General features: G+C 44.4%; 1 protein-coding gene and 1 pseudogene across 1 annotated transcript; both read right to left on the bottom strand.

The window, feature by feature from the left end:
- Positions 1–102,996: 102,996 nt before the first annotated feature.
- LOC126284921 (brain-specific homeobox protein homolog) lies at positions 102,997–238,376 on the bottom strand. Its single transcript, XM_049984184.1, has 5 exons — positions 238,014–238,376; positions 184,464–184,593; positions 173,359–173,567; positions 168,069–168,165; positions 102,997–110,010 (listed from the first exon to the last, which is right to left on the bottom strand). The coding sequence occupies exons 1-5, from the start codon at positions 238,104–238,106 to the stop codon at positions 109,730–109,732; spliced, it is 810 nt and encodes a 269-aa protein (XP_049840141.1). The 5' UTR covers positions 238,107–238,376; the 3' UTR covers positions 102,997–109,729.
- A 22,745-nt stretch (positions 238,377–261,121) lies between these two features.
- On the bottom strand, positions 261,122–261,238 carry LOC126285567 (5S ribosomal RNA; annotated as a pseudogene).
- Between the last annotated feature and the right edge of the window lie 27,120 nt (positions 261,239–288,358).

Raw genomic sequence — 288,358 nt, 5'->3', positions numbered from 1 at the left:
TAATTATTTAATTACACCTGAAGATGAAACTTCTGGCGTGAAAACTGGTCATGCAACGAATTAAGAAATTAATGCCAACTGAAGCGGTAGTAGAATCCATGCCAATTTGGTGCTGATGTTGCAATTTTAATGGACAGCAGTGCGATTCACCCAGTGATCTCTATACAACCTGGATGTAGAAGTCTGGTCTCTGAGTACAGAACTGCAGCGTGTCTGTAAATACATATGCTGTGCATCGTCCGCCATATTGTAGTTTGGCTAACAAGTTTCCATCGTTCTGCATGTGACAAAGAATTGCAGACTGATTTCTTGTTTTGAACTCTATGTCAACATATGATGTAATAGGCTGATGAGGGAGCGGAGTTGAAAAGTATTTTCTTTTCGTGTTCTAGTGACATTTCCTAGCAGCCATGTTGCAATTTGGCAAGAAACGAAATATGAGCAATGGCTGGCACGATCAGATAGCTGAAGTTCAACATCCAGGTATTATAGAGATCACTGGATTCACCCGTTGGAAATATGACTGGATTTTTATGGCAGCCATCGGGTTTCTCTGAGAACGATGGATTGAAAACAAAAATGCATGGATTAAGTAGTATTAGCGTCAGCAAAATTCTTCAGGGTATGCGCCCGCATTGTCAATTTGTGAAATTCTCCGTTTCGGCGATATTCCAAATGTGGTCCCTCAGCGTTCTACACTGACAGAGCGAAAACGGCCGCGAAACCCCACGCTTACATTGTGGTAACGCGTTTTCTTGGACGATGTACATTTGGAAGCACAGCCTCATCATTAGGGCTTGTGCTTCCCCCTTCATGGCGTATCGTTGAGATGTTTGCCGGGTGCGATTCCCGGCCGTGTCACGGATTTTCTCTGCCTCGTGATGACTGGGTGTTGTGTGATGTCCTTAGGTTAGTTAGGTTTAAGTAGTTCTAGGTTCTACGGGACAGATGAACATAGATGTTAATTCCCATATTGCTCAGAGCCATTTGAACCATTTTTTTGCTCTCTCGTGTACGACATTGCAATGTTGTCTCTTCCTTACCTTATTTCACTATCAAGACAGCAGATGTAATATTCCATGTATATTGACTACAAAGAAGCTAATAAAATTAATTTTGGCGAGGCTGTCAAATGAATTCGTCAATTACCTTACCCTATTTTTCTAAGTCTGTTGTTTTATTTCTACTTCTGTTCAGGCTCACGTTACAGTCCGTTGTTTATTTGTCACACTCGCAGTTTGTTTATTTACATGTCTGGTAATTATTCAGCCCGCACACCATCTGAAATGTGGGCGATCTATCAATTTACAAGAAGCCTGTGTAAATGTACAGAGTCGTGCATATGGCAGTGAAGAATACAAGCCTCAGTGTGAATTACAGTTGCAGATAGTGAAAATGTGTTGGGAAATTTTGGAAATTTGTAGTAAGGTCTTATGAGACCAGACTTCTGAAGACATTGGTCCCTAAGCCTACACACTACTTAACGTAACTTACGCTACGGACAACACATACACCCATGCCTGAGGAAGCGCTCGAACTTCCGATGGGGGAAGCCGCACGGACCACGAAAAGGCCCTCAGACCACGATATGGAGAGGTTATCTTTCGGCATAGGGGTTGATGAACATGATTTTGAAGTTCGGATTAACTGGCAATTTGGCAACTGCTCCTCAGAGAGGCCGGTGGCCAACTGCGCTACAAATTGCTGAAGAAGTTACTGTTGATATGACGTCACAGCAAGGCACCACACTGGCTAGGTTGTAGGCTTCAAATCGGCCGCGGTCCGTCAGTAAACATCGAGTCGCCACTGTCGACGCTAGCAGACCGAGCGCCGCCACTCGGCTGGTCTTGCGAGACAAGCTAGCGAACTGGCCAGTTCTATGGCTGACTTTAGTAGGTATGGTACACTGGTTATAGCTTCAGAGATCTCATGCTGCAGAGACGCTAGTTAGTATAGCCTTCAGCTAAGTCAGTAGCTACGACCTAGCCAGGCGCCACACACAGTTTATGCATTGATCTATATGTGTGAAGCAATCAGAATTGTAAAGCAGTATTCGCAGTTCAGTCTATAACTACACTTGTAACTACACTTGAGCCGGCCGGGGTGGCCGAGCGGTTCTAGGCGCGACAGTCTGGAACCGCTCGACCGCTACGGTCGCTGGTTCGAATCCTGCCTCGGGCATGGATGTGTGTGATGTCCTTAGGTTAGTTAGGTTTAAGTAGTTCTAAGTTCTAGGGGACTGATGACCTTAGAAGTTAAGTTCCATAGTGCTCAGAGCCATTTGAACCATTTGAACTACACTTGTAACTATATTTGTAAACATTATTGTACAAATTGAAGATCGACTTTCATCGCTGATGTTGACTTAAAGCTAAGTATTTAATTGTATTCCTGTCTACTAATTTCTAATCACCTAAGATGATCCAGATACATCCAGTCAGGTATAGTTCATTGATCCTCACGTCAGTCTACGTGACCAACGACTGCAATAATGGCCAGCCCTTGTGATCAGACTAACAGCCAAACTGCATGACTCAGCCGGGTCACCCTTTTTCCATGAGGCCCATAGTTCCGCCTCATACACAACAGTTGCCATGGCTGAGAATTCTGGATGTATTGTGCTATCTTCAAGCAGTGCATGAACCGTGTCACCTCAACCAACACCCCTTCTGAGATGTTTTGGTCAGCAGCGGAGCAGTCTCCTGTGCAGCCCATCCTGTCGTGGATGCATTTGGTCTTTACTTTGAACAAAGTGTGTAACCTGGGACGTAAACATGATTTGCAATTAAAAAATGATACAAACTCATCAGGAAATTAAAAGGTGTCTCTTTCAATAATTTATTCATTAGTGCTATTCCACATGTCTTTACATTCTTTCCACTAAGGTTTCTTACCCTATGCCCACTCACTTTCCACAGGGGCTCTCTGAAGCAACGAAAAGTTTAATTATAATCACCTTGTGTATCACCTTGTGTATTAAAATCTGTTTGGAAGATATTGTTAATTCTTTAGTTGCAGAATAACATGTTGATGTCAAAGTCATGCTTCGTCGCTCGTGCACCATTTTGTACCCTGAAACGGAAGATGGTCTTCTACTATGGAACATGTGATAGTTGGAAATCAACAATTTTTTTAAAATAATTTTACGTCTTTTGAGAATGGAAGTTTGTACTAGTTTCCAATACCATCTCTTTCAAACTGTATTTGTGCTGATGTAATCTGTTGCCAGCACACCGGTCAACAAAGATGTAGCGAGAATATCGACGGTAGGAGCTGAATAGAGTGCGCCTATCATGAGAGAGGCTTAAGACAGACTCGCAAGCAACATGCCACCAACGCCCTCTCGACCGCAAGTACTTAGATCGTCGCCGCTGTCCGCAGGCCTCGGTCGCAATCAGCCCTAGTCACTAGCACAGTTGCTCAGTCAGTGACGCACCAACTCGCACTTCATTTTGGCGCCTGTCATTCATCGCATAGTGGGACTTGTACTTCACCAGTAGTGAGGCTAATGTGGTTCAAATGGTTCAAATGGCTCTGAGCACTATGGGACTCAACTGCTGTAGTCATCAGTTCCCTAGAACTTAGAACTACTTAAACCTAACTAACCTAAGGACATCACACACTCCATGCCCGAGGCAGGATTCGAACCTGCGACCGTAACAGTCGCACGGTTCCGGACTGCGCGCCTAGAACCGCGAGACCACCGCGGCCGGCGAGTTGAAACGCCCCTTAGAAAAATTTTACACGACTGTGCTTAAACTGACACACAATATTTTTTAGCGCAACGCAATCTGACTTTCAAAAATCCCTACGAAAGAATGGCCCTGACTAACATTAACCTATACGTTTCACAAATCACTCACCTCACCAAAAATCTTCGTTCCTCAACTACTGCAATACAGCGAGCGCCACTACTGCCAGCTAAATAAAATATTCAAACTACTGAAGGCACTAACTACTGACAGGCATAGTTAGCAAATGAAAGATTTTAATAGAGAACAAACAATGTATTTACCTTAATAGTCATAATATATATAGCAGTTCATGACACCAATTCTCACAAATTTCAAAACTCCGCCATCTCTCTCCCCACGTCCACCACTGCTGGCGGCTCACCTCCAACTGCGCAACGCTACGCGCTGTTAGCATCCAGCTGCCGCTGCCCAACACTACAATGGCGAGTATTACAACAATGCCAACCAGCCACAGACTGCACACGGCACAGCCAGTGATTTTCATACAGATCGCTACGTGGCGGCGGCGTTACCAATAAAAAAACCTAAACAGCCTACTTACAGAGTCTAATGTGGACTGTTACGGGAGACTGTTAGCTTCTGGTCTCGATTTTCAACTCTGAAAGATCGCTTTGCCTTGTTGCAGCAAGGAAAGCAAAAGTTTGGCAGATTTTTCTGTTAGTAAATTTCTGTAGCAGACTTGGATCCGCCGGAAGAGCGCCACACAAAGGTGTCGACAAGAAGTGAGCATTCGCTTCTGTATGAATGTCTGTTTGCCTTCAGCTGTGCCTGTATAAGCTTTCATTTTTCTAAGTATTAATAGCTTTGCCTTCTCATGAATTTTCCTTGCTTTATGTACCTTTCGTCTGTGGAGAGCTGACCACGTGGTTGAACATTAGGGTTTGTTGGGCTACCGTCATCACTAACTGTCCGATGTTTATTTTAAAGAATGTTAGCGGTTCATGATTGTGTGATGTGATATTTTTGCAACTTCGCAACGATACCTTGAAATTGCGTCTCCACAAACCACTTGGGCACGCGGGTGTACTGCGAAACGTGACCCGTTTCACGAGATATTGCGATCAGGCAACAGAAGTTGTATGACTGGTTCACACCAATGATTTTAGGTGTAGATTATAACGGTGAGTGTATCGATGCTTTTCTTTAATGTTTTAGGAATTAATGTTATCAGGAATTGTGTACATGCCTCACATCCTTATCTTAGGAATAAATGACTTTATACACAATTTTTTCTTGCATTCCGAGGTTACGTTTTTGCACCTAAGCCACCCACCTGGTAGCTTTACTGTTAGCACATCCAACGCGTTTCCTAACGCACAGGTCCAGTGATTACTTTCCCCTTCTATTTTAAAACAAATGCTTTAGATTAAGTCTTATTTTCAGGTGTGTTGCTGGGAGCTGATCTTCTGCACAGTGTTCATGCATGTACTATTTTATTTTAAATGGTTGATTCTCGTGGGCCATGCACGGGAAATACTATTCATTACATCGCATCCCCTATAAGCGATATCATGACGTACGTATTTTTATGAGTTTTTGGTCTGTGATCAAATTAATTTATTTTCCGACTCGGCCAAACCTTTGATTAGTTGTATGGTTAGAATCGGTGGCAACACTAATCTTCTCACGTTAATTTTACAATCAATAAGCATTTCCATTCCCACTCTTAACGTAATAACCCCTAGAAACAGGCTAGTTTCAGTTCTGAAGATCATTCTGGACTGTTAGAGCGAATGACTGCGCCACTAGGATCCCCCGATATAAATCCCATCGAAAATTTATGGGACATAACAGCGAGGTCACTTTGTACCCAAAATCCTGCATCATCACATTTTTGCAATTATGGAGCATGTAGAGGCAGCACAGCTCAATATTTTTGCAAGGGATTTCCAAAAACTTGCTGAGTCGATGTCACGTCGGGATGCTGCAGTACGCCAGGCAAAAGGAGGTCCGACACGTTATTAGAAGGCTTCCCATGACTTTTGTCACCTCAGTGTAGATAGTGTTAAGTACTTTATTGGCAAGATTTTCTCGATTTAATCACTTTCAAATTTCTAACGAATATTTGTTCCTAGGTTTCCTGTGAGATCACTGAAGTTAAGCGCTGTCGGGCGTGGTCGGCACTTGGATGGGTGACCATCCAGGCTGCCATGCGCTGTGCCCTTTTTCCGGGGTGCACTCAGCCTCCTGATGGCAATTGAGGAGCTACTCGACCGATTAGTAGCGGCTTCGGTCAAGAATACTATCATAACGACCGGGAGAGCGGTGTGCTAACTCCACGCCCCTCCTATCCGTATCCTCCACTGAGGATGACACGGCGGTCGGATGGTTCCGGTAGGACACTCGTGGCCTGAAGACGGAGTGATATTTGTTCCTAGGTACATGACCGTATTGCAGTATGGAAAACGTTTTGCTTTCGGAAACACCCCAGTTTTCTGAGGTAATTTTTGAAAGTTTATAAAACAACTGCAGCATGCAACAAGCGTATGTACCATTAAAAATTGGATAAGAAAATATTTTAAACCTCTGTTGCAGGATTGGCTAGATTTGAAAGTTTGAAAAGTCTTGCATGGTATAACACTCTCCTTTACGGGATACAGAGACTGGAATATATCCAACACACAATTGAGGACGTTGGGTGGAAGTCGGTGTAGGAGAGCAAAAGATGGTGCAGGGAAGACCATCCTCTGAACTCTGCAGTTTAGTCGACCTAAAGAAGATCGCTGCAAAGACTATCGAAGCGTTTGCGTTGTGGTTATTTTAGTGGTGCATACTGTCGCGGCGTAACACTCAAACGGATTTTATTTAAACATCCAGGCAATTTACGTGATGACGATACAATCTTTCAAACTTTTGGGGATGGTAGAGGAGGGCATTTGAGATCAGGAGTCAGGGTTCAGAAGTGCCTGTCTCAAAGCTACAATCGAAAACAAGAACATTACCACTTTACCGTTGGTCTGTTGTCGATGCAAAAAATACAAGTACACATTTTGTTGCAACAGTTTCTATCATCGTCTACCAGAGGCTAGGCATTGTCACTGCAACCATATTTGTCTGTACTCTGCTGAGCAGTTCCATTCAGAGTACTGTTTAGATCTAAGAACTCAGATGTTTCTTCCGCTGTCTTCCTCTCCCTTTCTTCTATATTTTTCTTGGTCTTAAGGAGGTGCTTCCAGTATGGTGTTCAAGAATTCGTTGCAACATATCATGTGTCCAATGAATTTTGTTTTCCTCTCATCTACGGTAATAACCAATTACCTTCCATCTATTTCTTTGAGGACACACTACTGAGTTTTCTCTCTCCACCTTTTTTTCAGCTTTCTTCCTCGCATCACCATTTACATTCCTTCCAGGTATTCATTAGGATCTGTGTTTCACAGCCATATAGCGAAACACTCGAGACAAGTGTTTTGATGCACTCTTTCCTGTTTTAATACTATGTCGCTGTTAGTCATAATCTGTTTCTGTGTACTGAAGGCCTGTTTTACGACGGCAATTCTTCCTCTAATTTCGGTGGTGCACCTATTATCTTGAGTGACAACGCTTCCTAAGTAGTTGAATTGATTGCACTATGTATCGTTTCGTCATCTATATTGATGTTTAGTTGCGTTTCTTCAGTCTTTTCTTCTGACACTTATTACTATCGTTTTTGAAGTGTTCGGTTTCAATGTTACTTCCTTTAGTGTTGATGACGAAAGTCGCAGCATTTTACTTAGTTCCTTTTCCGAATCTGTGGTTAACTCAATGTCATCTTAAAACTCTAAAAAATTTATTTCTTTTTCGTTGATTTTAATGCCTTTGGTGTTTTACTTGAGTTTAGTATAGCCTCCTCAACGGATATGTTGAACAAGTACGGAGGTAGTGCGCAACCTTGTCTCGGTACCATTGTAATGGGTGCATGGGTGCAGTTTTTACATATTTATTCACACATGTCTCTGTACTTTGGTCTTTGTACAGGATCAGAATGGGTCTCTGGTCCTCCTGTCCAGTCCTATAGTCTCCGTTGTCTTCAAGAGCTGGTTGTAATTTACATTATCGAAGGTTTTTTCTATGCCCACAAATGAAATGTATCTCTTTCCCGTTAAAACTCTGTCTACTTTCTTGAATCGTTTTTACTGCTGGGAGAGCTTCTGTAATTGTCTTTCCTGATGGGAAACCAAACTGATCATGAGATATATATTGTTAAGTTTTCTTTCTAATCATGTTCCTAATTACGTTGAGCAATATTTTTAAAGCATGCGACAGCAGTGTTGGTATTCTCTAGCTAGGGCACTCAGTGACAGTTCCTTTCTTCGGTAAGCTCACTGTCCTACTTTTAGCTAAGTCTTCCGGGATTTCACTGTTGTAATACTGTAGCTCCTTACAATGATATTGCCAAGTTTTATACACTTCTTAACGTGCTACATAAACGGACGTTGTTCTACCTTCTACATCGGCATCTGCTATCGCAGAAAGCTCTATTGTACCGATTTTTACAAATCCGATGCCGAAACCATAACACAAGCAGCGAGAATCATTAGCGCGAGGCCTTCTTCTTTCCCGACACGAGTCTCGAGCACAAGACTCTTACATGGCCCAACAAGGAGAGAGCACGTACGAGGAACGTTCAGTGAGTAACGCAACTTTTTTTTCTAAAAGTAGCTTAGTTTTATTCAGGATTCCAATATATCATATTATTCCCCAGTCTTTTGGCTACAAAACCCTATCTTTCAGCATAATCTCCGTTCAATGCGACGGCCTGAAGCCACCTTACTGGGAAGGGCTGTATATCTGCATGGCACAACATTACTGGTTCGCCGGCCGCGGTGGTTCGCGGTTAAGGCGCTCAGTCCGGAACCGCGCGACTGCTACGGTCGCAGGTTCGAATCCTGCCTCGGGCATGGATGTGTGTGATGTCCTTAGGTTAGTTAGGTTTAAGTAGTTCTAAGTTCTAGGGGACTGATGGCCTAACAGTCTGCCTTCGGCAGTGCTACGGCACGGACGTCTGTTTACGTCCCTGCCGGAGTAGTTCGCGCTCGCGCAGTTGTTTACCTCTTCGGAGTACTCGCGCGTTTAGACGACTCGATACAGAATGGCACATGCATACCGAAAGTCGACTCTCAAGATTAGTTTTTCGAACGTATATGCGAGACCGAAAGCCTACGAAATAGAAAGGTTCCTACGAGACGAAGTTAAACTTGACTACAACGAACTTATCGGAATCCACCTCTCCATAGTGAGCAGTGTCGTTTACGTCAAGCTGATTAACGATGCAGTATGTGACAGAATCATCCGAGATACTAAACATGGACTCAAATTTCGTCACTCTGATGGACATGTTGGAGAAGTAACTATTGATCATGCAGGACTGGGCTTACGAAACATACGCATTTTCGAACTTCCCTTCGAGGTTCCGTCTGACTTGGTCATTGACGCCTTACGCCCGTATGGAAGAGTGCTCAGCCACGTTCAGGAAAAATGGTCCAACTTCACGACTTACCCCGTTCTCAATGGGGTGCGTCAAATCAGAATAGAACTGACACAACATGTACCCTCGTACTTGTTCATCGGCGGATGCAGAGCTATAGTCATCTACGATGGACAACCCAAAACATGCTCAGGATGCGGGAAAGAGGGCCACGTGCGTTCCGAATGTATGCAGCGGAGGATAGTGCAAGTTCCAAATGGCGAACCTGTACCTACGTCCACGTTGACGCCGCTGCCACTAACGTATGCGGACGCATTCCGAACAGATCCCATCCCGAAGAATGACCAGGTACAGAATCCTGACAGTTTACGGCAACCGACTGCAGCAGAGACCGCCTCCAGTGACGAAACGACGCACACTTCTGCCGCTCCGCCGCCGACGACGCCCTTAACCGAGCGGAAAGGATCGGTAGGAGATACGGAAATTGATCCTGCGGTTGTGCCGACAGCTGCTTTCGTCCCTGAGCACCGGGAGTCACTTCCGCACTCGGATACGGAGGCGCACACGCGCAAACAACGGTCGCCGAAGCGCCACAAGAAACGACGGCTAGCGCCGTCGGATACCTGCTTACTGCAGTCCATGTCAGACGATCTTGGGTGTAACGTCGATACAGTGCATCCGGAGGCGCAACGGGAGGTTCTACCCCCCACACAGCAGTACGACACCAATCACGCTAGACAGGAGTTGAATACAGACACACCGGACGGAAAGCCGACGGAAGGAGACCCTCCACCCACCGCAGCAACGCCACCGCCTTCGGTCAGCCCGACCGGAGAGACGCGACGGGAGCTGGACCTCCAGCACAGTAACTGGGCCGACGAATCCGATGCTGACCCACACACTGACGACGCACCCGCAATGGCGAGTGCTGCGTCCACCGGATGTTAACCGCGCAGAAGATGCAGATTGACGCACAGACAGCAGGTCACCGGGCAGCAGCACACAAATTAACATAAGCGTTCATGTGCGCTTTACGCACTGAGGAACAGCGGCAGGCATATCGAACAGCCTCTATTAATATTAATACGATCAGAACGCCTGTAAAATTGCAGTTATTACGAGACATGTTGCATGCGTCAGACGTCGACATCGTTCTGCTGCAGGAAGTATGTGTTGAGAGCTTCCCCGACCTCTATGAGTACGATACGTACATTACACCTACTACCGACGCCGGCAGCGGAACAGCGATACTTCTACGTAGTGGCATAGTAGCCGAGGACGTGGTGTACCTGCCGTCAGCGCGGGGACTGGCTCTCACAGTGCTGGGAGTACGGGTCGTTAACATTTACGCACCGTCGGGGTCCGACAGACGGCGCGACCGATCCCGATTTTACGCAGAGGAGATTGCAACACTATTCTTAGGTCGGTATGAAAATGTCTTATTTGGAGGCGACTTCAACTGCGTGCTCGCACCAAAGGATCAACACCCACGTTATACTTCATGCCCGGAGCTGCGACAACTCATACAGGACATGAATCTCATTGATACATGGGAGAAGATACATGGCGACAGACGTGGATACACCTACGTCACGAGTCACTCTGCAAGTCGGCTCGATCGCATTTACGTAACACGTCGTCTCGAACCTGCGATCCTCGATGCGGAATTGTGGCCTGTCGCCTTTTCAGATCACATAGCATATATTTGCACGGTCTCCCTGAGTCGCCAACAAGTTTGGAGGAGTCGCAGTGTTTGGAAACTGAATACAGCACACCTCAGGGAACCTGAGTGCAGACGCATAGTCGAAGATGCTTGGCACGTGTGTGAACGACGCCTCCCGACATATCCGACGACGTTGCAGTGGTGGCTGGAATGCGTTAAGCCTGCATTGCGCCGAGCGTTAATTGCATACGGAAGAGAGCAGATGATGTGGAGGTGACACACGACGGAATTTTATTTCACGATGCTCCGCGAGCTTTCTGTACAAGCACCTTCACAAGAGCGTCGAGCCGGTATAAAACGAGCACAGGCCCAAATAATTTCCATAACGCGCCGCCGTCTGGAGGGAGTCGCAATCCGTGCAAGGGCCTTTGAACGAGTCCATGGAGAATCACCGTCGATGTATCACGTTATCAGAGAAAAACAACGTAGCCGCAGAACCTTAACACAGACGGTCGTACTGCCAGATGGTCGCCGCATGACAACGCAAAAAGATATTGCCAACGCTTTCGTGGAACACTACGGTCATCTCTATGAAGAAGCGGAACACGATCAGCCAGCCTTTCAGGAGGTCCGTCGAACGCTATCCGCGTGTCTCGACGAGCCGGCCAACCTGGAGTTAACAGGTGAAATCACAGTTGACGACGTAATGGGAGCGATTGATAAGGGAGCGTCGCACAAGTCGCCGGGGCCCGACGGGTTTCCGTTAGAGTTCTATCGTACATTTAAAGATCTCATGATTCCACGATGGACTGCCATGTACTGCGAATTGATGTCTCCCAACGTGCCTCTTCCACCCGCCTTCGTGGAAGGAATGATCATCCCCATCCACAAACCATCTGGCGGCACAGGGATACAGGCCTACCGGCCACTGACCCTTCTTAATTGCGACTACAAGATCTACGCCAGGATACTTGCAGCACGTTTTAAACGCGTAATACGTCAAGTGATTTCACTCGACCAAACCCAGCTAGGAGGAGACAGTAATATACAAACGGCACTCAGTGACTACCGCGATGTTATCGCACTGGCATCAACATGTCGTCTCCGGGGTGTATTGGTATCGATAGACTTCGATCGCGCATTTGACAGGCTGAGTCATGCTTATCTCACGGACGTTATGACAAAAATGAAGTTTCCGGAAAGTTTTGTCACCGTCGTTATGAGACTACTCCACGGAGCCGCATCCAAAGTGCTCATCAACGGACGCTTGGTGGGGCCCATCACCATCTCACGATCGATCAGACAAGGGTGCCCGCTGTCAACGATATTGTATGCCATCGCTGTCGAGCCCCTGCTCTGCGGGCTCCGGAATCGACTCCAAGGAATGACGATAAGGCACAACAAGTTTATATGCCGAACATACGCAGATGATCTAGTGTTTTTAGCACGGTCAGGAGACGAGGCAAGAGCCTCCTTGCATTGGATTAATTTGTATTGTATGGCTACGGGAAGTCGCCTGAACATGGCAAAGTCGGGAGCGATGAACATCGGGAGAGGACTCCCGACAGGAAGTGTAGCACCATTACAGCCGATCAACAAGATGAAATGCCTAGGAATTATCTTCACTACAGACGTTCGACGCACGGCGGCACTAAGTTACAGACATCTTCTGCAAACAATTCGTGCGAGTGTCCGAAGTCACAGGTTAAGGGCACTGGATATGATACAACGGGTCACCTTTGCCAACACTTACCTAGCCTCTCGCATCCCCCACCTGGCACAAGTTCTTCCTATGCCGGTGGTGCTGGCCCGCCGGATCCTGGCGGCACTAGGATATTTTGTGAGCACGGGTCTGCTTTTTAAGGTAGGATACGAAACCCTCACCCTTCCTCGTAGTCGTGGAGGTCTTGGACTAGTCCACGTACGCGACCGAGCAGTGGCTATTTATGTAACCACAATGATAAAGATGTGGACACGACACCAGACAAGTCTGACGGGCACCTTGATAGACGTACTCGCTCCACCTTCTCGTTCGGCTCCGGTAGCGGTGGCTCACATCTCACCATCGCTTACCCATATGCGAACCTTTTTTGTGGAACACAGTTACGTACATATGGAACTACCGACTACCAGGACGGCAACGGCACGTGATATATATCACATCTTAACTCGACGACGGCCGAACAATGCCGTAGAGCGCCGCCAACCAACAGTTACGTGGTCAGTGGTATGGCGTACAGTGCACCATCCACACCTTGATACAGGAACGCGCGCACTGTGGTATCAGGTGGTAAATGGGAAATACGTGACTCGTTCCAGGTTGCATACAATTCATATGGCGGACGAGCCACTGTGTCCGCAGTGCAATGTTATAGACACAGAGGAGCATCGCCTGATATGCGGTCCTTCGGCGGACGTATGGTGTTTGGTCAAAAAAATGATCGCCTTCCTCCTTCGGGTGGGGCCGCAAACAGTAGAACCACGGACATTACTTCTCCCAGATAGGACATATTATCCCCGAACAAAGACAAACGCCGTGACTTGGATTCGAGGTTTGACTGTACGTTATCTTTTCCGAGACGGCAGTAAGAATGTGCTTGACTTCTGGGCCTTATTACAGGAACATCACTCACAGCTTATGAGACATCCGAGATATAGAACATATTACGCAAATTTTTTAGGGAGTGCCTTGCTTGATCCCCACCCAGTTGGGGTGTCCCGGGTAGGAGAATGTAATTATTACCTATAAGTATTAGAACAAGAAAGGACCAGGACAGTGGAGAGGATCCACAAACACACGTGAAGACGTACCCGACACCAACGCGAGGTATGACGGGATTAGCGAGGTACGCGCCTGAAAGAGGAACGTAGACCGTTGTTGTTTTGTCCTGACGGAAGCAGGTTTTTTTTTTATTTTTTATTTTTTTTATTTATTTTTTCACACTTATGTAAAAAAAAATAAGGTGGACAGTCCACTTATTTACGTTTCCCGGGAAAAAATTTATGTTATGAAGTCATCGTCTTCTATATTAAAAAAAATGCTAGAAGCAGTTTATGGTTAAAAAAAAAAAAAGTTAAGTCCCATAGTGCTCAGAGCCATTTTTTTAACTACTGGTCTATGTCTGAGCCAATGTCTTGCTGCATTAGTACCCTCTTCATTATTCACGTCCTACTTCCTGCGGCGGAGTACATCCTTCATTGGACCAAACAGATGGAAGTCGAAAGGTGTAGGGTAGATGAGGAAGAATAGTACACGCGTTTGAGTACCCCAACTGATGGACGGGTGTATCAGCAACACCAACGAGGGACGACCAGTTGTGAGGCGAGGTGTGCGATTGTGATCCGTCGATCACAATGAGAATGCGAGGAGTCTCAGGTGTGAGCGGCGATCGAATAGGCTTGCGCGACCTTGTTGTGATGATGGCAGACGCGTCGCTCAACGACTCACTGTGCTTTTGTTCACCGCCAGGTCTCTGTAAGCGCCTATGAATATCTGTCATGCTCTCGTTTCCCACCAATGACAGCTCTCTGCTTGGAACGCACCTTCGTTATAGACGCCATTTTGAGTGCTACGTATAGCTCCGCCACATGTCAGAAGTTGATGAAACTATAGGAGGTGAAGCGAGAACATTCCACGATGTCCCACAGTGTTGCATTACTTATTGAACGACCCTCGTAATATCACATCAGATCCATGTGCTGGTTGCCAAAGATGCTATTCCTATCCGCACCTTACACTGGAAACGGTTGCCTGTATACTTCAACTTAGAGACAATCTTCCCCCTCCCCCCATATGAATGAATCACCACCACCCTAGAACCTCAGAAATTGTTGCTTCAGCTGTGGTCTTTGGTTCGAAGACTGGTTTGACGCAGCTCTCCACGCCAGAATGTCCTGTTCAAGTTTTACCATCTCTCTCTAACTACTTCGACATAAATCAGTGTGGATCTGCGTACTGTAGAAAGCTCCTTCGTCTCCCTACTCAATTTTTATACACCACTGCTCCCTCAAATACTAAACTGACGATTTCTTGATGCCTCGGGATGTATTCTACGAGGGTTGGGTCAAATGGCTCTGAGTACTATGGGAATTAACATCTGAGGTCATCAGTCCCCTAGAACTTAGAACTACTTAAACGTAATTAACCTAAGGACATCACACACATCCATGCCCGAGGCAGGATTCGAACCTGCGACCGTAGCGGTCGCTCTGTTCCAGACTGAAACACCTAGAACCGCTCGGCCACTCCGGCCGGCTACGAGGGTTGACTGAAAAGTAATGCCTCCATTTTCGTAACTCTTCAACAGTTGGCAACATTGGAATGTGGCAGTTACTGGCTTGTTCCGTAGCCTCTTTTCTACAGCTCCAGTTGTAGGGAAGCCTTAGCATTGAACGTGTTGTTACAGAGTAAAGTATGGAACATCTACATCTACATCTACATCTACATGACTACTCTGCAATTCACATTTAAGTGCTTGGCAGAGGGTTCATCGAACCACAATCATACTATCTCTCTACTATTCCACTCCCGAACAGCGAGCTGGAAAAACGAACACCTAAACCTTTCTGTTCGAGCTCTGATTTCTCTTATTTTATTTTGATGATCATTCCTACCTATGTAGGTTGGGCTCAACAAAATATTTTCGCATTCGGAAGAGAAAGTTGGTGACTGAAATTTCGTAAAAAGGTCTCGCCGCGACGTAAAACGTCTATGCTGTAATGACTTCCATCCCAACTCGTGTGTCATATCTGCCACACTCTCTCCCCTATAACGTGATAATACAAAACGAGCTGCCCTTTTTTGCACCCTTTCGATGTCGTCCGTCAATCCCACCTGGTAAGGATCCCACACCGCGCAGCAATATTCTAACAGAGGACGAACGAGTGTAGTGTAAGCTGTCTCTTTAGTGGACTTGTTGCATGTTCTAAGTGTCCTGCCAATGAAACGCAACCTTTGGCTCGCCTTCCCGACAATATTATCTATGTGGTCCTTCCAACTGAAGTTGTTCGTAATTTTAACACCCAGGTCCTTAGTTGAATTGACAGCCTTGAGAATTGTACTATTTATCGAGTAATCGAATTCCAACGGATTTCTTTTGGAACTCATGTGGATCATCTTACACTTTTCGTTATTTAGCGTCAACTGCCACCTGCCACACCATACAGCAATCTTTTCTAAATCGCTTTGCAACTGATACTGGTCTTCGGATGACCTTACTAGACGGTAAATTACAGCATCATCTGCGAACAGTCTAAGAGAACTGCTCAGATTGTCACCCAGGTCATTTATATAGATCAGGAACAGTAGAGGTCCCAGGACGCTTCCCTGGGAAACACCTGATATCACTTCCAGAACCTCACGCAGAAGATCGGCCACTGCGATTATTGAATTCATGACAGCAGAAGGTGTCACCCCGATGGAGATTCATCATAAATGCAAGCAGAATGGAGAAAAGCGTCACTTTCATTCTCGTAACGAGAGAGGAGTTCCTGGCAAATTTCAAGTCTGTGCACTCTCATTTGAGGAGTCAACATCCGGGGTACTCATCGTGCACAGATCTTCCGATAGCCAAGAAAAGCAAGAATGTGACCCACGCGTTCTTGTGAATCGCCGATTGTGCTTGCAATCTGAGTGATACAACTATCGTCCTGAATCAATCTGTCAACATTTTGCTTGTTAACCTCGGTGGTTGCTGTCACAGTACGTCCAACTCTTTGTTTGTCACGCAGGTCAGATGTTCCCGCCTGAACATCTTTAAACTTACTCGTCCAACGACGCACAGTACTCACATCAACACAACCGCCATGAACTGCTTTCATTGTCTGATGAATCTCCTTTGGGATGCCACATTCTGCTGTCAAGAATTCAAATCGCATTGGCCGATCGTCTGCGCAGAGTTCCATACTTTACACTGTAACAACACAGTTGTTCAGTGCTAAGGCTTCCCGCCAACTGCAGCGGTAGAGAAGAGGGTACAGAAGAAGCCAGAACCTGCCGCATTACAATGTTGCCAACTGTTGGAGAGTTACGAAGGTGGAGGCATTACTTTTCAGTCAACCCTCGCATGAACTCATTCCTTCTTTTCTATGCAATTCGATAGCGTGTCCTTTTATTAGCTACCCGATCGACACAATCGATCTTCAGCATTCTTTTGTAGCAACACAATTGAAAATCTGCTGTTCTCTTCTTGTGTGTCTTAGCTGTTTGGCCTTCAGATTTCACTTCCGTACAAGGTGACACTCTAGAGAAATACTCCCAAAAAGAGTTCCTAAAACTGAAATATATGTTAGATGCTGACATGTTTCTCTTTTCCAGAAAAGCTTGTACTGGTATTGCAAGTCGGCAATAACTTAACTTCTGCCACTCCGCTGCAGCGTGAAAGTTCGTTCTGCAGACACATTCAGACTGACAGTTTTTATTTTGCCTGTGAGCCACAGTCGTGGTAAATTTTTTGAATAATTCTACCACCATTTGACAGTAATAATTTTTATTTTGTTTTTGTACTATACGGATTTCGGCCTTAGGCCATTTTCAAGCACAAAAACTCATTTATATGCCAAAACGCATCAGAGTGGTGTATAAATAAGCTTATTTATATGTCAAAAAGCATCAGAGTGGTGTATAAATAAGCTTTTGTACTTGAGGATGACCTAAGGTCGAAATCTGGATCGTATAACAATAAAATAAAAATTATTACAGTCAAATGGCGGCAGCATAATCCGCTGGATAGATTTGATCCGGGACCAATGCGCCTCCCCGATTCCCGATTAACGCGCTTTGCTACTAGCGCAGATTTCCCTCAGTACTTCCTGATTCAATACCACTACATTTTATCAGCCGTGTTTTAATTTTATTGATGTTTATCATGTAACTTCTTTTTCCAGACTCTATCGATCCCGTTCAACTGATCTCCTAAATCCTATGCTCCATCTGACAGGTTAAGCATCGTGTTACGAACACTCCCAAGAATCCATACAAATTAGTGGCTCCTTGCAAGTAGGATCGTAGTGCAAGCGTTCCCGCTGTCCGATACTGGATAGAATATCAGTCTGAGATCCCGACGGCCTGTCAGTAATTATCTCGCCTGGTAGGTGGGACAAGCCTAGACTACGAGCACCGTGTCAGTCCGCCTGTGTGTGGTGGCGCAACAGAGCATGGCGCACGGTTATAGGAAAGTCGGCTGTTCCAAAGGTCGAGGCTGCGCCAAGTTAGGAAACATATGGAGCAAAAAGACTACTGCCCAGCAAGGGAGAGCCAACCACTTGACCAGCCAACACGTTGGTACCAGAACTACTTTTTTCAGCCGGAGGCATACTAGTGTGAAGTGCCAGCCGGCTTCTTGGAAGGAAAAAATTGTTCAAATGGCTCTGAGCACTATGGGACTCAACATCAGAGGTCATCAGTCCCCTAGAACTTAGAACAACTTAAACCTAACTAATCTAAGGACATCACACACATCCACGTCCGAGGCAGGATTCGAACCTGCGACCGTAGCAGTCGCACGGTTCCAGACTGAAGCGCCTAGAACCGCTCGGCCAAGGAGTAGCAGCTGCCGTCTCGTTAGCAAACGCGCTTATAGGCGCGCAGTGCCATGCTTCAGTAAAGTTTAACTGTTTATTATTCTGGACAGAATTTAGGAATGGCGCTCGGATTCGGTCGCTGTTTCGGTCCTTTGGCGATCGCTTAAGTATTTCGCGATGCAACGTGAGAGCAGCAGAGCCAGCAATGCCGTAAGTCTCATCCAAATCTGCCCCCCCCCCCCCCCCTTCTTCCTTCTTCCCTAAACCTAGTTCTCACGTTTGAACATTCTCTCTCCGATGTGTTCTCGGTTAAGCTTGTGTAGAGCTAGTTCAAGGCTCATTCTACATGTCGCTCGGTGAATACATTCACGTCAGTGGAGGCTACCCTCAGTTAAAAGTACCTTTCCTGTTCTGATTTCACAATACGTCTCCTTTTTACGTTTTCTAAATCTTTAATTTACTAGTGGTGCGATTTCTACCACCTTTACCCAATATCGTTACAAATCAGTGGCTCTCTGCAAGTAGAGTTTTAGTCCATACGTTTTCATGGTCTGATAGTGGAAGTAGTATTAATCTGAGAGCCCCACAGCCTGTTAATATTCATCTCATTCACTAGGAGAGGCAAGCTTTTCTCATTTACGATGCACTGTGCATAGTGTCAGTCAGGCAGCAGAGTTACAATACCATCGGCAAAGCTCCAAGCTTTAATTTCTTCCTCATGAACTTTAATTTCCTCTCCAAATTCATCTTTGGATTCCTCTACTGTTTGCGTGATGGACAGGTTGAGATACATCCTGCCCTTCTCCTTTTCAGATGCTGCCTCCTTTTCGTGTCCTTCGACTCCTATAACTGCAATTTGTTTTCTTTTTCTTTTTAAAAGTTGTGCTTAAACTTCTGCTAACTGTTAACTTCAAAATTTCAAAGAGTATACTCCATTTGACATTGTCAAAAGTTGTCTCTTAAATCTACAAACGATATGAACGTCGGCTTTCTTGGCATGCCTTTCTTCAGTCTGTCCTTTAAAGACAAGTCGTGGAGTGGGTGCTGCCTCTCGTTTTTCTACATTTCCCAAACTGAACTTCTCCAATGTCGCTATTTATCATTTTTCCCTTTCTTCTCTAAATAATCCGCATCACGATTTTACATTACGATGTAATCAAAATTACTGAAGAAGTTATTGCCTGCAGAAGTGGACTGTTTCATTTGTTATTTTACCTTTTTGAGTAGTCTTTTGTATAGTGTATATAGCCACTATAAACAAACTAATTAATAATATTATATGACTGGTTGTGTTCACGAACGATAGCTAAATTTTCGATGCTGTCACGGACAATCAAGAGTCGTTATGGCACACAGTGCTACATGATCCGACAAGCAGTTCTGTTGAACTGACGACTTGCAGTACTTAACCATTGTTACACCTCGTTCGGCACAAGAGTTGGAGGAATGATTCAGAGGCCAACATCTCATCATCTGGTCTCGATAAATGGGCTTCAGCTGTAGCAGAAAACTGTCTGAACTAACTCAGTTTGACATTAAGGATGAATACGGCGCCACAGGTAGGAAGATTGCACGGGGAGTCCATTGAATGGGCAGTAGCAGCATATTGGCAGAGGGACGAGCCCAGCAGCTGGGGAAGGGGGGGGGGGGGGGGGGGGAATCAGGGAGAGCGATGGAGCCCTGATTATTGGCGGCGCGTGGCGGCCCGGCGGGGGTTCCCCTAGCCGCCGGCGGATTAGCAGACGGAGAATGGCGCGCGCGGCAAATCAAATAACACGCGCAGACACCTGCACGCGCAGCGGTGGGCCTCACCGCTCATAACAGGACCTGCGGGAGGCGGACACGCAAGCAGCGGGCAGCTCCACCAGCGCCGTCACGCGGGAGGCTCGTACGTGAAGTGGCACTTTACTGGTTGTATTTTTTCTCTTTCCATATTCCCGTAAAGTTTATTTACTTTACCATAAATGCTGGCTTTTTTTTGTTTTGCATGGAAATCTCTTGGAATAGTAAGCGAGCGATTCTGACCGGGCGAAGTGAAGTAACATTTCCCTTGGTATTAACATCAGGCTTTCACCTGAATCACCTCAACATAAGTCATCTTGCCACAATATTCCGGCGGTCCAACTGGCCGCCATCTTCAGGTGAGAAAGCCATCACACTAACTCGTCGGAACTGAAAACAAACCGCGGCGGTGGTTTCTTTATTCACCACTTGTACGTTCTAGAAACGGGCAGTCCGCTCCTTGTTTCAAAGAGCCAGACCCTTAAAAAGAGTGGGTGATGGGTGACATTTCAAAATGCATCTCTGGTGGCTGTAACGAGCAGAATGAAAATTCCCTGGAACGCTGCTGCAACGGCGCCGCTACATCCTTCAGGAAACGTTTCCCAAGCTACAAAAAATGTGTTATAGACCATGTGCACATGGATTTCCATATCTTGTTAGTACGTGGAGCTTTTCTCATCCATGAAAACAACAGAATCTAAAAAAAGCTCCTTTTTTCAGTTTATTGGTTGTCAGGCCATATCCATTCAGCCATCTCAATAGTAATCCCAATTATGATGGTACGAAAGTAAGCACCAACATGACACCTCATCCTCGAGTGGAAAAAATATCTTCGAGTCGGCCAAGAACTGAACTCAGGTCTCTTCGCTTCCCAATCTTCCATGCTGACTGCATAGCTACTGAGGCTACCGACAGACTTTATAACATTATATTAACGTATAAAACACTTCCAGCCTAATGTTCTCGCATTTCATTTGAAAAGAAAACCTCACATTTCAGAGACTCAATAAGCATTTACAAGCTTTTGAATGAGTTGTTACTTCTTATCTTTTGACGTGGCATTGTATTCGGAAGCTGTTGTCAGCGATCGCATAAGCTGCGATCTCCAGCCACCTGACACTGGGAGAGCATCGCAATGCGACCGAGGCATCACAGCTCTCACCACTCTCACAAATCGGACTGTAAGCCGTCCCCTAGCTCACTGTTATCTAGGGATCAGGAATCAGATCACAAGGTAGCTCATTGCTCCCTACTCCCCTCACAGATCAGACCGCATGGAGCAGATCACACGGCGACTTGAGGCGTCACTCTGTTGTCCGCGCTCTTGTCACAGTGATGCAGCCTGCAACTCACTTTCCTGACTGAACACTTCTCTGAGTGCAGCTTTTTATAAAAATTATGATATGTGTAACACATAAATATTTTAATGTATATGATAGCCCATGTACAGGGTGTTACAAAAAGGTACGGCCAAACTTTCAGGCTGGCCGGTGTGGCCGAGCGGTTCTAGGCGCGTCAGTCTTGAACTGCGTGACCGCTACGGTCGCAGGTTCGAATCCTGCCTCGGGCATGGATGTGTGTGATGTCCTTAGGTTAGTTAGGTTTAAGTAGTTCTAAGTTCTAGGGGCCTGATGACCACACATGTTGAATACCATAGTGCTCAGAGCCACTTGACCCGTTTTTCAACCAAACTTTCAGGAAACATTCCTCACACACAAATAAAGAAAAGATGTTATGTGGACATGTGTCCGGAAACGCTTAATTTCAATGTTAGAGCTCATTTTAGTTTCGTCAGTATGTGCTGTACTTCCTCAATTCATCGCCAGTTGGCCCAATCGAAGGAAGGTAATGTTGACTTCGGTGCTTGTGTTGACATGCGACTCATTGCTCTACAGTACTAGCATCAAGCACATCAGTACGTAGCATCAACAGGTTAGTGTTCATCACGAACGTGGTTTTGCAGTCAGTGCAATGTTTACAAATGCGGAGTAGGCAGATGCCCATTTGATGTATGGATTAGCACGGGGCAATAGCCGTGGCGCGGTAGGTTTGTATCGAGACACGTTTCCAGAACGAAGGTGTCCCGACAGGAAGACGTTCGAAGCAATTGATCGACGTCTTAGGGAGCACGTAACATTCCAGCCTATGACTCGCGACTGGGGAAGACCTAGAACGACGAGGACACCTGCAATGGACGAGGCAATTCATCGTGCAGTTGATGATAACCCTAATGTCAGCGTCAGAGAAGTTTCTGCTGCACAAGATAACGTTGACCGCGTCACTTTATGGAGAGTGCTACGGGAGAACCAGTTGTTTCCGTACCGTGTACAGCTTGTCCAGTCACTATCAGCAGCTGATTGGCCTCCGCGGGTACACTTCTGCGAATGGTTCATCCAACAATGTGTCACTCCTCATTTCAGTGCAAATGTTCTCTTTACGGATGAGGCTTCATTCCAACGTGATCAAATTGTAAATTTTCACAATCAACATGTGTGGGCTGACGAGAATCCGCACGCAATTGTGCAACCACGTCATCAACACACATTTTCTGTGAACGTTTGGGCAGTCATTGTTGGTGATGTCTTGATTGGGCCCCATGTTCTTTCACCTACGCTCAATGGAGCACGTTATCATGATTTCATACGGGATACTCTACCTGTGCTACTAGAACATGTGCCTTTACAAGTACGACACAACATGTGGTTCATGCACGATGGAGCTCCTGCACATTTCAGTCGGAGTGTTCGTACGCTTCTCAACAAAAGATTCGGTGACCGATGGATTGGTAGAGGCTGACCAATTCCGTAGCCTCTACGCTCTCCTGACCTCAACCCTCTTGACTTTCATTTGTGGCGGCATTTGAAAGCTCTTGTCTACGCAACCCAGGTACCAAATGTAGAGACTCTGCGTGCTCGTATTGTGGACGGCTGTTATACAATACGCCATTCTCCAGGGCTGCATCAGCGACTCCATGCGACGAAGGGTGGATGCATGTATCCTCGCTAACGGAGGACATTTCGAACATTTCCTGTAACAAAGTGTTTGAAGTCACGCTGGTACATTCCGTTGCTGTGTGTTTCCATTCCATGATTAATGTGATTTGAAGAGAAGTAATAAAATGAGCTCTAACATGGAAAGTAAGTTTTTCCGGACACATCTCCACGTAACATATTTTCTTTCTTTGTGTGTGAGGAATGGTTCCTGAAAGTTTGGCCGTACCCTTTTGTAACACGCTGTACACGGGTTGTCTCAGAAGGAATTGTCAACATTGAAGGATATGGCAGGAACGATCATTTGAAGCAAAATAACTAAATGTGGACTTATGCCTTGTTCCAAAGTGTTTCTGAAACAGAACACATTTAAAGTTACTTTTGTAGGTTTTCTTGAATAACTTGAAATCGCGTTCTGTAGAGGAAACGTGTCGCAGTACAAAACTAAAATACATTTAATTCCCTGTAAAAATGTCCTATTCATTTTTTCGTTTTTTTTTGACAGCATGTCATCTTAAAAGCTAGCCATGAAGAAAATTATTGCGTATTTATCTAGAATCGTTCCGTCTGTAGAGGTTATGTGCTTACATTTTCTCGTCGTGTTTCGTGTCTGATTGGTGTCTCGATCAACAGCTATTCAGTGCACTGTTTCCACACAGTTTTTCACACAACTAGTTCACCTCACATGCACTTACTCTAAATGTGGCGAAATGTGATCTCAGCAGACACTTCTGACTCCATTCTCAGTGAGAGATGTTCTGTTCTTGTCGCTGCTCACGAAAAAATGAAAGTACAGAAATGCACATAACCTCTACCCACGGAACAGTTATTCATAAATACGCATTAATTTTCTTCATGGCTAGTTTTGCAGATGACATGCTGTCAAAAGTCGAGAAAGAGCACAAAAATCGGTGTATAATAATGTAGTTAGTCAAGCGATGTATTTCTATGGTGGACGTCTAAACAAAACAAAGAAAATGGCACACATTGTTCTTAGGCCTACAACAGTTAAATCATTATAAAATCTGACATTGTACTTTACAGAAATAAAACATAAAATATAAAAAAAATTTTGGCCTACGGAAGATGACACATAGTTATCGAAAAATGTCTGGGTAAATACAAAAATAATCTAATTGTGTTTGCATATTGCAGATTTTCAAAACAACACAATTTTAAAATTGCCATGTTGACAGTAAATATTTTAATTCTACCAGCGTACTTTTCAGAGCTGCACAACGTCATCCACATTGCCTTCGCCTAGGAGAATTACGAACAATGTTCGGTATCATTTTACCAAAATTTAAAAAAAACAGCAAAATGGCGCTACTGTCAGCAGATAATTGCCATGGCTTCTGATTCATCATCATACTTGAAGAGACATGTAAAATCGAAACATCCTACTGTACCTGTGGAACTATGTGAGTCAGGAAGTCGGTTAAGATCGCCATCAGTCGATGAAGAAAATCGACTTATCATTTCTCGTGAACCGTCCTCATTGATATCTACTTCCACCTAGGGGGAGATGTTATCCCAGAAAGTCACATTGAGTCTCAAGCTGTATCCAGCCCATGGGTGTCATCAGCTTCTGGATCAAGTCCTGATTTATTTTCTTTTGTGATGTCCTCACTCTCAACTGCTTTTCATCTACAACAAACCAATAAGTATTTTTTTTTTTGATATTATGAAGCCTCTCACATTAAATAAAAGCGTGGCATTAGATGTACAGCTTTTAAAAATGATTTGCGGAGAATACCATCCTTTCTCTATAGCTGAAGACACAGATTTTTATATGCATGCTTTGACCAAATTTTAATTTACCAAGTCGAAAAACTTCGTCAAACTCTCTGATTACTAGTTGTATCTCGAGTTATTCGATAAAATTAAAAACGATTTGGCCACTGCAAAGAGAGTCTGCCTTAAGTCTGGTACTTGGACGTGTGTAAACAACGTTAGTTATTCCCTTACTGCATATTCCATAGATGAGAAGAATGAACTAGTGTCATACCTTCCACACTTCTCACAGTTCGAAGAGAGACGCACTGCGGAAAACATCTCAGACTGGGTAAAGTCTGTTATTTCCAAAAACAATATCAATTTTAAAATCACCTCCATAATAACAGACAATGCTTCAGATATTAAATTAACTGCTATGCTTTTCAAACTTCCACATATTCCATGTTTTGCATGTCCTTTAAACCTCACTGTGCAACATGCAATTCAGAAGTCCACACAGAAAACCATTGCCGAAGTTAAAAGAATTATGGTGTTTAAGAAAAGGCCCTTTGCTTTAAGCAAACTTGCAACAATGCAAGAAAATTTTTAAAAAAATTTCAAGAGGTCCCAACCAGATGGAATTCAACTTGTGAAATGTTGGAAATATTTACTTTAAGTAAAGATCCAATAATTTCTTCCCTCGCTATTTTAGGTGCAATATCGATCACCTTAAACTTAAAAGAACTATTTTGGGAGATAATGCAACAGGCTTTACAGATTTTGAAAGCTTTCGATGAGATAACCAAAGACGTGACCTCAGAGACAACAGTTTCAAACTCAAAAATGAAAACTTGCCAAGATTAATGGTATGGCAACTGAAATGTTTTAAACACAAAAATGTAAAATGTCCTCAAGAAATAGAGTTATTGGTTTATAATTTCCTTAAAGGGTTATCAGAGTGGTTTACCGTTATCTCCAGAAACGAATTAAACGATCGGGTTAACGTTACTGGACCCCCAATTCAAAAGGCAAAGGTTTTCAGCAGACGAAACATTTTAGGATTGCTATATGAAGGCTATTGCAGAAATGAAATGCTTCGGTTGTTAGATAATAAAAAAACACAGCTCATTTCTCAGCCAGTTACCACAGTAATGCATGAAACCTCTTCAGTGTGGAAGGAGTTTGATGAAACTATTGGTCAGCTTCAAGCAAATCACGAACCGGAAAGTGCCGCAGTTTTCGACTAGGGCAAATGTTTAGAGGAAAGATATTTGTCGAGGAACAACGAACCCTTAAATTGGAAGGAAACAAGAAAATTGCCGTGACCACCGCTGTCTGAACTGTTTTAAAAGGTTTTATGAATCACAACATCAGTGCCATGTGAATGAATAGTTTCAAAAGCAGGACAAATATGCACTGAGAAGAGAAATAAACTCACATCGACTAAAATGGGTCAGATTTTATTTATAAATGACAATCTCGATTAATTTTTCCTTTTTGCTTACATATGTGGTAATAATAACAGTAAATGACAACTAAAGATACACTTTCATTACCATAAAGTTATAATTATTAAATTTTATTTTTTTCCATTAGAAGTGTCAAAATATAACAAGAATTAGTCTTAATTCTTAAAATTTTTGCACTTGACAATAAAGATCTAGGATTTTGTTGTAATAATTACAATTTTTACAGCAGACGATAATTAAAAGCTTTGCATCTCAAAATGACGGATAACATTACACAAAATTATTACTCCTCTTCATATGTTTTTTCTGAATGGGATCAAATGAGGTAAAAATACAGGTTTAGTGACCTGAATTAAAAGCCGATATGCCTTGCATTTACTTATTTTGTGAGTGTGTGGTGAGTTGTGAAACAGAATTAGTTCAGTTCAGTGAGTGACCAGTTCTGATCCCATCTCTGAAAAGAACAGTTTTTCCCATATCTAGCATGTCTACTGCAAGCGCACAAACGTAACTGCCCTATAGTGCAAAGTACTACGAAGCACCGGTGGTGAAAAATCGCGGAAATGATAAATCGATATCAAACACTCTTGACATCATTTGATGACCGAAAGAGACTGCTGTTTTTCAATGTCAAACAAAACAGGGTTCCAACTATTACTTAAAGGATATCCCTTATCTCTGTTTATAATATACTCAGGTAGCCGGATTTCAGTAGCTTCTTTCTCTACACGGTTCCAATAACGCGACGGAGGGGAAGCCATTTGCGTCTAATCATACATCATTTTATCTCCGTCAGTAAGACAATGTTCCGCAGCCGCTGTTTTTTTCTGACCAGAATAAACGCATGAGGCGATGGTGCTCCACGCATCGATCCTGGAGCGCATGAACCGTTGCTCAAGTGTAGCTTTTCCCGCAACGACATGTACTTTTGTAGTCACCGGGGCTACTCAAACCCAAATCATCCTTTACTGAGCCAAGCAGCGTTCTAGTCTTAGCTGACGGACGGAATACGCTTGCAATACCAAATCTCTTTAAGATTCTTCCTATTTATTGGAGATATTCTTCCCGTGAAAGTTAGGAATGCCACTGATTAGCTTGTATCTTCTGTTGGTTCCCACGAAGGTCCAATCTGTAGAGCACGACGGATCCGATTGTCGGTATAACCATTCGGCTTGAACAATGCTTTTAGATGATCCAGTTCTTGTGTCAAACTTTCAGCATCTGAGGTGGCATAAGCGCCTTTTACCAATGCACGTAGGCCAAATCGTAAGTAGGAGCAATTTTGGTGTTACTACTTATAATTTGGCCAAGTATTTAGTTTCGATTCTCAGTCCTCATGTCGGAGAAACATCGTATTTCCAATTCCCTGGTTTTTCAAAAATGTTCAAATGTGTGTGAAATCTTATAGGACTTAACTGCTAAGGTCATCAGTCCCTAACCATACACACTACTTAACCTAAATTATCCTAAGGACAAACACACACACCCATGCCCGAGGGAGGACTCGAACCTCCTCCGGGACCAGCCTCGCAGACCATGACTACAGCACCTGAGACCGCTCGGCTAATCCCGCGCTGCTCTATGGTTTTTATTCAGTGTTTGAAGTCTTTGTGTCTCGGTCCCACGGATTTGTTCGTTAGTTTTGATGTTGTGTCACTTTTTGCGAGAGTTTCTCTTAGAGATTCTTTGCAGTTAATTGGCGAAAAATTGCACGTAGCAACAACTAAATTTCGTCGCCAGGCGTTGACGTCGACGTATAATTTATTTAATGACCAATACTTTGTACAAACTGACGGAGTGGCTATGGGTTGACTATTATCCCCCATAACCGCCAATTAGTTTATGGAAGATTTTGAGGACACGACACTGAAGACAGCATTCTTAAAGCAACTTGTTTTTGGAGATACGTCGACGATACGTTTATGGTATGGCGACATGGGAGGGATGCTCTGGATCGTTTCGCCGGCCGCGGTGGTCTCGCGGTCCTAGGCGCGCAGTCCGGAACCGTGCGACTGCTAAGGTCGCAGGTTCGAATCCTGCCTCGGGCATGGGTGTGTGTGATGTCCTTATGTTAGTTAGGTTTAAGTAGTTCTATGTTGTAGGGGACTGATGACCTGAGATGTTAAGTCCCATAGTGCTCAGAGCCAATTGAACCATTTTGGATCGTTCCCTAGATCATTTTAACTGTCTACATCCTAATATTATGTTCACAATGGAAATTGAAAAGACAGAAAACGTCCGTTTTTAGGCGTCTTCGTCTACAAGAGGGATGATGGGATATTAGGAACAGGGGTCCAACGTATATAGGTAAAAAGAGCGTGCGCCATCTCAGATGCTTATAGTTTGACACCAGGACTGGGTTATTTAAAAGCAGTGTTCGAGCAGAATGGTGATACCGACAATCAGATCCGTCGTGCTATGCAGATTGGACCTATGTGCGAACGAACAGAAGCTACAAGCAAATAGGTAGCGTTCCAACCTTTGGCGGGAAGCATGTCTTCAAAAGTAGGAAGAATTTTAAAGAGGTTTGATATTACACGCGCCGGCCGCGGTGGTCTAGCGGTTCTAGGCGCTCAGTCCGGAACCGCGCGACTGCTACGGTCGCAGGTTCGAATCCTGCCTCGGGCATGGGTGTGTGTGATGTCCTTATGTTAGTTAGGTTTAAGTAGTTCTAAGTTGTAGGGGACTGATGACCTGAGATGTTAAGACCCATAGTGCTCAGAGCCATTTGAATCTTTTTTTTTTTTTTTATATTACACTCGTATTGCGCGAGCCAGCTAAGACTAGAACGCTGCTTAGCTCAATAGAGGAAGATTTGGATTTGAGCAGTCCCGGTGTTTATAAAATTGCGTGTCGTTGCGGGGAAGTCTATACTAGACACACGATTCATGTGGTACAGGGTCAATGCGTGGAGCACCATCGAAAAAATGGTTCAAATGGCTCTGAGCACTATGGGACTTAACATCTATGGTCATCAGTCCCCTAGAACTTAGAACTACTTAAATCTAACTAACCTAAGGACATCACACAACACCCAGCCATCACGAGGCAGAGAATATCCCTGACCCCGCCGGGAATCGAACCCGGGAACGGAGCACCATCGCCTTACGCGTTTATTTCAGTCAGAAGGGTCTGCGGGTGTGGAACATTGTCTTATTGAAGAACATAAAATGTTGTATGATGAGGCATAAGAGGTTTCCCCTGCGTCATTGACACTGTGTGTTGAAGGAAGCTATTGAAATCCGGCTGTATGTCAATATTGTAAACAGACGTAAGGGGAATCAAAAATGGTTCAAATGGCTCTGAGCACTATGGGACTTAACTACTGTGGTCATCAGTCCCCTAGAACTTAGAACTACTTAAACCTAACTAACCTAAGGACATCACACACATCCATGCCCGAGGCAGGATTCGAACCTGCGACCGTAGCAGTTGCGCGGTTCCGGACTGCGCGCCTAGAACCGCTAGACCACCGCGGCCGGCGCGTAAGGGGTATCGTTTAAGTAAGAATTGGAACCCTGTTTTGTTTGACATTGGAAAACAACGGTCTTTGTTTCGGTCATCAAAAGGTGTCAACAGTGTTTGACATCGATTTATCGTTTCCGGCAGTTTTGACCACCGGTGCGCTGCGTGCTTTACACTAGAGGGCATTAACGTTCGCGCACCGGTGGTGTATAAAGGAACCGCTGCCGCGGTTTGATTTGAGTTCCGGCGGGGTAGTGTGACTGTTATTTCACCTGAAGATAGCGGCCATGCGGACCGCCAAAACATTGAGTCAAGATGACATGTTGCGGCCGGAGACGGGATACGAATAGCATCAATTGCTACGTCGGGAAAGTTTGCGGAGCCACAGTCTTTCCGTTTCTCACAGCTTAGCGGATTCACAGGTCGAAGGTAACTGTATGGTTGCCATAGCAACCGTGACGAAAGTAACTTGAATTTCTCTGTGGAAGAGGCATGTAATAAGGTACAAGACAATTTTATTCCCTGCTAGTTCCCGTTCGAGACAGAGTGGCGCGTTTGTGTGATTGGAGATCGGTTCCATTTGTAGTGCGTTTAGTGCTGTGTGTTTTAAGTATATGAATCCTACTTATAATATAGCGAGTGTTTTCTTAGAAACACCCTTTTCACCTTGTATATAGGTTTGTACCACAAAATTCTGGATCGTGGTTTGACGGAAATGGAAGAGAGATATCGCGACTGTGAAAAAATTCAGTTGGTTTGCCCTGCCGACACCACAGAATTTGAAGAATACCACACGTGATTTCCTTCTAGTGCACTTGAAAAACTTGCAAAATTCCTTTGGGGTTGTGTTTTCCAAGACACATCGCTTAAGAATCGAGCTCTGTATTTAGTACGTACAGAAAGATTTCCACCCGAAAGATGTTAGACATGCTTAATGACGATAAGGACATTGTTACGGACACTTGTGAACTGTTTTCCCTTATTCAACCCATCTCTTCTACTACAGCATCTGTGGAACGAAGCTTTTCTTGACTGAAGGGTGTAAATACATACCTGAGAAAATTAAAAATGACACTTTTTTCTTCAGTGAGTATTTCAGTTAAGAAAGAACTTGTAATGTAGTTACAAAAAACATAGCCTTTCAGTGAAGACATCACTGAGAAGTTTGCAGCCTTAAACGACCAAAGGATTGATTTGGTGTACGAGAAATAGGTAAGTTCAGTTATTAAGGTAAGCTTGCGTAAATAAAGTTATATTTTTCTATCAAAACCAAATGTCAAAAGTAATCGCCATAACTGTTAATGCATCTGTATCAGAGTGAGAAATGACTGTCAGTGCCTTCGTGGAAAAATGTCTGTGGTTGCCTACAGAACCACGGTTCTACCCATCGCGCACCTCTTCATCCGAAGAAAATCTACTGCCACGAATGCTTTGCTTCAGGGCTACAGAAACATGAAAATTGCATGGAGAGACATCGGGACTCTATGGAGGAAGCAAGAGCTCCCCAGGAAACCTGCAGCGTACTCGAAACAACGTTTGCAACATGTGAAAGGGTACACATGTCGTTTCGACTACGCCGCAGAAGTTTTTCCTGGGAAGCTGTGGCATACTAAGTTCCGACGTCTTCCCTGGTGAGTTTCATATTTTTGGAGCCCTGAAGAAAAACATTCGTGGCCGTCGATTCCCTTCGAGTGAAGAGGTGCACGCTAGGTACAATCATGGTTATCATCGTTCCGTAGGCAGCCGCAAACATTTTTCAATGAAGACACTGAGCATGTTGTCTTACAGTGAGGCAAATACTCCGAAGAGCCAAAAAACTGGTACACTAGCGTAATATCGTGTAGGGCCCCCGCGAACACGCAGAAGTGCCGCAACACGACGTGGCATGGACTCGAATAATGTCTGAAGTAGTGCTGGAGGGAATGGGCTCCATAAATCCTGCAGGGCGGTCTACAAATCCGTAAGAGTACGAGGGGGTGGAAATCTCTTTTGAGCAGCATATTTCAAGGCATCCCAGATATCTCAAAAATGTTTATGTCTGGGAAGTTTGGTGGCCAGCGGAACCGTTTAAACTCAGAAGAGTGTTCCTGGAACCACTCTGTAGCAATTCTGGTTATGTGGGGTGTCGCATTGTCCTGCTGGAATTGTCGGAATGCACAATGGACATGAATGGATGCAGGTGATCACACAGGATGTTTATGTACGTGTCACCTGTCAGAGTCGTCTCTAGACGTATCAAGGGGCCCCTTTTACTCCCAATGCACACGCCCCACACCATTACAGAGCCTCCACCAGCTTAAGTAGTCCCTCGTTGACATGCAAGGTCCTTAGATTCATGAGGTTGTCTCCATATCCGTACACGTCCATCCGCTCGATACAATTTGAAACGAGACTCGTCCGACCGGGCAACGTGTTTCCAGTCTTCAACAGTCCAATGTCGGTGTTGACAGGCCCAGGTGAGGCGTAAAGCTTTGTGTCGTGCAGTCATCAAGGGTACACGAGTGGTCCTTCAGCTAAGAAAGCCCATATCGATTATGTTTCATTGCATGGTTCGCACGCTGACACTTCTTGATGGCCCACTATTGAAATCTGTAGCAATTTGCGAAAGGGTTGTACTTCGGATACCTGATAATCACGGATACAGTCGTGAAATGGTAGTACGGGAAAATCTCTACTTCACCGCTGCCTCGGAGATGCTGGTCCGCCCACTAAAACTCCACGATAAAACTCACTTAAATTTTGATAACCTATCATTGTGGCAGCAGTAACCACCGACCAAAGTGCCATGTTCTGCCTGTTTACATATTTCTGTATTTGAATACGCATACCTATAACAGTTTCTTCGGCGCTTCAGTGTATATTAACGATTATGACGATTACCTCTGAAATAATAAACAGTTCACTAACTTTTTTCCATCTGACTCGTTTGACTGCTACTTTTAACTCCCTACTCAGTCATGTGGCTAGCTGGACGGCCGGTAACATTTCGGAATTCACTAGTGATTGCTTTTGTTTTTTTCACACGGTATTTCAAAGTCACCGTACTCAACGGCCGATAGTCCTTGTTCGTCAATAAATTATGTTTGCATGGTATTGGTATACATGTGGTTGTTCTATCGCATTTTCACTTCACAGTCACATCATGGACCATTATCAACAGTCATTTGGGGAGCTTTGGCAGTGTTGCAATGCCCCTGACGGAATTGTTACTCAAGTGACTTCTAATGAGTAGTCTCGTTCCAAGCTGCAGAGCTCTACTGACGACCTGATCTACCCACTCTGCAGGCGCTGCTTCTTACTGACAGAAGAATAATTAAATGCTCAAATGTGTGTCAAATCTTATGGGAGTTAACTGCTAAGGTCATCAGTCCATACGCTTACACACTACTTAACCTAAATTATCCTAAGGACAAACACAAACACCCACGCCCGAGGGAGGACTTGAACCTCCGCCGGGGCCAGCCGTACAGTCCATGACTGGAGCGTCTTAGACCGCAGAATAATTCGCGCCACCTTCTGTAGGATTCCGTAGAAATGTTGGAACACGTGAGGCAATACTGACCTTACGACTTATCTTAGAAGAAAGATTAAGGAAAGGCAAACCTACGTTTCTAGCATTTGTAGACATAGAGAAAGCTTTGACTGGAATAATCTCTTTCAAATTCTGAAGGTGTACGGGTGAAATACAGGGAGCGAAAGGCTACTTACAATTTATATAGAAACCAGATGGCAGTTATGAGAGTCGAGGGGCATAAAAGGGAAACAGTGGTTGGGAAGGGAGTGAGACAGGGTTGTAGCCTCTGCCCGATGCTATTCAATCTGTATATTGAGCAAACAGTAAACGAAACAAAAGATAAGTTCGGAGTACGTATTAAAATCCATGGAGAAGTAATAAAAACTTTGAGGTATGCCGAGGACATTGTAATTCTGTCAGAGACAGCAAAGGACTTGGAAGACCAGTTGAACAGAAAGAACAGTGTCTTGAAAGGAGGATGAACAGAAGCAAAACGAGGATAATGGAATGTAGTCGAATTAAGTTGGGTGATGCTGAGGGAATTAGATTAGGAAATGAGACACTTAAAGTAGTAAAGGAGTTTTGCTATTTGGGGAGCAAAATAACTGATGATGTTCGAAGTAGAGAGGATATAAACTGTAGACTGGCAATGGCAAGGAAAGCGCTTCTGAAGAAGAGAAATTTGTCAACATCGAGTATTGATTTAAGTGTCAGGAAGTCGTTTCTGGAAGTATTTGCATTGAGTGTAGCCATGTATGGAAGTGAAACGTGGACGATAAATAGTTTAGACAAGAAGAGAATAGAAGTTTTTGGAAAGTGGTGCTACAGAAGAATGCTGAAGATTAGATGGGTAGATCACATAACTAATGAGGAGGTATTGAATAGAATTGGGGAGAAGGGGAGTTTGTGGCACAAGTTGACAATAAGAAGGGATCGGTTGGTAGGACATGTTCTGAGGCAACAAGGGATCGCCAATTTAGTACTGGAGGGCAGCGTGGAGGGTAAAAATGGTATAGGTTGACCAAGAGATGAATACACTAAGCAGATTCAAAAGGATGTTGGCTGCAGTAGGTACAGGGAGATGAAGAAGCTTGCACAGGATAGAGTAGCATGGAGAGCTGCATGAAACCAGTCTCAGGACTGAAGACCACAACAACAACAATAACAACAACAACTTTCTGTACTGGCGGGTGCGTTTCTGGCGGTCAGTTACGCATTACACAGAGGATCAGTCAGTGTAGCTTAGCGATAACCTGGCGTATTGCTTCTATAAGGTATTTTCACTCTGCAGCGGATGTACGCTGTGCTGACACCCCACGGCAGGTAAAACTATGCCAGACCGGAACCTCGGCTTTCGCTACCAACGGTCTCACAGCTTCGAGCATCTTCGCTAACGGAGCGTGTGTAAGTCCACAGTGTTCACCCACCTTCGCACCGCACATTCAAGTGAAAAGTGAGTGCGCAGAAGCGACTGAATGCATGACGGGAGGGAAGCGTGGTACAGATATTAGTGTCATCCAGCACAGTGCAGCGCAGCCTGTCGTTACGGTGAGTATCCTCCATCAGCGAGATGGGAGACGAGAGATAGCGAGCGGAGCGGGCACTCAGCAGCAGCGGAGGGTGGCGGGAGAGGGCGAGAAGCGGTCGGCAGCCCCGCTTAGCGTCTGCGCTGGCGGGAAGCAGATTTTATTTTGGCGCAGCGCCGCCCTGTGATTACGGCTAACAAGGCTGACAAAACGTTTGTTGTGGGGTGAGCGGGTCGTAGGGGCCGGCTTGCGTAATAGACGGCGTGCGCTCTCCAGCACGGCCTGTCAGGAGAGAGAGAGGGCGGGAGGGTGGGAGGGTGCGCCTCGCGGATACGTGGGACGGAGAGGATCAAAGCGGAGCGGCAAATGTCATCACACCTGACAGGGCCAACAGCACGACACGCCTGCCGGTCGTTTCTCTGGCATAAAACGACGTCAAGGAACAAATCGCGACATAGGCAGGATAGCTGTGCATAATGTACTGACTTTATCATGAAAGCTTACCAGAAAAAAGAAATAGTGAAAATACAAGGTGTACAACAATTAAAAGAAAACAGCCCTCGGTCACTAATTTTTAACGAGTCAACCGGGTTTCAACCCAGCTAGGAGTGTCTTCCTCAGAATTTAAACTGAGGAAGACACTCCTAGCAGTGTTGAAACCCGGTTAATTCGTTAAAAATTAGTTTAAATTCTACATCTACATCTACGTCCATACTCCGCAAGCCACCTGACGGTGTGTGGCGGAGTGTACCCCAAGTACCTCTATCGGTTCTCCCTTCTATTCCAGTCTCGTATCGTTCGTGGAAAGAAGGATTGTCGGTATCCTTCTGTGTGGGCTCTAATCTCTCTGATTTTATCCTCATGGTCTCTTCGCGAGATATACGTAGGAGGGAGCAATATACTGCTTGACTCCTCGGTGAAGGTATGTTCTCGAAACTTTAACAAAAGCCCGTACCGAGCTACTGATCGTCTCCCCTGCAGAGTCTTCCACTGGAGTTTATCTATCATCTCCGTAACGCTTTCGCGATTACTAAATGATCCTGTAACGAAGCGCGCTGCTCTCCGTTGGATCTTCTCTATCTCTTCTATCAACCCTATCTGGTGCGGATCCCACACTGCTGAGCAGTATTCAAGCAGTGGGCGAACAAGCGTACTGTAACCTACTTCCTTTGTTTTCGGACTGCATTTCCTTAGCATTCTTGCAATGAATCTCAGTCTAGCTTCTGCTTTACCGAGGATCAACTTTATATGATCATTCCATTTTAAATCACTCTTAATGCCTACTCCCAGATAATTTATGGAATTAACTGATTTCAGTAGCTGACCTGCTATATTGTAGCTAAATGATAAGGGATCTTTCTTTCTATGTATTTGCAGCACATTACACTTGTGTACATTGAGATTCAATTGCCATTACCTGCACCATGCGTCAATTCGCTGCAGATCCTCCTGCATTTCAGTACAATTTTCCATTGTTACAACCTCTCGATACACTACAGCATCATCGGCAAAAAGCCTCAGTGAACTTCCAATGTCATCCACCAGGTCATTTATGTATATTGTGAATAGCAACGATCCTATGACACTCCCCTGCGGCACACCTGAAATCACTCTTACTTCGGAAGACTTCTCTCCATTGAGAATGACACGCTGCATTCTGTTATCTAGGAACTCTTCAATCCAATCACACAATTAGTCTGATAGTCCATATGCTCTTACTTTATTCATTAAACGACTGTGGGGAACTGTATCGAACGCCTTGCGGAAGTCAAGAAATATGGCATCTACCTGTGAATCCGTTTCTATGGCCCTCTGAGTCTCGTGGACGAGTAGCGCGAGCTGGGTTTCACACGACCGTCTTTTACGAAACCCATGCTGATTCCTCCAGAATAGATTTCAAGGAATTCTGAGGAAGACACTCCTAGCAGTGTTGAAACCCGGTTAATTCGTTAAAAATTAGTGACTAAGAGCTGTTTTTATTTTAATTGCAACTATTCACGGTCTCTGAACGTGCAGCCATGCACAAAATTTTACAAGGTGTACAACTTTGCTTCCGTTGTTTGCCGATAGGTGCCGACAACGGTAAGTACCGGTCCCAAGAAACTCAAAGCAGACGTCAATCAGTTAGCTTGGACCTCGGTCAACATAACCTCATTCAAACATTAGTCGATTTGTGTCTGCATCATAAACTTGTTCCTGATTGAAAATGTCCCTAATTCTCATCATTTGTGGGAGGTGTTACTGTTTTGTTTCAGTATGTAGAAAACAGCGGCTGAGTCTCATCGAATGCCTTCGAGCACGTATGGTATTAGTGAAAGAACGCGTCGTGAGTAGTTTCAACGCTTCAAAAACGGTGATTTTAACGTCGTAGACCGGCGAAGTGGTGCAAGAGTGAATGTTTTTGAAGATGCAGAATTGGAGTCATTGCTGAGTGAAGACTCATGTCAAACTCAAGAAGAATTGAAACTTCCTGGCAGATTAAAACTGCGTGCTGAACCGAGACTCGAACTCGGGCCCCCAGGTTGTGGCTAAGCCATGTCTCCACAATATCCTTTCTTCCTGGGGTGCTAGTTCTGCAAGGTTCGCAGGAGAGCTTCTGTGAAGTCTGGAAACTGGGAGACGAGGTACTGGCAGAATTGAAGCTGTGAGGACGGGGCGTGAGTCGTGCTAGCGTAGCTCAGATGGTAGACCACTTGCCCGCGAAAGGCGAAGATCCCGAATTCGAGTCTCGGTCACGCACACAGTTTTAGTTTGCCAGGAAGTTTCATATCAGAGCACACTCCGCTGCAGATTGAAAATCACATTCTGGAAACATCCCCCAGGCTGTGGCTATGCCATGTCTCCACAATATCCTTTCTTCCAGGAGTGCTGGTTCTGCAAGGTTCGCAGGAGAGCTTCTGTGAAGTTTGGAAAATGGGAGACGAGGTACTGGCAGAATTGAAGCTGTGAGGACGGGGCATGAGTCGTGCTTGCGTAGCTCAGATGGTAGAGCACTTGCCCGCGAAAGGCGAAGATCCCGAGTTCGAATCTCGGTCACGCACACAGTTTTAGTTTGCCAGGAAGTTTCATATCAGAGCACACTCCGCTGCAGATTGAAAATCACATTCTGGTCAAGAAGAATTGGCACGATTAATGGGAGTGACACAGCAAGCTATTGCAAAACGTCTCTAGGCTATGGGCATGATTCAGAAAAAAGAAGGAACTTGGGTCCCGTGTCAGCTGAAATCAAGAGTCGTTAAACGGCGTTTCTGTGTTTGTGAACAGTTGCTTCAGAGGCGAAAACAGAAGGGATTTCTGCATCGCATTGTGATCGGGGACGAAAAATGGGTTCATTGTGATAACCATAAACCCAAAAAATCATGGAGATATCCCGGCCATGCTTCTATGTCGACGGCCAAACCGAATATTCACGGCTCCCAGATAATGCTCTTAATTTGGTGGGGCCAGCTCTGCGTCGCGTATTATGAGGTGTTAAAACCAAGTGAAACAATCACAGGTGCTCGTCATCGAGCACAGTATATGCGTTGGAGCAGAACGTTAAAAGACAAACGGCCGCAATACAGCGAGAGGCCCGATAAAGTGATTTTGCAGCACGACAACGCTCGACCCCACGTTGCAAAAGACATCAAAACGTATTTGGATACGTGAAAATGGGAAGTCCTACCCCACCCGCCGTATCCTCCATACGTTTTTCCCTCTGACTCTCACCTGTTTAGATCAATGGCGCATGGCCTGCCTGACCAACAGTTCCGATCTCATGAAGAAGTTACAAATTGGATCGATTCGTGGATCGCTTCAAAAGATGAACAATTTTTTCGGCGCGGGATTCGTCTTCTGCCCGAAAGAAGGAAGAAAGTAGTGGCCAGCGATGGAAAATACTTTGTATGATACATGTGTAACCAATTTGTTTCATTAAAGCCTCAAATGTGGAAGCAAAGTTGTACTCCTTATATGAAAATTAGCTGTAAGCCTTGTGAGACTTACAATGCAAGCCGCTTTCGTCAGTTCATTAAGAGGTCATAAGCATTGACAAACTGCCGATTTCATCCTTACTGATTGCGAGCTGGAGGTAAGAAATGGCGCATTCATGTCCCATCTGTAAGTAATCGGCCCCAACCGCCTTCTAACGAGGCCCTCAAACGCCAAGAAAGGCAGAGTTCGAGATTTCCAGTGACAGCAGTCTCGGATAATAAGTTACTAAGCATTAAACTCTGTTAATCTTGTACATTAAGAAAGTTTTACAAAAGCTTGTCTGTACTTACCTCTGGGCTAGGCTTACTGGTTTCCATCGTACATCTGTCTACATGTACTTACAGGGTGACAATTATTGAACTATATGAAAAAAAGTAGAATAGTTACAAACTATGGCGTGCATCCAATTTATTCAACATGCAAACGTCACTAAAGATGTTCGGATTTCGGTTCGATATGGCGATGATACGGCGAAGACGAACAGCGAAATTCTGCATGACCCAGCCGAAGTGTCGGAACGTCGGCGCTATTGATGACCTCCTGAATGGTTGTTTTTAGCTCAGCAATGGTTTTGGGTTTATTGCTGTACACCTTATCTTCACTACAACCTCACAAAAAGTGCAGATACGGAGATAAGGAAGCCAGTCGAGGTCCATGCCAGCGGCCGCTGGGTACTTCAGAGCCAGAATGCGACCCAAATTGTTTCTCCAGGACATCACACACTCTCCAGCTTCGATGGGGCCGAGCTCCATCTCGTATGAAACACATTTTGCTGAAATCAGGATCGCTTTGGATTATGGGGATGAAATCATCTTCCAAAAGCTTCACGTATCATTCGGTAGTCACTGTGCCACTGAGGAAGATCACACCGATTATTCCATGGCTTGACATTGCACGCCATACGGTCACCCGCTGAAGGTGGACTTCTTGATCGCGAAATGGGAGTCTCGGTCCCGCAAATGCGCCAATTTTGCTTATTGGCGAACCCATCCAAATGGAAGTGGGCTTCGTCGCTAAACCAAACCATATATCAGCGTACTAATTCCTGTCATGCTGCTCGGCGAACGGTGCAGTTTAAACATCCTAACGCGAACTATTCAGAAGTTACCACGATTTAATGTCATATAGTTCAATAACTGTCACCCGGTAGCTCTGTATGTCACTTTCATTGCGACATGTACTTGAACCTAAGCGTTCAATTAGAGCTACAGAATCTGGCACTTCCATGATTTGTGGTCTGTAGTACTATACGTGACTGTGTTTACCCCAATCTTAATGCAGTCCTAGGGTGGAGTGACCGCTTGTTCTGGCAAATGATTGGTGAATCTAGTAAGTCTCATGTCATTTCAAACACGTGAAAGAACAATAAAAGCAAACCAGTAAGCCAACCCAGAATATCATTTCCCCATCATCATCCTACCCACCTTCTTAGCCTAACATCCTTTTGTACTGTACCCTACGACAGAGACCTGCAAAATCTCAGCTTGACCCCATCCCCGTTTCACTCCTGTAGCAACTGCTCGCATACCGCGAAACGGATGACTAAAAATCCCGCTTCACTCCCGATCTGAGCGACAGCTCATAAGTACGACGGCTATTCGAAAAGTAGGGGCCGTCGATCGCGAAATGGCACTCACAATGAAAATCCTATGAAGTTTTCCAAAGATGTGCTACGCAGTGTCTATACTACGATCGTAAGTCGCGTCACGTCGCTCTTTTCAGTTCTGAGCGCTCAGTGAGCACTTAAAAATGCCTAGAAAGTAATGTCTCCCGCCAAGTACGAGTGCCTGTGACAGATTTCGCCTGATTCCATGCAGCACACACAACATGACTGTCACTCATTTCCTTCTTCATGACAATTCTCTGCTGCACACTGCAGGGGCAATGAGGATGTTCTTGCAGCGTTTTCAGTGGTAAGTGTTTGATCATCCACCATACTGCCAGGACTTGGCTTGATCGATTTTCACCTCTGCTCACATCAACTGCAATGTATGAAGACAACATTTCGGCACAGACAAAAAGCTGCAGATCAGTGTAGAGAATTGGTAGAAACCACAGGCAGCTGCCTTCTATGATGATGATATTGGAAAGTTGGTACAACACTATGACAGGTCTCTAACTTACAGCGACGACTTTGTAGAGAAGTGGCTTGAAGGTGTAGCTAACTGTTGCTAATAACACTTTTTTGAATTTCACTCTGCTTTCCATTTCGCACCGATCAGACCTTACTTTCCGAATAGCTCTCATAAGCATGGCGTTACTCACGTCGGGTTAAGACGATAAGATAGTAAAATATGATCAAAAAGTCGCACGTCGCAGATATATCGAACGCAGGCGTTGAAAACTCATGGCGCTGCTAATCGGTGATAAACGCATGCATTCGATATACTGTTCCAGAGCTGGAATTTCATTCTAAGTGTGACATTTTCATGTGTTCTAGGTATTTCTTATAGGTCCTTATACATGCTCCAAGTGCCAAATCGTGGAGAAAATGTTTAAGAAATTCATTGCAAGATGACACATGGTCTTTGCGCTAGATATTGCCTTCTCTATGGGTTCCAGAGCTAACCGGCAAGGTCTTCTCCATTTAGTTGATGCACGGTTTGTGTGTTAAGCAGAGCACATGTTTTGTCTTTGCCTGTATTTTAATATCTTCTTTATAACGGAAGGAGGTAATCTGGGTTTCAAAAATAGTAAAAATCGTTGAAGTTAATAGACAAAATAAAGGGTGTCTGGAAAATGTTATAAAAGCCATCTCTTCCTCTCACATTTCACACTTACAACGTTTGATATTTCCAGTTTTCAGGTGGTTCTTGCTTATTCGATCCTCGACAAATCGTATTTCTATGTAAGTCGATCGTGTATCCAAGTCCAATGAAAAAAATCGATAAATAGAGTAAATCCTGTGCGTTTTCGTACAATCGATAAACTGAGGTGATTTTCATGACATGCCAACCTGCTAGAATTCTGTAACTCGAAGTCAGTGGCACGGTAATAGTCATGTGCATCGCTGATAAGTGGTTATGGAATTCCAGCACGTCCTACAATTCCCTGCTTGTGGAGCTCCTTTCGAATTGTTTTGCTGCTGACAGGGATCGCTAGTGCTATGTTCAGATCTGCAGTGATCTCTGCAACTGACGTTCTCTTATTTTTAGTCCGCTCCTCTTGAATGACGGTCTGCCATGATCTCTCAACGCAATCTCTAAGATATCTCAATAAGTTTATTTTGACATGAAAGCCTGTACCTTAATCTACTTTTCTACATAATTTCCATCAATACTGAGGCACTTGTCATAACGTGTACCAGTTTTTTTAATACCCTCCTCATAGAAACCTGCCGCCTGGCTTGTTAACCACTGCATCACCACTGTTCTGACTTCGTCATCGTCTTGAAGGCGCTGACCGCCAAGGTGTTTCTTCAGGTGCAGGAACAGATGGTAGTCACTGGGCGCAAGATCGGGGCTGTACGGAGGATAATCTAGAGTTCCCCATCGAAAAGATGTGATGAGATCTTTGGTCTGATTCGCCACATGTGGACGGGCATTGTCTTGCAGCTAAACGATGCCCTTGCACAACTTCCATGGACTGTTGCTTTGAATATGGTGTGACGTAGGCCACCCATGTTTCATCGCCATTAACCATTTTGCCTTAAGAAATCATCTCCGTGGTACCGTTCAAGGAAACTCAATGCACTGTCTAAACGTTTGGTTTTGTGCACATCCGTCAACATTTTCGGTACCCAACGTGCGCACAATTTTCGGTAATTCAAGTGCTCGGTCACAATGCCATACAAAACACTACGAGAAACATTAGGAAAGTCATCCCGCAAGGAGTATCGTAAAGCGTCTGTTTTCTCTCACCTTATTGTACTCATCCTACACCAAACTTTCATTAACGACCGAAGGACGTCCACTCCGATGTTCGTCATGCACATTTGTGCGGCCATATTTAAATGCTCTCACCCACTTTCTTACCATTCCACCACTCATAATGTTTCCTCCGTAAACTGCACAGATCTCTCGATGAATATCGATCGCTTTTAGGCCTTTAGCACTATGAAATCTTGTAACAGCCCGTACTTCACAGTCGGCGGGACTCACGATTATCGGGGGCATCTTAAACGCTCAGTACAGAACGTAAAGAAGGAAGAATCAGATTGTAATGGCGTCAGTGCGTAGATTAAGGTACAGGCTTTCAAGTAAAAAATAAAATTATTGAGATATGTTAGCACGTCTTTTTTTAATTTCAAACCGGTACTTACGTAAAAAACACGCCTCGTATTTTTCCGCTTTCTCTGTATGCGGTATAAATGTACGATACGGTTCGCCTTGAAACACAGAACATTTCGGCTCACTTGATTACCGAAGCACTCAGCTGACGAGAACCACCAAGGTGCCCACGTTTGAACTGACTCACCTCCAACACGGTGCACTATCACCTACACGGAACACTACTCTGACAGCGACTGACCCTTAGACGTATTGAGCATACTGCACAAGTGTCGTTTCTACATCTACATCTACATGATTACTGTGCAATTCATCGAACCACAACCATACTATCCCCTTACCATTCCACTCCCGAACAGCGCGCGGGAAAAACGAACACCTAAACCTTTCTGTTCGAGCTCTGATTTCTCTTACTTTATTTTGATGATTGTTCCTACTTATGTAGGTTGGGCTCAACAAAATATTTTCGCATTCGGAAGAGAAAGTTGGTAACTGAAATTTCGTAAATAGATCTCGCCGCGACGAAAAACGTCTTTATTTTAATGACTTCCATCCCAACTCGCGTATCTTATCTGCCGCACTCTCTCCCCTATTACGTGATAATACAAAACGAGCTGCCCTTTTATGCACCCTTTCGATATCCTCCGTCAATCCCACCTGGTAAGGATCCGACACCGCGCAGCAATAAATTCTAACAGAGGACGAACGAGTGTAGTGTAAGCTGTCTCTTTAGTGGACTTGTTGCATCGTCTAAGTGTCCTGCCAATGAAACGCTACCTTCGGCTCGCTTTCCCCGCATTATCATCTATGTGGTCTTTCCAACTGAAGTTGTTCGTAATTTTAACACCCAGGTACTTAGTTGAATTGACAGCCTTGAGAATTGTACTATTTATCGAGTTATCGAATTCCAACGGATTTCTTTTGGAACTCTTGTGGATCACCTCACACTTTTCGTTATTTAGCGTGAACTGCTACCAGCCACACCATACAGCAATCTGTTCTAAATCGCTTTGCAACTGATACTGGTCCTTGGATGACCTTACTAGACGGTAAATTACAGCATCATCTGCGAACAACCTAAGAACTCCTCAGATTGTCACCCAGGTCATTTATATAGATCAGGAACAGCGGAGGTCCCAAGGCGCTTCCCTGGGGAACACCTGATATCACTTCAGTTTTACTCGATGATTTGCCGTCTATTACTACGAATTGCGACCTTCCTGACAGGAAATAACGAATCCAGTCGCACAACTGAGACGATACCCCATAGGCATACAGCTTGATTAGAAGTAGCTTGTGAGGAACGGTGTCAAAAGCTTTCCGGAAATCTAGAAATACGGAATCAACTTGAGATCCCCTGTCGATAGCGGCCATTACTTCGTGTGAATAAAGAGCTAACTGCGTTGCACAAGAACGATGTTTTCTGAAACCATGCAGATTACATATCAATAGATCGTTTCCTTCGAGGTGATTCATAATGTCTGAATAGAGTATATACTCCAAAACCCTACTACAAACCGACGTCAATGATATAGGTCTGTAGTTCGATGGATTACTCCTACTACCCTTCTTAAACACTGATGCGACCTGCGCATTTTTCCAATCTGTAGGTACAGATCTATCGGTCAGCGAGCGCTTGTATATGATTGCTAAGTAGGGAGCTATTGTATCAGCCTGATCTGAAAGGAACCTAATCGATATACAATCTGGGCCTGAAGACTTGCCCGTATCAAGCGATTTGAGTTGCTTCGCAACCCCTAAGGTATCTACTAAGAAACTCATGCTAGCAGCTGTTCGTGTTTCAAATTCTGGAATATTCCATTCGTCTTCCCTGGTGAAGGAATTTCGGAAAACTGCATTCAATAACTCTGCTTTAGCGGCACAGTTGTCGCTAACAGTACCATCGGAATCGTTTGTGGTCAGATACAACAGTGCAACCATTAGGACTGGCTAGCTTATGCACTTAGTATGTTCAAGCATTTTCTTTTAACATTATCAGTGACCAAGTATTGTCAGTTCTTCTTCATTTTCATTATGAGTATGCTATGGATATCATTTCCAAGATGACAACAGCTGTGTTCTCACGATTCCACGCGTACGCTCCCGAGTTGAAGAACACTCAAGCAGCCTATGAGACCTTGTCTGTCCGCTAAATCGCTTGATCTTAACTCTGTATAAAATTACTATATATATGTAGTGCCTGTTCTTTCGGATGTGCCCTTCAGGGTGGATGCACCCTTCGTTCGATTTCTCGGGGGATCATTTTAAATGCTGCGAGCATTGAGGATGGTGGACAGGGGCGCTACGAAACTAATGAGCGACAAGCTGAGAAGTCGAACTAGCCGGGTGGCCGAGCGGTTCTAGGCGCTACACTCTGGAACCGCGCGACCGCTACGGTCGCAGGTTCGAATCCTGCCTCGGGCATGGATGTGTGTGATGTGCTTAGGTTAGTTAGGTTTAAGTAGTTCTAAGTTCTAGGGGACTGATGACCTTAGAAGTTAAGTCCCATAGTGCTCAGAGCCATTTGAACCATTTGAGAAGTCGAGTTGGACGGGAAGCTCGCTCAGATAGCCAAAGATGTTAATGCGACCGCTCATAGAAATCCGGATTCGAATTCTGTTCCAGCACAAAAGTTCACTTGTCGCCACTGAATTATTTAAATGCCTTCATGTGTCTGACGTCAGTATTTCTCTTTCATCCTGTGTAAAATAGCTGGGACTACTTGGGACAGAAGGTAACAATAACAAATTGGTATCCATACCGGACTTAATCACCAGTTATTTGCTTCATTAGGGTACAGTATACCTGAAGAAACTTGCGGACTCCCTTCCCCGCTGAATTGAGCCATTATTAAGGCTTAAGGCGGAATTACTCGGTATGAGCATGGAGTCTCCTGGGTGTGACTAATTTTGAGCCACATGTGGTTACTGCAGTAGCTGACGGCATATACCAATACTCAATAGCCACGTCTCTTCAGTATATCTGAGACAGTCTAGATTGTGCTGCCATATTTATGATAAAAAAAATGCTAGCGATATCACCTCGAAACTTACTATATGATATCAGAAACCACAACAACTCGGCTAACAAACTATCTATGTGACACGAATTACGTGGTACGCCGGTATCAAACATCTGCTTTCGAAGGTAGAAGAAGCGATAAACAATCTCCATACTTTGACCTATAAGGAACATTTCTCATTCTGTCCACATGGCTGTTGCAACCTCAACTGACTTACGATGCAGTCATCTACCACTGCGACACCAATTTAGAACACGCCATATCAGACAAAATTCTGTGTCGCTGCTATATATTTTATTCTGATTAGCCAAAGTCTTATGACCACCTGCTTAAAAGCCTGTTGGTGCATCTTTGTAACGCAACACAACAGTGACTCTGCGTAGCATGGATTCGAAAAGTCGTTGGTAGGTTTCCAGAGGTATGTTGCAACAGACGTCAAAGCATGGCTCACTTAATTCCCGTAAACTGAGGCCAGTGGTTTTATGGGTTCGGAGCTGGCGCCCTATAGAGCCCCAGAAGTGTTCCCTTGGGTTTATATCAGCAAAATTTGGTGGCCAAGACATCGACGAGAATTCACTATCATTCTTCTGAAATCACTACAGCATGGTACTGACCTTGTGGCATGGACAGTTATATTGCTAGAAGATGCCATGGCCTTCGGCGAAGATGTAAAGCATGAAGGATTGCAAGTAGCCTGCAATAATGTTCACGTAATCCACAGCTGTCAGGGAGCCTTTGACCACTACTATATGTCCAAAGCAAGCCCACGTCATTATTTTCCCATAGCACAATACTGCCGTGAAATTGTGCATAAGTGATGGGACTAATTTCGTATGGCCTCACTCTCCACTGTTGCCAAATTTATTCTAGATGGCGGCGATAGATATGGCAGTGTCGCAATGATATCATGCTGGGAAGTTCAGATACTGGTGGGAAGGTAGGTCAATTGGGCTACCTCCACTAACCTAACCCCTCCCCTCCCCTTCCCTTCTCCTCCCCCAGAAAATGGCGGGAAGTTCAAATTACAGCAGGACAATGCAACATACCATGGCTACCTTCATGAACCTAGGAAGATGGTGGGAAAAAAGGGCACTTGGTCTAGCTCCACCAACCTAAGTCATCCGACCACCACCTCATCCTAGGAAGTGGCAGGAAAATCACTCAGCCTGTGCTGCATAGGGTGGGCATAAGTCTTTATTTTGCAGGTAGTTTTTATTTAAACAATTTGAGGCAGTACCGCCGACCAGTGTGTTCACCATGAGGTCTGGTGTCCAACCTAGTACATGGTACCACCACCAGAGGGCGCCATCATCCCTCCTGTGGCGTAATCCAAGATGGCGGTCTGGAGGGTCAAATGTCACGAAAAGGACTCAGCCTGTTCCGGGAGGAAGGAGTGTATTTTTTTTTTTTGGAGCAATTTATTTAGGGACGATTTGACATAATATTGTTATTACACTGATACAAAACACTCACCCTGACGTTCTTGAGGTTGCAGTAAATAGTCTTCAGACCTGCAAACTACTCGTAAAGAATGCAATACACTGATGTGCAGAGACTCAAACTACTCGTAAATTTCTGAAATAATACAGTACACAGCATACAGACGTGAATACTACTCGTAGACCACCGAAATAATGCAGTATACAGATGTACAGACACGTAAACAACTCGTAAATTGTCAAAATAATGCATGTAAAACTCTCTGCAGACATGCTTGCTAACTATCGACTGTCGAAATAATGCTCTGTACAAAGACTCAGTTCACGTAAAAAATGCGACGTATCAGCAAACTCTACCAACACACAAGAGCTTTGCCGGGCCAGCCAGACATAAGCCAGTGACAAAGTGCGAGCTATTGTTCTCAGGCAGCTGCCGACGGCAGGTGAAAGTCGCATGTACAGTTAGAGTCCTTCGAACGTTATACTGACATCACACGTCTATGTAAATAAGAGGCAAGTCACCCTCTCGGCCGCGTGTGTATGTATTTAGCATTGCTGGCGTGAAACATCTCTGCCTGTGGATACTGACGTCACAGGACGCACTATAGAAATCTGTCCCAATGGTTCCTAGAATAGCACAGGGTGTATTGTTCCTAGCGATCATAACAGGAGGTGCGAGACACTTCCGGCCGTGTATGTGCTTACCCAGCCACCACGCATACCTGCTGGACCAGTGCAGGCCTAATTACCAAGTGAGAGATGTCTGTGTAGTGACTCACCCACGCAGGTGCAGTTATATGCTCTCATTGTTATACTGATATCTCGTTTCTATGTAAATAACAGACAAGCTTCCCTCTGGATGCGCTATCTTCTGCAAAAATGTTAATGAAAATAGTCCCTATGCATCTTGCAACTGCTACCATTTATGCAGCTTTATGCATAATGCCTATAAGACGATTATGTCTGTCTTCCTAAGACACACTGGTACTACTTGCAAAAAAAGCAGCTGGAGCATGTTCATCCATTGAGGATCTTATCTCAGTATTGTTAGGTGCCACCAACATTCTGTTATTCGCGAAGTTCTGTACTTGGTAGGAGATGTGTGATAGATTAGTTGTGATCAGCAGGATTATAAAATAGGTGTTGGGGTTTACAGTTACTGTGGTTAATGTTCTGACAGATGAAAAGAAAATGATTATGTCCAGTCGTAAGGGTGATATGAATTGGACGTGGAGAATTGCGACTTAAATGCATCGATAGCTAAAGGAGGATGAAAGATTTTACATGGGAGATTATTTAAGGTCTTGAACAGGTCCTGTTACGACAGGAATTTCCGGTCGTAAGGAGGGTATTTATACTGATATCTCAAAGTGAGATTCGTCCTAGAGCCACAGCTGTCAGGGGGAGGCATTTCTGATACTGTCCTCACTGTCGAATGTCACCAGATTGAGACTGCAATCGTAATATTTAATTACAGTGATAAATATGTGTTTTTTTCCCTAGGACGACTGTGCTGGCCCTCCACGTGTGTGGTGGAGGTAGCTGGTGGCCAGAACAAATTGACATTTGCAGCTTAAGACTGCTATATAGAAAATTTCAGGCCTTATGTGTAGTCGGTTCTTCCCCACAGCTGCGGGAACAAGTCCCGACGGTGGCATTTGCGGTACCCTAAGGACAGCTGAATAGTGAACCAGTACTCAGCATGCATTGGACTGTCTGCTGTGGTTTATGTATTCTGTATGGACAACTGAGTGATTCAGTATCGATCACTGCCAAGTTCTGGCACTCGACATATTGGTAACATCTGAATTTCTGTCACTCCAGTCATCCCCAGGAGGCCTCCATGGCCGAGGTGGTGCACTCTAGCAGACACACACATCCACGATTGTGACTGTGGTCATGGTGGTAGTTTTCTCCAGTCTCTAAGCGATGGCGCTGGCAGTTTACGAGGGAGTGGGTGCACTGGACGTTGTGGGGTGAGTGGGCTGTATGTATGTGTCTCCAGCGATCTCGGGCATCTAGCCATGACAACTAATAGGATCAAGGTTTAGTGCTTCTCAATACATTGCACTGCACTCTGTATGTAGTGGTGTTTGTTGTTGTTCTACGCTATCACGTGGTGGACTCTTTCCTCCTCCTTCTTCGTCCTTTTGCAGCTGAGTGAACAAACTTAGGAATTATATAGTGCTTTATAAAATAGACTTGACAGACCTGTAGCGGTCGGAAATTGCGCAACTGTGACAATATGAATTCACGCCGAAATTTGAAATTCCAATTATCGTTTTATACAGCACAAATTCCAATCAAGGCAGCAAATTCCCGATTGGTCAGTTTATTGTTTCCAATAGTGGTACTGCGAGCATACACATCAATCCAACTTCCTTACAGACTGTTTAAGGAATAGGATACAGTTGAGTTGAAATTTGAAATTTTCAGCTCCCTTCAATGTAATGGACTTTTACCAAACGATGTAACTGTCCCATTATCACCAACAAGAGGTGGGGGAAAAAAGTACAGAAGTATTTGGAAACCGGGCAGTTGCAGAATCAAATCCTACCAAATATATCAATTCTAGTATCCACCAATAGGCTGCATAGAGACACTGTTCTGATTTAATTAATTAGTCAAATAGTCTGATAGAGTGAGGGAATATTTCCAAGACATCCACAGTTGGTGATTTACAGGTATTCACTACTTTCTTCAGAACATGAGAGAGGTTAGTGTGGCACATGACAGCAGATGCTTTTTGGGCAGTAAACAGCAGCTTGAGAGAGGAAGAGATAGATTGAGAGAGAGAGAGAGAGAGAGAGAGAGAGAGAGAGAGAGAGAGAGAGAGAGAGAGAGAGAGCAAATGTTTCAATGGGAATTTCTAGGGTATCAATATCAAAGAGTTGCCACCACCTAAAGCTTTGGTAAGAGTCGTGAGATCAAAGGAGACCGACATCCAGTCCTTGGCTGGTTGTCTTTGGCTGGGTGGTTTTTGACTTCCGTGGCGGCGCCCAGACGACAGACACATGTACGGAAGACTCCAAAAGGTGGCTACCATACCCCACTTCATTCCATTCCTTGGTGCTTACAGGTATTACATCGTGGGAAACGGGGCTGGAGGAGTGCAGACGTAAGCTCTATCCAAATAGGGGAACCCTGTCTCCTGCTAACTGATTACATAAACAATATGCATCAAATTATTATTGACATTGATTTGAATTTCGTGTCATGAGATCCTTCCCCTCTGGCACAGAGTGAATATTTTTCCTGCCAGATTTTTCTGGGAGGGATGGGGAACGAGGGGGTGAGGGTTGGGTTTGGACATCCTCTAGTGCTGGCATTGTGAACTAGCTCAGTCGGTATCTGCCCTGCAGGGCGAGCATCTGATTACACTGACCTTGTGTGGAAACTGTGTGTTTGAGAACAAAACAGGAAGTGAGTGTGATTGTTGTTGTTGTGGTCTTCAGTCCAGAAACTGGTTTGATGCAGCTCTCCGTGCTAATCTACCCTGTGCACGCCTCTTCATCTCCAAGTAGCTACTGCACCCTCTGCCCTTCTGAACCTGCTTAGTGTATTCAAAAATGGTTCAAATGGCTCTGAGCACTATGGGACTTAACATCTTAGCTCATCAGTCCCCTAGAACTTAGAACTACTTAAACCTAACTAACCTAACGACATCACACACATCCATGCCCGAGGCAGGATTCGAACCTGCGACCGTAGCAGTGGCGCGGCTCCGGACTGAGCGCCTAGAACCGCGAGACCACCGCGGCCGGCTTAGTGTATTCATCTCTTGGTCTCCCTCTAAGATTTTTTCCCCTCCACGCTGCCCTCCAATACTAAATTTGTGATCCCTTTACTCCTCATAACGTGTCCTACAACTAATCCCTTCTTGTAGTCATGCCCCGAATTCCTCTTCTCCCCAATTCTATTAATAACACTTCATTAGTTACATGATCTACCCACCTAATCTTCAGCATTCTTCTGTAGCATCACATTTCCAAAGCTTCTGTGTGCTTCTTGTCAATACTGTTTACCATCCACGTTTCACTTCCATACACAGCTTCACTTCATGTAAATGCTTTCAGAAAAGATTTCCTGACACTTGCTAACAAATTTCCCTTCTTCAGAAACGCTTTCCTCCTCGTCACCAGTATAGATTTTATATCCTCTCTATTTCGACCATAATCCATTATTTTGCTCTCCAAATAGCAAAAGTCATGTATGCAAATTTCAAAGAACACCAACATCCGGTATCACGCATTCCTCTGTGAGTGACCGGCGCCTCCCAGTCAAGCACTTGGGATCAAAGGGTTCTGACAGTCTGGCACATGGGGCATTGCGTCTGGGAGTTCATTAACTGACTGGCATGTCTTCCCTGCAGTTGGTGCGAATATAGGATGAAAATATTTTTAACAATATAGTTACACGCAGTGAGTAACATTGACATTGATATTGAAGTGACGGTATTCCTTGTGCAATAGAATAAAAAAGCAATCTATTTAATTACTTATATTGGATATGTTATACAATACCTGTATCTTCCAAAACAGAAGGGAATGGTGAACTTTTCCCACCAAATAAAGGAGAGATCCAATCTCTGTGAATTGAATTTTATAAAGAAATGATGGTACTGTAATTCTGTCAGAGACAGCAAAGGATATGGAAGAGCAGCTGAACGGAATGGACAGTGCCTTGAAAGGAGGATATAAGATGAACATCAACAAAAGCAAAGTGAGGATAATGGAATGTAGGTGAATTAGGTCAGGTGATGCTGAAGGAATTAGATTAGGAAATGAGGCACTTAAAGTAGTAAAGGAGTTTTGCTATTTTGGGAGCAAAATAACTGATGATGGTCGAAGTAGAGAGGATATAAAATGTAGACTGGCAATGGGAAGGAAAGCGTTTCTGAAGAAGAGAAATTTGTTTACATCGAGTATAAATTTAAGTATCAGGAAGTCGTTTCTGAAAGTATTTGTATGGAGTGTAGCCATGTATGGAAGTGAAACATGGACGATAAATAGTTTGGACAAGAAGAGAATAGAAGTTTTTGGAAAGTGGTGCTACAGAAGAATACTGGGGATTAGATGGGTAGATCACATAGATGATGAGGAGGTATTGAATAGAATTTAGGAGAAGAGGAGTTTGTGGCACAACTTGACGAGGAGAGATCAGTTGGTAGGACACGTTCTAAGGCATCAAGGAATCACCAATTTAGTATTGGAGGGCAGTGTGGAGGGTAAAAATTGTAGAAGGAGACCAAGAGATGAATACACTAAGCAGATTAAGAAGGATGTAGGTTGCTATAGGTACTGGGAAATGAAGAAGCTTGCACAGGATAGAGTAGCATGGAGAGCTGCATCAAACCAGTCTCAGGACTGAAGACCACAACAACAACAACAACAACAAAGAAACTGTTGTAACTGCGATCGGGACGGTCGTGGGGTAACAATGACAGAAAGCGCGGTGGTACCGGCGGAGAGGCCCGCTAACAACAACACAACGGGAGAGGACGGAAACGACCAACGAATGACAGAACGAATACAACAAGATCGAACAACGGAGTCACAAGGAAACAAACACTTCCACTCATACACAGAACAAGGAAGTAAACTGTCCAACGTTAGGCCGGGTGTCAACAGATGTACGCGAGATTAGACTGACTGGCTGAGCTTTTTTTTTTTCTTTATTGTTATTTTATACCTATACATAGGTAGGCCAGCAGCGGCGTAACTAAGCCGCTCTTCGGCCACAGACATGAACATAGTACAAGCAAGAAGAGATACAAAGAGACATGGAGGTTAAAAAACAGTAGACAAACAGAGTAAAATAACATAAGCCGTTCACTGTGGAGCAGTCACGTTAAAAGTGATTCACACAGCACATAACGGAGAGATACAAAGTAGCACACGTGAACGATGGAGCGCGGTACAAGAGACACGGATGCACTAACAGGACGACAAAACACATAAGCACTGCGGCGACAATCTCCGGCGGTTGGTGATGCACTTGTCACACGAGTAAGGCCGGGGACCTGCCAGAGGGAAGGGGCGAGGGTAGGAGGGAATGGGGGAGGGGTTGATGCCAATGGGGAGAGGATGGGAGAGGGAGGGGTGGTGTGTGGAAGCCCAGGGAGAAGGGGAGGGGAGGGAAGGAGGGAGGGAGAGAAGGGAGAGAGGGTGCCCACAGGATAAGGAGAGGAGAGGGAAGGCAAGGCTCAAAGTTGGTAGGAGGGGTAGATGGAGGGGAGGAGGGCATCATCCGGGAGGGGGAGTTGGCGGAAGCCACCTTGGGAGAGGGTGTGGAGAGTGTGAAGATGGAGAGCAGGTGGGATACAGGAGTACAGGCACGGCAGTGGGTTGGGGTGGGAGAGGATGGGAGAGACAAGCGGGTGGGGAGGATCAAGCTTGCGGGAGGTGTAGAGGATCCGTATCCGTTCTAGGAAAAGGAGGAGGTGTGGGAAGGGATGAGGTCATAGAGGATCCGCGTGGGGGAAGGGAGGCGGATACGATAGGCGAGGCGGAGTGCATGGCGTTCAAGGATTTGAAGGGATTGGTAGAAGGTAGGAGGGGCGGAGATCCAGGCGGGATGGGCATAACAAAGGATAGGACGGATGAGGGATTTATAGGTGTGGAGGACGGTGGACGGGTCCAGACCCCATGTGCAGCCGGAGAGGAGCTTGAGGAGGCGGAGTCGGGAGCGTGCCTTGGCTTGGATTGTCCGGAGATGAGGGGTCCAGGAGAGGCGACGATCAAGGGTGACGCCAAGGTACTTGAGGGTGGGGGTGACGTTAATAGGACGGCCATAAATGGTAAGATAGAAATCAAGGAGACGGAAGGAAGGGGTGGTTTTGCCTACGATGCTTGCCTGGGTCTTGGAAGGATTGACCTTGAGTAACCATTGGTTACACCAAGAGGTGAACCGGTCAAGATGGGATTGGAGAAGGTGCTGGGAGCGTTGCAGGGTGGGGGCGAGGGCAAGGAAGGCGGTGTCATCGGCGTACTGGAGAAGGTGTAGGGGGGCTGCAGGCGGAGGCATGTCCGCCGTATAAAGAAGGTAAAGAAGAGGGGAAAGGACGGAGCCTTGGGGCACACCGGCGGAGGGGTAGAAGGTGTAGGAATCCGTGTTGTGGATGGTGACATAGGAAGGACGGTGGGAAATGAAGGAGGCGACCAGACGGACGTAGTTGATGGGAAGGGCAAAGGTTTGGAGCTTGAAGAGGAGACCAGAATGCCATACACGGTCATATGCGCGTTCAAGGTCGAGGGAGAGGAAGATGGCAGAGCGACGGGAGTTGAGTTGTTCTGAGAGGAGGTGAGTGAGGTGAAGGAGAAAGTCATCGGCAGAGAAGGATAGCCGAAAGCCACATTGGGTGGAGGGAAGGAAGCGGTGCTGGTGGAGGTGCTGGTGGATGCGGCGAGTAAGAATGGATTCCAGGACCTTGCTGAAGACCGAGGTAAGGCTTATAGAACGGTAGGAGGAGACAGCGGAAGGTGGTTTATCAGGTTTGAGGAACATCAGGATCCGGGAGGTTTTCCACAGGTCGGGGTAGAAGCCGGTGAACAAGACCACATTGTACAGTCTGGCCAGGGTGGAGAGGAAGGAGGCGGGAGCTTCACGGAGGTGACGGTAAGTAACACGGTCGTGACCAGGAGTGGTGTTGCGTTTGGTGCGGAGTATAGCTAGGATGTCTTGAGTAGTGATAGAGATATTGAGTTCGGTGTGTGTAATGTTGTCCAAGTATTGGAAGCCAGGAGCGAGTGGAGGGACAGAGGTGTCAGTTCGATCGCGGACATCGGGGAAGAGGGAATAATCGAACTGGGGATCGTCAGGGATGGTAAAGATATCCGTGAGGTAGGAGGCAAAATGGTTGGCCTTACTAAGGTTGTCAGGAAAGGGACGGTCATTATGGAGGAGAGGATAGTAAGGGGGGGGGGGGGTTTAGATCCGGTAAGGCGGCGGAAGGCAGACCAGTACGTGGACGAGTTAAGAGGTAGGGTAGCATTAAGACGGGTACATGTCTGTCGCCAGTCCCGGCGTTTCTTAGCCGCGAGCAAGTTCCGGATGTGTCTCTGGAGTTGCCGGTGGCGTCGTAGTGTGTCCCGGTCACGCGTGTGAAGGAAGGCACGGTAAAGACGACGGGATTCTCGAAGGAGGAGAACGGCCTGTGGGGGTAAAGTGGGACGGTGCGGGTGGATAGCGATGGTAGGGATGTGGGCCTCCACGGCCTCAGACAAGGTCTGCTGGAGAAAGGACGTGGCATGGGTGATGTCATCAGGTTGGTGGTAGGTGAGGGGGTGGCTATCGACTCGGGCAGTAAGAGTATCCCGGTAGGCATTCCAGTCGGCACGGGAGTAATCATGGACATACCTGGGGGGTGGGTCAAGGCGAGGGTCGGGTCGGGGGCGACGACCGTCAGATATGGTAAGGAGGACAGGGAGATGGTCCCTGCCAATAGGATCAAGGACGTCCACCGCTATGCGGCCAAGGAGGTTGGGGGAGGCCAGGACAACATCGGGAGTGGTATTGGATTCAGGGCGGGTGTGTTGGGGAAGAGGAAGGACATCTCCTTGGATGGTGGCGAGGAACCGATGCCACCGCTGTAGCTGGGCAGCGGAGCGACTATGGATGTTAAGGTCAGCAGCAATCACGTAGGAGGAGAAGGTACGGTCGATGTGGGAAAGGAAGTCGAAAGGAATGGGGGCAGTGGAGCGGACATAAATGGTGGCACAGGTAATGGTGAGGCCGGGGAAGAAGAGGCTGAGGATCAGATGTTCTGTGGGGTCAGGAAGGAGGGGTTGGAGCCGAACAGGGATCTGGCGGTGGTGGCCAATGGCGACTCCACCACGCGCAATTGGGAGGGGATTGTCGGAGCGATGAAGGAGGTAGGGGGAGGTGTGGATGGTGATGTGGGGCTGGAGAAAGGTTTCGTTCAGGAGGAAGGCATCCACGCGGTGGGTCGTGAGTGTATGCAGAAGGAGGTTCTTGTTGACAGGAAGGGAGCGGATGTTATTGAACAAGAGACGGTGCTGTCGCACCATGATGGGAATTTAGACGAGGGTGTCAAGACGGGAGAAGGTGAAGTGGGCCTGGTCATGGGAGTAGGTGGCATAGGTATTGAGATGGAACACAGAGCGTGCGGCGAGGGATATCTGCTGGAGGGTGTGGGGGCGCTGAAAAGGATGGACGTTTTGGAGGACAATGGTGACAAAGTGGATGATGTCCTCGGCAGTGGGGGGGGGGCGAAGGGAGTTACCAGGGGGGGTAGGGTCATCCAGAGGGCGGACAGGGACGGTGAGTTCAGGAGTGGCAGGGGCTGGTCGAGCCTTGCATTTCTGGGAGTATGTGGGGTGAGAGAGGTTACAGGTGTTGCAGGATGGAGGGGACTGAAGGTTGGGGCACTGCCGGAGGAAGTGAGCTTGCTTGCAGTGCGGGCAGACAGGGGCCTCGCAGCACTCAGATGTTGGGTGTGCATTATAGCGCAGGCACCTCTGGCATCGGATGGACTGGGGAGGGGAGCGGGAAGGGTCGACCTTGTAGCGGCGGTTGAAGAGGAGGGCACCCTCCTTAAGGAGAAGGTCGATCGAAGGAGCGTGCTCAGAAAAAACCCGCATAAGGCGGGTGGGGCCGGCAGGGTTGTGGATCCGGCGAACGGCACGAACATCGAGGTAGGGATGCGCCTTAAGCTCTGCCAACACCTCCTCCTCCGTGATCGTCGGACTAAGCCGAGTGATCACGGCGGTGAGGGTTGGATGGCGACGCGGGGGTTGGGGTTGACGGGAGGAGGAAGGGAAGGAGTAGGGGCGAGAGAGGCATTGGGGCCGAAGCGGGTAATGGGGATGCGGGATAGGATGTCGGTGTGGAGGGTGGGGCTAGAGGAGGCGATAAGGACGGAGTCCCTACGGGGGGTGAGAAGGGAGATAGGGGCGCCAGGAAAGTGTTGGCGGAGGAGCAAGGTGAGGTTGCGGGCCTCCAGGAGAGAGGGATCTGGATGGGAAAGGAGGTATCTGTAGGAGGGGGTGGTAGAGGAAGCGGTAGAAGGGGCGGGCGGGGAGACATCCATGGCATCTTTGGGGGGAGGAGGGGGAAGGGGCTGTGATTTCTTGGGAGTGGAGTAGGCAGGGGTGCCACTTGGACGTTTCACAGGATGGGAAGAGGGGCGGGGTACAGGAGCAACCGGGAGATGGTGGGAGGAGGCAGGTCCCGGCAGTGGTGCTGGGGCCGGTGCTGCAGATGATACAGGTGCGGGCGCAGGTGCTGGTGCTGGTGCTGGTGCTGGTGAAGGTGCGGCACGGGTGGTGGCTCTCCGAGCCACAACCCTGGCGGGGGCTGCATGAGCGGATGAAGTGGCGTGGGGGAGTGGAGGGAAGGGGTCAGGTGAGGTGGCTGGGGGAGAAGGAGCGACAAAGGGAGCTGGGGAGGGAAGGGTGAGGAGGGGTGGGATGTAGGGGGCGGGGGGTGTTTGAGCACACCAAGTAATGGTGGTGGCAGCTGCTGAGGGGGAGGTGTAAGTTATGGCTGTGATAGTTGCGGTGGTGGTAGGGGTGGTCATGGTGAAATGAAACAACTGAACGGGATGAGGGAAAAAGAAACACTAAACGAAGACGAAGATGAAGACGAACACTACACTACACTGCACAAGTCCAGGAAGGCGAAGACGGCGGCGGCGGCTGCTGCTGCGACGGCGGGGAGCGGGGTCCGGGGCCCCGCCCTGCTGCTGCGGCGGCGGAGGAGGACGGGCTGGGCGGCGGGCTGGCGGAGGCGGCGGCGATGACGACGAACGGGGCAGACTGCGTCAGCCGGCGACGAGAACGGCGAGCAGGAAGGGCTGCACCGGCGACAGGAGTCGCGCTGCGGGGGCGGCGGCTGCTGCTGACACTGGTGCCTGCGCTGCCGGAACTGTTGGAACCGCTGGAACTGCTGGAACCGCTGGAACTGCGACGGGAACCGCTACTGGAACTGCTGCTGCTGCTGCTGCTGCTGCTAAACCTATCGCTTCGACGATTGCGGAAATCAATCCTCGAAGAGCGCAACTCTCCCGAGTTCCGCCGAAGGCTGGCTGAGCGAGAGGCAGGCGCTTAAGTACGCTATCGGGGGGCGCTGCTATTGGTCGCTGGAACCACGTGTTCCGCTGTGGCGCCCTCACACTAAAAGCGGGCCAGGAGGCGCGCGCTGGCACAGCTTACGGCACGATGGTGCAGAGACCTCTAGGGGTCTTCGACGTCCATGACGTCTGGCGTGGATTCAAATTCCGCAGCGCATGGTAACAGATCCTTCCCCCTGAAACTTGCGCGTAGGGGCGGAATCGCCCCGGACGCTGCCGAGGTGGGCAGCAGTGGGAAGAGGAACTGGGCGTATCAGCCGCAATTGGCGAAGGGACGCCCACGGTATCCACGACAGCCGATCCAGAGTCCAGGGCGGGGGAGGGAGCCACCGATCCACACAGAGGCAGAGAGGGCTAGCGGCAGGCCCGCGAGGAGACGGCGGCCGGGGGCTGGGACAGTGACTCGAGGACCACGTCAGTACCCGAACGAGGTAGGGAACGAGGCGGCGGCGCGAGTCCCGTGGCAGCGCGAGGGCGGAGCTGATTATGATGGCGGCGCTCCAACCATTTCGACATCTGCACCGACCTCACACGCCGCCCATGGACCGCGACGACCGTGGCAGGTGTTCAACCTGCCTTGCGCCCGTACTCGCGGGCGCACACGGCCGTGCCAGGGGCATACCACTGCAAGGGCCAAGAGTGGGGGCGGGAGGAGGATTTCATCAGCAAATGGAGCAGGGTCCGCGGCTGTCGTCCATGAAGAATCTCCACTGGACTGCGTCCGTCAATTGGCGTAGTGCGATAGGTGCTCAAAAGCAGGGTGAAGGCCGACGTGGTTGGAGATGTGTCGACCGCCTCAGTCAACTGGTGTTCAAAAGTGCGGACAAGCCTCTCTGTCACGTCATTGGACGAAGGGTGGAAAAGGGGGCTACGGATATGTCTGATACCGCTGGTGTGACAGAAGTTGTGGAAGTAGGACGCCGTGAATTGGGGACCATTATCGGAGATCAACATGTGGGGCTGGCCCTCAATGGCGAAAACCTTGGCCAGGGCCGTGAGTGTAGCCTCCGTGGTGGTGGATGCCATGCGGACAACATATGGGTATTTGGAGTAGGCGTCAACGATGAGTAACCACATGGACCCCAAAAACGGGCCTGCAAAATCGATATGGATGCGATCCCAGGGCTGGCGAGGCACAGGCCAGAGTGCAAACGACTGAGGGGGGCTTGCCTGGTGATGCGCACACAGAAAGTGCATCCACGGATCAGGAACTCAATATCGCCATCGATGCCGGCCTATACACATGCCGGCGACCCAAAACTTTCATACGGGACATACCCCAGTGCCTGCGGTGTAGCAAACTGAGCACCCGAAGCCTCAGTTCCGGAGGGATGACCACCCGGTGGGCATCCGACTACGTGGCCAACAGAAGGACATCATTGACCACGGAGATCCTGTGGGATAGGTGGCGCCCGGGGCTGAAATTGCATTGCATCTGACGAGTAACATAGGACGACCACCCGTGCACCACGTAGTTGAGAACCTGCCACAAGACAGGGTCGTAGCGGGTAGCCACAGCAATGTGAGCAGCCATAAAAGGCAGACTGTCCAGCACATCCTGGCGGGTGGAATCTATGTGAAAGCAGAGGACCTCCTGTTGGTCAAAGGCAGGATTGGGGCCGACTGGGAGACGTTCGCATTAGCATGGTGGGCAGTGGGCTTATATTGGTTGGTGTAAGCGTAATTACGTAAAAACAGTGCCCAGCGCTGGAGACGTTGAGACGTCCACTCGGGAAAGTGAGAGTGGGGTCCGAAAAGTGTAACCAAGGGTTTATGGTCCGTCAGGAGGGTGAACTTTGCCCCAAAGAGATAGGTGTACAATTTTTTGACGGCGAACACGATCGCCAGGGCCTCCTTTTCAATCTGGGAGTAGTGCCGTTGAGGCATAATCGATAGGCTGTTCGGAGCCATCGACATCCCGGTGAGCGAGGACGGCCCCAATGCTGTATCTGGATGCATCAGCCGCCACAACCAAGGGGCTGTCCGGAGAGAAGGGAATAAGGCAAGGGGCGGACTTCGGCATCGCCTTTAAACGGAGAAAAGCCTGGTCACAGGCAGGAGTGCAAACAAAAGGTACGCTCTTGCGACGCAAGTGATTGAGGGGTTGAGCAACGGAGGCAGCCTGGGGCAAGAACTTTGTGTAATAAGTAACCAAGCCCAAAAACACCTGCAGGTCAGATAAGTCCTTGGGACGAGGAAGGGCCTCAATGGCCGTGACATTACGACCTGACGGGTGAATGCCATCTTTTCTAAGCCAGTGGCCTAAGTATCCCACTTCTGGTTGAAAAAAACTTCTCCAGCTGACAGCGGAGACGAGCAGACTGCAAAGCGTGAAATAAGGCGCTGAGGTTTTGCAAATGTTCCTGGCGGGAACGCACGGTGACCAAGATGTCATCCAGATAATTCACACATGCAGGGATAGGCTGTACAGCTGCTCCAGGAATTTCTGGAAAATGGCCGGCGCCGAAGAGACACCAAAGGGTAGGCACTTGTACTTTCACAATCTGAAAGGCGTGTTGATAACCATAATGTTCTGAAATTCGGCTACATTAGTGACGTCCTCTATTTCGACTACATACCCCTCCCTAAGGACAATAATCATGGCTGCGTTCTGACAGACGTAGTGTGTATCATATTCTGTTTTCTCTACCGTATTTTCAATAGTTTCACTCCCTCCTCTTAAACTCTTACACTACTACCTGAACAGCACAGCAGAAATAGCCGTTCTCAATAACGTAAAATCCTCTCTCTAAAATTATGTAACACTGCCATGTTCTCTAAATTATTTTCTATTATCAGGAACACAACTTTAGAACAGTCTTCCTCCAAAAACCAGAGAAATAAATTCCTTCCAAACTTCAAAAGGCAGCTAATGGCTCCGTTTCTCTCCCAGTAGCCGTCCCTCCCATATACTAGTCCGCAGGCCACTCTCGTCATTTCCCATCCCCCACAACTTTTCCATCCCCCAAGTTCTCAGATTTCTTTATTTAAATGCTGTTCGTTCCTAACAGCCATTGTCACTGTCATTTCAATCTTCTCCTCTTTCCATGTCCCTTCCGTTTCTATAATACAAAACATGTATTCAAGTGTGCTAAACTAATCTACAGGGGCTGGACAAAATAATATGAGCACCTAGCAATGTAGTATATCTTGTTGCAAGTTGGCACCACTGCGTAAGTGTAAATACTGCGACACGGCTGAAGTGACAAGTCTTGGGGGTTACCTTGCAATGTACTTTACACTTTGTTCTGAAAGAGTGAACACAAGCGATCTCTCAGACCTTCAAAAAGGGCAACCCGGTGGTGTACGGTTGGCGGGAGTATCTGAGACGAAACCGGCTGAATTGTTTAACGTATCCACGGTAATGACTGGATACACGAAACAGGGTAAAAACATCGTTATCGAAGAGAAATAGTGGAGGAAATATCGAAAGTAACTGCCTGTGGCCGACGAGAATTCAAAAAGGTTGTGACCAGAGAACACGAAACTACTGCGGCAAAGTGAACGCAGAACTCAACACTCACTTGAGTGATACTGTGTCGACAAAAGCGGTACTGCGGGAACCTCACAAGGGTAACATTCACAGAAGGTCTATAATTGCGAAACCCTTAATGTCGGAAGCCAAAGCAATGCTGTGAAAGAAGTAGCGCCACGATCATAAAACCTGGACTTTTGATGACTGGAAGAATGTGGTATGGTCCGCTGAACCATCATTTACATTGTTTCCCACAAACTGCTAAGTTATGCATGGAGAACACGAAAAGAAGCCTGTGATCCGGCCTGCCTCCTTCCTACAGACGAGCATAAAGGAAATTCCGTAACGTTTTGGCCGGTTACGTCGTGGTATTCAGCTGGTCCTACCATTTCCCTCACTGTCCAGATTAGTGCGAATGAATATCTCGACATCCTCGACAATGAAGTGCTTAATATGACTAGCATATTCCTGCTGAACATTGCCATACTCCAAGATGATAATACACACACCCAAAACGGTTCAGGTATCATTTGTGGAGCATCAAAATAACATCAAACGTGTTCCCTGGCCAGCGCAATAACCAGACCTCAACATCACTGGGAAGTTATGGTGAGTTTTACAGCACAGACTGAGGACCGAATTTGCAGCCCCAACATCGTTTATGCAATTGGGGCTTATTTCAGTTAAAGAATAAGAGAAGTTCCACTACTGGCCATTAAAATTGCTACACCACGAAGATGACGTGCTACAGACGCGAAATTTAACCGACAGGTGATACGCAAATGATTAGCTTTTCAGAGCATTCACACAAGTTTGGCACCGGTGGCGACACTAACAACGTGCAGACATGAGGAAAGTTTCTAACCGGTTTCTCACACACAAACAGCAGTTGACCTGCGTTGCCTCGTGAAACGTTGTTGTGATGCCTCGTCTAAGGAGGAGAAATGCGTACCATCACGTTTCCGACTTTGATAAAGATCGGATTGTAGCCTAATGCGATTGCGGTTTATCGTATCGCGACACTGCTGACGCGTTGGTCGAGATCCAATGGCTGTTAGCAGAATACGTAATCGGTGGGTTCAGGAGGGTAATACGGAACGCCGCGCTGGATCCCAACGGCCTCCTATCACTTACAGTCGAGATGACAGGCATCTTATCCGCGTGGCTGTAACGGATCGTGCAGCCACGTCTCTATCCCCGAATCAAAAGACGGGGACGTTTGCAAAACAACAACCATCTGCACGAACAGTTTGACGACGTTTGTAGCAGCATGGACTATCAGCTAGGAGACCAAGGCTGCGGTTACCCTTGACGATGCATCACAGACGGGAGCGCCTGCGATGGTGTACTCAACGACGAACCTGGGTGCACGAATGGCAAAACGTCATTTTTTCGGATGAATCCAGGTTCTGTTTAGAACATCATGATGGTCGCATCCGTGTTTGGCGTCATCGCGGTGAACTCACATTGGAAGCGTGTATTTGTCATCGCCATACCGGCATATCACCCGCCGTGATGGTATGGGGTACCATTGGTTACACGTCTCGGCCACCTCTTGTTCCCTTTGACGGCACTCTGAATAGTGGAAGTTACGTTTCGGATGTGTTACGACCCGTGGCTCTCCTCTTCATTCGATCCCTGCGTAACCCTACATTTCAGCAGGATAATGCACGACCGCATGTTGCAGGTCCTGCACTGGCCTTTCTGGATACACAAAATGTTCAAATGGCGCTGAGCACCATGGGACTTAACTGCTACGGTCAATAGTCCCCTAGAACGTAGAACTACTTAAACCTAACTAACCCAAGGACATCACACACACCCATGTCCGAGGCAGGATTCGAACCTGCCACCGTAGCGGTCGCGCGGTTCCAGACTGTAGCGGCCGGCCAGAAAATGTTCGACTGCTGCCCTGGCCAGCACACTCTCCAGATCTCTCACCAATTGAAAACGTCTGTTCAATGGTGGCCGAGCAACTGGCTCGTCACAATACGCCAGTCTCTACTCTTGATGAACTGTGGTATCGTGTCGAAGCTCCATGGGGAGCTGTACATGTACACGCCATCCAAGGTCTGTTAGTGCCCAGGCGTATCAAGGCCGTTATTGCGGCCAGAGGTAGTTGTTCTGGGTACTGATTTCTCAGGATCTATGCACCCAAACTGCGTGAAAATGTAATCAGATGTCAGTTGTAGTATAATATATGTGTCCAATGAATACCTGTTTATCATCTGCATTTCTTCTTGGTGTAGCAATTTTAATGGCCAGTAGTGTATTCCGAGAAGAGTTGCAGCTGTTATCAAAGGAAATTGTGGCCAAACGTCTTGTCAATAAGTAAATATTGTGTATATGTTAGGTGTTCATATTATTTTGCCCACCCCCTGTAGATCGTTCTTAATCCTCTTTATTATAATTAGTGTTAACTATTATCTTCATTATTATTATTATTATTGTCAATTATTATCATCATTATAGTGTCTATTATTATTATTATTATTATTATTATTATTATTCCTGGCTCAAGGCTCGAATCTGGTCAGGCTAGCCGCTCTGAGTGGCCGAGCGGTTTGAGTCGCCATGTCACGGACCGCGCGGCCCCTCCCGCCAGAGGCTCGAATCCTCCCTCGGGCATGTGTGTATGTGTTGTTGTTAGGATACGTTACTTTAAGTAGTAAGTCTAGGGGTCGATGACCTCAGAAGTTTGGTCCCTTAGGAATTCATACACATTTTTTTGGTCAGGCTATATAAGCAATATATAAATACGTGGCACAGGTAGAGACTGCGTGAAAGTACCGTAGTGGCCACCTGTAACAGCAGCCTGCTGTGCTGTGTAGCCCACCTCACTTCATCTCACGTGGTGTCGCTCGCTACTGGAGTTCCAGCGGCGAGCTCTCGCGGCGGGGAACCCCCTCAGAGAGGGCCGGGACTGGAGCGGCCGCCACGTGGCCGCCACGTGCCCGTCACCGGACATCAACGTCAACACTGACGTTACGCCCCGCCCCTAATTGCCGTGGGGAGCCCCCGAGCACGCTTCTACTCTCATTGTCGGACCATACCGCTCCTTGGACCCGGCCCAGTCCCTTCTGCTTCAGGGACAGTGGTACGGTAGACTGGTGAGCCACTGCCACCTGCTAAATAGCATGTCTGTAACTCCATCTTCCGATGGAGTAAGGGACTACGGCTGTTCAGTGTTCAGTAAAAACAATAAAAATCGCTGTTATATAGGTTTATTTCTAGGCAACCGGTTTCGACGTTACACTACGTCATCTTCAGGCCTAAATCGTGGAGGATATAACAGAACAATGTATTTTACCGTGTATTATGGAGTTTACTTAACTGAGTTCTCTTAATTAAGGAAATTTACATGTAACACTTGCAGCTTTTAAGCAATACGCTCTGTATTTTAAAATGATTTTTTACTCTGCTAAAACTTTCACTGTATAATTCTCATTACGTAAAGTAATATGCAACACTTGATTCTTTTTGTCAACTCGCTCTGTATTTCAGTATGTAATTATTGTTCTCGGAATGAGATTTTCTTTCTGCAGCGGAGTGTGCGCTGATATGAAACATCCTGCCAGATTAAAACTGTGTGCCGGACCGAGACTCGAACTCGGGACCTTTGCCTTTCGCGGGCAAGTGCTCACAGCTGTGAGGACGGGTCGTGGGTCGTGCTTGGGTAGCTCTGTCGGTAGAGCACTTGCCCGCGAAAGGCAAAGGTCCCGAGTTCGAGTCTCGGTCCGGCACACAGTTTTAATCTGGCAGGATGTTTCATATCAGCGAACACTCCGCTGCAGAGTGAAAATCTCATTCTGGAAACATACCCCAGGCTGTGGCTAAGCCATGTCTCCGCAATATCCTTTCTTTCAGGAGTGCTAGTTCTGCAAGGTTCGCAGGAGAGCTTCTGTAACGTTTGGAAGGTAGGAGACGAGATACTGGCAGAAGTAAAGCTGTGAGGACGGGGCATGAGTCGTGCTTGGGTAGCTCAGTCGGTAGAGCACTTGACCGCTAAAGGCAAAGGTACCGAGTTCGAGTCTCGGTCCGGCACACAGTTTTAATCTGCCAGGAAGCTTCAATTATTGTTGTGTTATATCCTCCACAGTTTAGGCCTGAAGATGACGTAGTGCAACGTCGAAACCGGTTGCCTAGAAATAAACTTATATAACGGCGATTGGTATTGTCTGGATTGAAATAGCATGTTAGTCCATATTTGGAACCCAATACAGCAGCCATTATTCGTGGCACGGTTTGAACTAGACCTTGGATGGTTTCCGGAGGTATGTGGCACCAAATGCATAACCAAATGCCGTAAATTACGGGTCGCTGGTTCGAGGACGCCGATCTGGGCCCAGTAGCGTACCAGACCTGCTCCATCGGATTTGGATCAGTCGAATTTGGTGGGTAATAAATTAACGCGAGCTGGCTCTTATAAACCACAATAAATCTGACCTTGTGAAACCGATAGTTATCGTGCTGTAAGATGCCACCACCACCATCAAAGACATACACTGATCAGACAGAACATTTTGACCGCCGACCTACTGTTGATATAACCCGTCCAGGCGATAGCAGTGTCACCTGGCGAGGAACGACAGCTTGTAACACGCGCGCACCGTGCATGTAGTATCAGTGAGAATGCTATCTGTGTTTGGAATGGAGAAGACGAGCGATCTAATGAGTTTGAGAGAGGGCAGGTTGTCATGACCTGGAGGCTCGGCACGAGCATTTCGGAAACTGCATGACTTGTCGGGTGTTTGAAGACTGATGTGGTGAGTGTCTTCAACACGTGGCTAAACCAAGATGAAACTATGTCCAGAAGTCGTGGGGTTGGTCGTCCACCACTCATTACAGATGTCGTACGAGGTAGGCTGGACAGGGCGGCCACTGTGGTCGCGTGGTTCTAGTCACTTCAGTCCGGAACCACGCGGCTGCTACGGTCGCAGGTTCTAATCCTGCCTCGGGCATGGACGTATGTGATGTCTTTAGGTTAGTTGGGTTTAAGTAGTTCTATGTCTAGGTGACTGATGACCTCAGATGTTAAGTCCCATGTGCTTAGAGCGATTTGAACCATTTTAGGATGGACAGACTGGCAAAACAGTACAGGCGGCGAAATGTGCCGGAACTAACGTCAGATTTTAATACTGATCGGAATACAAGTCTGTCTGAACACACAATGCACCGAACGCTCCTAATGATGCGCCTCTGCAGCTGACGACCCGTGCATTTACCAACGTTAACACAACGACATCGGCAACTACGACTGAAACAGACATTTGACCACAGACAGTGGTCGTTGGCGAAGTGGCAGAGCGTTGCATCGTCTGATGAACCCCGGTAACTTCTTCATCACGCAGATAGGAGGGCACGAATACGTCATCTTCCAGGGGAACAGCTCCTTGACACTTGTAATGTGGGACGGAGACAAGCTCGTGGCGGCTCCATTAAGCTCTGGGAAACAATCACGTGGGCATCCTATATCCAGTAGAGTTCGTGCAAGGTACTATGATGGTCGAGGAGTATCGTACATTGTTGCAGACCATATACACCCTTTCATAACGAACGTGTTCCCCGATGGCAGTGGCATTTTTCAGCAAACTAGTGGACCACATCACAAGGTCAGGAGCGTGATGGAGTTCTTCGAGGAATACTGTGGCGAGCTGAGATTGATGTACTAGATCCCCGAATCGCCACATCTAAACCCAATCCAAACCTTCTGCGATGTGCTACAATGTGGCGTCAGTATACATTACGCCCATCCCGGGATTTTACTGGAATTAGGTGACTAGTGTGTGCAGATGTGCCAACTCCCTCCAGCGACCTATCAAGGCCTCACATGTTTCCCGTTTACATCTCAGGATCTGGAAATATTACGGGCTATAAACAGTTTAAGTTCACTAACATGACTACGCGTCACAGTGACGCAAGGGACAAAGGAAGAACACCCTTTCATTATGAGAACGAAGTCTTTCGCCAAGGCACTTACATCTAAAACATTCTCGGATTTCTTGCCGCGTCAGTTAGGGATAAAATTTCAAGCTTTCGACGATAGCCTCCAACACCATCGTCAAGAGCCATGAGTGTTTTCAATGCTGGTGTGGTAGCCACTTTATAGCCTGTGGACGGCTTCTGATTGGTCGGCATATTATTGGTCGTCGATTACATACTGCTGTCGCAGACGGCGTGAATGTGTGCGCTGGTGACGCCACCGCTTCCGTGGGAACGTAAACCTTGGAAGGAACGTCTCTGCTCCTTCTCTGCATCAAGTGCTCGTTTCCATGCACTGCTCAGATAGTATCCGCTATCACCGTTAAAGTTCTTCTCGCTCATTCTTATTTCAACAGCTTCCTTAATAACAGAATCCCAGTATGTGGAGACATGGGACAAAATTTTTGTTTCATCGAACAGTATTTTATGTTTGTTCGTGAGCCTGTGTTCCGTCGCCGTTGGTGTTCTGCACAGCGGTCGGAAACGGTACGAATGGTCTGACCTATATAATTCCTTGCACACTCACAAGGGATATTATAAATTCCAGGGACCCTGAGGACGAGATTGTCCTTAATTTTCTTAGGAGGACGAAAAATCGGTCTTATACCCCGTCTACCCAGGTCTCTTTCTATTATGTTGGATCCTGTGACTGTGCAGCATTTCCAGGTTTTCTTTTCTTGGAGAATGTTACCTTTATATCGCGTGCACCATAGCCATTCTTTCGGAACACGTACTTCAGATGGTTAAATTCGGACTTCATAGCAAAATGGCATGACTGTTGGAGGACAGTAGGTACAAATGTCTTAAACGATACCCAACTTTGACGTACAGCAGAAAAACCATGGAGCTACCGATGAATTCCGGTCTGCAATCTCAGAGTCAGAGCTTTTAGACCTCCCAGGTTGTACGGACTACCGAAGATCCACAAGGATAAAGTTCCCTTGAGCCGTATTGTCAGTTCAGTTGGTTCTTCTACTCAAAAGTTGGCCAAATACCTAACAAAGTTGACGACTACTACAGTCGTCCGATGTGAACAACACATCATAAACTCCCAGGTGTTCACTGAGAAAATAAAACAGATTAGATTTGGTCCAAAAATGTTTTAGGCGGCCTGGATGTGCTATCGCTGTTCGCAAAAGTTCCTGGGGAGGACTCTTTGAAATTGCTGGCGGATCTTTCTTCTCCTGGAACTATGAAGTTGTTCCGGCATTTGATGACGACCACCTACTTCTTGTATAGTAATAAATTTTATGAAATGACGGACGGTATGGCGATGAGCTCTCCGTTGTCTCCATCATTGGCTAACTTTTTTACGGAGAATTTTGAGGAACGTGCATTAAATTCAGCTCCAGTCTGTCCATCCTTATTTTGTCGTTATGTTGACTGTACATTTATCGTTTGGCCACACGGGACAGAAGCTCTCGAACAATTCACGGAACACATGAACCAAACATCTGGTTCACTGTCGAGACGGAGAAGGAAGGAAGGCCGCCATTCTTAGACGTTTTAGTACAACGACGGACGGACGGCCGTCTCGGCCACTCTATGCCGAGACATGCCGATTTATGGCTTAATGCACCGAGTTTCCATCACCCTGTTCAGAAGAGAGCTGTTTTGAACTCGTTGGCATGTATAGCAAAAACTGTTTCTGAGAAGGACCATTTGAGGTCCGACATTAACCATCTGGAGTATGTGTTCCGAAAGAACGGTTATGGTGCACGAGATGTAAAGGCAGCATTCTCCAAGAAAATGAAAAATGAAAATTCTGCACGCTCACAGGATGAAACACTGATTGCGGTACTTCCTTTTTGTGGTGCTGTATCCAGCAAAACAGCAAGATATTAATGGACTGAGATCCGCCTCGATTGCGAAAAAACACCTAGTGTTTACCTAGGTTTCGGTGTAGATAACTACACCTTCTTCAGAACAATAAACTCAAAAGTGTCTATAAAGACCTTTGTCAATAACTAAAAGCTCAGCATAGCTATATATTTATAAAAGAAAAAGATGACACATAAAAGTACATGTGAACAAAGTCAAAAGAATAACTTAACTTAATGGTGTACACTCCACCTCACATCAGCATATGTTCGATGGGCCGTGTCCCGTCGCAAACTGCGGCAACCAAACGGTCGCTTGCTTACCAGCTAGACACGCTATCTATGCACATGCGCAAGAAATAGGAAGTTACTTAATGCGCATGCGCATAAAAATATGAGAAAGCCCATGTATTCCCAAACGTGGATCAACGTATACCAAAATTAAAATGGACATAACCCGAGACGAGCTAAATACAAGATAAAACCTAAAGATCAGCACACAGGGTTACTGTATCTCGGAAGAGTAACATACATGATTGTTGATTATAAGTTTTTTTTTTTTTTTCAAGAAGCTGTATGAAAAGTCAGTAGTTAGTCAAATGAGGGGGGGGGGGGGGGGGGGGTTGAGGGGACGTAGTCTAAAGACGTCGTGGAGATAAGGATATAGGGATAAAACGTGAGATGTTCACCGGGCTAAAACCACCTACATCGTAAAAAGAATAAAAAGTAGATGAACAGCTTGACCAACCGCGCTCGCCATATCATCAAAACTACGAGTGAAAAGAACGAAGTAACGGCGCAAAACCATCAAAAAATTTTTTATTTCTTAGTAGGAGTTGGTCATTGAGGATATTGTCTCTATCATGTTGCAGATGCTTAGAGATCTGCATTTCTTCTAAGATATCTAATTTTAAGCCCTTGACCTCAGCATGAAGTAGCTCAATGTTAACTGGAGGGCTTGGCGCATGAGCCGCTTGCACAAGATGTTCCGCATAAGTAGAGCCTTTAGTACCGTCACCGCTTCGCGTAGGAATATGCTCTTTATATCTGAGACCCAGAGCTCGCCCTGTTTGCCCGATGTAAAATTTTGGACAATCCCCGCATGTAATTTTATATACTCCTGATTTGGAAAGTTTATCGCTCTTACTCTGCAAGGAGTGAATTAAATTCCTATGTAGACTGTTGTTAGTAGAATAGGCGATTCTGAAATTATGGGCTCTGAGTAAACGCCCCAATTTGTAACTTATATTGCCTATGTAAGGGATAGATATTGTTGCCACCTGTTTGTCATCTCCCGCCTCCCCTAGGGTGGAAGACGTAATATTTTTTCCATTTACTTTCTTATTATACATCTGTCTTACCAACTGAGGTCTATAGCCATTATTTATAGCAATATTCTCAAGTGTGACAAGTTCAGCTTCTACTGCATCTGGTGCAAGAGGGATAGCTGTAACTCTATGAATACTAGAATGAAAAAAGGCCATCTTATGGGCGTACGGATGGGCCGAGTCTGCAGGTATAATATTGTCGGAAAACGTGTTTTTCCGAAAAATACTAAATTCAATGTGGTTGTCAACTACTGTTAATGTGAGGTCCAGAAAATTTAAGGACCTAGTATCGGATTCTCGCTCAATTGTAAAACTGACATTAGGGTGAAGCTCATTAAAAATCGAAAAAATACGATCTACGTCACTTCGAGAACCATCAATGATTAGTAAAATTCACTCCTTGCAGAGTAAGAGCGATAAACTTTCCAAATCAGGAGTATATAAAATTACATGCGGGGATTGTCCAAAATTTTACATCGGGCAAACAGGGCGAGCTCTGGGTCTCAGATATAAAGAGCATATTCCTACGCGAAGCGGTGACGGTACTAAAGGCTCTACTTATGCGGAACATCTTGTGCAAGCGGCTCATGCGCCAAGCCCTCCAGTTAACATTGAGCTACTTCATGCTGAGGTCAAGGGCTTAAAATTAGATATCTTAGAAGAAATGCAGATCTCTAAGCATCTGCAACATGATAGAGACAATATCCTCAATGACCAACTCCTACTAAGAAATAAAAAATTTTTTGATGGTTTTGCGCCGTTACTTCGTTCTTTTCACTCGTAGTTTTGATGATATGGCGAGCGCGGTTGGTCAAGCTGTTCATCTACTTTTTATTCTTTTTACGATGTAGGTGGTTTTAGCCCGGTGAACATCTCACGTTTTATCCCTATATCCTTATCTCCACGCCGTCTTTAGACTACGTCCCCTCAACCCCCCCCCCCCCCCCCCCCTCATTTGACTAACTACTGACTTTTCATACAGCTTCTAAAAAAAAAAAATTCATAATCAAAAATCATGTATGTTACTCTTCCGAGATATAGTAACCCTGTGTGCTGATCTTTAGGTTTTATCTTGTATTTAGCTCGTCTCGGGTTATGTCCATTTTAATTTTGGTATACGTTGATCCACGTTTGGGAATACATGGGCTTTCTCGTATTTTTATGCGCATGCGCATTAAGTAACTTCCTATTTCTTGCGCATGTGCATAGATAGCGTGTCTAGCTGGTAAGCGAGCGACCGTTTGGTTGCCGCAGTTTGCGACGGGACACGGCCCATCGAACACATGCTGATGTGAGGTGGAGTGTACACCATTAAGTTAAGTTATTCTTTTGACTTTGTTCACATGTACTTTTATGTGTCATCTTTTTCTTTTATAAATATATAGCTATGCTGAGCTTTTAGTTATTGACAAAGGTCTTTATAGACACTTTTGAGTTTATTGTTCTGAAGAAGGTGTAGTTATCTACACCGAAACCTAGGTAAACACTAGGTGTTTTTTCGCAATCGAGGCGGATCTCAGTCCATTAATATATTAACAAACGATTGCTGACGCGCTGCAATGTTGAAGGTTCTTAAAAACAGCAAGAGTCCTCGGTAGAGGGGGTATAACACCGATTTTTCGTCCTCCTAAGAAAATCAAGGAGATGATGTGCCCTATTAAGGACAGTCCTGGCCTCGGAGTCCCTGGAAGTTACAATATCCCTTCCGAGTGTGAAAGCAATTATACACTACTGGCCATTAAAATTGCTATACCAAGAAGATGACGTGCTACAGACTGGAAATTTAACCGACAGGAACAAGATGCTGTGATATACAAATGATTAGCTTTTCACAGCATTCATACAAGGTTGGGCCGGTGGCGACAGTTACAACGTGCTGACATGAGGAAAGATTACAATCGATTTATCATACACAAACAGCAGTTGACCGGCTTTACCTGGTGAAACGTCGTTATGATGCCTCGTGTAAGGAGGAGAAATGCGTACCATCACGTTTCCGACTTTGATAAATGTCGGATTGTAGGCTATCGCGATTGCGGTTTATCGTATCGCGACATTGCTGCTCGCGTTGGTCGAGATCCAATGACTGTTAGCAGGATATGGAATCGATGGGTTCAGGAGGGTAATACGGAACGCCGTGCAGGAACCCAACGGCCTCGTATCACTAGCAGTCTAGATACAGGCGTCTTATCCGCATGGCTGTAACGGATTGTGCAGCAACGTCTCGATCCCTGAGTCGACAGATGGGGACGTTCGCAAGACAACAACCATCTGCACGAACAGTTCGACGATGTTTGCAGCAGCATGGACTATCAGCTTGGAGACCGTGGCTGCAGTTACCCTTGACGCTGCATCACAGACAGGAGCGCCTGCGATGGTGTATTCAACGACGAACCTGGTTACACGTCTCGGTCACCTCTTGTTCGCATTGACGGCACTTTGAACAGTGGACGTTACATTTCAGATGTGTTACGACCTGTGGCTCTGCCCTTCATTCGGTCCCTACGAAACCGTACATTTCAGCAGGATAATGCAAGATCGCATGTTGCAGGTCCTGTACGGGCCTTTCTAGATACAGAAAATGTGCGACTGCTGCCCTGGTCAGCACATTCTCCAGATCTCTCACCAATTGAAAACGTCTGGCCAATGGTGGCCGAGCAACTGGCTCGTCACAATACGCCAGTCACTACTCTTGATGAACTGTGGTGTCGTGTCGAAGCTGCAAGGGCAGCTGTACCTGTACACGACATTCAAGCTCTGTTTGACTCTATGCCCAGGCGTATCAAGGTCGTTATTACGGCCAGAGGTGGTTGTTCTGGGTACTGATTTCTCAGGATCTATGCACCCAAATTGCGTGAAAATGTAATCACATGTCAGTTCTAGTATAATATATCTGTCCAATGAATACCCGTTTCCTTCTGCATTTCTTCTTGTTGTAGCAATTTTAATGGCCAGTAGTGTACAAGTCAGACCAATCGTACCGTTGCCGACCGCTGTGCGGAACACAAACGGCATATCAAAAATAGAGATTTGTAGAAATCGGCAATTACGGAGCACAGCCTCACAAAAATACTGTTCGATGAAACAAAAATTTTGTGCCATACCTCCACATACTGAGAATTTGTTATTAAGGAGGCTCTTGAAATAAGAATGATCGAGAAGAACTTTAACTGTGATAACTGATTCTATCTGAGCAGTGCATGGAAACGAGCACTCGACGCGGAGTAGCAGAAGAGACATTCCTTTCAAGGTTTTCGTTCCAACGGAAGCGGTGGCGCCACCAGCGCACACATTCACATCGTCTTCGACAGCAGTACGTAATCGCCGACCAATCACAAGCCGACCAATCAGAAGCCGTTCAAGGGGTATCTGAGGTCACCACAGCAGCGGTGAAGACAGTCACTGGCTCTTGACGATGGCGATGGAGACTGTAGACGAAAGCTTGAGATTTTATCCCGAACTGCCGTGGCAAGATAACCGAGAAAGTTTTACATACCCTTTCATTACATAGGGTGGTTATAATTCAAGTACACCTAATCACAGAGGTCTAGAGTGGGCCTTAAATACTGCACGACAGCGAAACTTCGTAGATAATCTAGTGCGGTAATTCGGAACCGGTTTACGCTGGAGCAAATTAGTTCCAATTTTAGCTACCAGGTGCACATCTAGCGCTGTGAAGAAAAAATAATTACGGAAATGTTTCCGTATGCAAATGTTTAGGAACGGGACGTGAACAGAAAGAGACAAGCAAGTGACAAAGACATAAAGTTGATTTTGTTATTTTTATTTATTTGTTTATTGTTCCTTGTGACCAAATTAAGGAGAAGTCTCCATGGTCATGGAACGAGTCAATACATTAAATTATAACACGATAGTATAAACAGATAAAATGAAATATAAGAAACATATTCAGGCGACAATTCGTAAGTTTAAACAAAGAAAATCAACAACGTGGCACTGGAATTTGCTTAATTTCCAGCTCTTCCAGGAGCTCTTCGACAGAATAGAAGGAATGAGCCATGAGGAAACTCTTCAGTTTAGATTTAAAAGTGTTCAGTCTATTGCTAAGATTTTTGAGTCCTCGTGGTAGCTTATTGAAAATGGATGCAGCAGAATACTGCACTGATTTCTGCACAAGAGTCAAGGAAGTGCATTCCATAAGCAGATTTGATTTCTGCCTAGTATTAACTGAATGAAAGCTGCTAAGTCTTGGGAATAGCTAATATTGCTAACAACAAACGACATTAAAGAAAATATATACTGTGAGGCAATGTCAGAATCCGAGACTATTGAATAGGGGTCGACAAGAGGTTCTCGAACTTACACCACATATACCTCGAACAGCTCGCTTTTGAGCCAAATACCCTTTTTCAATCAGAAAAATTCCCCCCCCCCCCCCAAAAAAAAGTACCATACGACATAAGCGTATGAAAATATGAGAAGTAGACTACTTTTCTTGTTGAACTGTTACATATTTCAGATACTGTTTTAATGGTAAATAAAGCAGCATTTAGTTTCTGAACAAGATTCTGAACATGGGTTTCCACAACAGCTTACTATCTATCCGAACGCCTAGGAACTTGAACTGTTCCGTCTCGCTTATAATATGCCCATTCTGTCTGATCAAAATATCGGTTCATCTCGAATTGTGAGTTAGAAACTAAAAACTGAGTATTACTGTGATTTAGCATCATATTATTTTCCACAAGCCACGAACTTATTTCATGAACTTCATTATTTGATAGTGTTTCAAAATTACACACAATATCCTTCACTACCGAGCTGGTATCATCAGCAAATAGGGCTGGTATCATCAGCAAACTGCCGCTTACATCGTTTGTTTATCGTTTAATATGAGCACCGAATATGCCGATGACATGTTGCATCCGTAATACGATGTAATCAACAGTTGCAGTTGCAGTTTCCGTGGAATCTGAGCAGCGTGTTCCTGTATAATGGCTTTCAGATCAGATAGAGACAGCAAGTGTTTCTGGTAAAAGCAGTCTTTTAGATTAGAGTCAAAAGTCACATGGGTTCAGATCAGTGATCTTGCAATCTATGCACCTGGAAACCCTCTGATGATAACACGTTGGTGGGTGGTTGCATCAAGCTCATGCTTTTACTGGTCGAACGATATGAGGTGTAGCCCCGTTTTGTATGAAAACAGTGCTTTCCCCACAGGTGCGCTCTTCAATTACGACATCGCGCCTCTCCTGAGACCTTCCAGTCGGTGATTCTCAATGCAGCACAGTAACTGCTACTTAACCCACGCTATGGCTTGTCAAATGACAGCGTCGACGTTATACCGTCAAATAAAGTGTTCACCAGCAGATTTGCTCCTGATGGCCATAACTGGAACCAATTTGTTTTCCAGCATATATCGGCTCCACTCTACCAAGTTTCGCTGCCATTCGATAATTACAGCGCACACAGGATGTCCGTGAATAGCTGTATTTTAATTTGTTAGGTGGCTATAATTTCGTACCTTACAAGCACCCATCCACATTATATGCCGTGATCTACAAACACAATTAGGTATCATGTGATAGATTGTACATCGTATATATGAGTATATAAAGAAGACTAACATTGTCACGTACATCTTGTAAATAACTGTTAACGCTTATTGCGTGAAAGGTGACGGAGAGTCTTTATTATCATACTAGAGGTTGGAGTGACAGTGGAAATGAAACGGCAGGCGTAACTCAAGCCCTGAGGGGCAGGCACACAAAGGTATGTTGGCCCTGCTTAAAAACAGGAAGTGCGAAGAGACAGCCTGGACACCTGAGGGCGAAAACAGAATATAGGGGAGGCCGGCCGCTATCGGTCGCTATTGTAGTACGGCCGGAAGGATAACCGGATAATACTTTCGAACTCTGCAAATCGTGGACGCAGGTGAGAAGAACGACGAAGCGGCATCTCGGAAACCACGCAGGCTGCGTTATTTTCAAGGACTTTTACTCAGAAGCGTACCACTGTACGAGCATAGGTTTTTCCTCGCAAACTTTCCGCGCTGGACGACAAAAGACTAAAATATGGTTGGTCGCCGTTTGGAAGAGTCTGTAGAGAAGGAGAATATTCCGTGGTTTCGGGAATATGGTTCGTTTTCGAGAATTACGATGGTGGGAGCTGAGTCTTGCTGGAAAGCCAGCGGTGGAGAAACGTGGTCTTCTGTTTTGAGCGCCCGTGTGTGACGGTCGCTCACTATCAGCTTTTGTTGGTACAGACGAACTTGCTGTCTTTGCTCTCATGAGAGTTTATAGTTAGAACAATTAGGCACTGTACTGTTACGAAACTATACGATTCTGGACTTAAGCTCCGGGTTAAACGTCGTCGTTGAGTACGCTGCGTTCAGTAATTGAGAGCCTATAGTTACGATGAGACGTTATCTGAACTCCGTCCTTGTCGTTGGGAGATCGCATTTCTCGTGTCTAGAACACAGAGAGGAGAAGGCAGTATTAGAGTATATTAGAGGACCGCCTTCTGCCGTCCCAGTGTTTGAAAGAGTTTATTGTGGCTGGAGTTCTTCCATCGTCCCAGACGAGTACGAGAACCATCACTTCGACACACCGGACGCAGTACATACGGTGATATCGCAAATTGCTACGACTTTTATAAGCTAAAAAGTTGTGATCACGTTAGTTTATTTCCACTGAGGTTCCACACCATCATAGACCATCTTTGAAAGTAGTGTCAGTCATTTCGCGTTATTGAAATTAGATCGCGCAGTCATAATAAGGGGCAGAGTTGGGCACTTGATTAGTAATTTTACTTAGGAAATGTAAAATTTGTAGTATAAAGTTTTTTTAAAAATCTACAATAAATATATAAGCAGGAACAACGTTTATCATTTAGTAGGATTAGTTGCCTTCATCATTCATTTATGTTTAGATTGTAATTTATAGAATTAAGAGATCTTAAGGTCTGCTTCAGGGGGTAGTCAGACAGGACCAAATCTTAAGAGATCTTAAGGTCTGCTTCAGGGGGTAGTCAGACAGGACCAAATCTTCATTTTAGTGTTTATTATTTTCCACTGCGCTCATTTATTTTTACACCCGCCTGGAGTGGCATCTTGGAAATTGTAACCACCCAATAGAAATATCAGGTTTATGACTGTAGACAGCCATCCATGCCAGAATTATATGTGCCCTAGAGAAACAGTCAATCTTTGTCACGAGCATGCTGGCGGATCAGAACATTGAGTTCTGACGTTCGCGTGGGAGAGAGCTTTAGTAATACTTCTTCAAGCAGCTTGGATGATGCAGAATATGCCGGCGTTACAGGTCACGTCTTAATCTGTAAAATACCATTTCCTAAAAACCTGTGGAGGTGTTCCTTACAGAAGTACTCGAAGAGGAAGCAGAAGATGGCCAATCGGGATGCCTACATTCTGCACCTGTCTGAAAAGCCTATGTACTAAATAATTTTATGGAGCAGAGCGTACGTCGCAAAATCGAGAACTTGGGTGGCAGACCTTGAGGGTTTAGGTTGTTAGTGCACCCTCTGGGACGGAAGAAGTGTTCTAAACTGCTTTTCTGAAGTCAGTAGGTGGTGGCAGTGAGCGATCAATCAAAATATACTCCTGGAAATTGAAATAAGAACACCGTGAATTCATTGTCCCAGGAAGGGGAAACTTTATTGACACATTCCTGGGGTCAGATACATCACATGATCACACTGACAGAACCACAGGCACATAGACACAGGCAACAGAGCATGCACAATGTCGGCACTAGTACAGTGTATATCCACCTTTCGCAGCAATGCAGGCTGCTATTCTCCCATGGAGACGATCGTAGAGATGCTGGATGTAGTCCTGTGGAACGGCTTGCCATGCCATTTCCACCTGGCGCCTCAGTTGGACCAGCGTTCGTGCTGGACGTGTAGACCGCGTGAGACTACGTTTCATACAGTCCAAAACATGCTCAATGGGGGACAGATCCGGAGATCTTGCTGGCCAGGGTAGTTGACTTACACCTTCTAGAGCACGTTGGGTGGCACGGGATACATGCGGACGTGCATTGTCCTGTTGGAACAGCAAGTTCCCTTGCCGGTCTAGGAATGGTAGAACGATGGGTTCGATGACGGTTTGGATGTACCGTGCACTATTCAGTGTCCCCTCGACGATCACCAGAGGTGTACGGCCAGTGTAGGAGATCGCTCCCCACACCATGATGCCGGGTGTTGGCCATGTGTGCCTCGGTCGTATACAGCCCTGATTGTGGCGCTCACCTGCACGGCGTCAAACACGCATACGACCATCATTGGCACCAAGGCAGAAGCGACTCTCATCGCTGAAGACGACACGTCTCCATTCGTCCCTCCATTCACGCCTGTCGCGACACCACTGGTGGCGGGCTGCACGATGTTGGGGCGTGAGCGGAAGACGGCCTAACGATGTGCGGGACCGTAGCCCAGCTTCATGGAGACGGTTGCGAATGGTCCTCGCCGATACCCCAGGAGCAACAGTGTCCCTAATTTGCTGGGAAGTGGCGGTGCGGTCCCCTACGGCACTGCGTAGGATCCTATGGTTTTGGCGTGCATCCGTGCGTCGCTGCGTTCCGGTCCCAGGTCGACGGGCACGTGCACCTTCCGCCGACCACTGGCGACAACATCGATGTACTGTGGAGACCTCATGCCCCACGTGTTGAGCAATTCGGCGGTACGTCCACCCGGCCTCCCGCATGCCCACTATACGCCCTCGCTCAAAGTCCGTCAACTGCACATACGGTTCACGTCCACGCTGTCGCGGCATGCTACCAGAGTTAAAGACTGCGATGGAGCTCCGTATGCCACGGCAAACTGGCTGACACTGACGGCGGCGGTTCACAAATGCTGCGCAGCTAGCGCCATTCGACGGCCAACACCGCGGTTCCTGGTGTGTCCGCTGTGCCGTGCGTGGGATCATTGCTTGTACAGCCCTCTCGCAGTGTCCGGAGCAAGTATGGTGGGTCTGACACACCGGTGTCAATGTGTTCTTTTTTCCATTTCCAGGAGTGTATTTTTCTCAGAGTGGAAGGTCTACAAGCATTAGAAAGTGCGTTCCCGCGCGCCAGTGTGAAAGTGCTTTAAACGCTAGCGAGCGTTCTAGGCGAGTGTTGACAGGTGAACGTGTGGATACCCATTAAGGAGGACGCTTATAGCAGATCGCGGAACCAGTGGCTAGATGGACGGGGTGATCTAGTAAATGAGATGGATTAGGTAAGGTTTAATAGAAGTCGAGAATTTATGTTTGTTTCCGTGGTAATTTGAGAGTGATATTTTTGTGTGAGACTTTCGCTTATCAATATTGAAATGTATCTTTGTTTTATTTATTATGTGGAGATTTTGGACGGTATTTTTTAGGAGCGGGATGAAGGAGGTGGAGGATCTGAAGGTGGTGAATATACTCCAGTCCAGTGGGCGGACCTCGGAATCTTTATAAAAGTGCACGGTTACCGGATGTCTGGCAACCATTATACCAGTCGTTTAGAAGGATTTTATGGTTATCTGTCTTATATATGGGAATTTGGCTCTAGATTGTGTCGAGTCTCGTATATTTGGATTGATTCCCCTGGTGTGAAGATTTTTCCGTTTTGTATTGATCACAGGACAAGTAGTTCATGTTTCGGTACACGTTTATATGTTCTACGGAGGTCACCATGTAAGAGGTCCATGATTAAAGAGTTTGTTGCTAGCGCACTCGAGCTGATGTAATTTCGATGTATTGCACACGCGCTGCCTGCGATATGTAAGCTGGAAGAGACTCTCAGACCAAAGAGCAATATTGACTGCAGTAGGAACTGTGTAGCAGTAGCAGTAAGTTGTTGCTAGCGAGCAGTCTGGTCTGGTGTATCGTGTTGGCTGGGCCGGTCGTGTGCAGCGATGGCAGAGCCTGAGCGTTGTAGGATAGGGTAAAAGCAGCCTCGCGCATATGTAGTATTGTCACATCTAGTCCCATGTAAATGTTTTAAAAAATTTGTTAATAATAATCTTTCTCATAAAAAGTAACTTTTGACATTCATCTCAATTTAAAGAATTCACTAACTTCTCCAATCCTTGGCAATCCCGATTATTGAAAAGAAAAGTCAGTTCTTTCCTTTTTTATAAGACAAATCTATCGGCCAGCATTGCACTTAGCTGCGCCAGGAAAATTTCTTATAGGAGCAGATGTATACGCGTTATCCGGCGATCTAATTAAGGTAAGATTTTTCAGTTTATTCAGAATGATGTATCAGGGCCATGACGCAGCATTGCTGACGTCCAAAATTTACCAGGTTAAATTGACCGTCAATTATTGAAAGGTTATAGGTTTGTCACATTGTATTATATTTTCACTGTTGGGTAGTTACGCTAAATGAGAATATTATTCATATTATTTTATTTTTGTGGGGAGGTTACACTTGGCGACAATCGGCCAGAATCGTATTTTCTGAGAAGTAATTTCTGAGAAGTAGTCAGCTATATATCTGCTCTTATTTACTTAATATTAAAAGTAGTTTGCATCTGGCGCAACGCATTTACTAATTTGTAACTTTTTCTTTCACAGATCATCGGCAATTTATTGCTCTTTGTTGTAACTGTATTTGTTCCATTTTTGCTTTCTCTTTGTTTCATTTTGTGCTTAACTTTGAGTTGTGAAAATGCCGCGAAAAACTGCTAACAGTACATCGCGAGTCGTAATGGGTGAAAAAGCCGACTTTAATAATTTGACTGATAATACTAGCGACACTCAGTGTCTTGATGATAATCCTCCAGTTACAGACAATCAGTGCGTACCGATCACTAGTAATGATTTTAATGCTAATGATGAGCAAAGAAATTCAATTGTGTCCTCTGTTAATTTAACGACAATTGATGACGCGGCACGTTCCGTTACAATGAACGCTGCCCAGCTTAACACACCTGATTTGCAAAATTTACACAGTGAACAGATAAATTTTCCTCACGAAGATGAACAATGTAGTCAAAATACGTCAGATTTATTTGATTCCGAGGTAGTGACCCACAGTGCACGTCCAATTAGCAAACCTTTTCGTGAATCAGACAATGACCAAATGGTTTCACAAAACGTGACAAATGCAGATACACCATCACACAGTACAGAGAATAGAGCCGGTAATTTTAGCTTGGATCAAGTTGTAGGAATCTTGCTACAATTCAATGAAAAACAAGACAACAATTACAAACAGCTTAATGAAAATCTCAAACAGTCGAAGAAAGAACAAGACGACAATTTCGAACGACATAATGAATCGAACAAACAACTTAATGAAAGTCTGAAACAGTCGAATGAAAAACACGACGAGAACTTTAAACAGATTAATGAACAGATTGCAGCCGTTGCCGTGCAAAGAACAATTACGTGAGGAAATTAAGGCTTGTGCTAGGAATAGTAGTGAAGAAATTAGATCCGTTGCACAAGAATTAAGTAATACACATGCAGCCACAACTAAATTACTTAGAGATGAAATTAGTGCAGGCGCTAAACAATGTTCTGCACACGCAACACAGTTACGCGACGAGTTTAAATTAATGTCAGCAGAACTTTCACGCACACTGAATGCGAAAGTAGACACGAAATTCGAACAACAGAACAGCCTAATTGACGAACGTTTTAATCACCACCTACAAAACAGTGAAACGCGTTACCGTAAATTTGTACAGGAACAAAACAAAGTAAAGAAACAAGTCATGGAAACAACTACTGCACAGAGACAGGAAGATAAGCGTAAATTATTTACGAAAGCAAAAACATACGTAGACAATAACATTGCTACAGTATCAGACGAAATCAATACTATTAAACAGTTGAACACCGAATTGCATGATGAAATCTCCGATCTTAAAACAAAAACAGACACACACACACAGTAGACTTTCAGACAGTGACCAACAGACTTGAACAATTAGAATTAATACAGAATCCAGATGCCATTAAAGCAGACGTTAAGAAATTGAACAAAACTACCCGTAAAATCCAAAAACAAATTAATGCTTGTGACACTAAAAATGATGATCAGGTTAAAGCATTGACTGAAAAATTTGATGATTTGGCCAGTCGTATTGACGTTATCGAAAATAACAATGACACCAAATCAGACGATACGTCACCAGTTTCGTTAAATCAAACACCCGAATTCCAAAATTTACAGCAGACAATCAGTGAGATAGGTTCGTCCAGTAATACATTGCGTAGAAAAGTGTCGTCTTTACAGCAAGAAGTGACAGAGATGAAAAATGTTACTGCCTCTAACACGACACAGCATACTCCACATTCCGAACACTTGCCACACTCACACAGCCAGAATAATTCACGTAATTTACAGAGAGTACGCGACTTGGATTCCGGGCAGACACAGACAAACAGATTATCATTCAATCCTGAACCTATTCAGACATTCAGAGACGAAAATTTTGATTATAAGCACTTTCTATCCGTTAAGAAATTTAAGGTGTTTAATAATGACAGAACACAGATTCACGATTTGCACTGGATACGACAACTTGCTTTTGTATTTTCATCAGCTTGACGTGTAATGCAGAAACTAGAATTGGCCTGGATACAACAATTTGCATTTGAATTCTCACCGACAATGCCTGTAATGCAGAAACTAAAATTTATTTGCAGCGCGTAATAGACCTCAGGGGATTCATTACACTTCGATGAATATGTGCCGTAGAGTGCACAGGGCCCCGAGCCGTAGTAGTGCTATTTCATATTTAGTTTTCTGCACTGCTGCCTTCTCTTTTACTATCCTTTATATCTATCAAAACAGCTCTTCAACTATCGACCTATCTAGGATTATGAATGAGTAAAGAGATATGACAAGTTTTACCGAAAGTGACAGTTTTCTTTAGACACTCCCGAAGCGACAAGAACTACCAGCGTAATTTTAATAACAGACAAAATTTTAATCATCAGTACGTGTAAAATTATCAGTAATCGCAGACACATTTTAGTAACAATAGAGGCTTTTCCCCGCAGCAGCATCAAAACCAGCCGGTTAACATACCTAACCACCAATGCAGTCTGCAAGGTCATCCAAGCTTTAATGTTTCGCCGCCTACACGTATAGCGTCGGCTCCACCAGATAGTAACGCACAGCAACAAAGAAATCACTACGTACAGAATACACATTATTTCAACTCCTATCGCAATGCGCCCTATAGCAATGATTAATATGTCAGACGTAAAAGTAATGAGCACAGTTTTCAGCGTAACAGTCGGTCTTACCAGCAGCAGAATCATCGGCAATAACAGATTATCATGAATGAACCAGACAGTAGATATCATCCCGAACGTAATACGTCAGGGAGAAATAACAGAACAGTACAAATAGTGGATACGCCACAGCATCCTCCCGCAAATAACAGCACGTCAGATAGAATTTGACTAGATACAGTACAGGTTGCATCTTCCAACAACGTAAACACTACTTTTGACACACAGAATGTTATTCACGAGAATGTCATTACTTTTGACGACATCCGATACACACTTTTGCATGAAAAACCAGTTATTCAAAAAACCATTTCCCACCCTGACATTGAAGTAAAGATTGGATCATCCACATTTTCAGCAGTAATCGACTCTGGATCACCTATGTCAGTTATAAATGAGGAAACTTTCGACGAATGTAACGAAGAGAATGCTTATCCTTCGTTACCATTAGGTAAAACTAAAGTAAAAGGAGCAGTATCTGGTAAAGGAGTAGATGTAAAATTACAGACACACTTATCATTTTGTATTGCAGATCATACGTTCCACTCAAATTTTTGGATTGTTCCCTTATTGACAACAGACGTTATTTTAGGTACGAATTTTTTGGTACAACACGACGCAATTATTGACTTTCAAAATTCCTATTTAATGTTAAAGGATGAAAATGTACAACTGGCATTAGATTTTCAGCACTCTTTATCTGCAGAAGAAGAAACAATTAATCGGACAGAGGTCATTTCTGCATCACGTAACATAGACTGTCATTCCACATTGTTCACAGATACGTTCGTACACAACTATAATATACCAGACGAAGCCGACTATGGCGTTATACAAATGATTTCGGATAAGGTTAAACAGAGCAGTGCAAATACAGACGACGAACGTACGCAACTACGCAAAATTCTTTTACAGCAAGCTCCAGTTTTTGACAACATCCCTGGTACTATGTCCCGTTTCATGTATGAATTTCAAGTTAAACAGCATGACACATTTAAAGCCAAACATTATCCCATTCCGTATATTCACTGAAAACAAGTTAACAAAGAATTGCAAGCTATGCTTGACCAACGTATTATTGAACCAGCAGTTAGTCCGTATATAAACCCGCTCCATATTGTTAAGAAAAAGGATGGCTCACTTCGCCTCGTACTTGATTCACGTCACATCAACGACATTATTATTAATGAAACATATCACCCACAAACACTAGAAGAACTTTTAAAGAAATTTCATGGTAGTGCTATTTATTCCACATTAGATTTGAAATCGGGATTTTGGCAAATTCAGCTCCACCCGAACTGCAGAAAGTACACAGCATTTCTCTGTTTTGGTGACTGTTAACAATTTTGCAAATTACCGTTCGGTTTAACAATTTCTTCAGCAGCATTTATTCGCGGTTTGAATGCTATACTTCCGACAGAACTTAAAGACCGAATCACAACGTATGTAGGCGACATTCTTATTGCAGAAGCTAACTTGTCTGAACATAATCTGATTTTTGAACAACTGTGCAAACTTTTCGTGCACAAGGACTCACAGTTAATCTTAACAAATCGCACTTTGGCAGAACTTCCATCAAATTTCTTGGACATGTAATTTCAGTAGAAGGCATTGCGCCTGACCCCGAAAAACTTCAAGCTTTACGTGACATTACTGTTCCAACGAGGAAGAAACAACTACGCAGCTTTCTGGGGTTAATTAACTTTTTCCGTAAATTTATTCATTACTCTGCTTTAGACACCCCTAGATTATACCAACTGACGGATAAAAACACTATTTGGTCCTGGGATAGCCAAGCGCAGTCTGAATTTGTCAATCTGAAACAAGCTTTGTTGAATGCACCACTTTTATCACACCCAGATCTCACTAGAAATTTTTCCATTGCCACCGACAGTTCTAACACAGCTTTAGGCGTACACATTTTTCAGGAAATTGAAGAAGACGGTAATACAGTAATTAAAAACATCGCTTTTGCAAGTCGTGTGCTGTCACCTGCTGAGCGCAATTATTCTGTTACAGAACTTGAAACATTGTGTGTTGTATGGGCATTTACCCGATTTAGGCATTTTCTTTATGGAAGACATACTACCGTTTACACAGACCATAGAGCTATCCAGTTTTTACTTTCCGCTAAATTTACACATGACAGATTAAGCAGATGGAAACTATATTTACAGGAATTTAATTTTACAATTGTTCACATTCCCGGTACACAAAATATTGTAGCAGACGCACTATCCCGTTCTCTCTGCAACAATCAGCAAGACATCGCAACCAACTTCTGCCAAGCAAATTCTAGCGTCATATATATTCAACATGTCGCACTTGAAAATTTCATTTCGTCGTCATTACGAGATATAGCACAAGAGCAGATTAAAGACAACGTGTGGAAAGAAATTAAACACCTTTGGCAAGATAAGAATAACGTTACCATTAGAAACTATTACACGGTACGCAATAACATTCTGTCTCGCCGCTCTCACCCTGACGCCAACAACTGGTTATTATGCATTCCTGATGAACTTGTTAACAAATTAATTTGGTATACTCATTTAAGTTACGCACATTATGCAGCCAGAAAATGTTTTCTTATATTCGACGAGTTTTAGCGTCATGTAAAATCTGCCAGAAAGCTAAATCAGACACGACTTCACATATTCCTCCGTTACATCCCATTGTACCTGTTAAATTGAGACACATGGCCGCTGTAGACATTTTTGGACCGATTTCCAGAGCTAATAGAGGTTTTTGCTACATCTTTATCGCTGTTGAACTCACTTCGAAATTTGTTACCTTCACTCCATTGCGCAAAGCTACTGCTAAATCCATTTCGAATGCATTTGTAAAACATTTTTAATTTCATGTAGGGCATGTATTGAAAGTAATTTCCGACAATGGACCACAATTTCGATCTGAGATATGGACACGTATGTTACGAGCTAGAAACATTTCTCCGATCTATATATCCAAGTATCACGCTTCTTCGAACCCTTGTGAACGACTGAAGAAAGAAATTGGTAAACTGTGTAGAATGTACAGCCATAAAAGACATATTGATTGGGATACACACATACTCTCATTCCAGGATGTAATTAACTCCATACCAAATGAATCTACTATGCTATCTCCGACTGTTGTATTGAAAAATGTTGAACCACCTAACAAAATTAAAGAATTAGTATCTTTTCCTACATCTCGTCGACTACGCCACCATGAAATAATTGAGATTGCGCTTAACAACATCAAACGTGCCGCAGAGCGCCGGAGACGACAGCACAAACAGGTTTGTACACGCCGTGACTTCCACATTGGACAGAAGATATTAGTATGTACACACTATTTATCCAACAGAGGAAAGAGTAGATGCAGTAAATTTGAACTTCTATACGCAGGTCCATACAGAATTCGCAGCATTCCTCATCCCAATGTGGTACATGTTGAAACTTTGAGAACCAGAAAAAACAAGGGCAATCACCATATTTCCAATATTAAACCCTTTATTGAATGAACATACTTTACGATCTATCACACTGTACCGCCATTTCCTGATATTTGTATGACCACTCACGCAATTATATTTTTGTGACTATTTACTGATGATTATCATATTTTTTCGTGGCAAGTGCCCGGCACGGTAAGGTTAGCAGGTCGCTTTTCTTGTCGTTATATATCAGACCGTGCACATTTTCGATTTTTTGTGTATGTATGACTGTTTTCGTATCGAAAGTAGGATTTTTGTCTGTATGCACTATGAAATCTTTAAGATGTAACAAACAACAGTTGACTTTGACATTTTTCCTTATGATATCTCAACATCTTGACTATTTTACATTTTTTGCTACTACATTATGATACTGTGTGTACATTTTTTGCACTTGAAAACTGTCTATGTTTTTGACCTAATATTTTTTCTGTCATGCTATGCTGTATGCTTAATTATTTTACTAGAAACAAGTTTTTATTTAATGGGTATATGAATTAAATGCAAGATATTAATCCATATTCATCATTTTTCAGAAAGCAATACCGTGTAAAAGAAATGAATCAAACAACCACAGTGGTTTACTATGAAATGGAAATTTTACCATGAGAATAAAGGAAAGAAAATGCAATATATTTTCATGAAGAGTAAATGGATCAGAATTAACAAGCATTAACCAGAATATACTGTACACATGATAGCAGTCTTGACTAATTATTTTTCTTTCAGAATACAAGGCGATTGATGCAGACTGTCAGACAGAACTACAGATGTTAATTTTAGTGATGAAATATGCTATAAGTAAGAAACCCTATACTATATGAAGTAATGAATGATAATGAATAGTTGTATGAAGTAAATGGTAATATGAATATGCATAATGAAGTGTCTATTTTTTGCAGATGGTAATAAATGATGATGAATAGTTATATGAAGAATATGCTGATATGAATAATGAAGTTTTTCTTTGCAAATGATGATAATGATGTTCATATATTTACTGTTAGTTAAAAATGCTATGTAGTTATTTAAGTATTTGTTGCAGTTCCTTTTGACAGTATGTGTTATGTCGCATAGTATAATGACTGAATGTTTTGGAAAAGACAGCTAGAGTACATACATATTAAGTACATGTTTCATTACCTGTTAATTCAAAGTTCACTATCTTTCAGCATAATATGCATTTCTTCTTTCAGCTCAATAATCCTTTTTGTATTTTTTCCAGGAGAAGTTTTTCGTGACATAATATGCTATAAGTTCTTATTAAACCTGTTCTAGTACTTGCATTTTGTTACCCAGTTGTGTCTATCATTTATGAATGTGATCACATATATACTGTACTTGTTTCATAACCTTGCTACAGCTGACTCATGACGAATGACGTTAATAATCCTTATTTCCTGCAATAAGTCAAAAGTAAATATTTTCATGCTCCAGCAATTAATTATCGATCCCAGTGCAATGAATTGCTAAAAAAAAATTACAAGTCCCAACTATTACCAGTATACAACTAAATAATGCTACCAGTTTAAGATATATTTTTAGTCCTAAAGATAATGCAAATTTTCTGTATATTGATTCCATTATGTCTATGTATTATTGGAATTCCGACGTTGAGTAATAGTTCCAATGTCTTACATTTTAAATATGTCATATGTCACTTACATGATATCATATATAAACACCAGTAGCTTGATGCTACATTCAATAGTTCCTGTTTTAAATGATGACTTGTGAATAACGCTGAATAATGTTTTGTAACACTGTATGAATACTTTCTAACTGGCCAATGAATGCCACTGATTACTGTAATATGATGACTTATGCATAAATGCTATGCCATTAATTAAGTCTTGCTTTGAATGATGACTTCTGAATAATGCAGAAAAATGTTCAGTAACTAACCAATGAGTGCCAATAATTATTCAAATCGGTTGTTACACTAGTGTAATTCTATGGTGACTAGCATACGACTTAATGTGTCCTTCACCTTCTGACCTAATTACTTCAATATCCGTTTATCCTGTACATCCTCATGATCATGGAGCACGATATTGGTTTTTGCACTAATTCTAAGTTGCAGTAAGAGTATGGATTCTACAAGAATATGGTGTTGACATATCAAGCTGTCCACCACCTTGAACGATGGAGATATTATTATGGTCCTACTGTTTGGTGTACCTAATGTACTACCAAAATGATAACATTGAATATTAATACAACATTTCAGTGTCTTGGCTACACTGATAAATACTTCAGGGAAGAGAACTTCAGATTGTCCCACTTGGTGTTGTGCTTCTGCAGAAAGATATGGACTTTCAGTGCAGCTACATGCAACCTACTGTGCTACAACCATGATGCAATCCCTCCCATTCCTTTCCTAGTATTTATAAAATGGTGAAGACTTATACAGTGCGTTTAAATTTTTGTAAAACGATAGAGACTTATACAGTGCGTTTAAATTTTTGTAAAACGATAGAGACTTATACAGTGCGTTTAAATTTTTGTAAAACGATAGAGACTTATACAGTGCGTGTGCACTTTATTTAATTTCTTAATGTTTTCAGTTCATGAAAAAAAAATGGTACAGACTTATACAGTGCATTTAAATTCTTGTAAAATGATAAAAACTTCTGTAGTGCGTGTGCACTTTATTTCTTTTCTTAATGAATTCAGTAGTTACAAATTGCTAAAAACTTTTATCGTGTGTGTGCACTATATTTCTTTTCTTAATGAATTCAGCACTTACAAAATGTTAAAAAATTTTATGGTGCGTGTGCACTTTTATTTCATTTGTTAATGTGATCAGTTCATGTAAAAATGCTAAACACGTCTACAGTGCGTGTGCACTTTGTCATTTGTTAATATATTTTGTACTCATTGCGTATATACTTTGTCATTTCTGAATATGTTTTGTACTCAGTGCGTGAGCACTTTATTTAATTTCTTAATATGTTCTGCACTTATTAATGATGTATATACTCTGTGATTGTAGCCTTAGTAAACTAAATAGATTATAGAAAAATTTGTTGCTCATGGCAAGTCCAATTGACTCACCATCGCTGCCAAATTTTTGCCCCCCAGTGGAGGGTTATGTAAGAGGTCCATGGTTAAAGAGTTTGTTGCTAGCGCACTCGAGCTGATGTAATTTCGATGTATTGCTCACGCGCTGCCTGCGATATGTAAGCTAGAAGAGAATCTGAGACTAAAGAGCAGTATTGACTGCAGTAGGAACTGTGTAGCAGTAGCAGTAAGTTGTTGCTAGCGAGCAGTCTGGTCTGGTGTATCGTGTTGGCTGGGCCGGTCGTGTGCAGCGATGGCAGAGCCTGAGCGTTGTAGGATAAGGTAAAAGCAGCCTCGCGCATATGTAGTATTGTCACATCAAGTCACATGTAAATGTTTTAAAAATTTGTTAATAATAATCTTTCTAATAAAAAGTAACTTTTGACATTCATCTCCATTTAAAGAATTCACTAACTTCTCCAATCCTTGGCAATCCCGATTATTGAAAAGAAAAGTCAGTTCTTTCCTTTTTTATAAGACAAATCTATCGGCCAGCATTGCACTTAGCTGCGCCAGGAAAATTTCTTATAGGAGCAGATATATACGCGTTATCCGGCGATCTAATTAAGGTAAGATTTTTCAGTTTATTCAGAATGATGTATCAGGGCCATGACGCAGCATTGCTGACGTCCAAAATTTACCAGGTTAAATTGACTGTCAATTATTGAAAGGTTATAGGTTTGTCACATTGTATTATATTTTCACTGTTGGGTAGTTACGCTAAATGAGAATATTATTCATATTATTTTATTTTTGTGGGGAGGTTACAACCATGTTGTCACTTCGATGAAAGAACAAGCCTCCCTTAGACAGAATCTATACTTGACACTTTATCATCTTTCGTTTATACGAGTCAATGCTATAATCCAGTTTTATCCCAATCATATGATGGGCCTGTTATTCAGAACCGTTTTAACCCCCCCCCCCCCCCCCCCACTCTCATGATCGTTCTCGTAAATGAGTGGATAGTCAATATATTTAAACTAATAATTTTATACAAGAATAGGTTTTTAAAGGATAGGAGAAACGAGTGAGTGTAGTGGTGCAGTGATGATATACATGTTAGACTTTAGTCGTCCAGGTAAGTGGATGATTAGGCGTTTCATTCATTGTTGTTGACTTGTGTCAACCTTTGACTAGATTCGTATAACAATACGAGAGTTGTACTTTGTATATCTTTCTGTGTACTCTTCTTTAGTAATTAGTTATTAGAGGAACTACAAGTGGTTTACATATGTGACGAACTGCTTTGACTGACAACACCCAGTTTACTTCCATTTGGAGCACTGTTATGTACTTGATAGTTCTTTTACTACTGCAGGGCTATTAGAATTAGATTATTTAAGACCTGAGTTACTGCCGTAAATGGGCCACAGACATTGAAATGGTACATTTTGGAGGCATTTTAGCTTACATTTCTCTTGTTAGATTGAGTAGATTCCTGAATTGACTCATGTGTATTTATTTTACACCATTGACTACCATTTAATATATTAACTGGGTTCCATATCATTCTTCCAGTTTCTCCTCACTTGTGTTTCGTATCGTTATGAATGAGGTTGTTTAAGTAACCTATTTCACTTTGTTACTTTATAGTGATGACGATACAGTGTTATACAAACGTAACTCATTTTCACGTTTCCCACCTTTCACTATTTTTAAACATACCTTACATATGTCTGATTGGCAATGCATATTTTCCTTCCTGTTAGTTAAATTGTGCACACAAAGAAGGTTTTAGGATATTTTTATTCGCTTTTAACACATTTTAATTCTGTTTCATGCCTAAATTATTATCTCTACGATTAATGGTGTGTTACCTAGACTTGAACGTAACCCCATTTTATTCAAATGTCCGATATTGATCTGTAATAAAAATAACCGTGTATATATAACCTCCTTTGTGCTTAAAACTTCCTGGCAGATTAAATCTGTGTGCCGGATCGAGACTCGAACTCGGGACTTTTGCCTTTCGCGGGCAAGTGCTCTACCAACTGAGCCACCCAAGCATGACTCACGCCCGGTACTCACAGCTTTACTTCTTCCAGTATCCGTCTCCTACCTTCCACACTTTACAGAAGCTCTCCTGCCAAACTTGCAGACTAGCACTCCTGAAAGAAAGGATATTGCGGTGACATGGCTTAGCCACAGCCTGGGGGATGTTTCTAGAATGAAATTTTCGCTCTACAGCGGAGTGTGCGCTGATATGAAACTTCCTGGCAGATTACAACTGTGTGCCGGACCGAGACTCGAACTCGGGACCTTTGCCTTTTGGGAGCAAGTGCGAGTCTTGGTCGGGCACACAGTTTTAATCTGCCAGGAAGTTTCATATCAGCGCTCACTCCGATGTAGAGTGAAAATTTCTTTCCTTTGTACTTGTTTGTACCATATAAATTGCTGATGTCAAGATAAATTGCATCTTAATGAAAATGAACCAAATGTAACTACTTTTAATGAATTCATCCTTTGTATAATATGTTTATAATATATTTATTTTGTACAACACTTCACAGACTATTGATGTCTCACATTGTTTGTTTTATGTGTGGTGTGTCATAGTGGGCTTAAGATGGCGTTGACGCAATGTCGAAACTAGTAGCCAAATAAATAAAAAAAAAATGGTTCAAATGGCTCTGAACACTATGGGACTTAACATCTGAGGTCATCAGTCCCTTAGAGGTTAGAACTACTTAAACCTAACTAACCTAAGAACGACACACACATCGATGCCCGAGGCAGGATTCGAACCTGTGACAGTAGCGGTCGCGCGGTTCCAGACTGAAGCGCCTAGAACCGCTCGGCCACACCGGCCCGCTTAGCCAAATAAGTATGAAATCTTAAGTACTGCTGGAGGAGTTTAATTTTTAACAAAAAGGTTATAAAAGTGGTTGAATTGCTGCAGGGCTTCTAAACATGGACTTTGCAATATCAAGAAAGAGACTAACGAACCCTATTTCAATTGATTATACATGTGTAGCAATGCAGAAAGACAATCCAAGTCCGTCAGTAAACACTTATACTAAATCTGCGCAGCAATACACCGCAAAATTTGTCCCGCGGCCCAGTCAGTTTCCCCAAGACGCCACCGAAGTTCCGAGCAGAGACGAAAGGAACGTTTCGAATCCCCTCGCCTCCCCATGATCCGGAATTATGCGAGTTGCATTCAGAAAGTACAGTGAGGTGACAAAAGTCATGGGATACCTCCTAATATCGTGTCGGACCTCCTTTTGTTCGGTGCAGTGCAGCAACTCGGCATTGCATGAACTCAACAAGTCCCCTGCAGAAATATTGAGTCATGCTGCCTCTATAGCCGTCCATAATTGCGAAAGTGTTGCCGGCGCAGGATTTCTTGAACGTACTGATCTCTCTATTATGTCCCATGAATGTTCGATAAGATGCCTATCGGGCGATCTGGATGGCCAAACCATTCGCTCGAATGGTCCAGAAAGTTCTACAAACCAATCGCGAACAGTTGTGGTTTGGAGACATAGCTCATTGTGACCCATAAAAATTGTATCGTTGTTTTGGAATATGACGTCCATGAATGGCTGCAGGTCAAGTAGCCGAATATCAAGAGGATCCACTCCATTCCATGCAAACACAGCTCACACCATGTGAGTTAATGAGCATTACCCTCTCATTTAAATGCCACAAAGAGCTCAAATTCGCCACGAGATGGGGAAACCGTCTATTGTGCTGAATGAGGCCAAGCGCTGTAGTATGCGAGTGAGACAGGCTAGAACCTACGTCATATAGAAACCTTGTAGAAGCTATTTGTGGCCAAGGAGACGTAGCAGTCTTAAATATGGCCGGCCTAATATCGGCCATAAAGGGAAACATTTATGAAAACTATTTAATTCTGTAGTACTTCAGTCACAGTAATTTTAATCTACCATCCTTCATACAATTTCATGGTTTTCCCGATAGCTGAGTGGTCAGCATGACGGACTGCTGTCCTACGGGCCCGCGTTCGAGTCCCGGCTGGGTCGGAGATTTTCTCCGCTCAGGGACTGGGTGTGTCTTGTCTTTATCATCATTTCATCCCATCCGGCGCGTTGGTCGCCCAATGTGGCGTCGAATGTAGTAAGACCTGCACCAAGGCGGCCGGACTTGCCCCTCAAGGGGCCTGCCGGCCAATGACGTCAAACGCTCATTTCCATTTTCATGAATTTTCATAGTGATCTCAATAAAACTTGAATATTGATCATGTCTATAGTAGTTTTTAGTGTTAAAGTGAAGTTAACAACTATTGTAACAAAGAGCTGAATGCTAGAATCTGAACGCTTTGGTCGATCTTAACGGTCGACATTTCATATATAAGCGCATCATTAAAATGACAAATTTTGTAAATATCAACTCTGTAACTTTATTTGTTTAAAAGATATAGTAAATTTAAATTATCAGTATTTTCAGTTAAGCATCAGATGGCCATTTGCTCCACACAAAACACATTGAGCGATGGCAGCATGACTCCTTATTCAATCATTAGGTAACAGAATATTTGTTGTAAAGTTTAGTGCACAATAATTACTTTTGTTCTTCATCTATTTGTCAGAAAGCACATTGGTACAAGGATACATTCGAAGTTATGAAGGAAATTGTATTGGTTTTATGTAAAAGAATTTAACGTTTGTTATGTAATAGATATTATTGTTACCTTATTTAGAACATGAAAGTGGTCAAGCTTTGATTATTTAAGTATGTTAAAATGTAAGATAACGTAGAATAAGCTGTAGCCAATCAGATGGACGGCTTCAGGAAAGGGAACTGCCCTAGTCAGTTGAGTGACGATGTCCGGTACGCGGGGGACTCGGCCAGAAACCTGCAGAGAGGGACAGTTATGGTCTAGACACCAAAGGGTACAGTTCGGATTGAGACGTGAAAGTGGACAGTCGGCCTTTAGGCAGTTAGGAAGTGGGACGACTTAGAAAATTTTACGTTGTGTGGTATCGCGGCACTTAGTCTCTGAGCAGTGAGCAGCCTCGTGCCTGGTGTGAACTATCGAAATTCGTTCCATGGACGGACTCATCAACCGAGATTGCAGATACAACCTCAGCAGGGCATGGGGACCAGAATTGTGTCTAATTTAAAAGACACTCAGAAAAGGAAACGAACGGACGACCATTGCGGACGGGGCAATCAAACCGACGCCACCACAGACGTCGACGCCAGCGGGCGCGGACCGCGGAGAGAACGCTTCGCGAAGGTAGGGGATTTAAGACGGCCGCCCGCCCTCAGGAGCTCAGTTCGTCAGCGCACCTGACGATGACGACATGTCTGATCGCCGAAATATTGTGCCCGTTGGACTGTTAGAGGGAGAAATACGCCGGGAGAAACTGAAGAATCACATTATTTAATGTTTCCAGAATGAGATTTTCACTCTCAGCGGAGTGTGCGCTGATATGAAACTTCCTGGCGGATTAAAACTGTGTGCCGGACCGAGACTCGAACTCAGGACCTTTGCCTTTCGCGGGCAAGTGCTCTACCAACTGAGCTACCCAAGCCAGGTGTTAAGTTGGCTGTTTAGGTTCTTTTATTGGTAACGCCACGTAGCGCTCTGTATGAAGATCACTGGCTGTGCTGTGTGCCGTCTGTGGCTGGTTTGCATTGTTGTCTGCCATTGTAGTGTTGAGCAGTTGGCTGTTAGCGGCGCGTAGCGTTGCGCAGTTGGAGGTGAGCCGCCAGCAGTGGTGGATGTGGGGAGAGAAATGGCGGAGTTTTGAAATTTGTAAGACTGGATTTCATGAACTGCTATATCTATATTGTGACTTTTGAATGATAGTAAGGTAAATACATCGTTTGCTCTCTATCAAAATCTTTCATTTGCTAACTATTCCTATTAGTAGCTAGTGCCTTCAGTAGTTTGAATCTTTTATTTAGCTGGCAGTTGTGACGCTCGCTGTATTGCAGTAGTTCGACTAACGAAGATTTTTGTGAGGTAAGTGATTTGTGAAACGTATAGGTTAATGTTAGTCAGGGCCATTCTTTTCTAGGGATTTTTGGAAGATAGATTGCGTGGCGCTAGAAAAATATTGTTTGTGAGTTTAAGCACAGTCATGTATAATTGTTCAAAGGGGACGTATCACAGGTCTCCGCAATATCCTTTCTTTCAGGTGTGTTAGTTCTGCAAGTATCACAGGAGAGCTTCTGTTAAGTTTGGAACGTAGGAGACGAGGTACTGGCAGAAGTGAAGCTGTGAGGACAGGGCGTGAGTCGTGCTTGGGTAGCTCAGTGGCTAGAGCACTTGCCCGCCAAAGGCAAAGGGCCTGAGTTCGAGTCTCGGTCCGACACACAGTTTTAATCTGCCAGGAAGTTTCATATTGTTATTATTATTATTAGTCGTAAAGCTCCCATGTGGAAGACGCTAAGTAAAGCTGGTTCACTTTCCGTTCTTCTTGGTCTTCTGGTTCTTTTTATTTGCCCACCAGTTTTTCATTGTTTGCGAAAATTTAGTTCTTCTTTCTTCGCTCCATTTTGTTCCGGTTCTCGGTGCTTTTGTCTCTGGTTTAACCTCCCACTTTTCAACTTTTATTCTAAAATTGTTCCTTGCAGCTATTTCTTCTTTAGTAATTTTTGCTAATTCCAAATCTTTTTTAACTTTTTGGATACATTCTCCTCCATTAACAAGAGAATCTACGTATTTTACAATTCTTTTTGTTAATCTGTGTTCAGGAAGTCTCATTATGTGGCCATAGAATTTAAGGCGTCTTTTCCTCATGTCTATCCCCCATGAACCATGGACCTTGCCGTTGGTGGGGAGGCTTGCGTGCCTCAGCGATACAGATGGCCGTACCGTAGGTGCAACCACAACGGAGGGGTATCTGTTGAGAGGCCAGACAAACGTGTGGTTCCTGAAGAGGGGCAGCAGCCTTTTCAGTAGTTGCAGGGGCAACAGTCTGGATGATTGACTGATCTGGCCTTGCAACATTAACCAAAACGGCCTTGCTGTGCTGGTACTGCGAACGGCTGAAAGCAAGGGGAAACTACAGCCGTAATTTTTCCCGAGGACATGCAGCTTTACTGTATGATTAAATGATGATGGCATCCTCTTGGGTAAAATATTCCGGAGGTAAAATAGTCCCCCATTCGGATCTCCGGGCGGGGACTACTCAGGAGGATGTCGTTATCAGGAGAAAGAAAACTGGCGTTCTACGGATCGGAGCGTGGAATGTCAGATCCCTTAATCGGGCAGGTAGGTTAGAAAATTTAAAAAGGGAAATGGATAGGTTAAAGTTAGATATAGTGGGAATTAGTGAAGTTCGGTGGCAGGAGGAACAAGACTTCTGGTCAGGTGACTACAGGGTTATAAACACAAAATCAAATAGGGGTAATGCAGGAGTAGGTTTAATAATGAAAAGGAAATAGGAATGCGGGTAAGCTACTACAAACAGCATAGTGAACGCATTATTGTGGCCAAGATAGATACGAAGCCCACACCTACTACAGTAGTACAAGTTTATATGCCAACTAGCTCTGCAGATGATGAAGAAATTGAAGAAATGTACGATGAAATAAAAGAAATTATCCAGATAGTGAAGGGAGACGAAAATTTAATAGTAATGGGTGACTGGAATTCGAGTGTAGGAAAAGGGAGAGAAGGAAACATAGTAGGTGAATATGGATTGGGGCTAAGAAATGAAAGAGGAAGCCGCCTAGTAGAATTTTGCACAGAGCACAAATTAATCATAGCTAACACTTGGTTTAAGAATCATGAAAGGAGGTTGTATACGTGGAAGAACCCTGGAGATACTAAAAGGTATCAGATAGATTATATAATGGTAAGACAGAGATTTAGGAACCAGGTTTTAAGTTGTAAGACATTTCCAGGGGCAGATGTGGACTCTGACCACAATCTATTGGTTATGACCTGTAGATTAAAACTGAAGAAACTGCAAAAATGTGAGAAATTAAGGAGATGGGACCTGGATAAACTGAAAGAACCAGAGGTTGTACAGAGTTTCAGAGAGAGCATAAGGGAACAATTGACAGGAATAGGGGAAAGAAATACAGTAGAAGAAGAATGGGTAGCTCTGAGGGATGTAGTAGTGAAGGCAGCAGAGGATAAAGTAGGTACAAAGACGAGGGCTGCTAGAAATCCTTGGGTAACAGAAGAAATATTGAATTTAATTGATGAAAGGAGAAAATATAAAAATGCAGTAAATGAAGCAGGCAAAAAGGAATACAAACGTCTCAAAAATAAGATCGACAGGAAGTGCAAAATGGCTAAACAGGGATGGCTAGAGGACAAATGTAAGGATGTAGAAGCTTATCTCACTAGGGGTAAGATAGATACTGCCTACAGGAAAATTAAAGAGACCTTTGGAGAGAAGAGAACCACGTGTATGAATATCAAGAGCTCAGATGGCAGCCCAGTTCTAAGCAAAGAAGGGAAGGCAGAAAGGTGGAAGGAGTATATAGAAGGTTTATACAAGGGCGATGTACTTGAGGACAATATTATGGAAATAGAAGAGGATGTAGATGAAGACGAAATGGGAGATACGATACTGCGTGAAGAGTTTGACAGAGCACTGAAAGACCTGAGTCGAAACAAGGCCCCCGGAGTAGACAAAATTCCATTAGAACTACTGACGGCCTTGGGAGAGCCAGTCATGACAAAACTCTACCAGCTGGTGAGCAAGATGTATGAGACAGGCGAAATACCCTCAGACTTCAAGAAGAATATAATAATTCCAATCCCAAAGAAAGCAGGTGCTGACAGATGTGAAAATTACCGAACTATCAGTTTAATAAGCCACGGCTGCAAAATACTAACGCGAATTCTTTACAGACGAATGGAAAAACTGGTAGATGCAAACCTCGGGGAGGATCAGTTTGGATTCCGTCGAAATGTTGGAACACGCGAGGCAATACTGACCTTACGACTTATCTTAGAAGAAAGATTAAGAAAAGGCAAACCTACATTTCTAGCATTTGTAGACTTAGAGAAAGCTTTTGACAATGTTGACTGGAATACTCTTTTTCAAATTCTAAAGGTGGCAGGGGTAAAATACAGGGAGCGAAAGGCTATTTATAATTTGTACAGAAACCAGATGGCAGTAATAAGAGTCGAGGGGCATGAAAGGGTAGCAGTGGTTGCGAAAGGAGTGAGACAGGGTTGTAGCCTCTCCCCGATGTTATTCGATCTGTATATTGAGCAAGCAGTAAAGGAAACAAAAGAAAAATTTGGAGTAGGTATTAAAATTCATGGAGACGAAGTAAAAACTTTGAGGTTCGCCGATGACATTGTAATTCTGTCAGAAACGGCAAAGGACTTGGAAGAGCAGTTGAACGGAACGGACAGTGTCTTGAAAGGAGGATATAAGATGAACATTAACAAAAGCAAAACGAGGATAATGGAATGTAGTCAAATTAAATCGGGTGATGCTGAGGGAATTAGATTAGGAAATGAGACACTTAAAGTAGTAAAGGAGTTTTGCTATTTAGGAAGTAAAATAACTGATGATGGCCGAAGTAGAGAGGATATAAAATGTAGACTGGCAATGGCAAGGAAAGCGTTTCTGAAGAAGAGAAATATGTTAACATCGAATATAGATTTATGTATCAGGAAGTCGTTTCTGAAAGTATTTGTTTGGAGTGTAGCCATGTATGGAAGTGAAACATGGACGATTACTAGTTTGGACAAGAAGAGAATAGAAGCTTTCGAAATGTGGTGCTACAGAAGAATACTGAAGATAAGGTGGATAGATCACGTAACTAATGAGGAGGTATTGAATAGGATTGGGGAGAAGAGAAGTTTGTGGCACAACTTGACTAGAAGAAGGGATCGGTTGGTAGGACATGTTTTGAGGCATAAAGGGATCACAAATTTAGCATTGGAGGGCAGCGTGGAGGGTAAAAATCGTAGAGGGAGACCGAGAGATGAGTACACTAAGCAGATTCAGAAGGATGTAGGTTGCAGTAGGTACTGGGAGATGAAGCAGCTTGTACAGGATAGAGTAGCATGGAGAGCTGCATCAAACCAGTCTCAGGACTGAAGACAACAACAACAACAATCTCTATGTTAGAATATTCTTCAATTTTTGATGTTTTCTGTAATCTATATCCATTCTCGGTCATATATATTTAATGTTGTTAACTTCAATCATGGGTATTTTTAGCAAGCCACTTCATTCAGACGCCTTTTAGAAGTGATACTTTTCATTTCTTGGTGCACCTAGCAACTGATGTAAACGAAAGTTTTTAAGATTCTGAATTTTGTCTGCTTTTACGTATGTGAAATTCGCTAGCGTAACAGCTGTAAATAATTTTGAATCCCAAGCAGAAGCTTCTACCGACTAATCCAAACAATTGAGTAAGGTCTTCTTGCAATACTTCGTCACCGTCACCTCATTGTTCCACTAAACTGCTATGGTTTAATGTATTGTCACATTTTGCTGTATGTTTGAACCATGAACAATGCTGTTGTTGTTACACACTTGTCAGCCATTCCATCGCACTGACAAGTGTGCTGAATACTAATGCGGTTTGTTGAAGCAGTGCATTGTGTTCTCGCGGTGTATCAAAATAAAATCCAATTTCATCGCGTTGGTTATATTATTTGTTAACTCAGAAATAATCATTTCTGACACCAAAACTAAAGTTAGCTATGAAATTAATATAAGCGTTGTCTGGTTGTTAACTTGCCTTTTCGTATTGGTCATCTTATCTGTACTTCGCCGCGCGTGTTTATCCGAGCGGTCTATGGCGGTGCAGTCATGGACTGTGCGGCTGGTCCCGGCGGAGGTTCGAGTCCTCCCTCGGGCATGGGTGTGTGTGTTTGTCCTTAGGAAAATTTAGATTAAGTAGTGTATAAGCTTAGGGACTGATGACCTTAGCAGTTAAGTCCCATAAGATTTCACACACATTTGAACATTTTTTTGAACCTGTACTTCGAGGAGGTTGATGCTGTTGTTGCTGGTGTGGTCTTTAGACTGAACACTGGTTTGATGCATTCCACCGCCCTAGTCTATGCTGCGCAAGCCTCTTCATCTCTGAATCCAATTAAAACTGCTTATTGTATTTATTCCTTGGTCTTCCTCTTCGATTTTTAACCCGAGACACGTTCTTTCATTACAAAATAGACATTTCCTTGATGCATGAGGCTGTGTCTCTATCAGCTGTGCTTTCGTTTAGTCAAGTTGGTCTACAAACTTCTTTTCCCTCCTATTCAATTCAGCACCTTCTCTTTACTCGATCTATTCATCCAATTTTAGAAATTATGTACTGCCACATATCAAAAGCTTGTTTAAGTTCTTGTCTGCAATGCTTATGTCCACTTTTCACTACCGTACCACTACACTCAGTACAAATACCTTCAGAAAATGCTTCCAAACACTTAAGCTGCTATTCGATATTAAAAAATTTCTCTTGATCAGAAACGATTTTCTTGCTTTTTCCAGTCTACCCTTTTAACATTTCTCGTTTGTTTCCTATACAGCTTACTCAATGTACAGACTGTATTCATTCTCAGTTACTGCTACTTTTCGCTCACTGTACTTTACTCCTGCTACGTTCAGAATTTGAGTGTATTACAATCCACATTGTCAAAACGTTTGTCTGCATTTACAGTTGCTCAATTGCTATAAACGTAGGTTTGCCTTTCTTTAGGGCCAGTATGGCCTCGCGTTCTCCTACATTTCTACGGAACCGAAACTGATCGTCTCTGAGGTCCGCATTCGTCTAGTTTTCCATTCTTCTGTCAGTATTTTGCAACCATTGCTTATTAGAATCATAGTTCGGAAGTATTCGCACGTGTCAGCTCCTTCGTCTTCGGAATAAGATGACGAAAACAATTTTTTTCGGCAAGAGCAATTTTTGAGACCTGATAAGAAAATTCTGCTAAGACTGTAGTTTCCTGACACAAATATTGTATCACGATCAGGTTAAATATGCTAGGCTTAAGTTCGTCTACTTACCAGACTTTCAGCTGCACTTATTTGCGTATGGAATTATACACGTTACCGTGTTGCAACATTAGCAATCGGAAGTAGTGTATGTCGTGCGGGAGCTTCTCAGTAATTAAGGTAATGCTAATAAATGAGTTGGTAATAAGGAGAACATTATTACAGAATGCTAACATCAGATAGTACTGTTGTTCTTTATTTGAAATCGTTTGAGTGCATACATAAATTATTTCACATACATATTTCATGTCTCATTGTACAATTCAAACGTGTTCAGTCGTGAAATTCGTCCACAGTAAATTATTTCCATGTATTCAAGTGACTTGAGACTGTCAACAAACTCATTGTTATTAATTGTCTACAAAAAGAAATGTTCCTTACAAAGCAGAACTCTGCAAGACTACAAAAAATGTCCTTAGTCGAAATTAAAGCCGTTTTTTTTAGCGGTTAACATGCATGAAATCACATTTAACGTCTTTACTGAACTGCGGTTATGATAAAAGCTCTGCAGATAAACTCTTACGCGTGTCAGTTTGTCTACGCAGTATTCTAGCACTACATACACATTCAATGCTGTCTTGGACAGTCGTTATCTAGTTATGTACACGATGTATGTATTTACAATGTCACTGAATTATACATTTTACCCTGATTCCCGAAGAGGCTCTCTTCTGTTCTTGCACTTCCAATTTTATATTAACTCTTCTAGAACTACATGTGCAGACGCAATATTTTAAAAAAAAAATATATTGCTTACAGGTCTCGAAAGAAGTTTTCTGCACTCACTTGAGGTCTCTGAATTTCTCCTCGTGGAAAAATTATTTGCATATGCAACCTTTGATTTTAAAGATATTTTCCCTTTTGTTCTGCATTCACAAACCTCAACTCTAACGTTCGTATGCCTATTATGGAGAACACTTTACACACTAGCGTTTAAGGACATTAGTCCGTTAGTGATAGGTTCGGGTAGTCGTTGTCATTTTCACTAAACGTATTGAAACGTCTGTGCTTCTGGGGAGATTTACCTGACAAAATATCGTTGATAATGATTATAAGATAACCTTAACTTTCTTCCCCGGAGTCTCAAGGGAAGACTATTCTCAGTACTTTCAACGAAAGAGACTGACAGAAGAAAAATATGTGCGCCACATAAATTAAGAAAGAAAATCGTTTTTATGAAGGGTGGTGTACTATCGTTAAAATGCTAAAATCGGTACTTGCTCTTCAGTGCGGTTCGAGGTAAGTTGCAGGAAAATACGAGAAAATGTCCTACGGTTCTAGAGTTCAGGGTTTGTGATATGATGCAGAGCTTTTTGACATCGAGGAGTATCGTGACGAGGCGACTTGAACGGGAGCAAACATGAAAAACCTGTTTTATGTAAGATAAGTGGATGACTTCGACATATGGAAAAGGACGTGGGAAAATGTAGTGCATCTACAAGCAAGACTCTTGTGGAGTAAAGTTCGATTGCTTGTAGATGGCAAAAATTCAGCAGTCTCGTGTTGCTAGGTTTGCAACAGACTGGTTCACTCAGTACGAGAGTGGCACGAAGGTGCTCCGGTTTTTGAACTGAAAATAACTGAAAGAGAGACGACGTGATTTTCAAAATTACTGGTTCAAATGGCTCTGAGCACTATGGGACTTAACATCTATGGTCATCAGTCCCCTAGAACTTAGAACTACTTAAACCTAACTAACCTAAGAACATGACACAACACCCAGTCATCACGAGGCAGAGAAAATCCCTGACCCCGCCGGGAATCGAACCCGGGCGCGGGAAGCGAGAACGCTACCGCACGACCACGAGCTGCGGACCTCAAAATTACTTTTTGCAAAGTTAAGCTACTGGACTGGAACGCGGGACGGGCGGCGTTCAAATCAAGATTTAAGCTTTCACTGTTCACTCGCAACTGGGACAGAAAAGGGGGAAATGGCAGTGGTACACAAACCACCCTCCGCCACACACCAGAGAAGAAAGTCAGTCAGCATTGCATTGCCATACAGTTCTGAGCCATGTGGAAAGTCTTACCTCTGTAGCTTATCGGGAAGTTAGTTTAAAATCAATTTCAAAATTTGATTGACAACAAAGCGACCTAATAAAAACGTGGTAAAAAGAGATAATTACCCTACTTGTCACATGATAAATAGCTCTTTCCGAAGAGCATATCTCAGTCTACAAGTATAGCTACAGAATTTCCGCCAGCCTTCACCTACTGAGGAAGTGAGAAAAACTCGTGTATAGCCCAACAATGTCTGAGTAGGAAAATAAACAAATGAACCACGATGGTGGCAAATTTGTATATGTTTATAACGTAATGTGACCTTTTGTTATCTTTCCGCGGCTGTACATTATATTATGTTAAATGATTCTTCCGTCTCTTCCTAGTAAAACTTTATAATTATAAACGAAATGCACAAAACTGTGTATGCTCTGTAAGTACGGCTTGCAAGACCATCATTAGACTTCAATAGACTATCGTCACAAAAGAGGCTACATTACTGGTCAATAATATTAAATCACATGTCACACATGAAGAGACTCAAACGTAGAATAAATGTCATCTTTAGCAAAGAAACACATTCAGCCCCTATCTAAAAGTTTAAATTAAATTGTACCCGTCCCCTATGCTACCTCTGCTGTTGCTTGCAATGTGTGGTGTAACTGGTGCACTCTTCCATACTTTGGACAGCTGTCACAAAGTGTAACCAAGTTACTGAAATCCTGCAACTTCAAGATTCCCAACTATGTGAGGAACATCAAAGCCAAATACGTTTTCAATAATAAAGATAAGATCCATTTAATTACCAACAGTGAGGTACATAAAATCATTTGTCCGCACTGTGTTAAGTTTTATATTAGTCAGGCAGAGATATAGCAACTAGGCTTACTGAACATGAACACAGCTGGAGGTTACAGGAGTCTACTGCACATTTGCTTAGTACATACTGACTGCCGGCCATACATCTCAGCTACAGTGCCATTTCTCCACTTAGAAGACAAAGGGCAAAAACTTTTGGTAGCCCTGGAAATCAATAAAAGTCCTGATTTAATATTAAATTAACACGCACAGCTCAGTAATTCCACTCTTCTAAACTTCTATTACACTTCAAATTTCTTCAGTTCTTCTCATATCGGCAATTCCATTCTATTCCTCCATTTCTTCCTACATTTATTTAATTATGATTGTTTATGTGTTCCATATATTCTGTTCTTTTGTTGTATGTACATTTTCCCTACAATAAGAGACGTTGTTTACAACACTGACAGTTGTATTTTCTGTTAAAATTGTCAGTTGTATCTTTTATTGTATCTGTGCGTCAAATTTCATATGTAATACCTCTTCCAGCTATTCATCAAACCTCTTGTATTAATTTTATTATGTTTGTCAATTTAATTTGACTTTTATGTATGCTGCTATATTGTTTTGCCACAGTTACATGTAGTCTTGTTTGTCGATGTTGTTCACCTCCTCTTCCACTTCATCTACACACACACACACACACACACACACACACACATACACACAATCTCCATGTTTCGTGATAGTGTTTCTTTTCTGGTTTGTTTCCTTTATGTGTTTAACGTTTTGAATTTCGTTGCTGTTACATTGTCAGAGACATTTACTCTGTGTTTGCACGTTTCCATTGTAACGTCTTACGAAGTCTTATTCAACAGTATCGTAATCGTACTCTGACGACAATAGTCAGAGTCTGATGATAGCTTGTAAGCTGAAAACCGATGAACGAAATAAATTAATATTGTAGACCATCCATAACTTTGTGCATCCCATTTTTAACAGAGGTTATTAGTTTTCGTCCATTTCAACTAGATCTCTAAAATCACTTTCAGCACAGATTTTCTTATTGAGAACTAAATCTGTAACCTATAAGCAGTTGTACTGTGTTTGCCATATCTACGAGGTGTTTTTTTTTTAAGTAAGTAACGTTTTGAAATTAAAAAAAACGACTTCTTAAGATATCTCAATAATTTTATTTTTACATGAAAGCCTGTACCTTAATCTACGCACTGTCGCCATTACAGTCTGATTCTTCCTTGTTTACGTTGTGTATGAGTGTTTAAGATGTCTCCGATAATCATGAGTCCCGCCGACTGTGAATTACGGGCTGTTAAAAGATTTCTTAGTGCTAAAGGCCTTAAAGCGATCGATATTCATCGTGAGATCTGTGCAGTTTAAGGAGAAAACATTATGAGTGATGGAATAGTAAGTAAGTTGGTGAGTGCATTTAAAGATGGCCACATAAATGTGCATGGTGAACAACGGAGTGGGCGTCCTTCGGTCGTTAATGAAAATATGGTGCAGGAAGTGGACAATAAGGTGAGAGAAAACAACGCTTTACGATTTCCTCCTTGCGGGATGACTTTCCTAATGTTTCTCGTAGTGTTTTGCATGGCATTGTGACCGAGCACTTGAATTACCGAAAATTGTGCGCACGTTGGGTACCGCAAATGTTGACGGATGTGCACAAAACCAAACGTTTTGACAGTGCATTGACTTTCCTTGAACGGTACCACAACGACGGTGAGGATTTCTTAAGCCAAAGTGTTACGGGCGATGAAACATGGGTGACCTCCGTCACACCAGAATCAAAGCAACAGTCCATGGAATTTGAGCAAGGGCATCGTTTAGCTGCAAGACAATGCCCGTCCACATGTGGCGAATCAGACCAAAGATCTCTTCACATCGTTTCGATGGGAAACTCTAGATCATCCTCCGTACAGCCCCGATCTTGCGCCCAGTGACTACCGTCTGTTCCTGCACCTGAAGAAACACTTGGGCGGTCAGCGTCTTCAAGACGATGACGAAGTCAAAACAGTGGTGATGCAGTGGTTAACAAGTCAGGCGGCAGCCTTCTATTAGGAGGGTTTTAAAAACTGGTACAACGTTATGACAAGTGCCTTAGTATTGACGGAAATTATGTAGAAAAGGTGCAGGCTTTCATGTAAAAATAAAATTATTGAGATATCTTAGCAAGTCTTTTTTTAATTTCAAAACGTTACTTACTTAAAAAACACGCCTCGTACATCTGGATATAGTTGAAATTTCGGTGTCAGTGGTTGAACTGGTTAGTATTTATCGTAACTATGGTGGTAACTTCTCTGGTTCTTCTTCTTTTTGCGTAAGAACACTGAGGACCCAAATAAAATATGCTACCCAATCTCCAAAGCATGGAGGATTCGGGTATCATTCAAGGAAGTTCTTACTAAAACCTTAAGCACTAAAAGCACCCACATCATATGTCTGTTGTAACCAGCATGGTGGGAAAGTTGGAGAAGGTAGACTGCCTGATCTGCCTCAGAATCCACCAAGGATACGAAGGTAAGTTTTGTAACAATATGGAATCGAGTTTTATAAAATAATGGCTGTTCCAATAATATTATGTGGTAGTTAATACTAAGAGAACCGCATTCGTTCTAGGCGCTTCAGTATGGAACCGTGCTACCTCTACGGTCGCAGGTTCGAATCCTGCCTCGGGAATGGATGTGTGTCATGTCCTTACATTAGTTAGGTTTAAGTAGTTCTAAGTTCTAGGGAACTGATGACCTCAGATGTTGAGTCCCATAGTGCTCAGAACCATTTGAACCAAGAACCGCATTCAGGTATATTAACCGAGATACTTGAGAACGAGAGAAAATGACTAGGGTTTAATGCCTCACATTGCATCGAAGTGTTGCTGGACCAGGTACTCCTTTCGCTCAGAACTTTCTGACATCTACCAGCGTCGGTCAACGTGTAGTACTGAGGAACAACGTCGTATTGGCTGCATTGTCCAGATCGTTCTTCCACTGATAGAAGCGAAGTCGTCGTCTCTGACCATACCGACGCAATCCAGCACGGAAGTATTCAATGAGAAACTGCTTTAAGTGTTAGTTACTGCTGCGTGGATATTGTGGTGTTCACGTAACATTTTCAGCAGCGATGTTTAAAAAAGTCAATAACTGGAGTGTTTCCCCGGAAGTAAAGTGTTTATTGTAGCTGCAAACATTCTGAGCAGGAATCTTCATATGGATGGAAAGAGTCGCATTATGAATCTAGTTGACAGTAAAAGTTCAGTTTAATTTCCCATTCCAATTACATATGTGTGTAACTATGTGTACTGTAACGAAACTGTATGCGATAGAAAAACATCTAATGGCCCGTCTGCAATTGAGTGCGGGGCCAGCATATCGCGTAAAACTGTGGTTACAGAACTAAGAGCAGATTGTATCAGGAAAGATATGACTGAAATGAGACTGTAAACCGTCATCAATCTGGCTGTAAGTTGTCGCATAATTTCATGGCAACCACTGTTTCTTCCGATTCTAATAAGTTGGCCCTGTAATTCCATAACATAAATCTAAGCCGCATAATTATCTTAATAGTTACGAGATTTACCGATCTAGTGAGTCACGTGCCTGACTCGAACTCCACAACAGTTGTTTCTCAAGACTTTCTTCGATTTACTATAAGAAGATTTACAACAATTCTGAGTGCGCCAATTTTCACCGAGCATGATTCGTCAGTAGTCTATCCGATGCTCAGTGCTCCACTTCACCCACCACCGATAGAGTTCGATGTCGCATCTGGGAGGGTCACCAGAGTGCCTCTGGGCGTCCTTGGCGAACAGAGCTCCCGTCGGGGGAATCCCCACGTAACGTCACTGCGCGGGGAACCTGTTACCGTCGAGAACGACCCGGCAGCAGTCCAACGGATGCTAATGTCTCCATTTCGTGCACCAATAACGGAATGCGACGGCACACATTGGAGTAGCACATCGCCCCGTGCGTCACTGTTCACATCTGGGGAATCCCCGCGAACCGCCGCTGCACTGGGAATCCCCACATGCCGCAGACAGCGCCCGGCACCTATTGGCCCAGGAAGGGTCCCCCCGGCCGGATGGGCGCCGGTCACACGAGTGGTGGGGGCGGCGGCGGCAGGGGAAGAGGCTGCTGGTGCTGGTGGTGGGGGAGGGGCAGCTGCGGGGGCGGCGGGGGCGGCGAGAGGCGGCCGCCGTGCCCCACGATGTCGATCTCGTCCTCGCTGTCGTCGGACGAGCACACGGACGAGCTGAGCGTGGGCGTGCCGTGCTGCGGCACCTGCGGCTGCGACTGCGCCTGCAGGTGGTGCTGATGCGACGGCTGGGGCGCCGTCGCCGTCGCCGGCCGCGACGAGAAGTCGACGGGCCCGTCTGCAACAGGGGGAGCGAGCTCAGTGTGTCGTGCGAAGCTGAAGAACTGAGAGCAGACACTCTGTGGAAAAGAACTTAGCTTGCTCCCACCCCCACCCTTTACTCTAAAAATGTAAAACCCAATAAAGGTGATGCCCTGACTGCCATAATCTACTGGACTCTTACAGCTTACTGGCCGACAAAAATAGGAAAGCCGAACACACGAAACACAAAAAAGTCCCACACGATTCCACACAGCGAGCGGCCGACTTTATAACGAAACTGACATCTCTGATGACGCCTTTGGCATGTTACAGATACGCTGACGCTGCACGTGTCCCAGGGGGCATCGTCCGTAATACCTGTCTACTAATGTTTCCGAGCATCCACACGTGAACTGTCGCCACTGGCACAAATCCACTAGCAGCCTTGCCATAGTTCCAACTATCGCAGAGAGTTCTTCCCATTGGGCTTCCACTCCCCCCCCCCCTCTCTCTCTCTCTCTCCCTAAACACAGCTACCTTTCAATCGCTTTCCTGTCTACTACCTCTCGATGGAATCATATTAGTGGGTGAACGCACGGATCGTATGGACAACGCCACGGTCGCACTCCGCGATTAATGTAGCAACCCTTTTCTTGCAGAGGTGGCACTAGAACTTTTTGTGATAGACACCAAGGAAGTGCGGGAAATTCTTTGCAAAAAATTAGACTCGATCCTACTAAAAGGACTATCAGTTTGAATATCGATTAATCAAACCTTATCGGAAGAATGTAGGTCAAAATGGACGACAGTAGCGCAATCATAAGAATGGGAAGAGCCACAATTTGACTCATTAATTGAAATGTAATCTACATTTGAAATTTAGAAGCAAACAGAAATATTAGGTACTGAAATCAGAAGGAGCGCGTGCATTATTGTTCAGTATCAGGTTTCACATGTGATCAAGCATCACTTAAAATTAAATCTATAAAATGATATCAAGGAAGACGCTACAGGATTGACGCAACAGTGAGAGGGATATACTAGCAACGAGGAGCTAACAGTGGAGCATGATGGCGTCTTAAATACCCAACTTGAGTAATTGTGAAGTGCATACGCTCGGTGTAGCGAAGAAATTAAATTAATTAACGAAGGAAACTCTTCCATCCAAAATGGTGCACCAATTAAGTTCCTTGCAGATTTTTCTGATGAAATGGCTCCAGACTAGAATGTTTCACAAGCCACATCTATTCACATGGAACCAATGAAATATATTTCATGTAGGATTTTAAAACACATTGTTTCCAACAATACGCCGAAGAAAAGGATCTGTTATCACATAGAAAGCACAGATTCAGAAAATAGTGTACTTGTGTAGCAGTAACACAATGGGCTCGTTGTTCAAACAAAGTAAAGCGTTTTTTCAAGAAATTTATCCGTGCTAGCTGAGTACCCAGTGTTGTCTTGGTATGTAGTTATTTCAGTCCTATTAATCCATCTCCTCCTACTCCCTTCTTCTGGCCATCCTCTCCACCCTCATTTCTGTCCATCTCCTTCTCCTCCCTTCTGTCTGTCCACCTCCCCTCCCTCGCACTCTGTCCATTGGCTACTCCCCCTTTTTCCGCCGATTTCTTCCTCTGCTCCTATCTTTCCATCTCCTCCTCTTTTCTTTCTATATCCATCGTCTCTCCCCCATCTCCCTGTCCATCTCCTCATCTTTCCATTCTCTGTATATCTCCTCCTCCCTCTCTCTTTGTCCATTTCCTCTGCCCCTCTTCCCCCTCTCTGTCGCTTTTCTTTGTCCCCAATTTCTGTCCACTCCTTCTCCTCCCTTCTGTCTGTTCTCCTCCTTGGACGCCCCCCACCACTCTCTGTCCGCCTCCTCTTCACCCCTATACCTGTCCACTTTCTCTTCTTCCCTGTCTCTTTCCATCTCCTCCTGCCCCTCTCTCTGTCCATCTCTTCCTTCCCTTATATTTCCTGAACTAAGTGTCACACAATGATGTTATTTTGTAGGTACATTCAGCAGCTTATGTGGATACTGTCTATTGCATTGTTGCGAATAGCGTTAGTAGCAAAGAAGCCATAAATCTAAACGCGATGACGTCAGGCTTCACGCTACAGTTTTACTGCAGGAACAGCGAAAATGTAGTAAGTTTTTCTTACATCATTTTGTGGGGGTTGTAAAGGAGCAGTAGCTATACATTAAGCAAAGCTTACATTATGCCAAAGTAGTGTGGAAATATTGAATAAACACATTGAAGATTGTATAAACATTGTATTCATTACTCTGAATTGTATCACGTAATACACATCAACCAAGAAAGCAATTTTACAAACGCGGTAAAGTTCAAAAGTCAAAGAAGAAGTGAACGAAGCAAAAATTAACACCAAAGAGTTGTATGCTGATGGTAATAGGAAGTCTTGTACTATGAAGCAACAGTTCGATATTGACAAGGCTTTGTGGTAATATTCGTAGCATAAAGGATATTCAATGATTCAACTTTCATTGTATTCGGAATTGATGCCCATCATTAGCATCAGTGTTAGATGAGACCCAATGGACATGAATACACTTCTGTCTTGGTTGTCGCTTGGCAGCTACCAGGCTCCGAATATCATATAGGTGCATTTTTTGTCATGGCTGAAACACATCCAGTGTCAGTTCATGTAATTTACCGAAGGCTGGTATGAAAGTATCCGTCCTCGAATCGCATACCCGACAACCTCTATAGATGGCACATCAGGGACGCAGGTGAGCCAAAAAAGAACCTGTACGTTCCCGACATCGTCTGTGGTGTCGACTGCATTCTCAGCTATTGCAATATCCTGCTGGAATGTGCCATTTGGTACCCTAGTCATGACGATGTTGTGCGAGAACCAACCGGTATCTTGCTTCCTCCTATTAATGTCTCATCAAAAGACCATTGAGATAAAATAAGAGAGATTTGGGCTTAGACAGAAGCTTACGAAAAGTCGTTCTCGTTCCGAACCATTCGCAAGTGAAACAGGAAAGGAGTGGAGTGACAGCGGCACACAAAGTACTCTCGGCCGCACATCACAGGTTAAGTTGCAGAGTGGGAATGTAGATGTAGCTGCTTGTTCCACATAATTCAAGGACTAGTTGTGTGAACCTTGGATTCAGATAGTTATCAACTCGGGCCGCTGAAAGCATGTGTCTGATTTATATACGAGTTTTTACAAAATCATAAACAAAGGAAACCGTAATCTGCCGCTCTGCTTGACCACAGAGCATTGCCCTTCCAAATCACTAACACTCCTGTGTTCATTGTGTGGTAATCTTTTCTTCTTCAACATCGCTTTCATGATTAGTTTGTGTATGCATTTCAGTTAAAAGGTAACTTTCTTACAGCGTGGAGTGGCAGCTATTTGTTTTACAATAACATCTGTGTGTTGCTTTTATTTATTGTCAGAATGAGCCTTATCTTTAGCCATGGCAGTGTACTCGCTGTAAGTGAAGAAATTTATGTAAAATAATAGGTTTTGGAAAATCAGTGTAGGTGTTGAAGGTACACACATCACGTCTAAGGAATCGTTTTATTGTAGTGTTAACAAGGAAACTCAGTGAGGAGCAAGACTATAACTTTTAAACATAGCATTCAGATCTCAAACTTTCGCGACGTCATGTAACAAAAATAATAAAAATGGGAATAAGACGCAGGTGTTGCCTTGGACATTTCCACTGAATCTCAGTATTACGAAAAACATCCTCCAGAACTAGCTGACGTAAATCAACAACTACTCAGATTGAGATTTTCACTCTGCAGCGGAGTGTGCGCTGATATGAAACTTCCTGGCAGATTAAAACTGTGTGCCGGACCGAGAGTCGAACGCGGGACCTTTACCTTTCGCGGGAAAGTGCTCTACCAACTGAGCTACCCAAGCCAGGTCTCCGCAATATCCTTTCTTTCAGGAGTGCTAGTTTTGCAAGTTTCGCAGGAGAGCTTCTGTTAAGTTTGGAAGGTAGGAGACGAGGTACTGGCGGAAGAGAAGCTGTGAGGACGGGGCTTTAGTCGTGCTTGGGTAGCTCAGTTGGTAGAGCACTTTCCCGCGAAAGGAAAAGGTCCCGAGTTCGAGTCTCAGTCCGGCACACAGTTTTAATCTGCCAGGAAGTGTCAACTACTGAGATGTTTTCACTCCGGCAGCCAGTATGCGAAACTCCGAAAGACAGCAGCCAGACTGGAAAGTCTAATATCCACAAGCATCACGAATCTTGCCCGACAACTGAATATTCCTCCTTAAATTTCAAGATGAGAAGACGCCAAGCGAGAACAATCGCTTCATCTGTTGACTCCACATATGCACACCACCCTAGCTGATCCCAGGAGAAGAAACCATCTGCACTCATTGAATTATAAAGTGGTTATTTCTCGTAATGTTAGTCCCTAGTCTGTATTAGTAGCTTGTCTCTAGCCCCATCAAATTCACTACGAGTATCACATAACTGTCAATAATTATCATCAACGCAAGAGTGTTACATTGCATGTGAAAGAAATAAATGCGAAAGTTTATTTGCTTGTGTTTTTCAAATAATAATTAACAGGGATGCGAATGATGTACGTAACTTTAGAGGTAAACATTTCAAATGATTATATAGTACTTGAAACACAGATTTATCGAAAAGTGTCTCTAGAGTATCAGAAGACAGGTGCGCGAAAACTACAAGACGTACAGAGAAAAATTACACATATCAGCGGATACAGCATCTTCCCAGGTTTGGATTTTCGATTTGTAAAACAAGCCACTAGGGAGAGCGCGTGCCAGAAAATTTAGGCAAATCATCTGCTTTTTACTGTCTCAGAAGCTTAGTGTCTACTGCTTCAGTCGCACAGACTGTACGGTCAGCACAGATCTTTTTCTTTTTTCCTGTTGGCACCCACCTAAGTAGGGAGAAATGATCATCACTGTAAAACAGCAGAAATCAGGGCTCGCACAGAAAATTTAAGAGCTCGTTTCTCCCGCGCGCCGTTCGGGAGTGGAACGGTAGAGAGACAGCTTGAACCCTCTGCCAGGCACTTTATTGTGAATAGTAGGGAAATCTCGTAGACGTCGACGTAGACCGGAAGCTATTTTGAATGCCAGCGGGTTTCCTACACCATATGACGCATGGTAATATGTTCCGCTTTTGTTGTTTCCTTATTTTTGTCCATCTCTGTACATCCTCTGCATTTTTTTTTTATTGGTCATCAGTCTACTGACTGGTTTGATGCGCCCGCCACGAATTTCTTTCTTGTGCTAACCTCTTCATCTCAGAGTAGCACTTGCAACCTACGTCCTCAATTATTTGCTTGACATATTCCAGTCTCTGTCTTCCTCTACAGTTTTTGCCCTCTACAGCTCCCTCTAGTACCATGGAAGTCATTCCCTCATGTCTTAACAGATGTCCTATCATCCTGTCCCTTCTCCTTATCAGTGTTCCACATATTCCTTTCCTCTCCGATTCTGCGTAGAACCTCCTCATTCCTTACCTTATCAGTCCACCTAATTTTCAACATTCGTCTATAGCACCACATCTCACCAATTCTCTTCTGTTCCGGTTTTTCCGCAGTCCATGTTTCACTACCACACAATGCTGTACTCCACACGTACATCCTCTGAAATTTCTTCCTCAAATTAAGGCCGGTATTTGATATTAGTAGACTTCTCTTGGCCAGAAATGCCTTTTTTGCCATAGCGAGTCTGCTTTTGATGTCCTCCTTGCTCCGTCCGTCATTGGTTATTTTACTGCCCAGGTAGCAGAATTCCTTAACTTCATTGACTTCGTGACCATCAATCCTGATGTTAAGTTTCTCGCTGTTCTCATTTCTACTACTTCTCATTACCTTCGTCTTTCTCCGATTTACTCTCAAACCATACTGTGTACTCATTAGACTGTTCATTCCGTTCAGCAGATCATTTAATTCTTCTTCACTTTCACTCAGGGTAGCAATGTCATCAGCGAATCGTATCATTGATATCCTGTCACCTTGTATTTTAATTCCACTCCTGAACCTTTCTTTTATTTCCATCATTGCTTCCTCGATGTACAGATTGAAGAGTAGGGGCGAAAGGCTAAAGCCTTGTCTTACTCCCTTCTTAATACGGGCACTTCGTTCTTGATCGTCCACTCTTATTATTCCCTCTTGGTTGTTGTACATATTGTATATGATCCGTCTCTCCCTATAGCTTACGCCTACGTTTTTCAGAATCTTGAACAGCTTACACCATTTTATATTGTCGAACGCTTTTTCCAGGTCGACAAATCCTATGAACGTGTCTTGATTTTTCTTTGGCATTGCTTTCAATATTAGCCGTAACGTCAGAATTGCCTCTATCGTGCCTTTACTTTTCCTAAAGCCAAACTGATTGTCACCTAGCGCATTCTCAATTTTCTTTTCCATTCTTCTGTATATTATTCTTGTAAGCAGCTTCGATGCATGAGCTGTTAAGCTGATTGTGCGATAATTCTCGCACTTGTCAGCTTTCTGAAAGTCAGATGGTATGTCGCCAGACTCATATATTCTACACACCAACGTGAATAGTCGTTTTGTTCCCACTTCCCCTAATGATTTTAGAAATTCTGATGGAATGTTATCTATCCCTTCTGCCTTATTTGACCGTAAGTCCTCCAAAGCTCTTTTAAATTCCGATTCTAATACTGGATCCCCTATCTCTTCTAAATCGACTCCTGTTTCTTCTTCTATCACATCACACAAATCTTCACCCTCATAGAGGCTTTCAATGTATTCCTTCCACCTATCTGCTCTCTCCTATGCATTTAACAGAGGAATTCCCGTTGCACTCTTAATGTTACCACCGTTGCTTTTAATGTCACCAAAGGTTGTTTTGACTTTCTTGTATGCTGAGTCTGTCCTTCCGACAATCATATCTTTTTCGATGTCTTCACATTTTTCCTGCAGCCATTTCGTCTTAGCTTCCCTGCACTTCCTATTTATTTCATTCCTCAGCGACTTGTATTTCTGTATAACTGATTTTCCGGGAACATGTTTGTACTTCCTCCTTTCATCAATCAACTGAAGTATTTCCTCTGTTACCCATGGTTTCTTCGCAGCTACCTTCCTTGTACCTATGTTTTCCTTCCCAACTTCTGTGATGGCCCTTTTTAGAGATGTCCATTCCTCTTCAACTGTGCTGCCTACTGCGCTATTCCTTATTGCTGTATCTGTAGCGTTAGAGAACTTCAAACGTATCTCGTTATTCCTTAGAACTTCCGTATCCCACTTCTCAGCGTATTGATTCTTCCTGACTAATGTCTTGAACTTCAGCCTACTCTTCATCACTACTATAGTGTGATGTGAGTCTATATCTGCTCCTGGGTACGCCTTACAATCCAGTATCTGATTTCGGAATCTCTGTCTGACCATGATGTAATCTAATTGACATCTTCCCGTATCTCCCGGCCTTTTCCAAGTATACCTCCTCCTTTTGTGATTCTTGAACAGGGTATTCGCTATTACTAGCTGAAACTTGTTACAGAGCTCAATTAGTCTTTCTCCTCTTTCATTCCTTGTCCCAAGCCCATATTCTCCTGTAACCTTTTCTTCTACTCCTTCCCCTACAACTGCATTCCAGTCGTCCATGACTATTAGATTTTCGTCCCCCTTTACATACTGCATTACCCTTTCAATATCCTCATACACTTTCTCTATCTGCTCATCTTCAGCTTGCGACGTCGGTATGTATACCTGAACTATCGTTGTCGGTGTTGGTCTGCTGTCGATTCAGATAAGAACAACCCGGTCACTGAGCTGTTCACAGTAACACACCCTGTGCCCTACCTTCCTTTTCATAACGAATCCTACACCTGTTATACCTTTTTCTGCTGCTGTTGATATTACCCGATACTCATCTGACCAGAAATCCTTGTCTTCCTTCCACTTCCCTTCACTGACCCCTACTATATCTAGATTGAGCCTTTGCATTTCCCTTTTCAGATTTTCTAGTTTCCCTACCACGTTCAAGCTTCTGACATTCCACGCCCCGACTCGTAGAACATTATCCTTTCGTTGATTATTCAATCTTTTTCTCATGGTAACCTCCCCCTTGGCAGTCCCCTCCCGGAGATCCGAATGGGGGACTATTCGGGAATCTTTTGCCAATGGAGAGATCATCATGACACTTCTTCAACTACAGGCCAGATGCCCTGTGGATACACGTTACGTGTCTTTAATTGCCTTCTGCATCCTCATGTCGTTGATCATTGCTGATTCTTCCACCTTTAGGGGCAATTTCCCACCTCTAGGACAAGAGAGTGCCCTGAACCTCTATCTGCTCCTCCGCCCTCTGTGACAAGGCCATTGGCAGAATGAGGGTGACTTCTTATGCCGGAAGTCTTCGGCCGCCAATGCTGATTATTTATCAAAATTTAGGCAGTGGCGGGGATCGAACCCGGGACCGAAGACGTTTTGATTATGAATTGCTACCCCTAGACCACGGGTACCTGCTCTGCATTGTACATTTGAAGAACCTCGTCTGGTCATCAGTTCACCCGAATGTTTACATCATCGCCGACTCACCACACCACATTACATGCCTCCAGTTAGTTACTGTACAATTTCTGTGTTGGTTTCTCGCTGAAGACGTACCTCTTTATGTGCTTCTGTGAGCAATGGTCTCTTGCGAGGTTCCAAGCTCCGAATGTTCGCTGCATGCAGTTACCTTCGCAGTGTTCGTTCGATGACTAGCTTAGATGGACCTGCATTTACTAACACCACCGATTCCTGTAGGGTTTCAGATCGAATGTCTTTGACAAACCATGACATTCGTTTCCAGTCACTGTTGGTTAGAATCTTTCTGCGACTACTGTTCGTGATGCACGTGAAAGTTCTATGCTTTCAGTCAGTTTGGTACTCTCAGATAGTACGCAAAGGATTGTGTATAGTAGGGGTGAATTTTTGCTAGAAGTAACTGTCTGACAGTTCCTTGCGAGTATTTCCTGTAAGGGTACGAAAGTCGTGCTAGAAGAGACGTCGGAAGCGTTTACACGCAGCAGGGTGAGAGTGTGTATGAGAGCTGAGAGATCACTCTCTGCGAGAGTCGTAGTTCTGTGTGTGAAGGAGGAGGCTGCGATGGAAGAACGTCATTTTGGAGCTGTACTTTTAGTTACGGTAGTGTGCAAAGGAAAAACGTAAGCTACCGTTTTCGTGTTAGATAGGAGAGCTGAGGAGGCGGCGAGATGACGCTGGAGCTTGCGAGAATCTCGTGACAGGAAAGCGACAATAATCTCAAAATTTTACGAGAATAACATTGGTGGAGGTGGAAGCAGTGTTCTTTATACTTGGACTCAAAGTTGCCAATCTGGATACTATTATGCTTAAATCCGTTAGTGTTAAAGACAGACTACTTGTGACTCTAAAATTTCTAGCATGCTCTTTAATATTTGGTAAACTAACAATTATGATGAAATAACATTACACCAGTTTCATCTTGACACCCACAGAATGTCAAAAACCAAATAGGGAAGATATTTGATAAAGTAAACATCTCTGGAGATATTTATCTGAAAATTCTTACTTTTATTGACTTAAGGAATCACTTGGAGATTCATGAAGTTCTGTTCTTCACCATCCAATATAAGAACATAGTCAATAAATAACACCACGTCGTATAAAATTATAGATACAGCTGTATTACTTGAAGTTAAATGCCAGTTTTCCGAGTTCCAGAACGACTGCTTTGAAACACAACTTCATTGTTTCTCTATATCAATCTGTGTTATGAAACTACTTTGCCTGATTCCTTGAATTATCAAAATACTAGTAAATTTCTTCTGTGGAGGGGTTAAAAATTACAGTCATTTAAGTCAACAAAATTTCCTTCTTATCTCATTTCCTATAGTCCAACAACTGTCCAGTCCATAACGCTGGTCTTTTCTCGGACAAACTAATTAACTGTATAACTTCATCCTAAGTCGACTTCCTGGCAGCTTTCTTCATTACTTTTTTTGTCGACTCTTCGCTGACATTCACTCACAATTGGCATCCATCGCTTTAGTAGTCCAATCGTCACGACAGTGCCGGTCACGTTTATAGAGTGGATTGTTACGATGTTGATGTGGGGCATAATAACGTGGGATCGATTCTATTCAGTGGCCATTTTTTTAAATTTTCGTTTCTTAATTCTATATAATATGTCTATGATGCTTTAAAATGATATTTACTGCGGAGCATTGTTTATGTCCAGATCTTTAGAAATAGGCTAACTGTTCATGCTGTCTGTTTAGAAGGTAAAACGGGCGATTTCTTCGCTTAAACAAACCACAGCTACATGTTATCGCTCAAAACACTGAGTTTATTGGTACTTTTATTTAATGTGTGCGTGAATACTGCAAAATATATTAGCAACCGGTGAGTCCTTCGTCATCTGCAATGACTCCTTAAGCATCCTACAAGCTCTCGATCAGTGCTTCCCTCCTTTGGTAATGATTATCCAGGAGTCTTTATTTTACAGGTCCGTCTTGATCACATAGATTTTTACATTTCAGTATGACCGGTTTCGGTTACTGCCATCTTCAGATCATAAAATATTCTGGTGTAGTATCAACGCCAAACTAAACATGTAGGTACATAGTAAGTGCATAGTAAGTGCTCAGAATATTTTCGATCTGAAGTTGGCAATAGCCGAAACAGTCATAGTGAAATGTAAAAATGTATATGATAAAGACGGACCTGTAAAATAAAGTGCCGAAAATAGGATCCCGGACTCATTTTCAGACTTCGTGTCTTCAATTGATCCAGGAGTCTCTCTATGCCCTCGGAAACAGTGCGCGTTCAGTGACCTTCATTTGCACCCCAGTACGTGTCGGGATCGCGGGCAATGAACTTGCTGATAGTCTGGCCAAAGAAGATGCCGTAAACCAACCCTGGAGATCGGCCTGCCGATGACTGATCCCCGATCGGTCTTCCGCCGTGAAGTTTCTGCTGTCTGGGATACTGAATGGCGCACCCTCAGTACACCAAATAAACTACGTGTTATCAACGAGACAACGAATGTGTGGCGGTCATCCACGCGAGCCACTCGCAGGGGCTCCGTGGTCCTTCGCCGGCTCCGCATTGGCCATGGCTCACATAGTCAACCCTTCCGTCACCAGCACCCACCTCGGTGTCGCTGTGGCTCCCGCCATGACTGTAGTCTGCATCGCGTTGGACTGATCAATTTTAGCCGCTCTGCGGCGGACTTTTCAAAAATGTTCAAATGTGTATGAAATCTTATGGGACTTATCTGTTAAGGTCATCAGTTCCTAAGCTTACACACTACTTAACCTATCCTAAGGACGAGCAAACACTCCCATGCCCGAGGGAAGACTCGAACCTCTGCCGGAAGTAGATGGACTTTTAACCTTCCTGTCACACGGTCATTGTTGGACGACAATGCCTCAATGGCTGATGTCGTTTTACGTTTTATTTGTGTGTGTGTGTGTGTGTGTGTGTGTGTGTGTGTGTGTGTGTGTGGTGTGAGGATATCACATAATCTAAGGCTGGACGTCTGGCCTTCTCTGCCAGGTCTCCACCTTCCCTCCATTTGAACTCTACCTCACTGTTTCTTTGCTGTATGTTCTCCTTGGTGTTCGTCTTTTCTCTATTTGTGTTCCTCTAGCCTTGCCTTTCAGACTTGAGATTTCAGTTGTTGCCAGGCCATCTGTTATATTCTTTTAATACCTTCCACTACTTTTCTTTCTAGCGTGCGTCTTTCGCTTTTGGTTCGCTTCTTTCTTTTTCTGTTTTGGTGTGGTTCCCCGTTACTTTTACGCTCTTGTTTGCGTGAGGAGAAAACGGACTGATGAGCCTGTAGTTTGGTCCCTTTACACCCCGGACCAGCCAACCAATCAACGTGAGGTCTAAACTCGATGGGATGTTGCCCCACTCTCGGACACAGCCGGCGAGCTGACTCTCAGCCCCGGCCGCTGTGGCCGAGCGGTTCTAGACGCTTCAGTCCGGAACCGCGCAGTCGCTACGGTCGCAGGTTCGAATCCTGCCTCGGGCATGGATGTGTGTGATGTCCTTAGGTTAGTTAGGTATAAGTAGTTCTAGGTCTGGGGGACTGACCTCAGATGTTAAGTCCCATAGTCCTTAAATCCATTTGAACCATTTTTTTGACTCTCGGCGCTGTTTACAAGAGACGTATTGCTCGCAAAAGCTGTTTGAAAGTGAAAAACTCTCACTTGTACACCTGGCTTAAACTGCATTACATGGCCGCGAGTGGTACATCACACCTTGTAGACCTGCTGGATGACGCCTTGATACACGAATAAATCTGGCAGCTTCAATGATAGTGTGATCGTCAGCACGAAGGAACGCGAAAGCTCATGTCTGTCATTCGGTCACGTAACCCCGTCGACTGCGCTTATTCCATACAAGTGACTGGCAGGTACACACCACTTCAAAGCCACGCATAAAGTCCTTGGTGGATGGTAAAACGACCTCCTGCTACCAGTTCTATAATATGGACCTTTAGTAGGGTGACTAATATTCTGACCAATGATTTCACAGATACTATCAGTTACTGTACTCATAGGTAATACGAGTATGTTTGGCTTTCTCCCTGCATCTGTGCTCCCGACCAGGGGAATGCTTCTGACATGGCCAACCGATTCGACTTACTAGGTCTACAACTTTGCTTCCGCAGTTTTTTCTCTACGTTTGGGGCTTTATTGTGAAAAACGTCCAAAAAATGATGATTCATAGTATTGCCCATCGCTGGCCACTACATTCTGCCATCTTTCGGATAGCATACGAATCCTGTGGCGGAAGAACTGGGCGTTTTTTGTGGGGATTTTTGAATCGATTCAAATTTGCACTTTTTCATATGATCGGAAGTGCTGGTCAGCCAGGCGGTATGCCACTGATCGAAAAAGGTGGTAGTCAGAGAGAGCAACGTATGGAGAATACGGCGGGAGGGGTAGGACTTCCCATTTCAAGTTTCCATGTATATTTTGCCGGGTTTTGCGACATGGGGTCGAGCACCGACCTGCTGCAAAATTACCTTTACGTGCCTGTCGCTGTATTGTGGCCGTTTGCGTTTCATCGATAATGATGTCCTGTGACTGTCTTCGTCTGTTTGAGCAGCTACGAAAACGTTCTGCCCTCCACCACCATACCAGTCTTCACCATCAAAATCACTGTTCTTATGGATTTGAAAAAAATCTCTGCTCGTTCTTCCACTAATAGTTCCCTCACAATTGGTCTGACGTAGCATTTTAAGAGCCACAGCGACAGATTTCTTCACGTTAAAGCTGAAAATTAAAACTTCCCGCAAATGGCAAGAAATGGGTTCGTAAGTTGACATAATTAATCGAAAATAACCTTACGTTGCAGTCACAAATCGACTAATATTTTTATGGCATTATGTTTACACATGCCTAAGCTTATCGTATTACACCTATGACCAACCACGCGAACCCCTCTTGCCATCACTGCCGTCTATTGCAAAACGGCGAAGCAAAGTTGTAGACCTAATATGTTTGGCAGGTCGCTAGTGTACGACACAAAATGAATGAGTATAAGGTACTGCGGCTCAACAGTCCCTCTTTTTCGAGAAAACCACCTCTAAAGTTCCTGAAGCGCAGTCGTCCCAAAATTGAGGAATCGGTAGATAATAGAAAATTTAGTATTTTTCATCATCACACACGTTACTAGAAATCGAGGATAGATACTGTTAAGAATGCCGCTTTGTTTCGATAGTGCAGATGATGTTCAACGACAGCGCTGCTGACTTAGCGACCAAGGCATCTGCTCGGGGAATTGAGAACCTTTGTTCGATTCTCAAATGCGCTCTGCAGTTTTTTGTTTGTATATTAAAATTAGTAGGAATACAACGGTTGATAAGGTAATCGATTAGGAATAATAGCAATATAAACAAATAAATTTCTCAAACGACTTCGGTTAGTAAAGAATTAAAATACAGTGTAAGACAGAAAAAGAAAGAAAAAAAGGCGTCGCACAAAGGCACAGTTCGAATAGGACTGTAATTGGTGATCTAAATGTAGAGACAAACAAGTGATTAAAATTTCAGAAAAGTTGCGTGATTTATTCAAGAGAAAGAACTTGACAAATTTAGCACGCCAGTAAGGCGTTGGTCCACCTCTGACCATTGCCCGAGGAGTTATTACGATTGGACTTGTTTGATAAAGTTGTTGGATGTCATGCTAAATTCTGTCCAACTGGCGGGTTATATTGTGAAAGTCCCGAGGGCACTGACCATAATGCGTCAAACGTTCTCGGTTTGGGGGAGATCCGGCGACCTCGCTGGTCAATTGAGGGGGGGGGGGGGGGTTGACAAGTACGAAGTCAAGCAGTAGAAACTCTCACCGTGTGCGGGTGGGCATTATCTTGTTGAAATGTAATCTCAGAATGGCTTGCCATGAAGAGCAACAAAACGGAGCGTACAATATCGTCGCTGTACCACTGTGCTGTAAGGGTGTAGGGGATGACAAATAAAGGGGTCCTGCTATGAAACAAAATGGCAACCACTCCGTCACTCCTTGTTGCCGAGACGTACGGCAGCCGAGCCACAGCTGCCCTGGGCGTTTCCTGACACGTCTTTTCTGTTTATCGGTGCTCAGTTCGAAGCGAGCCTCATCACTGAAGACAGTTCTACTGCAGTCAATGAGAGTCCTAGACGAATGCGCCCGATGACACTGAAAACGGGTTTCTTGGTGTACAGAGGTCAAAGATACTCGGCACAAAGTGAGCCGTCAGCTCAACTCCTTTTTAGTGAGCCGCCCATTACTGGTTCTTGTAGTCGCTGAAGCACCAGCTGCCCCTCAGATTGGTAATAGTCATGTCTTCTACATCTATCTACATCTACATCCCCACTCCGCAACCGCAAGCCACCTGACGGTGTGTGGCGGAGGGTACTTTGAGTACCTGTTTCGGTTCTCCCTTCTATTCCAGTCTCGTATTGTTCGTGGAAAGAAAGATTGTCGGTATGCCTCTGTGTGGGCTCTAATCTCTCTGATTTTATCCTCATGGTCTCTTCGCGAGACATACGTAGGAGGGAGCAATTTACTGCTTCACTCCTCCGTGACTTCTCTCCATTGAGAATGACATGTTGCGTTCTGTTATCTAGGAACTCTTCAATCCAATCACACAATTGGTCTGATAGTCCATATGTTCTTACTTTGTACATTAAACAACCCTGGGGAGCTTTACCTAACGCCTTGCGGAAGTCAAGAAACACGGCATCTACCTGGGAATCTGTGTCTATGGCTCTCTCGTGGACGAATAGCGCGAGCTGTGTTTCACACGATCGTTTTTTTTCGAAACCCATGCTGATTCCTAAAGAGTAGATTTCTAGTCCTTGTACTCGAACATAATACGTGTTCCAAAATTTTACAACTGATCTCACGTCAGAGAAATAGGGCTGTAGTTCTGCACATCTGTTCGACGTCCCTTCTTTGGAACGCTACGCTCTTCTAGAGTCCTACGGTACATCTCTGCAAGAAGGAGGGCAATTTCCTTTGCGTACTCTGTGTAAAATCGAACTTCTGGCCTTTGAGAACCTCTCTGACGATTCCTACGTTCTCCTGCTCTGCCGTCTCTCTAGGTCGACTGCTTCCTTCTTGACGCTGTCTTCGTTCATGCTTCATCCATTCCTGCCAACATTGTAGAATAGTGGCACTGCTCCTATTCAAATGCCGTGCAATTCGCCGATTACTCCAACCGCCTTCTTTGAAACCAACTGGGGCTGACAGTGAGACCGGCGAATATGCCGACAGGAGGAGACCAGTGAGGCTCGTTGGGCAACGTGTCCATACCGTCATCTGGGAGCTGACAAATAGGGCGCGAGCTCTATCCGGCACGTGAAACAGACCTATCCCACCTCGTTCACGGGGAAGAGTAAGGGTTGCATAGTTAACTTTGAACAACAGCCCAGAGCTGACGAAAGATGCCATCGCTGCCAACATGCGACGTGCCACAGTAATCGGGAAAGGTAGAACCTGTGCTACATGGGGAACTCGGGATGCGATATATATATTTACATATCGAGCTCGTTGGAGAATATCTAGGGATCGAAGGCGATGGTCCATAAGACCTGCTCTGATCATTAAAAGGAGGCGTCGCCAGTTGATGGTGGCTGAACGCCGGAGATCAGATGAAAAATCTATTCCCAAACAGCGAATGGTATCAACGGTGGTGAGAAGTGTAATGCTCTCCACGGAAAGTCCCGTGCCAATGAACATAACTTGCGACATACGTACGTTTAAAGAGCTACCCGATGCCTCACCATAAGTCGCTATCCACGTCAAAACAGTTCGAACCTCGTCGGCATTACGTAAACAGATGACTACATCGTCAGCATAGGCCGTGCAACAGAATCGGTAGCGATCTATGGACAACCCTACTAAACTAGTCTTAATCCACATAGCAAGGATTCCTAGGAAGAGGCGTACAAAACCACTGATAGAGGGCAACCTTGACGTACGGAGCGACCTATTTTTATCGGAGGAGTGAGTCTGCCATTGTACATAATCCTGAATGAGGCACCCCGCAGAAGGCGCATCACTACCGTGATAACGGCGACTGGGAAACCCATATGGTGGAGAACGGCCGTAAGGAACGAATGGTCAACCCTGTCAAAAGCTTGGCTAAATCCAAAGACGCAAGTGCCCCAGACAGGCGTTGTGCCTGGGTAACAGCGATCATATCCCTGTAGCGGCATAAAGCCCTGCGGATATTATTATCGCCTCCCAAAGATGCTTGGTCTGGCGACACAACATATCGGGCAACATTTTTAAGTCGTGCCGGCAAAATGCCAGTGAAGATTTTCATATCACTGTTAAGGAGGGTGATGGGCCGATAATCACTGATATTGTTGCCACCATGCGGTTTATGTACAGGAATAATAATTCCTTCCATGAAAGCGTCCGGCACAGGTATTTCCGGAGACATCAGTTCCCGACAGATGGAGGTGAAGGTGGACTCTAACAAATCACGGAAGGTGCGATAAAATTCGAGGGGAAGACCGTCGGGTCCTGGGGAGCGATTGATGGTTCCTGCCCGGATCGCATCGCGGACTTCATCAGTAACCTCTGACATGAAGTCAATCGCCGCATCTCCTGGGATACCACCGAAGTTGAGCTGCGACACTTCCTCGATCAACTCTGGGGAATGTGGAATTGCGGCGAAGAGCTGCTGGTAGTGGGCATGAAGCACATTCCCTATTGCAGATTGGGTTACGTAGCGACGCCCTTCTTGGTCTGTTAGGACGGGAATCAGTTTTCGGCGTCGATTTTGGCGTTCTTGGACGATATGGTACATCGACGGACGTTCATGAGGCATGCGATCGGCAGTACGAGATCGTACTATCGCTCCTTCCAAATGCCTCCGCATGAGATTGGAGATTTGTGCCTTAGCATGGTTCATCCTTGTATGGCGCTCAGGGGAGGTTGGCATCGTGGAGCATTCTCGTAGGATCCTGTAGTAAAAGTCCATAGTGCTCTTCCTCCAGGCTACAATATCTTTGCCATACCGGATCAAAGTTTTTCTAAGAGCAGGTTTTGCACACTGGATCCACCAGGATATGGTAGACGGATATGTTGGACGGCGTCTATTACATGTGATCCAAGTGTCTTCTATTAGAAGGCGACAGTCAGGTGAAGTAAGAAGTGCCATGTTCAGTTTCCATAAACCACGTCCGTGCCATACTGCCTGTCTTGTGCGAACAACATCACAGAAGTAAGCCTCATGATCTGAGAAAGCAACAGGCCAGTTTCAGCCTGTCGAGTGTGTTGAATTAGGGACCGCGAGATGTAGATGCGATCCAGTCGGCTAGAGGAGTGCGCAGTGTACTACGTAAAGCCCATAAGATCACCGTGAACGTGTCTCCACGTGTCGACAAATTGTAGCCGCGTGACGAATCCAGAGCTGCGCATGGTGAGTGACGCGGCAATTGATCCTGAGGTCGCTCGCTGGGTGCAGTTGAAGTCTCCACACACCACCCAGTCACCGTGTGGTCCCATAAAAAGGGGTGTAACTTCATCTGCGAAGAAGGCATTGCGTTCACGACTGTAGCTGGAGCCCGACGGCGCATAAATGTTGACGATGCGTACACCAAAGAGAGTAAGGGCCATACCTCTGTCGTTGGGGAGGTATAGGACATCTTCGGCAGGAAGACCTTCTCGTAAGATGATCGCAACACCACTACCGGTGTCCGAAGCGGGAGAAAGATGCGCCGTGAAGCCATGTGGTGGTGAAAAATCGGCGACATGCACTTCCTGAAAAAGCGCAATATCAATGTCCGCATCATAAATCATATCGCGGAGCAGAGCTAGTTTGTGGGGCGCACGAATGGTCGCGAGGTTAATCGTTGCGACACGACAATGCTGGTGTTGGAGTCCCACAGGCACAGCTGGGGCTGCTTCTTCAGGAGCGAGAGGTCGTCGATCTTGCCGGTCCGCTGAAGAGGTTGCTATTGTGGAGAGTTTGCGGGCGCAGGCGCAACCGATGGGGGCGCCCCATCATCAGCACCGTCCACCCCAGTCCCTTCGATCTCCACGTCGTCTGCCCAGGAGACTGATACTGCGGTAGGGCATCGGCTGTGAACATCATCTATTTGGAAAGGAGACGTAGTTTTCGGCTCAGCGGATAGGCTCTCTTCACCGTCGACCTGAGGGGGCGACGGCGCCAGTAAGGAGGGGTGATCGTTATACATCTACATCTACATCTTCATCTACATCTACATGACTATTCTGCAATTCACATTTAAGTGCTTGGCAGAGGGTTCATCGAACCACAATCATACTATCTCTCTACTATTCCACTCCCGAACAGCGAGCGGGAAAAACGAACACCTAAACCTTTCTGTTCGAGCTCTGATTTCTCTTATTTTATTTTGATGATCATTCCTACCTATGTAGGTTGGGCTCAACAAAATATTTTCGCATTCGGAAGAGAAAGTTGGTGACTGAAATTTCGTAAAAAGCTCTCGCCGCGACGAAAAACGTCTATGCTGTAATGACTTCCATCCCAACTCACGTATCATATCTGCCACACTCTCTCCCCTATAACGTGATAATACAAAACGAGCTGCCCTTTTTTGCACCCTTTCGATGTCCTCCGTCAATTCCACCTGGTAAGGATCCCACACCGCGCAGCAATATTCTAACAGAGGACGAACGAGTGTAGTGTAAGCTGTCTCTTTAGTGGACTTGTTGCATCTTCTAAGTGTCCTGCCAATGAAACGCAACCTTTGGCTCAGCTTCCCGACAATATTATCTATGTGGTCCTTCCAACTGAAGTTGTTCATAATTTTAACACCCAGGTACTTAGTTGAATTGACAGCCTTGAGAATTGTACTATTTATCGAGTAATCGAATTCCAACGGATTTCTTTTGGAACTCATGTGGATCATCTCACACTTTTCGTTATTTAGCGTCAACTGCCACCTGACACACCATACAGCAATCTTTTCTAAATCGCTTTGCAGCTGATACTGGTCTTCGGATGACCTTACTAGACGGTAAATTACAGCATCATCTGCGAACAACCTAAGAGAACTGCTCAGATTGTCACCCAGGTCATTTATATAGATCAGGAACAGTAGAGGTCCCAGGACGCTTCCCTGGGGAACACCTGATATCACTTCAGTTTTACTCAATGATTTGCCGTCTATTACTGCAACTATTAATCGTTGTCCGTGGTCTCTTGTGACGGGTCGTTCGAATCAGACTTTTGTTCATCAACAAGCGGTTTGTCGTCCATCTTCTGGTCTGCATCCCTGGTATCCATCCGTAGAATGGATTCATCAGGGTGTGTTAGGCTACGTTTCTTTCTCTTTCATGTCGACCCTTGTTTTCGAACATGTCGTTCAGAGTCTGATTCCGGGTGGCTTTCGTCTGACTCCGGACCAGTCTGAAGGAAATCATAAGTAGGTACCACTCCCGAATCAACGTCCATCTCAGTAGCATTTTCAGTCACAGTGCTGCGATGATGCGGCAGGTCAGGATCTGGCGTCTGTGGCACCTCAGGAGGAATCTCAGTAGCGGTTGCCTCTACCTGATCAGACGACGTCAACGGAGCCAGAAGACCCTGTATGGAGGTGCTACCTTCCTGGGCAACCTTGGCATATGTGACAGGGATCTGAGTGATCACCGCTGGGGACGCTTCCTCGCCGACCGGCGTCTGGATCAGGCGGCGTCGCATGCAGGCGGATCTGACGTGGCCTTCTTGCCCACAACCCGCACATGTTCGCGGTTGGCCGTCGTACATGACAATGGCTCGCACCCCGCCAATTGTCAGGTATGATGGTATATGTTTTTTCAGTTCAATTTTGACCACCCGCACACCATTAAGGACAAGGTAGGTCGTGAAGGTTTGCCATTTTTCCTCTACGTAACCGATGACGTTACCGTATGGTTGTAACGCAGAGACAACTTCGTCCTTCGGCACTTCAAAAGGTAGTTCAAACACCCTAATCGTGCGTTGACCGTGCTCTGCGAGTTCAAGTGTTACAGCTCCGACGTGACCATCAGAGTATTTGAACTTAAGTCCATTGGCATGGCGGCGAATAACATCTTCACAAACCTCGGTGTTTGTCATTTTAATATAAACGACGCTACTCGTGATCGAAAAATGGATTCCGCTAACGTGGTTAGGATCTAAACGAACTTCTTCACGTATGGACGTTTGAACTTCATGTGCACGAGGTCGCGCATGTTCAGCTGGGAAGGACACTTTAAGGGTGGCACGGCGGTAAGCGCTCGACATGTTGTTCATGATGGACGGACACAAGCCTTAGGCAAGCTACGACGCGGAGGTGAACAACGCTTGCAGCGGAGCACTGAGCGGCCCGCGCTGACCACTGAGCTACCGGGGGCGAACATACACGGCATGAAATTCGCAAAGACTTTATTCCCTGGTATCTACATATCCCCTGTTTACTATCCTCGACAGATCCGCGGTGAAATTACGCTGTAGCGTCAAACATTCATCCATCGGCGGCCAACGTTTACAATTTTCCATTTTCCGCCGATACCTGCACGAATATCAGTTTGTTACCCATTTGTATAACCTTTGCAGTGCGTCGTGTTTTTTATTGTTATTAGAAACGGGTGCATTAACCTTCTATGTATGGAAACAATTCCGGGTAATACAGTTGGGAATTCCTGACGAGGGACCACAGTCGACCACGCGATGCTTGTTTGTAGCGAGTCCCGTTACGGAACTTCATTTAATGTGTTATGGAAACCCTGCGAGAATCCCACAACTGTGAGGATGCAGCAACGATTTACAGCAAAATTTATAATGAACTTCCAACACTGATTTTTAGGCGATGTTATCTTATGCACGATACGCATTAAAATTAATTCCCGAAAAAGAAATATTTTTAAATGTAAACGAAGGCCGGCCGCTGTGGGCGAGCGGTTCTAGGCGCTTCAGTACGTAACCGCGATGCTGCTACGGTCACAGGTTCGAATCCTGCCTCGGGCATGGACGTGTGTGACGTCCTTAGGTTATTAGGTTTAAGTAGTCTAGGGGACTGATGACCTCAGATATTAATACCCATAGTGCTTAGAGCCATTTGAACCATTTTTTTGTAAACTAAGTTTGTTTTCCGCCAAATATTCGGATATTCGGAAGGCACGATACAGTCGCACGAACATAACATACATTACATGTTTCTTGGTGCAGCGAATGTATTTGCTTGGAATGAAATGTATACGGATATTGTGACTATACATTGACGTCAGCTGTTTGTGGCACACGGAAATTTGTGCTGGACCAGGACTCGAACCCTGATTTCCCGTTTATCCCGAATGGTCGTCTCAAACACTTGGGCTGTCCAAAATCCCATATGTCACGTTTTCACAATCCTTATGCTCGCATACACGTAATCTACATCTACATCTACATGGTTACTCTGCAATTCACACTTAAGTGCCTGGCAGAGGCCAGAGGGGAGAAATATCGTCAATTTAGCACGGCGAGATATAGATGCATCGTTGATCATTGTCTGTGTGTATACAGTGTCTGTTTCTTCACAATACGAAGTCCCTCAGACATGCATGCATGTATGTAGCAACAGAATCTATATAAACACAAACACAGTAACCAGTAACGATGCATGTATGCCTCAACGGGCTAAAATGACGATACAATTTGTGTCCGCTTGTACGGCAGTCATGAATTGTGTATTGTGAAGATACGGACACTGTATAAGCACAGACACTGTAACCGTCAATGATGAATATTTATATGACCAGTACCACTCATGTGGTGTTCGAAAGAATGTGAGGACATGTAACTGAGTGAAAAGAAAATCACAGTTGGGCAACCAGGATTAGAAGTCTAATTTTTTACTGATTGAAATTGTTCGTGAAATTTGTCTACTTTGATATTATTCGTCATTGATTATCTTATTAATCCTCATAATACTACCAATTTCGATACAGAAAAAATACAAATGTGGAAACTGCAGAATGCATTTGGAAACTGTTGTGTACATAGTTCCGCGTAGTCTGCGCGTACAGAACTTTCCCACTAGAGCGCGCCCCGCTAAGCACAACAGTGCAGGCGCAGCGCTCGTCCGTCTCCGCACTACGAGATGGCGCTGTCTTAGAGACGGACCAAATTCTGCTTCCGCCGATCCGCGTATTAATATGTAATGCAGCCAATGAGATTGCTGTTAACATTGAACTATTCACCTCGCGGATCACACCCGCGCAGTGATACCTGAAAGCGCGAGGTATTATAACGAATGTACAGACCTCCGATTAGTCAGTCTGCATTAGTCGGCTTTAGTCTGCATTTGTCTGTACCAGTCTATAATCAAGTTCCAGTCTGCGCCTGATAAGATTATCATATTCCTGTACATGGCCATGAAGAGAAATGAATAGACACTTTGTCAAGTATCAGAGATGTGAGAATAAGATTAACGTATCAAGACCAAAGGAACTTCAGATTGTCAATTGTAAAGAGGACCCAGAATCAGGTTAAGTAAGGTTTATGATTGTTATTACTTTAATAAATGTGTGTGAAAATTAATCAAGTTCTGTTTAAAGTTGGTCACCGTCAATCTGCTACTCTAAGTGTGCAAGTGGCATTTCTATCGTCTGACCTAACGGCAGAAGATAAACACGCCACGATAAGACCGCGAGACATATTGCTGACACTCGCCTACTTCGTTAGAGCGACAAGTCAAATAATCTGATGGTGTGTGTACCGAAGGTCTTACAGTACGCACACCACAGAAATCGAAAACAGATTCTCTTCATCTCAGACAGATGCCATGATCGCTACGAAATTGCTCTTTCGTTGACAGGTGTTACCTTTTGGTTACACAAGGGGTAATCGTAACAGTTTCTTTCTTCGAGCACCGCGAAGTGGCCGCGCGGTTTGAGGCGCTCTGTCACGGACTGCGCGGCTCCTCCCGCCGGAGGTTCAAGTCCTCCCTCGGGCATGGCTGTGTGTGTGTGTGAGTGTGTGTGTGTGTGTGTGAGTGTGTGTGTTGTTCTTAGCATAAGTTATAGTTAGTTTAAAGTAGTGTGTAAGTCTAGGGACCGATGACCTCAGCAGTTTGGTCCCTTAGCAATTCACACACATTTGAACATTTGAACTTTCCTTTCTTCGATTTCTAGGAAAATACTCATTGTGATCTCCGTATGTGATGATGAAATATGCTCATTTTACAGTTGTCTATCGATCCCGTCAGTTTTGAGTCGATTGTACGCCGCGAAATTTAGGGCTGGTTTTCTCAAAACTGGAGGGGGGGTAGGGGGAGCGGGCAGAGTGGAGAACGGGGGAGGGGAGGTTTGAGCCAAAATACCTTCGGGGCTTTCATTTTACGTTGTACACGCAGGACATGCCAAGTACGATCCGAATCGTTTGGCCGCGTCTGAGGCCTTCTCCTTATTAGGCCAGAGATCAGTTAACTAATGATCTGTACTCTTTTAGATCTTGTTGTTTATATCATCGCTACGTGTACCGCTTGTTGACAGGGAGGCTTGCAAAACGCGGGCTCTGAAGCTTGGCGCTCAGCGCTGCTGAGACGGCATCTTTCCCCCTGTACTTCCTGCGTGTCTCGAGAAGCAGCTCGACCGTAGCCTCGAAGACGGCCTCCTTGTGCGGCAGCGCCTCTGAGGCGCCTCGGCCGCCTCGCACGCCGCAAGTTCGGCGTAATTAGGTTTTCCCGCCGCCGTCGACTGAACTTTACACAGTATCGATTGCCGGCAACGTCTTTAAGCAGGCGTTCTTTCGGGCGCCCGCGCTCCCTTTGGGCCCGGACGACGTCTTGCTAACTTGCTAGTTACCGGGCGTCCAATTAGGCGGCGCCGGCGGCGGGGCGGGCACAAGTCGGCCGCGACGGAACGAGCCGAAGTGGCGCGACGGCGCACGAGCGCCGCCTCGGTCGGGGCTTCCCCCCGCTGGCGGCGTAATAGTTTAACTACACGACGCGCGGGCCGCCGCCTGCGCCACGCCAATTACGCTCACGGCTACGCGAGCGCGTTGTCGGTTCGTGCAGCCTTGTCGTCACTTCCTTTCTACACGGCGCCTGCCAGTCTAAAAGCGGCGGCTCCCTTTTTGTAGACCGCGCGTGGGAGTAATGTCGCCTACACAGCTTGTCAGAGGTTGTTGGAAAACAGCCGAGAGCCTTGGTAAAATAACCCGTTTGGGAACCGAATGGATACTCCGACGATGCACGGACCCACTTAAAAGAAAGGTTAAAAAGACTTATTAACTGATCTGCCATCTAACTTACAAGGGAACCTCCCCATCGCACCCCCTTCAGATTTAGTTATAAGTTGGCGCAGTGGATAGGCCTTGCAAAACTGAACACAGATCAATCGAGAAAACAGGAAGAAGTTGTGTGGAACTATGGAAAAACAAGCAAAATATACAAACTGAGTAGTCAATGCGCAAGATAGGCAACATCAAGGATAGTTTGAGCTGAGGAGCGCCGTGGTCCCGTGGTTAGCGTGAGCAGCAGATGAACGAGAGATCCTTGATTCAAGTCTTTCCTCGAATGAAAAGTTTAATTTTTCATTTTCAGACAATTATTATCTGTCCGTCCGTCCGTCCGATGCGAGGTATCTGCGCCGTAGTATGGGGACGCTACTCCTAAACAAACATCCAAACACACGACGTCAGTCGACTACAACGCACGGAAGAGAGAGTATTCCTGCTAACGAGGTTTCCTGGCTGGCAGTTGACTGTTCGCTACTTTGGACGAGAGTGCATTAAATACGTGTGATGTATTGCGAGGGCAATATGAATCCAGCAAATATAGCTCGCGACTTCAATAACAAGGTCAATGAATATTTTCCTGTGGAGGAATCGGTTGACCTATGACCTTGCGATCAAATGTTTTCGGTTCCAATTGGAGAGGCACGTCCTTTCGTGTACTAACCGCACGGTTTTGCGGGCGTAAAACACAGACACTAAACTTATTACAGTGAACAGAGACGTCAATGAACGAACGATAATAACTTTGCAAAAATAAAGAAAGTAAACTTCTCATCCGAGGGCAGACTTGAACCAAAGACCTCTCGGTCCGCAGCTGCTCACGCTAACCACGGGACCACCGAACTCCCGAGCTCACGCTGTCTTTGATGTTACCTATCTTACGCATGGACTACTCAGATTGTATATTTTGCTTATTTTTTCATAGTTCCACACAACTTCCTGTTTTCTCGATTGATCTGTGTTCAATTTTTCAAGGCCTATCCACTGTGCCAACATATAACTAAATCTGAGGGAGGTGCGATGGGGAGGTTCCCTTATTAGGAGACGGTGAAAAAATTGGTTGATGTTCTTAGAGTTTCTGTAGCACCTGACCTTTTGCATAGGTTATTACATAAAAGTTCTTAATATCTTTTCATGGTGTGTGGCTCTCTTTTCATTTCTCAGTGAATAGCCAATCAAACTTCCCTTTTACATTATTATAGCTGCTGTTTAGGTACAATCTGTTTCGGTTTACAAATTGGCTGTGGGCTCAGTCTTACGTACAGTATTTTGTGCTTCTGTGTCAAAGTGCGGGTGAAAATGGAACTGAGTGGATCAGATATCTATTTCATATTTTACCTTTTAATTTTAAGCATTTTAGCCGATTTTGTGTGAAATTACTTTAGTAACGAACCACGGACTTTGCCGTTGCTGGGGAGGCTTGTGTGCCTTAGTGATGCAGGTAACGATAGCGTAGGTCCAACCACGACTTAGGGGTTTCTTTTGAGAGGCCAGACAAACGTGTGGTTCCTGAACTATAGTAGTTGCAGCGGGAACAGTCTGGATCGCTGACTGTGACATCAGCCAAAACAGCCTCGCTATGCTGGTACTGCAAACGGCTGCAAATCAAAGGGAAAACCACAGTCGTAATTTTTACCGTCGGCATGCAACTCTACTGCATAGTTAAATAATGATGGTATCCTCTTCGTTAAAATATTCCGGAGGTGAAATAGTCCTTCATTCCAATATCCAGGAGGGGACTGCTCATGAAGATGTCGTTATAGGGAAAAACAAAACTGTCGTTTTACGGGTCGGTATGTGGTACATCAGATCTCTTAATTGGACAGACAGGTTGGAAAATTTAAGATAGGAAATGGATAGGATAAAGTTAGATACAGTGGGGATTAGTGAAGTTCGGTGTCAGGCGGAATAGGAGTTCTGGTTGGGTGGATACAGAGTTATAAATACAAAATAAAACAACGCTAACGCAGGAGTAGGTTTAATAATGAATCAGAAAACAGGAAAGCGGATGAATTCCTATGAACAGCAATCCAAGTTTATATGCCAAGTAGCTCCGCAGATAGTGTGATTGAAGAAATGTACGACGAGGTAAAAGAAATTATTCACATACTTAAAGGAGACGAAAATTTAAGTCACGGGGGGACTGGAATTCTGTAGTAGGAAAAGGAAGAGAAGGAAAAGTAGTTGATGAATATGGACTGGGAGAAAGGCATGAAAAAGGAAGCCACCTGCTAGAATTTTGCACAGAGCGTAATTTAATCATAGCTAACACTTGGTATAAGAATCATGGAAGAAGTTTGTATACATCGGAGACACCTTGAGACACCGGAAGGTTTCAGACTGATTCAATTATGGTATGACAGAGATTTGAGAACCATATTTTAAATTGTAAGACATTTGCAGGGACAGATGTGGATTCTGCCCACAATTTTTTGGTTATGAATTGTAGCTTAAAACTGAAGAAACTGCAAAGAGGTACGAATTGCAGGAGATGAGACCTGGATAAATTGAAAGAACCTGAGATTGTTGAGAGTTTGAGAGACAGTATTACGGAACGATATCCAAGGACAGGAGAAAGGAATACAGGAGAAGACGAGTGGGTAACTTTGAGAGATGAAAGAGTGAAGGCAGCAGAGGATCAAAAGGGAAAAAGATGAGGGATAGTAAAAATCTTTGGCTAACACAAGAGATACTGAACTCAATTTTAAAGGAGAAAATATAAAAACGTAGTAAATGAAGCAGGCGAAAGGGAACACAAACGTCTAAAATATGAGACTGACAGGAACTGCAAAATGGCTAAGCAGGCACGGCTAGAGGACAAATAAAAAGATTTAGAACCATATAGCACTAGTTGAAAGATAGATACCGTCTACAGGAAAATTAAACAGATCTTTGGAGAAAGAAGAACCACCTGTATGAATCTACATCTACATGACTACTCTGCAATTCACATTTAAGTGCTTGGCAGAGGGTTCATCGAACCACAATCATACTATCTCTCTACTATTCCACTCCCGAACAGCAAGCGGGAAAAACGAACACCTAAACCTTTCTGTTCGAGCTCTGATTTCTCTTATTTTATTTTGATGATCATTACTACCTATGTAGGTTGGGCTCAACAAAATATTTTCGCATTCGGAAGAGAAAGTTGGTGACTGAAATTTCGTAAAAAGGTCTCGCCGCGACGAAAAACGTCTATGCTGTAATGACTTCCATCCCAACTCACGTATCATATCTGCCACACTCTCTCCCCTATAACGTGATAATACAAAACGAGCTGCCCTTTTTTGCACCCTTTCGATGTCCTCCGTCAATCCCACCTGGTAAGGATCCCACACCGCGCAGCAATATTCTAACAGAGGACAAACGAGTGTAGTGTAAGCTGTCTCTTTAGTGGACTTGTTGCATCATCTAAGTGTCCTGCCAATGAAACGCAATCTTTGGCTCGCCTTCCCGAGAATATTATGTATGTGGTCCTTCCAACTGAAGTTGTTCGTAATTTTAACACCCAGGTACTTGGTTGAATTGACAGCCTTGAGAATTGTACTATTTATCGAGTAATCGAATTCCAACGGATTTCTTTTGGAACTTATGTGGATCATCTCACACTTTTCGTTATTTAGCGTCAACTGCCACCTGACACACCATACAGCAATCTTTTCTAAATCGCTTTGCAACTGATACTGGTCTTCGGATGACCTTACTAGACGGTAAATTACAGCATCATCTGCGAACAGTCTAAGAGAACTGCTCAGATTGTCACCCAGGTCATTTATATAGATCAGGAACAGTAGAGGTCCCAGGACGCTTCCCTGGGGAACACCTCATATCACTTCAGTTTTACTCGATGATATGCCGTCTATTACTACGAACTGCGACCTTCCAGACAGGAAATCACGAATCCAGTCGCACAACTGAGACGATACCCCATAGCTCCGCAGCTTGATTAGAAGTCGCTTGTGAGGAACGGCGTCAAAAGCTTTCCGGAAATCTAGAAATGCGGAATCAACTTGAGATCCCCTGTCGATAGCGGCCATTACTTCGTGCGAATAAAGAGCTAGCTGCGTTGCATAAGAGCGATGTTTTCTGAAGCCATGCTGATTACGTGTCAATAGATCGTTCCCTTCGAGGTGATTCATAATGTTTGAATACAGTATATGCTCCAAAACCCTACTGCAAACCGACGTCAATGATATAGGTCTGTAGTTAAATGGATTACTCCTACTACCCTTCTTGAGCACTGGTGCGACTTGCGCAATTTTCCAATCTGTAGGTACAGATCTATCGGTGAGCGAGCGGTTGTATATGAGTGCTAAGTAGGGAGCTATAGTATCAGCGTAATCTGAAAGGAACCTAATCGGTATACAATCTGGACCTGAAGACTTGCCCGTATCAAGCGATTTGAGTTGCTTCGCAACCCCTAAGGTATCTACTTCTAAGAAACTCATGCTAGCAGATGCTCGTGTTTCAAATTCTGGAATATTCCATTCGTCTTCCCTGGTGAAGGAATTTCGGAAAACTGCGTTCAATAACTCCGCTTTAGCGGCACAGTCGTCGATAACAGTACCATCGGCACTGCGCAGCGAAGGTATTGGCTGCGTCTTGCCGCTTGTGTACTTTACATACGACCAGAACTTCTTCTGATTTTCTACCAAATTTCGAGACAATGTTTCGTTGTGGAACCTATTAAAGGCATCTCGCATCGAAGTACGTGCCAAATTTCGCGCGTCTGTAAATTTTAGCCCATCTTCGGGATTTCGCGTTCTTCTGAACTTCGCATGCTTTTTCCGTTGCCTCTGCAACAGCGTTCGGACCTTTTTTGTGTACCACGGTGGATCCGTTCCATCTCTTACCAATTTATGAGGTATGAATATCTCAATTGCTGTTGCTACTATATCTTTGAATTTGAGCCACATATCGTCTACATTCGCATAGTCAGTTCGGAAGGAATGGAAATTGTCTTTTAGGATGGCTTCTAGTGACACTTTATCCGCTTTTTTAAATAAAATTATTTTGCGTTTGTTTCTGATGGATTTGGAAGAAATGGTATTGAGCCTGGCTACAACGACCTTGTGATCACTAATCCCTGTATCAGTCATGATGCTCTCTATCAGCTCTGGATTGTTTGTGGCTAAGAGGTCAAGTGTGTTTTCGCAACCATTTACAATTCGCGTGGGTTCGTGGACTAACTGCTCGAAATAATTTTCGGAGAAAGACGTTTTCTGCGCACCACCGGTTTTGAACAAGTATTTTTGCCAACATACCGTGGGTAGGTTGAAGTCCCCACCAACTATAACCGTATGAATGGGGTATTTATTTGTTACGAGACTCAAACTTTCTCTGAACTGTTCCGCAACTGTATCATCGGAGTCTGGGGGTCGGTAGAAGGAGCCAATTATTAACTTAATTCGGCTGTTAAGTATGACCACCACCCATACCAATTCGCACGGAGTATCTACTTCGACTTCACTACAAGATAAACCACTACTGACAGACACAAACACTCCACCACCAATTCTGCCTAATCTATCTTACCTGAATACCGTCTGAGACTTCGTAAAAATTTCTGCAGAACTTATTTCAGGCTTTAGCCAGCTTTCTGTACCTATAACGATATCAGCTTCTGTGCTTTCTATTAGCGCTTGAAGCTCAGGGACTTTTCCAGCGCAACTACAACAATTTACAACTATAATTCCGACTGTTCCTTGATCCAAACACGTCCTGTAATTGCCAAGCACCCTTTGACATTGCAGCCCCTCCCTCACTTTCCCGAGGCCTTCTAACCTAAAAAACCGCCCAGTCCACGCCACACAGCCTCCGCTACCCGTGTAGCCGCCAGCTGAGTGTAGTGAACTCCTGACTTATTCAGCGGAACCCGAAACCCCACCACCCTATGGCGCAAGTCAAGGAATCTGCAGCCAATACGGTCGCAAAACCGTCTGAGCCTCTGATTCAGACCCTCCACCCGGCTCTGCACCAAAGGTCCGCAGTCGGTTCTGTCAACGATGCTGCAGATGGTGAGCTCTGCCTTCATCTCGTAAGCAAGACCGGCAGCCTTCACCAAATCAGATAGCCGCTGGAATCCAGAGAGAATTGCCTCAGATCCAAAGCGACACACGTCATTAGTGCCGACATGGGCCACCACCTGCAGCTGGCTGCACCCTTCATGGCATCCGGAAGGACCCTTTCCACATCAGGAATGACTCCTCCCGGAATGCACACGGAGTGCACACTGGATTTCTTCCCCTCCTTAGCCGCCGTATCCCTAAGGGGCCCCATTACGCGCCTAACATTGGAGCTCCCAACTACCAGTAAGCCCACCCTCTGCGATTGCCCGGACCTTGAAGGCTGAGAATGATCCTCTGAAACAGGGCAGGGAGCTGCATCTGGCTCAACCAGAGACAGTGCCTGAAACCGGTTTGTCAGACGCACCGGGGAGGCTTTCTGATCAGCCTCCGAGGACGCCTTTCGCTGCCTGCCACGCCTTGGAACGACCTCCCAATCAACCACAGGCGAGGGCTCAGCCCCACTGCGGGCAGCAACCGGGGCAACCACAGCGGCAGACCGATCTGGGGACAGACGGGACGAGGTTGACATCCCCGTGATACCCAAATCCGGCTCCCCACAGTGGTGCCCATTGGCAACAGCCTCAAGCTGCGCGACCGAAGTCAGCGCCGATTGCAGCTGTGAGCGAAGGGATGCCAAGTCAGCCCTCATCCGAACACAGCAATCGCAATGTCAAGACCTTAGAGGGAAATCAGTCCCAGGAAAAGAAGGGAAAGCTGAAAGTTGGAGGAAGAAATATAAAGGATCTATACAAGGGAGATGTACTTGAGGGTAATATTATAGAAATGGAAGAGGACATAAATGAAGATGACGTGGAAGATGTGATACTACGTGCAGAATTTAACAGAGCACTGAAAGACCTAAATCGATACAAGGCCTGGGGAGTAGACAACATTCTGTTAGAACTACTAATAGCGTTGGGAGAGCAAGCCATGAAAAAACTCTTCCATCTCATGAACAAGATGTATGAGACAGGCGAAATACTCTGACTTCAGGAAGAATATAGCAGCTCCGATTCCAAGAAAGTAAGTGCTGACAGGTGTGAAGATTAGCGAATTATCAATTTAATAAGTAATGACTGCAAAATACTAAAACAATTCCTTTACAAAAGAATGGAAAAACTGGTAGAAGCCGACCTCGGGGAAGATCAGTTTGGATTCCGGAGAAATATAGGAACAATGGAAGAAATATTAACCCTACGATTTCATAAGAGATAGGTTAAGGAAAGGCAAGCCTACGTTTATTGCATCTGTAGACTTAAAGAAAGGTGTTTCCAGTGTTGACTGGAATAATCTCTTTGAAACACTAAACGTGACAGAGGTAAAATACAGGGAGCGATCGGCTATTTACAATTTGTACGGAAACCAGATGGCAGTTGTAAGAGTCGAGGGGCATGAAAAGAAAGCAGCAGTTGGTAACGCAGTGAGACAGGGTTGTAGCTTCTCCCCCACGTTATTCAATCTGTACACTGAGCAAACAGTAAAGGGAACAAAAGAAAAATTTGGAGTAGGAAATAAGTTCAGGGAGAAGAAATAAAATCCTTGAGGCTTGTCGATGATATTTAATTCTGCCAGAGACAGCAAAGGACTTGTAAGAGCAGTTAAGCGGAATGGACAGATCCTTAAAAGAGGATGTAAGATGAACATCATCAAAAGGAAAACGAGGATAATAAAATGTAGTCGAATTACATCAGGTGATGCCGAAGGAATTAGTTTACGAAAGGAGACGCTTAAATTAGATGAGTTTTGCTATTTGGCAACGAAATAGGTCCTGTTGGCAGAAGCAGAGTGGATGTAAAATGTAGACAGGCCGTGGCAAGAAAAGTGTTTGTAAGGAAGAGAAATTTGTTAACGTCGTGTTTTGATTTAAGTATCAGAAAGTCTTTTATGAAAGTATTTGTATGGAGCGTAGACATGTATGGTAATGAAACATGGGTGATAAACAGTTTTGACGAGCATAGAATAGAAGCGTTTGAGGTATGGTGCCATAGAAGAATGCTGAAGATTAGACGGGTAGATCACGTAACTAATGAGGAGGTACTCAACGTAATTATGCAGATGAGAAATTTGTGACAGAACTTGACTAAAAGAAGGAATCGGTTGGTAAGAAACATTATAGTATAGTACATCAAGGGATCACGTATTTAGTATTGGACAGAAGTATAGGGGATAAAAATCGAAGAGGGAGACCAGACTACAGTAAGCAGATTCAGAAGGATGTAGGTTGCTGCAGTTACTGGGAGATGAAGAGCCTTACAAAGGATAGAGCAGCATGGTGACCCACATCAAACCAGTCTTCTGAGTGAAAGCCACAACAATACAACGGCTCTTATGACCATAGTTTCGAGCACCCTGTGCATACAGGCTGTTAGTGGTGTAAGAGCAGATATTTCTATTGGTAATTGAGGACCGTGTACTGAACAGGATTATATACCTGCAAGTTTTACTTCGTTTTTGGATTAATAATTATAGTTATTACGAATAGTATTGTTTTAGGTTGGATAGTATCTCCACGTACGTGTGGCACAAGTAACTCATTAGTGCTTGTTTTCCGCTGAGCTGCAGGTCAGATATTGAAGTGTGGGCGTGTGGAGGCAAAATGGAAATTCTACACTGACAGGACATGTCCGAAAGAACAGAGACCACGAATTCATATAACTGTTTCGCCTAGATGGGAAATGGATCCGCCTTCTTCAGTGCGGATGCGCTAGTACGTCCGACTTCTTGCGGGAATCTCAGAGTAGCGACAATGGGGGAAATGGACAGGGGCTGTGGACAGGTGTCGCTGGGTGGGAATGTGGGTGTACCGGGAGGCGTGCTAAGATAATCCGTGCAGCTGCGCTAAGCACTATGCCCGAGTTAGTTCAAATGGCTCTGAGCACTTTGGGACTTAACATCTGAGGTCTTCAGTCCCTTAGAACTTAGAACTACTTAAAACTAACTAACCTAAGGACATAACACACATCCGTGCCCGAGGCAGGATTCGAACCTGCGACTGTAGCAGTCGTGCGGTTCCGGACTGAAGCGCCTAGAACCAACCGGTCACAGTGGCCGGTGCCCCAGGTGGCACAGTGGTTAACACACCTGCCTAGTAAGCACAAGATGCCAGGTTCTAATCTCACTTTTTCACTGGTCACTGCTGATCCTGTGTAATTTCCAGATTCAGGTGCTATCAGCAACCGCTTTTCTTTCCTTTCTCCTCCCTTCACCTTCAAGTTACATGCTGCTGCTGCTGTGGTCTTCAGTCCTGAAACTGGTTTGATGCAGCTCTCCATGCTACCCTATCCTGTGCAAGCTTCTTCGTCTCCCAGTACCTACTGTAAACTACATCTTTCTGAATCTGCTTAGTGTATTCGTCTCTTGGTCTCCCTCTACGATTTTTACCCTCTACGCTGCCCTCCAGTACTAAACTGGTGATCCCTTGATGCCTCAGAACATGTCCTACCAACCGATCCCTTCTTCTGGTCAAGTTGTGCCACAAACTCCTCCCCAATTCTATTCAATACCTCCTCATTAGTTATGTGATCTACCCATCTAATCTTCAGCATTTTTCTGTAGCACCACATTTCGAAAGCTTCTATTCTCTTCTTGTCTAAACTATTTATCGTCCATGTTTCACTTCCATACATGGCTACATTCCGTTCAAATACTTTCAGAAACGACTTCCTGATACTTAAATCTATACTCGATGTTAACAAATTTCTCTTCTTCTTACCATTCAATTTATGTATAAGTTATTAAAGGTGGCTGACAGATTTACACGCTGGCCTGAGGCCTTTCTGACCACTGACATGGCCGCAAAAACCGTGATCACAGCTTTTGTAGATAATTTGGGGTCCCTCAGACGACAACAAAAGACCACGGAAGGCAGTTTGAATCGTCACTGTTCCACGAGCTCCCGCGACTGCTCAACTAGCAACGGGACAGTGGACAAAGAAGATCAGGGATACATCGCAGCTCAACTGGTGTACATAGAGCGTCTGAGACTTCTGGCAGAAATCATCTCTGCAAATCCAAGGCTTTTGTCTAATCAGGAAGCCGCAGCAGAATTTGGACAGTTTCTCCAAAGAAGCATGATGCACAACGATCTACTTCTTTAAAAGCTCATGGTACTAAACCTGTCTTCGTACCCAAGACCTACAAATCTCGTACGCTTGCTTACCGGGCGATGCTGTACGACTACCTTTAAGATCTCCTCACACAAAACGTTGTAACGTCATCCAACGTGGAACAAATTCGTTCAGGATGGCGTAGAATGACAGGGAAGAAACGATTGAAGCCAGCTGCCTTGTAGGTCATTTGACTTTTTTGCTCGTCAAACCAAGTGTCACTGATATACAAGAATTTACCGAAATTTGAGCAAACCAACATTGGAGTCTTCAATCACATTTTTTATCCAGCCAGCGTACAATTATCTGAAAGTGACTCTCTTTACAGGTTAAGAATTGAAAAGATGAACAGTTTCTGTTCAAACCAGTAACACAAGCATCTGGTGGAATAAGACAATTGCGAAAAATCTTGTAAAATCACAAAGACAACTCATTATCTCCTACAGCCATCCTTCCCTTGACCCCCCCCCCCCCCCCCCCGAAGCCTCCACCCCCGTCTCCCTGCCCCGATTCTTTCAGGAGGGACGTTTGCAAACGTGTCCAAAAAGTTAATTTTTCGGTATTGTTTTCATTCAGCAGCAATATTTTCTGACTAATAGTTCCCAAAGTTCCATTTCAGAAATCACATAGGAACTGGTGGAGAAAAAAGAATCTACGTTTCTCGATGTTTTCCGGGCACGCTTCCTTTCGCAACTGTCTGTCGAATAATAATTTCTACACCGACTAGAAATGCATTCCAGAATGTGTAATGATTGCTGTTAGGTCCACGTAAGTGTTACAGCGTTTGGGCTTCGGTGTCGGTGCCTTCACTCTAACAATTCTTCAAAAAAAAAAATTGACCGTCGTCGTGTGTCTCGAGCTGTCGTGTCTACTCAGGACCTAGCAAAGGAAACAAGAAAACGGAAAAGAAAGTACAAGACAAGTCTTGAGGACGAAGAACATCCTGAACACTATGCTAGTGCATTCTGAGAATGTATAACTGAAGAAAATATAAGTGTAATCTTTAAAAAAAATTTCCGGAAAATACATGTGCTGACACTACGCACATATTTCTCAGGACATCTGTGATACGTCGTATAGTGCCTTGAAATTTGGCTCACACGTTTCTTAGAGTGCAGCAGACAAACACACAGAGCCCAGTGTTGTGTTTGAGATGAGATATAAAGGTGCCGAAATTTCTATAACGATTCCTGCCAAATGGCTATACAAAGTTTTTTTTTCTGAAGGTTTTCGAAATTGATGATGTACGACGGGCTTTCGGTACGTAATATAATACCTTTTTTCTGAAAGCAGATTTTTTTCAGGATTCGCATGCATCATATTATTCCTCACTCTTTTGGCTACAAAACCATACTTTTCAAACATAATCTCCGTTCAATGCGACAGCCTTACGTCACATTACTGGGGGGGGGGGGGGGGGTTGCAGGCTAGCCTAGCGTGGTACCACTCTACTAAACGGCTTGTTACTTCAATACATCAATAGCCCCATCATCCACGTACTGCTGCCCGCGGAATGCAGCCTTCAGCCGGTCGAAGTGGCCGAGCGGTTTTAGGCGCTGCAGTCTGGAACCGCGAGACCGCTACGGTCGCAGGTTCGACTCCTGTCTGGGGCATGAATGTGTGTGATGTCCTTAGGTTAGTTAGGTTTAACTAGTTCTAAGTTCTAGGGGACTAATGACCTCAGAAGTTGTGCCCATAGTGCTCAGAGCCATCTGAACCATTTTTTTGCAGCCTTAATTGGGCCAAACCGACGGAAATCGGAAGGTAAGTAACCCAACGGGTACACACCTCCTAGTACTTCAACCGGTGGACGAGGGTGTCAGTACTACCATCAGAGATACCCAGTCGAGAAGAGAAATGATTGACTGTGATCCACCGATCACCTGGAATGAGAGTGTCCGCACGTTCCAACATTACAGGAGTCACAGCTGAGCGCGGCTGACCGGTACGCGGGACATCGGACAGATTTGGGCGACCTCGTTGTAATGATTACAAACGCTATGCCTAGTGACTCACCGTACTGTTGTTCAGTGCCATGTATCCGTAGACATTCTGCAAGCGCCTATGAATATCTGCGATGCTATGGTTTTCCGCCAGAAGCAACTCAGTGACACCTCTCTGCTTGGAACACATCTCCGTTACAGGCGCCATCTTGAAGACTAAATGTAGCGTCGCCATCTATCGAAACTTAATGAAACTAAAGGGGCCGAAGCGGGAATATTCCATGATGTGCTACAACAAATTCTGTATTTTTCAACGAAAATTGGACGAGAAGAAAATTACGTATTGAACGCCCCACGTATAATTGTTTATATGGATGTAGACATGGCACAATTCAAATTTGCCAGTAGTTAGTGTAATAGCTTATCAAGAAAAGAAATAATAATAATTACAGATGTAAGAAAATTTATATTTTTACAGTGATATCTAAATTCGAAGAACAATTTTGTGAACTGAGTTTCAAGTTGCATTATACTATTGCTAACCATCACATTAAATTTTATGAAGTTGATCTTTAATATCTTTGGCGCACTGTTTGGTAGCACAAGTGTATGCGTTTCATGCACGTTCACCATCAAACAAGCGAACTCCTATGCATACAATAACCACAAATGAGTTGACGTGTTAAATATTTGACGTTAAGGATGGAAAACGTTGCGCGTATATATGGGAGAAAAAAAGTATAGAAAAGATTTGGTCTTATGTGTCAGGTTTATTGAAAGTCGCTATTTATCAGATAGCGGAAGAGTGGTTCTGGATAATTAGCGCTCTGTTGTAAGAAAAGCTTGTTTTTCACGTATCTGAATGTTTATGACATCATACCTATTGGATTATACAGGGTGTTACAAAAGGTACGGCCAAACTTTCAGGAAACATTCCTCACACACTAAGAAAGAAAATATGTTATGTAGACATGTGTCCGGAAACGCTTACTTTCCATGCTAGAGCTCGTTATATTACTTCTCTTCAAATCACATTAATCATTTAATGGAAACACACAGCAACAGAAAGTACCAGCGTGACTTCAAAACTTTGTCAGGAAATGTTCAAAATGTCCTCCGTTAGCGAGGATACATGCATCCACCCTCCGTCACATGAAATCCCTGACGCGCCGATGCAGCCCTGGAGAATGGCGTATTGTATCACAGCCGTCCACAATACGAGCACGAAGAGTCTCTACATTTGGTATCGGGGTTGCGTAGATAAGAGCTTTGAAATGCCCCCATAAATGAAAGTCAAGAGGGTTGAGGTCAGGAGATCGTGGAGGCCATGGAATTGGTCCGTCTCTATCAATCCATCGGTCACCGAATCTGTTGTTGAGAAGCGTACGAACACTTCAACTGAAATGTGCAGGAGCTCCATCGTGCATGAACCACATGTTGTGTCGTACTTTAAATGCACATGTTCTAGCAGCACAGGTAGAGTATCCCGTATGAAATCATAATAACGTGCTCCATTGAGCGTAGGTGGAAGAACATGGGGCCCAATCAAGACATCACCAACAATGCCTGCCCAAACGTTCACAGAAATCTGTGTTGATGACGTGATTGCACAATTGCGTGCGGATTCCCGACAGCCCACACATGTTTATTGTGAAAATTTACAATTTTATCACGTTGGAATGAAACTAAAATGAGCTCTAACATGGAAATTAAACGTTTTCGCACACATGTCCACATAACATATTTTCTTTCTTTGTGTGTGAGGAACGTTTCCTGAAAGTTTGGCCGTACCTTTTTGTAACACCCTGTATGTCGTACAATTATATAATTTTGTAGGTACATACAGGAGTGTATAGATATTGTCTGCATATTGTGTTGCGAACAGAGTTAGTGGTAGGGAAGTAAATTAAAATGTGATGTCTAATGTTGAAGTTTTACTGAATGAACAGTGAAAATGCAGTAAGCGATAAACTCGTTTCTTTACATTATACTACATGGAGTGTCCGCGAGAAGAAGTTGTTGAAAATGGTTCAAATGGTTCTGCGCACTATGGGACTTAACATCTATGGTCATCAGTCCCCTATAACTTAGAACTACTTAAACCTAACTAACCTAAGGAGAGCACACAACACCCAGCCATCACGAGGCAGAGAAAATCCCTGACCCCGCCGGGAATCGAACCCGGGAAGCGAGAACGCTACCGCACGACCACGAGATGCGGGCAGAAGAAGTTGTGAAAATGTTTGAAATAGTGTATAAAGTTTGCTGGAAGCTACTACGTGCTCTCGTTCACAAATAAAGGCTGTAGATAGTCTGTGGAATTTGCGCGCTGCGAGTTACTCTACCTGAAGACACATCCACTGTCTCTAACTTTAATACTTCACTCTGCGTTCTACTTTTAACTTAAGATTGCGCCTGTTAATGAATGGTATATGATAGCATATTAACTTTTTAAATTCGGCCAATAAATGTATGAAACATTGCAAATCAAATTTTTGTTGCCTCTGGAAGCCAATTTGCAGTTGACTGGGTAAAGGGGTTACCATTTTGTGCTACAGATTGTGTGACAAATGTTGCAGTTATACTGTATCTAGTTCTCTAATTTACATCTCACGCCAGCTCATCATAGCACAAAGTAAACGTATTTCAAGAAGGAATTTCACACTTTTATTAGGCTTCTGCATCCCAATCAGTGAAAATGGAACACTTACATCATTACTTTGTTGTCCGTCTGTCTATCTGCCCGTTTTTCGATTTCCCTTTTCCTCAGGGACGTGTAGACATAGAAAGTTGAAATTTATGTCACATACTAGGGTCTATAGTTCAAAAATGGTTCAAATGGCTCTGAGCACTTCTGAGGTCATCAGTCGCCTAGAACATAGAAGTAATTAAACCTAACTAACCGAAGGACATCAGACATCCATGCCCGAGGCAGGATTCGAACCTGCGACCGTTGCGGTCGCTCGGCTCCAGACTGTAGCGCCTAGAACCGCACGGCCACTCCGGCCAGCGTCTATAGTTTGTCCACGATATAATACACGTTAGCTTACAAGTCAATGCAGTCAAAAGATGGACCATTTACGTCACGTATTTTGGTACTCGCACACTCTCTCATCAAAACCTGTGCGGTACCTCCTGTTCATCTGAAATCATGAAATTTTAGAAAGAAGGATGGTTCCTCAGTTCAGGTAAGTGGAAAATTCCGAAACAGTTAATTTGTCATTACATTACGCGAAAACATTTTTGCCATTTGCTATCGGACTGTCGGTTGCCCCCCCCCCCCCCCCCCCCGGCTGTTAAAACCTCTTTTTCTTAGAAACGGTCGGACAAGTTGAAATTGTTATATACTGAGGTCCATGGTTCTTTGGTGGTGCAAAAACGTCAAGCTTCTAAGTCAATACAATTAAAATATCAGCAATTTATGCTACATATTTTGATACTTGGATAGTTGTTTCACCGCGGAAGATCGTATATTGTTCGACCTTTCAATCGCCGTGCGAACTTTGAAATGGCAGTTATTGATATAGCCGATCGCAGAATTGAAAAGCACATGCAATTGCTTAGTATTGGAAAGGCGTCAGGACTAGATGGGATACCTATAAGATTCTGTGAAGATTAGGGGGAAAATCTTGTTCCCCTTCTAGTAGTAATTTATCGTAGATCGCTTGAGCAACGAAAGGTAACTAACGATTGGAAAAAAGCGCAGGTCATTCCCTTTTTTAAGAAAGCTCGTAAGATAGATCCACACAACCTATATCGTTGACATCAATCTGTTGTAGGATTAGGGAACATGTTTTATGCTCAAGAATTATGACTTTTTGGAAAATGAACATCTCCTCTATAAAAATCAACATGGATTCCGCAAACAGAGATCCTGCGAAACTCAGCTCACTCTGTTCCTCCATGAGATCCACAGAGCAGTGGACAACGGTTGATGCCATGGTCCTTGATTTCAGTAATACATTTTACATTGTCCCGTATTGCTTTTAATGAAAAAAAACGATCTTACGCGGAGTATCGGAGCAGACCTGCGATTGAATCCAAGACTTTCTTGCAAATATAACTCAACACGTCGCTCTTAGCGAAACAAAATCGACAGATGTCAAGGTAATATCCGGAGTACCATAAGGAAATATGATAGGACCGTTGCTGTTTACAATATGTATAAATGATCTAGTAGAAAGCGTCGGGTGCTCTTTAAGGCTATTCGTAGATGATGCAGTTGTCTATACCAAAGTACCAACGCCAGAAGATAGCAGGAATTTGCAGAACGACCTGCAGAGAATTGACGATTGGTAAAGACTATGACAGTTGACCCTGAAAGTAAATAAATGTAACATATTGCGTATATATAGGAAAAGAAATCCACTACTGTACAGCTACACTGCTGATTACAAACAATTGGAGACAGAGTAACCTTAAGTGGAATGACCATATAAAACAGATAATGGGAAACGCAACACCAGACTCAGAGTCATAGAAAGACTCTTAAGAAAATGTATCTCATACACGAAAGAAGTGGCTTATAAGGCACTTGTTCGCACGATTCTTGAGTACTGTTCATTGATCTGGGATCCTCACCGGGTAGGACTGATAGAGGAGATAGAGAAAATCCTACAAAGAGCTGCGTTTTTAGACACGCGGTCGTTTAGCCGGCAGGAGAGCATTATGGAGATGCTAAACAAACTCCACTGACAGACGTTACAAGAGAGGCGTTCTGCATCACGGAGAGATCTAGTATTGAAATTTCGGGACAGCACTTTTCAGGAGGAGTCGGGCAACGTATTACTTACCGTCAATCATTTTTCCCAAACACTATTCTCGAATGGAACAGGGTTGGAGGGAACTGGTAGTGGTACCGAAAGTACCCTCCACTACACGCCATTAGGTGGGTTTCTGAGTAGGATGTAGATATAGAATCAAAGAATTTGGCAAGAAGCTAGGTTTCACAATACAAGTAAAGGGAAAAAAAGCTACTCACACCTGGCCAGTTTTTTTATAGAAATCCTTGCTTAACGTAATAATTTGAAGGATGTTTTGATAATGGTTAAGCTTTGGATCAACATTCATACAACATTTGTAAGGAGTGTGTCAGCACTCTCAATTACATTGATAAAAATTACATTGAGTATCGCCGGCCGTAGTGGCCGTGCGGTTCTAGGCGCTACAGTCTGGAACCGAGCGACCACTACGGTCCCAGGTTCGAATCTTGCCTCGGGCATGGATGTGTGTGATGTCCTTAGGGTAATTAGGTTTAATTAGTTTCAAGTTCTAGGCGACTGATGACCTCAGAAGTTAAGTTGCATAGTGCTCAGAGCCATTTGAACCATTTGGACATTGAGTATCGAAAACAATATGGCGAACTTAAGGCTACTCTTCGCATTGTACAATACTCTGCGATTCTCTATGGAAATAAATAAGCACTGAGGTATCGATAGTAACAATCTGAGGGTGAAACATGGGAGCGCGATTCTAAGCATTGTTGAGATGGTCAGAAGAGATTAAGATGCCTCAACTACGCATGCAGACGGAATTCAAGGTAAAATGGTTCAAATGGTTCTGAGCACTATGGGACTTAACATCTGTGGTCATCAGTCCCCTAGAACTTAGAACTACGTAAACCTAACTAACCTAAGGACATCACACACATCTATGGCCGAGGCAGGATTCGAACCTGCGACCGTAGCAGTCGCGCGGTTCCGGACTGAACGCCTAGAACCGCTAGACCACCGCGGCCGGCCAATTCAAGGTAAAATTCGCAAGCATAGCGTATGGCGCAATTGCAGGGTTTGCGTTTGTTAGTCAGAGTTTGCAATAATCCCATGGTTTGGTTGTCAGTTATAGAAACCTTCTTACCCTCCAAATAATAATAATTATTCTCCACATCTAATTCATAAATATGCTGTCGCTGTTAAATGTTAATGTAGCTTTTCAGTTGAAATTGTTTGTTAATCTGGCACTCAACCATTATTGATACTTATAAAGTCACTGTCAGGCATGTCGCCCTTATTAATACTTGTCAAACTATTATTGGTCATGCTGATTTCTGAAGTTTTTAAATAGACTTAATTTATGAAATCCCTTCTTACAAGTTATTTAGTAGTTAACAGCACCCAAGCAAATGACTTTTTATTTCATACATTCTTAGCAACAATAAGCTTTTTGCCGTTGCTGCTGCATGCTGCTGCGAATTGCTGTAAACCACTTGGAAAAAGGCAGTCATCTAAAGAGGAGAGTGTAAAGCATAGGACCAAAACCGAGACACTGACACACCACAACGTGTCATGTACTCTAATCCAGTAAATTCCGTTGCACAAGTCAGATTCTGTTAACACTTGTAAATTACTATTCAAGTACGCAGTCAGATAGCTTTGGAATTTATTGTTACAGGTTCATTTGGTCCTGTAGTTTTTCATATTCAAATACGCAGTCTGATAGATTATCCAAATGTTAGTTTTAAGTATTTCGTGTAAAGATTTGTTGGGGGGTTAAATGACAGTGTAACTGACACTCATACAACACGCACATAGTGTTATGCAAATCAGATTCCGATTACTGATAGCTGAGGTTGTTCATCGAGTCCATTTTCTCGGACGAACATCGGCTTTATTTGTTGAAGGTACGCTACACATTGGAGTTCACTGTATTTCATAACAGAAAAAATCTTTTACGAAAAAAAAAGATAGCTCCATCAATAAGAGCAGTACCCACTACAAGCAAAATTCTGGTTTCTATTCCCCGTTCGAAGCAGTTTTAATCTAATAGACATTCCAAAACAGCGCCCGCGGCGCTGGAGTGTGAAACATTTATTCTAAGACCGTTTTGTTTATATAATTGCATTATGCAGTTCAGTTGTAATTGTTAGCGATTCTGTGCTCCCGACTGGATTTTTTCATTACTACCTTGACATATTTTAGTTTCGCCACAATGTTACACATTGACTTACGCATCACCAAACGTGCAGTTTAACGTTACGTTTATAGTCCCAGCGAATATGATTTCGGTCACGAAATTTTGTTCCGTTCTGGCTTAATCTTTGGAAACGGTACAGGGTTATTTTCGAAAGTACCACGAAACTTTCAACCAGCAATTTATGCACTCCTGTTACGCAAATGTGGAAAACGCGTGACATCGTCAACAGCTTTAAAGGTTGGAAATGCTCTTGATAACAGTAATGCGAAACTAATTGCCGCGAACATGCTGGCAGTTTTATAATCCGGCGCCGCGCTGCCTCTAATACATTATTGATTGTATGGCGTAGCGCGGCAGTTACGAAGAGTAATTTTCAGCGGGCCATCATCGGCCCCACATTCTGCCAATTTGATGAAGCGCTGCCGGGCTAATGATGCGATCGCATAGTGCTGCGCTGCGTTTACAAAGTTTAGTTTCGACCGAGCGATCGGCAGCTCTCGCATGACGTCGGGAGCGCGCTTGAATGGTTACTCTGCTTTGCGCTCGTCGTCAGGGCTGCACGAAATGAGATGTCTCGTCTACCAGGTGTACCGGTATGAAATGAGCGTTAAGATAAAAATGCGTCGATAGGGAACATTTGTTGTGAACGAGCCTTACTTTTTTTTGTTTGGTTGGTATGACGTCTGTCAAAGATATTTAGTATACATCAAGTCATGGAATAAACATCATATGTTTTCATCGTGTTAACAATGTCGAATTTTGGAGCAGGAAGTGATGATTTGCGGAAAGCATTAATTTTTTGTTTTCATTTGAAAAAAAAGTGCTGCAGTCGCATCGAATGCTTTTTGAGGCATAGGTGATCATGCTCTATCAGAAGCAACATATAAAAGATGGTTTCAACGGTTCAGAAATAATGATTTTGATGTAAGAAATGAAGGACGGGGAAGACCACCAAAAAAGTTCGAAGGCACCGAATTGCAAGCAATATTGGATGAAGATAATACTTTGAGTCAGAAGCAAATGGCAGCAATGCTAAATGTTGTACAACAAACAATTTCTGACCGTTTGAAAGCTATGGGAAAGATCCAAAAGTGTGAAAAATGGGTGCCATATGAATTGAATGAAAGACGGATGGAAAACCGAAAAACCATTTGTCAAATTTTGCTTCAAAGACATGAAAGAAAATCAATTTTATATCGAATTGTCGCTGGCGATGAAAAATGGACTTACTTTAAGAATCCTAAACGGGAAAAATCATGGGTTAATCCCGGGACAACCATCAACATCGACTGCAAAACCAGATCGATTCGGCAAGAAGACAATGCTCTGTGTTTGGTGGGATCAGAAAGGTGTGGTGTATCATGAGCTTCTAAAACCCGGTGAAACTGTGAATACTAATCGCTACAGACAATAAATTATCAATTTGAACTATGCATTGATAGAAAAAAGACCGGAATGGGTTAGACAACATGGCAAAATAATTTTTTTACACGACAAAGCACCTGCACACACAGCAAAACTGGTTCAGGATACAATCAAAACACTTGGCTGGGAGCTGCTATCCCACCCGCCGTATTCACCAGACTTGGCCCCTTCCGACTACCATTTGTTTTCATCAATGGGACACGCATTGGCTGAGGAACACTTCGATTCCTACGAAGAAGTCGAAAATTGGGTGTCTGATTAGTTTGGTTCAAAAGACGGACATTTGTATTGGTGTGGTGTCCACAAATAGCCAGAAAGGTGGTCAAAATGTATAGAAAGCAATGATCAGTACTTTGAGTAGAATGTTTTTTCTTTTCAATTCAAAATTAGTGTTTCATTTTCACAAAATGACGCTCATTTCATACCGGTACACCTGGTATATTACAAATAAGCGAGTATTTAATAGACGAAAAATCTGAAGTTTCATGTCACTGAAAACCATATCTTCTCATTCGCTTGACATCTGGAATGGTATGAAACCGGTAATACAGGAATGTGATAATTGTATCCGAAGTGTAGGTGATGAAGTCTTCTCGGGCTATCAACCGAGTAAAGGCGTAGTTCTGAGGCAACGTTTCAAGTTTCCAATATGTCATCTTCAGGTGAATGGTCGGGTTCGCGTTCTGACCGCACGCCTCCGGAAGGGGTTGTCACGGCCCGTAGAGGGTGGGGGGGGGGGGGTTGGGGGGGTGATTCGGGGGCCGGTGGTGGTGAGGCCTCCCTGCGTGCTGGAGGGTTCGGGCGACGCATTGTGGCGGGACCTGTCCATTCCGTTCGCTGCCTTCGCCGGTTTCGCATCGCAGCGTTCTTGTCGTATTTTTGTTATGGCTGCATCTCATGCGGAGCTCAGTTGGAAACTGCTGTCTCGGTTGACAAGGTTGTCATGGACTCGTATTTCAACGTCCCCTTTAAAGATCGAATCATAGAACACATTCACCCCACTTCACCCTACACAACGGCCTTGCTTGTTTGAAGCCAAACACACAGTTTTCCTTGAGACTGTGATCCGCGGCTGCAGATTTCTCCTTTTGCCTCGGCGAACGCTCCTTATGTTTTCCGAGTAGCGTTGAGATATACAGGGTGGTCCATTGATCGTGACCGGGCCAAATATCTCACGAAATAAACGTCAAACGAAAAACCTACACAGAACGAAACATGTCTATCTTGAAGCGGGAAACCAGACAGCGCTATGGTTGGCCCGCTAGATGGCGCTGCTATAGGTCAAACGGATATCAACTGCGTTTTTTTAAAATAGGAACTCCCATTTTTTATTGCATATTCGTGTAGTACGTAAAGAAATATGAATGTTTTAGTTGGACTACTTTTTTCGCTTTGTGATAGATGGCGCTGTAATAGTTATAAACGTATGGCTCACAATTTTTAGGCGAACAGTTGGTAACAGGTAGGTTTTTTAAATTAAGATACAGAATGTAGGTACGTTTGAACAATTTATTTCGGTTGTTCCAATGTGATACATGTGCTTAGTGAACTTATCATTTCTGAGAATGCATGTTGTTACAGAGTGATTACCTGTAAATACCACATTAATGCAATAAATGCTCAAAATGATGTCCGTCAACCTCAATGCATTTGGCAATACGTGTAACGACATTCCCCTCAACACCGAGTAGTTCGCCTTCCGTAATGTTCGCACGTGCACTGACAATGCGCTGACGAATGTTTTCAGGCGTTGTCGGTGGATCACGATAGCAAGTATCCTTCAACTTTCCCCACAGAAAGAAATCCGAGGACGTCAGATCCGGTGAACGTGAGGGCCATGGTATGGTGCTTCGACGACCTATCCAACGTCATGAAATATGCTACTCAATACCGCTGGAACCGCACGCGAGCTATGTGCCGGACGTCCGTCATGTAAGTACATCACCATTCTGTCATGCAGTGAAACATCTTGTGGTTACATTGGTAGAACATTACGTAGGAAATCAGCATACATTGCATCATTTAGATTGCCATCGATAAAATGGGAGCCAACTTTCCTTCCTCTCATAATGCCGCACCATACGTTAACCCGCCAAGGTCGCTGATGTTCCACTTGTCGAAGCCATTGTGGATTTTCCGTTGCCCAATAGTGCATATTATGCCGGTTTACGTTACCGCTGTTGGTGAATGACGCTTCGTCGCTAAATAGAACGCGTGCAAAAAATCTGACAACGTCCCGTAATTTCTCTTGTTCCCAGTGGGAGAACTGTACACGACGTTCAAAGCCGTCGCCATGCAATTCCTGGTGCATAGAAATATGGTACGGGTGCAATCGATGTTGATGGACATTCTCAACACCGACGTTTTTGAGATTCCCGATTCTCGCGCAATTTGTCTGCTACTGATGTGCGAATTAGCCGCGACAGAAACTAAAACACCTACTTGGACATCAGTATTAGTTGCAGGTCCTGGTTGACGTTTCACATGTGGATTAACACTTCCTGTTTCCTTAAGTAATGTAACTATCCGGGCAACGGTCCGGACACTTGGATGATGTCGTCTAGGATACCGAGCAGCATACATCGCACACGCCCCTTGGGCATTTTGATCACAACAGCCATACATCAACACGATATTGACCTTTTCCGCATTTGGTAAACGGTCCATTTTAACACGGGTAATGTATCACGAAGAAAATACCGTCCGCACTGGCGGAATGTTACGTGAGACCACGTATTTATACGTTTGTGCCTATTACAGCTAAAAAAGTGGTCCAACTAAAACATTCATATTGCTTTACGTACTACGCGAATATGTAATAAAAATGAGGGTTCCTATTTTTAAAAATACGCAGTTGATATCCGTTTGACCTATGGCAGCGCCATCTAGCGGGCCAATCATAGCCCCATCTGGTTTCCCCCGTCAAGCTAGACGAGTTTCGTTCTTTGTAGTTTTTTCGTTTGATGCTTATGTCGTGAGATATTTGGCCCGGTCTCTGTCAATGGAACCCCCTGTACACTGAAGAGCCAAAGAAACTGGTAAAACTGCCTAATGTCGTGTAGGGCCCCGTGAGCACGCAGAAGTGTCGCCTCACGACGTGGCATGGACTCGAGTAATGTCTGCAGTAGGCTGGAGGGAAGTGACAAAATAATTCCTGTAGGGCTGTCTATAAGTCCGTCAGAGTACGAGGGGGTGGAGATCTCTTCTGAAGAGCACGTTGCAAGGCATCCCCGATATGCTCAATAATGTTCACGTGTGGGGAGTTTGGTGGACAGCGGAAGTTTTTAAACTCAGAAGAGTGTTCGTGGAGCCACTCTAGCAATTCTGGACGTATGGGGTGTCACATTGTCGTGCTGAATCTGCCCCAGTCCGTTGGAGTGCACAATGGACATGAGTGAATGCAGGTGATCAGACAGGATGCTTACATACGCGTCACCTGTCCGAGTAGTATCTAGACGTATCAGGTGTCACATATCACCCCAACTGCACATGCTCCACACCATTACAGAGCCTCCACCAGCTTGAACAGTCCCCTGCTGACATGTAGGGTCCATGGTTGTCTCCATACCCGTACACGTCCATCCGCTCGAAACAATTTGAAACTAGACTCGTTCGACCAGGCAACATGTTTCCAGTCATCAACAGTCCAATGTCGGTGTTGACGGACTCAGGCAAGGCATAAAGCTTCGTGTTGTGTAGTCGTCAAGGGTTCGCGAGTGGGTTTTCGGCTCCGAAAGCCCATATCGATAATGTTTCGTTGAACGGTTCGCACGCTGACACTTGTTGATGGCTCAGCATTGAAATCTGCAGCAATGTGCGGAAGGGTCACACTTCTGTCACACTCAGCGATTCTGTTCAGTCGTTGTCGGTCCCGTTCTTGCAGGATCTTTTTCCGGCCGCAGCGATGTCGGAGTTTGATGTTTTACAGGATTCCTGATATTCACGGTACACGCGTGAAATGGTCTTACGGGAACATCCTCATTTCATCGCTACCTTGGAGATGGTGTGTCTCATCGCTTGTGCTCCCACTATAGCACCACGTTCAAACTAACTTAATGTTTGATAACCTGCCATTGTACCAACAGTAACCGATCTAATGCGCCAGACACTTCTTGTCTTATATAGGCGTTGCCGACCACAGCGCCGTATTATGCCTGTATACATATTTCTGTATTCGAATACGCATGCCTCTACCAGTTTCTTTGGCGCTTCACTGTACATCGCTGCATCTGGCCGATGTACTGTTTACCATACTCGCAGCTGATGCTGTATACGCCAGGTGTCTATTCCTAGTTTATCCTTCACTGAGCCCAGTACATTCTTGATTTTCGCTGCTGCTCGAAAGATGATTTTAATGTTGCTCTTTTCTAATACCTTGGCAATCCTTGCTGTGGCAGCCCAGTATACGGGTGGAACGCCAAGCGCTTAGTGTCTTCTTCTTACGTCTTCTCTCTTACTCTTGCACGAGTGGAAAGTGCGTCTTATCTGCGTCTCAGAATAGCCGTTCTCGCGAAAGGTTTTTCTCAAGTGCTGCAGCTTGCATGTGGACTCTCCTCGTCGCATTATGTCTCGTGCTCTGCGCACCAAGGTGGTGAGCTAGGATTTGCGTTATGCTGGATGGTGGCAGCTACTGGTGTTAAGGTACGGGTCACTGTGTGTTTCCTTAGTGTGAACAGAACGACCTAACGTGCTGTCAGTCTTCTTCTTTATCATGATGGTGAGGAAAGGCAGGCATCCGTTTTCTTCCACCTCCATGGTAAGTTTAATATTGTCACATATGTCTTTGAGGGAGGGAACCCATTGCCACTCCGTCTATCTGTTGGTAGAATTTATCACCACATTGGAAGTATTTGCTGGTGAGTGCGTGGTGGAACTGTTCCACTGTGTCCTAGTGGAATTAGGTCCTTAGTACTGTCAATGAGTCCCCAAAAGGTACCCGTGTGAAGAGGAACGCGACATCAAACCTGACCAGGATGTCACTTTTGTACAGACATGTCCCTCGAAGTATTTTTACAAACTCCGTCTACTTTTTGACATGGTGAGAACAACGATCAGCAAGAGGCTTTAATAGCTGCGCCATGTATTTGGCTATTTCACAAGTCGGTGAATTTATTGTGTCCAATTTATTGGATGTAGTGGAACTCTCTTCATGTTTATCTTTGGAAGTTTGTACAGGTGTGGTGGTATTGGTGCTCTGGGGTACAGCCTTCTACCCACGTCATTGTCCATTCCTGAGTTGTTTACTAGTGAGATTGTCTTCCTCGTCACCGCTGATGTGGGATCGTTGCTCATTTGTTTGTCAGGTGGATCTTGTAAAATGATCAATCTTCTGGCAGTAGTAAACTGATCGTAGCAGTAGTGTCGCATTGTCTTTGTCTGCCACTAGGATGACCGTATCTTCGTCACGTTGTAATATTTATGGCTTTGCTGCCATAATATTCGGCTACAAGAAGTCATTTTTAGAGAAGTTGAGAAGGCTGTTCTGGAAAGATGAGGTACCGATGACGGATGGATCGTTAGGTACTGGTATCGTGAGAAAGACGGCACACATTGTGATCCATCACAAACTGTGATCCATCCCCGCGATTGGCTGTAGCATTCTGAAGTTGCCCGCTGAAATGACAATCTTCTATTATTAATATTATACAAAGATAGATACGAAGCCCACACCTACTACAGTAGTAAAAGTTTATATGCCAACTAGCTCTGCAGATGACGAAGAAATTGAAGAAATGTATGATGAAATAAAAGAAATTATCCAGATAGTGAAGGGAGATGAAAATTTAATAGTCATGGCTGACTGGAATTCGAGTGTAGGAAAAGGGAGAGAAGGAAACGTAGGAGGTGGATATGGATTGGGGCTAAGAAATGAAAGAGGAAGCCGCCTGGTAGAATTTTGCACAGAGCAAAACTTAATCATAGCTAACACTTGGTTTAAGAATCATGAAAGAAGGTTGAATACATGGAAGAACCCTGGAGATATTAAAAGGTATCAGATAGTTTATATAATGGTAAGACAGAGATTTAGGAACCAGGTTTTAAATTGTAAGACATTTCCAGGGGCAGATGTGGACTCTGACCACAATCTGTTGGTTATGACCTGTAGATTAAAACTGAAGAAACTGAAAAAAGGTGGGAATTTAAGGACATGGGACCTGGATAAACTGACTAAACCAGAGGTTGTACAGAGTTTCAGGGAGAGCATAAGGGAACAATTGACAGGACTAGGGGAAAGAAATACAGTAGAAGAAGAATGGGTAGCTTTGAGGGATGAAGTAGTGAAGGCAGCAGAGGATCAAGTAGGTAAAAAGACGAGGGCTAGTAGAAATCCTTGGGTAACAGAAGTAATATTGAATTTAATTGATGAAAGGAGAAAATATAAAAATGCAACAAATGAAGCAGGCAAAAACGAATACAAACGTCTCAAAACTGAGATCGACAGGAAGTGCAAAATGGCTAAGCAGGGATGGCTAGAAGACAAATGTAAGAATGTAGAGGCTTATCTCACTAGGGGTAAGATAGATGCTGCCTACAGGAAAATTAAAGGGACCTTTGGAGGTAAGAGAACCACTTGTATGAACATCAAGAGCTCAGATGGAAACCCAGTTCTAAGCAAAGAAGGGAAAGCAGAAAGGTGGAAGGAGTATATAGAGGGTCTATACAAGGGCGATGTACTTGAGGACAATATTATGGAAATGGAAGAGGATGTAGATGAAGATTAAATGAGAGATACGATACTGCGTCAAGAGTTTGACAGAGCACTGAAAGACCTGAGTCGAAACAAGGCCCCCGGAGTAGACAACATTCCGTTGGAACTACTAACGGCCTTGGGAGAGCCAGTCCTGACAAAACTCTACCATCTGGTGAGCAAGATATATGAGACAGACGAAATACCCTCAGACTTCAAGAAGAATATAATAATGCCAATCCCAAAGAAAGCAGGTGTTGACAGATGTGAAAATTACCGAACTATCCGTTAAATAAGTCACAGCTGATAAATACAAACACGAGTTATTTACAGACGAATGGAAAAACTAGTCGAAGCCAACCTTGGGGAAGATCAGTTTGGATTCCGTAGAAATACTGGAACACGTGAGGCAATACTGACCTTACGACTTATCTTAGAAGAAAGATTAAGGAAAGGCAAACCTACGTTTCTAACATTTGTAGACTTAGAGAAAGCTTTTGACAATGTTGACTGGAATACTCTCTTTCAAATTCTAAAGGTGGCAGGGGTAAAATACAGGGAGCGAAAGGCTATTTACAATTTGTACAGAAACCAGATTGCAGTTATAAGAGTCGAGGGACATGAAAGGGAAGCAGTGGTTGGGAAGGGAGTAAGACAGGGTTGCAGCCTCTCCCCGATGTTATTCAATCTGTATATTGAGCACGCAGTAAAGGAAACAAAAGATAAGTTCGGAGTACGTATTAAAATCCATGGAGAAGAAATAAAAACTTTGAGGTTCGCCGATGACATTGTAATTCTGTCAGAGACGGCAAGGGACTTGGAAGAGCAGTTGAGTGGAATGGACAGTGTCCTGAGAGGAGTATATAAAATGAAAATCAACAAAAGCAAAACGAGGATAATGGAATGTAGTGAAATTAAGTCGGGTGATGCTCAGGGAATTAGATTAGGAAATGAAACACTTAAAGTAGTAAAGGAGTTTTGCTATTTGGGGAGCAAAATAACTGATGATGGTCGAAGTAGAGAGGATATAAAATATAGACTGGCAATGGCAAGGAAATCGTTTCTGAAGAAGAGAAATTTGTTAACATCGAGTTTAGATTTAAGTGTCAGGAAGTCTTTTCTGAAAGTATTTGTATGGAATGTAGTCATGCATGGAAGTGAAACATGGACGATAAATAGTTCGGACAAGAAGAGTATAGAAGCTTTGGAAATGTGGTGCTACAGAAGAATGCTGAAGATTAGATGGGTAGATCACATAACTAATGAGGAGGTACTGAATAGGATTGGGGAAAAGAGAAGTTTGTGGCACAGCTTGACCAGAAGAAGGGATCGGTTGGTAGGACATGTTCTGAGGCATCAAGGGATCACCAGTTTAGTACTGGAGGGCAGCGTGGAGGGTAAAAATCGTAGAGGGAGACCAAGAGATGTATACACTAAGCAGATTCAGAAGGATGTAGGTTACAGTAGGTACTGGGAGATGAAGAAGCTTGCACAGGATAGAGTAGCATGGAGAGCTGCATCAAACCAGTCTCAGGACTGAAGACCACAACAACAACAACAACAAACTAAACAGCGTATTTACGTGCATTTCATATTTATAGCATCTCTCAATGGCGTGCTAAATCCGATTATTTTACAAGTATTAATAATCAGGAGAATAATAAACAAGTGCAAGACGAAAAAGCAGACGAAGCATTTCGGTGATCTTCGGATCGCGCCTAACTTGGCTCAAATGGCTCTGAGCACTATGGGACTTAACATCTGTGGTCATTAATCGCCTAGAACTTAGAACTACTTAAACCTAACTAACCTAAGGACATCACACACATCCATGTCCGAGGCAGGATTCGAACCTGCGAGCGTATCAGTCGCGCGGTTGCGGACTGAACGCCTAGAACCGCTAGACCACCGAGGCCGGCGCGTCTAACTTGAATGGCAGGCGAAGTGATTTGGCTGCAAGATCAGAGCTCTTTCGGCAGTCTCGGGGGACAGACGTGTTGTCTGCCGCGGTATCAGTTAAGACCGCTGGGCAGACAATGTCTAGTGTGTAAATCAGAGCTGGCTGGGCAGCTTCAGAAGACAGATTTGTAGTCAGCCGCTGTAAATGTTAAGACTTTATTAGCAACGTATGGTTATTTGGACATATAGTTGAGAACAATGTGATACTAATTACGGAAAATGCAATTCATTAATTTTCTGAATAATAAAAGTCATTCGTGACTCTAAAGAGGAATGTAATTGTTCAGTTTCTCGTATTCGGCCAATAACAAGCGAGTGGCATCGCGTAAAAACTAATTAATGGGAAATTTAATCATTTCTAAAATGAGAGTTCCTTGCAAAGAGCTTCTCACAGGCTCAAGATCACTGATTCACGACCTACGTGCTGTTTCTTGCGCTGGGGACAACAACTGTAGAAGGTTGGCGAACACTTATGCATTCCACTCAGGGCGGCGGGAGGAAATAAGCACCTCTCGTGTGTTGCAGTCTTAGTAGAAATGGGATCAGTGACACGTCATCTGTGGTAACACGGAGGAGTTATGAAGAGGAGAAATATTTTTGAGGGAAGGGGCTCTCTTCTCTCTAACTTCTCTTTTTCAACTTGCCATAGCGTATCACCTTGCGTTCACTCGTGGAGATATTGGTTTTTGCCGTTATTGTTTTTCCCAAGACCCTGTACGTCTCCCTTCTGACCTCTTTGCAGTGTCAGAGGGAAGCCCTCAGGTGGCCTGCTCGACACTACTGATGATCTCCCTTTTAGATAGTGTGGCAGAAACCGGTGCAAAATTTAATCCTTCTGACAGCACGTATGTTGTTCCCTCGTCCAGTTTCTTTCCAGTTAAACTGTTCAGGGTCCTCAAAACCTTGTAACGATGTTCTGCACTTAAACCCCCTGAAGTCGGTGGAACTTGGTTTATTGTTTCAGTAGGAAAGTGTCGAAACGTGTTTTAATATGTCAACAAAAAAATTTACTGCCTGACAAAAAATGAAGCAGTCACAAGATACGGTCAGATGCCAATGTAACTTCGTACACGTATACACAATCGGCGGGTATGTAAATGATTAAGAGTTGTTAGTTTCTGACGCAGGTAGAACGGCCACCAGAGAGCATTAGCGTTATTCGTGTTTGATGCTGTTTGAATGCCTGGTAGGGTACCTAGGAGCGGGTACAGCATCAGATACTGAGCGATCGCTGTGGAGAACATGGAGATGCCACTTGTTTGTATTAGTCAGCCCGAGGTTGAAACGGGTTTTAATGAGGGTCTCCATTGGGCTGGGTGGTCGAATCTGGCAGAGAAATCGAGAAAATACGAGTCTTATGTACAATCGCTAAGCGGGTCTAAGGCTCCCATTCAGTCCCTTGTTGACCAGTCTGGTGCGGCAGTTGAAAAATAGCAAAACGAAAGCCGAAGTTTTAAATTTCACGTTCAAGTAATCGTTCACACAGTAGAGTTTTACAAATATACTGTCATTCGATCATCGGACTGTCTCCCGTATGGACGACATAGTAATAAGCTTACCTGGCGGCGAGAAACTAACGACGTCCGGATGGAACCCTAATTCGATTTTACAAAGAGTGCTCTACGGCATTAGCCCTTACCTAGCTGGCATTTATCGTGACTCTCTCGCCCAGGACAAATCCCCAAGCGACTGGAAAGTAGGGAAGGTGACTCCAGTATATAAGAAGGGTAAAAGAATGGACCCACAAAAATTACAGACCAATATCCCTAACTTGGTTTGCTGCGGAGTCCTTGAACATATTCTCCGTTCGAATATAATAAATTTTCTTGAGACTGAGAAGCTCACGTCGGCGAATCAGCATGGTTTTATAAATCATCGCTCGTGCGAAACTCAGCTTGCCCTTTTCTCACATGAGTAATATTCCTGTTTTCCGAGAAACTACTGATGCACATAGGCCCAACTAAAGATTAAAAAAAAAATTACAGCCTAGGTTCTTCCTGGTAGCGAATTGTTGTAACGAGCTTGAAACCACGTCGGCTATGGTCAGAGAATGGGTTGTGGTCAACATCGCTCTTGCTACTCTTCTTTATTTATTATTGCTTACGGTCTCGACGCTCACCACCTAGAACCTAATGCGGGTAATATTTCCTAACAACTACAGGAAGATGCATACAGCTTTCATTAAACATCCACTTCCTGATTTGTAATGTAGTTTAAGCATTTGCAATAAGGGGTGAAACAACACTGACAAAAGAAGTAAAGCAACTGAAAGATTTGGTTGTATGTCGATGTAACGTCGGACATGTACACATAATCGGCTGGTATGTAAATGATCAGAGTTACAATTCTCTGAGACTGATATAACGATCACTAGATGCTTTGTTGTTGTTCGTGTTTCGTGTTGTTACCGGGCTTGGTAGGGTGTATAAGGGACGTGAACAGCGTCAGAAGTTTAGTGGTTACTGTGAACGATATGGATATGCTGCCTACTTGGGTAGCACAGCGTTCTTAACACCTGGTAGAGTTCGTTGTGGGTCTCCATTTGGTTGGCTGCTCAGATCATGCAATATCCATATTTGTGTGGCATTCGGACAGAACAGTGTCCCGATGTTGGGCTGTGTGGGAAACTAAGGGCGGACATACCCGTTTTCAAGGTTCGAGTCGACCATGTGTGACTACCAGAATTGAGGATCGCCGTACTGTGCACCAAGCACGTAGTATTCCTACCACCTGAGATCCAGTAGTGGACTCGCTGAAATATACTGTGTCATCTGGCACCATTGGGTGGAGACCAGCAGCAGTTAGACTAGGGAATTGCCGCCCCACGCAGAGGCTCCCGTTAACACCGCAACACAAACAATCGTGACAGGTGACCATGTCCTACTGATGAATGGTCTTGCAATGATTCAAGTGATGACTCACGATTCTGTACTACTCCGGTTGACTATTGTCAAGAACCTTACGTGGTGGCACAATAATTAGCACACAGAACTCGCATTCGGGAGGATTACGATTCAGATCTAGGTCCGGCTGTTAAGATACGCCGGCCGCTGTGGGAGAGCGGTTCTAGGCGGTTCAGTCCGGAACCGCACTGCTGCTACGGTCGCAGGTTCGAATCCTGCCTCGGGCACGGATATGTGTGATGTCGTTAGGTTTAAGTAGTTGTAAGTCTACGGGGCTGATGACCTCAGATGCTAAGTCCCATAGTGCTTAGAGTCATTTGAACCATTTGTTAAGATTTAGTTTTTTTCATGATTTCCTGAAATCGCTCCAGTGAAATATAACGGCGGTTCCTTTTAAAACGCCACGGCCGATTACTATCCATATCCTTTCGTAATCCGAGCTTGGATACCGTCTCTAATGACCGTGCTGTTGACAGGACATTAAAATCCACATCCACAAGTAGCACGCGTCTCTATGAACTGCCTGTGTGACATGAGGTGCTCTTGTGACCAACAGGATCCCCAAACCTGTCCCTGATACTACGTGTGTGGCACCAGTTCGGCTGCCAATTCTGCCCCACAGCCAGAATCCACGATATCAAGAAGTCATACTATTGCCAGTTTCATTGTACATTCGAAATAACAAAACTTACTCTCTCAACCCATGAAATCTGATTTCGTTTCCTCCTCACCGTATGTTTGCTTCACCTGTTTTACCAGGCAGTGTAATTATAAAATACAAAACAAAAAATCACTCAAAACCCTTAAAACGTGGTATCATATTTGTTGACCATCTACACTTCCATCAGATCAGCGGCAACAGCAGAAGACCTACTGGCACATTTTCGTCTTAACCACTGGTACATCTCAGGGTTAAGGAATTTATGTTCTCTAGGAAGTGTCTGCTGTGGAATTCTACATTTATGATATTTGCTAATATTAGGTACGTTCATGTGAGTGAAACCCTGATTGCTAGGGACAATAATGTGAATCCTTTGAACTGGAGTTCCAGGAAATCCATGCCATCCCCAAACAATCTCGAACCTATCGCACGTCAGCCCTGAGATGGGGCCACAACTGATCATTCCTGGTGGGTTAATCAACTGGGAATCTACAGATCGAGCCCTCCTGTCCGGACCCACACAGCTGCACAAACCACCTACAAGTTATCATTCAATCGTTGTCTATAGAAATAGCTCAACCCCCCATGAATAATGGAGAATCTATGGTGGATTCTACGGTGAAATGTCGATAAAAAATTAGTGTGTGAATAGTCACCAAGTTCCCGTGGACAGTGGGTGTGTGAAGGAGCGATCAAGGATCTGCAGGTTGCCAGCAAAGAAAGAGGACTCACCAGAGGTCGATTCGCCGGACGGATGTTTGCCTTCTTCACTGAGCTTCCTCAGCTGCTTCTTGTGTTTCATGCGCCGGTTCTGGAACCACGTCTTCACCTGGAACATTGACACACGCACCATCAACACATGTCTCAACTCTGGACCTATTTGCACAAATTCAGCCACATTGTGCATGTCCCCCGAGAGATATTTAACGCAAACAGTATCCCTTTTCTATGCAATTAAATTAACATCGAACTGAAATATACATTATCTGATAAAAGGTGACTGGACACCCTTACCAAGTGCTTCACTCCAGACCCAAGCATCCAACATCGCTACCTTCTCTGGTTTCAGCTCTTGACGAGAATGAGCTGCCTTTTCTCAACAGCCACCTCATTGAAAGTGTCCCAGCAGATATTAAGTCGTTATGAAGGACAAGAAAAGACACACACCACATTACACTGACGAGCCAAAGAAACTAGTATACCTGCCTAACATCATATAGGGACCCGCGACACGCAGAAGTGCCACAGCAGAACGTGGCATGAACTCAATTAATGTCTGAAGTAGTGCTGGAGGGAACTGGCACCATGAATCCTGCAGGGCTGTCCATAAGTCCATAAGAGTATGAGGTGGTGGAGATCTCTTCTGAACAGCATGTTGCTAGGCATCCCAGATCTACTCAGTAATCCAGAATGAGATGTTCACTGTGCAGCGAAGTGTGCGCTGATATGAAACTTCCTGGCAGATTAAAACTGTTTGCCGGACCGAGACTCGAACTCAGGACCTTTGCCTATCGCGGACAAGTGCTCTACCAACTGAGCTACCCTCATACGAGTCACGCCCAGTCCACACAGCATTACGTCTGCCAGTACCTCATCTCCTACCTCGGTAGAGCACTTGCCTGCGAAAGGCAAACGTCCCGGGTTCGACCGAGCGAGGTGGCGCAGTGGTTAGCACACTGGACTCGCATTCGGGAGGACGACGGTTCAATCCCGTCTCCGGCCATCCTGATTTAGGTTTTCCGTGATTTCCCTAAATCGCTTCAGGCAAATGCCGGGATGGTTCCTTTGAAAGGGCACAGCCGATTTCCTTCCCCACCCTTCCCTCACCCGAGCTTGCGCTCCGTCTCTAATGACCTCGTTGTCGACGGGGCGTTAAACACTAATCTCCTCCTCCTCCTCCCGGGTTCGAGTCTCGGTCCGGACACAGTTTTAATCTGCTCAATAATGTTCATGACTGGGGAGTTCGGTGACCAGCGGAAGTATTTAAATTGAGAAGGGCGTTGCTGGAGCCACTCTGTAGCAATTCTGTACGTGTAGGGTGTCGCATCGTCATGCTGGAACTGCCCGTCGGAGTTCACAATGGACATGAATGGATACAGGTGACCAAACAGTATACTTACGTTGGTGTCACCTGTCAGAGTCGTATCTAGACGTATCAGGGATCCCATATCACTCCAACTACACACGCCCCACACCATTACAGATCCTTCACCAAATTGAACAATCTCCTGCTGACATGCAGGGTCCATGGATTCATGAGATTGTCTCCATACCCGTACACGTCCATCCGATCGATATAATTTGAAACGAGACTCGTCCGATCAGGCGTCCAATGTCGGTATCGATGGGCCCAGACGAGTCGGATGTGTTGTGCAGTCATCAAGGGTACACAAGTGGGCCTTCGTTTCCGAAAACCCATATCGATGATGTTTCGTTGAATGGTTCGCACGCTGACACTTGTTGATGACCCAGCACTGAAATCTGTAGCAATTTGCGGAAGGATTGCACTTCTCTCACGTTGAACAATTCTCCTCAGTCGTCGTTGGTCCCGATCTTGTAGGATCTTTTTCCGGCTGCAGCCATGTCGGAGATTTGATTTTTTACCGGATTCCTGATATTCACGGTACACGCGTGAAATGGTCGTACGGTAAAATCCGCACTCCATCACTACCTCAGAGATGCTGTGTCCCATCGCTCGCGCCCCGATATAACACCACCTTCAAACTCACTTAAATTCTGATAACCTGCTATTATAGCAGCAGTAACCGATCTAACAACTGCACCAGACACTTGTTGTCTTATACAGAGTGGAGAAGAATTGTGTCACGAAATTTTAACTCTGGATTGCTGATGCCAGTAGGAACTAACTAATGTTGTGTACGGTCGACAACGCACAGTTTTTAAAATTCAGAAACTTGGCTTCACTCAGTCCGATTGGCCGTTTGATTTCCCTGTTGCTGGATGCTCTGCCTGCTGGAGATCGCGATGTATCCAAGGCGGCCCGCACGCTCGGTGGTAGCGATCCAGCCTTCCACTCCGGGGGTCTGGGGGCGAATCCGCTGGGGTCCCGACACAATTGTGGTTTCGTGATAAGACGTACCGGGAAGAAACCCGTCAACAGCTGTTAGTTCGCGTGCAGTAAGTCTTTTACAAATTGTGTCGCTCTGAAAAGGGCCTTTTTTGTAGCTAGGCCACTGTTTACTTAAAGCAGGTGCTCTAACTGGAGACCCTCTAACACGACTCAAGCTTGGTAACGTCGAACGGTGTTTTGCCGAAATGTTTCAAAGACACTGCCCTGATGTGACTAGTGGCATGTTGAATCCGATCCATTAATTCCTCTCCGTTTCTAGGTGGTTCGCTTGTGGGTGGGTGAACTAGAAGAATCCCCACAGGAAAGAGTCATGTGGCGTGAGGTCTGGTGATCGCGGGGGCCATAGCCCGAACGCTGTTGCAGAGGCAACGGAAAAAGCATGCAAAGTTCAGAAGAACGCGAAATCCTGAAGATGGGCTAAAATTTACAGACACGCGAAATTTGGCACGTACTTCGATGCGAGATGCCTTTAATAGGTTCCACAACGAAACATTGTCTCGAAATTTGGTAGAAAATACGAAGAAATTCTGGTCGTATGTAAAGTACACAAGCGGCAAGACGCAGTCAATACCTTCGCTGCGCAGTGCCGATGGTACTGTTATCGACGACTGTGCCGCTAAAGCGGAGTTATTGAACGCAGTTTTCCGAAATTCCTTCACCAGGGAAGACGAATGGAATATTCCAGAATTTGAAACACGAACATCTGCTAGCATGAGTTTCTTAGAAGTAGATACCTTAGGGGTTGCGAAGCAACTCAAATCGCTTGATACGGGCAAGTCTTCAGGTCCAGATTGTATACCGATTAGGTTCCTTTCAGATTACGCTGATACTATAGCTCCCTACTTAGCACTCATATACAACCGCTCGCTCACCGATAGATCCGTACCTACAGATTGGAAAATTGCGCAGGTCGCACCAGTGTTCAAGAAGGGTAGTAGGAGTAATCCATCGAACTACAGACCTATATCATTGACGTCGGTTTGCAGTAGGGTTTTGGAGCATATACTGTATTCAAACATTATGAATCACCTCGAAGAGAACGATCTATTGACACGTAATCAGCATGGCTTCAGAAAACATCGCTCTTGTGCAACGCAGCTAGCTCTTTATTCGCACGAAGTAATGGCCGCTATCGACAGGGGATCTCAAGTTGATTCCGTATTTCTAGATTTCCGGAAAGCTTTTGACACCGTTCCTCACAAGCGACTTCTAATCAAGCTGCGGAGCTATGGGGTATCGTCTCAGTTGTGCGACTGGATTCGTGATTTCCTGTCAGGAAGGTCGCAGTTCGTAGTAATAGACGGCAAATCATCGAGTAAAACTGAAGTGATATCAGGTGTTCCCCAGGGAAGCGTCCTGGGACCTCTACTGTTCCTGATCTATATAAATGACCTGGGTGACAATCTGAGCAGTTCTCTTAGGTTGTTCGCAGATGATGCTGTAATTTACCGTCTAGTAAGGTCATCCGAAGACCAGTATCAGCTGCAAAGCGATTTAGAAAAGATTGCTGTATGGTGTGTCAGGTGGCAGTTGACGCTAAATAACGAAAAGTGTGAGATGATCCACATGAGTTCCAAAAGAAATCCGTTGGAATTCGATTACTCGATAAATAGTACAATTCTCAAGGCTGTCAATTCAACTAAGTACCTGGGTGTTAAAATTACGAACAACTTCAGTTGGAAGGACCACATAGATAATATTGTCGGGAAGGCGAGCCAAAGGTTGCGTTTCATTGGCAGGACACTTAGAAGATGCAACAAGTCCACTAAAGAGACAGCTTACACTACACTCGTTCGTCCTCTGTTAGAATATTGCTGCGCGGTGTGGGATCCTTACCAGGTGGAATTGACGGAGGACATCGAGAGGGTGCAAAGAAGGGCAGCTCGTTTTGTATTATCACGTTATAGAGGAGAGAGTGTGGCAGATATGATACACGAGTTGGGATGGAAGTCATTACAGCATAGACGTTTTTCGTCGCGGCGAGAGCTTTTTACGAAATTTCAGTCAGCAACTTTCTCTTCCGAATGCGAAAATATTTTGTTGAGCCCAACCTACATAGGTAGGAATGATCATCAAAATAAAATAAGAGAAATCAGAGCTCGAACAGAAAGGTTTAGGTGTTCGTTTTTCCCGCTTGCTGTTCGGGAGTGGAATAGTAGAGAGATAGTATGATTGTGGTTCGATGAACCCTCTGCCAAGCACTTAAATGTGAATTGCAGAGTAGTCATGTAGATGTAGATGTATAGCCTACGAGCACGTCTACCAATTTCCTGGCCGTGGAAGAATTCATTTAAATAAACGCGCACAGCACGACTGCTATGTGCGGGCGACCCATCATGCTGCAACTACATGCGTGTACATATGACGAAGCGAAAACATCTTCCAGCAGGCAGGGTAGAGTTTCTTGCAAAAAGTGGAGGTAATTTGTCCAGGTAAGTCGAGGAGGTAGACGGACCGACCAAATCAGATCTTCACCCTCAATGCCTGCCCAAATGTTGAGTGAAAATCGTTCCCGATGCCAGTAGACGTACGTGACCTTAGTATTTCCCCTTGCCCAATAATGAACGTTTCGAATTTTAAAAATTGTGCGTTGTCGGCCTACACAACATAATTTTGGTTCCTACTGGCATCAGCTATTAAGGGTTAAAATTTCGTAATACAATGTTTCTCCACCCTGTATAGGAGTTGCCGATCGCAGCGCCGTCTTTTGCCAGTTCATGTATCTTCGTATTTGAATACACGTGCCTATACCAGTTTCTGTGGCGCTTTAGTGTAATATCAAGTAATATGCCCGGATACTTTTGATCAGATGGTGTTGATAATGCGTACGCTAAAAAGTAGTGGTACGAGTCTGATACTTGTGGAAGATATCGCTTTAGTTTTTGTGGCTAAGTGGTGTTGCTACTCAGGGGTTGTAGCGGTGAGCGGTACCTGTGTCTCGGAGAGGTTGAGGGCGTTGGCCAGCTCGACGCGCTCCGGCGTGGAGAGGTAGCGCTGCGCCTCGAACCGCTTCTCCAGGCCGGTCAGCTGCTGGTCCGAGAAGACGGTGCGCGCCTTGCGCCGCCGGCAGTGCTTGGCAGACAGCTCCGCCGCCGCCGCACCAGCACTGCCCGCCAGCAGCGGCCCGAACGGCATGCCTCCTGCACAGCCCCACACAAGCCGCCCGTCACCAGCTGCTGCCTGCTCAAGACGTGCACGTGAGAAGAGCCAGTAAACTTCTTTCTCCTGAGCACTCAACACAAGCTGTCCTCGCATCTTCTAAACAGTTAGGTTTTTTAAATTTTTTCTCTCTTTCAGACGTCTGTTGCTACCTTTTTCAGTATCATTGCGTATTTACTTTGATTTCATTTAATTTTATGTAATTTCTGTTTCTCTTCTCCCAAGGAAGCAGAAGCGAAAGCAGAACTGTGAGGCTAGTTCGTGGGTCATGCTTCGATAGCTCATGTGCTGAGAACATTCATTGCCTGTGGAAGCCAATAATCCGGGTTCGTTCGAGTTCCGGTGTGGCAAACAGTCTGAGTCTGGCAGAATTTTTAAGGGTTATTCTACACGAAAATGTTTACACTTCTGTAGATTTACAGAGCAATTCATGAGAAAGAACGTGTTGTCTGAGAGTGTGCGCGCATGCGCGCGCGCGCGCGAGAGAGAGAGAGAGAGAGAGAGAGAGAGAGAGAGAGAGAGAGAGAAAGAGATACGGGTGGTGGTAAGAGAAAAGTATTAAATTAAGAAAAAGAAGGTGACTCAAAATAAAACACAAAGTGTGAAGGAAGAGTTGAAAGTTAGCGAATGTGATAGGCTAAGAGAAGGGAGTTAAAATGGAGGAGGAAAGGGAGATCTAAAAGAGAACAGAGGTTGTCAAAAGGAGAGGTATAGAGAGAGAGAGAGAAAAATCGAGAGAAGCTTAAAAAGTTAGGAAAGTGGAAGAGAAAGGAAAAGACAGCAACAGAGAGAGAGAGAAAGTGGGTTGGGAAAAGGGAGACACAGGCCAGTAGAAAGAAAGAGTGAACCAGACAGAGAAAAACACATGGAGCATGCCGGTCAGACAAACACTATGAGAGAAGGCAAACAAGTGGGTGTGTTAAAGGGGGAAGAGATTTTTGATAAGCAGAAGAGAGAGGAAGGGGGGAGGGAGAAAGGAGAAGTGAGACAGGGAACAGGTGAAACTCGCGAGAGGACCTGGGGCAGAGGAGGAGGTAGAGAGAAAGAGAGATGGCAGCGAGTAGGACAGAAAAGGATTGTGGAACAAACGGGGTAGGGGGAATTTGAACGAAAGATGGCACAGAGGAAAGGAGGAAGAGTGCAAGGAAACATGTCGGCTTGACGGGCAGAAAGAGGGAGAGGCTCGTCACTTTACGAGGAAGTAAGTGAAAAACTGATAGGATGGGGGATACGCCATGAGTGATCGAAGCATTATAACCATTTCAGCAAATATGTAGACTGAGAAATGTATCAAACTTAAACAAAGACAAAGTACACCGTAATTTCATAGCGTCCAACTAGACTTGGACATTCGCGAACGAAATGACGGTGCCTCACAGAGCCAGATGGCGCCGTGACTAAGACACTGGACATCTTCTTGAGGCAAGATGAAACCCCACTTTAGCAAACACATTCATATTTTCCATGGCCTCCCTATTTCGATTAAAACAAATACCGTGACGGATCGTTTGGGATGGATTCGGTGTATTTCCTTCCTCATCCTAGTCTCTGGCGAACTCATGAGCCGTTTCTAATGACCTTGTCATTCACTGAACGTTTAATTAGTATCTTTTTTTCTTCTCTACTGGTTTTTGATAAAGAACTCAAAGGTCTGATGGAAACCTCTCCAATTTGCCCTATTTTACAGCACTGTGTCGATAAGGATAAGTGATGAAATACCAGCATACCTCCAGAGGACCGAAAAGACGGACAGTCAGGAAGAGTGCAGCATTCGTGCAATAGTAATTTCCACTAAATGTAACACAGAGAAACGGCTCACCACCGAATGAAGTCGTGGTTAGCCAGTGAAATACCGCACAAAGTGTTGCCAGAACATCCAAAAGGAGGTCAGGGATAAATCGAATGAACTAGTGACCCATTCCATTTAAGTCCTTAGAGTGTGACTTTTGAAATTTTCCCGGCGTATTTGTTCTTCTAATAATTTCCGGATATGCAGCCGGATCCCGTCGACATTCTGCCACGATATTTCGGCCCAGAGACGTCTGGCCATCATCAGGTGAGTACACAGTAGTTGTGTACTCACCTGATGATGGCCGGACGTCTCTGGGCCGAAATATCGTGGCAGAATGTCGAGGGGATCCGGCTGCATACCCGGAAATTATTAGAAGTCCTTAGAGTGTCTGCGGGACTGAGTGCTGATGAATTCGGTTGTTATGGAGTGTGTTGGATCGTTTGACCGAAATCCTTTAAGGGTTCCCATATATGGATTGCATGATACCTCGAGCCATCGTCGACTTGCAAGATGTCATTGCTCTCTGATTTGAAGTGAAATACTGGAAAATTGGCAAAACCGTGCTACGAAAGATGGCTACGTTGTGTGTCAGTGGTCCTTCGCAGTTGACGCTGAATATGTGCACATCGTTCATGAAATGGCGAAAAACCAACTTCTCAACTAATGGATTTGTTTCTATCGTCTCCCGTTCAGCTGGAATGCTTGATGCGTCAGGTAACTCATTGTCGGTGATATATGCAAGTGAGGTTTACGTGATACGGAGAACATCAGCGTTAGTATGCTTAATCTTCGTTGACTTGTCAAGAGCGTTATCAGACTATCTGTATCAGGCCTTATTTATGTTCGTTATCTGTGCTCTTATTAGCCTATTCTTCAGTGAAATTGGTAGTGATTATTTCCAGACGTATCAGCAAATAGGAAATCTATACTACTAATTAGGTAACTCTATAATTCGGGGTAACGAACATACTGATTACTACCAGTTTACTAGAGGTTCATATATATATATATATATATATATATATATATATAAACAGTCCCTAAAATACTCCTCAATGGTACCCAACTACTATACCAAAAAACAGTAAAAGACCTTGGAATAATCTTGGATGAACACCTAAACTGGGAAGAACAAACAGTCACAGCTTGCCGGAAATCGCTCTCCTCCCTACATGCAATTCAAAAATTTAGAAAAATATTTCCAACCCATGTTAAACAAAAATTAGTCCAAACACTAGTCTTGCCTAATCTTTACTACTGCGATGTAGTTCAACACGGCACAAATAGTGAAAATTCTAGATGCCTCGAGCTAGTGATGAATGCTTGCGTTAGATACGTGTGCAATATTCGGTTGTATGATCATATCAGTCCTTCATACTCCCAGCTAGGTTGGATACGCCCACATACGGCACGCGATCTCCACACGATGTGCTTACTTCATCGATTTCTTAGCCATTGGTGCCCCCAATACTTATCTTCTCACATTAAACACCTATCATCATTCCACAATCGCAACACCAGATCGGATACGTCTATCATCTTGGCTGTACCTTTACATAATACAAAATCTTTCTCCGTGTCATTCTCCATCTCAGCCATACGACTATGGAATGCGCTCCCCTGTGATCTGCGTCTTATCCAGAACTACTCAACATTCAAGAGGGAACTCAAAACATACATTTTAGGGACGGTATAGCCACCATTCTTGTGCCCCTCCCATCTCTTTCTTTCTCCTCTCCATCACAGCTTCGAATTTTACCGTTCTATTTCTCTTCCTCTAACCTATCTACCTCTTATATATCTCTTTCACCCCATTCTATCGCCTTATGTCTCTGCTCGATGAGAATAACTCACAAGCTGCAAGAACATAACGAGAAAATTCCCAACTAACAATGTGACTGACATTCAGAAAAGAAAAGTATGTTTACTTTCATATACATAGTCATTATTATTATTATTATTATTATTACTATTACTATTATTATTATTATTACTATTATTATTGATTGTTATAATTATTTTTTATTGTTATAATTATCATTGTACTACTGTTATGATATCTATTTTTTTTCTTTAACATCAATACTGCATAATAGGCTATATGTCCTTAATGTTAAGTAGAAACTGTAACTCGTTCAATCTGAGTATGCCTGGTTAGGTGTAAGAGAGGGCCTGAAGGCCCTAATCTTGCCAGGTAAAATAAATGCATAAATAAATAAATATATATAATCGGAGTATTAATTGCCAGAGGCATCTACTGCATCTACATCTAGTTGGATACTCTGCAAATCAGACATAACTGCCTGTCAGAGGGTCCATCGAACAATCTTCACAATAATTCTCTGTTATACAACTCTCGTGTAGCGCGCGGGAAAAATGAATACCTATATCTTTCCGTGCGGGTTCTGATTTCCGTTATTTAATTATGACGACCGTTTCTCCCTATGTAGGGCAACATCAACAAAATATTTTCGCATTCGGAGGAGAAAGCTAGTTCTTGAAATTTCGGGAGTAGATTCATCTGCCATTGTTTTAATTATGTCTATCCCAAATCCTGTATCATTCCCGTGACATTCTTTCCCTATTTCTAAATAATACAAAACGTGCTGCCCTCCTTTAAACATTCCTGTATGGTAATGATCCCACAACGCGCTGTAGTACTCCCAAAGTGGACGGACAATGTTAGAACAGACAGTCTCTTTAGCAGATCTGTTGCATCTGCCAATAAATCGCCGTCTTCGTTGCGCCATCGCCACAACATTTTCTGTGTGTTCTTTCGAACTTAAGATATTCGTAATTGTAATTCTTACGTATTTAGTTGAATTTAGGGCATTTAGATTTGTTTTACCGTGTAAACGACTTTTAGCGGATTTCTTTTAGCACTCACGTGGCTGACCTCAAACATTTTATTATTTCGGTCAGCTGCCAATTTTCGCACCATACGCATATCTTTTCTAAATAGTTTTGCAATTTGTTTTGATCTTCTCATGACTTTAGTAGGAGGTAAACGATATCGTCATCTGGAAACAAACTAAGATGGCTGCTCGTATTGTCTCCTAAATCGTTTGTATATATAAGCAGTAGCAAAGAGCTTATAGTATCTACCTTGGGGACACAAGAAATCACTTCTGTTTTACTCGATGACTTTCCATAAATTATTACGAACTGTGTTCTCTCTGACAGGAAATCACGAATCCAGTCACACAATTGAGACGATATTCCATAAGCTCGCAATTTCACTGCAAGTCGCTTGTGAGATACCAGGTCAAAAGCCTTCTGGAAATCTAGAAATACAGAATCAATTTGAAACCCCTTGTCAAGAGCACTCAACCCTTCGTGCGAGTAGAGACTTGTGTTTCACAAGAACGGTGTTTTCTGAATCCGTGTTGACTATGTGTCAATAGGCTGTTGTCATTCATAATGTTCGAACACAGTATGAGCTCCAAAATCCCGCTGCACATAGACATTAATCGTATTGGTCAGTAATTTAGTGGATTACTCCTGTTGCCTTTCTTGAGTATATGTGGGGCCTGTGCAAATTTCCAGTTTTTGTGTACGGATCTTTCGTCGAACGAGCGGTTTTATATGATTGTTAATTATGGAGCTGCTGCACCAGAATACTCTGGAAGGAACCTAATTGTAAAAAGTCTGCACCGCCGGAAGATTTGCGTTTGGTAAGTGATTTAAGTTTGCTTCACTGTCCCGAGGATATCAACTTCTAAGTTGCTTATGTTGACAGCTGTTCTTCTTCCGAATTCTGGAATATTTACTTCCATTTCTTTGGTGATAAAATTTAGGAAGGCTGTGTTTAGTAACTTTGCTTTAGCAGCACTGTCGTCGATAGTATTTCCACTCGTATCGCGCAGAGGAGGCATTGATTGTGTCTTGCCGCTAGCAACTTTACGTACGACCAGAATCTGTTTGGGTTTTCTACCAGGTTCCATTACATAAACTACACTCCTGGAAATTGAAATAAGAACACCGTGAATTCATTGTCCCAGGAAGGGGAAACTTTATTGACACATTCCTGGGGTCAGATACATCACATGATCACACTGACAGAACCACAGACACATAGACACAGGCAACAGAGCATGCACAATGTCGGCACTAGTACAGTGTATATCCACCTTTCGCAGCAATGCAGGCTGCTATTCTCCCATGGAGACGATCGTAGAGATGCTGGATGTAGTCCTGTGGAACGGCTTGCCATGCCATTTCCACCTGGCGCCTCAGTTGGACCAGCGTTCGTGCTGGACGTGCAGACCGCGTGAGACGACGCTTCATCCAGTCCCAAACATGCTCAATGGGGGACAGATCCGGATATCTTGCTGGCCAGGGTAGTTGACTTACACCTTCTAGAGCACGTTGGGTGGTACGGGATACATGCGGACGTGCATTGTCCTGTTGGAACAGCAAGTTCCCTTGCCGGTCTAGGAATGGTAGAACGATGGGTTCGATGACGGTTTGGATGTACCGTGCACTATTCAGTGTCCCCTCGACGATCACCTGAGGTGTACGACCAGTGTAGGAGATCGCTCTCCACACCATGATGCCAGGTGTTGGCCCTGTGTGCCTCGGTCGTATATGCAGTCCTGCTTGTGGCGCTCACCTGCACGGCGCCAAACACGCATACGACCATCATTGGCACCAAGGCAGAAGCGACTCTCATCGCTGAAGACGACACGTCTCCATTCGTCCCTCCATTCACGCCTGTCGCGACACCACTGGAGGCGGGCTGCACGATGTTGGGGCGTGAGCGGAAGACGGCCTAACGGTGTGCGGGACTGTAGCCCAGCTTCATGGAGACGGTTGCGAATGGTCCTCGCCGATACCCCAGGAGCAACAGTGTCCCTAATTTGCTGGGAAGTGGCGGTGCGGTCCCCTACGGCACTGCGTAGGATCCTACAGTCTTGGCGTGCATCCGTGCGTCGCTGCGGTCCGGTCCCAGGTCGACGGGCACGTGCACCTTCCGCCGACCACTGGCGACAACATCGATGTACTGTGAGACCTCACGCCCCACGTGTTGAGCAATTCGGCGGTACGTCCACCCGGCCTCCCGCATGCCCACTATACGCCCTCGCTCAAAGTCCGTCAACTGCACATACGGTTCACGTCCACGCTGTCGCGGCATGCTACCAGTGTTAAAGACTGCGATGGAGCTCCGTATGCCACGGCAAACTGGCTGACACTGACGGCGGCGGTGCACAAATGCTGCGCAGCTAGCGCCATTCGACGGCCAACACCGCGGTTCCTGGTGTGTCCGCTGTGCCGTGCGTGTGAATATTGCTTGTACAGCCCTCTCGCAGTGTCCGGAGCAAGTATGGTGGGTCTGACACACCGGTGTCAATGTGTTCTTTTTTCCATTTCCAGGAGTGCATTATAAGCATCTCGCTTTGAAATCCGCGCTAAGTTTTGAGCATTCGTAAAGGATAGCCAATCTTGTAGATTTTGCGTCCGTTTACGTTTGGAACGCTTTTTTTGTTGTTGTTCCTTCAACAGTGTTTTGACCTGTTTCGTGTAGCATGGAGGATCAGCTCCGTCGTTTGATAATGTATTTGGTGTAAATCTCTCAATTGCTGTCGCTATTACTTCCTTGAATTCAAGCCACATCTGGTCTACACATACATTGTTAATTTGGTACGAGTGAGATCGTCTCTTAGGAAAGCGTCATGCGAATTTTTAACTGCTGTTTTTGAAGGATATATTTTTTCGTTTATCTTTGGAGGATTCAGGTGTTATGGTATTCAGTGTCGTTACGACAACCTTTTGTTCACTAATCCTTGTATCCGTTTTGATGTTCGTTACCAGCTCAGGACTGTTTGTTGCTCAAGAGGTGAAGTGTGTTTTCACAACCGTTTACTACTCGAGAGGGCTCATGAACTTTTTGCTCGGAATAATTTTTCAGAGAATGCGTTTAGCACAATTTCGGATGATGTTTTATGCGTACCTTCGGATTTAAACACGTATTTTTGCCAAACATCCAGGGTTAAATGAAGATGTTCAAATGGCTCTGAGCACTATGGGACTCAACTGCTGTGGTCATCAGTCCCCTAGAACTTAGAACTACTTAAACCTAACTAACCTAAGGACATCACACACATCCATGCCCGAGGCAGGATTCGAACCTGCGACCGTAGCAGTTGCACGGTTCCTGACTGCGGGCCTAGAACCGCGAGAGCACTGCGGCCGGCGGTAAAATGAAGACACCACCAGCTATAATTTTATGTGTCGGGTACGCGTTTGAAATTAGAATCAAGTTTTCTTTGAACCTTTCAGCAATTGTATAATTTGAGTTGAGAGGTCAGTAAAAGGATCCAATTATTATTCTATTCCGGTTGCCAAGAATATCCTCTACTCACCTCTACTCATATTAACTCACAGGAACTATCTGAATCAATTGTGCTACAAGATAAACTCCTTCTAACAGAGACAAACATGGCACCGCCAACTGTATTTAGCCTATCTTTTCTGAATACCGTTCGGTCCTTCGCAAAAGTTTCTGCTTTAGCATAATAATTAAGCAAACTTGAGCACACAGGCTCCCCAGCTATGAGTGCTACGAGTGCTACCGGGTTTATTTTTTGTTTTTTATTGGTAGGGTTACATAATGATCCGATGAAACTACGTTTCACACATGTGGATTTATTTACCGATGTATCAGTGAAAATCCTAATGGGATAAGAAGTTCAGCATTATGCAAGACACCTTTTTTTGTTTTGTTTCTCCCATACATGTTTCAGCACTTTAGTGCTATCGTCAGTGGGTTCAAGTTTTATTTATAACTTACATGATGTTATTGTCCACGGACACAACAAGAATAACTACACCACAAGATGAAAATCCTCATGAAATTCCAGAACATGAATGTGACTCTCCTTAGGTGAATCTCTGGTTAACTGTAACCCGCACTGTGAATGCAGACGTGTACTTAACGATGTTACAAGAGTATCTCATTGACGGAATTCCGCTACATCTGACACTTGAGTTTCTTACACCAAGATGGCACATCAACGCATTAGTACACGTACCAGCCCTACTGATCTTGACCGAACATTCTCCAGAAGATTGTTCGGAAGGGTTGACCATTATGCTGGCCTCCACAATCACCGGACGTGATTTTTGGTTATAGGATCACGTATACAAAAAGAAAGTTAAATCAGTGATCTGAAGGATGGAATACGAGAAGTGCTGTTATCCATTCCCCAATATATGTGTCTACAGGGCTTTGCATGCTACGGTAAATAATTGGTTTCTATATGATATACGTTATGGAAAAAAAGTTGAGACCTGTTTGTCAATTAAAAATTTTGGCAACTTTCATTTAAATATACATTTCATAATCAAGTACATATCTATCGTTTCAATGGTAACACAATTTTGAATCATTCTGTATGTCTTTCAGTTACTTTTCAGGTACTGTGTTCCATGAGTCCTGGCAAGAAGAACACTCAGGGACCAAAATTAAGAAAAAAATATATACACTACTGGCCATTAAAATTACTACACCACGAAGATGACGTGCTACAGACGCGAAATTTAACCGACGGGAAGAAGATGCTGTGATATGCAAATGATTAGCTTTTCAGAGCATTCACACAAGGTTGGCGCCCGTGGCGACATCTACAACGTGCTGACACGAGGAAAGTTTCCAACTGATTTCTCATACAGAAACAGCAGTTGACCAGCGTTGCCTGGTGAACCGTTGTTGTGATGCCTCGTGTAAGGAGGAGAAATGCGTACCATCACGTTTCCGACTTTGATAAAAGTCGGATTGTAGCCTATCGCAATTACGGTTTATCGTATCGCGACATTGCTGCTCGCGTTGGTCGAGATCCAATGACTGTTAGCAGAATATGGAATCGGTGGGTTCAGGAGGGTAATACGGAATGCCGTGCTGGATCCCAACGGCCTTGTATCACTAGCAGTCGACATGCCAGGCATCTTATCCGCACTGCTGTAACGGATCGTGCAGCCACGTCTCGATCCCTGAGTCAACTGATGGGGGCGTTTGCCAGACAACAACCATCTGCACGAACAGTTCGGCGACGTTTGCAGCAGCACGGACTATCAGTTGGGAGAACATGGCTGCGATTACCGTTGACGCTGCATCACAGAAAGGAGCGCCTGCGATGGTGTACTCAACGACGGACCTGGGCGCACGAATGGCAAAACGTCATTGTTTCTGATGAATCCAAGTTCTGTTTACAGCATCATGATGGTCGCATCCGTGTTTAACGACATCTCGTTGAACACACATTGGAAGCGTGTATTCGTCGTCGCCATATTGGCGTTAACACCCGGCGTGATTTTATAGGGTGTCATTGGTTACACGTCTCGGCCACCTCTTGTTCCCTTTGACGGCACTCTGAATAGTGGACGTTACGTTTCAGATGTGTTACGACCCGTGGCTCTACCCTTCATTCGATCCCTGCGAAACCGTACATTTCAGCAGGATAATGCACGACCGCATGTTGCAGGTCCTGTACAGGACTTTCTGGATACAGTAAACGTTCGACTGCTGCCCTGACCAGCACATTCTCCATATCTCTCACCAATTAAAAACGTCTGGTCAATGGTGGCCAAGCAACTGGCTCGTCACAATACGCTACTCTTGATGAACTGTGACAACGTGTTGAAGGTGCATGGCAGCTGTACCTGTATGCGACATCCAAGCTCTGTTTGACTCAATGCCCAGGCGTATCAAGGCCGTTATTACGGCCACAGGTGATTGTTCTGGGTACTGATTTGTCAGGATCTATGCATCCAAATTGCGTGAAAATGTAATCACATGTAAGTTCTAGTATAATATATTTGTTCAATGAATACCCGTTTATCATCTGCATTTCTTCTTGGTGTAGCAATTTTAATAGCCAGTAGCGCATATTGTGTGGGGCTATAACGTAAAACGTAGACATTTCGTTCTTGGCATTTATAACATGAGTGAAATCCCCTGGAACATGGAATATTGGTGATAGAGCGACTGGATCTCGTCAACACAGTTGAAAAGCTGGCTATCAGATATGTAATCTACAGTGCAAATAATGCATTAGTGGCTGTGTGGATGTTGCGAGCAGCGGCTTACCTGGGGTGAGGAAGAAGGGCTCGGCCTTGTGCAGGTACGGGTGTGGGTGCAGGTAGGCTGCCGGCAGCAGAGGGTAGCCGGGGTCCATCACCCCCGCGCCGCGGCTCAGCGTCGGGCCCATGCTGCCCACCTGCGGCACCAAAACACCCAGCTTCACCCGGGCCCAGTCTGCCCACCTACGACACCACACCAGTCAGCTCCAGCTGCCCTAACGCTGGCCCTGGACTACCAGTCTGCAACAGTTAACCGTTCAGTTTCATCAGGCATAATACACTTCCAACGTGCAACACCAAATCACTCGGCTCCAATTGGCATAGTAGTTGGCCTATTTCATCAACCTGCATCACAACACCAATCAGCTCCAACTGACGTAAAGCTGGGCTCATAATGCCAACCTGCGACACCAAGCCACTCAGATTCGTTAGAGGCTGCAACACCAGACCACTCACATCCATCCAGCATAGCAAGCTGTCCTTGTCAACAGTCTGCAACACCACGAAATTCACCTCTAAATGGAAAATGCTGGGGCTCTACTACAAACCTGAAAATACGAACTACTCAGATTTGTCAGACATAATGTTGGAGCCATATTACCAACCTGTAATACAAAACCACGGAGCACTATCTTGTATAGCAGTGGACTATTTCGCCATTCTGCAACTCCATACAGGCGTAACACTTGAGTCGTATTATGAACTGCAACATCAAACCATACGGCTTCATCTTGTGTAGAAGAGAGCTCGTAACGGCAATCTGCAGCACCAAAACACCTCGACTCCAATCGGCTTTGCATAATACCTTCCTTCTCGTCCCGCCCATTGAGCTTTTGCAGCGTCTGGTGATGTCCGACTAGCGGCCACGGCCAGAGCCCATGTACTCTACATCTACATCTGCATCTACATGGTTATTCTGCAATTCACATTTAACTGCCTGGCAGAGCGTTCATCGAACCATTTTGATACCACTTCTCTACCACTCCAATCTCTAATGGCGCGTGGGAAAAAGGAACACCTACATCTTTCCATTTGAACGCTGATTTCTCTTATTTTATTATGATGATCATTTCTCCTTACATAGGTGGGTCTCAGCAAAATACACTCCTGGAAATGGAAAACAGAACACATTGACACCGGTGTGTCAGACCCACCATACTTGCTCCGGACACTGCGAGAGGGCTGTACAAGCAATGATCACACGCACGGCACAGCGGACACACCAGGAACCGCGGTGTTGGCCGTCGAATGGCGCTAGCTGCGCAGCATTTGTGCACCACCGCCGTCAGTGTCAGCCAGTTTGCCGTGGCATACGGAGCTCCATCGCAGTCTTTAACACTGGTAGCATGCCGCGACAGCGTGGACGTGAACCGTATGTGCAGTTGACGGACTTTGAGCGAGGGCGTATAGTGGGCATGCGGGAGGCCGGGTGGACGTACCGCCGATTTGCTCAACACGTGGTGCGTGAGGTCTCCACAGTACATCGATGTTGTCGCCAGTGGTCGGCGGAAGGTGCACGTGCCCGTCGACCTGGGACCGGACCGCAGCGACGCACGGATGCACGCCAAGACCGTAGGATCCTACGCAGTGCCGTAGGGGACCGCACCGCCACTTCCTAGCAAATTAGGGACACTGTTGCTCCTGGGGTATCGGCGAGGACCATTCGCAACCGTCTCCATGAAGCTGGGCTACGGTCCCGCACACCGTTAGGCCGTCTTCCGCTCACGCCCCAACATCGTGCAGCCCGCCTCCAGTGGTGTCGCGACAGGCGTGAATGGAGGGACGAATGGAGACGTGTCGTCTTCAGCGATGAGAGTCGCTTCTGCCTTGGTGCCAATGATGGTCGTATGCGTGTTTGGCGCCGTGCAGGTGAGCGCCACAATCACGACTGCATACGACCGAGGCACACAGGGCCAACACCCGGCATCATGGTGTGGGGAGCGATCTCCTACACTGGCCGTACACCTCTGGTGATCGTCGAGGGGACACTGAATAGTGCACAGTACATCCACACCGTCATCGAACCCATCGTTCTACCATTCCTAGACCGGCAAGGGAACTTGCTGTTCCAACAGGACAATGCACGTCCGCATGTATCCCGTGCCGCCCAACGTGCTCTAGAAGGTGTAAGTCAACTACCCTGGCCAGCAAGATCTCCGGATCTGTCCCCCATTGAGCATGTTTGGGGCTGGATGAAGCGTCGTCTCACGCGGTCTGCACGTCCAGCACGAACGCTGGTCCAACTGAGGCGCCAGGTGGAAATGGCATGGCAAGCCGTTCCACAGGACTACATCCAGCATCTCTACGATCGTCTCCATGGGAGAATAGCAGCCTGCATTGCTGCGAAAGGTGGATATACACTGTACTAGTGCCGACATTGTGCATGCTCTGTTGCCTGTGTCTATGTGCCTGTGGTTCTGTCAGTGTGATCATGTGATGTATCTGACCCCAGGAATGAGTCAATAAAGTTTTCCCTTCCTGGGACAATGAATTCACGATGTTCTTATTTCAATTTCCAGGAGTGTATTTTAGCATTCGAAAGAGAAAGTTGGTGATTGAAATTTCGTAAATAGATCTCGCCGCAAAGAAAACCGCCTTTGTTTCAGTGACTGCCACGCCAACTCGCGTATCATATCAGTGACACTCTCACCCCTATTGCGCGATAATACGAAGCGAGTTGTCCTTCTTTGCACTTTTTCGATGTCCTCCGTCAATCCTACCTGGTAAGGATCCCACACCGCGCAGCAATAGTCCAGCAGAGGACGGACAAGTATAATGTAGGCTGTCTCTTTAGTGGGTTTGTCGCATCTTCTAAGTGTTCTGCCAACAAAGCACAGTCTTTATTTCGCCTTCCCCACAATATTATCTATGTGGTCTTTCCAATTTAGGTTGCTCGTAATTATAATTCCTAGGTATTTAGTCGAATTGACAGCCCTTATATTTGTGCGATTTATCGTATACCCAAAATTTATCGGATTTCTTTTAGTACCCATGAGGATGACCTCGCACTTTTCTTTGTTTAGTGTTCTTCGTATCCTGCAGTATGCGAGACAAATCACGTGGTGTATTGCTCTGGAAGCTTACTCCGAAACATTTGTTTGTGGACCTGTATAATTTCTGTACACTGCTAAAAATATACTATCAAGCTAAATAAGAATCGCCAGCTCACTTTGAGTCACGAAACAGGGCTACAATAGTCAATTCTTCCATTTCACTAATCAATGCCCTGTACTTATCCGACAACTTTCAATAAATTCCCCAATCGAACCATTGGGTAGGACAGCGAACACTGTACTCAGCAAGTTCACGATCAATAACAATATCCTACGATCGTCTTTGTAAGCAACAGGGTCACAGTTGCGCGACAAACAGGAGAAGGCGGTACATAATTCCATACTTCAAATTTCCATTGGAGCAATACTCAGTTTATTATCTTCCAATAAGCACCGCCAAATATGATTCGTTCATTAGAAAACACACCTCCAATTAATTTTTTGCTCCACACTCTGCTAGATGGCCTCTTATTACAGAGTCTGTATACGGTCGCTAATCACCAACAACCAACTGCCTTGAAAACAGGCATTTGGATAAGCCAGTTCACATCCCCGTCCACGGGATCGGCCTTCCGAAGTCTTTCTGAACTTCCCAAACAGAGAGAACAGCTTTATTGATCGCTGACTACTAACTCCCAAAACACGCACTGCCACACTACCTCCGCGGCAGAGAGCTCAAAACGTGTCTCCTGCAGTCCAAATGAGCTGTTGGCTGACTGCTCGATTTCGCCCAATCTCTGTCTCTCCACGAAATTATTTTAACATGCAGGTGTTTGCGCCAATCTTGAAGGTTGTATCAACGCTGTCATGGACGCTATAAAAACACATGGAAGTCACATGCTGGAACACGTCGTAGATAGGTATGTAGCCATCAATGCGAAATACACGTCAATCTGGTGTGAGGCGAAAACGGCCGGTCGGTTTGGCAGAGCGGTTCTAGGCGCTTCAGTCTGGAACCGCGCGAACTCTATGGTCGCAGGTTCGGATCCTGCCTCGGGCATGGATGTGTGTGATGTCCTTACGTTAGTTAGGTTTAAGTAGTTCTAAGTTCTAGGGGACTGATGACCTCAGATGTTAAGTCCCATAGTGCTCAGAGCTATTTGAACCATTTTTGAGGTGAAAACGTAGTTTATCAAGTTACGTACCACTGAGAAATATGCTGAAAAGTGTCTCCGCTATCATTAGAAGTTTCTGGAAACGCCATGTCCTGGTACTAAAGCACATGCAAAAATTTTGTGCACGTAAAATCCTGTCACAGGTGTAAAATTAGTTTTGTGTTATCTCAATTTCACATAAGTAAACTATCAAAATTTTACTGACTCTTAACATTCTTTTCATATGAGTCACAGACTCTTCTGTGGCAGGGGAAAGAAGGGAACAAGCGGGAAAGTGCTCCTATCGGAGCACAAAAAATGCTAATATTCTCCTTTTTAAAAAGGCTCTGAGTGTCAAGTTGGGGTATCAGCTGCATAAGTAGCTTTAAAAATGTTCCCAGAAATTGTGTCACGTGAACATATTCGTGCTTTTTTATGTTGAGAGAGAAGGAGAAGTGGCAGTGGGAAAGAGGCAGAAAGTGGTAAACACTGGAAGTTAGCAGAGATTGGTTGTGGTACAGAAAAAGCGAAGGAGATAATCGCAGAGTGACAGAAACGGGGCAGTGGAACATAGTTGACACTGATAGAACAGCGCTAGGAAAAAATGAAGAAGACTATGCCATTGGGAGAGGAATAAAGAGAAAGCGGAAATAGATGGGAGCCAGTGACAACGAGGTACAGATTCTATGACAATGACAGCGCGGAAGAGAGAGATAGTGACAATGAGAAGAGACAGAAGTTGTTGGAATGAACGAATGAGACATTAACGATAAGAGAGAGGAAGAGAGAAACAGTGATAGTATTAGGGCAGAACGAAGGAGGCAGTGGCTGCGAGACAGGGGATGGCAACAGTTAGAGAGACAAAGAGATTATGATAGTGGAATGGGCTGAATAAGTGAGCGAGATGGGAAAATGGGAGTGGATGGGTATGAGCGACTTACAGTATTCAATTAGCTGGTGTGAGGGAGTGACTGGGGAGCTTGTAGGAGTGAGAGGTGAGTTGCATGTTAAAAAGAGCGCGAGTATGTTCGAAAGCTAAAAATTTTAAAGGTGCTGAGGAAGGTAGAATGATGCAGCTGGTACCCCACTTCTCCGAAAGCCCTTTAAAAATGATTTTTAATTGCCGTTTTTGTGCTCTGATAAGGGCGTTTTTCCGCTGGTAAAACATTTGTGTGACCTGTTCTGCAATGCTGTTCATCCTTCGACTATTATCGAGCGTGTTAATACATCATCCTCATAAATTAAGGATAATGCTGATACATGGTGAAACAACGCTCTGATGGGCGGTTTGCAGGTTTAAATCACCTCGGGGTATGACCATGCGGTGCATTTGACCTGCTGTTGTCGCACGGTGGCGCTGGCAGCAGTCCACATACGCAGAGGTGTGTTGGTGCGTGTCAGAGTACGGTGCAGCGAGTACGTGTGCAGACGTTTTCGCACGTGCTAATGGTGACTGTGTGTTGAAAATGGCTTAAAGAACACACACTGATGACGTTATGAGGGGTAGAATACTAGGGTGACTGGAGGCTGGTCAAACACAGCAGGCCGTATCACGGGCCCTCAGTGTGCCACAAAGTATGATCTCATAATTATGGCAACGATTCCAGAAAACAGGAAACGCATCTAGGCGCTACAGTACGGGACGTTTACAGTGTAAAACACCACAAGAAGACCGATACCTCAGCATCAGTGCTCGCAGACGGCCACGGAGTACTGCAGGTAGCCTTGCTCGAAACCCTACCGCAGCCACTGGAACAGTTGTCTCCAGGTACACAGTCTACAGACGACTGAACAGACATGGTTTATTCGCTCGGAAACCTTAAGGTACATTCCACTGACCCCTGGGCACAGGAGAGCCCGTAAAGCCTAGCGACAAGAACACAGTGCATGGTCATTGGAACAGTGGTCCCAGGTTATGTTCACGAACGAGTCCAGGTGTAGTCTGAACAGTGATTCTCACCGAGTTTTCATCTGGCGTGAACCAGGAACCAGATACCAACCCCTTAATGCCCTTGAAAGGGACCTGTATGGAGGTCGTGCTTTGACTGTGTGGGGTGGGATTGTGATTGGTGTACGTACACCTCTGTATGTGTTTGACAGAGGAACTGTAACAGCTCAAGAGTATCGGGACGTCATTTTCACCAGTATGTTCGCCTTTTCAGGGGTGCAGTGGGTTCCACATTCCTCCTGATGGCTGATAACGCACGGCCCCACCGAGCTGCCACCGTGGAGGAGTACCTTGAAACAGAAGATATCGGGCGAATGGCCTGCTTGCACTCCAGGCCTAAACCACAACGAGCATGTCTGGGATGCTCTCCGTCGAAGTATCACTGGACGTCTTCAAACCCCTAGGACACTTCAGGAGCTCCGACAGGCGCTGGTGCAAGAATGGGAGCTACACGCCAGCAGCTGCTCGACCACCTGATCCAGAATATGCCAAAACGTTGTGTGGCCTGTGTACGTGTGCTTGGTGATCATATCCCATATTGATGTCGGGGTACATGCACAGGAAACAGTTTCGTTTTGTAGCACATGTGTTTCGGGACGGTTTTCTCAACTTATCAGCAATACCGCGGACTTACAGATTGTGTCGTGTGTGTTCCTTATGTGCCATTGCTATTAGCGCCAGTTTTGTGTAGTGCCACGTTGCGCGGCACCACATTCGGTATTTATCTTTAATTTATGAGCATGTGTGTACAACTTTGTGACTGGATCCTTTACTCGGCGCGAGAGAGTTACGGAGATGCTCAACAAACTCCAGCGGCATATGCTACAAGAGATGCACTGTGTGTCATCGAGAGGCTAACTATCACAATTTCGAGAAAGTACGTTCCGCCAAGAATCGGTCGATACATTATTTCCTCCGAAATTCGTCTCGTGAAATTATCACGAGAAAGTCAGAGAAATAAGACGCCATACGGAGCTTTACCGATAATCATTCTTCTCGTGCTGCATCCGTGAGTAGATGAGGGAAGGGGAATCAGATAGCGGTACAAAAAGTACTCTCCGCCACACACCGTAATATGGCGTGCGGGGTACAGAAGTATTTTTGAAAAAAATAAAAAAATAAAGAAAAGAAAAGAGAGGACCTCGAAGGCGCCCCTTCTCTGTTGCTGCAGCATTATCGAGGACGCAGCACTGGCGGAACGGAGGCTGTCAAGTATAACCCTCAGTAATTTTGTTTCACGCTGCACCAAAAGTTCGCATTAATTTTAGTATTAGTGGGGACATACTACTCGTACTATCCTGAAACACTGGACCACGCAGCTTCAGGCTACTGCAGGTGTATATTGATTACATCAGACAGGTCGTCTTCTTTTCGTGCTGCAATGAGTTCATTGTGCCAATTTGCTACGAGGGCATGCTGAAAAATAATTCCTCCGAACTTTTTATTCTGTTCTCAGTATCAGTTGAGTTATTACATGTCACGCATCTTGCTCGGCCGACTTTCCCGCTTTCCTAACGCAGGCTGCAGCCCTCTGCCTCTAGATGGCTCCAAACATTGTGAAGTGTGACATGGCGGTGTGAAACGTAACTATATCGCTGCGTGAGGAATCCCTCAGGAAACCGAAAGGACGATTCGAAGAGTTCGTCCACAGATGACATGGAGTGCTCTCTCCTTCAGCTGTCATCGGTCATCCTCCACACAGTCCCGACTTGGCCCCATCCGATTTTCATCCGTTTCCAAAACACATCACCGTCGAGAACTTCACTTTGATAGTGATGAAGCCTTGCAAACATATGTATGAGGTTGTGGCTCCGTCAACAAGGTCAAACATTCTACATTGCGGTGCCAACAAACTGGTCTCTCGTTGGGAGAAATGTGTTCGTCGCTAGGGTGACTATGTTGAGAAATAAATATGTAGACATGAAGGATAGAAATGTAGAATATTGATAAAGTTAATAACTGCACGAGAATTCACATAAAAAATTCAGAGACATTAGTTTTCAGCATGCACTCATATACTGAATGCTACATGCTTGTTTGGCGAAGAAGTGAGCCCATATTGCATCGTGAGAAAGATCTTCGTCTTCTGACATACTAACTATCAGATTCTGCCAACCAGTTACAAGGGATATTCGGAAATTAAGGAACAATAGGTCGCGAAATGGAAACCACAGTGAAAATCAAGATTGTTTTATTTGCAACAGTTAGCTACAACTTCCAGCTACTTATCTCCATAGTCGCCAATCCGACTTAGACGTTTGTCGTAGTGTTCTACCAACTTTCCAATACCCTCGTTATAGAAGGCAGCCGCCAGTGATTTCCGCCAATTCTCTACGCTGACCTACAGCTCGTTGTCGCTGCCAAAATGTTGTCTTCATAGCCAGTGGTTCATGTGAACAGAGATTAAAATCGGGAGGGGGGGGGGGAGACAATTAAGGGTTGCATTGTGAGTAATCAAACATTTCCAATTGAAAACGATGCAGGAGCACCTTCATTGCCCCTGGAGAATGCAGCTGAGAATTGTCTTGAAGAAGAAAGCGTATGACAGTTATGTAATGATGGCTGCATAGCTTCAGGCGAAATTTCTCACCAGGCCCTCGTACTTGGAGGGAGGCACTATGGTTCGGAACTAAAACGAACGACGTAACGCGATCGACGGGCATATTAGTGACACTGCCCAACACCCCTGTGCAAAACTTGATCGGATTTTCACTGCGGTTTCCATTTCGCGACCAATCGTTCCTTACTTTCCGGATAAACCTTGTACATCAAACATCTCAGTTTCATTCGACACAAAAGTGATTCGATGCTGCCTACATGGAACACAGAACATTTATACTTTATTTGGTGTAGTACTAAGTAAACAGCACCAACCTTCAAGCCCAAATGACGCTGTTCCACGTGGCGTGGCTGAGGGTGCCAAACAAGTCCATTGCTTGTGATAAATTTTTGGCAAAATCAAATGAGAATACTTTGACCAAACGTAATTCACAGCCTTACAAATAAAAACAAAATAATTTTGTATAATACTGGAAATGTTCTCCCATGCTTCTACGTACTGTGGGTCTGATGTAATGTTAGTGGTGCGTGCAAGAAAGCGATCGTGCTAAGCAGATAATACTCGTAATAATTTGGTCTGGCTCAAAGGTCAGGTGTAAGTCCTTCAAATGAACGCCACTTGGCGGGTCCCTACCCTACCCTGGGTATCCAACTGGAAAAATATGACCTATAGTTTAATCGAACTCGAATGACGTGATGCTTCTGGCGATCTCCAAATCACAGAAGAGTGAAAGCTAGGTTAAAGGCAGACTGAAAAATCAGTGATTCTAGCCTGCATGCTTTCGATTTCCATACAGGCGCCTACCCACCGACTACACTTTTTTCCATTTTTTCTTCTTTTATTTAAACAGCCTCGATGTCTGAAGAGTTACATTTAAATTAGACTAATCGTGTACATCGCAAACATTGGCACCAACTGCAGCAACGTGATATATTGATGACCTACGCTAATCAGTCACAAGACGTCCATGGGCTGTTTTGGCCGCCACAGTGGCAGCCCTTACAGTTAAATGCTCCTGCCGAAGCTGATGGTGGTGACTGTTTTTTTACCTTTATTGCATTTCGATTCCCCCCCCCCCCCCCCCCAGAGAGGAGGGGGGCGGGCTGGCAGCAGCATAATATTCTGCTCTACAGCCAACAGAAAAGTTAAAAAACATAATGAGAATATAAACAAACAGGTAAAAAGGCTATAAAACGGAGACATTATAAAAAAACTGTAAAATAGCGGAGAGTTGTGGAGTTTAAAATATAAAAACACTGCAGTGATGATGCGGATGAAGACACACAGTAAGCAGACAGGTACAGTTAAAAAAAAATTTAAAAAAAAGGCGACAGTCTGGTGTCTGTTTGCAACACTGACAGGGGACACACAACACTGAACACTCACTTAAAACAGCACTATACAGGTGACACTGCGGTAGTGGAGGGGGGGGGGGGGGGCAGACCGATGATGGGAAAAAGGAGGGAGGAGAGGAAAAGAATAAAGGGATAGCCGATGGAGGGAGGGGGCATAGAAAAGGAGGGTCAGTGGCAGGGCGGATGTGAGAAGGGGTGGGAAAGGCAGTGGAGGGGAGAACAGAAAGGAATCAGAGGACAGAAGGGAAGCAGACAGAGGGTAGGAGAGGTAAAAACAGGATGGAAGGGGGGGAAGAGGGAGCTCGGGAAAAGGACAGAGGAAGGGAGGGGGAGGTGAGGATCAGAGTTGATGGAAGGGTTAAATGAAGGGAGAGAGGGCATCATCCGGGAGGGGGCGTCTATGGAAGCCACCTAGCGGAAGGAGATGGTGTTGAGGTGAAGGGTAGGGTGGACACAACAGTGAAGGTGTGGCAGAGGGCGGGGGTTGGAGAGGAGCTACGAGGGGATGAGGGGGATCAAGGCGGCAGGAGGTGCATAGGATGTGGATACGTTTGAAGAAAAGGAGCAGATGGGGCAAAGGAATCAGGTTGTAGAGGATCGGTGTGGAGCACAGGAGGCGTATATGGAAGGCGAGGTGTAGTGCATGGAGCTCGAGGATCTGGAGGGGCTAATAGAATTTAGGGTGGGGGGGGGGGGGAGGAGGCGGATATTCAGGTGGGACTGGCATAACAGAGGATGGGACGGATTAAGGATTTGTAGGTGTGGAGGGTGGTGGAGGGTTCCAACCCCCATGTCCGGCCAGAGAGGAGTTTCAGCAGTCCGAGGCGGTTGTGGGCTTTGGATTGGATGGAGCGGAGATGTGGGTGTGGTGACTGTCAGGAGCCTGGGGCTTTATACAGATCTGACGTGGAAGAAAAACCGAGAATGTTTTATACTAGGCCGTCATCACGAGGAACTTTGTTTTCATGACGCCTGGAAGTTCGATATTGTTGTACCCTGTAGTCCGCTGGCTATTTCCGGCAAACCGCTTGTAACCGGTGGGTAGCCTGCTTCGCAATCGCTGACGCTTCTTCCATGGAGACCTTTTACGAGTACCGCCAGCATATCTCATGCAAACAAACGTGAGCACCGCAGACACGAAGAGCAGTAGACACAATGCAGGAGAGCGCCAGCATCAGGCGTGTTGCCATCGAGTCAGGCGGAGTGCCCCAATGGAAAACACTCTGGGAGAACACATTCGAAATGGAAAATGCCATCTGTACAAAGCATGTTAAAAGGCAAATTTCTTCATAGCCAAGCACAGGAATAGTTGCAAATGTCTACCACTTCATAACAAAATGCTCTGCTAGGTGCTCCATTGAAACTAAAATTCACATTTCCGTTCTCCGAATCAAGAGAGAATTGGGAAGAGTGCATGCAGAACAGGTGAATCCACAACATTTGCAACGCACGCAAAATTCTTCGCGCTCTAGGATTTATGTGTAACAATATGGCAGATAACCGAGAAGTTCTCCAGGAACAATGTAATATAAGGACAAAACGAATTGCTTACTTAAAAAGTATCCGAGAATACAGACGGCAGTGCATCCTATTGTCTATATGGATGAGAGATATGGTCGCACTTATCACACAGCATCGTACAGATGTAGTGACAGTTCACTACAAGATCTGTCGAAACCTGCTTCAAAAGGAAGTTCAAGTATCATTGTCTGTGATGGCGGGGGAAACGCCTTTGCAGCGAAGTCAGAAAATGGGTAATTATCACGACGACATGGATTTCTCGAACTATGGAAACTAGCTGAAGGAGAGATTATTACCTAATCTACTACCTGATGCTGTCCTTGCTAAAGATAACGTCCCTTACCACAATAAGCGACGGACTCGGTCTCCAACATCAAAATCCACGAGGAGAGAAAAGATCTCTTGGTTAATAGAAAAGTAAATTTCCTGCCACAAGCACATACTGAGAACCCCTTTGTACCCACTGATCAAAAGGCCACTTATATACTACTGCCCATTAAAATTGCTTCACCACGAGGATGAAGTGCTACAGACGTGAAATCTAACCGACAGGAAGAAGATGCTGTGATACGCAAATTGTTAGCTTTTCAGAGTATTTACACAAGGTTGGCGCCGGTGGCGACACCTACAACGTGTTGGCACGAGGAAAACTTATAACCGATTTCTCATACACAAATAGCAGTTGCCCGGCTTTGCCTGGTGAAACGTTGTTGTAATGCCTCGTGTAAGGAGGGGAAATGCGTGCCATCACGTTTCCGACATTGATAAAGGTCGAACTGTAGCCAATCGCGATCGCGGTTTATCGTATAGCGACATTGCTGCTCGCGTTGCTCGAGATCCAATGACTGTTAGCAGAATATGGAATAGGTGGGTTCAGGAGGGTAATATGGAACGCCGTGCTGGAACCCAACGGCCTCGTATGACTAGCAGTCGAGATGACAGGCATCTTATCCGCATGGCTGCAGCGCAGCCACGTCTCGATCCCTGAGTCAACAGATGGGGACGTTTGCAAAACAACAACCATCTGCACGAACAGTTCGACGACTTTTTCAGCAGCATGGACTATCAGCTCGGAGACCATGGCTGCGGTTACCCTTGACGCTGCATCACAGACAGGAGCGCCTGCGATGGTGTACTCAACTGCCCTGACCAGCACATTCTCCAGATCTCTCACCAATTGAAAACGTCTGGTCAGTGGTGGCCTAGCAACTGCCTCGTCACAATGCGCCAGTCACTACTCTTGATGAACTGTGGTTGAAGCTGCATGGGCAGCTGTACCTGTACACGCCATCCAAGCTCTGTTTGACTCAATTCCGAGGCGTTTCAAGGCCGTTAATTACGGCCAGAGGTGGTTGTTCTGGGTATTGATTTCTCAGGATCTATGCACCAAAATTGCGTGAAAATGTAATCACATGTCAGTTCTAATATAATATATTTGTCCAATGAATACCCGTTTATCTTCTCATTTCTTTTTGGAGTAGCAATTTTAATGGCCAGTAATGTACTATTAGCTTCCTTTTGGGACCAATGCATTTTATACGTTTGTAATCTGTATGGAATGCTTATGGACACTGACGTAAAATGCAGGGAGACAAAATCGCTGGGGTGTGCGATCTGTGTTACAGGCTGGATTTTGGTGGAATCGATCGCTGGTTACAAATGGTCGAATCTGGAGAGGACGTTCTTAGAAACGGATTACGCGTATGCACATATACAGTAGGACCCATGAATGACTGTCTTGATACGAGCTATAGGATGAACATCAACAAAAACAAAAAGAGGATAATGCAATGCAGACGAATTAAATCAGGTGATGCTAAGGGAATTAGGTTTCGAAATGAGACACTTAAAGTAGTAGATGAGCTTTGATATTTGCCTCGGTCATGGATGTGTGTGATATCCTTAGGTTGGTTAGGCTTAAGTAGTTCTAAGTTCTAGGGGACTGATGACCTCAGATGTTAAGTCCCATAGTGTTGAGAGCCATTTGAACCATTTGAAATCCATCAGCGACGTTAACAAATTTCTCTTCTTCTTTCCTTGCCATCGCCAGTCTACATTTCATATCCTATCTACTTCGGCCATTCTTAGTTATTTTGCTGCCCATTCCATTCAGCTCTTCTTCCAAGTCCTTTGCTATCTCCGACGGAATTACTGTATATGCACAGTAAGTACGATGGTGTACTGAAAAATAATGCTTCCTAATTTTTTACGTGAAAATTCTCAAGGGGTTTTAAATAAATCAAATGTTATTAACATACAACATCGTTATTTCTCATGTCTACACATTTGTGGCCCTCTGCCGCTAGAGCTCCGAATTGTAGTTTGTAACATGGCGGAATGTAACGTAACTAAGTCAGGGCGTGAGCCACCTTCAGAAAACTGAAAGCATGAATTCGAATAGTTCATCCACAAATGTCGCATCCTCTCCGACAGCATAAGAATGCCAGACCAGCTACCATCGCAGAGACATCTGCAACAATCCGACGCCTTGCTTTCTCTGCCGCGCGGGTTAGCCGCGGGTTCAGGGGAGCCTTGTCACGGTCTGTGCGACTGTCATGATCGGAGGTTCGAGTGCTTCCTCGGGCATGGGTATGTGTGTTGTCATTAGCGTAAGATAGTTTAAGTTAGATTACGTAGTGTGTAAGGTTAGGGACCGATGACCTCAGCAGTTTACCACAAATTTTGCGTTCTCTGTCTTAGATGATCCTCTACACGGGTCCCACTTGGCCACATCGGATTTTCTTCTGTTTCCAAAACTTAAAAACACCGGTGGTAGTGATAGTGGTGCAAGCAGAGGCGATGTTGTGGCCCCGTCAACAAAGTCAAACATTCTTTGGCAACAGCATCAACAAACTGGTCTCTCGTTGGGAGAAATCTCTTCGTCAACAAAGTGAATATGTTGAGAAATGACTATGTAGATATGAATAACAAAGATGTCGCATGTTAACAACGCTTGTTTAATTTTTTTTAATTGGCTCTGAGAGCTATGGGACTTAACTGCTGAGGTCATCAGTTCCCTAGAACGTAGAACCCAACTGACCTAAGGACAACACACACATCCATGACCGTGGCAGGATTCGAACCCGCGACCGTAGCGATAGCGCGGTTCCAGATTGTAGCGCCTAGAATCGCTCGGCCACTCCAGCCGGCCTGTTTAATTTAAAAAGCTTGAAGGTTTCACATAAAAAATTCAGAGGCATTACTTTTTAACACACTCTCGCATGTCTGCCAGGTGGTAGTAGGTCATTCACTCTTTTATTTATATGATTAATATTTCACTCTTTGTCTATCTGCAAATTTTTCCATCCGTATTCCATGTATGTTCACGACGTATGAGCACATCTGTAGCTTGCAAGGACCACTTACTTCCATTACCCCTGCTTGTAAATATTTTATTCTGTTTAATTCCTTTCCAGTCGAAGAGTATGATGTGATACTCTCTGAATTTTCGCCCAGCTTTGTTTACTGTAACCTAATGCACATAAATACTACATGAACGTTTGTGTAAGTTGAATGAAAGTCATATTATTAAAATGAATTTATCATGGATATCAGTCCGCAGTTCCTTGTAAGTATCCTAAAACATAACGACCTTTCCGTTGCGTACATATTTCATTAACTTATACCCAAATTTTCGTTATTTTCGCCAGCAACACGACCTCTGCGCCTAGCTGCAAGTGGTCCAGATGATAATGTTCCTGTAACACCTAGAGCTGCTGATGGCCCGCAGTACTTCGTAAACTAGTTACTTCTGCAATTAAACATACAAAATTCAAAATGGTAAACGGTTGCTCTTAAGGACAGTGTCAGAACTCACCATTTCATTGAAAACAATATAGTCAACTTAACGCTATTCTTTGCATTGTGTAAGCACACAGATATCGATAGTAACAATCTGAGGGCGAAACATGGGAGCGCGGTTCTAAGAATTGTTGTAAGACGAGGTCTGTCTGCGAGAGTGGAAGTAGTAGAGTTGGTCGAGAGCTCGGAGATAGAAGACGTGTCACGGTGCCCTCACGTCGGTGATGTCAGATATTACCACACTCACGGCCTGATTTCATTTACATAGCCAGGGGAGATATAGATGGCTTAACTACGCCTGACGATAGAATTCATGGTAAAATTCGCAAGTATATTGTAAAGCGCAATTGCACGGATAGGCTCGTGATTTTTAGTCCGACTTTGCAATAACCTCATGTTTTGCGTGTCAGTTAAAGAAGTCTCCTTATCCTCCAAATAATAATAGTTATTCTCCACATCTAATTAATAAATATGCCGTGCTTATTAAATGTTAAGGTAACTTTGAAATTGAAATAATTTGTTAATCTGGCACTAAAGCCATTATTGATACCTATGTCATTGTAAGTGTCATTGTTTATTATTGGTTATAGGTTATGATGATTCAGAAGTTTTTAAATAGACTTAATCTATGAAATCCCTTCTCACAAGTTATTTAGTAGTTAGCAGGACCCAAGCGAACTCCGTTTTATTAAATTCATTCTTAGTAACAAAAAGCTTTAGCCGCTGCTGCTGCATGCTGCTGCGAATTGCTGTAAACTACATGGAAAAAGGCAGTCATCTAAAGATGTGAGGGTAAAACGTAGGGCCAAAACAGAGACACTGACACACCACAACATGTCATGTACTCCAATCCCGTAAATTCTCTTGCACAATCCGGATTCTGTATCACTTGTAAATTCTTATTCATAAACGCAGTCCGGTAGCTTAGGTATTCACTGTTACAGGTTCATTTGCTCCTGTAGTTTTTCATATTCAAATACGCAGTCAGATAGCTTATCCAAATGTAAGTTTTAAGTTTTTCATATAATGATCTGTCAGGGGCTTAAAGGACAGTGAAACTGACACTCATACATCACGCACACAGTGTTATGCAGGTTAGGTTCCGTTTACTAATAGCTCAGGTTGCTTATCGAGTCTATTTTCACAGACGAACATAGGCATGTTTGTTGTAGCTACGTTACATGTTGGTTGCATATACGTTACAGCTATCATATCTATACAAACACCCAATCAATTTTTTTCTCTTTCTGTTCCGAGCTTTTTATATTCTTTGCGAAGTTGTAAGCGTAGCGAGCATTACCTAATGATTAAGAGTTGGGAGGCTGGATTGAGTTGGGTTGGGTTCTTTGCAGGAAGAGACCAAACTGCGAGGTCATCGGTCTCATCGAATTAGGGAAGGACGAGGAAGAAAGTCGGTCGTGCCGTTTCAAAGGAACCATCCGGGCATTTGCCTGGAGTGATTCAGGGAACTCACAGAAAACCTAAATCAGGATGGCCGGACGCGGGATTGAACCGTCGTCCTGCCGAATGTGGGTCCAGTGTGCTAACCACTGCGCCACCTCGCTCGGTGATTATGAAGGAGAATAATTCATCCATAAGCCCAATTAGTATAGAGATTTTGGGATAGTTCTGTTTGAAGCCTATTTATACTTTTAAATTAAAACCAGGAGGTCGCACGCTTTCTGCTTTCCGGCAGCGCTTTGGAGACAACGAATCCGTGCCTTTGCAGTTTGCTTCCCGGGAACAGTGTGACTTTCATAGAACAGAAATTACAAAGCGATGTGGCCTTTGCTGACCAGTAGCATGTAGCACATTTGGTGGACCACGAACACTTGAGGTCAGATAGTAATGGATTTAATACTAAATCCGTTGATAGAAGGATATTTTTTGCCTTCATAAACACCTCACGGCACACAGTAACAAGTTAAGCCTCTTGCAAACACCAGGATCAAAGTACGCATTTAAAAAGTGCACAAAACTTCGTCGATCTGTCCAAAACATCCCTGTTGTATGGTATAATCTGAGCCACATGGTTAGGCTCAACCAATTCCTCTTCATTTTGTATTTGATATTCACACATCAACGACGTTACGTAAAATTTACACAGGAATAAATCCGTTGGAGTTAGGTCGAGCGATCGCGTTGGCCATGGGAAAGATCCTGTCCTTCTACGATACCTCACGGCATCTGTGTCGAAGTGAAATGGTGTACTGTCATGTTGAAACCACAGCAGTTATAGTCGCTAACAGTTGAGCCAGCACATCTAGAACAAACGCCAGGTAACCTAAGCCATTCAAACGCACTGGCAGCAGACATGATCTCTTAAGGCTTTCTGGGAGATTAAAACTGTGTGCCGGATCGTGACTTGAACCATGGCTCTTTCCCTATAGTGGCCAAGAGTTCTAACGACTGAGTTACGCAAGTAACTCACGATCTGTCCCCTCAGTTTTATTTTGATAATACCTCACACCATACATTCAATGAACAGTTTCGTTGAGAAAATAAGTACATCATTGGACAAGAGCAATAAGATGGCAAGAACTTTCTACAACCTCACAACCATGGATCGCTTATTTCCAAACTTGAAAAGGTCGGCATTAGGGGCAGTGCCCTATAATGGTTTAAATCCCACTTTTAAACAGAAATCAAAGGGTTAGCATCTCTGTAAAAGTGGCAAATTATTATTCTGACTGAAAAAAAGCTCATTGTGTTTGACAAGGCTCCACACGAGGCCCAGTCCTATTTCTCTCTTACGTTAATGACTTCTAGTTAAATATCAGCTACCCGTTGGCTCTGTTCGCAGATGATACTTCTGTCTTAGTTGAAAATAAGAACTTGGAAAAAATTCCAAAATCTGTGATCAGTACCTTAGAAACTTGGTTCCAGCTGAATGGGTTGAAACTAAATATATCTAAAACTCACATGATGCAATTCAAAACTGAACAGTAGAAAGTATGTGAGATTAAGATTGTTCACAACAATAAAGATATAGAAAAAGGTGATCAGTTAAATTCTTCGGAATAAATCTGGGTAAAAATTTGATCTGGTTGGCACAAGTTGAGACCAAGCAAACAAACAGAGCAGCTTTGCATTTGCACTGCACATATTATCAACTGCAACTGACATGTAAGCACGAAAAGTAGCATACACAAGCTGCTGTGAATCATGTATTAAGTATGGTATTGTTTTTTCGGGTAACTCGACAAAAATAGTGCGGATATTAAAAATACGAAATACGATCATTCGAAATGTGTGCACTGTAAATCATAATGAAACATGTCGTACATCGCTTCCCGCGCCCGGGTTCCCGGGTTCGATTCCCGGCGGGGGCAGGGATTTTCTCTGCCTCGTAATGACTGGGTGTTGTGTGACGTCCTTAGGTTAGTTAGGTTTAAGTAGTTCTAAGTTCTAGGGGACTGATGACCATAGATATTAAGTCCCATAGTGCTCAGAGCCAGCCATTTCGTACGTTATGTAGAAAACTTAAAACATTAGCTCTACCATCCCTATACAAGGTGAACTAATAAAAACGACAAACTGTAGGGGCGGTTTCCTGACTGGTAATGAAGGAAAATAGTTTTTATGAACACGTACCGTGGTCAGTGTTCGTACAACGACAACACGTCGTCCTGGAACACAGTACAGAGCTAAATCAGATCCAAGTCACAACAGAGCTTCGGAGTGGCCTCCGTGGGATTGCAGGTGATAGGAATAGTAGTGGTTGTCATGAACGATATACGTAATCGAACTTTGACTTACTCCAGGTGAGCGGACCACTTACCAGGGGCTTGTACAAGAGTTCATATATACATACAGGGTCGAGAAAAATTGTCACGAAATTTTAGCCCTGGATAGCTGATGCCAGAAGGAACCAAAATTACTGATGTTGTGTAGGTCGACACAGCACAATGTTTTAACTACGGAAACTTGGTGCCACTCGCTCCGATTGGCCGCGACAATCACAGCGCTGCCCTGTCAACCGAACGGCAATCCCAAAGCCAATCGGAACGCGTGGCGCCAAGTTTCCGTAGTTTAGAATGGTGCGTTGTCTACCTTCACAACGTTAGTAGTTTTGATTCCTACTGGCATCAGCCGTCCCAGCTGCCCAGAGTTAAATTTTCGTGATACATTTTTCTTATATATATATATATATATATATATATATATATATATATATATATATATATATATATTGTTCATTCACATGATACAAGAAACAAAGAATATTTTATGCTTCCCACCCACCGCCTGAAACTGTATGCCCAGGAACCTCCATACTAGGAATGAAAATTTATAATAAACTAAAAGGGAACAAGTTAATGTAGATAAATTTAGGTCCACTTAAAAGAAAGCTTTATGAGGCACTGATACTGAAATGTTTTTACTTTTTGGTTGAGTTAATGCAGGCAAACAGGAAATTTGAGCTGGATACAACGTGTTGCATATCCCAAGAAATATCATTATAGTGTTTTTAATTATTTTAATAATATTATTTATTTTAGTACTATTATTTATTTTAGTACTATTATTTATTTTAGTACTATTATTTATTAGTGTAAAAGTCATTATAACTTTATTATAAATTTTTGAAATGTCTCCTGCACGAAAATCAAATGGCTTGCAGATGTACGTTATTAGATGAATTAACCACAATTCCACCCTCACTGTGTGTCTTCGTATCGCCGTAGCGCCAGCTGAAGGCAGTGCAGCGCTCATGCAGGTCGGGTGACTGCGCTTGGGACAACCGACGGTGTGTAGGCGAGACTTGCGTGTAGCCCGGGCGGCATGGCGACTCGAACTCCGGACCTCAGTGTACGAGTGATAGAGTGATGACGACGGCTACGGTCCAGCGCATGCTGGTGGCTGGTTAGGGGGGCCACGAGATGCGATGGAGCGCGATCCCGTGGAGAGGGGCAAGGAGTGTTCCCACGCCCGTGCCTGGTAGCTCGATTGGCGCGTGCAAATAGCGCAACGTTGACTGTTTAGCTGTTTGGCGGAGGAATGCACCGCCCGTTGGCGGAATGCTGCGACGTCGAGTTGCTGCAGGCGTCGTGTCACGCGATGACGCGGCGTGTGGGGTGCAGCACGCTTTCAGGACGAGACGTGCCCCGAATTTCCTTAACGTCGCGGGACGCCGTCCTTACTACGACAGTTTTTCTTCAACAGCAGCAATGGCAGTGCAGTCAACAGGCACTTGCTAGAGTCTGTCGGGTCTGGCGCCGGAGAATGGACCGAGGTGCATGCCGCGCTAAAGATGTTAAAGTGGGTATGATATTGTTAGCTGACGGGGGAGAAATGAAACGATATTGCGTGTGAGTTACACAGAATGTACATTAAGCATGATGGGAAAAAAAACTTACGTTTATCAAAGGTAGAGTTGTGATTCAACAGTATGCGTGTAACAGTTAGAAATCGGAATGACTGTCACGAAACTTGACTCAAACTTTTTACCTCAAGTTGATTTCGTATTTCTAGATTTCCGGAAAGCTTTTGACGCCGTTCCTCACAAGCGACTTCTAATCAAGCTGCGGAGCTATGGGGTATCGTCTCAGTTGTGCGACTGGGTTCGTGATTTCCTGTCAGGAAGGTCGCAGTTCGTAGTAATAGACGGCAAATCATCGAGTAAAACTGAAGTGATATCAGGCGTTCCCCAGGGAAGCGTCCTGGGACCTCTGCTGTTCCTGATCTATATAAATGACCTGGCTGACAATCTGAGCAGTGTAAGTAGGCTGTTTAGGTTTTTTTTATTGGTAAATCCGCCGCCACGTAGCGCTCTGTATGAATGTCACTGGCTGTGCCGTGTGCAGTCTATGGCTGGTTTGCATTGTTGTCTGCCATTGTAGTGTTGGGAAGCGGCAGCTGGATGCTAACAGCGCCTAACGTTGCGCAGTTGGAGGTGAGCCGCCAGCAGTGGTGGACATGGGGAGAGAGATGGCGGAGTTTTGAAATTTGTAAGACTGGATGTCATGAACGTATATATATATAATGACTTTTAATGTAAATACATTGTTTGTTCTCTATTAAAATCTTTCATTTGCTAACTGTGCCTATCAGTAGTTAGTGACTTCCGTAGTTTGAATCTTTTAGTTAGCTGGCAGTAGTGGCGCTCGCTGTATTGCAGTAGTTCGAGTAACGAAGATTTTTGTACCTACCAATATTCCTTAAAACTTCGACTGACTCTGCTGTGGGTTTGCTCTCTTGTGGCCCATTACCTGTCTGCATGTCAAGAGTCAGCACTGTCTTTCCGTTGGAAGGACAACACTACTTCTTCAAGACTGCATGGAAATCCACTACTTCTGTGTGCATTTTCTTATATTCCTCAGTCTTTGAGAAAAACACTACTATTTTACTGTGATGAATGATCAGGACTGTCTATATGGACTGTGAGAAAATTTTAGCTTTTGACCAACATTGTATCAACAAGTGTGTGCATTTGATTTCTTTGCTATTTTAATCATAATTATGAAAAAAATATTCAAATCTGTATTGGCCACTGCCCAAAACAATTTGTAAATTTTTTTGTGGGGAGCATGGGGGCTATGTAAGTAGGCTGTTTAGGTTTTTTTTAATTGGTAACGCCGCCGCCACGTAGCGCTCTGTATGAAAATCACTGGCTGTGCCGTGTGCAGTCTATGGCTGGTTTGTATTGTTGTCTGCCATTGTAGTGTTGGGAAGCGGCAGCTGGATCCTAACAGCGCCTAACGTTGCGCAGTTGGAGGTGAGCCGCCAGCAGTGGTGGACGTGGGGAGAGAGATAGCGGAGTTTTCAAATTTGTAAGAACTGATATACTGTTAATGTAAATACATTGTTTGTTCTCTATTAAAATCTTTCATTTGCTAACTGTGCCTATCAGTAGTTAGTGACTTCCGTAGTTTGAATCTTTTAGTTAGCTGGCAGTAGTGGCGCTCGCTGTATTGCAGTAGTTCGAGTAACTAAGAGTCTTGTGAGGTAAGTGATTTGTGAAACGTATAGGTTAATGTTAGTCAGGGCCATTCTTTTGTAGGGATTATTGAAAGTCAGATTGCGTTGCGCTAAAAATATTGTGTCAGTTTAAGCACAGTCGTGTATAATTGTTCTAAGGGGACGTTTCATATAGACAAATCTTGTATAAATTTTTCAAAGGGGACGTTTCAGCAGTTCTCTTAGGTTGTTCGCAGATGATGCTGTAATTTACCTTCTAGTAAGGTCATCCGAAGACCAGTATCAGTTGCACATCGATTTAGGAAAGATTGCTGTATGGTATGGCAGGTGGCAGTTGACGCTAAATAACGAAAAGTGTGAGGTGATCCACATGAGTTCCAAAAGAAATCTGTTGGAATTCGATTACTCGATAAATAGTACAATTCTCAAGCCTGTCAATTCAACTAAAAACCTGCGTGTAAAAATTACGAAGAACTTTAGTTGGAAAGACCACATAGATAATATTGTGGGGCAGGCGATCCAAAGGTTGCGTTTAATTGGCAGGACACTTCGAAGATGCAACAAGTCCATTAAAGAGAGAGCGTACACTACACTCGTTCGTCCTCTGTTAGAATATTGCTGCGCGGTGTGGGATCCTTACCAGGTAGGATTGACGGAGGACATCGAAAGGGTGCAAAAAAGTTCGGCTCGTTTTGTGTCATCACGTAATAGGGGAGAGAATGTGGCAGATATGATACGCGAGTTGGAATGGAAGTCATTAAAGCAAAGACGTTTTTCGTCGCGGCGAGATCTATTTACGAAATTTCAGTCAGCAAGTTTCTCTTCCGAATGCGAAAATATTTTGTTGAGACCAACCTACATAGGTAGGAATGATCATCAAAATAAAATAAGAGGAATCAGAGCTCGAACAGAAAGGTTTAGGTGTTCGTTTTTCCCGCTCGCTGTTCGGGAGTGGAATGGTAGGGAGATAGTATGATTGTGGTTCGATGAACCCTCTTCCTAGCACTTAAATGTGAATTGCAGAGTAATCATGTAGATGTAGATGTAGATATTCCCGCTCATTAATAGCACACACTCGTGCATCTGCCGAAATTAAATTTTAGTAACATTTGTGACCACCATATTTTGAACGCAAATCAAAATCGCACGAAAACAGCAATACATAGCGTGCTTGTAGTGCTATCACATAGGGAAAAATTTCCTGCAGGATGCTGTATCTGAGAACATTTAATGTTTCCTGGTCGATGTTTTTATCTGATGACTGATTTTAGAGTCGCGTGAAGAAATGAGCACCAGAAATCGCCATAATCAGTTTCCGGCATTTTCTGATGTTTTTGTTGTTGTCACAGACGAGACTGTGTTTTGCGCAGCGTTAGTAAATGTTACGAGTTGTACATATTTAAGTTCTGTTTGATATATTAAAACAATTTAAAGGCTGTTGTTAATTCTTCAGTTAAGAGTTTTATGGTGGATAAAATTCTGTATATTTTTAGAAGTACTTACATAACGTGTGGACTGTTAAGCCATATTTCATCTATCGTTCACCATCATGTACCTTGAGACTGAAGCTCTTCTACTACAGAACGCGTGATATTTTCAAATGAATTTTCTTTAAAGTCTTAATAATTTCTCTTGACTTGCAAATGTAAATTTGTAATAGCTTCAATTTCCAAATGTTTTTATCTTGTAACTTGCTTTTGATGATACTTCTTCTTAATTTGATTTCACTTGCTGATTGTTAGTGTGCGTCGCAGAGTAAAACTGTAACACGTTAACTGTTAAATACAATGTTCAAACAACACATTATTGACAAAATTCTATTGATTGCAGCATCTTCAAATTTCAGTAGAATATTTGTTCCCAGGAACATGGCTGTAGGGACACAAGGGCAATATACAGTACAATATGTACAAGAAACAAGTGGCGCCAATAACACTGGGAGACCGAATTAAAAAGGGTGTAAGGCAGACGTGTAGTCTTTTGCCCTTACTTCAATCTATACATCGAAGATGCAATGTGAGAAATAAAAGAAAGATTCAAGAGCAGAATTAAAATTCAGGGTCAAACGATATCAGTGATAAGATCACTGATGACTTTGCTATCCTCAGTGAAAGTGAAGAAGAAGATGATGATGTTTGGTTTGTGGGGCGCTCAACTGTGCGATCATCGGCGCCCGTACAAAGTCCAAAATTTTTACACAGTCCAATTTTTTACACAGTCCAATCTAGCCACAGTCACAAAGGATGATGATGAAATGATAAGGACAACACAAACACCCAGTCCCCGTGAACAGAAAATCCCCAACCCGGCCGGGAATCGAACCCGGGACCCCGTGATCCAGAGACAGAAAATAAAGAAGAATTACAGAATGTGTTGTATGGGATGAACAGTCTATGGACTAAGAGTAAATCGAAGAAAGACGTAAGTAATGTGAAGTAGCAAAAATGAGAACAGCGAGAAACTTAACATCAGGACTGGCGGTCACGAAATAGATGAAGTTAAGGAATCCTACTGCCTAGGCAGCAAAATAATCCTTGCGGATGAAACAAAAAGGACATCAAAAGCAGACTATCACTGGAAAAAAGGGCTTTTCTGGCAAAGGGAACTGTACTAGTATCGAACATAGGCCTTAAAACTGAGGAAGAAATTTCTGAGAATGTACATTTGGAGACATGGACAGTGAGAAATCCGGAACAGAACAGAAGCACCTGAGATGAGGTGCTTCAGGTGAATGAGAAAATTGGATGGTCTGATAAGGTAAGGAATGTGGAGGTTTCCGCAAAATCGGAAAGGAAAGGAATATGTGGGAAACACTGACAAGAAGAAGGTTCAAAAATGGCTCTGAGCACTATGGGACTCAACTGCTGTGGTCATTAGTCCCCTAGAACTTAGAACTACTTAAACCTAACTAACCCAAGGACATCACACACATCCATGCCCGAAGCAGGACTCGAACCTGCGACCGTAGCAGTCGCACGGTTCCGGACTGCGCGCCTAGAACCACGAGACCACGGCGGCCGGCCAAGAAGAAGGGACAGGATGATAGGACATCTGTTAAAACATCAGGAAATAACTTCCATGGTAGCTGTAGAGGGTAGAAACTGCAGAGGAAGACAGAGATTGTAACACATCCCACAAACAGTTGAGGACGTAGGTTGCAACTACTACTCTGAGATGAAAAGGTTCGCTTAGGAGAGAACAGTCATAACTTTAGACCGCTCCATTCGCCCCATCAACAGAACAGGCTCTGCTAACGGTATACAACGATGGCAACGGGTTCTACACAACACTGATGTCTCCTTTGAAGGACAGTAACAGATGTTTTGTATCGGTTGTGAACAAATAGTTGCCACTATTTAAGTTCCAACCATCGTATTTGGGCGGTCTTATTTTTTGCGGGCTTGTTAATCCATTTAAAGACAAAGAAAACGAATACAAACAACGACCGTGCAAGATTATAATATTGTTAACAGGATTTAAGGAAATTGTTTGAAGCATTTAAAGAGTTTTTCACTTGGGGAATTTAGGTGCAAAGTTTTCATTCCACTTGTCTTTAGGCGGTTTTAGTTGGATTTGGGTTTGGTGGCACTCTTTGCATGGGGTTGTCACATATAAATAAGCAACAAAACCATTGTTACACCAACCTTTCCGACACTTAAGCCTATTTTTAGGAATAATGTATATTTTGCACGTGTCAGCTTGGCCTGTCTGAGAGGTTTCACGTCTTTATGTGGGTTTGGTGGAACATAAGTTTACCAAAGGGAAAAGACATTACATAACAAAACAAATCTAGGTGAATAAACAAACCACACAATACACTGTACGGTTACATTTAGTTTAAATGGTTCAAATGGCTCTCAGCACTACGGGACTTAACATCTGTGGTCATCAGTCCCCTAGAACTTAGAAATACTTAAACCTAACTAACCTAAGGACATCGCACACATCCATGCCCGAGGCAGGATTCGAATCTGCGACAGTAATAGTCGTGCGGTTCCGGACTGAAGCGCCTAGAACCGCTCGGCCACCGCGGCCGGCTAGGTTACATTTGGTTTAAAATTGAAGAGAGAAGGGAATTATTTTACAAAAAAAATTACCTTGGCTTGTTGAAATTTTTTGCACAGATTTTTCCGTTATGTGTTTTCTGGGTCATTTCGCACTTCTTTAAAGTAGAAGGGTTGTATTTGTTTTCTTTTTGATTTTGCTTACTCTGCTTTTACTCGAAACTGACGCTGACTCTAGCACGTAACACCCTTCACTGGGTCACTGTATTGTTGGCGTTTCCCAGCGGACGGCGCGCGACTGAGGACTGCAGTGGCGTCGACGGCGGCGGCAGCTGCCGCGCCCGTTGGGCTCCCGTTTGCGCGGTGAGGGGTGAGCGGTGACGTGACGCTGCCTGCGATGTTTTCTTGGAAGCCGCCTCGAGTGCTATCTTCAGGGACTTCGTGATGTCTGTACTGTACCTCTTGGCGACCACGACTTTCTTATTTTCTTCTCACTGATAAGCTACCGGCTTACCTCTGAGTCGAGAGCCAAGGCACGAGAGCGCGTTAGCGACCTCACCACGGAGGGTGGTTTCGATGGGATGCCTCGCACCGTACTGATGAGCCAAATCATTATGATCAGCTGCTTCATAGCTTGTTGCTCCATCTTTGGAAAGTAATGCAGCAGAACTGCGTTGTATGTATTTGACAAATTGTTGGGACTGCGTGGTACGCCTTCGACAAGTTGTTGGGACTGCGGGGTACGGGTTTGACAAGTTGTTGGTAGGTGTCGGCAGGTGGCTACACGGCACCAAATGTCTATGCACAGGTCACGCAATTCCCGTAAATTACGGGCCTGTGGTTTGTAGGCACATGTATTTCACCGGGTTCAGACTGGTAGAATTTTGTGCCCAAGACACCGAAGTGAACTGACTATCATGATACTTGACTGCAGCACGATTATGAACTTGTGACACAGACACTTATCCTCACGGAAGATGTCTTCACCGTCGCGGAAGACGCCTAGCACAAAGCGCTGCAGATAGTTTGCAGTAATATTCAAGTAGTCTACAGCTGTCACGGTACTTTACATTTTTACCATAGATCCAATGGAAGCCCAAATGAAAGTCTCCCACAGTTCTATACTAGCCCTACTGGCCAGAGTTCGTGACGCGGTGCACGCTGTAATGGTACTTGAATTACGTAACCATTACGGCAGCTCACCTGAACCTCTCGATACCAGCAATATTCTACTGTGTTTCTGTAAAGTAGTTAACATGTTTCTGACGCAACATTCAGATTTGAATTCATTAATGTAGAGGTACTTTGATACATCGATATGTTTATGTTGCAATGATATTATTCTCATGTGTATTTTTTCTTTTGTCACTATGATCTTTGACATACTTGTAACTCTGATTTTTTGGCGCGCAAGCGATTATTAGTCAATTAGTAGTTAGAGAGTCGGACTTAGATACAGTCAAGTCTTGGACGTCATGTTGGAAAGGCGTATATTGTCGTCAGCTTACAAAATGTGAACTTTAACACTGAGGAAGATGTTTTCAAGTATGTTTTGTATTGTGAAGTGATGTTTTGTGTGTTACGTGATATTGCAACAAAAGTAATAAAAAAAGAAGAGTACCTTAAATTCGGTGTGCTGATTATTTTTTACATCACCATTGGGCTAAGTTTCAAAGGTCTAATCTTCAAGAATGGTTTGTGAAACACATCTATAAAACTTTTGAATATAGCAGAATAAAACCTAGGCCTCTTTGCATCCGAGCTTGAAATCATCACCACCCAGATTTACGACGACTGAGCCATGATTTTACGAGACCATCGTGGGAAACATGAAAAGATGAGTGCCTGGTTTATTCATTATTATATGAAATAACTTTATTAACTATGCTCTAATGACAACTGCCACACTTTGTAGTTGCCCGAAAACGCATTGTTTAGCAGCGTGAGCAACACCACAGTTATTATTAAATTTTGACCGTTGTTGTGGTGGGGTTGTTAGATAGTGTAACAATATTCGTGTTTCACCCGGCCAGGCGAGACGTTTCAGTTGATCCACTGTCGAATCTCGATGATCCCTTGCAGAATACAAACAATAATTGATGATGTCGTTGGGACAACATGGGAACACGTAGGGGTCAATTGGTTCAAATGGCTCTGGGCACTATGGGACTCAACTGCTAAGGTAAACAGTCCCCTAGAACTTAGAACTACTAAACTTAGAACAACTTAAACCTAACTAACCTAAGGACATCACATACACCGATGCCCGAGGCAGGATTCTAACCTGCGACCGTAGCGGTCGCGCGGTTCCAGACTGTAGCGCCTAGAACCGCTCGGCCACAACGGCCGGCCTACATAGGGGTCATCTAGCGGGGAACCCCATGTTGTATAGTGGTCGCTGAACAGTGTACTCCCAAATACTTGTGCCTGGGCCAGAATTGTACTCTGTCGTCAGACCTGTCGCCAGATTGCCGTCTTTCCTGCATTACAGAGCAGCTAGCCGCTGTACTCCCCATTCTGCGATGGTACGTGGACCTCCAACACAGAGCCGTGGCGGCTGGCGCTAGGGTACTCCACTTGCATCACTGATATCGATATTCGGCTGTCCTGCTATCTTTGACTGCTCCCCCGGCGGTTTTCCGGGTGAACATCTGACGAGTGAGTCTCCGGTCGGCGTTCAACGAGCCAGCTTGTGTTGAAAACAAGCCGCGCCGTGCTCGCCGCCTTTCTTTTAAATTTGTAATTTTACACCGAGTAATGCAGTATTTGCCTTATTATTCATAATAAAGCAACTGTGGGAAGTCTTATGCAAACTAAGAATAATTATTTTATTCTGACGCGGAAATGAGAGTACAGTAAAAGACATGCTGTCGTCATTGATGACTTTTTAAAATAGTTCAGCTCCCCGCTCTTACTCAATATGGCGTTTGTGTTGAGCATCTCGTTACTGACGGGTTCTGAGGTTATTACTGTCCTACTTATTTTTAACCGTCGAAAACTCTTCACGAATATTTCTTACATTTTTGATAAATAATTATTATTTCCAACGTTAAAACAACTGTTGCAGAAAGGTATGTACGATTTAGAAACGCTGTGTACTGCAGCACTGGACAGATCAAAATTAGAAAGCAGATAACGTACACTCACACCCTTAATTGAACTCTTTAACTCGAATGGCTCAACGCAAAGCTCCACTCACGGTCCTAACCGTGCTGATCTGCTACACACTACTGAATGAAGTCCGGTATCGGACTTGTGATTACAGTGTTCCAAAATTGCCTTTATTTGATAACCATTTTCTGCAGAGAATTTAGGAACTAAATTTGGTTAGAGACTCCTTTTTTTACTGTCCGCATGCAAGGAATTGCACTTCGGCGTCCATGAGCGCGAGTATTTGAATGCCCAATAATCAGGGATATGACAGGAAGTATCTTGAAAGCAAAAAATATGGTGAATATAGGCTCTAAAACGCATACCTTAAGAACCATCAACATTTATCCATCTTCGACACTGTGTAATAAATCTCTTTCACTGCAAGCTCTTTACTTTCGATGTTTTGGGAAGAAGTAGTATGGACCAAAACAATAAAAAGTCCTTGTCTAGTAAACAAGGGTTCTAAAATGGATAGCTGAAGAGTTATTGGTAGTTGTTTCACACTATCGAAGATGGACAATTCTGATAGCTCTTAAGGTACGCATTTTAGAACACATGTTTACTTGATTTTAAGTTTCGAATGATCGATCCTGTCATATTTCCAAATATTGGCCACCCCTACTGGGACACGCTGTATGTATATGGTCAAGCATATATCTGTTGGGCAGATACAGTCTGGGAAGCTTCTAAGAGTTTTGCCGGGTAGGTTATATTGAGAAATAATTGTTCGGAAAAAAATTCGATACGTAGCAACATTACCGAGTAAATTAGCACTCAAGCTAGCCTGTCAGGCCGTTGGGCTCGCAAATTCAAGCGCCCCGTTGCATGCAATTAGTGTCACTTGTTATCGGGGCGTAGATGACAACGCACGAGGCTACTCAGACTTTGGCTCGGGTCAGATCCTTCTACCGTCCTGCGTCCAGTTATAATATCGCTCTCTTGTTCGGTTTCGGAAACCAAACGAATGCGTCTATTGACACCGCCTCTGGCGGGTCGCTTGGATGTAGGCACATAACGGCCTGATTGACAAACTTTAATGATAATTAACTCGGAAAATCGTAATTCCAATCCCAAAGAAAGCAGGTGTTGACAGGTGTGAAAATTACCGAACTGTCAGTTTAATAAGTCACGGCTGCAAAATACTAACGCCAGTTCTTTACAGACGAATGGAAAAACTGGTAGAAGCCAACCTCGGAGAAGATTAGTTTGGATTCAGTAGAAATACTGAAACACGTGAGGCAATACTGACCCTACGACTTATCTTAGAAGATAGGTTAAGGAAGGGCAAACCTACGTGTCTAGCATTTGTAGACTTAGAGAAAGCTTTTGAGAATGTTGACTGGAATACTCTCTTTCAAATGCTGAAGTTGGCACGGGTAAAATACAGGGAGCGAAAGGCTATTTACAATTTGTAGAGAAACCACGTGGCAGTTATAAGAATCGAGGGACATGAAAGGGAAGCAGTGGTTGGGAAGGGAGTGAGACAAGGTTGTGGCCTATCCCCGATGTTATTCAATCTGTATATTGAGCAAGCAGTAAAGGAAACAAAAGAAAAATTCAGAGTAGGTATTAAAGTCCATGGAGAAGAAATAAAAACGTCGAGGTTCGTCGATGACATTGTAATTCTGTCAGAGACAGCGAAGGACTTGGAAGAGCAGTTGAACGGAATGGACAGTGTCTTGAAAGGAGGATATAAGATGAACATCAACAAAAGCAAAACGAGTATACGAAATGTAGTCGAATTAAACCAGGTGATGTTGAGGGAATTAGATTAGGAAATGAGACACTTAAAGTAGTAAATGAGTTTTGCTGTTCGGGGAGCAAAATAACTGATGACGGTCGAAGTAGAGACGATATAAAATGTAGACTGGCAATGGGAAGGAAAGCGTTTCTGAAGAAGAGTATAGACTTAAATGTCAGGGAGCCTTTTCTCAAAGTATATTTTTGGAGTGTGGCCATGTATGGAAGTGAAACATGGACAATAAATAGTTTTGACAAGAAGAGATAGAAGTTTTCCTAATGTGGTGCTACGGTAGAATTCTGAAGATTAGATGGGTAGATCACATAACTAATGAGGAGGTATTGAATAGAACTGGGGAGAAGAGAAATTTGTGGCACAACTTGACTAGAAGAAGGGATCGGTTGGTAGGACATGTTCTGAGGCATCAAGGCATCAGAAATTCATTATTGAAGAGCTGTGTTGAGGGTAAAAATCGTAGAGGGAGACCAAGAGATGAATAAACTAAGCAGATTTAGAAGGATGTAGGTTGCAGTAGGTACTGGGAGATGAAGAAGCTTGCACAGGATAGAGTAGCATGGAGAGCTGCATCAAACCAGTCTTTGGACTGAAGAGCACAACAGCAACAACAATAAGTCGGAAAAGACGCATCTTACGAAATTTTTTCTTAACAATTATTTCTCAGCACAAGAGACCCTGCAACACCCTTACAAGCTTTTCAGGTTATTTCTGACCAACTTGTATATTCCCGAATGAGATTTTCACTCTGCAGCGCACTGTGCGCTGATATGAAACTTCCTGGCACATTAAAACTGTGTGCCCGACCGAGACTCGAACTCGGGACCTTTGCCTTTCGCGGGCAAGTGCTCTACCATCTGAGCTACCGAAGCACGACTCACGCCCGGTACTCACAGCTCACTGGCAGAAGTAAAGCTGTGAGTACCGGGCGTGAGTCGTGCTTCGGTAGCTCAGATGGTAGAGCACTTGCCCGCGAAAGGCAAAGGTCCCGAGTTCGAGTCTCGGTCGGGCACACAGTTCTAATCTGCCAGGAAGTTTCACCTTGTATATTGATGACCCCTGATAATTTTTTGTCCGGACGGGAAATAAAAAGTGTATCAAGCAAATGTGTTAGTTATCAAGGGAACGTTGTTCCTTAAGAAGACATGGACAACAGCATGTCGTTTTAAATACGAGAGACGTTAAAGAAGTAATGTAACACCTTTTTTTACTGAAAGCAGGTTGATTTAATTCAGGATTCTGATAAACTACATTATTCTCCACTCTTATGTCTAAAAAAACCCTACTTTTTAAAACAATATCCGTTCAGTGCGATGACCTTATCCCACCTTGTATTGTGCTGTATTGCATGTTAACTGGGGGCCTAGAAACAACGGAGAGGCTCCGTCCCCGCTGCAGTCGCAGTGGTCTACAACCCCACGACGGCTACCGCAGCCCACTTCAGCCCTCCACCGCCCTACACCTAACCACTCTCTCAGGGATATTGTGCCGTTCGACCCTCGGCGGAAAGCCACCTCCCCCCAGGGAATACACCAGACGAGTGTAAACCCAATGTTTGCGTTATAGAGTAATGGTTGTGTACGCTTACGTTGAGAACTTGTTTGCGCAGCAGTCGCCGACATAGTGTAGCTGAGGCGGAATAAGGGGAACCAGCCAGCATTCGCCGAGGCAGATGGAAAACCGCCTAAAAACCATCCACAGAGTGGCTGGCTCACAGGACCTCGACACAAGTCCGTCGGGAGGATTCGTGCTGGGGACCAGGCGCTCCTTCCCACCCGGAAAGCCCTGCGTTAGAGAGCCCGACTAACCGGCCTGGCTTATACCACCTTACTATGAGGGCTTGTATGCCCGCATAGTATCCTCTATCGGTCGACGTCGGAGCCAACGTCTTGCTGCCTAAATAACCTCCCCATCGCAGCTTACTGCTTCCTGCGGAGTGCATCCTTCATTGGGCCAAACAGATGAAAGTCGGAAGGTGCGAGGATCGGGCTATAGGGTGCACGAGGAAGAGCAGTCTCGTCTTTTATTGCCATTGACGATGTTCGACAAAAAATTGGTCACGATCAACATCTTAACGCGCAAGCAGTTCGGCACGAATGGTCCTTCTTTGCTCTTTTTGGTGTACTGTTAGGCTACGAGCAACCCTACTGGCGCACGTCTTCGAGTAGCACTATCAACACAGGCGTATAGTTGTGCAGCGAGGTGTTTGATTGTGATCCATCGAGTGAAAATGCCGCAAGTTCCAATATTGCATTAAAGACAGCTGTGTGCGACCGTCCGGCACGCGGAGATCGGAAAGGTTTGCGCGACCCTGTTGCGATAGTGAAAAACTCCTCGCCCAACGACTCACACTGCTTTTGTTCACTGCCAGGGCTCCGTAGACATTCTGCAAACACCCGTGAATAGCTGCGAATCTCTGGTTGGCAACTCAGTGCTTGGAAAGCTCCGTTACAGACGCCATTTTGTAGGCTACATAGAGTGCGGTCACCTGCCACAGCTTCAGAAACTATAGGGGCTGAAGCGGAATATTCCACGATGTTCCTCGACAAATTCCGCATTTTTTCAACCTAAAATGGTCGATAAAAAGTGTAACATTACTTACTGAACATACCTCATTGTTGTTGTTGTAGTCTTCATTCCAGAGACTGATTTGATGCAGCTCTCCATGCTACTCTATCCTGTGCAAGCTGCATCTCCCAGTACCTACTGCAGACTACATCCTTCTGAATCTGCTTAGTGTATTCATCTCTTGGTCTCCCTCTACGATTTTTACCCTTCACGTTGCCCTCCAATACTAAATTGGTGATCCCTTGATGCCTCAGATATGCCCTACCAACCGAACCCTTCTTCTAGTCAAGTTGTGCCACAAACTTCTCTTCTTACCAATTCCACTCAATACCCCCTCAATAGTTACGTGATCTACTCATCTAATCTTCAGTATTCTTCTGTAGCACCACATTTCGAAACCTTCTATTCTCTTCTTGTCCGAACTATTTATCGTCCATGTTTCACTTCCATACATGGCTGCACTCCATACAAATACTTTCAGAAACGATTTCTTGACACTTAAATCTATATTCGATGTTAACAAATTTTTCTTCTTCAGAAACGCTTTCCTTGCCCTTGGCAGCATACATTTTATATCCTCTCTGCTTCGACCATCATCAGTTTTTTGCTCCCCAAATAGCAAAATCTCCTTTACTACTTTAAATGTCTCATTTCCTAATCCAATACCCTCACCATCACCCGATTTAACTCGACTACACTCCATTATCCACGGTTTGCTTTTGTTGATATTCATCTTGTATCCTCCTTTCAAGACACTGTCTATTCCGTTCAACTGCTCTTCCAAGTCCTTTGCTGTCTCTGACAGAATTACAATGTCATCGGTGAACCTCGAAGTTTTTATTTCTTCTTCATGGATTTTAATACCTACTTCTAATTTTTCTTTTGTTTCCTTTACTGCTTGCTCAATATAGAGATTGAATAACATCGGGGATTGGCTACAACCCTGTCTCACTCCCTTCCCAACCACTACTTCCCTTTCATGTCCCTCGACTCTTATAACTGCCATCTGGTTTCTGTACGAATTGTAAATAGCATTTCGCTCCCTGTATTATACCCCTGCCACCTTCAGAAAGACATCCCTTATAACACCCAAAATTTTTATTCGGTACTCCACTTCCTCTCCTCAAGAAATATTCAGAAACAGACCGCCGTGTACCATTTATATAATCATGCCATTATTAGAAAGGTAACACAAAATTGAGTTTGACATTCCTGTAGTAGGACACCTCGCGTAACGTAACTCATCCGTTTTCTGTTCAAATGGTCCATATGGCTCTGAGCACTATGGGACTTAACTTCTTAGGTCATCAGTCCCCTAGAACTTAGATCTACTTAAACCTAACTAACCTAAGGACATCACACACATCCATGCCCTAGACAGCATTCGTACCTGCGACCGTAGCGATCGCGCGGTTCCAGACTGTAGCGCCTAGAACCGCTCGGCCTCCCTGGCCGGCATCCGTTTTCTCTAGTTGATAGTAAACAAATGGGAGTGCAAGGAAAACTCACACCAGTCAATAGGTCATCCGTGTTCAGTTGAAGGTTACTGTGATTACAGTGCACACCAACGAAAAGAAGATGACTGACTGAATGATCGGTGTGCGTTTTCTTGCGTTTTAAATAATTTACTGTCGACGCTAGTAAGTGGCGAGTGCTTGTACAGGAGAGACAAATTTCTTCTGAGCTGGTAGAAAAGTACGGCAACAATATACCGTCATGTGACACTATTTAAGTACCGCAGACCCTTTGGAAGTGCTCAGACAATTCTGAATTTATGAAAAACGGGGTGGCAGACCATCTCTCAGTGAAGAATTGGGACTGAAAGAAGTCGAGACCCTGGCGTTCGGAGAACGTCGTATCACACTCGAGGCGACAGTGGGACCATCAACGTCAGTCATGGATCAGGTTTTCTACATCTCGTACGACGTTTTGAACATAACAAATGTCTCTGTCTGTTGGGTTCTTTGATGGCCCATATCCACACAAGCAGTGTACCAAACCTAGGTAGAATTGTAAATTTAACAAAACTACACTGATCAACAAGAACATTATGACCATCTGCATAAAGGTCGATACGTTTACCTTTGACACGGATAACAGCGGTGACGAGTCGTGCAATAGAAACAATGAGCCCTTGGCAGGTCCCTGGATGGAGCTGGCACCATATCTGTTACGTCTGCCACAGACAGCCCCTACCAGGCAGACTATACTCGAGACATCCCTGTGTACCATATAGCATAAACAAGCACTTGCAGACGCAACCAAGATGAAAACAATTCTTCAAAACAAACAGAACTTGCTAGAGACTAATGCGAACCTTTTTCTGCAGAGGTCGCCTCACAGTTACAGGGAAAGTTGGAGTACTCTTCCGGCCTCCGCCTGGTTATAAGGCCAGCGCAGCAGCAGTACAGCCAGTTCCTTGCCGAGCTAGGACCAGCTCCGGCGGACCTCACTGACGCTCTTGATGGATGGTAGTCTACAAGTTATTTGTTTTTATACGTATATAGCGATTGTTCGAGAAGTGTAGTTCAGTTTCAATAAACGACATAATACTGAGTGTTCTACAATACTGAGTATTCTCCAACATCTGCACACACAAGTCACATAAATCTCGTAAATTCCAGGGAGGAGGGCAATGAGCTCTGACATCACGTTCAATCGCATTCTTTATGTGTTCTTTCGGATTCAAATCTGGCGACTTGGGGGACAACACTTCAATTGGAACTTATGTGGATACGGTGTCTGTTCTTTCAGACATGTCCGAAAGAACAGACACCATATCCATATAAGTATGTCGTTCTGGCAATACCGGCCATGACCTTCTTCTTCTGTGCGGATGCATACATATTCCACGAACTCTTACGGGACTTGGAAGAATGTCTTCCACGAGTAATGAGAGTGTTAGGGTGGGACACTACGAATGTAGTGTATGGACATACAAGGTAAGAATATGGGTCTCGCGGGAGGCGTGCGCGAGATAGTCCCTGCAGTCGCACTATCCTCTGTGCTCTCCGGGGCTCAGAAGGATAGAGCGACTGCCATGCAAGCAGGAGATCCCGGGTTCGAGTTCCGGTCGGGGCACACATTTTCACCTGTCCCCGTTGATATACATCAACGCCCGTCAGCAGCTGAAGGTATTAATATGATTCTAAATTCAATTGGAACTCGCCACTGTGTTCCCTGAACCACTCCATCATACTACTGGCCTTATGACATGCTTTACTTTGTTGAAAAATGCCGCTGCCATCGGAAACAGAAACATGATTGTCGTGAAGATGTGTATGTGGTCTGCAGCCAGTGTACGATGCTCCTCGGCCTTCAGGATGCCTTGCACGAGCTCCATTGCACCCGTGGATGCCCACGTTCATGTTCTCCAGAGCATAATGGAGCCGCCGCCAGGTTGCCTCCGTCCCGCAGTATACGTGTCAAGGAACTGTTCCCCTGGAAGACGAGGGATTCGCCCTTCCCGCCGGCATGATGAAGAAGGTATCAGGGGGATTCATCAGACCAACGATCTGTCTTTTCGCCAACGTCCATTGCCGATGGTCATGAACACATTTCAGTCGTAGCTGCCGATGTCGTGGTGTTAACATTGGCATATGCATAAGTCGGTTTTACCTCGACTCCGCCACGCACTGAGGACACTCACCACAGCACCCCTCGAATACCCGACAGGTCATGGAGTTTCCGAAATGCTCGTGCCGATCCTCTGGGTCATCACAGTCTGCCCTCGGTCAAACTCAGATAGATCGCGCGCCTTCTCCTTTCTACACGCGGTCAGCTCGCCTACTAACACAACATCCACCGTGCGTGTGTCTGACTAGCAGTCATTGCTGACGCTCCTATCACCTGGGGCGGTTTATATCGATAGTAGTTTGATGGTCATGATGTTCTGGCTGATCTGTGTATATCATACCAAAGACCGTTTAAAGTATCCAACACGTTTGAACTATATACATAGACTAAAGCGACAAATGAAAATTTGTACCAAAGCTGGAATTCGAACCCAGGTCTCTTGCTCACTAGGCAGATGCGCTAATTGCTACGCCACGCCGGCTGGGGTGGCCGAGCGGTTCTAGGCGCTACAGTCCGGAACCGCGCGACCGCTACGGTCGCAGGTTCGAATCCTGCCTTGGGCATGGATGTGTGTGATGTCCTTAGGTTAGTTAGGTTTAAGTAGTTCTAAGTTCTAGAGGTTCGAATCCTGCCTCGGGCATGGATGCGTGTGATGTCCTTGGGTTAAGTTAGGTTTAAGTAGTTCTAAGTTCTAGGGACTGATGACCTCAGCTGTTAAGTCCCATAGTGCTCAGAGCCATTTGAACCATTGTAAATTTCGATAAGGCGGACTTTTTTTTGTGCATTCCAACCGTACTCCACTTTCAGCCTCATACCTTGTGAGGTGGTTAATTTTGTCACGTATTTTAAAAACGCACAGATCAACAGTAAAAGACTGTTCCTGCTCGCTTTTAGTGTTATGGCCCCCGTACACGATCAAACAATTTGTCACACTGTACTAAGTTTGCCAACAACTGTACAGTGTGAGGTGCTGCTTGGCGTGTTTGTCAAGCATAGCTTGTGTCTGATGTGTTTGTGAGAAATTTTAACCGACGGAAATTTTGACAAGACGGCGGGCGTTGTATCTACGATGTTTCGCGGCATAAGTTTAGTGAAAATGTGTTTTACTACAATTTATCTCATTGTATCGTGAGTTTCCACAACTATGGAAACTACGATCAAGGATAAAAACAAAATAGCACTGACAGTTAACAAAATGCAAGAAGTATCATATCTTTCCCAGCCGTATATGAAGCAGAAAGAGAATATGAACAAAATATTTTACACATAACATACAAGTGGGAGTGCCATGAAATAAAGGAAATAGGACTCCGGTTCAACTATGGACGGTGTAGGCAATATGTTCCCACGTTGTGGTATTTTAATGAACTGTCATTGGAAGACAATTTAGAAAAGAATACATTTCGGTATGTTTGTTTTATTTTCCGAAGTGAGGGCGAAGTAGCTCTAAAACTAGTTATTAAAAGTTCCACTGTCCATCCCAAAAAATTGATGTAATCCTTAGGTTCTCAGTGTAACATTTCCCTTAACAGGTTTTCATGTGTGCATTTCTCTCTCATTTTAAATCATTCCCTTGAACAGCGACTTGTTTACCACTTCTTTCTTAAACACAGAGCGAGTGTCAATGCTATAAACGCTTTATCTGCATTTGCACCCATTACCATGAACGCCAAAATACGAAACACACGAGAAACGGCTACCTCAAATGTAAAGCTAAACTGACAAGCTTTCATGGTACACATATTAGCCTGTTTGACACATCCGTGACTAGATAAAAACGAATTTGACACACAAGTTTGCTCTGTTACGAGAGCCTTAACAATTTTTAAAAGTATTACTTTCCATTCGAAGAAAGTCGATGCAATCATCAGCTTCAGAGAGTAACATTTACTTTAGCATATTTTTCATGGGTAGATCTCTCTCTCACTTTAAGCCATTCCCTGGATCAATGTCTTCTTTTCTTCTTCTTCTTCTTTAAACAGAGTGCCAAAGGCAATGCCAGGACCGCTTTGTCTGCATTTCTGCTCATTCACACTGCTGTCAAAATACTCACGAACACGAACAGCGTCTGTTTCAAAATGATATTAAACTGACAAAATTTGTTTGTACGTTAAGGACTTGTTTGACAAATGCGAGTCTGGACAAGGACCCATTTGATACGCAAGTTTGCTCGTTAACGTGGGCCTTAGGATTGGCGCCAACGATTAGGAAGGTCTATGGCAGGGTGGCTTGGGTGCGAAGAGAACAGCGCGGGTCGTCAGATCAGAATGTTCTTTACATTTATAATGACCCTCGCACATTGCCATAATAGAGGAGAACGCGATTCCCAACTATCTTGTCGTTAATCGGCTGTCACTTTCCAGCAAAATGTTGGACCGACGCATCGGCCCCTGCAAAAAGGACGCGGTCTCTTGCCGTTCGACAAATCCAGATTGACGCCATTTACAGGCCTGCCTCTTGTCCTGACGTCGAACTGTCGGACGCTGTGCGCCGGGTCGAAGACTGCTTTTATCAAACGCTACTCACATACAATGATGTTCTCAGCATCATAATTACGACTTCAGCGATGACGACATATTGCGCCGATCGTGAACGACGTTAGAATACACATCAGATACTCACACTGAAGGAGACTGATGAAAGAAAAAAATAATTTTGAGTTGGCATACAGAATTCAGTCATCACTATCAACTGAAACGCCATGTTATGGTGCCGTGTTCGCAAATCGTACTTCTGGGAGTTCCCGTAGCTCTGTCCGAAATTTGCTGCGATAAATTCAATGCGGTCGCCCTTCACAGAAATATGCGCCTTTTGTGTACAGCAAGTTCAAGCAGTTGCGCGGCTAAAAAACTAATGTAGGTGCTTCATGTGTTAGCTAAAGTACGCAGTTTCACCAAAGAAACGATAATGTGATGTAGAGTTGGTATCTCCTCGAATCTGACTAATAACGACGTGTTCCTTACGAGTTAGCTTTTCATTATTTAATTATACGGAATTTCGACGCGTTAATAATATTCTAAGCACAATATATAGGCTTGCTGGATTTTTCTGCATTCATTATGGACATGGGCTACTTTTTTGTTTGCTCCCTTAAACAAATGTTCTAAGGCACATTGCTGTCTACGAATATAACAATATTTTTTGAATACTTAATCAACGCTTTAATTCTGATATTAAATACGGAATTTATAGTTGTTAAACACATAATGTCGGTGTTACAGAAAACGTTTAATATTGTTATTGAACAGGAAGTACATTTTATCCGTTTCCGTCTAAGTATCACCTTATCGAGGATCCAACGGCATAGAACTCCACCTGCAGTAAAGGTACGATCATCAAAATGAGGAATGCGTACTACAAAAGTGCAATGGACGCAGTGCCGTTGTTGGCGAACTAATATTTAAAGCATAATATGTTTCTAACAATAGGTGGGGAAGCCTTTTTCTTACTGCAGGATACTGTTTCTTTTTCTTTATCTGTGGTATCAACGTTCGATACCACACTTGTTAGGGGTTGCAGTTATCGACCGCGGTCCGTATCAGTATCTTTGGACCCGCGAGTTCCGATCAGCGCCGCTTCGCGGGTTCTATCAAGTTCCTAGCAAACTCTCGTCCACTCTTGCTCGGGACGTCAAGTAGTAAAGCAGCATAGCCTTCAGCTGATAGGAAGCAACCTCTAACAAGGCGCTTAGTAACGTATGGCCTAAGTGAGGCCTCAATAGCAATCTGTTTATAATTATATATATGCAGCCCAGAAGAATCCTTTACAACCAGTTAAGTAAAATATATATTATTTTTTACCAACGACTTCTAATTATTTTAGTCGTTGCAGATCCAGACCATGCAGCCAGCACCTGTCGTCACTGACAAACCTGCTGTGATTTATATGTTCCTATTTAGCATTGGCCACCAGTCAACATTGGCGACGACTCGTTCGTCGTCATCATAACACTATCTATCATTCGTTCTTTGCAGTGTTGTAATTGCCCATTGAATTTTGCAGGTATTATAAAAATGTATGCTCTGTATGGCTATAGAAATTTAAACGTCAAGTGAGAAGAATGAAATACATTCTAAATACATTTCTTTTCAATTACTATTCTGGAGCAAAGGTAACGGAGGCAACTGTAAACATTTTTACCGTCGGCGAGGAGAATGTGATTGCGGAACTCTCGTGAAGACGTTTGTTGTCGTCTGAAAGAAGTCTCTAATGATCTTGATATCGATGATACAGTAAACCCTACCCTTCCTTTCTTCCTTCCTTCCTCCCTCCTTTCCTTTCTTCTAAGGATGATTTATTATGTGGGGGGGGGGGGGGGGGGTGTTATGAAATTCAGTAAGAACACACGTATGACTTCGACAAAGACATTTTGAACACTTCAAATCCGTATGAGCCACGACAGTCACCAAGGGTATGACGAGATGTGACCATTCAAACATCGTGGGATATCTTATTTTAGCAGGGAAGGTGCAGAGGATGACCACAGCACCTTTCAAACGACGAAACGACACAGACCAGTGCCTGACAATTTGTGAATATCTACTTGTTCCTCATCTAGTTCTTGAATAGTCTAAATCGTTCCTGTCTGAGATTGTTAGAGATGACGCCATCTGCAACCAATAGTTTTCCAAGAGTGGAATCGTAAATGTTGGCATCTGTTGCTAACAGCGCAGGTAGGTTGCGGACGCACCAGCAGTAATAGTGTATAAGGTTCTCAGACAAGATGTTAACGCACGGCTGTATGAAGTGAACACGACGAAAATGGCGTCAGCTGCCGATTCTGTAAGCGCCGTGTTCTACAAATATTATCGCCAGATTCTCTCTTATTAGTTCTCGTTTTGACAATTATTTAAATAATGAATGGAGTTGTAGAACTCTGCAGACAACGCAGCGGCTTTATTCCACAGTCCCCTGGAACTGGAATATCGCCACAGAAAATGGAGAAGTACTGATCGTAATTTCTGTATGCTATTTATTTCGAGTATACCTTCTATCGCAGCTTATCAACGCTAAGAAACTGTGCCGCGAGGCAACTTTTTGTTACGAGCTCCCACGCTCGTTAAAAGCTTGTAGTGTTTCAGAAGCAATGAACTACTTAAAATTGTTTACTCTCTTTGGAACTGGAGAAAAAAGAATACAATAGACTCAGATCCATCAAAAAAATTGTGTTTAACACAGATCAAATGACAGTTTGCTAGCTCTACTACAAGTGATATGGATTTGGGAATACAGTCTAAGGACCTAACCTATTTCTAAAAGTTTTTCAAAAAAGAGGCAAAATAACAGAAAATTAAAATTACAGATTTTGCCATCATTGTGCGTTTGGACCCTAGCGCAATGTCAATTCTCGAACTTTTGTTGGAGCAATACAGACACCAGCCGTTACATTCGTAGGAAACGGGCCCCATTACATGCCTGAAACTCTTACTGCTACTGCCAATACAGAGTGGTTGACGAACAAAAGGTACAAACAAAAGGGGAGAGCAGAGTACAGAAGACATGCAAATAAATCTGGCAAACATAGGTCGGGAAACCTGTGGTTTTTCCGAAACGACTTGTTATGACTGAGTACGTGAAAGCCACCGCGAAAATCCGAACTTCAGGTGTTCGCTTGATGACAAACAGAAGACAACAAGTGTTTCCCATAATAACTGTGCATGTGAAGCCAAGCATCGGCACGCCATCACAATGTGTGCCGGAGTTCATCGGCACTATTAACAGGGCTGGAATACACCATAGTTTTTAAATATCCCCACACAAAAAAACCAACGGGTTCAAATCGAGGGACCTGGGTGGCTTTGGTATTGGCGAACCACAACCAATACAATTGTTGTCGAAGATTAGTACTACGTATTCCAGAACAGCTACATGAAAATGCACCGGTGCAGCATCTTGCATGTAGCACATACGGATCTTTTCATCATATGTAATAACATCCAAACTTCGTTAACAGTGTTGTAACATTGGCATATGTCGTGTCGGAGGAATCAACAGTTTCCTGATGTATGTGTAATACTATAAGTTCGTGGTGTCATTGTTCTTTATTCGTCCCTTTCGTTAGTACCTATAATAGTCAGTATTTGGCAGCGCCGATACGAGGTCAGACAAGTTATTTACCCTGTTTCCTGGGAACTTGAAAGCTGATTAGCTGCTTCTTGATGTCATTTGTCACTGGCTTCCTCGGACGAAATTGGCCTTCGTCCTGAAGTAAATAAATTTTAATTTTGGTTAAAAGATTACAGCTCTTGTGGAAACACTTAAAAGTCCTTAGTGGCTGTGGACCCGAAAGTAATGATGCGGGTTTACATGAAGGACCTTCCTTAAGCTGTTTGTCCAATCCAAGTTCGGAAGAGGGTGTGAACAGCCAATGGCAGTAAAGTTTAAATGTCGTGGCATCCTCTGTTTGTAAAAGGCCTGGGATTCGGTGGACTATAGTCCAGTGGTCAACATTCCCAAGAGGAAACGCTGACAAATATAAATAGATAATCTTGCACTGTACAGTGTAGTTACTACATTGAACTAACATGAAACACCTTTCTGGACATACATTTCCTTACTGGGCAGATTACGAAAAGTTATATGTGTCAGTCATATTTTTAAAATGTAATAAATGAAAAAAATGTATCTCCCGTCTCATAGCAAAATAATCCGTTCATTACATATGTCATCGCGAAATTGCCTACTGAGCAAGGTGACTGGTTCTGGATGGGGTGCCCACCCCCAGCCAGTAAGAATAACTGCCCTGTCACTCTGCTACCCCGCTGCCGAATATGCCGCTACAGTGTGGTACAGCTCTGCACATGCAAATAAAGTGGACACCACCCTAAACGGAACCTGCAGGCTGATCACAGGCTGTCTAAAGCCAACGCTAATACAGAAGCTGCATACACCTGCAGGTATAGGCCCTCCCGATATTAGACGCGAGATAGCTGCTAGCAATGAGAGGCATAAAGGTCTGCAATAACCCGGATCACCCCTTGCACGAACATCAGGCACCACCACATAGACAGTAGTCCAGGAAGAACTATATACAGTCTTCTGTTCCAATTGACAGAGATCAAAGTATACCCAGGGCTGAACTGTGGAAGAAAAGACATCTTGTCCATCCAGAGTGAGATATAGTTGAAGAAACTCTGCCGCCTGGTCACCAAGAAGGATAGTGCACATGTAAGTATTTGAACAGACTGCGCTCCGGCATTGCTAGAACGAAGGATAACTTGAAGAAATGTGGCGTCGCACAAGGCGGAGACACATTGTGTGAGTGTGGAGATGAACAAACTACAAGCTGTCTCCTGAAGTGTTGTCTCTGCCCATATATACAGGACTGGAACTGGCCTTGGATTATAGCAACGCAGTCAGTGTTGCCAAATACTGGACACAACTAGTGTAAATGAGTTTATTATGTAAAAATTGATTTCTTACTCCTGTGCGTATTATGTAAATATTGATTTCTTACTATTCAGTGTATTATGTAAATATTGATTTCTTACTTTTTCCCTATGTGTTCATTTTATTACGTTTATATGTCTTTGAATTACTCATGTATACAAATATGTATATTTTTAAATCAGCACAGTCTGTGTCCTGGTACATCGGATACGAATAAATAAATAAATAATTACATATTTCGGCATATGCCACCTTGTGATGGTAGTGAACTTTTTAAATCAATGAGCTTCTTTCTGACGTTGGAAATGGTCGCGTGCAAAGATTTAATAGCATCAGGAGATGGCGTGGCGTAATGAATGATAAGCAACAACTTAGTTTTACAACCTAGACAGGAAATACGAGGGGTGTTCAATAGGAAATACTACACATTTTTATGAAAGCAGGCTAGTTTTATTTAAGATTCCAATACGACACTCTTTTGGCTACAAAACCCTACCTTTCGACATAATATCCGCCACGCTGGGTAGCCGTACGGTCTTGGGGGCCTTGTCACGGTCCGCGCGTCTCCCCTCGATGGAGGTTCGAGTTCTCCCTCGGGCATGGGTGTGTGTGTGTAGTCCTTAGCGTAAGTTAATTTAAGTTGGCCCGCCCGGTTAGGCGTCGGTCTAACGCGCGGCTTTCCGGACTGGGAGGGAGCGCCTGGTCTCCGGCACGAATCCTCCCGGCGGCCTTGTATCGAGGTCCGGTGAGCCGCCCAGTCTGTGGGTGGTTTTTAGGCGGTTTTCCATGTGCCTCAGCGAATGCGGGCTGGTTCTCCTTATTCTGCCTCAGCTACACTATGTCGGCGATTGCTGCGCAAACAAGTTCTCCACGTACGTGTACACCACCATTACTCTACCACTCAAAACATAGGGGTTACAGTCGTCTGGTATAAGACGTTCCTTGCGCGGGGAAGGGGGGGGGGGGGGGGGGGTTCCACCGGGGGCCGAACCGCACAGTAACCCTGAAAGGGTGGTTCGGCGTGAAGCGGCGGTGGGGTGAAATGGAGTGCGGTAGTCGTGGAGTTGTAGACCACTGCAGCTGCGGCGGTGACGGAGCCTCTCCGTTGTTTCTAGGCCCCCGGTTAACACAGAATACAATAGTTTAAGTAGTGCGTAAGCTTAGGGACTGATGACCTCAGCAGTTTGGTCCCATAAGACCTTACCGCAAATTTCCAAAAAATTTCCAAAATAATATCCGTTCAAGGGGCGCCTTACGCCACCAAACCGGTAGGGCCTGTATGTCCTCGTGGTACGACTCTACTGGTCGACGCCGGAGTCATCATCATGTTGCATCAATAAGCTTCCTATAATCCACGTATTGTTTCCCGCGAAGTTCTTCGTTGCTCTTCATAGCTTATGCTGGGCTGTGAAGCGCTCAGCCTTCGAGTATCCCAATTGGTGGAAGTGTGTGTCAGCACTAGCCACAGAGACGTCCAGTTGTGCAGCGAGACGTTTCATTGTGATCGTTCGATCATCTCGAATGAGACTGTCCGCACGTTCCAACATTGCACATGCGTCAGCTGGATACGGCCGACCGGCACGAGTGAGATCGGACAGGTTTGCGCGACCTTGTTGCCATGATAACAGGCGACTCTCCCAACGACTCACCGTGCTCTTGTTCAGTGCTAGGTCTCCGTAGATACTGTGCAATCACCTACGAGAATCCTCTGCGATGCTTCCATTTTCAACCAAAAGAAACTCAATGACAGCTCTCTTCGTGGAATGCACCTCGGTTACAGACGTCATTTTCAAGGCTACGCATAGCGCCGCCACCTGTCGGTACTTCATGAAACCATTGGGGCTGAAGTGGTAATATTTCACAATGTCCCACAACAAATGCCGCATTTTTTGGACTGAAACTGGCCGAGAAAAAAATGTGTTACGTTAATTATTAAAAACCCCTCGTACATTACAATAGTCATTATGATCCCATACTCCAGACGGAAGTCCTTCATTCATTAATAAGTCACGTTTTATAATTAAGCTTCTATCATGTATTTCGAGGATTTTCACCTCACAGAATACACTACTGCCCATTAAAATTGGTACGCCAAGGAAAAATGCAGATGATAAACGAGTATTCATTGGACAAATATAGTATACTAGAACTGACATGTGATTACATTTTCACGCAATTTGGGTGCATAGATCCTGAGAAATCGGTACCCAGAGCAACAATTTCTGGCCGTAATAACAGCCTTGATACGCCTGGGCATTGAGTCAAACAGAGCTTGGATGGCGTGTACAGGCACAGCTGCCCATGCAGCTTTATCACGATACCACAGTTCATCGAGACTAGTGAATGGCGTATTGCGACGAGCTAATTGCTCGGCCACCATTCACCAGACGTTTTCAATTGGTGACAGATCTGGAGAATGTTTTCTGTATCCAGAAAGGCCCGTGCAGGACCTGCAATATGCGGTCGTGCAATATCCTACTGAAATGTATGGTTTCGCATGGATCGAATGAAAGTTAGAGCCACGGGTAATAACACATCTGAAATGTAACGTCCACTGTTCAAAGGGCCGTCAATGAGAACAAGAGGTGACCGAGACGTGTAACCAATGGCACCCCACACCATCACGCCGGGTGATACGCCAGTATGTCAATGACGAATACACGCTTCCAATGTGCGTTCACTGCGATGTCGCCAAACACGGATGCGACTATCATGATGCTGTAAACAGAACCTGGATTCATCCGAAAAAATGACGTTTTGCCATTCGTGCAGCCAGGTTGGTCGTTGTGATACACCATCGGAGGCGCTCCAGTCTGTGATGCAGCGTCAAGGGTAACCGCAGCCATGGTCTCAGAGCTGACAGTCCACGCTGCTGAAAACGTCGTCGTACTGTTCGTGCAGGTGGTTGTTGTCTTGCAAACGTCCCCATCTGTTGAGTCAGGGATCGAGACGTGGGTGCAGGATGCGTTACAGCCATGCGGATAAGGTGCCTGTCATCTCGACTGCTAGTGATACGAGGCCGTTGGGATCGAGCACGGAGTTCCGTATTACCCTCCTGAACCCACCGATTCTATATTCTGCTAACAGTCATTGGATCTGGACCAACGCGAGCAACAATGTCGCGATACGATAAACCGCAATCGCGATAGGCTACAATCCGACCTTTATCAAAGTCAGAAACGTGATGGTAAGCATTTCTCCTCCTTACACGAGGCATCACAACAATGTTTCACCAGGCAACGCCAGTCAACTGCAGTATGTGGATGAGAAATCGGTTGGAAACTTCCCTCATGTCAGCACGTTGTAGGTGTCGCCACCGGCGCCAACCTTGTGTGAATGCTGTGAAAAGCTAATCATTTGCATATCACAACATGTTCTTCCTGTCGGTTAAATTTCGCGTTTGTAGCTCGTCATCTTAGTGGTGTAGCAATTTTAATGGCAGTAGTGTAATTTGTTGGTTTAACTGCTGAAACTGATTTGATGCAGTTCTCAGCGTTAGTTTGTTCCGCACAAGCCTGTACTCATCTCTGCGTAACTACTGCAGATGACGTCCATTTGAAGCTGCTTACGGTAATCAAGCCGTGGTCTGCCTCTCCATTACAAAACTGGCTGTATTGAAGCCTAATAATATGTCCTATCAACCTGTACCTTCTTTTAGTGGAGTCGCACCATAAATTTATTTTTTTCTGAATTCATCCAGTACCCCTTCCTTAGTTACCTGGTCTACCCACACAATCTTCAGCATTCTTCGATAACTTCACAATCGCAGTGCTTTTATACTCTTCTTGTCTGAACTGTTCATCTTTGACATTTGACATCAGCTCAAGGCTGCACTCCACCTTTAAAAAAATATAATTCCTCAACCTTGAATTTATTTTCGATGTTAAGAAATTCCTCTTTTTCAGAAGCTCTTTTCTTGCTGGTACCAGTCTGCGTTTAATATCATCATTACTTCATCTACCGAGAATTTTTTTCCAGCACTAATAGCAGAAGTCTTTCGCGTAATTCTCTCAGCATCGTCTGATTTAATTTTATTACAGTACAATATATTTGTTTTCCTTTTAGATAGTGTTCATCTTATACCTTCTTCTCAAGAGACAGCCAATGCTTTATTAGTACAGCTAGATATCGTCTTACATTTTTTTTCCAAATTTTTTCAGTAAAACGATTACTGCAGGGTATTACTAGACAACGACGTTATACCACTGACTGCAATCAAAAAGAGATGCCCTCTTTTGGGGTTAACACAACGAAACCACCGTATCCACCAGAGGATGAGGATGAAAAATTTTGAAATCCATCGTATACGTTCAGTAAAAAATATGAGTGACACAGATAACTGTTTCAATTTGTCATATATCATAAATATTCACAGATTTCTATCGAACACTACTGCATGGGTGACGGTAGGATATGTGTCTTTGTTTCAGTGTGAGTCAATTGCTCCCGAAATAAGTTCAAGCGTTTAAACGAAGATGTGAAACGTAAGAATCCTTGCAAAGAGTACACGAAGTGCTTTTAATGACACTCAAATTCAAACACGACTAATGTCATCAGCATACTGCGATTGCTGGGACATCCAAGAGTTCAGTCACATATACTTTGGGTGTCCTAGGCATAGCGAGGAATCGGATTGACTGCTAACGGGCTTGGTTAAAATAAAATACAAACTTTTCTGCAATGTGCTCTTGGAAACAATGAATTTGGACATATAAAAATTGCGCATAGAATTACAGTTAAAAGTTCGAATTAAATTATAATCGATGATTGCATGTGTATGAGCGAGCGCGCGCTAGAGTGTGTGTGTATCAAGGTTTATTTTCCGTGTTTAGAACAACAACAATGCGTCTTGCCCTGTAGGAATACCCGTAGAGATGGCGAAAAATTTCCCTTTGTTGGCATCAGAAATGCTCGCAAAAGAATTTAACAGCTGTCTGATGGAGAGTATATCTTCGACAAAATAGATGTCAATAATTGTAGGAAATCATTGTTATGTGGGTGGGCTGTATAGACGAAACATAAAACAAAGAATAGAACAGCAGGTAGAAGATTTGGAAGAACAAAGTGGAATTAGGGCTGGTAGATCATACGCACGCAACATGTTTTGTCTGAAACAGCTAGCAGAAACCATGGAATGACGAGGCATATGATATTTATTGAGTTGAAGAATGCTTCTTACATTGTGCCACTTAAATATCTGCGGGAAGCAATAGAAGACAAAAATGTTTCTGCAGATTATTTCAGTGTATTGAAACAGTTTTGTAAAGCTAGTGCTTACTGTCTCAAAAGAGGTAACTATCTTTTGGGAGAGTTTACTGTTGACAAACGAGTGAGACAGATTTGTTGCAAATTTACTACGTTGTTTATGGCATATATTGATAAGAACCTTAAAAACTGGAGGATAAGATGTCCAAATGGCTCTGCGAGCAGGAAATGATAGTAGAGATTGGTGCCGAGACTGAAGAAGACATAAGCTACACATCCAGAAAATTAGTGAAGGAATGCGAGGAGTGGGATATCGAGATAAATGTTGGAAAATCACGGTGTACGATCATAAGAGCGGAAAGGCATGACTTAAAAACCAAGAAGGCTGTTATTAGAAATGCAACTTCATATAACTACTTAAGAGCCACAATGACAGCGGATGGAAAGTATGTTGAAGATGTACTGAATGAAATATGGAAAGCGAAGGTCAGAACTAAGAATCTACAACCAATTCCACACGATGAGAATATTTTCAAAGCTACGAAGAAGCAACTGTACAAAAGGCTTGTGCAAAATAATGTAATATACATAGGAGAAAATGTGGATACTACAAAGAAAATAAAAGAAGAGCTCCCCGCAATATATTTGTAGAAGGTGTTGCAAAACTACAATAACGGACAGGGTAATAACTGAATACATTAAGGGAGTGACGAAAATATGTTTGACATTGGTACAGTGAATAGAAAGAAAACAACCGGAGTGGTAAGGCTGTGTTGTTACCCGTACGGATCACCAAAGAATACCTCAGAAAGTATGATTATGGGGAGCTCCAGGGAGCCAGGAAAGAGGTAAACCTAGGAAGAGCGGGATCTCAGAAATGGTAGGGTTGTGCAGGAGAGACAACTGAAAACAAACTTTCAGATAATGAAGCATGGAGGCGGGGTGGCGGTAGACGGTCAAATATTTTGCTAAACAACCGCTACAAGAGAGTAATATACAAGTTAGGTGATTAGTACTACACAATATTTGATGTGGTAGGGTGGCTTGCGCGCATCAACGATTCAGACAGGCGTACGGTAGATACAGCCACAACAGAGGGTATCTATACACCAACAACAATTGGTTAACCCAAGAGGCTGAGACGTTTTTCTGTGGTGTTATCGTTTATATCACAGTCATTCCTGTTTAAAATAGTCGTTAATATGTGGAAAAGATAGATGCATGGCTTCCATGGGAAGGCGGCCCAGTGAGTTTGAATTGGCTATATTGATGTGTTCAATTGCCAATAAAAACTATAGTTCAAATGGCTCTGAGCACTATGGGAGTTAACATCTGAGGTCATCAGTCCCCTAGACTTAGAACTACTTAACCTAACTAACATAAGGGGATCTCACACATCCATGCCCGAGGCAGGATTCGAACATGCGACCGTAGCAGCAGCGCGGTTCCGGACTGAAGCGCCTAGAACCGCCCGGCCACAACGGCCGGCAAACTATAGTGAAATGCTGAATAACATTCGGATGATCGATCATTTGTGCAAGGAGTCACAAATGACCCTGAAAGTAAATACATGTAACATACAGCGTTTAAATAGTCGGAGAAATCAGTTACGGTTCGATTAAGCTACTAGCGAAAACTCACTGGAAAAAGTAACAACCGTAAGATATCTAGGAATTCGGAGAGACCACAACTGAGTAACTACATAAAATTAATTGTAGGAAATATGACTGCACTGTTGAGACTAATTGTAAGAATCATAACGGAATGTAATTCTATGTGCACAGCTGGAAGCATGAGCGACTGCACCTCCTGCGTATGTACTGTGTGATGCGTCAATGTAGTGCTGATCCTGTTTCAGCGGATGTGGAAAGCGCCACATATCTGAGAAAGACATCGGGCGACACCCTTAAAAAAAAAAAAAAAAAAAAAAAAAAAAAAAAAAAAAAAAAAAATTGGCAAGGGCAACTACCCACTAGGGGCTTTTATGTGTTTTAGCTGCCGATTGCTGTATATTTCTCATGTTCTATGCCAGATACCACACAAGGTTTTTCAATTTCTGAGCGCAGCGGTTTCCTACCGGGATATTTTTATGCGCGGCATCCTACATACTTAACACCATATTTTTCCATTGGCCCATATGAAGATGTGTTATATAAAGTGAAATGCGTCACTGGAGGATAAATAAAATAAAAATTCCAGTTTCGCAATCAAGACTGGTTGTTCTTTCATATCAGTAAAGTAATTCTTCCGCAAAAGAAGTGGCCTGCGAATCACTTGTTTGACCGATTCTTGAGTGCTGTTCAACAGTGTGGGACCGTTGCCACGTAGCATTAAGAGAAGAGATGGAGGAGATCCAACTAAGAGCGGCCCTTTCCGTCACGGGATTGTTTAGTTCGCTCGAGGGTGTGACGAAGACGCTCAACAAATTCCAGCGGCAATCACTGCAGGAGAGGTGCTATGTGTCACAGAAAAGGTTACTGCTGAAATTCAGAGAACGTACATTTTAAGAAGAGTCGGAAAACATATTACTTCCTCCGATATACGAACACGATGACAAAATCAGAGAAATTGGAGCTCATACCGAAGTTTACTACCAGCTGTTCTCATGCTACCTTCGCGAATGGGACGCGAATGGGGAACATGATATCAGTATCAGATATGCTGTATTGTGTAGATGCAAATTTTTAAATTGTTTTTGCGGAAAGATTTAACGCCAGCATTAATGAGCGTTATGTCACTGTTCGAGTTTTCGAAAGCTTTAGAATGCCACTAAAAAATAGGCTACATCATTCCATTAAAAACAAATATTCTTGCACCAATGTGTAGGTTGGTACAAGACAACAAAATTGCGTGGATCTCTGAGTAATGAGGTAAAGCTCATTTCAACATCAGGGTACCTTCACGAAATACTCCGTACATTTAAAAGGTTCCGAGCCTGATTTTGTTCTTGACCTACGAGCAACGTCAGCGCAGTGGCTACAATGACAACTCGATCTAATTACTGTAAACAGCAGATCAAGATCCGTCCAGTCACTTGTGAGCAGGCGGCTTTAAATACAGGGCGTGCGGTCGCCATGTGTGAACGTTATTGTGTCACAAATCGTAATGGAGCAACACGTCTGAATCATACGTTCAAGGCATTCTCTAGACTGGCGCCCGAAAGAAAACAACGATGCGTAGACGCCTACCACGATTTGATTGAAATGCGAAAGGTGCCCATTTCCTTCCCGGAAAAAAATCGTCATCGGTGTCGAGACTTCGCGTTATCAATACGAACCTACCACAAAACAGAAATTCACAAGAGAAAGTCAGCGCTGTCACGACATAACGACGTTCAAGCCAGTTTGACGTGCGAGCTCAACAGCATTTCAAATGAGTTTTCTGGGAGTTTCGCGCGGTGGTATGAACATTATGTGCGCTGTACTCATGCGTGGGTGAGACGTCGTAGAATAGTAGAAGCATTGACAGCCACCACCTGAACCCAAAGTTTTTGGACTCACGAGTTAGGAGTCAGGAGTGCTGCAAGTTTCGGGTGGTTCGTGGTTCTAGAAAGCAAGTCCAGCAACATGACAATAGAAATAAGACCTGCGGTTGTTTACAGCGTGATGGAGACTGACACACAGCAAGCGCAATGCCTCCCACGTGGTCCTTACCTGCGGGAGAGTCGCCTTGGGCCTGAAGAGGATGTCCTCGATGAGGAAGGACGTTCTGCTGCCCCTGGGGTCCTGCAGCCTCTGCTTGTCCATCGTCAAGTGACGCCGACGAGCAACGCACCAGGTCGTTACTGAACCATCGCAGGTCCCCCAGAGAGGGAAAGACGTTCTGAAGCCGCGTCTGTGCCGCCGATCTGTCAACCGCCCGCCACGGGCGTAACTGTCCAGCGAATGGCGTTCTCTGGCGCTGAAGACGTGGTCGTCGGTGGGTGCGAGAGGGAGGGTAGGCGTGGACACCCTAGCGTCTGTGGAGTTCCCGCCTCTGTACCGGAGGAATGGGCTTTGGCCGTACAAACGCGACCAATCTGCGGTGTAGCTCTAGCGGCTAAGGGGCAGCAACTGAAGGGGTTGTGTCGCTCGTTGCTGCAATCCGTACTTCCGGAGGGGGTGGGGGAAACTCTTCCCCTCCAAAGTGCGCCCTACCTCCCTCCTCCCCTCTCCCGGCCGCACCGATGGAGGCCGCGAGAAACGGAAAAAAGGGAATCTCTTACGAGCAGATTTTGCTATCGAGCCTATCTGCCCTCTTTCTCGTTCATTCCTCGATTTTTCTGCCGTCGTCCCCTAAGGGGTAGAACGTACGATACACCGTGCCCCGCGTTCGTCGCTGCTGAAATTGCTTCTAAACACAGACAACGCACACACATACACAGCGCGCACACACTCTCGCGCCCTCTTCACTCGTGTGCGCGCATCCCAAACTCTCCGCGATCCCTACACCGCATTCGGTAAGTCGTCCGCGGCTGTAGGGTGGAGGGAGCTTCTGCTAAGGGTAGGGGCGACGTCTGTAAAAATGGCCACTGACGACGCTTCGCGCCGGTTGGTCCGCGACGCTCCCCGGGCCGGGCGCCATTGGCCCGCGCGGCCGTGACCACTCCCACCGTCGCTAGGCAACGAGGCGCAGTGGTGGGGAGCGTCGGGTCGCGACGCGCCGAGCCGCCGCTGCGTCAGGGTTGAGAGGGACGCCCGTAGTGGGGGCGGCCGTCGGCGGGCGGCGAGGGAGGGGCAGAAGTTGCCAGCGAGTTAATTAACTACAACGACGCCCGGAACGTGCGCCTAATCCCAGCAGCCGCTGCCCCCAAGCCCGCGCGCCGCCGCGGTCCTACCCCTCACAGCAGCAGTAATGGAGCATACCAATTAGGTTAATATTCGTGTTATTGGCGAGTACACAAAGACAAGCTTTGAGCTGATATTGAATTACTCTGCAGGGGGCGCGAGCAGGGGCACGCCCGACGTTACAATGCACCCCCTTTCCCGCTTCCAGGCTTCGCCGGCAGAATTGCGAACGGCCGGAGATTCAGTTATGACGATATAACGCCACCGTCGACGACGACGGATTGCCCTCGCCTCGCCTCGCCTTGCCGTCGAGTCGAGCTCATCCCTCCTGGACAGCACAGTCCTCTCTGTCCCTCTCCTCTCTCTGTCTCTCTCTCTCTCTCTCTCTCTCTCTCTCTCTCTCTCTCTCTCTCTCTCTCTCTCTCCCCCTCTTTCTCTGTCGTTACCGCGAATCTTATACATTTTGCTCACACAGCACTACGATCATTCTCATAACTACAGACACTAACACACAAAGGGCGGTCATAAAGACTTAATTACTGGGTTAGTGCACAACTTCGTAGCGTTTTATCGTATCTTTAATAAACACATAACACAGACTTTAGTCATCAAGAGCATGTTTTCTTCACTATTTACAACAGTCTGCCAACGGTGGCATAACTTTTCCATTCCGAGTCTGTAGAAATTACATGGTTTTGAGGCGAAGAATTCGCTCGAGCCATGTTCGGAGCTCGTTTTCATCAGGAAAGGAAGTTTCCTGAAGGTTTTCGATAGAGAGCGGAAAAGGTGAAAATCCGAGGGTGGGTTCCAAACCCCAAGGAAATTCCATCATTTGGGAAAAAGCTAATGTAAAACGTATCGTAACGTGAACAAGCCGTCTGAAGATGAAACTTTCGGTTCGAAACCTGTAACGGCGCTATTTAAACAAATAAATGGCATGGTAAAAAGTGGACGGTTGCTGTTGTCTTCTCTGTAAGAGTCAACCTGTATTATTTCAAACGTTTAGTAAGCAGTAACTGAATCTAAAGTTCCAGTTGTGTATCTCTTTTATTTGAAGCCGTTGTGACTATTTTTCGACCGTGAATGTCTCAAATGGCTCTGAGCACTATGCGACTTAACTTCTGAGGTCATCAGTCGCCTAGAAGTTAGAACTAATTAAACCTAACTAACCTAAAGACATCACACACATCCATGCCCGAGGCAGGATTCGAACCAGCGACCATAGCGGTCGCTCGGCTCCAGACTGCAGCGCCTTGAACCGCACGGCTACTCCGGCCGGCCGTGAATGTATCAAGAAATATGTAAAGTTTTTTTTTTTTAAAAAAAAATTACCGCTACCAGTCACAAACTTGTTGTGTGATGGTCACTCACTTCGTTCTTCTGGCGTGGTAGTCTCGTTGTAATGGAAATGGATATACCGCAACACATCACAACGAATTTAAGAACGAAGTGAGTGAGCATTACCCAACATTTTCTTGGAAACATCAATCCAGCTTCCAAAGTGACATCGCCCCTTACTAAGTTTTCTCTTCTTCCACAGGATGACCACAGAATTTACGAAAAGACTATGTAATATCGGTATGATCTCACTGTAAAGTTGTTTTTGTAATGCCATTTAGCCTGAAGATCAGGTTTAACCCTCGAACATGTCGCTAAATAAATAAGTAATAACAGTAGTTGACAAAGTTTGTGACTGGTAGCGGTATTTTAAAAAACCTTTACATATATATAAAATAAACCTTTACATATCTCTTTTATGCTTTATTTATTAGAGCAAGCAGAAATGAAATGACATTTTGAATCGCAAATAACTTTCCTCTTCACATACAAGCAGTTGAGGTTCTAGCAATTACGTATTTTTGCACATGCACTTCACAGATCCTCGTGTGGTTCCGGTACATTGACGGCAGGGTTCACAGATGTGTATGTGCCATGCGTAATATTAATTTATCTGGTAGACAATTCCTTTAACATCCTGCCTCGCCCATCACAGTCAATACAACAATATGTCTCATAAAATATGCTCAACAACTCACCATCTGATACGTAAAATTTGGTACCATCACATATTTCCTTCAGCGTTTTATAAGTTTCTGTGTTCCCTATACGTATATTACACTGTATTTTTTCTCACTAAGCAAGGATGACGAGGTTGTTTTATCCCACAATCTTATGCGCATTGGCGCCCGTTGTTTTTCCCGGAAAGTGAACGTCCCTTAGAAAAACACTGTTTCTTGAAGAATTACTCTTCCTTGTCTGTAAATCTCTACAAAACTTTGTTTCATTGCATTTGCACCATCATTAACGACAAACTTTCAGAATCATCACGTGCAGACTCCATTTTAGGGAAAGTGGCGCTCTCACACAACTGAACTCCGGCCAAACTATACCGAAACTGCTACAATAATGATATCTGTGGATCTTATCACTGTCAAAATAAAGAGGCTTTCGTAAGGAGTGGTACTCTTTAAAATCTTAATTTCCAATTTCTAATATTTCTTATGCTCTTCCAAATGTGAAAACATCCAACACTATTTGTCGATTCTCCGCGAAGTGACGCACGCTCCCTGAACGTTTAGAAATCATTAAAAAATCTACCAAAGTGGCCGCTCAGTTGTGGGTGCTCGTCGTTTGTTCATCTGAGAACTGGGTCGCCATCATCGTTTCTCTATCCAGGCTATACGTCACACTGTGGCCAAGTTTGAGCGGGATTTCACTCTACACGACCAGAAGCCACCAAGAAGACAATGTAAAGCGCGATGTAAGAACAATGTCACAGCAATAGGGGCCAACATTGAGGAAGAGCCGAATGCGCCAGTTTCGGGACGATCTCAACGATTCCGGCTATCTGAGACATCAACGTGGCCATTCTTACGAAATAATTTGGGCCTGCACCCATAAAAAGTAGTACTGACCCAATAATTGAAGCCAAAGGATCATAGATTCCGTCGTGAGTTCGTTGATTGGACGTACAACAGTTGGAAGTTAACTCACATTTTAGTGGAAAAATCATCTTTTCATACGAGGCGCCATTTTGTCTTAATGGCTTCGTCAGTACGTAAAATTGGTCGTTATTGGAGTTAGAAGAACCCACAAACGTTCCGTGAAGTGCCACTGCACTCAGAAAAACTCGCTTTGTAGTGCGGTTTATAGCGTGGCGGCATCATTCGACCTTATTGCTGTCGATATGTTGAGAGTCGAAACATGGCCCCCGGAGTAGACAACATTCCATTGGAACTACTGACGGCCTTGGGAGAGCCAGTCCTGCCAAACTGTACCTTCTGCTGAGCAAGATGCATGAAACAGGCGAAATACCCTCAGACTTCCAGAAGAATACAATAATTCCAATCGCAAAGAAATCAGGTGTTGACAGATGTGAAAATTACTGAACTAGGTGTTTAATACGTCACAGCTGCAAAATACTAACGCGAATTCTTTACAGACGAATGGAAAAACTAGTAGAAGTTGACCTTGGGGAAGATCAGTTTGGATTCCGTAGAAATGTTGGAACACGTGAGGCAATACTGACCTTACGACTCATATTAGAAGAAAGATTAAGAAAAGGCAAACCTACGTTTCTAGCATTTGTAGACTTAGAGAAAGCTTTTGACAAAGTTGACTGGAATACTCTCTTTCAACTTCTAAAGGTGGCAGGGGTAAAATACAGGGAGCGAAAGGCTATTTACAATTTGCACAAAAACCAGATGGCAGTTATAAGAGTCGAGGGACATGAAAGGGAAGCGGTGGTTGGGAAGGGAGTGAGACAGGGTTGTAGCCTCTCTCCGATGTTATTCAATCAGTACATTGAGCAAGCAGTGACGGAAACAAAAGAAAAATTCGGAGTAGGTATTAAAATCCATGGAGAAGAAATAAAATTGTTGAGGTTCGCCGATGACATCGTAATTCTGTCAGAGACAGAAAAGGATGTGGAAGAGCAGTTGAACGGAATGGACAATGTCTTGAAAGAAGGATATAAGATGAACATCAACAAAAGAAAAACGAGGATAATGGAATGTAGTCGAATTAAGTCGGGTGATGCTGAGGGAATTAGATTAGGAAATGAGACACTTAAAGTAGTAAAGGAGTTTTACTATTTGGGGAGCAAAATAACTGATGATGGTCGAAGTAGAGAGGATATAAAATGTAGACTGACAATGGCAAGGAAAGCGTTTCTGAAGAAGAGAAATTTGTTAACATCGATTATAGATTTAAGTGTCAGGAAGTCGTTTCTGAAGGTATTTGTATGGAGTGTAGCCATGTATGGAAGTGAAACATGGACGATAACTAGTTTGGACAAGAAGAGAATAGAAGCTTTCGAAATGTTGTGCTACAGAAGAATGTTGAAGATTAGATGGCTAGATCACATATCTAATGAGGAAGTGTTCAATAGGATGGGGGAGAAGAGAAGTTTGTGGCACAACTTGACCAGAAGAAGGGATCGCTTGGTAGGACATGTTCTGAGGCATCAAGGGATCACCAATTTAGTATTGGAGGGCAGTGTGGAGGGTAATAATTGTAGCGGGAGACCAAGAGATGAATACACTAAGCAGATTCAGAAGGATGTAGGTTGCAGTAGGTACTGGGAGATGAAGAATCTTGCACAGGATAGAGTAGCACGGAGAGCTGCATCAAACCAGTCTCAGGACTGAAGACCACAACAACAACATGTTGAGAGAAGAGCCTGTACAGTCAGTGGAAATCGCTACAAACTCATTCTGCGGAAATTTTATGTAGCCAGAACGTGAGAGTACAGATACTGAAAACATATGGTTCCAGCGGGATAGTGCTACGTGCCACACAGTTGATGCTATGCTTGGGGGGAGAAGTTTGGCGGCCGGATCATCTCAAGATGTGGAGCAGGGAACTGGCAGCCACGGTCGTGTGATTATTTTTCTTTTGGGCTACATGAAAGTGCAAGTCTATGCTGACAAGCTACAAACTTCGGAACATTTGTAGGCGAACATTCGTCAGACTACCGCGGACACAACACCACTAACGTTGGATAGAGTAGCTAATCACTGGAGAAATCGTGTGCGTCCATGTTTCGTGGGCATTTGAACTATATATTGGTCAGAACATATCTGCAAGTTGTAACCTTAAAAACAATAAAAACCAATTTACCTTGATACGTTGAGTGGCTCTTTTTTTTAACTTTGGAAAGTGTAAGTCTTAGTGGAAGAAACAAGATGTACTCCGTGCCCTGCTTCATGATTTTTGCTATTCAATATAGCCTCTAGGCATTCCGTTAAACGCCGGGTTTCACGGCTGGTCGGTAACATGTACACGACATGCCACTACGCTGAACAGCCTGTGTCAATATTAACATCGCTCTCTCTCCTGTTCTATGCCACTGTGATGCGAGGGAAAAAACTACTGTCTAAATGCTTTCGTGCGTCGAAAAAATCTGAATTATGTTATTTTCGTGGCGAACACAAAGTCAACACCGCCCTAGAAAACATCGTTCTTGGTAGAGCACTTGCCCGCGGAAGACAAAGGTCCCGAGTACGAGTCTCGGTCCGGCACACAATTTTAATCTGCCAGGAAGTTTCATTTTCATCGTTCTGGTGAAAAACAGCTAGCTCTTTACTCGTACGAAGTGTTGAGTGCTATTGATAAGGGATTTCAAATTGGTTCCGTATTATTAGATTTTCACAAGGCTTTTGACACTGTAACTTACAAGCGGCTTGTAGTGAAAGTGCGTGCTTATGGAATCGCCTCAGTTATGCAACTGGATTCGTGATTTCCTGTAAGAGGGGTCACAGTTCGTAGTAGTTGACGGGAAGTCGTCGAGTAAAACAGGAGTGATTTCTGGGGTTCCCCAAGGTAGTGTTATAGGCCCTTTGCTGTTCCGAATCTATATAACCGATTCAGGAGTTGTTGCAGACGCTGCTGTCGTTTATCGTCCAATAAAGTCACCAGAAGATCAAAACAAACCGAAAAATCATTTAATAAAGATACCTGTATGGTACAAAAATTGGCAATTGACCCGAAATAACGAAAAGTGTGAGGTCATCCACATGAGTGCTAAATAGACTCAGTTAAACTTCGGTTACACGATGAATCAGTCTAATCTAAAAGCCGTAAATTCAACTAAATACCTAGGAACTACAATTACGAACAACTTAAATTAGAAGAAACTCATGGAAGATATTCTGAGGAAGACTAACCACACTGTGTTTTATTGGCAGGACACTTAGAAAATGTAACAGATCTACTAAACAGACTGCCTTCACTACGCTTGCCCGTCCTGTTTTAGAATACTGCTGGCGGTGTGAGATCCACACCAGATTGGATTGACGGAGTACATCGAGAAAGTTCAAAGAAGGCCAGTACATTTTGTATTATCGCGAAATAGAAGAGTGTCACTGAAATGATACAGGATTTGGAATGGACATCGTTAAAACAGAGTCGTTTTTCGTTGCGGCGGAATCTTGTTACGAAATGTTAATCACTAACTTCCTTCTCCAAATGCGAAAATACTTTGTTGACGCCGATCTACGCAGGGAGAAACTATCATCATAATAAACTAAGGGAAATCAGAGATAGCACGGCGGAAAGATAAGTGTTCGTTTTTTCCGCGCGCTGTACGTGATCGTAATAATAGTTACTGTGAATGTAGTTCGATGAACCCTCTGGCTGGAACTTAAATAAGATTTGCACAGTATCCATGTACATGTTGATGTAGACGTAAATATAGAAACCGCGCCACGTCTAAATTTACCCAACGTCACCTTTCTTCCAGACATTCTATTTGAAGTTCCCTGATAATATTCATAACTTTTTTGTGTGGTCATTAGTGATATGCTACGGTAGTAGCGCCTCTAAACTATTCGTAGATTGCTGTCTGCGGCAACACATACGAGAGCTAGACCTCTAGCTCTTTCCGTCGACATCGAGGTCATTGGAGACGCCGTTTCCTTTACAGGTGTATCACGTTTTCCCAGATCCCTGCTAACAAAACTAATTTGTTCCTTCGCTGTCCCCGCTAATTATTTCACGTGTCTGGCTCACCTCACATAGCTTCACGATGTAATATTACCATTAAAAATTTAGAGACGGAGCACAAGCTTGGATTGTGTCAAGAATGGAGAAGGAAATCGACCATTCCTTTTGAGCGGAACCATCCAGGCTTTTCCTCGGAGCGACTCAGGGATATGAGTAAAAACCTATATCTGCTTAACCGGACCCGGATTTGAACCGTCGTCCTCCCGATTGCGAGTCCAGTCTGCTAAGCACTGCGCCACCTCGCTTGGCGCCTCTGCTTCCATTGTATACTTTCCTTGCCACGTGACGTGCTCGCAGCACCAGGTGAAATTCTATGCTTTGGTGGGCAGTGGTCATTATTTTCTGCCTCATCAGTGTAGTTTCATGTGTCTATTTCATCTGGTAAAGGCTTGTTGGATACTTGAATCTTAATTCTTTTCTGCATCCTGTAAATAGAAACTGTGTTATACAGTAGCTATAGTTATAGTGAATTAGAGACCTAAATTTACCTGTCCAATACATAAATACACTGGTGTTCAAAACTTAAAGACCCAAGTAAGTTTCGCATTATGTGTCACTGGCATGTAACATAGCCCGATGAAACTTGTAATATACATAGAAAAAAGTGCCATAGTATACAATAGAGAAGGTAACCGAAAGAAATACGTAGAGAGATGAACAGAAATGACACTCTCATTCAAAGACAAATAATTAGAATGAAGTCACCGGGAGTTATGATGGTACCCTGGACATTTAGAAAGGCGGAACACGGTTATTAACACGGTGTGTGACCACCACAGACAGCAATGAATGCTCTGCAACGTTCTCTCATATTGGCCACGAGGTTGATAGTGAGTTCCTTGAGGTAGAAATTTACATCTCTCCTCTAGTACGGTTGACAACCGCTGGATAGTCACGGGTGCTTGCTGATGTTCTTCGAAACTTCCCCCTTCGCATCCCACTCATGCTAGGTGGGATTTAAGCCACCAAAACGATCATGCTCTACATTGTTCCTGGCTCCATTACGTGTTACACCCTCTCGCCATATTTGAGTACGTCCGGAATTACTACCGGACTGAAACTGCTCTCATCCGGAAAAGCACGTAACCCCAATCTTTGTTGGTCCACTTACTGTGCTGTTGACACCATCAGAGATGGTTCCACTGGTTTATGAGTACGAACGGAAGGCAACGAACTACTTGTCGGACAAAGAGACCATCTCCGTGCAGTCGCCGTGCTACCGTGAAGCGTGAGATTGTGTGCCTTGTAATGCTGTTAAATGTGGTTCCAACTGGACCCGCTGTTTAACGTGGATCCCTGCTTGCCCGTTGCACAACGTAGCGGTCATCTGGTACTGTAGAAGACCGTGGTCGACCATCTCCTCTCCTTCGGTAGCAGTGCCTGTGGTTTCGAACGCTCCCCACGGTACGCGAAACAACCCTGAGAGCAATACCAAACTCCTGGGATACAGTCACCACTCTTTGTCCTTCTTCCAGTTTCCCATTGATTCTTCCCCTCTCATCTCATCCCGATGTTGTCTATGGGCCACTTTGTAATGAAGAACATCACTACACCGCACCGTAACTGCTCGATGGTTGACACACAGTATTTTTCTGTTCCTTCAACTATCTCGTGTTGCGGGACCGGCAACATTTGGCAATATCCTCACGCTGACCTCACGTGATCTGATGTCCAATTTCCTGTGCACGACTAGGAGGCCACTGGCGAAATGCTCCTGCACTTTCATTCATTTTCACCTTGTCGTTAATACGAGGGTCGGAACTTCAATAGTGGCAACTGTTTATTTACAGCTCGTACAAAATAGATACGTGTTTCAAAGTTTTACTGACCTTCAAAGTAGTCACCAGCATAGTGTATAGTCCGTTGCCAGTGATGTGGAAGTCGTAGGATACTCTTAGCAGTGCCAGTTGTGTTGACAGTTCGACAGTTCGAACGGCGTAGTCTAGTGCCGGCGAATTTGTAGCAGTTCTGAAGCGAATGCCGTGCAGTGTTTCCTTCAGTTTAGAAATCGAGTTGAACTCCGAGGGCTTAAATCAGGGAAGTGCAGTAGGTGATACAGCACTTAGCAGCCCCATCAGTCAAACAAATCACTAACGGCTTGCTCTGTACGTGCTTGAGCACTGTCCTGCAAAATGATGGTCAGGTCCTGCAGAAAGTGTCATCACTTCTGTCTCTATGCTGTTCATTTATGGAACACAACCTACGACCAGCTTCACTTTTACAATAAACTGTAGTCGACCGTTAGCCTTCAATACAAGTGCTGTTATGTGCTAGTTCCATTCCCTGTCATCTGCAACGTTACGCCTAGATACTAAATCGACGCGCCTAAGTCAAGCAACATCCAATTAATACTGCATTCGAACATCACACAAATGTACCTCTAACTCATCAGTATTTGTTTACATTTATCTTAAAAAATAGTTCAAATGGCTCTGAGCACTATGCGACTTAACTTCTGAGGTCATAAATCGCCTAGAACTTAGAAATAATTAAACCTAACTAACCTAAGGACATCACACACATCCATGCCCGAGGGAGGATTCGAACCTGCGACCGTAGCGGTCGCTTGGCTCCAGACTGTAGCGCCTAGAACCGCACGGCCACTCCGCCAGGCTACATTTATCTACTTATTTGTTTGTTCGGTGATTAACTGTCTGAAGGTATTCTGTGTTAACGTGAAACTGTGATATTTAGATTGGGTTGATAAGATTTTAAGAATGGTGCATGTAACAGCTGCGCACAGTTCAGTAAGCGTAGCGGAAAGAAATTAGTCACTCTCCTCCTCAGGAGACGTCGCGCTAATACCTTGCAAAACCGTCTCTAGATTTCACAGACGGTCTCAGTTAGGCGAGGAAAGGAGGCATGCTGTATCAGACTAATGCCACACTTTGAACATTTGATCCCATTGAGTTACGAGATTACGGAAGTATTGACAGTGCACTTCATCAGCTTTTACAATAGTCCCATACATTTTCTATGTGATGAGCCCTTTGCCTACCATTGGAAGGTATGTGTCCCACGATGGATCATCAGAGGAGTATTGGTAATGAGTTACATTATACTGCTATGTATCAATGTCTCACTGGTGAAGGAAACACTGCTAATAGCTAATAGTTGAAGAGACAGACTATACTGTACATTTAACTGATAGTAATGATAGGCTTCTAAACGATCAGTTGGTCAGTAAAAATTAGGCTAATTATGATCTCATGTAACGTGTTATAAGATCGACCTCATAAGACAGTTGGTTCCCTATAGTTTCATCTCTACCCAGAGTCCTCCTGCATTTCCCTCCTCTGGGTTCTTTCCGCATCCCTCTCGCGTCTGTCCTGCCTCCCCCCCCCCCCCCCGCCCTCGCTTATGAGTCCTCTCCCTCTGTCGATCCCTCCCCCTTTCGTTTTTTCCCTCCTCCTCCCCTCCTCCCGTTTTTCCCTCTCATCTGTCTAGGTCCCCCCCCCCCCCCCCCTCCCAATCTGCCCATGGCTGTGGTGTGTCATCTTCGTGCCGACTTTTTAGTGCAGTGTTTCCAGTGATTGTTAAGTGTTGTGCGTCTTTTCCGAAGTGTTGCGAACGGACATCATACTGCCGCTGGGTGTGATTTTTATATCTCTTGCGAACAGAAACCAGACTGTCGCCGTGTTTTTTAATTGTCTGTCTACTATTTTACCTGTCTACTTCCTGCGTATTTTATTATCATCGCCCACCCTTTGTTTCATGTTTTAACTTTCCACAATTTTACGCCGTTTTACAATTTAAGTCACCGTTTTATCGCCTGCTTTTATTGTTTCTTATATTCTTATGTTTTAAAAATTCGGTAGGCTGAAGAGCAGCGTACTAAGCTGCTACCAGCCCGCCCTCTTCGGGGGGTGGGAATCGAAATTCAATAAAGGGAAAAAAACTATAATTTCATGAAGTTCCGACAGGTGGCGGTACTATACGTAGGCTTCAAAATGTCTGTAACGGAGGTGTGTTCCAAGCAGAGAGCAGTCATTGAGTTTCTTTTGGCGGAAAGCCAGAGCATCGCAGATATTAATAGGCGCTTGCAGAATGCCTACAGAGACTTGGCAGGGAAGCAAAAACACGGCGAATCGTTGAGCGAGCCGAGTGTCACATCGCAACAAGGTCGCGCAAACATATCCGATCTCCCTTGTGATGGCCGGTCGCAAACGGCTGTGACTGCTGCAAATGTTGGAACGTGCGCTCTCATTTGAGGTGATCTACGGATCACAATTAAACATCTCGCTGCTCAATTGGACGTCTCTGTTGGTAGTGCCGATTTACTTGTCCACGTGTTGCGATGTTCATCATGTGACCTACTGCCCGGATTCCGCACCTTCCGACTTCCATCTATTTCGTTACTGATGCACCGAGACGTTGGCCCCGGCGTCGACCAGTACGGTGGTAACATGAGGGCATACGGGCTCACCCAGTAAGGTGGCGTAAAGCGTCGCATTGAATGGAGATTATGTTGGAAAATGGGCTTTTGTAGTCAAAAGAGTTGAGAAAAAATATGGTGTATTGGAATCCTGGATCAAACCAACCTGCATTCAAAAATAAAATGTGTTGCACAATTTATTGAATGCCCCTCGTATTTCACTTGTCTTTGTTTGGCGCTTGTTGCAGATTGGTCATTTTACAATAACATGGTTTTTAAAGAAACTTTAATTCTTACTTTTAACCACTTTCTTCTTGTAGTTTTACGCATACCTGAACCGAAGATTTTTCGACATTTGCGCCCCCTACGCTCGTTCCACTCTATTATCGCAGTCCACATGTACGTATTTCACAGTCTAGTTCCTTTGTGGCCGCCTTGCAGACGGTTTACTTATCTGATTTTTAGGTTTATGTGATGTAGGCGTGACTCTACGCTGCACTACGCTCGGTGGTATTCACGATCTCCAAGGTAATTTCCCGTTGCCTCAATCGTTTTGTAAAGACCTTTCTTTTACTTTCATACATTTTCCCCCTGGTTTATTAATATTTCCGTCTTATATATGGTCTTGTTTCAGTGGATCTAGCGCGATAGAAACGCCTTTTACTTGGTTTATTTACCACCAGTTCTGACCAATCACCTTTCTAGCCGGTATTATGAAACGCTCTTGATAGCAGCTTTCCGTGAGTGTTTACCTGTTCCCTCATTTCTGAAAAAAAAATTAATATCTTTCTGCCGGAGCTTAGAATCATGCCCTACAACACTTTCAAATAGTTATGCCCTTGCTTTTCTTTTATTTTTAGATAAAACCTTATGAAGTCTTAAACAAACACATTATGTCTAATAAAAATGACTCTTTCTTTATACAATCCTTCTAATAGTTTGCAGAATTCTTATACAGTGAAGAGCCAAAGAAACTGGTACACCTGCCTAATATTGTGTAGGGTAACCGCGGGCACACACAAGTGCCGCAATACGGCGTGGCATGGACTCGACTAATGTCTGAAGTAGTGCTGGAGGGATTTGACACCACTAAACCTGCACGGCTTCATTAAATCCGTGGGAGTGCGAAGCGGTGGAGATCCCTTCTGAACAGCACGTCGCAAGGCATCCCAAATATGCTTAATAATGTTCGTGTCTGGGCAGTTTGGTGGCCAGCGGAAGTCAGAAGACTGTTCCTGGAGTCGCTCTGTAGAAATTCTGGGCATGGGTGTTGTCGCATTGTCCTGCTGGAATTGCCGAAGTCCGTCGGAGCGCACAATGGACATGAATGGATGCAGGTTATCAGGTAGGATGCTTACGTACGTGTCACTTGCCAGAGTCGTATCTAGAAGCATCAGGGGTCCCATATCACTCCAACTCCACATGCCTCACATAATTACAGAGCCTCCACCAGCCTGAACAGTCCCCTGCTGATATGCAGCGTTTATGGATTCATGAGATGTCTCCAAACCCGTACACGTCCATCCTCTCGACACAATATGAAACGAGACTTGTCCGACCAGGCAACATGTTTCCAGACATCAACAGTCCAACCTCGGTGTTGTAAGGCCCGGGTGAGGCTTAAAGCTTTGTGTCGTGTGTCATGTGGGCCTTCGGCACCATATCGATGATGCTTCGTTGGGTGGTTCACACGCTGACACTTGTTGATGGCCCAAAACTGAAATCTATAGCAATTTGCGGAAAGGTTGCGCTTCTGTCGCGTTGAAACATTCTCTTCAGTCATCGCTGGTCCCGTTCTTGGAGGATCCTTTTCTGGCCGCAACGGTGTCGGAGATTTGATGTTTTAGAGGACTCCTGATATTCATGGTACACTCGTGAGGTTGTGGTACAGGAAAATGCTCACTTCATCGCTACATCGGAGATGCTGTGTCCCATAGCTCGTGCGCTGACTATAACACCACGTTCTAACTCACTTAAATCTTGATATCCTGCTGTTGTAGCAGCTGTAATCGATCTAACAACTGCGCCAGACACGTGTCGTCTTATATAGGTGTTGCCGACCGCAGCGTCGTTTTCTGCCTGTTTACGTATGTCCATATTTGAATACACATGCGTTCACCAATTTCTTTGGCGCTTCAGTGTAATTAGAGAATGCACCTGTACATCCTGCAGTCTTTAAGTTTCAGTGTTACCCTTCTGCTGCGTAATGTCACTTCAAATCAGCTCGCGCCAACAGACTGGCAACATAATGAACAATTTGCAAAGCGGGACAATAATATCAATGAATTTCACCCACGTATTGAAGTCCGCCGCATCACAAACGGTGCCCACAAGGAGCGCCTGTAATGTGGGTTACCATCTTGGAGAGTTTCTCCGTCCACTAATATGGGTTTGTCTTCTGACTTGAAGTTTTTGCGCATTTGTCTTCTGAAGCCCTGGAGATTCAAATAACCCTACATATCCCGCCTCTCCGCACGTTGCAAAACGAAACAGCGGCAAATATTTGTTTCAAATTGATCCTTCTGACTGACACAATACTTAAAAGAAATGCTCATTGATATCTCTAACTTCGGAAAAAAATTAGTGGGCAAAGATACTATGGTTGTCCAGAAAGTAAGTTCCGATCGGTCGCTAAATGTAAACCACAGAGAAAATCAGAAACATTTTATTTTCAAGATCTAGCTACACTTTCCAGATACCTCTTTACACAGTCACCGCTCCGACTTAGACATTTGTCGGAGCGTTATACCAAATTCCCAACACCATCGTCATAGAAGGAAGCCGCCTGTACTTTCCGATAATTCTCTATGCTGGTCTGTAGGGCGTAGCCTCCGCCCAAGTGTTGTCTTCGTAACCAGCTTTTCATGTGAACAGATATGACACTCAGGACGAGCCAATTAGGGCCGTGTTGCGGGTGATCTAACACTTCCCATCGGCTGAGAATTGCCATGCAGAAGGAGGTGCGTGGCAGTAGTGTTAGGTGGGCTGCATTCATTAAGGCGAAGCCTCTCAGCTGGCCCTCCTACTTGGCGGGAGACATCGTTGATCTAGGCACCTTTACTCGCTCACAGTGCGCTCACAACTGAAAAGAGCGTCTTTATGCGATCGACGTTCATACTAGATACACTACCCAACATATATGTGCAAAGCTTCATCGGGTTTTCACTGTGGTGTCCATTTCGCGACCGATTGGAAATTACTTTCTTGACAACCCTCGTATAATATGAGGTGATTTACCGAGCCGGTTGAGGTGTGACAGGGTGTCCAAGTGCTCGCGACCCAGTGCAGTGGCACAGTGGTTAGTACCCTGGACTCGAATTCGGGAGGACCACGGTTCAATCCACGCTTGGCGACAGAGATTTAGATCTTCCTAGATTTCCCTAAAACGCTCCAGGCAAATGCCTTCCCCATTCTTGAAAAACTCCGACCTCGTGCTGCGTCTCTGATGTTGGCAATGTCAACGGGATGTTAAACCCTAATCTTCCTTCCTTTCTCCCACGTTTACGTCAATAAAAAACGTATGTGCGCAGCACTGTGAACAAGTCTGTTGTCATCTTGGAAGACGGGCGTATCTACAGATAACTCATCGTGAAGAAAGGGCGACATTTGTTCACCGAGAATGTTGAAGTAGTCGTCCCAGTTCACGATCACGGTAACCTGATCTGCGCTCATCATACACTGCCGTTTCAATGCCTCACAGTGTTGTCGATGCACTCGACGTCTTGTATCATGTAAAAAGGGGCGACTCTGCGGAACTGCGGAACACAGTAACGTCTCTAGCAAACTACTGTCCACTTTCCGTGCTTTTTGGTCCATTGAAGATATGTAACTTTATATGTGTGTGTGAACGATGCCCCTTCCGAGGTTAGCAGTTGCATTCGCACTGTTCAATCCAGTGCTGGCTGAGATGAACCCGCATTCACTGACAGCAATAGCTCCCGACGTGTCTAAAAGCGATTGTCATAGATACAGGCGTGACACTCGTCTTCAGTCCCTGTCGATTGTTGTTGTTGTTGTTGTCGTGGTCTTCAGTCCTGAGACTGGTTTGATGCAGCTCTCCATGCTATTCTATCCTGTGCAAGCTTCTTCATCTCCCAGTACCTACTGCAGCCTACATCCTTCTGAATCTGCTTAGTGTATTCATCTCTTGGTCTCCCTCAACGATTTTTACGCTCCACGCTGCCCTCCAATACTAAATTGGTGATCCCTTGATGCCCCAGAACATGTCCTACCAACCGAACCCTTCTTCTAGTCAAGTTGTGCCACAAACTTCTCTTCTCCCAAATCCTATTCAATACCTCCTCATTAGTTATGTGATCTACCCAACTAATTTTCAGCATTCTTCTGTAGCACCACATTTCGAAAGCTTCTATTCTCTTCTTGTCCAATCTATTTATCGTCCAAGTTTCACTTCCATACATTGCCACACTCCATACAAATACTCTCAGAAATGACTTCCTGAGACTTAAATCTATATACGATGTTAACAAATTTCTCTTTTTCAGAAACGCTTTCCTTGCCATTGACAGTCTATATTTTATATCCTCTCTACTTCGACCATCATCAGTTATTTTGCTCCCCAAATAGCAAAACTCTTTTACTATTTTAAGTGTCTCATTTCCTAATTTAATTCCCTCAGCATCACCCGACTTAATTCGACTACATTCCATTCTCCTCGTTTTGCTTCTGTTGATATTCATCTTATATCCTCCTTTCAAGACACTGTTCTTTCTGTTCAACTGCTCTTCCAAGTCCTTGCTGTCTCTTACACAATTACAATGTTTAATACCTACTCTGAATTTTTCTTTTGTTTACTTCACTGCTTGCTCAATATAAAGATTGAATAACATCGGGGAGATGCTACAACCCTGTCTCACTCCCTTCCCAACCACTGCTTCCCTTTCATGTCCCTCGACTCTTATAACTGCCATCTGGTTTCTGTACAAATTGTAAATAGCCTTTCGCTCCCTGTATTTTACCCTTGCCACCTTCAGAATTTGAAAGAGAGTATTCCAGTCAACATTGTCAAACGCTTTCTCTAAGTCTACAAATGCTAGAAACGTAGGTTTCCCTTTCCTTAATCTAGCTTCGAAGATAAGTCGCATGGTCAGTATTGCCTCACGTGTTCCAATATTTCTACGGAATCCAAACTGATCACCCCGAGGTCGGCTTTTACTGATTTTTCCATTCGTCTGTAAAGAATTCGCGTTAGTATTTTGCAGGTGTTGCTTACTAAACTGATTGTTCGGTAATTTTCACATCTGTCAACACCTGCTTTCTTTGGGATTGGAATTGTTGTATTCTTCTTGTCGATTAGGATTTATTAATGACCGTTTTCTCACGCCTTATGACGTGGCTACGTATGATATACCAATCCTTGTAGACACTGTCTGCTTTCATGTTAGAACGACCCGGGCAACTTCCTTCGCAGAGTGCTCATGGCCATGTCGAATCGCGATAGCTCATTTATAATATCGTCACGTCTCGACGTCGACCCATCTTAACGAGCTGATTCCCTAAAACCGACTGGTGCAGACACACAACTCCACTGTCATTCGTGGATCTGTTAGCGGCTCCACATCGTCTACAGCCCTTCAAAGCGACCAGTGGGCTTTTTTAAGTGCGCGGCCAGTATTTTGTCAAGGGAGATTATATATCAGCCACACCGCTGAATTTAGAACGTACGTGCCAATTGATGGTGTACTGACGGCTAGATAAATAAAAGTGAAAGCTGTTCCCTCAGCAAAGGAGTAACTACTAGGAATAAATCTCAGAATTACCGATATCTTTTGACATTCAAACCATAGTTGAACTAAGTTAATGTACTGCCTTTCTCTCTTTGTTAGCACAGAAAAATAAACCACAACTCTAAAAGTTGTTCGACTTTAGTTTCACTTGCTTAGCGTTAGATGCTTCGCTCGCGTGTACTGTATGGTTTGCACTGATTTTTTTTTGCTTCGAGCGAATTTTTATTCTGTTCACAAATTCAAGGTCTTCTAAACTTTTTATGCTAAATAAGCATAGTCTTCTCCGACCAAACAGCGATTCTGGTAGCTGGAGCCCAAGGTTTTTGTTAATCATAAATTTTGCGTGCTTGTGGTGATATTTCCATAGAAACTTTCATCCCCTAACACATATCTAACACACATGTAAGCGAGAAATGAAATGCCGATTTTCATAGATTTAGCTCTATTTTTTTAATATAACGCAAAATTTCCTTTAAAATTTTCATCCCTTGTTTCACCCCCTTAGTGGTTGAATTTCCAAAAATGCTCACTCACATATTTTTTTATTTCTGGCTGAAAAACCAAACAACAATTTTCGTATTTCTAGTTTAAATTGCCTAACTGACGACATATTTTTAAAAAGCCATTCATTCCATGTTTCACCTTCTTTAGGAATGGAATTTCAAGATTTACACTCTCTGCCAACTTCAAATTCCCATCCTTTCCAAGAAAACTGAAACACGCATTTTTTATTTGTGATAGAGAAACCAAATAGCAATTTTTGTAGTCTAGCTTGAAAGTTGCCTTAATAGCGATATGGCGATACATTTTCAAACACTCTTTCAACCCCTATTTCACCCCCATAGTGGTAGCATTTCGAATAGTGCTTTTTTGAACGACACCAAGAGTATAATTTCTAGAGTCAATATACTTTACCAACGGCCGTATACTTTAGGTTATTTTATTTTATTTAGAATCAGTTGCACAACGATTGGGATTCACGGTATCCAGTTTTATGGCCCTATACGATAAGATCGTTGGTCCGAAAAAAGCGTATTGGGTCCTGAAGATGGCAAAATAAATAGCCGAAACTGGTTGCGTTCGAAATAAAATAATATAACCTAAAGTATACAGTGTAACACCCTAATGAACCTCAAAACCCAATTAGGAAAGACCATCATGGTGTAAAGTAGGGAAAAGTTATCCTGACAGGTACGACAACTTTGCCGATGATATAACACCAGAAAGTCTTGATAAACACCAATATTAAGCATTACAGAGTGTGTTTTGGTAGAAAGGAAGAAGGACGAAAGGTCATCTTTAGTAATCTAAGTAATAATTGCAAATTAATGCCATGAAAGTTAAGTCCAAAGAAATGTCGGTCAGAGATAATTTTTATGTGAAAGAGAGTTGTAAACGCAACGAAGAAATTCAATGCGTCTACAATACTCATTCACGGAAAAAGTAAGTCGCTTGCTAGCTATCGTGCTATCAAGTCATACGAGAGCAGCTCTTGCGATAGTTGAGCGAACGGAGCGCGACGAGATTGTTTTACTTTCAAGAGTCGTTGTTGCGTGACGTAGATGCACGGATTTTGGGAACTGATATTCAGACTAGAGACTGTGTATACCGAGTTGTTGGACTTTATTAACGGAAGTAGGCAATATTGGACTCGACATTCATATAAGTGAACTTATAGAAAGGAATGGACAAAGTTTCAAAAGACTATAATACACTTTTAGTCTCGAGTCGGAGACATTGACACGAATACATGAAGAAGATAAAATTACGCCGAGGGTTAAAGCTGTCGTAATTGTCACGATACTTGAAACTAACAGAACTGCCAGAGCTAATTAACCGTGTGTGCGTGTGGCGTGATGTTTATAAAGTATTTAACAATAAAATTGTTCATCAAAAGTGGAAATTCAATGTGTCGCCTCCATCATTCTATGAATATTTGGTGATTGCTCATCAAAAGTTAATGAACAGTGACTATTTAATTTGGAAGTACATTCGTGGACTGTTCGTTGCGGCAAGGAAGGTTTGGACATACATAATATTACGACGCAAGATAATTAAGACATTGTTAAAGAGTATCTGTGGATCTCGCGTCATATAGAGCGAACAATTGTACTTAGCAACGAACAAACAACGACCGATACGACCTGCAATTGAACTTTTTCCTCGCTTTTGGTAATGTGGACGATGTGCATGAGGGAAGATTCATCAATTACTGCACTAAAATGTTAACCGGGCACATAATAATGCAAATTCAAACCATAAGAGACAATCAGAGGGCGCAGTTCGCATTAATAAGGAAACTGTGCGGACTCGCAATCAAACTTTAATCATTACGTGAGGAACGATTTCTTATGAGCTTTTTGCAGATCTTGTCTCTCGTTAACCGACGGAGACATCCGTCATCGCACATCGCTCCTCGACTCCACCGACCGAGCTATAGCAGTAACAGCTCCAAGGCGTCGACAAAACCAGCACGCGGCGGAGAGGGGACGTCACAACAGCTATTGGTAAAATGTATTGAATTGAGAAGTACGTACCATGTCCCCTGGCCATAATGGGGAACTGTAATATAAAGTTAACGCCCTCTCCAAATTTCCACCTTCTTTCCCTGACGATTTGGACTGGGCGATGATGGGGCCGACAGTCAGTATATTGCCGTTTATGTATCTAGATCGGGCCACATTGTACAACCTTACAGGGGTTGGTCAAAGATAAGGAACATCGCGAGAAATGAATGTTTGAACATAAATGAATATGCAAAGAACACCGTGAATTCATTGTCCCAGGAAGGGGAAACTTTATTGACACATTCCTGGGGTCAGATACATCACATGATCACACTGGCAGAACCACAGGCACATAGACACAGGCAACAGAGCATGCACAATGTCGGCACTAGTGCAGTGTATATCCACCTTTCGCAGCAAAGCAGGCTGCTATTCTCCCATGGAGACGATCGTAGAGATGCTGGATGTAGTCCTGTGGAACGGCTTACCATGCCATTTCCACCTGGCGCCTCAGTTGGACCAGCGTTCGTGCTGGATGTGCAGACCGCGTGAGACGACGCTTCATCCAGTCCCAAACATGCTCAATGAAGGACACATCCGGAGATCTTGCTGGGCAGGGTAGTTGACTTACATCTTCTAGAGCACGTTGGGTGGCACGGGATACATGTGGAGGTGCACTGTCCTGTTGGAACAGCAAGTTCCCTTGCCGGTCTAGGAATGGTAGAACGATGGGTTCGATGACGGTTTGGATGTACCGTGCACTATTCAGTGTCCCCTCGACGATCACGAGAGATGTACGGCCATTGTAGGCGATCGCTCCCCACACCATGATGCTGGGTGTTGGCCCTGTGTGCCTCGGTCGTATGCAGTCCTGATTGTGGCGCTCACCTGCACGGCGCCAAACACGCATACGATTATCATTGGCACCAAGGCAGAAGCGACTCTCATCGCTGAAGACGACACGTCTCCATTCGTCCATCCATTCACGCCTGTCGCGACACCACTGGAGGCGGGCTGGACGATGTTGGGGCGTGAGCGGAAGACGGCCTAACGGTGTGCGGTACCGTAGCCCAGCTTCATGGAGACGGTTGCGAATGGTCCTCGCCGATACCCCAGGAGAAACAGTGTCCCTATTTTGCTGGGAAGTGGCGGTGCGGTCCCCTACGGCACTGCGTAGGATCCTACGGTCTTGGCGTGCATCCGTGCGTCGCTGCGGTTCGGTCCCAGGTCGACGGGCACGTGCACCTTCCGCCGACCACTGGCGACAACATCGATGTACTGTGGAGACCTCACGCCCCACGTGTTGAGCAATTCGGCGGTACGTCCACCCGGCCTCCCGCATTCCCACTATACGCCCTCGCTCAAAGTCCGTCAACTGCACATACGGTTCACGTCCACGCTGTCGCGGCATGCTACCAGTGTTAGAGACTGCGATGGAGCTCCGTATGTCACGGCAAACTGGCTGACACTGACGGCGGCGGTGCACAAATGCTGCGCAGCTATCGCGATTCGACGGCCAACACCGCGGTTCCTGGTGTGCCCGCTGTGCCGTGCGTGTGATCATTGCTTGTAGAGCCCTCTCGCAGTGTCCGGAGCAAGTATAGTGGGTCTGACACACCGGTGTCAATGTGTTCTTTTTTCCATTTCCAGGAGTGTATTTTATCACGAACGGCACCTGAGCAGTACCCCAGTCGTGGTCAGGTCTTCTGTGCAGTCGTGAGTGCATTATGTCAGAGCAAAGTGAATTCGAAAATGGGTAAATTGTTGGCGCCCGGATGGTGGTGCTTTCCGTAAACAAGGCAGCCAAAGAGTTTGGTGTTTCGGGAGGCAGCGTGTCGAAGATTTATACAGGACACAGTGAAAGCGGAAAAATATCACCTGGTAAATCAATGCGGATGAAATTGTGTGTTGGTTGATCGTGACATATGGTCATTGAAGAGGATTATAACGAAAAATAAGACGACAACAGCTGCAAAAATCACTGCAGCACTCGCGAACCCCGTCTGCACCAAAACAACACGAATGGAGCTCCAGAAGCAGGGAAGTGCAGGGAGACCTGGAATTCCAGAAATTCCAGAAACAGTCGTCAGTGATGCAAATGCCCATACCATATAAACATGGGGCCGAAGCCATAAAACCAAAATTTAGACTATGGAGTTACCCCCCACTCCGTCTACAGGCCACAAGTGGCCCATCGGGACCATCCAACCGCAGTGTGCGCGGTGGAGAATGCGGATAGGAGGGGCGTGGGGTCAGCACACCGCTCTCTCGGTCGTAAGATTGTATTCTTGACCGAAGGCGCTAGTGTTCGGTCGAGTAACTCCTCAATTGGCATCACGAGGCTGAGTGCGCCCCGAAAAATGGCAACAGCGCATGGCGGCCTGGATGGTCACCCATCCAAGTGCCGACCACGCCCGACAGCGCTTAACTTCGGTGATCTCACGGGAACCGGTGTATCCACTGCGGCAGGCCGTTGCCATGGAGTTACGGAATAAAGTAATTTGGTCGGCTGAGCCTTGTTTCACACTGTTCCCATGTTTTGAACGACTTTACGCCCCAAGAATGTTACATGCGGGGGAGGCGGTACGTTCAGTGAAGATTTGGGCAGCCACATGGTGGAATTCCTTGGGCCCCTGGTTACTCTGCCAAGGACTATTTGACCGTCTTGGGTATTCGGGGTCGATTCCATGGTACAATGGTTGTTCCCCAGTGGTGGTGTTGCATTTCAAGATGTCAGGGCGTAATGTTCCCTGATATGCTCTCGTATAATCGCGGAGAACGCTGGAAAAGAAACAGTTCCACGTTCTGCCACCAGGCGAGTATATGGCCCTGTAAGTAGTCAGATTGTCCATTGTTTCCTGTTTCGATGTCAGTATGCCGTTTGTTGCTCCGCGAAGTATGTTGATTTCCTTTCGTGAACTGACTGTTCGTGTAAAGGGTTAAGAAGGCTATGTTTTCCGTACGAAACGCAATCGCTTTTGTGAAGAAAGACCGTGCATTGCTGAAAAGGTTGTTTTTCAGAGCAGCAGAAATAGCAGGTATCTGAACGACAGAAGTAGCTGTGAAGAAGCCCCATATCAATAAATAGGCTAAGCAATATCATAAAAAAATTCAAGAAACAAGTGATTTAGGTGGTGCAGCAGTGAGGGGGAGGCGGCCCATTTTCATGGCGGTTGCTGATGAAGTTGCTAGAGCTATAGGCGGCGGTGCAGCATGTTCCTAAAATTCTGGAAGCAGTGTTCGAGCTGTGTCAAGGGAATTGTCTCTCAGTTCAAAAGATTTTACTGCGCATTTTACACTGGTATCCCCAGAAGATACAGAATGTGGACCAAATGAAGCTCCAAGATAGATTACAACGCCATGGCCGTTTGATTTCTGGCACGCATGGAAATGGATGACATGTGGTCGGGGAATATTCTTTGGAGGGACGTAGCTGATTTTATTCCGCAGCGTACCGTGAATACAAAGAACTGTAGCATTTAGATGTTCTGCTTCGCCACATGCGTGCAGGAACATCCACTGCACTCAGATTATGTGACTATGTGGTGTGGTTTCACAAGCTCCTTCATTTTCAGTTCATTTCTCTTCGATGAGAAGACACCTCGAAGGCTAGTTACTTGTACAGTGTCATCTGCACGTTGTAAGGACCTCTTTGTGCAATATGTGATTCCTGCTTCGCAAGAACACAATTGTGTCCTTCATGCAAGGTGGGTGACAGCACACGTCCCTTGTCAGCTGAACGATTTCCAAGGATAAACCTTCGGTAACGACTACATCATCTCTAGGCAGTTTCAAGATGTCTGGTCACGCAGATGCGGCGACCTAAATGTGTGAGACTTCTGTTCCTGTGGATATCTGAAAGATTGTGCGTATCATGGATGTGTCCGGACTCTTCTTGATTTGAGGGATAGCACGCGACGGCGTATCACTCGGGTTATATCGCTATGCTGCAAGCAACTGTCGACTGTGCTGCGTTATAATGTTGCTGAGTCTGGATACCACACTGACCCATGTTTTGACTCGTGGCCACATTCTAACAAAACTGCCAGAACCACCTCTATCATGCGTTTGATCGTTCCTCTGCTTTCCCTGCCCCCATACCATATTCTGACTGGTTACAGCGCAAAATTTTCACTTGGTGTCAGAGAGCGGAACTTATTTTTTTCAGCGTACTCTGCTAGCATACCACTTAATGAACGTACCTACGATGTTTCAGCGTCCTGCAATATATACAGCCAGCATTTACAGCACTCGGAACCTTGTCTGTTTAATATAACTGCCCGGTGCATGACAAGCTGTATCGATCAGTGCAGTACAGTTGCCGCATGCTGCACCCGAATCACTTTGCTGAAGCTACGTAGCGACGTTGGTTTCCGCTGAATGCCTCCCGAACGAAATAGCCGCCGCCAGTAAATTACAAATAATAATCCCTCATTAGGTGGCGATTCACTTGCATTGCAATCAGCACGGCAATTTGGTCTCTAAACGCAGAAACCTGATGCCGATTGCAGCAGGAAGAGGTGAGAACTGGCGAGACAAGAGAGGCGGCGTGGTTCTGGGTGAGGGGAGGCGGCCACGCTGCCCATCCTCTTTAATTGAACGCCGAGCGCCCGGCAGGCAAACGGGCCAAAGCGGATAAGCGCGGCTTACGCTGATCCCGGTCTGGAGCGACGGCTGTTAAGCCGTCAAAACGTTGCCACGGGTGGAAGTCGGCTGTTCCAGCAGTACTTCTGTTCGGGAGGCAGAGTCCCAGATTCATCGAGTACTTGCCTAGCCCGTAGCAAGCCTGTAATAGAACTCTGTTGAGTTGACGTCTCTTTTCATGTGGTCAAAAGTATCCGGAAACCTGGCTGAAAATGACTTACAAGTTCGTGGCGCACACCATCGGCAATGCTGGAATTCAGTTTGATGTTGGCCCACCCTTAGCTTCGATGACAGCTTCCACACTGTCGCAGGCATACGTTCAGTCAGATGCTGGAAGGTTTCTTTGTGAATAGCAGCCCATTCTTCACGGAGTGCTGCACTGAGGAGAGGTATTGATGCCGGTCGGTGAGGTCTGGCACGAAGTTGGAGTTCCAAAACATCCCAAAGCTGTTCTATAGGATTCAGGTGAAGGCACTGTGCAGACCAGTCAATTACAGGGATGTTAGTGTCGTGTAACTACCCAGCCACAGACCGTGTATTATGAACAGGTGCTCGATCGTCTAGAAAGTTGCAATCGACATATCCGAATTGCTCTTCAACATAAGGAAGCAAGAAGGTGCTTAAAACATCAATGTAGGCTGTGATGTGATAGTACCATGCAAAACAACAAGAGGTGCAAGCCCCCTCCATGAAAAACACGACCACACAATAACACCACCGCTCAGAATTTTACTGTTGGCACGAGATACGCTGGCGGATCACGTTCACCGGGCATTCGTCATACTCACACCCTGCCATCGGATCGCCACATTGTGCACCGTGATTCGTCACTCCACACAACTTTATTCCACTGCTCAATCGTCCAATGTTTACTCTCCTTACATCAAGTGAGGCGTCGTTTGGCATTTACCTGCGTGATGTCACTTAAGAGCAGCCGCTCGAACATGAAATCCAAGTTTCCCCACCTCCCGTCTAGCTGTCGTAGTACTTGCAGTGGATCCTGATGCTGTCTGGAATTACTGTGTGATGGTCTGGATGTGTGTCTGCCTATTGTATTACACATTAAGACCCTCTTCAAATGTCGGCAGTCTCTGTAAGTCAACAGACGTGGTCGGCCTGTACGCTTTTGTATTGCACGTGTCCCTTCATGTTTCCACTTCACTATCACATCGGAAACAGTGGACGTAGGGATGTTTAGGAATGTGGAAATCTCGCGTACAGACTTACGACACAAGTGACACACAATCACCTGACCAAGTTCGGAGTCCATGAGTTCCGTAGAGCACCCCATTCTGCTCTCTCACGATGTCTATTGACTACTGAGGTAGCTGATATGTTGTATCTGGCAGTAGGTGGTAGCACAATGCTGTTGGGAGTGTTCGGATACTTTTGATCACATAGTGTATGTCGACTGTGAGTAGCCGACCGATGTCTAGTCGATTACCTGCTGTAAGCATCAGTGTATCAGCATGGAGATTATGACGTGTCAGTTGTTCAGATTTGTAATGCAGTTAATTTAAACACGCAATATGTTTCGGAAAGACATGATCCCATTATCGAGTTCTGTAAAAAGGAAAGGACAGATAATTAATTCGCATTATTTCACACACTTAAATGCATGTAATGGAAGTCTATCTACACTGAAGAGCCAAAGAAACTGGCACACTTGCCTAATGTCGTGTGGGCCCCCTCGAGCAGGGAGAAGTGCCGCAACACGACGTGGTATAGACTCGACTAATGTCTGAAGTAGCGCTGGAGTGATCTGATACCATGAATCCTGTAGGGCTGTCCATAAATCCGTAAGACTATGAGGGAGTGGAGATATCTTGTGAACAGCACGTTGGAAGGCATAACGGATACGCTCAATAGTGTTCATGTGTGTGGGTTTTGGTGGCCAGCGGAAATGTTTAAACTCAGAAGAATGTTCCTGGAGCCACTCTGTGGCAATTCTGAACGTGTGGGGAGTTGCATTGTCCTGCTGGAATTGCCCAAATCCGTTAGCATGCGTAATAGACATGAATGGATGTAGGTGATCAGATTGGATGCTTACTAACGTGTCAGCTGTCAGAGTCGTGTCTAAACGTATCTGGGGTCCCTTATCAATCCAATTGCACACGTCCTACAACATTACAGAGTCTCCACCAGCTCGAACAGTCCCCTGCTGACACGCAGGGTACATGAATACATGAGGTTGTCTGCATACCCGTACACGTCCATCAGCTCGATACAGTTTGAAACGAGACTCGTCCGACCAGGCAAAGTGTTTCCAATCATCAACAGTCCAATGTTGGTGCTGACGGGCCCAGGCGAGTCGTAAAGCTTTGTGTCGCACAGTCATCAAAGGTACGCGAGTAATGCTTCGGCTCCGAAAGCCCATATCGATGATGGTTCATTGAATGCTTCGCGCGATGACACTTGTTGATGACCCAATATTGAAATCTGCAGCAATTTGCAGAAGAGTTGTACTTCTGTCACATTGAACGGTTCTCTTCCGTCGTCACAGATTTGGCGTTTTACCGGATGTATGATATTCACGGTACACTCATGAAATAGTCGAAAGGGAAAATCCCCATTCCATCGCTACGTCGGAGATACTGTGTCCCATCGCTCGTGCTCCAACTATAACACCTCCCTGAAGCTCACTTCAATCTTGATAACCTGACACTGCAGCAGCAGTAACTGATCTAAGAACTGAGCCAGACACTTGTAGTCTCATATAGACGTTGCCGACCGCAGCGCCGTATTTTGCCTGTTTTCATATCTCTGTATTTGAATACGCATGGCTACCCAGTTTCTTTGGCGCTTGAGTGTATATTGGTTCAAATGGCTCTGAGCACTATGGGACTCAACTTCTGAGGTCATTAGTCCCCTAGAACTTAGAACTAGTTGAACCTAACTAACCTAAGGACATCAAACACATCCATGCCCGAGGCAGGATTCGAACCTGCGACCGTATCGGTCTCGCGGTTCCAGACTGCAGCGCCTAGAACCGCACGGCCACTTCGTCCGGCTCAGTGTATATTGTCCATGTAGCATTACGTACCTGAAATGTGTAACGGCATTCCGCACGGCTATAAATAAGCGCACAGGGAAAACGCATTATTAAACTATAAGGCTCTCCATTATACATATTTTGGTATAATATTCGAATTACTTGTGACGGTTAACACTTCCATGTGGTTGTTTTTCTGACTAAAGAAAGTGAACTGTCAATCATGTGCCGGAGACTGTAGGTATACAGCTATATCCTCGGTGGTTTTTATGTATACAAAACGACGCACCACGAAGTAATTATCAGTATGGGAAGGAAATCAGTAGACTTCATGCACATATAAAGACAAACGAATGATTAAAATTATAGAAAAATTGGATGAGTTATTCAAATGAAAGAGCTTCACAGGTTGATAACGCGTTGGTCCACTTATAGAATTTTTTGGCTGTCCTACTGAAGGATATCGTGCCGGATTCTGTGCACCTGGATCGTCATAATACCGGGATGGTTGAAGGTCCCTGCCCATACACATTCTCAATTGAAGGGAGATCCAGCGACCTTGCTGGCCACGGTACGGTTTTTTTAATCACACAGACGAGCGGTAGAAACTCTCGCTATGTGCGGGAGGGCATTAACTTGCTGAAATGTAAACAAGGGGTAGCTTCTACATCTACATGTACATCTACATAGTTACTCTGGAATTCACACTTAAGTTCCTGGCACAGGGTTCATCGAACCATTTTCATACTACTTCTCTGCCATTCCACTCTCAAATGGCGCGTGGGAAAAAGGAACACCTAAATATTTCCGTTCGAGCTCTGATTTCTCTTATTATGATGATCATTTCTCCCTAAGTAGGTGAGTTTCAAGAAAGTATTTTCGCATTCGAAAGAGGAAGTCGGTTGGTGAAATTTTGTAAATAAATCTCGCAACAAAGAAAACCGCCTTCGTTTCAATGACTGCCACCCCAACTCGCGTATAATATCAGTGACACTCTCACTCCTATTGCGCGATAACACGAAACGAGCTGCCCTTCTTTGCACTTTCTCGCTGTCCTCCGTCAATCCCACCTCGTAAGAATCCCATACCGCGCAGCAATATTCCAGCAGAGGACGGACAAGTGTAATGTAGGTTGTCTCTTTAGTAGGTTTATCGCATCTTCTAAGTGTTCTGCCAACAAAGCGCAGTCTTTGTTTCGCCTTCCTCACATTACTCTCTATGTGGTCTTTCCAATTTAAGTTGCTCGTAATTGTAATTCCTAGATATTTAGTCGAATTGACAGCCCTTATATTTGTTCGATTTATCGGGTTTCTTGTAGTACCCATGTGGGTGACCTCGCACTTTTCTTTGTTTAGTGCCAATTGCCAGTTTTCGCACCATACAGAAATTCTCTCTACATCACTTTGTAATTGGAATTGATGATCTGACAATTTTACTACATGGTATATTACAGCGTCATCTGCAAACAATCTAAGGGGGCTGCTCAGATTATCACCCAGAACATTTATGTAAACCGGAAACAGCAGAGGGCCTATGACACTACCTTTCGGAACGCCAGATATCACTTCTGATCTACTCGATGATTTACCGTCTATCACTACGAACTGTGACCTCAGGAAGGACAACAAAACTGGACGTAGATTATCGTCGACGTACCGCTGTGCTGTGAGAGTGCCTCGGATGACAAGCAAAGGCGTCCTGGTTTGAAATGAAGTATCACTGCAAAGCACCACACCTGGCTGTCGGACACTATGGCGGGCGATCGTCAGGTGGTATTATGGCGTTGTCTGGGGCGTCTTCGTTGGTCATTGGATCTCAGTTCGAAGTGGGACTAATCACTACAGTTCTGCACCAGTCAGATTCCAGCTCGAAGATGTGTCTGGAGACGTCCCAGACAGTGGTAGGAAACCAACCTGATTGTCGCCCGCCTTACAGCCCGAAAACCAGAAGTGATGATTTGAGAGTCATTTCTTTTCACAATAGGACCACTTTGATTACTATCCGCAGTAACCTTACAGCAGAATGGCACGCCTCATCTTCATTGCCCTTCATGGAAGCCATCCTGGGTTTACATTTGGTAAGATAATGCCCACCCATACATGACTAGAGATTCTCCTGTTTGTCTTCGTGCTTTCCAAACAGTGCCTCGGCCTGCAAGGTTGCCGGATCTCTCCCCAACTGAGAACGTTTAGAGAATATTGGACAGGACTCTCCAACCAGGTCGAGATTTTGGGTATCTAATGTGCCAGTGGGACAGAATTTGGCACAATATACCTCTGGAGGACATCCAATAACTCTGTCAACACTGCCAAGCCGAATGACCAGGGGTGGACCAATGCGTTACTGACTTACTCAGTTTGTGAAGCCTTTTCTTTTAAATAAATCACCAAATTTACTGAAGCTGTAATCATTTGTCTCTACATGTATATCATATCAACGATTTCCGTGCCATTCGGGTAAGTTCTTCTAGGTGCGTCCTTTTTTTTTGTCTTAGACTGTACTGACTTTCATTAGCTCTGGAAAGTGTTAAGAGCAACCGCTGATTATGAACGTTATAGGATAATGCACACAATGGAGAGTCTCGCAGGTTCTGTCGTGATCATCTGTGGAAAGTGGTTCATGAGCGGTGAAACCATGAATTGGCGACAAGTCACTGGACGTCTGCACCTCATCACAGAACGGGGAGGTCGTAGGCTTCCACGCTCTGTAAAGCAGGACAGGCGGCCACCTATGGCAGATCAGGCGAAAGAGTCAATTTCTGTTAGAGGAACGAACTCTTTGGCGCACACCACTCAGCGCACATTGTGGAACACATGTTCAGGGCAACAGACAACATCTATGTTTTCTCATGTTGAACCAACAACCCCGACATGACATCGTCCAGACTGCACCATGAATCAATGGTAATGTGTCTCGCCTGGTCAAAAGAATCACGTATTTTGCCGCATAAGATCGATGTTCTTGACTGAATACGCCATCACCCATGAGAATGGTTTCTCGAAACGTGCACCCTTTCACAAATCTAGGCTGGTTGAGGCAGGAACAATCATCTGGGGTTCCTTAGCATCCGACTATGTTTGATGTCTTCCCCAAAGGTGATGGCTTCTGTCAGCAGAACTACAATCCATGTTACAAGGCCAGAATCGTGCTAATGTGGCTCTAGGAGCATGATAGTGGACTCGCACCGATATCCTGGCGTCCAGCTTCCTATGGAATCCAATTGGGTGCTATCGGGCGCTTAATCTGTACCCCCAAACCAACGGCCTGTGATTTGCGGAAACTGAGCAACCTTTTCGTAGAAATCTGCTGCTACATACCTCTACAAACCCACCAAGGACTTTCCGAGTTCATGACACGCAGAACGGCAGCTGTATTGAATTTCCAAGGTGATTCAACACGCTGTTAAACACCTAGCCATAACACTTTGGCTCATTCAGTGTATTTATTCTGTATGTAACACAATCCACATCCATGGAAGACTCCACTAAGGGCAATAGAAGGCGGTTCAATAAATACCACAGGTCCCATCTAATTTAAAAGAGAGATAGCTAGACAATGTCACATCGTCCTTGCGAGCAAGCTTTGTACTTCTACTCGTCTCGAAGGAAGATGCGCGGAAGTACAGCCGCTTTACACAAAATGGTTATGGCTTTATTGGCCACTTATTGACAAACTGCCAATTTGCTTCTGTCTCGCGTTCTTCGGCCGACGTTCATCTGCTGATTTTACTGACGTTTCGCCACCAAGAGTAGCTCGCGTTGTCAAAGTTTCACCCTCCATCGCCGGTGGTGAATTGGAGCCGAGCTCGCGGCCGCTGACTATATGTACCTGGAGCGCCAACGTCCGAGGGCTTCTCCGTGGTCGTTTCCGGTGCGGTTCTCCTCTTGCTACCTGCGACGGTCGTTCGCTGCAATACGGGAAGCCACTATCCGTTTACCTTCAGGCGCTCTTCTTTCTTGTTGAAGCTATTCCCGTGTTTATGTATTTCTACAGCTTTTCTGAATAAGCAGGGGTGATAGTGCTTCTATACAGCCAGAACTTCCGTATCGCTGAACTTTATTACGTGGTTGGTCTCACTCAGCACGTGCTCTGTCACGGCCGATTTCTCCATCTGCCCCAACCTGCAATGTCGCTTATGTTCTTTGATCCTGGTGTTGAATGATCGTCCAGTCATTCAGACATTAACTTTTCTGCGTGCGCATGGTATTGCAAGTGGGTCCCTTTTATCCTTTGCCGATCTAAGACATTCTTTTATCTTCCTTGCGGGTTTGAAAATTGTCTTTACGCCGTGTTTATGCAATATGCGGCCGATTCTGTCCGCCACTCTGGGAATGTAAGGCAGAAAGGCCTTACCCGAAATTTCTTTTTCTGATTTCTTACTTCGCCGAGTGTTTGGCTCTGTTGAACTGGGAAGAAAACCTGTCAGCTGATAGAGTTTGCTGGAGCAAGCTTCTTGCCCAATATGGTACTTAGCGTTGGAGGAACTAAGTCTAAGTACGTGCGATCATTAATGTTTTTTTTCTTTTTTTTTGCAAAATCGGGACAGTGAAAAAATGGAAAACTTGATAGTAAAACACGTCTACCGTCTTTGCAACAGTTTTTTCTGTTATTCCACTGTACATTTTGAAGTCACAGCTTCATTTCCAGGATTTTAATTGTTCAGTAAACAGTTTCGCTGCGATGTTACACGCCAGAAACGTCTGTCTGCAAAAGGTGGTGACTTGTTTTTCGCATGACACAACAGTGGTTTCCACATGTTGCTGTTTACCTGGTTTTGAAAATTATTGATATAACGTTACCACATTGATGGTATTTGATAATAAATTCTGATAACACTGTTGAAACACATGATCAAAAACAGGAAGACTTGGTACAAGGGGGCGGGGGGATACTTTGAGAAGGGAGAGATTTAGCTGTTCTAGTGGTGTAAGGTGTGGAACATCAAAGGAGCATGATATTTTATGCTTTAGATTGAGTGTAATTAAGGAAAATTGGTGGTAAAGGGGTAGGAAAGAGTAGGAGAGTGTGTTTGTGTATGGGGGGGGGGGGGGGGGGAAGCAGGAGAAAGTCCTGGAGTGAGGTACGGGAGGCGGGAATTGGGATAGATCTCATAGGAAGAATAAATTTAGCCATGGATCTCATTGTGTGGAAGAAGGAGTTTGTTAAAACCTCACTGGGAGAGGTTGTGAAGAATACGTAGATGTAGAATTAGTTGGATGAACTGACACTAGGACGGGAGCACAAAAGGTTTGGAAATTAGATGAGGTGCAGCGCGGTTGTTGTGGAGTCGAGTTTGCGAGATGTGAAGTGTAAATGATGTTCAATCTGTGCAAGGAGCCAGGGAAGAATGATACACTGGTAAACGGTCTATGTAGAAAAGGATACGCGGATGTGGAAAGCAAGGTGGGGTGCGCGGCGTTCAAAGATTAGGAGATATCGATGGGACTTTCGTACGGCGGATGTCCAGGCTACAGCAAACTGTGGCTTTTCAGCGCTGGAAGCTGATGGAGGAATGCAATTCCAGTGTTCGGTCGAGTTGTAGTTATTGCACTAGTGTGCAAAACTGAGGGACGAAAGTAACATTCGCAGGATGTCTCATTGCCAAGAAACATAACTCGATAATTCGATGAAACTTGGACGACACAAAGAAAGAACTGCTACAATAGTACAGTGCAGTGTAGTACAGGAGATAACTGAAAGAAATACGTAATAAGGGGAACAGAAAGTACGCTTTTATTCAAAGGCAATTGTTGCACTGAAATGGTTCAAATGGCTCTAAGCACTATGGGACTTAACATCTGAGGTCATCAGTCCCCTAGACCTAGAACTACTTAAACCTAACTAACCTAAGGACATCACACATATCCATGCCCGAGGCAGGATTCGAACCTGCGACCGTAGCAGTCACGCGGTTCCGCACTGATGCGCCTAGAACTGCTCGGCTGCACTGAAATCACGGCCATTCATGATAGACCCCCTGGCGCGACATGTACATCAACTAGGATACTCTGCAAATCAAATGTAAGTGCCTGGCAGAGGGTTCATCGAATCTCCCTCACAACTGTCTATTATTCCAATCTCGCATGGCGCGCGAAAAGAACGAGCACCTATTTCTTTCCGTACGAGCTCTGATTTCCCCCTCCCCCTTTTGTTAGCGTGGTGATAGTTTCTCCATATGTAGGTCGGTGTCAACAAGATATTTTCGCATTCACAGGAGAAAGTTGGTGATTGGAATTTCGTGGGAAGATTCCGTCGCAACGAAAGACGCGTTTCTTTTAAATCCTGTATCATTTCAGTGACACTCTCTCCTTATATTTCGCGATAATTCAAAACGTGCAGCCCTTCTTTGAGCTTTTTAGATGTACTCCGTCAGTCCCGTCTGGTAAGGATCCCACACCGCGCAGCAGTATTCTAAAAGAGGACGGACAATGGTAGTGTAGGCAGTCTTTTTAGTAGAGGAGATTTAGTAGGGTGTGCGACCACCACAAACGGCTATGCACGCTGTATAAAATGCTCCCATGCTGGCCACAAGGTTAATAAACAGTTCTTGTGGTAGAGCGTTCCACTCCTCCACCAGCGTGGTTAAGCGCTGCTAGATGGTCACTGGCTGTTGTGGACGAGCTGCAGCATGTTTCCCCAGTGCATCCCACTCGTGCTCGATGGGATTTAAGTGAAGGGAAAGGGCAGGCCAGTCCGTTCGCTGAAAATCCTCACGCTCCACGAGATCCTGCATTTGCGCTGTTCGATGCGGACGCGCTTTGTTATCCATAAAGATGAGGCCAGGGCCTGCTGCGGGACACTTTCAGTGAGGTGTCTAAATTTTCGTCAAGAGCCAAAACCGAAGAAGATAGTGACACTGGCCGCTGAGGCTTGAAGCGAAGCCGTCGTTCTAACTCGTCCTAAACGGCGTTCCACTGGGTTCAGGTCGAAACTCTGGGCAGGCTAGTCCGCTTCAGAAATGTTACGATGTGGAGCACTATCACACTGATACCCAATCGTTGTCTCTGAACTGTTTAGCATCATAGACTCGCATTCGGGAGTTATTTCTAACTCCCTGTGCACCCTCATTGTGCTAGCTGGACTGCTGGTGGCACTTAGGGGCTCACCAGTGCCTCATTTCGCTGATTTCGTGCGAGTTTTTACAACCAACTTCCGCAATGCTCGACAGTCCCTGTCCGTTAGTGCTGCTCTTGATTCAGCTGCGGTTTCTGCTTCGCGTTTCCGCTCCGCAGTCATATAACCAACAGTCGACTTGAGCAGCTCTAAAAAGAGTTGAAATGTCCCTCGTGGGTTTCTTACTCAGGGGACGTCCAACGACAAGTGCACGTTCGAAGTCACTGGGCTCTCGTGACCAGTTCGTTCTGCTGTGCTGCTTCTCAATTCTCTGCCTCGTTTTATGCTCGCGCCTCTCATGATACACGATGGTCTATCACATGGGGATGTCCAGATAGTTTCATCAAATAGTTATGCTGCTGATGTCAATGAAAATACGATTGTTATAGATTACTGGCCATTAAAATGCTACACCACGAAGATGACGTGCTACAGACGCGAAATTTAGCCGACAGGAAGAAGATGCTGTGATATGCAAATGATTAGCTTTTCAGAGCATTCACACAAGCTTGGCGCCGGTGGCGACACCTACAACGTGCTGACATGAGGAAAGTTTACAACCGATCTCTCATTCACAAACAGCAGTTGACCGGCGTTGCCTTGTGAAAGTTGTTGTGATGCCTCGTGTAAGGAGGAGAAATGCGTACCATCACGTTTCCGACTAAAAGGAGACTATGTCGAAAAATAAGAAAGGTTTACCTCAAACACATAAGTAGTTTTTATTTTTGCAGCGACTTTTCAAACGCCCCTCGTAGGCGCAAGACGACGTAAATCGGTAAAAGGTGGAACTATTGTATCGAAATCTTGGCTCCAAACATGCCAGTGCGAAAGGAGACTCTTTTCTCGCGAGTGTCGCTCTTCTGGTGCCACCAAAATGTTCCCAAAGTAAGGAACAGAGTTTCTTCCCACCCCTAGACCTAAACATCGGCAGAAAGGATCGACGGTGCCTCCCCCTCCCCTCACCTTCCACCCCTCCCTCGCAGCCACCGGCAATGTCTCTGGGACACAGCAGTCGGGCTACTTTTCGTATCGGTCCGTGCAATATGCTCCAAAAACCGATGCACGAGAATGCGATTATTCAGGCGGTCGTACGTCGATTTTCATTGATCACAGATGTAAGGGGCCAAGTGCTTTGGATAGCCCTTGTCATAGTAATCATTTGTATGCCTATCGGTAGAACGAGCGTACTAGTTATCCTATAGTGCAGCGTCAAAGTTAAAACATACACACTTCCTCCAGCCTAAGCAAATAGAACAAGTCGGTTGGTTCTTTTGCAGTAGGTGTGGCCTAGGGTGGGCCTTAGACGGATTATAAAAGTAGCAGTTGTTCAAGGGCGGTTCCTGGGAAAAACCATAAAGCCATGATTTTTGGATGCCAAAAATATCCCGTGTCGATAGCCACTTCTATAATTTATATTCGTGGTAAATCGTCGAAATTTTAACCATATATTCTTAAGACCATGTTCTCGTGGCACCTTGACACTTTTTCCGGTATCATTATCAAGATCGTTATCGAGATCCAGAGGTTCAAAGTTACCGTACTGATGCACGTAAAATATGCACGTAATATCCCGCTGAGGCGTATATGTTGTGTTAACTGACGTAGTGAACGTATTGTAAGGGTTCTGGGGTCATCGCAATGATTCTGAGTTCACAAAACTATGTTTCTCGTCACCATTATTTCACCAAGAAAAGTTTATGACGCGTAGTCTATGTATAACGTAATGAGCACTTCACACCTGTACAGGTTGTCTAGACCTGGAAGTTATTCGATGGTGCCACAAAATTCTAAGTACGTGTAAAACAAACACGGCATTTTTTAGTATACTTTAGGTGTAGTCTATAAACATGTTGTGTATTTTTACTTGAGGTAATGTAAAGTAAACTTGTGTTGGATGGGAGCCGATTTTGTGTTAATCTTATATTATGCATACGTATTTGTTGCTTATGTGTGACAGGGTACGTAAATGTGCCAAAGTATATAAATAAACTGTCCAAACATTACTGACATACAGAATTCGTTTTATATAAGAAGCACACTCTCCCGTAATGGGGAAAAAGGGGAACCAGCTGAAAAACGCTCCTGTCGGAGCACAAAAAAGGCGAATATACTCGTATTTCAAAGATTCTGACAGAAACTAGGGGAATCAGCTGTCTTAATCTTCATTTCGCCTTCCTCACCAAAAACATTTTCATGATAGTATATTAGCATATTTTTGTGCTAAAAGAGAGTAGCGAAGAAATGGTGGCGGAGGAAGAGAGAGGAGACAGTGCCAGTGGGGGAGAAAGGGAGAGGAGACAGTAATGGTGTGTGAAATACAGTGGCATTGAAAGATAAAGAGAGATGGATGGAGATGGCAGCAGTGGGAACAACAAGGAGAGGAGACAATGACAATCAAGAAGAGAGATGTGTGGAGACCATACATCGGCTTGGGGACTCTGGACTTCTCCCAGAACGGTGAACTTTAACATGAAACAATTTGCCACTTTTCTCCATCCTATATACCCATGTTTGAAGTTTCCAGATCTAGTGGTCAAACCCTGAGAGAGCCCTCCTCACGGATGTGTGTGGAGAGAAGACAGTGCTGGTTGAAGAGAAAGACAGAAGACTATAAGCGAGAAAGAAAGAGACAGGGGAAATAGAATAGAAAAAGAATCAGGCAAACGCAATGGCAGTGGGCAGAGGGGCTGTGAAGGTGGCAGGGAATGGGACAATGGTATGGATGAGTGAGAGAAAGGGATGAAGACAGTGACAGTGGGGGAGACAGACAGGCGAAAGTGCCAATGGCAGAAAAAGGGGACAGTACGAGAGAGACTTTAGTATGTGCTGACATAAGCTGTCGCCAGTGCACCAATCGGCAAAGAGATTGCAAGAAGACCGGTAGCAGGCGCTGAATCGAGCACGCCTATCAGAAGAGAGGCCAAAGACAAACTCACAAGCAACGTGCCGCCAACGCCATCTCGACCACCAGTATTTAGATCTACGCCGCGGACCGGAGGGCCAGTTAGTCAAAGACAGTCACCCAGTAAGTCAGAGTTGGGGTCGCAGTCGCGGTCAGTCAGAGTCCGCTTCTAGCTAAGAGTCAGTCAGTACCTAGCGACGAGAGTAGTGTTCATAGCGGAACTTTTACTTCACCAGCGGTGAGACTAACGTGGACTATTACGGAAGAGCTTGGAGAAGAACAATTTGATTAAAGATAAGTAGCTTTTTGTTCTTATGAATACTGAACGCTTTTAATACAATGCATGCAGTTTGTGTTGTAGAAAGAGGATACTGGCCACCAAACAACATCCTCTCCTTGCTTCCCATGGTACAACACTGGCTGTGGCAATGAGACGCCACAAAAACACAGGCAAGAGCAATTGGAGGCAGACGCTAGACTACGAAGACATCAGTACAGAGAGAGACTGGCTAAAATGATCTAGAATATTGTGTTAAAGGAGTGCAAATATGTTCACTTGCTGGTTCCCACTTTTCCGTCAGTGTCTATTACAGAGGAGCATATTCGCCTTTTTTTGCGCTTTCCAGATGTAACTACGAGGTTTGCCCAGAAAGTACACTCTGGCCATTAAAATTGCTACCCCAAGAAGAAATACAGATGACAAACGGGTATTCATTGGACAAATATATTATACTAGCACTGACAAGTGATTACAATCTGAAGCAACTTGGGTGCATAGATCCTCAGAAATCAGTGCCCAGAACAACCACGTCTGGCCGTAATAACGGCCTTGACACGCGTGGGCATTGAGGCAAACAGAGCTTGGATGGCGTGTACAGGTACAGCTGCCCATGCAGCTTCAACACGATACCACAGTTCATCAAGAGAAGTGACTGGCGTACTGTGACGAGCCAGTTGCTTGGCCACCATTGACCAGACGTTTTCAATTGGTAAGAGATCTGGAGAATGTGTTGGCCAGGGCAGCAGTCGAACATTTTCTGTATCCAGAAAGGCCCGTACACCGCCTGCAACCTGCGGTCGTGCATTATCCTGCTGAAATGTAGGGGTTCGCAGGGATCGAATGAAGGATAGAGCCACGGGTCGTAACACATCTGAAATGTAACGTCCACTGTTCAAAGTGCCGTCATTGCGAACAAGAGCTGACCGAGACGTGTAACCAATGGCACCCCATACCATCACGCTGGGTGATACGCCAGTATGGCGATGACGAATACACGCTTCCAATGTGCGTTCACCGCGATGTCGCCAATCACGGATGCGACCATCATGATGCTGTAAACAGAACCTGAATTGATCCGAAAAAATGACGTTTTGCCATTCGTGCACCCAGGTTTGTCATTGAGTACGCCACCGCAAGCGCTCCTGTCTGTGATGCAGCGTCAAAGGTAACCGCAGGCATGGTGTCCGAGCTAATAGTCCGTGCTGCTGTAAACGTCGTCGAACTGTTCGTGCAGATGGATGTAGTCTTGCAAACCTCCCCATCTGTTGACTCAGGGATCGAGACGAGGCTGCACGATCCGTTACAGCCATGCCTGTCATCTCGACTGCTAGTGATACGAGGCCGCTGGGATCCAGCACAGCTTTCCGTATTACTCTCCTGAACCCACCGATTCCATATTCTGCTAACAGTCATTGGATCTGGACAAACGCCAGCAGCAACGTCGCGATACGATAAACCGCAATCGCGATAGTCTACAATCCGACCTTTATCAAGGGCAGGAACTTGATGGTACGCATTTCTCCTCCTTACACGAGGCACCACAACCACGTTTCACCAGGCAACGCCGGTCAACTGCTATTTGTGTATGAGAAATCGGTTGTAAACTTTCCCCATGTCAGCACGTTGTAGGTGTCGCCACCGGCGCCAACCTTCTGTAAATGCTCTGAAAAGCTAATCATTTGCATATCACAGCATCTTCTTTCTGTCGGTTAAATTTCGTGGTGTAGCAATTTTAATGGTCAGTAGTGTAAGTTCCGATCGATCGGTAAAGGGAAACCACAGAGAAAATCAGAAACGGTCTTATTTGCAACAGTTACGTACACCCTCCATCTACTTCTCTACATAGTCGCCGCTCCAACTTGGAGTTTTGTCATAGTGTTGTATCAACTTTCCAATATCCTCGTCATAGAAAGCAGCGGCCTGTGATTTCGGCCAGTTATCTGCGCTGGTCTGCAGCTCGTTGCCTGTGGAAAAATTTTGTCTTCATAGCCAGGGGTTCTTGTGACAGAGAAGAGACTCTGGGGGAGCCAATTACGGACTGTATTGTGGGTGATCAAACACTTCTCATCGGAAACACTGCAGTGTGCGGCCGAGAATTGGCATGAAGAAGGAACTGCTCGACAGTTGTGTTATGTGGGCTGCATGGCACAGGCGAAATCTGTGACCAGGACTCATATTTGGCGGGAGACGCTATTCCCTATGCATTTTTACGTGCTCACTTGTAACCTCCCAACAGAAAAATTTCGTAACCTATCAATAATAAAATGTGACTAATCTCTCAATAAAAAATGTGGCTCACTTATAACCATTCTATAATTGATTGCGAATGTAAACTGGTAAATTTTGGACGTCAGCATTGCTGCGTCATGGCCTTGAAATTTCATTCTGAATAAATTGAAAAATCTTACCTCAGTTAGGTCTCCGGATAACGCGTATATATCTGCTCCTGTATGAAACTAAACTTTTCTGGCACAGCCTAGTGCAACGCTGGCCGATAGATTTGTCATGTATAAAAAGAAACAACTGATTTTTCTTTTCAATAATCAGGATGACCAAGGATTGGAGAAATTAGTGAATTCTTTAAATTGAGATGAATGATTGTCAAAAGTTACCTTTTATGAGAAAGATTATTATTAACAGATTCTTTTTTAAAACATTTACATGGCACTTGATATAACAATACTACATAACCGCGAGGCTACTTTTATCTTATACTACAACGCTCAGGCTCCGCCAACGCTCCACCACGACCGGCCCAGCCAACACGATACACCAGACTGCTCGCTAGCAACTACTTACTGCTACACAGTTCCTACTGCATACAACACTGCTCTCTGGTCTGAGATTCTCTTACAGCTTACATATCGCAGGCAGCGCGTGAGCAATCCATCGAAATTACATCTGCTCGAGTGCGCTAGCGACGAATTTCTTAATCATGGACCTCTTACACACTATTTACTCAAAACTGTAAAGAGCGACGCGTCACGATCGACGGGCATACTAGAGACACTGCCCAACATATCTGTGCAAAGCTTTACTGGATTTTCCCAGTGGTCTCCATTTCCCGACCGATCGTAACTTACTTTCTGGGCAGCCCTCATATTACTTTTTTTATCTTTCTTTTCATACTACTGGTTACACCAGAAGATGAAACTGTTGAGATGAACAGTGCCTACTTCATTTTTTACTTAGATCTATCACAAGAAAGATTCCTAATAGAAATAAGAGCAGGTCATTTTTGCTATGATGGTGTATTTATTTTCTGAATAACTTTACACTTTTTGCTTGCATTATTTTCAGAAGGCGATGATTTACAGCTTCTACAAATTCTCAGAAAGTCATGGTTTGCACACAGCTATATTAACACTTTATTAAACAACTAGTTTCGAATAGAGACGGACCATCCTCAGGGATAAGGTGACATCTTTAATATGTGTGAAAGATCGTAACTGTTGACAAGCATTATGCCACATCCAACATATTAAATCCGAATGTAATAACGGAGTACATACAGCATACAGTAGGTAACGTGGCAGTGTACATTGCATTTTGAGTCTTGCTATGTTTTCGCCACCCTCTGCCAGACAGTAAAATGTGATTTGCAGAGTATCCATGTAGATGTAGACATTACTGACTGTTTTCTGTATGTACACCACCATTATATTCGAATTTAACATTTTGTTTTATTGCGTGATGCTTGCCAACAATTATGATTTGTCATATAATCACGGATGACACATTTCACTTGACGATGGTCCGTTTCTGATCAAAACCGGTTCTTTGATAATATGAAAATGCAGCTGTGTGCAAACCGTGGGTTTCCAAAAATTCTTTAATTACATTTCGTATAATTATTCGCTCACAAAACTATTACTAGCTTCATTGGCACTGCATATATTTTTTACTGTTTTCTTTATATGTACCTGGTTTGAAAAGTTGACTACTCCAGTAAAATTAAATGACACGTACACCCAAAGAAGCTAACTGTTACCAATTTTCGTGCCCAGGTCTGAACAGCTTCTTGCCTTTGAAGTTTTGTGTTATTCTAAAACTGGCTCTCATTGTTATTTTACATTAATTTTAAAGTGGCATATTTGGTAAAAAATTTCATCACGCTATTGCTGTTTATCTTGGTTATACAAGGAGCTGCAAGTGGGCGCTGTCTGTAGTTAAAATTCCAATATTTTAATAAAAAATTTGGGAGAAAGTGGTATTAGAGCCACCCAACTCATAATTATTACATATATGTTTGATGTTATTTATGTTAACAGTATCTGATTGGAACAAGAAAAATAGTAGCTTACATGCACAAAATTAATGTGATATAATTATGAGTTAGAGGAAATTATCTAAAAACTGAAATGTTCAAAACAATCAGATACCTGGGAGCAGTTACCGTGAGCTCTCACCGTATAAGATTTTTTTCACGACAGTTCCATTCTAAACTCTAGATCACGTGTGTAGGGAAAAGGATGAAATTTTGTGAAATAGATAATGTTATCAATCTTTGTATATTGTAAAAATTAATAAAATATGACGATAATTTAAACAGTAAACAAGAAGCACTTCATTTTTGACCACAAGATCGTTGGGATGAAAGGAGGATACGATGGACTGCAGAAAAGGTGACGGTGTTGTCGGAATACAAGAGGGGGTGGTTTTTGTATGTAGGATGGTTGTATGTGAGAGAGTAGTGGTAGTAGAACGGATTCGTGGGTACGCCTTATTTGTGTGGAAATTTCGCGAGTAGATATTGATGGTTATTGGATTGTGCGTAAGGGAAGAGTCTGAGTTCTCAGGAACCTCGATGCAAAGTCAACAAGGATTTAGAAAACATCGTTCTTGTGAAACACAACTAGCTCATTATTCGCATGAAGTGTTAAATGTTATTGACAAGGGATTTCAGATCGAATCCGTATTTCAGGATACTGCACAGACGAATTGTAGTGAAATTGCGTGCTTACGGAATATCGTCTTAGTTATGTGGATTTGTGATTTCCTCTCAGAGAGGTCACAGTTCGAGTAAAACAGAAGTGATCTCTGGCGTTCCCCAAGGTAGTGTTATAGTCCCTTGGCTGTTCCTTATCTATATAAACGCTTTGGGAGAGCATCTGAGCAGCCGTGTTCGGTTGTTTTGCAGGTGACACTGCCGGATATCGACTACCAAAGTCACCAGAAGATCAAAACAAATTGCAAAACAATTTAGAAAAGATATCTGAATGGTGCGAAAATTGGCGGTTGACCGTAAATAACGAGAAGTGTGAGATCATTCACATGAGTGCTAAGAGGAGTTCTTTAAACTTCGGTTACACGACGAATCAGTTAAATCTAAAGGCCGTAAATTCAACTAAATACGTAGGAATTACAGTCACGAACAAGGCTAACCAAAGACTGCGTTTTATAGGCAGGCCACTTAGAAAATGTAACAGACCTAGAAAGGAGACTGCCTACACTATGCTTGTTCGTCCTCTTTTAGAATACTACTACGCAGTGTGGGATCCTTACTAGATAGGACTGACGGAGTACATCGAAAAAGTTCAAAGAAGGGCAGCACGTTTTGTATTATCGCGAAATATAGGAGAGAGTGTCACTGAAATGATACCGGATTTGGACTGTACTTCATTAAAAGAAAGGCGTTTTTCGTTACGACGGAATCTTCTCACGAAATTTCAATCACCAACTTTCTCCTCCGAATGCGAAAATATTTTCTTGACACCGACCTGCATAGGGAGAGACGTTCACCACGATAAAATAAGGGAAAATCAGAGCTCGTACGGAAAGATATAGGTGTTCGTTCTTTCCGCGCGCTATACGAGATTGGAATAATCGAGAATTGTGAACGTGGTTCGATGAAACCTCTGCCAGGCACTTAAATGTGATTTTCAGAGTATCCATGTAGGTGTAGATGTATATGTAGAAGAACATCAAAGTTATCCGAATTTTCATAACGAGAATCCAACTTACAATGACCATTATCGATAAAATTAAATAGTTTATACACGGTACGGAAGAACAAAGCATCGTGATACTAACCATGTAAAAGAGGATACCGTGGCATCAGAAGTTTTCATAGTGCTTAAAGGAAAACCAGGAGTCAGAGTGGGAAAGAAAATACACGCACCTACATGCCTTGGTACGTGGTTTATAGTACACAACAGATATGAAGCCGTCATAACTGAAGAGTGGATGAGAAATGTTATGAACACTATCAGTCCGAGCCGGGAACAAAAAGTATATTGTGGTAAACGAACTGGGAGAATATATAAACAGAAAGGAACACGATCAATGACAGACACTAATGACAAGAACAAGAATGACCAGAAAATAGAAGATAGGATCTTGGAGGAGATAGATGATACACTCAAAGCATTCCACATAGACAGGTGAAGATACTCGTTAAGTGATTATATTGCACAGATTGGAAGATAGAATCAACATAAGGGAATAGTAGGACAAACAGTAATGGGAAAAGGTTAACTGAACTGCGACATAAACAGAAAATAAGACTGATGGCAACACACTTCAGGGCCAAACCGAGCAAGACATAGATATGGGCAGTCCGCGCACCTTCCTTGTAGAATTCGACGCTGACCATGTGGCAGTTAGTCTGAGAAACAGCAAATATGGATGGAATTGGAGACACGAATGAGGTCGCACGGGCTGTAAGTGACTTACGGAATAATGAAGTAACTGGAAAAGATGGGATAGCAGCAGAAATGATGGAGTAGGGAGGGACAGTGCGGCATACATTATAATCAACATTATCTACCGGTCTTGGACGACAGAGAAGTTACTATAAGGATGGAAGAATGGGATCGTAGTGGCAATAGATAAGAAGGGGGGCAAGAGGAATGTGAACAGCTACAGAGTGATATTGCTGCTGGAGCCCAACCACAACGCCTCTTGGAGGAAATAGAAGAACAAATAGAAAGTAAAGTTGGAGACTATCAGGACAGATTTAGGAAGGGAAGAGGATTCATAGGACAGATATTTTCACTGAAACAGCTGATTGAACTTAGGGTCTCACAGAACAAAATGATGGTAAAAAAAACTTCGTGCCCGTCCGGTTGGCCGTGCGGTCTAGCGCACGGCTTTCTGTGCGGAAAGGAGCGCCGGTCCCCGGCACCAATCCGCCCGGCGGATTTGTGTCGAGGTCCGGTGAGCCAGCCAGTCTGTGGATGGTTTTTAGGCGGTTTTCCATCTACCTCGGCAAATTCGGGCTGGTTCCTGTTACTCGGCCTCAGCTACACTATGTCGGCGATTGCTGCGCAAACAAGTTCTACTCGTACGTGTACACCACTATTACTCCATCACGCAAGCGTAGGGATTACACTCGTCTGGTGTGAGACGTTCCCTGGGGGTGCACAGGGGCCGAACCGCACAATAACCATGGGTTTGGTGTTGGGCAGCGAAGGAGTGAAATGGACTACTGAGGAAAGTACTGGGCCCAATACATGGTGAGACGTGGATTCGAAGACTAGGGGAGCATGAGAACAATACTAGTAGAAATCGGATTTGGGAGGACTGTGAAAAGTAGGAATATGGATAAAATGATGAAATGGGTATGGGAAACAACAGGGGGGTCAAGAGGAAAGACAAGGAGCAAATGGGCTGTTGAACACACAAGGGACTGATCGGAACTGTGGATCAAGGTAGAAAGAAAGGAAAATTGGAGAAGCTGTATGCCAGAAATCAACGACACATGTACATAACTATCCTCTAGGTCGCTGTGTATTGTGTTACAAACCCACAGCTACGTTCCTCTTGACAGAAAGGACTGCTTCTATCTCTGATTCTACATCCGTATTCCAAAGCACGGATTCATTGGTATGCTTTACTCTAAGCGTATATTTGACGAGAATTATTTACAGACTTACTACCATGCTACATTAGCATCCTCTGACTTTTGCTGCTGTATTACAAATAGTCACCCAATTACTTGTATACTCACCCTTTTCAGATGCTATATCCTTTTATACCAATAAAACGCAACCACATTTATTAGTCGTTAGTCAAAGCATTGGCTGAAACCGAGTTCCACTGCGTAGCATACAGTCCTATAACTTTGTCTAACCACCCATCGCCTCTTGAACCCTACCAGTTATCAAAATTTAGGGACTCTCAACATCTTCAGGCTTTGGCTACTGTGTGTAATACCAGTCTCAATGATGTTCACTGCACGTTGTGATAATTAGCTCCATATTCAACATCAAGCAACTAAAACTGATGGCCTTCGGTATTCATAAGGGATCGAAATTTTGCCTACACGATCTGATAGTAATGGACTGTAATCATCTTCGACACAACTCATCCGGTACTAATGAGTACCCCTATTACTTCCACAGTAAATCACTTCATAGAATTAGCAGCTCTTCCAGCCTTTCAAATGATCCTATAGATACAACACACTTAGGATCTGGATTGTAACCTATTCCGTACCAGATACCAGTCGAATATTCTTCAGATTTCTGTTTAGTCAATCTTCGAGCTACTCTAAAATCCAGAATTGAGTTGGTTGTAAAATAATATTTCTTACGTATTTTTTAAGAGTTAACTCAACCAACAATACTTAAAACATATCAGGCTGAAATGTCTTGTTCTCCGTCAAATTCGGTTATTATACACTTCAGTAAAATTACCGAAGATCTCCCATTCACAGAAAGTCCATTTAAAGAACCCTTTGAGTTCGACTCACCTCCTAGGTGTTCGATACTTGAGGGACATGTGGAGCAATACCTCGACTCAGCTAAGTTCATTTGAGGACCAAAAGCTCAAGTTCTCTGTCGTTTATCTCATTTTATAACAAAATTACGGCCGACAAAAGAATAGCGTTTTTATCACTTGTAACAAGTTCAACCTTGACGGATGGCTGTCGTTGCAGCATCCCTGAATGTGGAAGTAAATATGAATATAAAAAAAAGGAAGGAAGGTTTATCTGCTTAGCAAGAGTAATAGGAGGCAGATTTCAGACTACCTAACAAATGAAAACGAAATTTTCTGTTCCGACACTGACAATGTTGAGTGTTGAATGGAAAAAGCTCAAGGCAATCATAAAATGCGTGTTAGACAGGTACGTGCCGAGTAAAACTGTGAGGGACGGGAAAAACCCACCGTGGTTCAACAACAAAGTTAGGAAACTACCGCGAAAGCAAAGAGAGCTTCACTGTAAATTTAAACGCAGCCAAAACCTCTCAGACAAATAGAAGCTAAACGATGTCAAAGTTAGCGTAAGGAGGGCTATGCGTGAAGCGTTCAGTGAATTCGAAAGTAAATTTCTATGTACCGACTTGACAGGAAGTCCTAGGAATTTCTGGTCTTATGTTAAATCAGTAAGTGGATCGAAACAGCATATCCAGACACTATGGGATGATAATGGCATCGAAACAGAGGATGACATATGTAAAGCTGAAATACTAAACACCTTTTTCCAAAGCTGTTTCACAGAGGAAGATCGCACTGCAGTTCCTTCTCTAAATCCTCGCAGGAACTAAAAGATGGCTGAAATCGAAATAAGTGTCCAAGGAATAGAACAACAACTGGAATCACAACAGAGGAAAGTCCACTGGACCTGACGGGACACCAGTTCGATTCTACACAGAGTACGCGAAAGAACTTGCCCCCTTCTAACAGCCATGTACCGCAAGTCTCTAGAGGAACGGAAGGTTCCAAATGATTGGAAAAGAGCACAGGTAGTTCCAGTTTTCGAGAAGGGTCGTCGAGCAGATGTGCAAAACTATAGGCCTATATCTCTGACATCGATCTGTTGTAGAATTTTAGAACAAGTTTTTTGCTCGAGTATCATGTCGTCTTTGGAAACCGAGAATCTGCTCTGTAGGAATAAACATGGATTCCGGAAACAGCGATCGTGTGAGACCCAACTCGCTTTATTTGTTCATGAGACCCAGAAAATATTAGATACAGGCTCCCAGGTAGATGCCATTTTCCTTGACTTCCGGAGGGCGTTCAATGCGGTTCCGCACAGTCGCCTGATAAGCAAAGTAAGAGCTTACGGAATATCAGACCAGCTTTGTGGCTGGATTGAAGAGTTTTTAGCAAACAGAACACAGCATGTTGTTGTCAGTGGAGAGATGTCTACAGACGTTAGAGTAACTTCTGGCTTGCCACAGGGGAGTGTTATGGGGCCATTGCTTTTCACAATATATATAAATGACCTAGTAGATAGTGTCGGAAGTTCCATGCGACTTTTCGCGGATGATGCTGTAGTATACAGAGAAGTTGTAGCATTAGAAAATTGCATGGAAGTGCAGAAAGATCTGCAGCGGATAGGCACTTGGTGCAGGGAGTGGCAACTGACCCTTAACATAGACAAATGTAATGTATTGCGAATACGTAGAAAGAAGGATCCTTTATTGTATGATTATATGATAGCAGAACAAACACTGGTAGCAGTTACTTCTCTAAAATATCTGGGAGTATGCGTACGGAACGATTTGAAGTGGAATGATCATATAAAATTAATTGTTGGTAAGGCGGGTGCCAGGTTGAGATTCATTGGAGGAGTCCTTAGAAAATGTAGTCCATCAACAAAGGAGGTGACTTAAAAAACACTCGTTCGACCTATACTTGAGTATTGCTCATCAGTGTGGGATCCGTACCAGGTCGGGTTGACAGAGGAGATAGAGAAGATCCAAAGAAGAGCGGCGCGTTTCGTCACAGGGTTATTCGGTAAGCGTGATAGTGTTACGGAGATGTTTAGCAAACTCAAGTGGAAGACTCTGCAAAGGAGGCGCTCTGCGTCCCGGTGTAGCTTGCTGTCCAGGTTTCGAAAGAGTGCGTTTCCGGATGAGGTATCGAATATATTGCTTCCTCCTACTTATACCTCCAGAGGAGACCACGAATATAAAATTAGAGAGACTCGAGCGCGCACGGAGGCTTTCAGACAGTCGTTCTTCCGGCGACCATACGCGACTGGAAGAGGAAAGGGAGGTAATGACAGTGGCACGTAAAGTGCCCTCCGACACACATCGTTGGGTGACTTGCGGAGTGTAAATGTATATGTAGATGTAGATGTTGTAGCTCCCGGAGGCAAGAGCTGATTTTTCCGCCTAGAATTTTCTGTTCAGCTGTTGTTCGTCACCGTCTGTCTTCGACTCGCTTCCTCCTTCCTTTGACAAATCTACAAAACAATTTCATTTAAAAGGTTTGCATGTGAAACAAAAATACGCAAACCTGTGATCAAAGTGACAAAAGCAAATTAATCACACACTATGGGTCTCAAATTGGCGTCTTGTAATGCTCAAGTGTGAACAGGGACACACAGGAGGATACAGGAAAAGAGTAGAGAGTAGCCAGTGGAGCAAAATAGAGGAGAGGCGTTAAAGACTTCGGAATAACAACGGGAGAAAAGAAGAGGAAAGAAGAAGAACCTATGAGAGAGGAAGGAAAAAATGCTGACCATGAAGGGGCTTCAGAGGCTACAAAGGAATAAAAAGAAAGGCGGACTGTTAATCAGGCAGGATAGTATTAGACAAATGCAACTACTCAGAAATATTTACAGTGGTGGACGACGTTTGTTGTGTTGTTGATAGACGAGGTAGCAATAATTGACAGGGACTGGACAAAAAATGAAAAACCCAAACACACGATACTTGCCATAAAACTTCCTGGCAGATTAAAACTATGTGCCGGACCGAGACCCGATCTCGG

Source organism: Schistocerca gregaria, chromosome 8 (genome assembly GCF_023897955.1).
Source record: "Schistocerca gregaria isolate iqSchGreg1 chromosome 8, iqSchGreg1.2, whole genome shotgun sequence".
Lineage (NCBI taxonomy): Eukaryota > Metazoa > Arthropoda > Insecta > Orthoptera > Acrididae > Schistocerca > Schistocerca gregaria.
This window is presented reverse-complemented; position numbering and strand designations above follow the sequence as displayed.

Coding starts and splice junctions, on each gene's coding strand:
- LOC126284921 (XM_049984184.1), bottom strand. CDS start 238,106: ATGGACAAGCAGAGGCTGCAGGACCCCAGGGGCAGCAGAACGTCCTTC. Junction 173,568..184,463: donor GCCCTTCTTCCTCACCCCAG/GTAAGCCGCTGC, acceptor GGGGCTGTGCAG/GAGGCATGCCGTTCGGGCCG. Junction 168,166..173,358: donor TCAACCTCTCCGAGACACAG/GTACCGCTCACC, acceptor TCAATGTTCCAG/GTGAAGACGTGGTTCCAGAA.